Here is a 234,216-nt window from a genome sequence, read left to right on the forward strand (position 1 = left end):
GCCGTCCTCTTTGCACGCCTTCGCGCCCTGTCCATCCGTTGCTCGTTCACCTCTCCATTTTCCTCTCTCCTAGGTCCTGTGTCTTCCAGCCGTGCCCGCCTATCCTGTGTCTCCCAGCCGTGCCCGCCTATCCTGTGTCTCCTAGCCGTGCCGCCAGTTTTGTGTCTCCCAGGCCGTATCCACCTGTCTCGTGTCTCTAAGCCGTGGCTGTCTGTCCTGTGGTTCCCAGCCGGTACCGTCAGTCCTGTATCCCCAACTCGGCTCTAGCAGTCTGTCTGTCGATACCTCCCAGGGTACCAGCTGCCGTGGTAATAGTTACCCGCGGGCTTGCCCCAAACGCTCCCTGTATAGGGGGTGGTCCACCTGGTCAGCTCGCCCCCGGGAGGTTCGTTGCCACGGTCTAGCGGGTCCACCCCAGGTGTACCTTACAGAATACTCAGGCCATGGATTCCGCTGGTACCCCGACCCCGACCCAAAAGGAACTTTTGTTCCTTCGTGAGAATCAGGCGAGGATCATGTCGTTCCTCAAGTCAATGGAGTCCAGACTTTCATCTCTACAAACCTCCGATCCGGGGATTGCCTCCCAAATCTCCGGCTTACAGCAGGAGCTTGCTCAGCAGCGCGACACCCAGGCCCATATTTTAAACTACATAGCCTCAGTAGATAACCGCCTTCTAGCTCTACAGACAGCGGCCGCTGTCCCTGCGCCTGCGGCAGCTTCCCAGTCCTCGCCCCGCTTGGCTAAACCCCCACGCTATACTGGGGATCCCAAGCTCTGTCGGGGGTTCATTAACCAGTGCCAGTTGCACTTCGAGCTGGCATCCCTGCAGTATCCCTCCGACCGGGCCAAGGTGGCCTTTATGATTTCCCACTTAGAGGGTGAGGCATTGGCTTGGGTGAATCCTTTGTGGGAGCGAGATGACCCGATAGTCTCCCAGCTCGCAACCTTCTTGGAGACATTCCGCAAGGTCTTTGATGAGCCCGGGCGTCTGGTCTCCGCTACCGAGTCCTTATTTTGCCTTCGCCAGGGTGCTCTCTCTGTGGGACAGTACGCCATCCAGTTCCGTACGTTGTCTTCTGAACTAGGATGGAACAATGAGGCTTTAGTAGGGGCTTTTTGGCGTGGCTTGTCGCCCCGAATCAAAGATGAGTTGGCAGGCAGGGATACACCTACGTCTTTGGAAGATCTCATCTCGCTGGCAACGCGAATTGACCTGCGTTTCCGGGAGCGTTCCCGCGAGGCCGTCAGGGAGAGAAGACCCACTCGGTTCTCTCCTCCGATGCGCAGTCCTCCCCGCGCTCGGCCTTCCACCTCGGCGTCAGCCCCTGAACCCATGCAGGTTGACCGACTCAGGCCCGCAGAGCTACGCCGCCAGGAGAGACTCACTCATGGTCTCTGTCTCTATTGTGGCAGTGCCTCCCACCTTCTACGTTCCTGCCCTGTGAGGCCGGGAAACTCCTCCGCCTAGGACAGGTAAGAGAGGCCTCCCTAGGTGCCTTCGACACCTCTCTACCTTTGACCCTTCCTGTTTTGTTTATCCAGGGATCCAAACGTTTCTCGGAGCTAGCCTATATTGACTCAGGGGCTGCTGGTAATTTCATCCAACTCGAGGCGGTGAAGAGATTGGGGATACCTGTTAGGTCCTTGGAGGTTCCCCGGCAGTTAGCCTCAGTCGACGGGATTCCCTTGCGCGAGACCGTAACGTTGGTCACTGAAGAGCTGGAATTACAGATCGGGGTCCTGCACCGTGAGAGAATAACCTTCTTCGTGCTGCCGTCTCTATCCCACACCTTGCTCCTGGGCCTTCCGTGGTTGAGGATGCATGAACCTGTCCTGGATTGGCGGACCGGAGACATCCTTCGCTGGGGCTGCGTTTGCCAGACTAGATGTCTTCGTCCAGTACAATCCCTCAAATGCTCGTCTCCTGTCTCGGGTCCTGCGGATTTGCCCTCGGCCTATTGGGCTTTTTCAGATGTCTTTGATAAGAAAGAGGCAGAGGCTCTTCCACCGCACCGGCAATATGATTGCCCCATCGAGCTTGTACCCGGCTCGACTCCGCCCTGGGGGCGAATCTATCCGTTGAGTCCACTCGAGTCCCAGGCCATGTCTGAATATGTACAAGAGAATTTGGCCAAAGGCTTCATCCGAAAGTCTTCTTCTCCCGCTGGGGCTGGCTTCTTTTTTGTTAAGAAAAAGGACGGGTCTCTCCGCCCCTGTATTGACTATCGAGGTCTTAACCAGATATCCTCTGCCTCTCATCCCCGAGCTGTTCGACCGGCTGCGAGGTGCGCGAATCTTCTCTAAATTGGATCTCCGTGGAGCCTATAATCTTGTCCGTATTCGCTCCGGAGATGAATGGAAGACCGCCTTCAACACCAGGGATGGACACTACGAGTACCTCGTCATGCCCTTCGGGTTGTGCAACGCTCCCGCAGTTTTTCAAGAATTCGTGAACGACATCTTCCGAGACCTTCTGTACTCCAGTGTGGTTGTATACCTTGACGATATCCTGATCTTCTCTCCCGATCTGTCCACCCACAGAAGAGATGTCCGCCGAGTGCTGTTCCGATTGAGGGAGAATCGCCTGTACGCCAAATTGGAGAAGTGCGTCTTTGAACAGTCCTCCCTTCCATTTTTGGGATATATCATCTCCGACTTCGGCCTGCGTATGGATCCGGTGAAGGTGTCTGCCGTGCTCAACTGGCCACGTCCCCAAGGGGTGAAAGCCGTTCAGCGATTTCTCGGCTTCGCAAATTATTATCGGCAGTTCATCCCTCATTTTTCCTCATTGGCCGGCTCTATCTCATCTTTGATTCGTAAAGGAGCCAACCCGCACGTCTGGACCCCTGAAGCAGAGGAGGCCTTCCTATCTCTAAAACGAGCTTTTACCATGGCTCCCGTACTCCATCGTCCTGAGGTCAACAAACCGTTCGTCCTCGAAGTGGATGCATCAGCAACTGGAGCCGGAGCGGTTTTGTCTCAAAAATCTTCTTCCGGTAAACTCGTCACGTGCGGCTTCTTTTCCAAGTCCTTTTCCACCCCAGAGCGGAATTATTCCATAGGGGACCGAGAACTGCTGGCCATCAAGTTAGCTCTAGAAGAGTGGAGATACTTATTGGAGGGCGCCGCACATCCCTTCACAATCTTCACAGATCATAAGAATCTAGCTTACCTTCGGTCTGCGCAGAGACTCAACCCACGCCAGGCCAGGTGGTCTCTGTTCTTCGCTCGATTCGATTTTGATCTACATTTTCGCCCAGGCAACAAGAACCTCAAAGCTGACGCCTTGTCCAGGTCCTTCCTTCCCGCAGATGTCGAAGAAGAACCCACGCATATCTTGGATCCATCCCGGCTCATCACGGTGGCACCACTTTCTCTTCTCTCACCTCCACCTGGCAAGACTTTTGTGCCGGAGAAGGACCGAGGACGAATCCTCCACTGGGGACATGCTTCCAAGCTGGCTGGCCATCTCGGGCTTAAGAAGACACTTCACCTGATATCCCGCTACTACTGGTGGCCGACTCTTCCCCAGGATGTCCGGGATTTCGTCGCCTCCTGTCTCTCCTGTGCCAAGATCAAGGTGCCTAGGCAGCTGCCTTCTGGGCTTCTACACCCGCTTCCTATACCCTCGTCCCCCTGGCAACACATTGCCATGGACTTTATTACGGACCTACCCCACTCTGCCAACTGTACAGTCGTCCTAGTGGTGGTTGATAGGTTTTCTAAGATGGCACACTTCGTTCCCCTTTCCGGCTTGCCATCGGCCCCAGCCTTGGCGAAGATCTTTGTTCAGCACATCTTCCGTCTTCATGGACTGCCCCAACATATTGTTTCTGACAGAGGAGTCCAATTTACCTCTCGCTTCTGGAGAGCCCTATGCAGATCAATGGATGTCACTCTCGACTTCTCCTCATCTTACCACCCCCAGTCCAACGGTCAGGCCGAACGGACAAATCAGTGCTTGGTGAACTACCTCCGGCATTTTTCCAATGTCCACCAGAACGACTGGGCTGAACTTCTCCCGTGGGCTGAGTTCGCCTATAATAACCACGCCAGCGAGTCTTCAGGCAAGTCCCCTTTCTTTATCGTCTATGGGCAACATCCTGGTGTACCTCTACCGGTTCCTCCTGCCTCGGGTGTACCGGCGGCTGACCTTCTGACTGGGGAATTCTCCAGGATCTGGCAGGAGACCAAGGCCGCTCTCGAGTTGGTACGTAACAGAGTTAAGAGACACGCCGACAAAAGACGCCTGGATGCTCCGCCATATCACCCTGGTGATAAAGTTTGGCTGGCCTCCAAGTTTATTCGCCTCAAGATCCCTTCCCATAAACTGGGTCCCCGTTATATTGGACCTTTTGAGATCTTGTCCCGTATTAATGATGTCTCCTATAAACTACGGCTTCCTGCCTCTCTCCGTATCCCTAATGCCTTTCATGTGTCCTTGCTAAAACCAGTCGTCTTCAATCGTTTCCTTTCTAAGGCCCCTCACTCACCTCCGCCTGTCTCCACAGACGATGTATTTGAGGTTAAAGATATTTTGGCCATGAGGAAGCAAAAGGGGAGAACCTTTTTCTTGGTTGATTGGAAGGGCTTTGGCCCCGAGGAGAGGTCCTGGGAGCCCCAAGAGAACATCCAGGCCCCTCGAATCTTGGCCAAATTCTTTTCCGGACTGCGGAGGGGGGCGTGTAAGGAGGGGGGTACTGTCACGCGGCGGCTGCCGCGCGCTCCTCTCTCTGCCTCCTCCCGGCCGCAGCTTACCCTTCCTCCGGCATCCTGCTTCCCTCTGCGCCGGCGTCCGCGGTCTTCTCCACGGTCCTCCCCGGCTCCTCTTCTCCGTCCGGCGGTCCCCTTCGTCCGGTCTTCCGGACCGCGCCGGGTGCACGCCCCCGCCCTTCCTGCTCGGCAGGCGCGCGCACATACTGTGCCTGGGCACGCGCGCGCCTCCCCCTCCTCCTCCTACTGAGGACGTGCGCCTGCTCTCTCTCCTTTAGGTCACGACCCGGAAGTCCTCCTACCAGTCCCTATATCTGGCCGCCTCTTCCTGCCAGCGGTGCCTGAGTATCACTGTTCTTTCCTAGTGATTCTGGCCGTCCTCTTTGCACGCCTTCGCGCCCTGTCCATCCGTTGCTCGTTCACCTCTCCATTTTCCTCTCTCCTAGGTCCTGTGTCTTCCAGCCGTGCCCGCCTATCCTGTGTCTCCCAGCCGTGCCCGCCTATCCTGTGTCTCCTAGCCGTGCCGCCAGTTCTGTGTCTCCCAGGCCGTATCCACCTGTCTCGTGTCTCTAAGCCGTGGCTGTCTGTCCTGTGGTTCCCAGCCGGTACCGTCAGTCCTGTATCCCCAACTCGGCTCTAGCAGTCTGTCTGTCGTTACCTCCCAAGGGTACCAGCTGCCGTGGTAATAGTTACCCGCGGGCTTGCCCCAAACGCTCCCTGTATAGGGGGTGGTCCACCTGGTCAGCTCGCCCCCGGGAGGTTCGTTGCCACGGTCTAGCGGGTCCACCCCAGGTGTACCTTACATTACCCTTGGGAAAATGAAAAAATTGGGGACTAATTGATCATGTTTGTGGAAAAAATACGATTTTTTTATTTTCATGCCCGGGCATTATAAACTTGTGTGAAGCCCTTGGGGGTTCAAAGTGCTCACCACACATCTAGATAAGTTCCTTAGGGGGTCTCGTTTCCAAAATGGGGTCATTTGTGGGGGGTTTCCACTGTTTAGGTACATTAGGGGCTCTCCAAAGGCAACATGACACCCGCAGAACATTCCCTCAAAGTCTGCATTCCAAAACGTCACTGCTTCCCTTCCGACCCCCGACGTGTGTCCATACAGTAGTTTTCTCCCACATATGGGGCGTCAGCATACTCAGGACAAATTGGACAACAACTTTTAGGGTTCAATTTCTCCTGTTACCCTTGGGAAAATAAAAAAATTGGGGACTGATTGATCATGTTTGTGGAAAAAATACGATTTTTTTATTTTCATGCCCGGGCATTATAAACTTCTGTGAAGCCCTTGGGGGTTCAAAGTGCTCACCACACATCTAGATAAGTTCCTTAGGGGGTCTCGTTTCCAAAATGGGGTCATTTGTGGGGGGTTTCCACTGTTTAGGTACATTAGGGGCTCTCCAAAGGCAACATGACACCCACAGAACATTCCCTCAAAGTCTGCATTCCAAAACGTCACTACTTCCCTTCCGAGCCCCGACGTGTGCCCATACAGTAGTTTTCTCCCACTTATGGGGTATCAGCATACTCAGGACAAATTGGACAACAACTTTTGGGGTTCAATTTCTCCTGATACCCTTGGGAAAATAAAAAAATGGTGACTAAAAGATCATGTTTGTGGAAAAAATACGAATTTTTTATTTTCACGCCCGGGCGTTATAAACTTCTGTGAAGCACTGGGGGTTCAAAGTGCTCACCACACATCTAGATAAGTTCCTTGGGGGGTCTAGTTTACAAAATGGTGTCATTTGTGGGGGGTTTCCACTGTTTAGGTACATCAGGGGTTTTCCAATCGCGAGATGGTGTCCGATCTCAATTCCAGCCAAAAGCGTCAAATGGCGCTGCTTCCCTTCCGAGCTCTGCCATGCGCTCAAATAGTGGTTTACCCCCACATGTGGGGTATCAGCGTACTCAAGACAAATTGCACAATAAATTTTAGGGTGCTGTTACCCTTGGAAAAATAAGAATTGAGGGTGAAAAGATCATTTTTGTGGAAAAAATATGATTTTTTAATTGTACGGCTTTATGTTATAAACTTCTGTGAAGCCCTTGGGGGTTCAAAGTTCTCACCACACATCTAGATAAGTTCCTTAGGTGGTCTAGTTTCCAAAATGGTGTCATTTGTGGGGGGTTTCCACTGTTTTGGTACATCAGGGGTTTTCCAATCGCGACATGGTGTCCGATCTCAATTCCAGCCAAAAACGTCAAATGGCGCTGCTTCCCTTCCGAGCTCTGCCATGCTCCCAAATAGTGGTTTACCCCCACATGTGGGGTATCAGCGTACTCAGGACAAATTGCACAATAACTTTTAGGGTCCTGTTACCCTTGGAAAAATAAGAATTGAGGGTGAAAAGATCATTTTTGTGGAAAAAATATGATTTTTTAATTGTACGGCTGTATGTTATAAACTTCTGTGAAGCCCTTGTGGGTTCAAAGTTCTCACCACATATCTAGATAAGTTCTTTGGGGGGTCTAGTTTCCAAAATGGGGTCACTTGTAGGGCGTTTCCACTGTTTAGGTACATCAGGGACTCTCCAAACGTGACATGGCGTCCGATCTGAATTCCAGCCAATTTTGCATTGAAAAAGTCAAACGGCGCTCCTTCCATTCTGAGCTCTGCCATGCGCCGAAACAGTCGTTCCCCCCCACAAATCAGGTATCAGCGTACTCAGGACAAATTGCACAATAACTTTTGCAGTCCAATTTCTCCTGTTACCCTTGGTAGAATAAAAAAAATTGAACCTGAAGTATTTTTTTTGTGAAAAAAAGTTAGATGTTCATTTTTTTTTAACTATTCAAAAAAATTCCTGTGACGCACCTAAAGGGTTAATAAACTTCTTGAATGTGGTTTTGAGCACCTTAAGGGGTGCAGTTTTTAGAATGGTGTCACTTTTGGGTATTTTCTATCATATAGACACCTCAAAGTGGCTTCAAATGTGATGTGGTCCTAAAAATAAAATGGTGTTGTAAAAATGAGAAATCGCTGGTCAACTTTTAACCCTTATAACTTCCTAACAAAAAAAAATTTTGGTTCCAAAATTGTGCTGTTATAAAGTAAACATGTGGGAAATGTTAGTTATCAAGTTTTTTGTGTGCCGTATCTTTGTGATTTAAGGGCATAAAAATCAAAGTTGGAAAATTGCGAAATTTTCAAAATTTTTGCCAAATTTCCATTTTTTCACAAATAAACGCAAGTTATTTGAAGAAATTTTACCACCAACATGAAGTACAATATGTCATGAGAAAACAATATCAGAATCACCGGGATCCATGGAAGCATTCCAGAGTTATGACCTCATAAAGGTACAGTGGTCAGAATTGTAAAAATTGGCCCGTCATGAACGTGCAAACCACCCTTGGGGGTGAAGGGGTTAAGTCTTTGCAACCCCTTCACCCCATGGCCGTTTGGCGTTTTTCCTCCCATTCTTCAAGGAGTCAGCAGTTTTTTCGTTTTCCATAAATATAGCCGTATGAGGGCTTGCTTTCTGCGGGACAAGTTGTTCGTTGTACTTTTGAATTACATCTTTCATTTTACCATATGGTATACTGGGAATATAATCCAAGTGCGCTGAAATTTCAAAAAAATGCAATTTCACAATTGTTTTTCTTTTAATTTCTTATATACCATGTTCACTATATGGCAAAACTGACTTGGCAATATGATTCTCCAGGTCAGTATGAGTTGGCAGATGCCAAACATGTATAAGTGTATAGCTCTTTTAAGTGATGAAAAACATGTTGAAATGCGTAAAAAATAAAATGTTTGTCATTTATTGAGACCCGTAGCGTTCGCTTTTTCGGGATCTTGAGCTGTGTGAGGGCTTATTTTTTACACCCTGAGCTGACGTTTTTATGGATACCATTTTGGAGTAGTTACAATGCTGTGACTGTCTCTTATTGCATTTTATTGCAATATATATATATAGATACCGTATATACTCATGTATAAGCCGAGATTTTCAGCCCATTTTTTGGGGCTGAAAGTCCCCCTCTCGGCTTATACACGTGTCATATACCGGGGCGGATCGGCGGGGGAGGCGGAGCGGGGGTGTCAAAGATCATACTCACCATCTGCAGCCCCCATGCTTGTTCCATGTTGTCGGTGCTGCTCTTCCTTCCTGCTTCAGCTGTCAAGTGTAACCGCTCAATAAATATGCGCATATTTAATGAGCGGTACCAAGTGACCGCTGAAACTGGAAGGAAGAGCAGCGCCGACAACATGGAACAAGCAGGGACTGCGCTGCAGAGACAAGCGCCAGGACCGGGTGAGTATGACCAGGGGAGGCATATTCACCTGTCCCTGCACTCTGCTGTCTTGCGGCCTCTGCAGTGACATTCAGCTCAGAGGGCTCGATCGTGCCCTCTGCCTGAACAGTCACTGCAGAGCCTGCAACGCTGATGAGCAGGGGGCAGCGATGGAGGTGAGTATACAGTTTCTTTTTTTTGTAATGGAAGCAGCAGCAATATGATGGGGCCACTCACTGTGCAGCAAATCTGGGGCCACACACTGCAGCATAACTGGGGCCACTCACTGTGCAGATAACTGGGGCCACTCACTGTGCAGCATTATCTGGGGCCACACACTGTGCAGCATTATCTGTGGCCACTCACTATGCAGCATTATCTGGGGCCACTCACTGTGCAGCATTATCTGGGGCCACACACTGTGCAGCATTATCTGGGGCCACACACTGTGCAGCATTATCTGGGGCCACACACACTGCAGCATTATCTGGGGCCACTCACTGTACAGATAACTGGGGCCACTCACTGTGCAGCATAGCTGGTGGGGCCACTCACTGTGCAGCATTATCTGAGGCCACACACTGTGCAGCATTATCTGGGGGCCACTCACTGTGCAGCAAAGCTGGGGCCACACACTGTGCAGCATAACTGGGGCTACTCACTGTGCAGATAACTGGGGCCACTCACTGTGCAGCATTATCTGGGGCCACACACTGTGCAGCATTATTTGGGGCCACACACTGTGCAGCATTATTTGGGGCCACTCACTATGCAGCATTATCTGGGGCCACTAACTGTGCAGCATTATCTGGGGCCACACACTGTGCAGCATTATCTGGGGCCACACACTGTGCAGCATTATCTGGGGCCACACACTGTGCAGCATTATCTGGGGCCACACACTGTGCAGCATTATCAGGGGGCCACTCACTGTGCAGATAACTGGGGCCACTCACTGTGCAACATAACTGGGGCCACTCACTGTGCAGCATTACCTGGGGCCACTCACTGTGCAGCATTATCTGGGGCCACACACTGTGCAGCATTATCTGGGGCCACTCACTGCAGCATTATCTGGGGGCCACTCACTGTGCAGATAACTGGGGCCACTCACTGTGCAACATAACTGGGGCCACTCACTGTGCAGCATTACCTGGGGCCACTCACTGTGCAGCATTATCTGGGGCCACACACTGTGCAGCATTATCTGGGGCCACACACTGTGCAGCATTATCTGGGGCCACACACTGTGCAGCATAACTGGGGCCACTCACTGTGCAGCATTATCTGGGGCCACACAATGTGCAGCATTATTTGGGGCCACTCACTATGCAGCATTATCTGGACCACACACTGTGCAGCATTATCTGGGGACACACTGTGCAGCATTATCTGGGGGCCACTCACTGTGCAGATAACTGGGGCCACTCACTGTGCAGCATAGCTGGGGCCACACACTGTGCAGCATTATCTGGGGGTCACTCACTGTGCAGCAAACCAGGAAGGGACTTGCGTAATGCCCGTGTCCTTCCCCGCTTTGGGACCCGCGCGTTCTTCCAGAGCAGATCTTTGGTAAGGAGCCCTGAAGATGTAGAGGCTGTAGGGAGGTTACTCCTAAGCATTACGGGGAAGGACTCTCAAACCCAATTTTTAGTCCATCTCATATGGTACGATGGACCCACTGATTTGTGGAGATGGACTGCCAGCGGGTGAAAAAGAGCGAGAGACGACCCCCAACCGGGCGTCATCCTGCCCTTCCCCCCCTATACTCTTCCTGAGTATGTCAACAGGACCAGGGATTCCCCGCCAGTCTCTCATGCCGGTACTGGCCCAGCCTCAAGCGGCTGTGATCTGATGAGGGCATGCAAATTCAGCTTAGATTAGCTGTTGACCGAGGTTTGGTCACGGAAGGGACAAAAATTCCGTCTCCTAGGATTTCTATGTTTCAGAAGAGATCCTTTTGTCCGAAGCTGTGTCCAGGATGATATCCAGGACAGGCTTGAACCCATAGTGGCCCTGGAAGGGGGTGGCGCACCATTTGGAGATAAGTCGCCTCCCTTAGGATTTTAACCAGGGCACTCCTCTAGAGGAGTTAGAAAGGACGGCCGCTTTTGTGGCTACCCGGGCTTAGGGTACCGTTACACCTAGCGATGCACCAGCGATCCCGACCAGCGATATGACGCGGTCAGGATCGCTGGTGCATCGCTAGGTGGTCGCTAGTGAGCTGCCAAACAGGCAGATCTCACCAGAGACATCGCTGGGGACGGGGATCGCTACTTACCTGTCAGACGCGTCCTCCCGCCCGGCTCCACGCGTCGCTCGTCAGCGCCACAGGAAGTCCAGCAGGAAGCGCCCGACGAGAAATGATCCAGGAGCTTCTCGCGCGATCAGCGATAACCAGCGGGGGAGCGGGTCGGAGGTAAGTATCACATGCAGCGATATCGCTAGCAATATCGCTGCAACGTCACAAAATCGGTGACTTTACAGCGATATTGCTAGCGATATCGCAATGTGTAACGGGGGCTTTAGTGAGAGCAGTCACGCTCAGCCTAGAAGAGCTGGTGCATTAAAGAATTACCCGAGACCTGCAAATTACAGGCTGGTCTTCCTGGTCCCGGCCTCTCTAGTTGTTTAGCAACCGCCAGCGGAAGGCGGAAGCATCGGCTAGGAACCTCGCTGCTTCTGCAGTAGGGGTAGGGCGTCAGGTATCTTTCCCCCTAAGGTGCCCTGAGTCGGTGCGTAATCACAGAGACAGGGCATGTGAAAGCCATATTAGCTTCTAGCAGATTTGTAGAGGTGTCCCGGGACTTCCTTGATAAGCTCTCAAATATATATATATATATTTTTCCTCTATTCATTGGATCTTTGAGCTGGGAGGAGCCCTCAAAGGGATAGGCTTTTTTTTTTATATATATGGAGGCCTCCTTTTATGGAGGATCAGATTCTGTATGTTCTCGTGTACAAGACAACTTCTTTGGGCTTCAGCCCAACATCTCGTCCTGTACCGTGTATTTTAACTTCTTGCTCCTCCACCCCTATGGTGCTCTTAACCATACTGACTAGCTCACCTACATTCTAGGAACCAAGTGATATTTCTTGTTCCCTGGTTTTAGGGGTGGATGTGGAAGAGGAACCCTCAATCTCCCAAGCGTCCTCTGAATCCGAGGACTGAATTTCGTCTGAGTCTGAGTCAGATTCTATCGGAGCTTTCTTCCTCCTCCTAGAGGGAGGTGGTCTGGGAGAAGGGAGTCATGGAGGAGTGAACCTCCTGTATTATGAGGGATTTGATGCTATCCAGGAGAGAGGGCTGCTCAGCGCGAAGGACCTCTCTGTACAGGATGGGCAGAGCTTTCCCCGTATGTCGAGGGAGTCTGGCAGCACACATTTTACACTTGTGGCTGGTTCTCATAGGGTCAGGGACCTTTTCTCCCCATATTAGAGAGAGAGAGGTATGCTACGCCATTTTAGTAAATAATGCTGGATAGCCAGGGCCGACGCCTGCTACTTACAGTAGGAGAGAGCTTGTCACCGTCCATGCCGTCTACAGTCAGTGTCAGACAGGTGTCTTACCTGGTGCTCTCTTCACCCGGACCTTGAAAGATTGAGGGTCCTGCGTTGTTTGTGCACCTCCTCCTCCCTTTGGCCCAAAGGGGGAACCATATGAGGACGCCCCAGAATGTGACCGCCGGTCCCAGTAGTAACGCGCCCCCCGGCACACACGTGCTCTCCACCGTGGAACGCATAGGGACAGACCGAAAGTGATGCGCGCCCCTAAGTGACACGCGCTCCAGTGGAAAGCCCAGTAACGCCCGAAGTGGAGGAATGCCACCCCCGACCAGCACAAGCCCCTTGGAATCGGCAGCACGGAGGAGGAGTAAGCCGGGGAGCTATCTGGAGGACCCCGGCGTGCACATCACCGCCTCGCTTTACCCCCAGAGGAGGCGCAGGAGAGGCCGGAGAGTCCCGAGTCCCACCATGCAGGCGGAGACAGGAGCAGCCACTGGAGGAGGAGAGCAAGGCCCCCGACCTCGGCTGCCCGGCATCTGACAGGTATCCCAGCTGATACTGGGCGTGGGGTGCTCCCGATCGCCGGCCACGGCAGCACCATCGTAGACCTCTTCATGCCCCATAGGGGACAGGAAAACACTGGGAGTTGCAGGAAGGGGAAGGGTATTTAACTTCTTCCTGTTCCTGTCCCCTATTAGGGTGGGGAAGACATCCTCCGATGTAGCTGTCGTGGAAGGTGACTAGAGAAAAAAAGATTAAAAAAACAACCACAAGACGGATTTCATCAACTAAGGTATCATTTTAATCAATATAACAGCACCAACCTGATACTGTCTGTAGGTTACCATGAACAATCCTGCTGACAGGTTCCCTTTAACCCCTTTCTGACATCAGACGTACTATCCCGTCCATGGGACCCGGGCCCCTATGCCCATGGACGGGATAGTACGTCTACCGCGATCAGCGGCGCCCACGTGGTGAGCGCCACTGATCGCGGCCGGGTGATCAGCTGACACCCGGCACAATGTGTCAGGGGCGGTCACGGACCGCCCCCGACACGTTAACCCCTTGCACACCGCGATCAAACACGATCGCGGTGCACCGGGGGTTAAAGGGAAGCATCGGCAGGGAGGGGGCTCCCTCCGTGCTTCCCTGAGCCCCCCACGGCAGCGCAATGTGCAGCGCTGCTGCGGGGGGCTCCTTTCCTGCAGGCCCCCGAATCCAAGATGGCGACGGGGGCCTTCGGGGCCCTACAGGAAGCTGGCTTCTTCAGTGCCTGCAAAGCGCAGGCATGAGGAAGCCTTCGGCACTGCCTGTGACAGATCGCTGATCTGTCACAGTGATCTGTGATGTGACAGATCAGCGATCTGTCACAGGACAGTGATGTCCCACCTGGGGCTATTTAATAAAGTTAAAAAAAAAATAAAAAAAGTGTTAAAATAATTTTAAAAAAATCGCCAAATAAATTAGAAAAAAAAAAAATATTCCCCCAATAAATCCATTTTTTGGAAATAAAAAAAAAAGAAAACAATAAAAGTACACATATTAGGTATCGCCGCGTCCGTAACGACCCGCCCTATAAAACTGTTCCATTAGTTAACCCCTTTAGCGAACCCCTTAAAAAATAAAAATAAAAAACGAAGCAAAAAATAATGATTTATTATCATACCGCCAAACAAAAAGTGTAATAACGCGCAATCAAAAAGACGCATATAAATATCCATGGTACCGCTGAAAACATCATCTTGTCCCGCAAAAAACGAGCTGCCACACAGCATCATCAGCGAAAAAATAAAAAAGTTATAGCTCACAGAATAAAGCGATGCAAAAATAATTATTTTTTATATAAAATAGTCAATGCAAGAAAGTGGACGGCACCGCTGTTACCGTCCTAAGGTCCGTGGCTGGCAGCAGGCGGAGAGCTCAAGTCCAGGACTCCCGGGTGCTTGACCTCGTAGCAAGACGATTGTAGTTTCCAAGAGAAAAAGGTCGCACTCTGCGGGATAATGATGAATGTTTATTGACACTGAATTACATGTCACGTCGGAGATGTGAAGGAGAGTGTGTCAAATGGCTGACAATGGTCAGCCATTTGACACACTCTCCTTCACATCTCCGACGTGACATGTAATTCAGTGTCAATAAACATTCATCATTATCCCGCAGAGTGCAACCTTTTTCTCTTGGAAACTTTTATATTAAATAGTTTTCATTGCATAAAACCGACAAAACATAAAAAAACGACCTAAATGAGGTATCGCTGTAACCGTACTGACCCGAAGAATAAAACCGCTTTATCAATTTTACCGCACGCGGAACGGTGTAAACGCACTCCCCCAAAAGAAATTCATGAAACTCTGGTTTTTGTTCATTCTGCGTCCCAAAAATTGGAATAAAAAGCGATCAAAAAATGTCACGTGCCTGAAAATGGTACCAATAAAAACGTCAACTCGTCCCGCAAAAAATAAGACCACACATGACTCGGTGGGTCAAAATACGGAAAGATTATAGCTCTCAATATGTGGTGATGCAAAAACTATTTTTACAATAAAAAGCGTCTTTTAGCGTGCGACCACTGCCAAACATAAAAACCGCCATAAATAGTAAATCAAACCCCCCGTTATCACCCCCTTAGTTAGGGAAAAATAATAAAATTAAAAAAATGTATTTATTTCCATTTTTCCATTAGGGTTAGGGTTAGGGCTAGGGTTAGGGCTAGGGTTAGGGTTAGGGCTAGGGTTAGGGTTAGGGCTGAGATTAGGGTTAGGGGTGTGTTGGGGTTCGGGTTGGAGTTAGAATTGGGGGTTTCCACTGTTTGGGCACATCAGAGGCTCTCCAAATGCAACATTGCGTCTGATCTCAATTCCAGCCAATTCTGAGTTGAAAAAGTCAAATGGTGCTCCTTCCCTTCCAAGCTCTGCCATGCGCCCAAACAGTGTTTTACCCCCACATGTAGGGCATCAGCCTACTCAGGACAAATTGCAAAACAATTTTTGGGGTCCAATTTCTCCTGTTACCCTTAGGAAAATAAAAAATTGGGGGCAAAAATATCATTTTTGTTGAAAAAAATGATTTTTTTATTTTCACGTCCGAGCGTTATAAACTTCTGTGAAGCACTTGGGGGTTCAAACACATCTAGATAAGTTCCGTGGGGGTCTAGTGTCCAAAATGGGGTCACTTGTGGGGAGTTTCAATAGTTTAGGTACATCAGGGGCTCTCCAAACGCACATGACACCCGCAGACCATTCCATCAAAGTCTGCATTCCAAAACGTCACTGCTTCCCTTCTGAGCCCCGACGTGTGTCCATACAGTAGTTTTCTCCCACATATGGGGTGTCAGCGTACTCATGACAAATTGGACAACAACTTTTGGGGTCCAATTTCTCCTGTTACCCTTGGGAAAATGAAAAAATTGGGGACTAATTGATCATGTTTGTGGAAAAAATACGATTTTTTTATTTTCATGCCCTGGCATTATAAACTTCTGTGAAGCCCTTGGGGGTTCAAAGTGCTCACCTCACATCTAGATAAGTTCCTTAGGGGGTCTAGTTTTCAAAATGGGGTCATTTGTGGGGGTTTCCACTGTTTAGGTACATTAGGGGCTCTCCAAAGGCAACATGACACCCGCAGAACATCAGGGGTTTTCCAATCGCGACATGGTGTCCGATCTCAATTCCAGCCAAAAGCGTCAAATGGCGCTGCTTCCCTTCCGAGCTCTGCCATGCGCTCAAATAGTGGTTTACCCCCACATGTGGGGTATCAGCGTACTCAAGACAAATTGCACAATAAATTTTAGGGTGCTGTTACCCTTGGAAAAATAAGAATTGAGGGTGAAAAGATCATTTTTGTGGAAAAAATATGATTTTTTAATTGTACGGCTTTATGTTATAAACTTCTGTGAAGCCCTTGGGGGTTCAAAGTTCTCACCACACATCTAGATAAGTTCCTTAGGGGGTCTAGTTTCCAAAATGGTGTCATTTGTGGGGGGTTTCCACTGTTTTGGTACATCAGGGGTTTTCCAATCGCGACATGGTGTCCGATCTCAATTCCAGCCAAAAACGTCAAATGGCGCTGCTTCCCTTCCGAGCTCTGCCATGCTCCCAAATAGTGGTTTACCCCCACATGTGGGGTATCAGCGTACTCAGGACAAATTGCACAATAACTTTTAGGGTCCTGTTACCCTTGGAAAAATAAGAATTGAGGGTGAAAAGATCATTTTTGTGGAAAAAATATGATTTTTTAATTGTACGGCTGTATATTATAAACTTCTGTGAAGCCCTTGTGGGTTCAAAGTTCTCACCACATATCTAGATAAGTTCCTTGGGGGGTCTAGTTTCCAAAATGGGGTCACTTGTAGGGGGTTTCCACTGTTTAGGTACATCAGGGACTCTCCAAACGTGACATGGCGTCCGATCTGAATTCCAGCCAATTTTGCATTGAAAAAGTCAAACGGCGCTCCTTCCATTCTGAGCTCTGCCATGCGCCGAAACAGTCGTTCCCCCCCACAAATCAGGTATCAGCGTACTCAGGACAAATTGCACAATAACTTTTGCAGTCCAATTTCTCCTGTTACCCTTGGTAAAATAAAAAAAATTGAACCTGAAGTATTTTTTTTGTGAAAAAAAGTTAGATGTTCATTTTTTTTTAACTATTCAAAAAAATTCCTGTGACGCACCTAAAGGGTTAATAAACTTCTTGAATGTGGTTTTGAGCACCTTAAGGGGTGCAGTTTTTAGAATGGTGTCACTTTTGGGTATTTTCTATCATATAGACCCCTCAAAGTGGCTTCAAATGTGATGTGGTCCTAAAAATAAAATGGTGTTGTAAAAATGAGAAATCGCTGGTCAACTTTTAACCCTTATAACTTCCTAACAAAAAAAAATTTTGGTTCCAAAATTGTGCTGTTATAAAGTAAACATGTGGGAAATGTTAGTTATCAAGTTTTTTGTGTGCCGTATCTTTGTGATTTAAGGGCATAAAAATCAAAGTTGGAAAATTGCGAAATTTTCAAAATTTTTGCCAAATTTCCATTTTTTCACAAATAAACGCAAGTTATTTGAAGAAATTTTACCACCAACATGAAGTACAATATGTCATGAGAAAACAATATCAGAATCACCGGGATCCATGGAAGCATTCCAGAGTTATGACCTCATAAAGGTACAGTGGTCAGAATTGTAAAAATTGGCCCGTCATGAACGTGCAAACCACCCTTGGGGGTGAAGGGGTTAAGTCTTTGCAACCCCTTCACCCCATGGCCGTTTGGCGTTTTTCCTCCCATTCTTCAAGGAGTCAGCAGTTTTTTCGTTTTCCATCAATATAGCCGTATGAGGGCTTGCTTTCTGCAGGACAAGTTGTTCGTGGTACTTTTGAATTACATCTTTCATTTTACCATATGGTATACTGGGAATATAATCCAAGTGCGCTGAAATTTCAAAAAAATGCAATTTCACAATTGTTTTTCTTTTAATTTCTTATATACCATGTTCACTATATGGCAAAACTGACTTGGCAATATGATTCTCCAGGTCAGTATGAGTTGGCAGATGCCAAACATGTATAAGTGTATAGCTCTTTTAAGTGATGAAAAACATGTTGAAATGCGTAAAAAATAAAATGTTTGTCATTTATTGAGACCCGTAGCGTTCGCTTTTTCGGGATCTTGAGCTGTGTGAGGGCTTATTTTTTACACCCTGAGCTGACGTTTTTATGGATACCATTTTGGAGTAGTTACAATGCTGTGACTGTCTCTTATTGCATTTTATTGCAATATATATATAGATACCGTATATACTCATGTATAAGCCGAGATTTTCAGCCCATTTTTTGGGGCTGAAAGTCCCCCTCTCGGCTTATACACGTGTCATATACCGGGGCGGATCGGCGGGGGAGGCGGAGCGGGGGTGTCAAAGATCATACTCACCATCTGCAGCCCCCATGCTTGTTCCATGTTGTCGGTGCTGCTCTTCCTTCCTGCTTCAGCTGTCAAGTGTAACCGCTCAATAAATATGCGCATATTTAATGAGCGGTACCAAGTGACCGCTGAAACTGGAAGGAAGAGCAGCGCCGACAACATGGAACAAGCAGGGACTGCGCTGCAGAGACAAGCGCCAGGACCGGGTGAGTATGACCAGGGGAGGCATATTCACCTGTCCCTGCACTCTGCTGTCTTGCGGCCTCTGCAGTGACATTCAGCTCAGAGGGCTCGATCGTGCCCTCTGCCTGAACAGTCACTGCAGAGCCTGCAACGCTGATGAGCAGGGGGCAGCGATGGAGGTGAGTATACAGTTTCTTTTTTTTGTAATGGAAGCAGCAGCAATATGATGGGGCCACTCACTGTGCAGCAAATCTGGGGCCACACACTGCAGCATAACTGGGGCCACTCACTGTGCAGATAACTGGGGCCACTCACTGTGCAGCATTATCTGGGGCCACACACTGTGCAGCATTATCTGGGGCCACTCACTATGCAGCATTATCTGGGGCCACTCACTGTGCAGCATTATCTGGGGCCACACACTGTGCAGCATTATCTGGGGCCACACACTGTGCAGCATTATCTGGGGCCACACACACTGCAGCATTATCTGGGGCCACTCACTGTACAGATAACTGGGGCCACTCACTGTGCAGCATAGCTGGTGGGGCCACTCACTGTGCAGCATTATCTGAGGCCACACACTGTGCAGCATTATCTGGGGGCCACTCACTGTGCAGCAAAGCTGGGGCCACACACTGTGCAGCATAACTGGGGCTACTCACTGTGCAGATAACTGGGGCCACTCACTGTGCAGCATTATCTGGGGCCACACACTGTGCAGCATTATTTGGGGCCACACACTGTGCAGCATTATTTGGGGCCACTCACTATGCAGCATTATCTGGGGCCACTAACTGTGCAGCATTATCTGGGGCCACACACTGTGCAGCATTATCTGGGGCCACACACTGTGCAGCATTATCTGGGGCCACACACTGTGCAGCATTATCTGGGGCCACACACTGTGCAGCATTATCAGGGGGCCACTCACTGTGCAGATAACTGGGGCCACTCACTGTGCAACATAACTGGGGCCACTCACTGTGCAGCATTACCTGGGGCCACTCACTGTGCAGCATTATCTGGGGCCACACACTGTGCAGCATTATCTGGGGCCACTCACTGCAGCATTATCTGGGGGCCACTCACTGTGCAGATAACTGGGGCCACTCACTGTGCAACATAACTGGGGCCACTCACTGTGCAGCATTACCTGGGGCCACTCACTGTGCAGCATTATCTGGGGCCACACACTGTGCAGCATTATCTGGGGCCACACACTGTGCAGCATTATCTGGGGCCACACACTGTGCAGCATAACTGGGGCCACTCACTGTGCAGCATTATCTGGGGCCACACAATGTGCAGCATTATTTGGGGCCACTCACTATGCAGCATTATCTGGACCACACACTGTGCAGCATTATCTGGGGACACACTGTGCAGCATTATCTGGGGGCCACTCACTGTGCAGATAACTGGGGCCACTCACTGTGCAGCATAGCTGGGGCCACACACTGTGCAGCATTATCTGGGGGTCACTCACTGTGCAGCAAACCAGGAAGGGACTTGCGTAATGCCCGTGTCCTTCCCCGCTTTGGGACCCGCGCGTTCTTCCAGAGCAGATCTTTGGTAAGGAGCCCTGAAGATGTAGAGGCTGTAGGGAGGTTACTCCTAAGCATTACGGGGAAGGACTCTCAAACCCAATTTTTAGTCCATCTCATATGGTACGATGGACCCACTGATTTGTGGAGATGGACTGCCAGCGGGTGAAAAAGAGCGAGAGACGACCCCCAACCGGGCGTCATCCTGCCCTTCCCCCCCTATACTCTTCCTGAGTATGTCAACAGGACCAGGGATTCCCCGCCAGTCTCTCATGCCGGTACTGGCCCAGCCTCAAGCGGCTGTGATCTGATGAGGGCATGCAAATTCAGCTTAGATTAGCTGTTGACCGAGGTTTGGTCACGGAAGGGACAAAAATTCCGTCTCCTAGGATTTCTATGTTTCAGAAGAGATCCTTTTGTCCGAAGCTGTGTCCAGGATGATATCCAGGACAGGCTTGAACCCATAGTGGCCCTGGAAGGGGGTGGCGCACCATTTGGAGATAAGTCGCCTCCCTTAGGATTTTAACCAGGGCACTCCTCTAGAGGAGTTAGAAAGGACGGCCGCTTTTGTGGCTACCCGGGCTTAGGGTACCGTTACACCTAGCGATGCACCAGCGATCCCGACCAGCGATATGACGCGGTCAGGATCGCTGGTGCATCGCTAGGTGGTCGCTAGTGAGCTGCCAAACAGGCAGATCTCACCAGAGACATCGCTGGGGACGGGGATCGCTACTTACCTGTCAGACGCGTCCTCCCGCCCGGCTCCACGCGTCGCTCGTCAGCGCCACAGGAAGTCCAGCAGGAAGCGCCCGACGAGAAATGATCCAGGAGCTTCTCGCGCGATCAGCGATAACCAGCGGGGGAGCGGGTCGGAGGTAAGTATCACATGCAGCGATATCGCTAGCAATATCGCTGCAACGTCACAAAATCGGTGACTTTACAGCGATATTGCTAGCGATATCGCAATGTGTAACGGGGGCTTTAGTGAGAGCAGTCACGCTCAGCCTAGAAGAGCTGGTGCATTAAAGAATTACCCGAGACCTGCAAATTACAGGCTGGTCTTCCTGGTCCCGGCCTCTCTAGTTGTTTAGCAACCGCCAGCGGAAGGCGGAAGCATCGGCTAGGAACCTCGCTGCTTCTGCAGTAGGGGTAGGGCGTCAGGTATCTTTCCCCCTAAGGTGCCCTGAGTCGGTGCGTAATCACAGAGACAGGGCATGTGAAAGCCATATTAGCTTCTAGCAGATTTGTAGAGGTGTCCCGGGACTTCCTTGATAAGCTCTCAAATATATATATATATATTTTTCCTCTATTCATTGGATCTTTGAGCTGGGAGGAGCCCTCAAAGGGATAGGCTTTTTTTTTTATATATATGGAGGCCTCCTTTTATGGAGGATCAGATTCTGTATGTTCTCGTGTACAAGACAACTTCTTTGGGCTTCAGCCCAACATCTCGTCCTGTACCGTGTATTTTAACTTCTTGCTCCTCCACCCCTATGGTGCTCTTAACCATACTGACTAGCTCACCTACATTCTAGGAACCAAGTGATATTTCTTGTTCCCTGGTTTTAGGGGTGGATGTGGAAGAGGAACCCTCAATCTCCCAAGCGTCCTCTGAATCCGAGGACTGAATTTCGTCTGAGTCTGAGTCAGATTCTATCGGAGCTTTCTTCCTCCTCCTAGAGGGAGGTGGTCTGGGAGAAGGGAGTCATGGAGGAGTGAACCTCCTGTATTATGAGGGATTTGATGCTATCCAGGAGAGAGGGCTGCTCAGCGCGAAGGACCTCTCTGTACAGGATGGGCAGAGCTTTCCCCGTATGTCGAGGGAGTCTGGCAGCACACATTTTACACTTGTGGCTGGTTCTCATAGGGTCAGGGACCTTTTCTCCCCATATTAGAGAGAGAGAGGTATGCTACGCCATTTTAGTAAATAATGCTGGATAGCCAGGGCCGACGCCTGCTACTTACAGTAGGAGAGAGCTTGTCACCGTCCATGCCGTCTACAGTCAGTGTCAGACAGGTGTCTTACCTGGTGCTCTCTTCACCCGGACCTTGAAAGATTGAGGGTCCTGCGTTGTTTGTGCACCTCCTCCTCCCTTTGGCCCAAAGGGGGAACCATATGAGGACGCCCCAGAATGTGACCGCCGGTCCCAGTAGTAACGCGCCCCCCGGCACACACGTGCTCTCCACCGTGGAACGCATAGGGACAGACCGAAAGTGATGCGCGCCCCTAAGTGACACGCGCTCCAGTGGAAAGCCCAGTAACGCCCGAAGTGGAGGAATGCCACCCCCGACCAGCACAAGCCCCTTGGAATCGGCAGCACGGAGGAGGAGTAAGCCGGGGAGCTATCTGGAGGACCCCGGCGTGCACATCACCGCCTCGCTTTACCCCCAGAGGAGGCGCAGGAGAGGCCGGAGAGTCCCGAGTCCCACCATGCAGGCGGAGACAGGAGCAGCCACTGGAGGAGGAGAGCAAGGCCCCCGACCTCGGCTGCCCGGCATCTGACAGGTATCCCAGCTGATACTGGGCGTGGGGTGCTCCCGATCGCCGGCCACGGCAGCACCATCGTAGACCTCTTCATGCCCCATAGGGGACAGGAAAACACTGGGAGTTGCAGGAAGGGGAAGGGTATTTAACTTCTTCCTGTTCCTGTCCCCTATTAGGGTGGGGAAGACATCCTCCGATGTAGCTGTCGTGGAAGGTGACTAGAGAAAAAAAGATTAAAAAAACAACCACAAGACGGATTTCATCAACTAAGGTATCATTTTAATCAATATAACAGCACCAACCTGATACTGTCTGTAGGTTACCATGAACAATCCTGCTGACAGGTTCCCTTTAACCCCTTTCTGACATCAGACGTACTATCCCGTCCATGGGACCCGGGCCCCTATGCCCATGGACGGGATAGTACGTCTACCGCGATCAGCGGCGCCCACGTGGTGAGCGCCACTGATCGCGGCCGGGTGATCAGCTGACACCCGGCACAATGTGTCAGGGGCGGTCACGGACCGCCCCCGACACGTTAACCCCTTGCACACCGCGATCAAACACGATCGCGGTGCACCGGGGGTTAAAGGGAAGCATCGGCAGGGAGGGGGCTCCCTCCGTGCTTCCCTGAGCCCCCCACGGCAGCGCAATGTGCAGCGCTGCTGCGGGGGGCTCCTTTCCTGCAGGCCCCCGAATCCAAGATGGCGACGGGGGCCTTCGGGGCCCTACAGGAAGCTGGCTTCTTCAGTGCCTGCAAAGCGCAGGCATGAGGAAGCCTTCGGCACTGCCTGTGACAGATCGCTGATCTGTCACAGTGATCTGTGATGTGACAGATCAGCGATCTGTCACAGGACAGTGATGTCCCACCTGGGGCTATTTAATAAAGTTAAAAAAAAAATAAAAAAAGTGTTAAAATAATTTTAAAAAAATCGCCAAATAAATTAGAAAAAAAAAAAATATTCCCCCAATAAATCCATTTTTTGGAAATAAAAAAAAAAGAAAACAATAAAAGTACACATATTAGGTATCGCCGCGTCCGTAACGACCCGCCCTATAAAACTGTTCCATTAGTTAACCCCTTTAGCGAACCCCTTAAAAAATAAAAATAAAAAACGAAGCAAAAAATAATGATTTATTATCATACCGCCAAACAAAAAGTGTAATAACGCGCAATCAAAAAGACGCATATAAATATCCATGGTACCGCTGAAAACATCATCTTGTCCCGCAAAAAACGAGCTGCCACACAGCATCATCAGCGAAAAAATAAAAAAGTTATAGCTCACAGAATAAAGCGATGCAAAAATAATTATTTTTTATATAAAATAGTCAATGCAAGAAAGTGGACGGCACCGCTGTTACCGTCCTAAGGTCCGTGGCTGGCAGCAGGCGGAGAGCTCAAGTCCAGGACTCCCGGGTGCTTGACCTCGTAGCAAGACGATTGTAGTTTCCAAGAGAAAAAGGTCGCACTCTGCGGGATAATGATGAATGTTTATTGACACTGAATTACATGTCACGTCGGAGATGTGAAGGAGAGTGTGTCAAATGGCTGACAATGGTCAGCCATTTGACACACTCTCCTTCACATCTCCGACGTGACATGTAATTCAGTGTCAATAAACATTCATCATTATCCCGCAGAGTGCAACCTTTTTCTCTTGGAAACTTTTATATTAAATAGTTTTCATTGCATAAAACCGACAAAACATAAAAAAACGACCTAAATGAGGTATCGCTGTAACCGTACTGACCCGAAGAATAAAACCGCTTTATCAATTTTACCGCACGCGGAACGGTGTAAACGCACTCCCCCAAAAGAAATTCATGAAACTCTGGTTTTTGTTCATTCTGCGTCCCAAAAATTGGAATAAAAAGCGATCAAAAAATGTCACGTGCCCGAAAATGGTACCAATAAAAACGTCAACTCGTCCCGCAAAAAATAAGACCACACATGACTCGGTGGGTCAAAATACGGAAAGATTATAGCTCTCAATATGTGGTGATGCAAAAACTATTTTTACAATAAAAAGCGTCTTTTAGCGTGCGACCACTGCCAAACATAAAAACCGCCATAAATAGTAAATCAAACCCCCCGTTATCACCCCCTTAGTTAGGGAAAAATAATAAAATTAAAAAAATGTATTTATTTCCATTTTTCCATTAGGGTTAGGGTTAGGGCTAGGGTTAGGGCTAGGGTTAGGGTTAGGGCTAGGGTTAGGGTTAGGGCTGAGATTAGGGTTAGGGGTGTGTTGGGGTTCGGGTTGGAGTTAGAATTGGGGGTTTCCACTGTTTGGGCACATCAGAGGCTCTCCAAATGCAACATTGCGTCTGATCTCAATTCCAGCCAATTCTGAGTTGAAAAAGTCAAATGGTGCTCCTTCCCTTCCAAGCTCTGCCATGCGCCCAAACAGTGTTTTACCCCCACATGTAGGGCATCAGCCTACTCAGGACAAATTGCAAAACAATTTTTGGGGTCCAATTTCTCCTGTTACCCTTAGGAAAATAAAAAATTGGGGGCAAAAATATCATTTTTGTTGAAAAAAATGATTTTTTTATTTTCACGTCCGAGCGTTATAAACTTCTGTGAAGCACTTGGGGGTTCAAACACATCTAGATAAGTTCCGTGGGGGTCTAGTGTCCAAAATGGGGTCACTTGTGGGGAGTTTCAATAGTTTAGGTACATCAGGGGCTCTCCAAACGCACATGACACCCGCAGACCATTCCATCAAAGTCTGCATTCCAAAACGTCACTGCTTCCCTTCTGAGCCCCGACGTGTGTCCATACAGTAGTTTTCTCCCACATATGGGGTGTCAGCGTACTCATGACAAATTGGACAACAACTTTTGGGGTCCAATTTCTCCTGTTACCCTTGGGAAAATGAAAAAATTGGGGACTAATTGATCATGTTTGTGGAAAAAATACGATTTTTTTATTTTCATGCCCTGGCATTATAAACTTCTGTGAAGCCCTTGGGGGTTCAAAGTGCTCACCTCACATCTAGATAAGTTCCTTAGGGGGTCTAGTTTTCAAAATGGGGTCATTTGTGGGGGTTTCCACTGTTTAGGTACATTAGGGGCTCTCCAAAGGCAACATGACACCCGCAGAACATCAGGGGTTTTCCAATCGCGACATGGTGTCCGATCTCAATTCCAGCCAAAAGCGTCAAATGGCGCTGCTTCCCTTCCGAGCTCTGCCATGCGCTCAAATAGTGGTTTACCCCCACATGTGGGGTATCAGCGTACTCAAGACAAATTGCACAATAAATTTTAGGGTGCTGTTACCCTTGGAAAAATAAGAATTGAGGGTGAAAAGATCATTTTTGTGGAAAAAATATGATTTTTTAATTGTACGGCTTTATGTTATAAACTTCTGTGAAGCCCTTGGGGGTTCAAAGTTCTCACCACACATCTAGATAAGTTCCTTAGGGGGTCTAGTTTCCAAAATGGTGTCATTTGTGGGGGGTTTCCACTGTTTTGGTACATCAGGGGTTTTCCAATCGCGACATGGTGTCCGATCTCAATTCCAGCCAAAAACGTCAAATGGCGCTGCTTCCCTTCCGAGCTCTGCCATGCTCCCAAATAGTGGTTTACCCCCACATGTGGGGTATCAGCGTACTCAGGACAAATTGCACAATAACTTTTAGGGTCCTGTTACCCTTGGAAAAATAAGAATTGAGGGTGAAAAGATCATTTTTGTGGAAAAAATATGATTTTTTAATTGTACGGCTGTATATTATAAACTTCTGTGAAGCCCTTGTGGGTTCAAAGTTCTCACCACATATCTAGATAAGTTCCTTGGGGGGTCTAGTTTCCAAAATGGGGTCACTTGTAGGGGGTTTCCACTGTTTAGGTACATCAGGGACTCTCCAAACGTGACATGGCGTCCGATCTGAATTCCAGCCAATTTTGCATTGAAAAAGTCAAACGGCGCTCCTTCCATTCTGAGCTCTGCCATGCGCCGAAACAGTCGTTCCCCCCCACAAATCAGGTATCAGCGTACTCAGGACAAATTGCACAATAACGTTTGCAGTCCAATTTCTCCTGTTACCCTTGGTAAAATAAAAAAAATTGAACCTGAAGTATTTTTTTTGTGAAAAAAAGTTAGATGTTCATTTTTTTTTAACTATTCAAAAAAATTCCTGTGACGCACCTAAAGGGTTAATAAACTTCTTGAATGTGGTTTTGAGCACCTTAAGGGGTGCAGTTTTTAGAATGGTGTCACTTTTGGGTATTTTCTATCATATAGACCCCTCAAAGTGGCTTCAAATGTGATGTGGTCCTAAAAATAAAATGGTGTTGTAAAAATGAGAAATCGCTGGTCAACTTTTAACCCTTATAACTTCCTAACAAAAAAAAATTTTGGTTCCAAAATTGTGCTGTTATAAAGTAAACATGTGGGAAATGTTAGTTATCAAGTTTTTTGTGTGCCGTATCTTTGTGATTTAAGGGCATAAAAATCAAAGTTGGAAAATTGCGAAATTTTCAAAATTTTTGCCAAATTTCCATTTTTTCACAAATAAACGCAAGTTATTTGAAGAAATTTTACCACCAACATGAAGTACAATATGTCATGAGAAAACAATATCAGAATCACCGGGATCCATGGAAGCATTCCAGAGTTATGACCTCATAAAGGTACAGTGGTCAGAATTGTAAAAATTGGCCCGTCATGAACGTGCAAACCACCCTTGGGGGTGAAGGGGTTAAGTCTTTGCAACCCCTTCACCCCATGGCCGTTTGGCGTTTTTCCTCCCATTCTTCAAGGAGTCAGCAGTTTTTTCGTTTTCCATCAATATAGCCGTATGAGGGCTTGCTTTCTGCAGGACAAGTTGTTCGTGGTACTTTTGAATTACATCTTTCATTTTACCATATGGTATACTGGGAATATAATCCAAGTGCGCTGAAATTTCAAAAAAATGCAATTTCACAATTGTTTTTCTTTTAATTTCTTATATACCATGTTCACTATATGGCAAAACTGACTTGGCAATATGATTCTCCAGGTCAGTATGAGTTGGCAGATGCCAAACATGTATAAGTGTATAGCTCTTTTAAGTGATGAAAAACATGTTGAAATGCGTAAAAAATAAAATGTTTGTCATTTATTGAGACCCGTAGCGTTCGCTTTTTCGGGATCTTGAGCTGTGTGAGGGCTTATTTTTTACACCCTGAGCTGACGTTTTTATGGATACCATTTTGGAGTAGTTACAATGCTGTGACTGTCTCTTATTGCATTTTATTGCAATATATATATAGATACCGTATATACTCATGTATAAGCCGAGATTTTCAGCCCATTTTTTGGGGCTGAAAGTCCCCCTCTCGGCTTATACACGTGTCATATACCGGGGCGGATCGGCGGGGGAGGCGGAGCGGGGGTGTCAAAGATCATACTCACCATCTGCAGCCCCCATGCTTGTTCCATGTTGTCGGTGCTGCTCTTCCTTCCTGCTTCAGCTGTCAAGTGTAACCGCTCAATAAATATGCGCATATTTAATGAGCGGTACCAAGTGACCGCTGAAACTGGAAGGAAGAGCAGCGCCGACAACATGGAACAAGCAGGGACTGCGCTGCAGAGACAAGCGCCAGGACCGGGTGAGTATGACCAGGGGAGGCATATTCACCTGTCCCTGCACTCTGCTGTCTTGCGGCCTCTGCAGTGACATTCAGCTCAGAGGGCTCGATCGTGCCCTCTGCCTGAACAGTCACTGCAGAGCCTGCAACGCTGATGAGCAGGGGGCAGCGATGGAGGTGAGTATACAGTTTCTTTTTTTTGTAATGGAAGCAGCAGCAATATGATGGGGCCACTCACTGTGCAGCAAATCTGGGGCCACACACTGCAGCATAACTGGGGCCACTCACTGTGCAGATAACTGGGGCCACTCACTGTGCAGCATTATCTGGGGCCACACACTGTGCAGCATTATCTGGGGCCACTCACTATGCAGCATTATCTGGGGCCACTCACTGTGCAGCATTATCTGGGGCCACACACTGTGCAGCATTATCTGGGGCCACACACTGTGCAGCATTATCTGGGGCCACACACACTGCAGCATTATCTGGGGCCACTCACTGTACAGATAACTGGGGCCACTCACTGTGCAGCATAGCTGGTGGGGCCACTCACTGTGCAGCATTATCTGAGGCCACACACTGTGCAGCATTATCTGGGGGCCACTCACTGTGCAGCAAAGCTGGGGCCACACACTGTGCAGCATAACTGGGGCTACTCACTGTGCAGATAACTGGGGCCACTCACTGTGCAGCATTATCTGGGGCCACACACTGTGCAGCATTATTTGGGGCCACACACTGTGCAGCATTATTTGGGGCCACTCACTATGCAGCATTATCTGGGGCCACTAACTGTGCAGCATTATCTGGGGCCACACACTGTGCAGCATTATCTGGGGCCACACACTGTGCAGCATTATCTGGGGCCACACACTGTGCAGCATTATCTGGGGCCACACACTGTGCAGCATTATCAGGGGGCCACTCACTGTGCAGATAACTGGGGCCACTCACTGTGCAACATAACTGGGGCCACTCACTGTGCAGCATTACCTGGGGCCACTCACTGTGCAGCATTATCTGGGGCCACACACTGTGCAGCATTATCTGGGGCCACTCACTGCAGCATTATCTGGGGGCCACTCACTGTGCAGATAACTGGGGCCACTCACTGTGCAACATAACTGGGGCCACTCACTGTGCAGCATTACCTGGGGCCACTCACTGTGCAGCATTATCTGGGGCCACACACTGTGCAGCATTATCTGGGGCCACACACTGTGCAGCATTATCTGGGGCCACACACTGTGCAGCATAACTGGGGCCACTCACTGTGCAGCATTATCTGGGGCCACACAATGTGCAGCATTATTTGGGGCCACTCACTATGCAGCATTATCTGGACCACACACTGTGCAGCATTATCTGGGGACACACTGTGCAGCATTATCTGGGGGCCACTCACTGTGCAGATAACTGGGGCCACTCACTGTGCAGCATAGCTGGGGCCACACACTGTGCAGCATTATCTGGGGGTCACTCACTGTGCAGCAAACCAGGAAGGGACTTGCGTAATGCCCGTGTCCTTCCCCGCTTTGGGACCCGCGCGTTCTTCCAGAGCAGATCTTTGGTAAGGAGCCCTGAAGATGTAGAGGCTGTAGGGAGGTTACTCCTAAGCATTACGGGGAAGGACTCTCAAACCCAATTTTTAGTCCATCTCATATGGTACGATGGACCCACTGATTTGTGGAGATGGACTGCCAGCGGGTGAAAAAGAGCGAGAGACGACCCCCAACCGGGCGTCATCCTGCCCTTCCCCCCCTATACTCTTCCTGAGTATGTCAACAGGACCAGGGATTCCCCGCCAGTCTCTCATGCCGGTACTGGCCCAGCCTCAAGCGGCTGTGATCTGATGAGGGCATGCAAATTCAGCTTAGATTAGCTGTTGACCGAGGTTTGGTCACGGAAGGGACAAAAATTCCGTCTCCTAGGATTTCTATGTTTCAGAAGAGATCCTTTTGTCCGAAGCTGTGTCCAGGATGATATCCAGGACAGGCTTGAACCCATAGTGGCCCTGGAAGGGGGTGGCGCACCATTTGGAGATAAGTCGCCTCCCTTAGGATTTTAACCAGGGCACTCCTCTAGAGGAGTTAGAAAGGACGGCCGCTTTTGTGGCTACCCGGGCTTAGGGTACCGTTACACCTAGCGATGCACCAGCGATCCCGACCAGCGATATGACGCGGTCAGGATCGCTGGTGCATCGCTAGGTGGTCGCTAGTGAGCTGCCAAACAGGCAGATCTCACCAGAGACATCGCTGGGGACGGGGATCGCTACTTACCTGTCAGACGCGTCCTCCCGCCCGGCTCCACGCGTCGCTCGTCAGCGCCACAGGAAGTCCAGCAGGAAGCGCCCGACGAGAAATGATCCAGGAGCTTCTCGCGCGATCAGCGATAACCAGCGGGGGAGCGGGTCGGAGGTAAGTATCACATGCAGCGATATCGCTAGCAATATCGCTGCAACGTCACAAAATCGGTGACTTTACAGCGATATTGCTAGCGATATCGCAATGTGTAACGGGGGCTTTAGTGAGAGCAGTCACGCTCAGCCTAGAAGAGCTGGTGCATTAAAGAATTACCCGAGACCTGCAAATTACAGGCTGGTCTTCCTGGTCCCGGCCTCTCTAGTTGTTTAGCAACCGCCAGCGGAAGGCGGAAGCATCGGCTAGGAACCTCGCTGCTTCTGCAGTAGGGGTAGGGCGTCAGGTATCTTTCCCCCTAAGGTGCCCTGAGTCGGTGCGTAATCACAGAGACAGGGCATGTGAAAGCCATATTAGCTTCTAGCAGATTTGTAGAGGTGTCCCGGGACTTCCTTGATAAGCTCTCAAATATATATATATATATTTTTCCTCTATTCATTGGATCTTTGAGCTGGGAGGAGCCCTCAAAGGGATAGGCTTTTTTTTTTATATATATGGAGGCCTCCTTTTATGGAGGATCAGATTCTGTATGTTCTCGTGTACAAGACAACTTCTTTGGGCTTCAGCCCAACATCTCGTCCTGTACCGTGTATTTTAACTTCTTGCTCCTCCACCCCTATGGTGCTCTTAACCATACTGACTAGCTCACCTACATTCTAGGAACCAAGTGATATTTCTTGTTCCCTGGTTTTAGGGGTGGATGTGGAAGAGGAACCCTCAATCTCCCAAGCGTCCTCTGAATCCGAGGACTGAATTTCGTCTGAGTCTGAGTCAGATTCTATCGGAGCTTTCTTCCTCCTCCTAGAGGGAGGTGGTCTGGGAGAAGGGAGTCATGGAGGAGTGAACCTCCTGTATTATGAGGGATTTGATGCTATCCAGGAGAGAGGGCTGCTCAGCGCGAAGGACCTCTCTGTACAGGATGGGCAGAGCTTTCCCCGTATGTCGAGGGAGTCTGGCAGCACACATTTTACACTTGTGGCTGGTTCTCATAGGGTCAGGGACCTTTTCTCCCCATATTAGAGAGAGAGAGGTATGCTACGCCATTTTAGTAAATAATGCTGGATAGCCAGGGCCGACGCCTGCTACTTACAGTAGGAGAGAGCTTGTCACCGTCCATGCCGTCTACAGTCAGTGTCAGACAGGTGTCTTACCTGGTGCTCTCTTCACCCGGACCTTGAAAGATTGAGGGTCCTGCGTTGTTTGTGCACCTCCTCCTCCCTTTGGCCCAAAGGGGGAACCATATGAGGACGCCCCAGAATGTGACCGCCGGTCCCAGTAGTAACGCGCCCCCCGGCACACACGTGCTCTCCACCGTGGAACGCATAGGGACAGACCGAAAGTGATGCGCGCCCCTAAGTGACACGCGCTCCAGTGGAAAGCCCAGTAACGCCCGAAGTGGAGGAATGCCACCCCCGACCAGCACAAGCCCCTTGGAATCGGCAGCACGGAGGAGGAGTAAGCCGGGGAGCTATCTGGAGGACCCCGGCGTGCACATCACCGCCTCGCTTTACCCCCAGAGGAGGCGCAGGAGAGGCCGGAGAGTCCCGAGTCCCACCATGCAGGCGGAGACAGGAGCAGCCACTGGAGGAGGAGAGCAAGGCCCCCGACCTCGGCTGCCCGGCATCTGACAGGTATCCCAGCTGATACTGGGCGTGGGGTGCTCCCGATCGCCGGCCACGGCAGCACCATCGTAGACCTCTTCATGCCCCATAGGGGACAGGAAAACACTGGGAGTTGCAGGAAGGGGAAGGGTATTTAACTTCTTCCTGTTCCTGTCCCCTATTAGGGTGGGGAAGACATCCTCCGATGTAGCTGTCGTGGAAGGTGACTAGAGAAAAAAAGATTAAAAAAACAACCACAAGACGGATTTCATCAACTAAGGTATCATTTTAATCAATATAACAGCACCAACCTGATACTGTCTGTAGGTTACCATGAACAATCCTGCTGACAGGTTCCCTTTAACCCCTTTCTGACATCAGACGTACTATCCCGTCCATGGGACCCGGGCCCCTATGCCCATGGACGGGATAGTACGTCTACCGCGATCAGCGGCGCCCACGTGGTGAGCGCCACTGATCGCGGCCGGGTGATCAGCTGACACCCGGCACAATGTGTCAGGGGCGGTCACGGACCGCCCCCGACACGTTAACCCCTTGCACACCGCGATCAAACACGATCGCGGTGCACCGGGGGTTAAAGGGAAGCATCGGCAGGGAGGGGGCTCCCTCCGTGCTTCCCTGAGCCCCCCACGGCAGCGCAATGTGCAGCGCTGCTGCAGGGGGCTCCTTTCCTGCAGGCCCCCGAATCCAAGATGGCGACGGGGGCCTTCGGGGCCCTACAGGAAGCTGGCTTCTTCAGTGCCTGCAAAGCGCAGGCATGAGGAAGCCTTCGGCACTGCCTGTGACAGATCGCTGATCTGTCACAGTGATCTGTGATGTGACAGATCAGCGATCTGTCACAGGACAGTGATGTCCCACCTGGGGCTATTTAATAAAGTTAAAAAAAAAATAAAAAAAGTGTTAAAATAATTTTAAAAAAATCGCCAAATAAATTAGAAAAAAAAAAAATATTCCCCCAATAAATCCATTTTTTGGAAATAAAAAAAAAAGAAAACAATAAAAGTACACATATTAGGTATCGCCGCGTCCGTAACGACCCGCCCTATAAAACTGTTCCATTAGTTAACCCCTTTAGCGAACACCTTAAAAAATAAAAATGAAAAACGAAGCAAAAAATAATGATTTATTATCATACCGCCAAACAAAAAGTGTAATAACGCGCAATCAAAAAGACGCATATAAATATCCATGGTACCGCTGAAAACATCATCTTGTCCCGCAAAAAACGAGCTGCCACACAGCATCATCAGCGAAAAAATAAAAAAGTTATAGCTCACAGAATAAAGCGATGCAAAAATAATTATTTTTTATATAAAATAGTCAATGCAAGAAAGTGGACGGCACCGCTGTTACCGTCCTAAGGTCCGTGGCTGGCAGCAGGCGGAGAGCTCAAGTCCAGGACTCCCGGGTGCTTGACCTCGTAGCAAGACGATTGTAGTTTCCAAGAGAAAAAGGTCGCACTCTGCGGGATAATGATGAATGTTTATTGACACTGAATTACATGTCACGTCGGAGATGTGAAGGAGAGTGTGTCAAATGGCTGACAATGGTCAGCCATTTGACACACTCTCCTTCACATCTCCGACGTGACATGTAATTCAGTGTCAATAAACATTCATCATTATCCCGCAGAGTGCAACCTTTTTCTCTTGGAAACTTTTATATTAAATAGTTTTCATTGCATAAAACCGACAAAACATAAAAAAACGACCTAAATGAGGTATCGCTGTAACCGTACTGACCCGAAGAATAAAACCGCTTTATCAATTTTACCGCACGCGGAACGGTGTAAACGCACTCCCCCAAAAGAAATTCATGAAACTCTGGTTTTTGTTCATTCTGCGTCCCAAAAATTGGAATAAAAAGCGATCAAAAAATGTCACGTGCCCGAAAATGGTACCAATAAAAACGTCAACTCGTCCCGCAAAAAATAAGACCACACATGACTCGGTGGGTCAAAATACGGAAAGATTATAGCTCTCAATATGTGGTGATGCAAAAACTATTTTTACAATAAAAAGCGTCTTTTAGCGTGCGACCACTGCCAAACATAAAAACCGCCATAAATAGTAAATCAAACCCCCCGTTATCACCCCCTTAGTTAGGGAAAAATAATAAAATTAAAAAAATGTATTTATTTCCATTTTTCCATTAGGGTTAGGGTTAGGGCTAGGGTTAGGGCTAGGGTTAGGGTTAGGGCTAGGGTTAGGGTTAGGGCTGAGATTAGGGTTAGGGGTGTGTTGGGGTTCGGGTTGGAGTTAGAATTGGGGGTTTCCACTGTTTGGGCACATCAGAGGCTCTCCAAATGCAACATTGCGTCTGATCTCAATTCCAGCCAATTCTGAGTTGAAAAAGTCAAATGGTGCTCCTTCCCTTCCAAGCTCTGCCATGCGCCCAAACAGTGTTTTACCCCCACATGTAGGGCATCAGCCTACTCAGGACAAATTGCAAAACAATTTTTGGGGTCCAATTTCTCCTGTTACCCTTAGGAAAATAAAAAATTGGGGGCAAAAATATCATTTTTGTTGAAAAAAATGATTTTTTTATTTTCACGTCCGAGCGTTATAAACTTCTGTGAAGCACTTGGGGGTTCAAACACATCTAGATAAGTTCCGTGGGGGTCTAGTGTCCAAAATGGGGTCACTTGTGGGGAGTTTCAATAGTTTAGGTACATCAGGGGCTCTCCAAACGCACATGACACCCGCAGACCATTCCATCAAAGTCTGCATTCCAAAACGTCACTGCTTCCCTTCTGAGCCCCGACGTGTGTCCATACAGTAGTTTTCTCCCACATATGGGGTGTCAGCGTACTCATGACAAATTGGACAACAACTTTTGGGGTCCAATTTCTCCTGTTACCCTTGGGAAAATGAAAAAATTGGGGACTAATTGATCATGTTTGTGGAAAAAATACGATTTTTTTATTTTCATGCCCTGGCATTATAAACTTCTGTGAAGCCCTTGGGGGTTCAAAGTGCTCACCTCACATCTAGATAAGTTCCTTAGGGGGTCTAGTTTTCAAAATGGGGTCATTTGTGGGGGTTTCCACTGTTTAGGTACATTAGGGGCTCTCCAAAGGCAACATGACACCCGCAGAACATCAGGGGTTTTCCAATCGCGACATGGTGTCCGATCTCAATTCCAGCCAAAAGCGTCAAATGGCGCTGCTTCCCTTCCGAGCTCTGCCATGCGCTCAAATAGTGGTTTACCCCCACATGTGGGGTATCAGCGTACTCAAGACAAATTGCACAATAAATTTTAGGGTGCTGTTACCCTTGGAAAAATAAGAATTGAGGGTGAAAAGATCATTTTTGTGGAAAAAATATGATTTTTTAATTGTACGGCTTTATGTTATAAACTTCTGTGAAGCCCTTGGGGGTTCAAAGTTCTCACCACACATCTAGATAAGTTCCTTAGGGGGTCTAGTTTCCAAAATGGTGTCATTTGTGGGGGGTTTCCACTGTTTTGGTACATCAGGGGTTTTCCAATCGCGACATGGTGTCCGATCTCAATTCCAGCCAAAAACGTCAAATGGCGCTGCTTCCCTTCCGAGCTCTGCCATGCTCCCAAATAGTGGTTTACCCCCACATGTGGGGTATCAGCGTACTCAGGACAAATTGCACAATAACTTTTAGGGTCCTGTTACCCTTGGAAAAATAAGAATTGAGGGTGAAAAGATCATTTTTGTGGAAAAAATATGATTTTTTAATTGTACGGCTGTATGTTATAAACTTCTGTGAAGCCCTTGTGGGTTCAAAGTTCTCACCACATATCTAGATAAGTTCCTTGGGGGGTCTAGTTTCCAAAATGGGGTCACTTGTAGGGGGTTTCCACTGTTTAGGTACATCAGGGACTCTCCAAACGTGACATGGCGTCCGATCTGAATTCCAGCCAATTTTGCATTGAAAAAGTCAAACGGCGCTCCTTCCATTCTGAGCTCTGCCATGCGCCGAAACAGTCGTTCCCCCCCACAAATCAGGTATCAGCGTACTCAGGACAAATTGCACAATAACTTTTGCAGTCCAATTTCTCCTGTTACCCTTGGTAAAATAAAAAAAATTGAACCTGAAGTATTTTTTTTGTGAAAAAAAGTTAGATGTTCATTTTTTTTTAACTATTCAAAAAAATTCCTGTGACGCACCTAAAGGGTTAATAAACTTCTTGAATGTGGTTTTGAGCACCTTAAGGGGTGCAGTTTTTAGAATGGTGTCACTTTTGGGTATTTTCTATCATATAGACCCCTCAAAGTGGCTTCAAATGTGATGTGGTCCTAAAAATAAAATGGTGTTGTAAAAATGAGAAATCGCTGGTCAACTTTTAACCCTTATAACTTCCTAACAAAAAAAAATTTTGGTTCCAAAATTGTGCTGTTATAAAGTAAACATGTGGGAAATGTTAGTTATCAAGTTTTTTGTGTGCCGTATCTTTGTGATTTAAGGGCATAAAAATCAAAGTTGGAAAATTGCGAAATTTTCAAAATTTTTGCCAAATTTCCATTTTTTCACAAATAAACGCAAGTTATTTGAAGAAATTTTACCACCAACATGAAGTACAATATGTCATGAGAAAACAATATCAGAATCACCGGGATCCATGGAAGCATTCCAGAGTTATGACCTCATAAAGGTACAGTGGTCAGAATTGTAAAAATTGGCCCGTCATGAACGTGCAAACCACCCTTGGGGGTGAAGGGGTTAAGTCTTTGCAACCCCTTCACCCCATGGCCGTTTGGCGTTTTTCCTCCCATTCTTCAAGGAGTCAGCAGTTTTTTCGTTTTCCATCAATATAGCCGTATGAGGGCTTGCTTTCTGCAGGACAAGTTGTTCGTGGTACTTTTGAATTACATCTTTCATTTTACCATATGGTATACTGGGAATATAATCCAAGTGCGCTGAAATTTCAAAAAAATGCAATTTCACAATTGTTTTTCTTTTAATTTCTTATATACCATGTTCACTATATGGCAAAACTGACTTGGCAATATGATTCTCCAGGTCAGTATGAGTTGGCAGATGCCAAACATGTATAAGTGTATAGCTCTTTTAAGTGATGAAAAACATGTTGAAATGCGTAAAAAATAAAATGTTTGTCATTTATTGAGACCCGTAGCGTTCGCTTTTTCGGGATCTTGAGCTGTGTGAGGGCTTATTTTTTACACCCTGAGCTGACGTTTTTATGGATACCATTTTGGAGTAGTTACAATGCTGTGACTGTCTCTTATTGCATTTTATTGCAATATATATATAGATACCGTATATACTCATGTATAAGCCGAGATTTGCAGCCCATTTTTTGGGGCTGAAAGTCCCCCTCTCGGCTTATACACGTGTCATATACCGGGGCGGATCGGCGGGGGAGGCGGAGCGGGGGTGTCAAAGATCATACTCACCATCTGCAGCCCCCATGCTTGTTCCATGTTGTCGGTGCTGCTCTTCCTTCCTGCTTCAGCTGTCAAGTGTAACCGCTCAATAAATATGCGCATATTTAATGAGCGGTACCAAGTGACCGCTGAAGCTGGAAGGAAGAGCAGCGCCGACAACATGGAACAAGCAGGGACTGCGCTGCAGAGACAAGCGCCAGGACCGGGTGAGTATGACCAGGGGAGGCATATTCACCTGTCCCTGCGCTCTGCTGTCTTGCGGCCTCTGCAGTGACATTCAGCTCCGAGGGCTCGATCGTGCCCTCTGCCTGAACAGTCACTGCAGAGCCTGCAACGCTGATGAGCAGGGGGCAGCGATGGAGGTGAGTATACAGTTTCTTTTTTTTGTAATGGAAGCAGCAGCAATACGATGGGGCCACTCACTGTGCAGCAAATCTGGGGCCACACACTGCAGCATAACTGGGGCCACTCACTGTGCAGATAACTGGGGCCACTCACTGTGCAGCATTATCTGGGGCCACACACTGTGCAGCATTATCTGGGGCCACTCACTATGCAGCATTATCTGGGGCCACTCACTGTGCAGCATTATCTGGGGCCACACACTGTGCAGCATTATCTGGGGCCACACACTGTGCAGCATTATCTGGGGCCACACACTGTGCAGCATTATCTGGGGCCACACACACTGCAGCATTATCTGGGGCCACTCACTGTACAGATAACTGGGGTCACTCACTGTGCAGCATAGCTGGTGGGGCCACTCACTGTGCAGCATTATCTGGGGCCACACACTGTGCAGCATTATCTGGGGGCCACTCACTGTGCAGCAAAGCTGGGGCCACACACTGTGCAGCATAACTGGGGCTACTCACTGTGCAGATAACTGGGGCCACTCACTGTGCAGCATTATCTGGGGCCACACACTGTGCAGCATTATTTGGGGTCACACACTGTGCAGCATTATTTGGGGCCACTCACTATGCAGCATTATCTGGGGCCACTAACTGTGCAGCATTATCTGGGGCCACACACTGTGCAGCATTATCTGGGGCCACACACTGTGCAGCATTATCTGGGGCCACACACTGTGCAGCATTATCAGGGGGCCACTCACTGTGCAGATAACTAGGGCCACTCACTGTGCAACATAACTGGGGCCACTCACTGTGCAGCATTACCTGGGGCCACTCACTGTGCAGCATTATCTGGGGCCACACACTGTGCAGCATTATCTGGGGCCACTCACTGCAGCATTATCTGGGGGCCACTCACTGTGCAGATAACTGGGGCCACTCACTGTGCAACATAACTGGGGCCACTCACTGTGCAGCATTACCTGGGGCCACTCACTGTGCAGCATTATCTGGGGCCACACACTGTGCAGCATTATCTGGGGCCACACACTGTGCAGCATTATCTGGGGCCACACACTGTGCAGCACAACTGGGGCCACTCACTGTGCAGCATTATCTGGGGCCACACACTGTGCAGCATTATTTGGGGCCACTCACTATGCAGCATTATCTGGACCACACACTGTGCAGCATTATCTGGGGACAAACTGTGCAGCATTATCTGGGGGCCACTCACTGTGCAGATAACTGGGGCCACTCACTGTGCAGCATAGCTGGGGCCACACACTGTGCAGCATTATCTGGGGGTCACTCACTGTGCAGCAAAGCTGGGGCCACACACTGTGCAGCATAACTGGGGCCACTCACTGTGCAGATAACTGGGGTCACTCACTGTGCAGCATTATCTGGGGCCACACACTGTGCAGCACTATTTGGGGCCACTCACTATGCAGCATTATCTGGGGCCTCTAACTGTGCAGCATTATCTGGGGCCACACACTGTGCAGCATTATCTGGAGCCACACACTGTGCAGCATTATCTGGGGCCACACACTGTGCAGCATTATCTGGGGGCCACTCAGTGTGCAGATAACTGGGGCTACTCACTGTGCAGCATAACTGGGGCCACTCACTGTGCAGTATTACCTGGGGCCACTCACTGTGCAGGACTTTCTGGGGCCACACACTGTGCAGCATTACCTGGGGCCACTCACTGTGCAGCATTATCTGGGGGCCACTCACTGTGCAGATAACTGGGGCCACTCACTGTGCAGCATAACTGGGGCCACTCACTGTGCAGCATTACCTGGGGCCACTCACTGTGCAGCATTATCTGGGGCCACTCACTGTGCAGCATTATCTGGGGCCACACACTGTGCAGCATTATTTGGGGCCACACACTGTGCAGCATTATCTGGGGCCACACACTGTGCAGCATTATCTGGGGCCACTCACTGTGCAGCATTATCTGGGGCCACTCACTGTGCAGCATTATTTGGGGCCACACACTGTGCAGCATTATCTGGGGCCACACACTGTGCAGCATTATCTGGGGGCCACTCACTGTGCAGATAACTGGGGCCACTCACTGTGCAGCATAACTGGGGCCACTCACTGTGCAGCATTACCTGGGGCCACTCACTGTGCAGCATTATCTGGGGCCACTCACTGTGCAGCATTATCTGGGGCCACACACTGTGCAGCATTATTTGGGGCCACACACTGTGCAGCATTATCTGGGGCCACACACTGGGCAGCATTACCTGGGGCCACTCACTGTGCAGCACTATCTGGGGCCACTCACTGTGCAGCATTATCTGGGGCCACACACTGTGCAGCATTATTTGGGGCCACACACTGTGCAGCATTATCTGGGGCCACACACTGTGCAGCATTATCTGGGGGCCACTCACTGTGCAGATAACTGGGGCCACTCACTGTGCAGCATAACTGGGGCCACTCACTGTGCAGCATTACCTGGGGCCACTCACTGTGCAGCATAACTGGGGCCACTCACTGTGCAGCATTACCTGGGGCCACTCACTGTGCAGCATTATCTGGAGGCCACTCACTGTGCAGATAACTGGGGCCACTCACTGTGCAGCATTATCTGGGGCCACTCACTGTGCAGTATTATCTGGGGCCACTCACTGTGCAGCATTATCTGGGGCCACACACTGTGCAGCATTATTTGGGGCCACACACTGTGCAGCATTATCTGGGGCTACACACTGTGCAGCATTATCTGGGGCCACTCACTAGCAGCATTATCTGGGGCCACTCACTGTGCACCCTCGGCTTATACATGAGTCAATAAGTTTTCCCAGTTTTTGTGGCAATATTAGGGTGGTAGGCTTATACACGGGTCAGCTTATACACGAGTATATATGGTATATATACATATATATATATATATTCAATCCTTTTGCTCTATGCACTATTTTGTTTTGGAGACTGATTGATTTCATACTCTACAAAGCAAAAGTATTGCATTGTACAGTATAGTAACAGTGATCATAAGACTATGTTCATGTACCAACTATAGTGGAACTAAACAAAAAAGTAAAACAAACTATGCATATTTGGTTTTGCTATATATGGAGTGACCTAAACTATAAAATTTGTTCTTTACTTATCTCACCCATTGAACGCCGTAAAAAAAAAAGTTAGAACAATGAAAGATAAGCTCCTTTTTGTTAATCTTTTCTCATAAAAAAATATAATAAAAAAGTAGTATAACCAAAAGTAGAAATGAATGGATATGACATAATTCTATATGTGCCAGATTCTGTTGATTTCTCCAGGAAATTCATTATGTAAACAAGTTATTCTCTGCAAATTGAATATCACTTACTTTTCTCTGGGATTTGTCCAGAAAGCTAAATCTACAAAAGTCTGGATTCACAAAAATGCAGAATTCTAGCATATTCTAGTAGAATTCTATTTCCCTCAATAAATTAGTTCATCCCTACTATTAAGATTGGTAATATTTGCTATATACTGTCCACCAGTTGTGTGTTGTATATGAACCCTATAGCCTAGATTTATCAGATTCAAGAACGGCGTTGTTGATGAACGGGTATGCTGGGAGTAGACACCCTTGATTGATGGAGAACTGCACACCTCTACATGAATGTGGTTGTGTCTGAGGAGTGGCGCGCTCCACGCCAGAAACAGTCCAGTATTGCTACTACCGTGTAGCTAAATACATTGTAATATACTTGTACTTATCTACAGTATAATAAACATGACATACACACACACATCGGGCCGGGGTGAACAGCACTGGTTTTGATGTGGGGGTGTTCTGGAGTCAGACGCTCCTGATTCATATGGTATGTGTCTCTTCATGAATCAGAATTGTTGGACGAATGGTGTCCACCTCCGTGTGCACCTCACCACAAAATCCTGAGTAAAATTTGTGGCATAGCAAACGCAGCCATTTGTCATGAATATGACGAGGGGTAGACGCTATGCGCTCAACCCACCCCAGCTCCATTCATTTTGGCAAAGCAGGGAGAAACTGGCTTGAAGATGCCAGAAGTAGCAAAATTTATGTGCAGTGCCAAGTTGCTCCTAAAGTTTCCGACTTTTCAAAGCTTTTACACAAGAATCCTGGTTTGAAAACATTGATGCTTTGGGCCCTCAAAAAAAAATCACAGAAATGTCCATTTTTTATCCGTGTCATACCATTACAAGTCTATGGATCTCTGAAAATCATGGACAGCACACGGATGACATCAGTTTACAGTCCGTGGTAAACATTGTGATAGATAAGAAAAGCATTTTTTTTCACTGAATAAATCCTGTTGGAAAATACTTACACACTGATGAAAATAACAGATGACACTCAGATAGTTTTGCATATGTGAAAAATCACTGACGCCTGAATGAGGCCTCTGATAATATGCTAAACAATGTACTTATGTATTCTTGATATATAAACATCAATTACTCAGAAGTGTAGACACTGTTATTCTTGCACAGTAATTACCTCCATGTTATTGCTACAGCAATTATATGTATTTTATCATTGCTGCTACCATGAGATTGAATCTGAATTACATGTATTTGGATAGTGAACCAAATATATACAGTTATTGTTTCTGGCATGCAATCAAATAAGAATGTGCTATGCAATGTGCATACATACATATTATTCATGAGAACTGGTTATATGGAACAGGACAGTACAGTAGTTCCTACACTGTCATTACTTCCACATTATCGCTAGATCATGTGTACATGATATTATACCTGCTGCAGCCATGTGCTTAAATATATATACTGTATATATATATATATATATATATATATATATATACAGTGGGGAAAAAAAGTATTTAGTCAGTCAGCAATAGTGCAAGTTCCACCACTTAAAAAGATGAGAGGCGTCTGTAATTTACATCATAGGTAGACCTCAACTATGGGAGACAAACTGAGAAAAAAAAATCCAGAAAATCACATTGTCTGTTTTTTTTTCATTTAATTTGCATATTATGGTGGAAAATAAGTATTTGGTCAGAAACAAGCAATCAAGATTTCTGGCTCTCACAGACCTGTAACTTCTTCTTTAAGAGTCTCCTCTTTCCTCCACTCATTACCTGTAGTAATGGCACCTGTTTAAACTTGTTATCAGTATAAAAAGACACCTGTGCACACCCTCAAACAGTCTGACTCCAAACTCCACTATGGTGAAGACCAAAGAGCTGTCAAAGGACACCATAAACAAAATTGTAGCCCTGCACCAGGCTGGGAAGACTGAATCTGCAATAGCCAACCAGCTTGGAGTGAAGAAATCAACTGTGGGAGCAATAATTAGAAAATGGAAGACATACAAGACCACTGATAATCTCCCTCGATCTGGTGCTCCACGCAAAATCCCACCCCGTGGGGTCAGAATGATCACAAGAACAGTGAGCAAAAATCCCAGAACCACGCGGGGGGACCTAGTGAATGAACTGCAGAGAGCTGGGACCAATGTAACAAGGCCTACCATAAGTAACACACTACGCCACCATGGACTCAGATCCTGCAGTGCCAGACGTGTCCCACTGCTTAAGCCTGTACATGTCCGGGCCCGTGTGAAGTTTGCTAGAGAGCATTTGGATGATCCAGAGGAGTTTTGGGAGAATGTCCTATGGTCTGATGAAACCAAACTGGAACTGTTTAGTAGAAACACAACTTGTCGTGTTTGGAGGAAAAAGAATACTGAGTTGCATCCATCAAACACCATACCTACTGTAAAGAATAATGGTGGAAACATCATGCTTTGGGGCTGTTTCTCTGCAAAGGGGCCAGGACGACTGATCCGGGTACATGAAAGAATGAATGGGGCCATGTATCGTGAGATTTTGAGTGCAAACCTCCTTCCATCAGCAAGGGCAATGAAGATGAAACGTGGCTGGGTCTTTCAACATGACAATGATCCAAAGCACACCGCCAGGGCAACGAAGGAGTGGCTTCGTAAGAAGCATTTCAAGGTCCTGGAGTGGCCTAGCCAGTCTCCAGATCTCAACCCTATAGAAAACCTTTGGAGGGAGTTGAAAGTCCGTGTTGCCAAGCGAAAAGCCAAAAAAACATCACTGCTCTAGAGGAGATCTGCATGGAGGAATGGGCCAACATACCAACAACAGTGTGTGGCAACCTTGTGAAGACTTACAGAAAACGTTTGACCTCTGTCATTGCCAACAAAGGATATATCACAAAGTATTGAGATGAAATTTTGTTTCTGACCAAATACTTATTTTCCACCATAATATGCAAATAAAATGAAAAAAAAAACAGACAATGTGATTTTCTGGATTTTTTTTTCTCAGTTTGTCTCCCATAGTTGAGGTCTACCTATGATGTAAATTACAGACGCCTCTCATCTTTTTAAGTGGTGGAACTTGCACTATTGCTGACTGACTAAATACTTTTTTTCCCCACTGTATATATATATATATATATATATACACATATACATACATACAGTGCCTACAAGTAGTATTCAACCCCCTGCAGATTTAGCAGGTTTGATAAGATGCAAATAAGTTAGAGCCTTCAAACTTCACACAAGAGCAGGATTTATTAACAGATGCATAAATCTTACAAACCAAAAAGTTATGTTGCTCAGTTAAATTTTAATAAATTTTAAACATAAAAGTGTGGGTCAATTATTATTCAACCCCTAGGTTTAATATTTTGTGGAATAACCCTTGTTTGCAATTACAGCTAATAATCGTCTTTTATAAGACCCGATCAGGCCGGCACAGGTCTCTGGAGTTATCTTGGCCCACTCCTCCATGCAGATCTTCTCCAAGTTATCTAGGTTCTTTGGGTGTCTCATGTGGACTTTAATCTTGAGCTCCTTCCACAAGTTTTCAATTGGGTTAAGGTCAGGAGACTGACTAGGCCACTCCAACACCTTGATTTTTTCCCTCTTGAACCAGGCCTTGGTTTTCTTGGCTGTGTGCTTTGGGTCGTTGTCTTGTTGGAAGATGAAATGACGACCCATCTTAAGATCCTTGATGGAGGAGCGGAGGTTCTTGGCCAAAATCACCAGGTAGGCCGTGCTATCCATCTTCCCATGGATGCGGACCAGATGGCCAGGCCCCTTGGCTGAGAAACAGCCCCACAGCATGATGCTGCCACCACCATGCTTGACTGTAGGGATGGTATTCTTGGGGTCGTATGCAGTGCCATCCAGTCTCCAAACTTCACGTGTGTGGTTGGCATCAAAGATCTCGATCTTGGTCTCATCAGACCAGAGAACCTTGAACCAGTCTGTCTCAGAGTCCTCCAAGTGATCATGAGCAAACTGTAGACGAGCCTTGACATGACACTTTGAAAGTAAAGGTACCTTACGGGCTCGTCTGGAACGGAGACCATTGCGGTGGAGTACGTTACTTATGGTATTGACTGAAACCAATGTCCCCACTGCCATGAGATCTTCCCGGAGCTCCTTCCTTGTTGTCCTTGGGTTAGCCTTGACTCTTCGGACAAGCCTGGCCTCGGCACGGGAGGAAACTTTCAAAGGCTGTCCAGGCCGTGGAAGGCTAACAGTAGTTCTATAAGCCTTCCACTTCCAGATGATGCTCCCAACAGTGGAGACAGGTAGGCCGAACTCCTTGGAAAGGGTTTTGTACCCCTTGCCAGCCTTGTGACCCTCCACGATCTTGTCACTGATGGCCTTGGAATGCTCCTTTGTCTTTCCCATGTTGACCATGTATGAGTGCTGTTCACAAGTTTGGGGAGGGTCTTAAATAGTCAGAAAAGGCTGGAAAAAGAGATAATTAATCCAAACATGTGAAGCTCATTGTTCTTTGTGCCTGAAATACTTCTTAATACTTTAGGGGAACCAAACAGAATTCTGGTGGTTTGAGGGGTTGAATAATAAATGACCCTCTGAATAAACTTTTCACAATTAAAAAAAAAACAAAGAAATAACATTCTTTTTTGCTGCAGTGCATTTCACACTTCCAGGCTGATCTACAGTCCAAATGTCACAATGCCAAGTTAATTCCGAATGTGTAAACCTGCTAAATCTGCAGGGGGTTGAATACTACTTGTAGACACTGTACATATACACACATAAGCCACAGAAGGGCACTGCTAAAGAAGCTGGCTGTTCACAGAGTGCTGCATCCAAGAATATTAATGGAAAGTTGAGTGGAAGGAAAAAGTGTGGTAGAAAAAGGTGCACAAGCAACCGGGATAACTGCAGCCTTGAAAGTATTGTTAAGAAAAGGCCATTTAAAAATTTTGGGGACTGTCACAGGGAGTGGACTGCTGCTGGAGGCATTGCTTCAAGAGCCACCACACAGATGTATCCAGGACATGGACTATAAGTGTCACATTCCTTGTTTCAAGCCACTCATGAGCAATAGATAATGCCAGAAGCGTCTAACCTGGGCCAAGGAGAAAAAGAACTGGACTGTAGCTCAGTGGTCCAAGGTTTTGTTTTCAGATGAAAGTAAATTTTGCATTTCATTTTGAAATCAAGGTCAAAATAATAATGTGTTACAATGGGACAATAGGTAAAACACTGGAAACTGCACCTGACCTAGCCGCTTCCTGTACAGACTAGTGATTCTGCCCCCTCAGTTCTTAGTGAATCCTACATGAGCTGGACTAGCCCTAACAACAGACTAAACTATGGCAGCTCGAATCTCTCCTGCCCGAAAGGTCAATGAGCGCTTCACATTCTTTCTGAGGAACTGAAGGGCAGAGCAGAATGCAATTTACCTACAAAAGGGAAGGTGAGCTGAGGTAGAAAGAAAGATTCCAGAAATTGATTGGATAAGGTACATACTGCTGGAGAGTATGCTGCCTACTTCAAAAACAAGAAACAGAAGATAGGTGCAATGTTAAAAGCATAATCAGCAGAGAGAAAAACCATAGCTGGTCTTTCACAGACTGTCAAAAACAACGGCATTATGGCTGGTTATCCAAATCAGAATGGGTAATCAGGAGCCAGTGATGTTATTGACAGGTAGGAGAAGCTGGAGAATAGCAGGGGGATAGGTGGATTAGTTGGACAGCAGAGTTTAGGATAGATTGGAGGGGTGCAAAAGTGTTAAAAGGGAGGCCTCAAAGTAGGAGGTTGCAGTAGTCAAGGAGAGAGATGATGAGGGCATGCACTAGAGTTTTTGCAGATTCTAAATTGAAGAATGTACGTATCCGGGAAATATTTTTTGTGTTGAAGTTGGTAGGAAGTGGAAAGGGCTAGGATATGTGGTTTGAAGTAGATATCAGAGTCAAGGAGTACCCCAAGGCAGCAAGCTTTTGGGACTGGGGAGAGTGAGCAGCCAATTATTTTAAAGGATAGGTCTGTTGAGGGAGTCGAGTGAGATTGGGGAAAGATGAAGAATTCTGTTTTGTCCATGTAAAGTTTTAGAAATTTAGCTGAGAAGGATGAAATAGCGAACAGACATTGTGGAATTTTGGTTAATAGGGAGGTGATATCGGATCCAAAGAGGTAGATCTGTCTGTCATCAGCATAGAGTTGATACTGCAAGCTGTGAGATTCTTTGAGCTGTACCAGGCCGAAGGTGTAAATGGAGAAGAGCAGGGACCCAAGGACTGAACATTGCGGGACTCCAACAGATAGGGGGCGAGATGAGGAGGTGGTGTGTGAGTGGGAGACTCTGAATGTCTTGTCTGTTAGGTATGATGCGATCCAAGATAGGGCCAAGTCAGTGATACCAAGTGATGAGAAGGTCTGTAGTAATAGAGAACAGGTCCAGGAGGAGGAAGACAGAATTGTGATGCTTGGCTTTGGCAGTCAGTAGGTCATTGGTGACTTATTTTAGGGCAGTTTCAGTGGAGCGACGCGGTCGGATGCCAGATTGTAAGCGGTCGAAGAGAGAGCAGGAAGAGAGGTGGGATGACAGTTCAAAATGGACATGTTGTTCCAGGAGTTTTGAGGCATAGGGGAGAAGTGATATGGGGCGATAGCTAGATACTAAGGATGGATCAAGCGAGTGCTTTTTAAGGATGGGTGTGATTGAGGCATGTTTGAAGCATGAGGGGAAAACACCAGTTGTTAGTGATAGGTTGAAGAGATGGGTTAGGATTGGGATGAAGACTGTGGTGAGGTTTGGGATGAAGTGAGATGGGATCAGGTCAAGTGCACAGGTGGTGAGATGTGATCTCGAGAGTAGGGCAGAAAGTTTGTCTTCTGTAATTGTCGAGAAGCTGGTTTTGTAGGAGGAGGGCTGAGTAGTTAAGAGGAGGGACTCTGGGCATTGTAGGCCAAAGCTTTGTCTGATGTTATCAATCTTCTGTTTGAAGAATGAGGCAAACGCTTCAGCTGAGACTAGTGGAGAGTGAAGAGGAGCTGGGGGACGGAGGAGAGAAATAAAAATCAATTGCGGGTTCTTCCACTGTTTAGTCATCTGGAATGAATGTCTCTTTGATAACTAGCAGGATTAACTTCAAGTATACTGTACACTCATTGTCAAATGGAGGACACGTGTCCAAATACTGCACATGGTCGATGAGCAGGTTTGGTTATTCTTCTCCATCAGCAGTTATTTTGAGAAGAGTAGACCTATGCAGTGTGTTGAAGTCTGCACTAAAAAATCAGAAGAGAATCTGTAAGGCCTCATTCACATGTCTGTGTTGAAACATGCATGTGAAAAAATGGTACCAGTGTCATCAGTGTTTCCTTCCGTTTTTACCATCAGATTGTCATACGTAAGTATGTTTTTACCATAATTTTGTCACCAGTGTTTTGACCGTATGGATAAAGAAATAAATTACAAAGCTTCTCCTGTCCTTTACAATATCACAGACCCATAGACTTGTATTGGCCCTTTTCATCTGATCTGCTGGAAAAAATGAACATGTCTCCATGTGTTTTGCATGAACACACGATCCATGAAAAACATCGACATGTGAATAGCACCATAGATTGTAATGGATAAGTGTTGTATCCGTGAAAAAAAAACATAGAAGACGTGCGTGGAACACAGACATCTAAATGAGGCCTAAGGCTGTGTGAACACTATGAGGATTTGATGCTGCATATTTTTGCTGCCTCAAAAAGACAGCATCTTCCATTTCTAGCCCAGTGTTTGGGATTTATAAAGATCTCATGCCCACTGGGCTTTTTTTTTATTGACCTGCGGTGCATGTTTCAAATTCCTAACATGTCAATTTCTCATGCGATTATCAGTGAGTTTTCCATTGAAATGCATCAGAAACGCATGTGATCCGCACATGACTATATCAATAAAGTTTTATTAAAGCCACACACCAGTAAATAACAAAAGCAAAGCAGCTTTATTTAAAACATGACACACCAATGAGAGACAAAAACTTCAGCATCAAAAACAAGATAAAAAATGCATGTAAAAAATGCAATGAAAATAACACAAGTAATGCAAATTTACCCAATAGGTTCAGAAATATTGCAGAAAATCTGAAACATCAAAAACTCATCAAAAAACCCATTGTGCGACCATAGCCTAAGGGTATGAGAACATGGAGTTATTTGATGAGTCTTTTAAAGCAGATTTTATTCAAAAACAACCTAAAAATTGCTTAAAATGCTTTAAAGGCTTATTGTAGTGACTTTTCATGACAAAAGACTTGTTCATATACTGTGGCTCTGATTCATTCAAGTGCCAGGATTTTGTCACAAAACACCTTAATAAGTTTCAATATTTTTGCGCAACTCAGAAGTTGAATAAAAATATTGTGACTTTTGGCGTTTACACACCAATCTCTGCCAGCTACGCCAACATGGGCAAGACATGGCCTGGCTACGTCCACCCAACAAATTAATGAAGTTAAGCCACTTTAGCAACTTACTCCAGAAATGTATTGGTGGTAAGTTACTAAAGGTAAAAGACACATGGAAAATGTCACAAAGAAGGAGTGTTTCTAAAGTGCTGTCTTCTTGAAAAACTCATGGCTTTTGACTGTCTCAAAAAACCTGTGTGTTCACGTATCCTAAGGTTATGTGCAGACAATAAGTAAACGCTGCAGGTTGGACGCTTTGTACTTGTACAGTGTCCAACCCGCAGCGGCCAGATGTTACAGCATAGTGGATGGGATTTCAAGAAATCCTATGTCCACTATGTGTCCATAGATCACCTGCGGAGACTGATATGTTACGCGTCTCTCCAGACTACCACATGGTCAATTTCTCTTGTGGAGATGCTAGTCTCCACAAGAGAAATCTTCCCATGAATCCACACAGTTCAGTGATCACATATGGATTCACCTGCGTTCTATAGCTGGCAGCGCTTTGGATTCAGCAAACATGCACTGCATCCAAAGCGCTGCCACTTTCGGATTGTCTGCACATACCCTAAAACTTATATGTGCTGCAAAACCATGGTGAGACAAGATAGGGGACGGAGCCACCATCGGCAGGCCGATAATGGCTCACTGCATGGATTCTTGTGGACAATCCACCTTCGATTTCTGCGGCCTGGAACATTACACATTGCTGTGGCTGCAGACATGAACCATGATGATCTTCATGAAGAACACAAGCACACACTGATTTCCTGTCTAAATTGATTTTATTGACCTCCTGAAATTACACAGTCATCTTGCTGTTGCGTGACATGTTGAGTCCACAGCTCTGGTAATTAGTACGGTTTCTGGGAATAGAGCTGTATTAGACGCCTGTTGCTGTCAGAAAGCAGCGCTTATATCCTCAGTATCCTTCAATTTCTTACACATTTCAGAGTTAGCGTTATGAAAGGGAAAATCTCGACCCCACAGAGTAGACGCTCTTCTTTTCCTTACAGTATGTGTTGTGTTGCTCGCTGGAAATGTTTCTGTACTCATATAAGTTTCTCTGCAAAGAAAATAAAAAAGTGAGTTCATTTGAATCTGAAAAATGTTCTGTAATAGTATGATTCTGGTTACTCTATCATGCCATGTCTGTACACACACTGCTTAAAGGGGTTGTCTGGCCTTCGGATACAATTCTACAGTCACTCTATTTGAAGCCTCTCATCGCACTCACTGCGCACTGGGAGTATTCTCTGGTCCCGGCACTGAGAGTGTTTGCATACTTTTGATCTCATTCCAACAAGACATTTTCGGCGTCTCTCAATACACTTGCATTGAACAAGGCCGCACACGACTATTTGGCATGTGACCGCATATATGCAAATCACATGCTTACGGTCACGCACCTGCCGGTCCTGGCTCTGCAGAATCTTCACCGCGCAGGCATATAGAGTGACTGCAGACTTGTAGCCTAAGTCCGGATAGCCCCTTTAATATAACGTGATAATTTAATCTAATGATCTTCATTCTTCATGTCCCGTTATCAGAGTTCTTCATTGTAGACCTGTATTATGACATCTCAGCTGTTTTACAGCCTAACCACAGTGATATATTGTCCTGATGGTTTGAGATCACTGCATTAACCATTACTATTCTGTCAATAATAAAGGACAATCATTAATGGGCAGATAATACAATAAAAAAGTGTTGTTTACTAAATGTAATACAAATAATGAAATATTCCCTTGTTGAGTAATGTTTAATAGCAAAGACAATTGTGATCTCTAGAAAGATTATTGGATATGCTGGACAGAAAACAAAAAAGCAAACTACATAAAGGTGCATCTCACAAAATTAGAATATCATCAAAAAGTTAATTTACTTCAGTTCTTCATACAAAATGTAAAACGCTTATATTATATAGAGTCATTACAATCAGAGTGATCTATTTCAAGTGTTAATTTCTGTTAATTTTGATGATTATGGCTTACAGACAATTTTTTTTGTTTTATTTCCTGATTTGTGGGAAGAGTCAAGTCATTCCAGATGTTTCTGCTGGGTTGATCAATTGGAAAAATTGAGTCACCAATTGCTGCATAAATAGACCCAATTTTATTAATTACAAAATGACATATATTGGGACGAGACTCTTCATAAAAATAGTCACATAATAAGTGCAAAATCATGGGAGAATAATGACCATTACCCGGAAAAGAAAGGCCAGTATAGCCCTATTGTCAGTGACCCCTGGGTAGAGGCATGCTGAGGCTGGTCAGATTGCCATTCTTGAGATGGTTCTACTCCTTCATTGGAGTCCATTTTTGTTTATTTAATCTGATAGGACATGATTTGTAAAGGCACACATCTGTCTATATAAGACCTCACAGCGCATGTCAGACCAAATGAGAATCATGAGGTCAAAGGAACTGGCAAAGGAGCTCAGAGACAGAATTGTGGCAAGGCACAGATCTTGTCAAGGTTACAAAAGAATTTCTGCAGTACTCAAGGTTCCTAAGAGAATAGTGGCCTCCATAATCCTTAAATGGAAGAAGTTTTGGACCACCATAAGTCTTCCTAGACCTGGCCGTCCAGCCAAACTAAGCAATCGTGAGAGAAGAGCATTGGATTGGTGAGAGAGGTAAAGAAGAACCCCAAGATCACTGTGGCTGAGCTCCACAGATGTAGTAGAGAGATGGGAGAAAGTTCCACAAAGTAAGCTATCACTGCAGCCCTCCACCAGTAGGACCATTATGACAGAGTGGCCCAATGGAAACCTCTCCTCAGTGCCAGACATATGAAAACCCGCATAGAGTTTGCTAAAAAAACACATGACGGACACCCAGAATATGAGAAATTAGATTCTCTGGTCTGATGAGACGAAGATAGAACTTTTTGGTGATAATTCTAAGCGGTATGTGTGGAGAAAACCAGGCATTGCTCATACCTGCCTAATACAATTCCTACAGTGAAAAATGGTGGTGGCAGCATCATGCTATGGGAGTGTTTTTCAACTGCAGGGACTGGAAATCTGGTTACAATTGAAGGAAACATGAATGCGGCCAAGTACAGAGATATACTGGATGAAAACCTCTTCCAGAGTGCTCTGGACCTCAGACTTGGCTGAAGGTTCACCTTCTAACAAGACAATGACCCTAAGCACTCGGCTAAAACAACAAAGGAGTGGCTTCAGAACAACTGTGTGACCATTTTTAACTGGCCCAGCCAGAGCCCTGACCTAAACCCAATTGAGCATATCTGGAGAGGCCTGAAAATGCCTATCCCCCAACATTCACCATCTAACCTGACAGAACTGGAGAGGATCTGCAAGGAAGAATAGCAGAGGATCCCCAAATCAGGTGTGAAAAACTTGTTACATCATTCCCAAGAAGACTCATGGCTGTACTAGCTCAAAAGGGTGCTTCTAATCAATACTGAGCAAAGAGTCTGAATACTTATGACCATGTGATATTTCAGATTTTCTTTTTTAATAAATTTGCAAAAATTTCTACATTTCTGATTTTTTTCAGTCAAGATGGGGTGCAGAGTGTACATTAATGAGAAAAAATTAACTTTTTTGAATTTACCAATTGGCTGCAATGAAACAAAGTGTGAAAAATTTAAAGGGGTCTGAATACTTTCCGTACCCACTGTAAGAAAAAGGTGGAGTTCTCTGGAATAAGACTTTGGATGACAGATATCAAGATATCACTTTATTCAGCCTCCTATGACCTACATGCCCATATAGATGCCTTAGGAGGGTTGATCTAACTGACAGATTTCCATTAAAAAGAAACGCATATGATGAATTGGGGCTTAAGGGCAGAGACACACTGGCGTATTTTTCGTCCGAGAATCGGATCGTAAAACTTGCCCTGGCTGGCACCTCTCCTGACCTGAGCTTGACAGCTGCATAGTAATGGGTCGCCCTCCCAGGGCCGTGGGGTACTCGGTACCGGGCCGGTATCAGCGGGACATGTCACAGTGGCGGTGACTCGGACCGTGGCCCTAGGCGCCCAAGTAATAGGAAGATGTGAATGGTGGACTGTAATTAGATGAATAGTTCGTGACACCACCTGTGGTGTTCGGCAAGGGAGGTGTTAAGCCGACGCTGCAGACAGATCCTCCGGGACAGATGGTGTGGTGCAGCAATGATGTTATAGCCCTCCACAGGCAGGGCTGTTGTCCCAGGGCAGTGTAGATGTGGAGACACTTAGATGGTGTAGTGTTTGGCGCAGGGAATGTAGCAGTGCCAGGCGGACGGACGCAGGAAGGAATGGAGGACATCAGGGCATGTAGTTCCAAAGCTTTACTCACAGTCTGTAGTGCCCGCTTCTGTGCCGTGTCCTTCGGGTCAGGGACTCAGTCAACCTCCAGGCAAGATGGAATGCTCCCTTCCACACTGCGCCAACTTATGTGCCTTTTCTGAACGTCTCCTCTATAGCGCCTTTAAGTGTGAAGATCTCCTAGTACTGAGTTACACTGGAGTTCCTCCTGACAGATGTTCCCAAGAACTCTACTTGTACGGCAGACAGCTGTAGCCTGCTTCAGGGACTCTCTACTCCTGAGTCCTGGCTCTCTGTCCGTGTTGCTGTTGTGCCCCAAGTCTTAGATGGGAGTAGTGCATTTACCGCCCACTACTCCACTGGTGTCTGATGCAGAACCATTAGTGTCCATACAACCTCGGGGACCGGGCCCCGGCCTTGCGCTTAGAACTTTTAGGCAGGGTTCTTCCTCTAACCCACGTCCTCTGTGTTCCCTTTTACTCCTACGTTCCGTACTTGTCTTTCTCTCCTATGGAAGCTCAGGCTTCAGTTCAATGTCTTTCTCCTTCTTTCCTTTCCCGTGCCAGCTGGCTCAGATCACTGAGGCAGCTGCAGCACTCCTTCCTCCATCCCTCTTCCAGGGATCCCCACTCCTCTCCGATTGGCTTCCTCCCTCAGACTCTCCGTCTGACTGACCGACTGACTTGTAATCCTAAACCATCCCGCTCTTTTATGTATTCTCAACTCCACGACCTCCCAGCACATCTAGTGTTCCAAGCAGGGAACCACCAAAGGTGCTCTGCTACTCTCTAAGCAAGGAGCCGCAATGTGGTTTTGCTGAACTACTCTATTGTGTGGGGTGCGAGTGTTGGAGCGTGGTCAGGAGCCTCCAACCTACCTGGATGGTGGGGCACCACACCTTAGGAGAAGGTGCAGCACCACTGTGGCGATTGAGCCTCAGGGGCGCCACAGTAATCCATCACTCATGTCATGCTCAGGTCAGGAGAGGTGCCGACCAGTCCGTGCTATGCGATGCGATTATCGCATGAGAAATTCGGCAGTGTGACTCCAGCCTAAGGCACCGATTCATGAAGACCGGTGATTTTCTTGCTGGTTTTGATGAGGGGATGTGGTGAAGTGAGAAGCTCCCGATTCATAAAGAAGTGCATGCCTTTTCATGAATCTGGAGCATCTGACAAGTTGCGTGCGCCTCTGTGTGCCATGCCAGACATCTTACTGCAGTCTAAATTTTTTGTGCAAGTCTGATTTATAGCAAAATTTAGAATTTTTTTTAAAGCAATTTACAATAGGCCTCAATGTGCACACTGAGTTTTTGCACCAAAAACACAAGTGTTGTCATGAAATGCGCTGCGGAAAACACGTGCATTTTTTCCCCATTCACTTTATTGACATCCTGCAGATTTTAAAAATTATTTGAAGGTTCAAATCCACAAAGAAAAAACGAGATTTCAGAAATCTTGTTCACTTGCTGGTACTGTATATTACTGCATTTTTTATCCTTGAAAAAACACACAAAAAAAACCTAAAACTTTGGACCTAGCTTATACCATAAGGAAAAAATTAGAATTGCTCATGAAAAATCTGATACTTTCTATCCCAATACCAGACACTGAGCGGAGATCTGGCATCCCCATTATACAGCAGTTGGGTTAATGTTTTATAAATTCCCTATTTTACAGTTTAATCCGCTGCTATAGGAGGGAGAGATGTGGAATTCCTCTATGCAGTAACGGTTCTTGTCTGCGGTGATAAAGGAGACTATTGGTAAAGCCGAGCTCTCTCATCTGTGTGTTATCAGCGGTCTAATACGAACATGAGTCATATTTTGTCTGGGGAGATATAACTCTCGGTGGCTATTACAGCAGAAAACTGACAGATTGGTAAATAATGCCAAAGATAAAAGTGGCCTTTTTTTGCTATGATTCAAGGCATTTATTAAAAATATTATTATTTAATAACTGCTATCTATAAAGCGCTTGCAAGTCTTAAAGGAACAAATCACATTACATTGTGGTTCAGGGAAATGTTTTTGTGCGGGGCACCAAAAGCTGAAACTTAGTTAAAAAAAAAAATCAATAGAAATGAAAAAAATTGCTTACATTTAGTGTAGGTGCAAAGAAAAACGGACATATTATGCAGATCACACTCTGATCAGAGTGGAATCAAGCTATTCTCCTCCATTTTGAAAATCAGACTGAACTTGAATGTCATCTGAATGTGCTCTGAGGTTTTCACAGGTGTATAGACTTGCATTGCTAATTTTGATCTAACACTCAGATCAAAACCGGGCATGTCACTGATTTTTCAGACATTTACACTAGAGATAAGCCAATTTGTTCGGATTTTGTCCCCAAATCTGATTTTGACATATTTGAGCCATATTCGAACGCTATTTGTGCCGAATGTTTGACTTATGATCGGTTCCAAACATATTCGGAAATTGACTCTAATGACGCTCGGCTGCAAAAACAATATTCGAATCCCATCGTATTCAGAACCAAATGTGAACAAATTCGCTCATCTCTAATTTACACAGCCCCATAAAATAACATCGGTAAGAGGGCTATAAGTAAAAAGAACTGATAGAATTCATCAAATATGATCGGTCGTGTGCACAAGCCCAAAAGCTGCATTTACAAAGAAAGATGTATCAACACTTGCTTCATTATAATCTTTCAATGAAATCAGGCTGCCGATCACCGGATAGGAAAAAAAACATTCATTGGGTAAAATGACTTTTTGTCCAGCTCAAAAAGATCATTGTTCTTGGTGGTGCCTGGTCCTGTCTAAACAGGACTCACACGGTTAAGATATAGCAGTACAGCAGCACATGAAGATCTATGGCCTCATGTTGCTGAAGTACGCTAAAGAAGCACGCCCATCAAAGTTTTTATCTTCTCAATATATTGCAGTCATCATATTATGCAGCACTGTGTACTTACAATTGCTCATTTTGCCTTTCTACCCAGCTAATTCTTCTGTTTAAATTTAGGTCTATGAAATCACATGATTAAAAACTGACTAGCTCTAAGTTTTACGTAGAAACAGGAGGTCAATTTTCCATGCATGAGTCATCATTAGGCCGGGGTCAGACTTGCGAGAAACTTGCACAAGTCTCACACGTCAATACCCAGCATAATACCCGAGTGTCGGCAGCAGTGCCGAGTATTGATGTGCGAGACTCGTGCGAGTTTCTCGCAAGTCTGACCCTGGCCTTAGAAATTCAGTGCTACATCACTGCAAAAGTCCCTGGCAGGGCAGAGGAGCGGAGCAGCAGGGTAAAGAGTTGAAGAGGAGGTGGAACTGCCTCCTGTTAGAAAGTTCACGCCTGCACCATTCTCGCTGCAGGTGGTGCGCGCACAGATCTCCAGGCGGTCTTCCATAAAATGGTGCTGGTGGTGGCTCATACATTACCTGTATGGCATGTTATCCTGTCCTAGCTCAAGACACATCTGCATCGGGGAGCCTGAAAATTGTATTATTGAGTCGAAATTCACAGAGGTTTCTGCTTCAGCCTCTGCTTTCATACAGACATGGAAAAAGGAGGTATCAATTTCTGTCGTAAAGTCTAGGACAAGACCGGCTCTAGGATTTAACAAAGGAAAACAATTAAAATGAATCACAATGATTTTGTTTCTAGAAAAAGAGACTTCAGAAATGTGACGTCCAGATAAAGGCCATGTGCAAGTTTCTATGGTGCATGGTCCAGTGCAGTTCTGTTACTTGAGCTCTCACTCCCTTAATAAGCTCTGCCAATATGCATCCGTTACATGACCGAATCTTCTTCTACCCCCAGCAGTGGAGAGTTGGGGTGTGCTACCATCTACTGTGGAAAATAAAGTTTCCTTGCACAAAAGGTGAATTGTTTCCGCACATTTCTCCCTTTACATTTAAAATTCAAAATGCTGATCAATTTTTATCTAAGGATTTTGGCAGCGAAGTATAAATGAGATTATGGGGAATGTCATGCATTAATCTGCTGCTGAAAATCTGCTGCCCTATTGGACCATACCCAAAAAGTACCTGCATATAGTACATTTCCATTGTGGACTTGCAGTCACAGAAATTCTATAGCGAAATAAAGATTTATTGTGAAAATGGTACAGTTAAAACAGAACTTTTCATCAAAGAACTTATTTTATTATTATTAGTGATGAGCGAGCAGTAAAATACTCGGGTGAGCGATGCTCGGGTCAAGCATATTGGAATACTCGGGTGCTTGACCCGAGCAACGAGCCCAATGTAAGTCTATGGGAGACCCGAGCATTTTTACCGCGATCCCTCATGGGGGTCCTTTCAAGGTCTAAAAACATCTGAAAATGCTGGAAACACTGCTCAAATGATACGGGGACATCATGGGGATTGCCGCTGGAAGCATTCCTGACTCCTAGTTCACAGCTTTAAACAATTTTTTCAGAGTTTCATGCCATTTTTACCGGTGCACCAAAACGAAACCAAAACGAATTTTGCGGGGGTATGCGGGTCTGTGCGGGAGTCTGTGCGGGGATCTGTGTTGGAGTCCGTGCAGGGGTATGCGAGGCTGTGCCGGAGTCTGTGCGGGGGTATGCGGGAATCTGTGCGGGGCTGTGCGGGAGTCTGTGCGAGGTTATGCAGGGCTGTGCGGGGTATGCGGGGCTTTGCGGGGCTGTGCGGGGGTATGCGGGGCTGTGCAGAGTATGTGGGGCTGTGCGCGGGTCTGTGCAGGGGTGTGTGCAGGGGTCTGTGCAGGGGTGTGCGGGTCTGTGCGGGGGTAAGCAGGGCTGTGCGGGGGGCTGTGCGGGAGTCTATGCGGGAGTCTATGCGGGGGTATGCGGGGCTGTGCGGGAGTCTGTACGGGGCTGTGCGGGTGTATGTGGGGCTGTGCGGGAGTCTGTGCGGGGGGTATGCGGGGTTGTGCAGGGGTCTGTGGGCTGTGTGGTGGTCTGTGGGAGGGCTGTGCGGGGGTATGTGGGCTGTGCGGGCATCGTCTGATTGGGCTACTTGTACCATCCGGCTATGCCTGCTACAGTGACAGCATTATCAGATGATGGGAAAGTAGTATTCCCATCATCCGGCTAATGTGGTGAATGTAAAAAAATAGACATACAGAACATACAACATATAACATACAGTAAATACACATAACATACAACACATAACAGAGTACATACTCACCGCACACACTTAATTCTCCGAAGCCATCGATCACCTGCAAATAATATTAAAATAATAAACCAACCTAGACTCACCTTTCTGCCGTAATCCCTTAATAATGATTGTCCCACGTCGATCTCCCGTGTAGAGCTGCCACATAAGCTGATGCGACCGCTCTCCTGGGGCTCCATTGATATACAATGATAATCCTCCGCATTGTATCACTCTGCCGCTGACAGGTCACCTGAGTTCACCTGTCACTTTTCAGCACTACATTTTTTCATGCTGTAGTGCAGTAAAGCGAGAGGCTTAACTCCGATGACACATTGCCGGAGGGTTATCTCCGGTCAGTGTGTCATCGGAGGTCTATAGAGAGGTCACATCTGCTGATAAGACAGCTCTATAGGAGAGATCATCGTGGGACACTCATTATTAATGGGTTTATGTCGGACAGGGAGTATATTGTTGGTTTGTTTTTTTTATTTTTTTTGCAGGTGATCGATGGCTTTGCAAGGATCTGGGCGTGTAGTAAAAATTATGAAAAAAATTATTGACGCCTCTCCATTATTAACCAGTCTTAATGTCACCTTCCAATAACAAGGTGACTATAACCCCATATGCCACTGCTGCACGACAGTGGAAGAGAGGGGCTAAGTGCCAGAATTGGCGCATCTTATAGATGTGCCATTTCTGGGGTGGCTGGGGGCTGGTATTTGTAGCCGGGGGGCAATATCCATGGCCCCTTCCTAGGCTATGAATATTAGCCCACTGCTGTCTGCGTAGCCTTTCTGGCTATAAAATACACTGGGTGCAGAATTATTAGGCAAATGAGTATTTTGATCACATCATCCTATTTATACATGTTGTCCTACTCCAAGCTGTGTAGGCTTGAAAGCCAACTGCCAATTATGTAAATCAGGTGATTTGCATCCCTGTAATGAGGAACGGTGTGGTCTAATGACATCAACACCCTATATAAGGTGTGCTTAATTATTAGGCAACTTCTTTTCCTTTGGCAAAATGGGTCAGAAGAGAGATTTGACGGACTCTGAAAAGTCAAAAATTGTGAGATGTCTTGTAGAGAGATGCAGCAGTCTTGAAATTGCCAAACTTTTGAAGCGTGATCACCGAACAATCAAGCGTTTCATGGCAAATATCCAACAGGGTCGCAAGAAGCGTGTTGATAAAAAAAAGGCACAAAATAACTGCCCATGAATTGAGGAAAATCAAGCGTGAAGCTGCCAAGATGCCATTTGCCACCAGTTTTGCCATATTTCAGAGCTGCAACGTTACTCAAAAAAGGCACAAAATAACTGCCCATGAATTGAGGAAAATCAAGCGTGAAGCTGCCAAGATGCCATTTGCCACCAGTTTTGCCATATTTCAGAGCTGCAACGTTACTCAAAAAGCTCAAGGTGTCCCATACTCAGGGACATGGCCAAGGTAAGGAAGGCTGAAAAACGACCACCTTTCAACAAGAAACATAAGATAAAACGTAAAGACTAGGCCAAGAAATATCTTAAGACTGATTTTTCTAAGGTTTTATGGACTGATGAAATGAGAGCGACTCTTGATGGGCCGGATGGACCCGAGGCTGGATCAGAAAAGGGCAGAGAGCTCCACTCCGACTCAGACGCCAGCAAGGTGGAGGTGGGGTACTGGTATGGACTGGTATCATCAAAGATGAACTTGTGGGACCTTTTTGGGTTGAGGATGGAGAGAAGCTCAACTCCCAGACCTACTGCCAGTTTCTGGAAGACACCTTCTTCAAGCAGCGGTACAGGAAGAAGTCGGTATCGTTCAAGAAAAACATGATTTTCATGCAGGACAATGCTCCATCACATGCATCCAAATACTCCACAGCGTGGTTAGCCAGTAAAGGTCTAAAAGAAGAAAAAATAATGACATGGCCCCCTTGTTCACCTGATCTGAACCCCATAGAGAACCTGTGGTCCCTCATAAAATGTGAGATCTACAGGGAGGGAAAACAGTACACGTCTCGGAACAGTGTCTGGGAGGCTGTGGTGGCTGCTGCACACAATGTTGATCGTAAACAGATCAAGCAACTGACAGATTCTATGGATGGAAGGCTTTTGAGTGTCATCGTAAAGAAAGGTGGCTATATTGGTCACCGATTTTTTTTGTTTTGTTTTTGAATGCCAGAAATGTTTATTTCTAAATTTTGTGTTGCTCTATTGGTTTACCTGGTGAAAATAAACAAGTGAGATGGGTATATATTTGGTTTTTATTAAGTTGCCTAATAATTTTGCACTGTAATAGTTACCTGCACAAACAGATATCCTCCAAAGATAGCCAAATCTAAAAAAAAAACCACTCCAACTTCCAAAAATATTAAGCTTTGATATCTATGAGTCTTTTGGGTTGATTGAGAACATAGTTGTTATTCAATAATAAAAAGAATCCTCTCAAATACAATTTGCCTAATAATTCTGCACACAGTGTATAGGGGGACCCTACATCTTTTTTTGGGGGGTCCCCCTATTTTAATAGCCAGTAAAGGCTATGCAGACAGCTGGAAGCTGATATTAATAGCCTGAGAAGGGGCCATGGGTATTACCTATCCATTATTAATCTTATATTAATAAAGGGTTAAAAAAACACACACATAAGAATAAAGAATTTTAATTAAATAAAATACGACACATTTTTTTTCATAATTTTTATTACACGCCCAGAACTAGCGAAGCCATCGATCACCTGCACCGGAGATTGACGTGGGACAATCGTTATTTATGGATTACGGCGGAAAAGTGAGCATAGGTTGGTTTATTATTTTAATATTATTTGCAGGTGATCAATGGCTTCGGGGAATTAGATGTGTCCGGTGAGTATGCACTCTATGCTATGTGTTATATGTTATTTGTATGTACTGTATGCTATATGTTGTATGTTCTGTATGTTTTTTTTTACATTCACCACATTAGCCAGATGATGGGAATAGTACTTTCCCATCACCGCTAATGCTGTCACTGTAGCGGGCATAGCTGGATGGGACAAGTAGTCCCATCGGACGATGCCCGCACAGCCCCCCGCACAGCCCGACATACCTTCAAACAGCCCCCCGCACAGACCTGCATACCCCACACAGCCCCCTGCACCGCCCCGTATACCCCCGCACAGCCCCGCATACCCCTGCACAGCCCCACATACCCCCGCACACCCCCACACAGCCCCCCCGCGCAGCTCCGCATGCCCCCCACACAGCCCTGCATACTCCCACACAGCCCCCCGCATGGACCCGCATACCCCTGCACAGACCCCCGCACAGACCCGCATACCCCCGCACAGACCCCCACACAGCCCCGCATGCCCCCGCACAGACCCCCACACAGCCCCGCATGCCCCCGCACAGACCCCCATTACCCCACACAGCCCCGCACAGACCCACATAATCCCGCATACCCCCACAAAGCCTACCTGCACAGACCCGAATACCCCCGCACAGACCCCCCGCACAGCCCTGCATACCCCCGCACAGACACGCATACCCCCGCACACGTCACTGAGGCTGCACGGAGTCCCCGGCTGACCTGAAGTGAACTCGATAGCGTGAGAAAGTTTCTGAACTTTTTCACATGCTGTCAGATCACCTCCGGTCAGCCGGGGACTCCGCACAGCCCCGCATACCACCGCACAGACTCCTACATACCCCCGCACAGCCCCGCATACCCCCGCACAGCCCCACATACACCCGCACATACCCGCATACCCCTGCACAGACCCCCACACTGCCCTGCATACCCCCACACAGACAAAAGCACATATATGTGAAAGGGGCCACCAAGCAGGGCGGGGTCTGGTCTTTTTTTCCCCTGAAGATGCTGTGCGGCCAGCCAATCACTGCACGACCGCAACAAAGATGGCTGCGGTGTTTCATAGCCTGGCAGACAAACCATCTGCCAAAAATGCTGGGTGGAGACCTGCGTACCCGCCAAGTAATCCCGGAAATGCTCTGTGTTCGCCGAGTACACCGAGTACCGTGTAGTGGTGAGCACGTTCGCTCATCACTAATTATTATTATTTTTTATTACACCTATCTGTTGAGGAGATTTTAGCAGTTCAAATATTTGACACATAATGAGTACATTTTTTAAATCCAAGTGGATGTTATTAGAGATGTTTCCCTGGAGGCGTGTACTTCATCTACCTGTATGATGCTGACCAATCCTAAGCAGGCAGCAACATTGAAATGAAAGAAGAACACACCCCCACCATAGCTTTCTGAGTGTGAGATGCAAGAATACAGCTCTGAACTCCTCGTCTAACCTCCTGGTGGGGGAGGCAGTTTAGATGGCATGCAGGAGGATAGACCAGGAGATCAGAGCTGTATTATCACATCTCACACACTGAGAAACCTGCTTTAAGCTATGATAATACCTTCTATCCCACTGAAAGGGAATCTGTCAGCAGGATTTCACACCCCAAATCATTTATCACTTTCAAAGACAAGTCCAGCAATAGCTATATGCTAAATCCATTGCTCCTTAATAAGAAATAAGTGTTTCTATTGACATGCAAATGTGGTTGTAGATCTGAAGCCTCTGTCACTCCAGCTCTATTCCCAACCCAGCGCAAACTCCTCCTGGTTGACTGACTGCCTCTAACCTGTGTGTCCCAAGTAAGCTATTGGTGTATAGCTATAAGGTATTGCTGGACTTGTCTTTGAAAGTGCTACATGCACATATTAACAGTTTCAGCAGTGAAATCCTGCTGACAAATTCCCTGTAAGAGCCTAAAATGCTCAGTTTTGTGCTTCCATTACAAATATGTATACACATGAGTGCATGACGTCAGGTATAGAGTGATACTGGTAAACTCAGATCAGTCTTATTTTTAATAACTTTTTGTTGGTCAGAAAGTGCCAAGCTGAGAACATTTCATCTGATCCCCTGCCTTTGGTTCTAGCACTCATCTTTAGTTTCTCTCAGCCTGTCAACATTATCCTATTCCTGCCTTTTACAATGATATATATATTGCAAAGATTTGACACATTATTTAATAAGATAAAACATCACGCAGCGACTGGTGAGTTAATGGGTTCACTTTCAAGTTTAAATCTCACCAAGATCATCTAAAACAGCATGTTAATTTACAGCTCCCATCAATTTAATGCGCGTTAACAGGAATACTTCCATGGATGCAGCAATAGTGCCCCCTTGTGGAAAAAAAGAAACTAGAAATGCCTTGGTAGAATTATCTTCAATCATTCTGGATTTTTAAGGTTTCTCCTTCTTGCCCTTACAATTAAAATAGCATGTAGGCATGGAATCAAGTCTCTGTCCTAAACCTATATTTTAATACCTGGCTAAGGCAAACTAGCTTGCTGACTCTTCTTCAGCTGCAAAATTAGAAACCCACTAATGTTTCCTTACAGAAAGGAATAAGGTTTGCTCAACCAAGTTTCTTATCCTCCAGATTTTTGGGGCATTTAGCAACTGCTTTGTCAATTGTTCCACCGCTGTAGAAATGGCAGTCTGACTTCCCCATGAATGTAAAGGGCCTGTCACACTAAGCGATATCACTAGCAATATCGCTATAACATCACTGGTTTTTGTGACGTAGCAGTGATATTGCTAGCGATATCGCTATGTGTGATACTTACCTCCGACCGGCTCCCCCGCTGGTTATCGCTGATCGCACGAGAACGTCCTAGACTGTTTCTCGTCGGCCACTTCCTGCTGGGCTTCCTGTGGCGCCGACGAGTGACGCGTGGACGCGGGCGGGAGGACGTCAGGATCGCCTTGTCTGACAGGTAAGTAGCGACCCCCGACCCCTGCGATGTCGCTGATGAGATCTGCCTGTTTGGCAGCTCACTAGCGACCACTTAGCGATGTACCAGCGATCCTGACCGCGTCATATCGCTGGTGCATCGCTAAGTGTGACAGTACCTTTAGAAGGGTATGGACAATCCTACTGTTCCTGAAGATAAGCTGACCACAAGCCCCAGAGATCTGATGAAATATGGGGAGAAGCTGGGCAGCAAGATTTTTATTTCTCTGCAGCACCACCACAGGAAAAATTATAGTACAGCATGTGTAATGTAAGAATGTACTCGGTCCTAGAGAATGAGATGTACTCTTAGTGGACGGTCTCTCCTGTGTCTGATACGGTTACCCTCATAAAAAAATCTATAAAACACAAAACATAAGACAAGCAATGAGGATATGAATCATACTTGGTATTGATGTTGTTTCTTGACTCTTGCTCCCATATGCTGATATCAGTATTGTATGAGATATCTAGTCCAAGCGCACCCTGATACTGGACAATGGCCTGGAGCCCAGACTGCAGAGGTAACCACTGGAAAACAGAAGGGGAAAAAAAACCCAGATTATATATTTTATATACATATAGGATTTCTTCTTAGCAATTATAGCCGGTTTCCAGGTTTAAGATATCAGTAGGTTCACTTTAATAGGAGCAGAGGTGAACTATTCGGCTACCTTCACTTTCCTGCTCTGATATTGATGACTTATGCTAGCACGGTGGCTCAGTTGTACTGTAACCTTGCAGCCCTGGGGGCCTTAGGTTGGCCAACCCATCCCTTCCTGCTCAGATATTGATGACCTATGCAAGCATGGTGGCTCAGTGGTTAGCACTGCAGCCTTGCAGGGCTGGGGTTCTGGGTCCAAATCCCACAAGAACATCTGTAAGAAATGTATTCTCCTCATGTTTGTGAGGGTTTTCTCTGGATATTTGGTTTCCTGCCACACGCCAAAGACAAACTGATAGGGAATGTAGATTGTAGACCCCAATGGAGACAGTGATGATATCTGTAAATAACTGTGGAGTTAATGGCACTATATAAGAGAGTAAAATAAATAAATAGGTCATCAATATCCCAAGCCCGGAAAACCCTAAATGATAACTCAACAGGATACATTCAATTAAGACTTCATTGGTGTGAGGCTATTGTCTCAGACAAATAGAGAGTATAGTTTAACTGTAAATTAGTTAGAATTTATAGTTTTTCTGTATGCAAACTGGTGAGGTTTTAGGCTGAAGAAGAAGCTGAAAGCAAATGTTGCAAAATGCTTCTTTATAAACACCCATTTACATGGGAAGATCCTTCCTAACATAAATTGTAAGAAAATCGTTCCACCAAAATGCAAATTTAATGAAAGAAGTTGATGGAGCTGTTGAACAGAAAACATCTAAAGATATTCTAATCTGGTAATAGATAACTAGCAGAATAACCAGTAAGTGCCAATGTGCACACAGACCATTTGTATTGTAGAGCTATAGAACATGGAAGAACTGTATTCGCTTGTAAAATCAATGCCTCTAGGGAAAACATTTTTCCCACACATGCTATATTACAAATATCTCTCTGTCTGAAATTTTGGCCATATATTGGTAAAATATTGGCAGATATCAGAGCATGACAGCGCTGCACCTGCAAAAGCCTGTTCTGCACATAATAGTAGAGGAATACATGCGTAGGACACAAAAGCCTGAGGATTATTCACAAATATGCTCTAGATCAAGCATCAACTAGTTTGAAAATATTTAGGTGACAGGAAACAAAAATCATACAAGATCAAATAACACCAAGAGCCCATGGAAGCCAGAACCATATAACACCGTCTGCTTAGGTTTGTCAGGTTTTCATCCAGTACTTTAGATCACTGTCGGTTTTCAGTAGCATGACCCCCAAACAAAGAAGGTATGTAACGATAAAAGCAGAGTCCCTGGCACATAGTCACCAATCCGAGCCTAGAATTTTGATTGGGTTGGAAAGCAGTACTACCACATGAGACTGTCCTGTCAATGTGCAAAGTATTGGTAGAGAAGAGAAGCCTTTACAGATAAATCTAGCCAACAGGGACCTCTGTTTTACCATTTTCTGGACACCGATAAACAATCTACCAGTGCTCTGCACCTCTATGTACTTGACCATTTGGAATTGTCCATCCTACCCACAACTTTTGGGTCTCTAGTACAATCATCACCAACGACAAACAATGGTAAGTTGACTTATTATCCATTATTCTATAAATGGCCTTCTATTCTATTAATGGTGATTAATTCTAGTATTATTTAGCTCTTATTCACTGACAGGAGCCACACAGAATCTGTCCTATTTATCAGCAGCTTCAAAAGCCATCCTTATCCCTTGTTTTGTTTTTTTTCTCATCTAATCTAGTGTGGAGCGCCAGTGTTTATTTTATTCTACCTTTAAGTAAAGATTTTCTTTGATTTTCCTTTATTTGGTAAAAGTACATTGGGATTTGAACATACCTGAAGATAATCCACCAGCAGTATGTTCCCTTTGACTACATGGTTTGGCTCTCCAGTGGTTGAAAATACTTTAGTCACAATATCCATGTACCCATTAAACAACGTAACTGGTCGCAGCTCAATGCCTAACAAAACAGACGACAAGCTAAGCATTACATCCTCTCCTTCACTGTCCGCTTCTCCATCCCCCAAGAATGATTCCAGGCCTTGAGCTTCAATGGACACCTTGTGGAGAGAAAGACGTTAAATAAAATAGCAAAATATTATCAAAGAAAAAACGCCACTACCACGACATAACTGCATCGAAAATAATCTAGGTTTACTTCTTCCTGTGATCTCAGAACAATATAGAACCGATGCGGCCCAGAAGCCACTTATGGTAATTTTGGTTTTAACTCTTCAATCCTACAACAGACAAGTATCCAGAATTCAGTGTAAGGGCTTGTAAGATTTGCAGATATGATATCGAAATATGGGTGAATAGCATATTGTATTCTGAAGCTAAAAGTTAGGCTTTTGCTCAATTTGTAAAATGGTCCTTTGGCATGGTAATCAGGATTCTCAGATCATTGCTTACAGTATCATAAACTACAAAAGTGCCCAAGACCACAAGAACAGCACCACTGAATTACCACCATTACGCCTGATACCACCTGGTCAACATGTATTGGGGTAATTTAAATACAGTGTATTAATCCCTTAAAGACCAGAGATATTTTTGGTTTTGCATTTTCATTTGTTGCCCTCCTTCCCAGAGCCATAACTTTTTTATTTTTTGGTCAAAATGGCCATGTGAGAGCTTGTTTTTTGAGTGACTAGTTTTACTTTTGAACACCACCATTGGCCTTACCATGTCGTGTCCCCGAAAACGGTAAAAAAAACTCTAAATGTGGTGAAATTTCAAAAAAAGTGTAATCTCACAGTTGTTTTTTGGGTTCTTTTTTCATCATGTTTACTAAATGCTAAAACTGACCTGCCACTATGATTCTCCAGGTCATTACGAGTTCATAGACACAAAACATGCCTAGGTTCTTTTTTATTTAAGTGGTGAAAAAAAAATTCCAAAGTTTGTTAAAAAATAAAAATTGCACCATATTCCGATACCCGTAGCGTCTCCATTTTTGTCATCTCGGGTTGGGTGAGGGCTTATTTTTTGTGTGCCGAGCTGACATTTTTAATGATATAATTTTGGTGCAGATACAATGTTTTGCTCTCCCGTTATTGCATTTTAATGCAATGTTGCGGCAAACAGAAAACTTAATTCTGTAATTTTGACTTTTTTCTCTTTACGCCGTAAATTCTTTTTTATATTGATAGATTGGGCATTTTTGATTGCGGCGATACCAAATATGTGTATGTTTGATTTTTTTTTTTGTATTGTTTTATTTTGAATGGGGCGAAAAGGGGATGATTTGAAGTTTTATATTTTTTTGACTTTTTAAATATTTTTAAAAACTTTTTTAACTTTTTGCATGCTTCAACAGTCTCTATGGGAAACTAGAAGCTGCACATGTCTGATCGGCTCTGCTACATACAGGCGTTGATCAGATTGCCTGCATGTAGCAGAATTGCTCATTTGCAATGAGCGCCGATCACATTGCAGCTCTCATAGCAATCGGACTATGATAACCATAGAGGTCTGCTGGAGACCTCTGGTTCTCATACCAACCCATCGATAACCCACGATCATGTGACAGGGGTCACCGATGGGCGGGATTTCCAGCGAGCTTGCCGGAAGTACAAGTTAAATGCCGCTGTCAGAGTTTGAAAGGGGCATTTAATGGGTTAACAGCTGACATGTGCCAGAAAAGATATGGGCTCAGCACCAGAGACTATATCAAAGGTAAGGTGTCCGGTATTGGCGTATTATTATGCCAGTTGTCAGAAAGGGGTTAATGAAGGAGAATCGGGATGTTATTGTCATTTGTAAGCATATTGTTGTGAAAGAACAGTTAGGCCAGGATCAGATTGCGTTGAAGCAGTCCATTCAATGCATAGCGTTGATGGACTGCGTTAACGCTATTCCATAATGCGATCGCGTTATGTGATCACACTAGCACAGATGCTTCATCTGTGCTAGCAGTGACGGACCATCAGACCCTGCAGACGGCGTCCGAGGGTCCGTCACAGAATGACGGCACATCGCTAACACATACCGATTATGGCATGTGCTAGCAATGCGCTCATCAATAGCAGTCTATGGGTGCATTAACGCATCCGTTACATAGCGTTAATGCCGCTATGTAACGGATGCGTTAAAAGCACCCCTTTAACGCAATGTGAACTCAGCCTTAGATCAATACAGTTCTTTGATCACAAGCTGAGACCTGGTGTCTCCAGGTTGAAGGGCAATATCAACAACCCAAGTGTGACACAGGGGATTACAGATGATGGGAGACGGAGAGGGTGGCATTAAGGGATGGGTCTCTGAGTGAGGCAGATCATACCAAGGAGAGGACATTCCAAGGAAATGAGGGCCATACCAAGGTGGCATGACCAGAAGGCATTATGTGAACGGTTCCTTTCTGGTAGCTATGACGTTATGTAAATGACCGTAATAACTGGAAATGTATGTGTCTTGGTTGCAATATTATATTGACTTTGATATTGTTTATGTGTTTTAGCATTTTTTTTGCTTTATATTTGATACTGGTTATAAAACCTTTTTCTTTTTATTCACTTTTCTTGGTGTTCTTTTCTTTGCTGACCACTACCAAGAATCTACATAGGGATATTGTTGTTATGTGATATTCTTGTCATATGATTTTGGTTTTGTCAATAATAATATTTCTTGATGTTATTGTTCAGTATCTTTGTAATTCAATATTGATATTGTTTGCAATAAGGGTGTTTCTTACATCCACATGTCAGTAATTTTTCTTGTATGCAAAAATTGGTCTCAATTTCATCAGTGTTTTTTATCAGAGTGTCATCAGAGTTTGAGTCAATGTCATCACAGTTTCATCAGTTTTAACGGATTGATAGGAGAAGCTTGACAAACCTCAAAACAGTCCAAGAAAATGAGACAGGACAAGAATGAAATCCGAGTGCTGTCTGATGTTTTCACAAATCTTTAGGCTTGCATTGGCGAGTTTGAGTCAAGACACATATCAATTTGGAAAAGTCTGTGTTTTAGTGTGGACCACTCAGTTCTAGGAAAAATCAGACATGTGAACTACCCCATAGATTAGAGTGTTGTCCATGAAAAACACAGTATGAGAAAAACTGTTATCTGGATGACCCCCAAGGCCACTTGCACATGTTGAGTATTTGGTGAGTTTTATACCTCAGTACTTGTAAGCCAAAACCAGGAGTGGTTGAAAAATACAGAAATGTGGCACATGTTTCTGTTATACTTTTCCTCTGACTGTTCCACTCCTGATTTTGGCTTACAAATGCTAAGGTAAAAAATTCCCCAAATTCTCAACATGTGCTCGTGACCTAATGCTACGTTCCCAAACTGAGTTTTTGGTAAGTTTTTTATGCTGTGTATTTTGAAAAAAATATATGTAACCAATTTTACTTAATGGGTGCACAAATGGCACATAAAATCTACAACATCAAAACTCACCAGAAGCTCATCGTGGGAACGTAGATTTAGGCGATAAGCTTCTGCTGAGTTTTTGACCCTGCAGAATTTCTGCACCATTTATTCACCTATTGTTTAAATTAGGTTACTTGTAGTTTTTCATTGCGTTTTTGTGTGTGTGTGTTTTTAACGTGTTTTTATTGCATTTTTTATTGCATTTTTGTCTCTTTTTGGTGCGTCAACCTTTAAATAAAGCTGCTTTGTTTCTGATACTTCTTGGTATTCGACAAAACTTTATCAGACGTGGAAACACACCTAAAATTAGTGTCTATGGGAAAAATCCACACGGAAAACTCAGCATGCTCACAAGACAAATGAAATGCTGCTGATTTGAAACATGCATCACGGCTCAGTATACGCTATGTAGAAAAAGCACCGTGGGCATGAGACTTCTATAAGTCCCATCCACTTTGCTAGAACTGCAAGGTGCAGTGTCAAAAACTCATCAAAAGCTCATTGAGGGAACATAAAGTAAGGGTGATAAAACGTGGCATTGTTCCAAAATACCTTACAAACAGTGTAACTGTTCTAATACGATATCCGAAAAATTTGCTGAAAAATCTGATCGAGGCAATAGATAGTTCACAAATACAGTGGTTCAACTAGGATGTTAGCTGGCCACTCCTGATAAAGAGAATGTTTTACTGACCTAAGTGATTGATATTTCAGGATATATGTATCTACTGGTAATACAAACGCTGCACAGATCTTTATATAACCAAAATTATGTGGTGATTCTAATCTGTTTTGTTATATTCAATGTGTACTAAAATAAGAGATACCACGAGAATGCCGAGCTTTAACTGAAAACGTAGTCGTAGCTGACCTGCATGGCTTTTAGCTGGTGGTTGTGATTATACAGGGTGATATCAGACGTACTCTTCCTCAATAACCCGGCCTCTGAGAATAAAAGATCCAGACCATAGGTAGACACGGTTTCATTTGTGGCTGGAAAACAAATATAAAATAAAAATTAATAAATAAAGAACAAGGGAAGAAAAAAATAAGGAATAATAAAGGAATAAAGTAGACAGATATCAGACTATGGATATTCGGCCTTTACAGAATCTAGAATATGCTGTAAAGTGTTAAATATGAAGTGAAAATGTATGGCTTTTCTAAATCATAAAAGAACAAGTTTCTACTTTTGAAATCTTCACCATGCTTGTATATGCTTGTTCTTTGCTCTATCTGTACAGAATTTTGAAAATGCCACCCTCATATAAGGCAAACTGCTGAATGAGAGCAATTCCACCTCGTCCCGACATACCCCTACACTGGCATTTATCGTTACTATTCTAGATCCTCTCTTATGATAGCATCTTCATTATGTAACGCTACCCGTGAAGTGAGAAACATTCCTACTGCAATCATGAGTAACGATGGTGAAATAGGGGCTTATCATTCAGAAAGGACTGAAGAAGGGACATCAACTACCTTTTCTTTCTTTGGTACATTGCCATAAGATAAGCAGAAATTTGCAATACACCTAAGATGACTTTACAATACAGAGGTAATAATCCTGGTTGAGCTCGGGTGCATTGCGACTGCTCCTACTGTAAGTTTTCTAGAAAGCCAATTTATAACTACACATGATTCCGGGTGATTTGTACCAAATGCAAACTTGTCTCCATTGCCTGTACAACATAGTACTTACCAGATAAAAGTCCAGAAAACACAGTGGATCTGCCGGCTCCTAACATGCTCCAGTAGCCATTCAGATATCTATCTTTAAAAGGGATCTTCATAGTCTTCCTAGGTAGCAAATGAGAACATACATTGGGTGTGTTAAATAAATGATGCTAAGTGATAGCAGCCTGCAACATATTCTGTGTCTCGGCGCTAGATCTTTATCACTATTTTGACTTATTTTTGATCCTACTAGTCCAAATAACAACTACTTAACAGTTAATTTATTTCAGTTCTTCATTACAAAAAGTAAAACTCATATATTATATAGAGTCATTACAAACAAATTAATTTATTTGAAATGTTTATTTCTGTTAATGTTGATGATTAGACAAGATTAGACCTCAAGCAGCTTGGATTGTCTCTCTCTCCTCTCTTCCTTCAGACTCCGGGACCTTGATTTCCAAGGTCTAGTGTGACGTTTCCACAATCAGTGATGGTTTCAGGAGCCATGTGATCTGCTGGTGTAGGTCCACTGTGTTTTAACAAGACCAAAGTCAGCGCAGCCGTCTACCAGGAGATTTTAGATCACTTCATGCTTCCCTCTGCCGACAAGATTTTAAGAGATGGAAATTTCTTTCTCCAACAGGACTTGGCACCTGTCCACACTGCCAAAAGTACCAATTCCTGGTTTAAAAACAACAGTATCACTGTGCTTGATTGGCCAGCAAACTCTTCTGACCTTAACCCCATAGTGAATCTATGGCGTATAGTCAAAAAGAAGATGAGAGACACCAGACCCAACAATGCAAACGAGCTGAAGGCTGCTATCAAAGCAACCTGGGCTTCCATAACACCTCAGCAGTGCCACAGACTGATTGCCTCCTTGTCATGCTGCAATGATGCAGTAATTGATGCAAAAGGAGACCCGACCAAGTAATGAGTGCAGTTACTGAGTAAACATTTCAGTAGGCCAACATTTTGGATTTTAAAATCATTTTTTCAAGCTGGTGTTATAAAATATTCTAATTTACTGAGATAATAACTTTTGGGTTTTCATTGGCTGTAAGCCATAATCATCTACATTAACAGAAATAAATACTGGAAATAGATCACTCTGTTTGTAATGACTATCTAATATATGAGTTTCACTTTTTGAATGGAAGAACTGAAATAAATTAACTTTTTGATGATATTCTAATTTTATAAGAAGCACCTGTATATTACAGTCCATAGTAAGGTGAGATTTACATTAACTGATCATGGAGTCTGAGCTTGTGGTGAATTTTGGAGAGAAGTAGCTTAGAAGATTCATTGTCCATAAATTCCAAAGCCTTGAAGATGCTGTTGAGGTCCTCAATAGAAATATCTATAGACAGAAGAGTCTCTGCTGCCACAAGCCGGCTCTTCTTATCATGCTCTTGATGCACTTGATGGAGGATTTGTCTTAAGGTGTCCTTCACTTCCTGTAATCAAAAGATTCATTATGGCGTGCATAAAAACATCATGTACTATACTGCCAGCAAAGTGTCCTTCACCATGCATGGCTGAATGAGCAAGGAATTTTACATAATAATTTAATATTCTTTTGTATAAATATGCAACACGCAGCTGAGAGTTAGAGCCAGGCATTTATTTTATTTGCCTTTCTAATGTAAATGTATTCATGACTTTAAACTGCGCTCAATATACTGTATAAATCTTATGTCTTCTGAGCCTTCATTTCCATATTATGTATGGTGGTATGGTTATTGACTATGTGTGAGATTGATACTTGGGATATGTGCAGTGTTGTATTCTTAGCTTTGTGTGATGATGTAAGAGCTGTAGTATACTATCATTATTTAGGTACCTGTAAGGGTTATTCGACCAATGTATAGCACAGTAATATAATTTTTTTCTCATCGGGCTAAGAACTGACAGTCAACGAGTTGCCAACTATCTGCTTGTTCTGCCCGGCATTGGCTTAGAGCAATTATAGACAACTCATGCTGTTTCAAGTCAACAAAGCAGCTTCTTCTCTTCCACTTTGCTCAGTTGATGGGGTGTGACTGCTGATATTATGCTGATTGACAGCTGGCTCCCCACAGTTAGGAAGAGCCGGCTGTCAATCATCATGACATTGGCAGTCATGCTCCTGCAACAGAGCAGAATGGAAGAAAAGATGCTGCTCTGTCGCAGAATCACCAATAAGACCGGTCTGTGACCACTATGAGCCGGCAGAGATTGGCAACTAGCACAATAAGCAGACAGTTAGCAAAATAGTCCCGGATAACTCCTGTAATCGGGACAACAGAGTATATGATACTTTTTTACACAGAATGGTTAGTTTTACACTGCATAACTGTGCAAAAATGGGGTAAGGCATCAACAGAAAGTAATAAATAAGACAGCAAGCGTATGAGCGGCTGATGGGTGTATTCATTAGCTGGCTCCTGCGCTCCAAATAAATAATTAAAAAAACAGCGTGGGTTCCCCTGTCAGCTGTCAGCTTCATCAAGGCTGGTTATCAAGAATAGAGGGGTTCCCATGCTGTCTTTTTTATTATTTAGATAAATAATTTTAAAAAATGGCATGGGGTCCCACCTATTTTTGACAACCAGCCTTGCTAAAGAAGCAGACAGCTGGGGGCTGGTATCCTCAGGCTGGTAAGGGACCATTGTTATCCCCTTCATCCGTCAGCCTATAAATAGCGGCCTGCAGCTGCCCAGAAAAGGCCCATCTATTAGATGGGACAATTCTGGCACTTTGCCCAGCTCTTCCCACTGCCCTGTAGCAGTAGCAAGTGGGATTAATATTTGTGGGGTTGATGTCTTTGTATTGTCAGGTGACATCAAGCCCACGGATTACTAATGGAGAGGCGTCTATGAGGCAACTATCCATTACTAACCTTTTCAGGCAAAGAAAAAATGAACTGCACCAGTGGAACCCTTATGTCACACCTGGAGATGATTGATCCTTTTGTTTCTGAAATACAGTGGAATAAATCAACTGGTATACAGTGCTCAGCATGAAAAATCACATATGTATTGAATTTTCAAAAAGAAATGCGGCACTCACCATGTTGAATCTAGTGTTTCAAAGTCCTTTATTTCACCATATGAGGCATGGACAGTGAGTCGGACGTAGAGGTCAAGGAGGCATGCGGGGAGTGAAGAGATGGATACAGGGGAAACCACACCGTTTTTTTAATTTACTTATTTATTTAGAGCACAGGAGACGGCTAATGAATACTCCCATCAGCCACTCCTGCTCTCGCTGTTATTAGTGGCAGCAGGTGTCGGATGATGGGAACGGTAGTCCCATCAGCTGACACCAGTGACAGGAGGTAAACTTTATACCTCTGATCCCAGCTGAGCGCTCACTCTGTCTTTTGACAGAGTGGGAACCGCGGCTCTCTGACTGGCGGGGATGATTTCATCTCCGATCAGAAGCGGTGTTTGATGCACTGCCATCACATGACAGCATGACAAACACATGGTGTTCGGGCAGCCGAACCCGAACAGTAACACGGACTTCTTTGTAAAGTCTGTGTTCGGTGTCCATGCCCGAACTGTAGATGTTTGGTGCGGACATCCAACTTTACTGTTCCGCTCTAGACACTACATAATGTGTTGTTGAAAAAGATCATCTACTCTATCCTGTGTATGGGTGATAACTTTCAATGATTTATATTTCCATTTTAAGTAGATTTTTTTTTTCTACTATAGCTTGTACCATGTACCATTATTAATATAATGGGAATATAGACATAAACCATACATGTCGTTTTTTTATTTTATTTCTTTTTACTTCTGTTAACTGTGGAACAAAATAGTTCTCTGGATTTAGTAGTCTCATTGCATGATTAATTTTGGACAATTATTTTTCTTAAAAAAAAAGAGGGGGAGAAGCCAGCGCTGCTTGTGGTCAGAACGTAATACATAAAGTGTGAAAACACACATAGATTTCAATCTGTATTCAAAAATGAGACATTTAGCAAAAAATTGATAAATTGTTTGAGCTACCCCGCCACGTCAAGGCAGTCTCGTATGGGGAGTCCTACTCTACGTTTATTATGTTCGCTGTGCCATTACGGCCTCCTAAATGTATAAAAGAAAGACCTCATTACATGCACACTGTACCTCAAGCATTTCAGAATCGCTCCTATGGCACCAGAGAGGACAAGCGCAGATAAAGATTAGCCAGGTCCATGCAGACATTTCAGGTCGAACCTCCAGACTGCCTGACCAGCACCACGTCCTTTATCTGTGGTGCTGGTCAGGCAGTGTGGAGGTTGGACCTGAAATGTCTGCATGGACCTGGTTAATCTTTACCTGCGCTTGTCCTCTCTGGTGCCATAGGAGCGATTCTGAAATGCTTGAGGTACAGTGTGCATGTAATGAGGTCTTGCTTTTATACATTTAGGAGGCCGTAATGGCACAGCGAACATAATAAACGTAGAGAAGGACTCCCCATACGAGACTGCCTTGAAGTGGCGGGGTAGCTCAAACAATTGATCAATTTTTTGCTAAATGTCTCATTTTTGAATACAGATAGAAACCTATGTGTGTTTTCACACTTTATGTATTGCGTTCTGACCACAAGCAGCGCTGGCTTCTCCCCCTCTTTTTTCTTGATATTGGTTTTGTGGCTGACCACCACTGTAGCCGTGCGCGCTGGGTCATGTACGCCATTCTTTCTGTTTTCTTAGTGATTGATCTAGGCTGCTGTTCACATTAAACGGCAACCCTGCCCTGCCCTAGGCTTTATTTGATTACGCACCTGTATCTGGGCCTGGATCGTCCTTTATCTGTGGTGCTGGTCAGGCAGTGTGGAGGTTGGACCTGAAATGTCTGCATGGACCTGGTTAATCTTTACCTGCGCTTGTCCTCTCTGGTGCCATAGGAGCGATTCTGAAATGCTTGAGGTACAGTGTGCATGTAATGAGGTCTTGCTTTTATACATTTAGGAGGCCGTAATGGCACAGCGAACATAATAAACGTAGAGTAGGACTCCCCATACGAGACTGCCTTGACGTGGCGGGGTAGCTCAAACAATTGATCAATTTTTTGCTAAATGTCTCATTTTTGAATACAGATAGAAACCTATGTGTGTTTTCACACTTTATGTATTGCGTTCTGACCACAAGCAGCGCTGGCTTCTCCCCCTCTTTTTTCTAATTATTTTTCTTAAGGATTTATATACATGGCAATGTTGCTTTCACATTCCTTAGTTCCCCAGTTTCATATTGCAGGCCTATTAGGGTTTTCTGTGCTATATAACAGCATCTCTATGAGCCTTCTAACTCTTTTCTAGAAGCGTTTTTTTTAGGATATGTGCACGTTGATGTGTTTTTATTTGCATTTTTCTCATTCATTTGAATAGATGAAAAACTCTACAAAAATACTCAAAGAATTGACAGGCCGCAGATTTAAAAAAATGCTTTGAAGGTTCAAATCCACAAGGAAAAAATAAGCACACACGCATGAGATTTCAGAAAAAAATGCAGTAAAAATGCAGCATGTCAACGGGGCATGACTTCAGATGTCATACTGACTTCTAGCTATTTGCTGCCTAACTGGAGGAGGCAGCTGTCAATCAGCATGATGTCGGCAGTCATGCCCCATTCAAAGGAGCAGCCCAGAAGAAGAAGAAAAGCTGCTCTGTTAGGCCTCCTTCAAGTGTCCTCATATTTTCAGTACTGGAAAAAACAGTACCGGAGATATCCATGCCCGTGTGTTTCATAAGTGTGGCATACCTGTGGGAACCGTGTGCCACATCAGTATCACAGGTACCAGCTCCTGAGAAAAGCTGGCACAGTTTGCGCTACTCTCAGGTGTCGGGTGCTGAAGACAGCTCCCATCATTGTCCCATACTCTCCCTACGATCATCAGCGAGAGCAGGGGACAATGTTGAGCATTGTATTCAGCCCCGCTTGTCTACATTGTGTGTAAAATTAAGAATATTAAAAAAAAATTAGATTATACTCACCTCAACACCTAATCCCCTGAAGCCATTGTCCCCTGTAAACAAACAAACATAAAAAACAACACTATCCTTTACCTGCCCGAATGTGAAAGAATCCAGAGTGTCCCACACCATAATCCATCTGTGTGACATTTGCTTATCAGCATGAGCAGTGGCCTGAGGCGACCGCCCACGCTGAAGAACTGCTAAAAAATGAACATGTCAGCGTGTTTTGCCCATGGACACACGGTCCGTGGAACCACACTGACATGTGCGAAGACCCATTCACTGACGTGTGAAGGAGGCCTTAATGTCGATAAACTGAATAGCCGTCATTAGCAGTCGGTGACCACTCTGTGCCAGTGTCGGGTAGAACAGGCAGGTAGTTGCCTCACTTAGCAGGCGTCTGTTTTTTTTTTTTACTATGGGTCTAAAAACTATTAGTCTTGGACAACCCCTTTAATATCTGTAAGTTTTTTTTAAGTTCTCCATTTGCTGCTAATAAATTGGAAAATAACATTTTATTTCCTTGAGCTGAAAACTCTACAAACCTAACACTTCTCAAGGCAAACTACAATTCAATAAAAGAACAGAACTCTTTTGTCCCGAGAGTTTTCCACAGCATAAAACAGATTTCACGCTCTTGACTGTATACAGACTATGAAGTGTAGGAGTGTTAGGTCTTTATGGGTTGTCAGTCTCTTGTTTTTCCATCCACTGACAAGCAATCCTTGAACACTGCAAAATTTTAAAGATGTCAGATGAAAAATATTCCACTTTCTTGATTTTATCAATTGTACTATAAGTTCCCCAACACTCTGCTAGACAGATCTGTGACTTTAAAGGTGGTTGTGCCCTGGATTGACAGATTCACTATAAATCTATCTAGAGGGGTATAAAGTACTCAACAGCTACTCTCTGCAGATGTGCCAGCATGGCAAGAAATAAGAAGAGCACATAACAAGGATAATTATTAATATGACCAGAACAATCTAAATGTTACTGACATGCAGTAAAAAAAAAAAATCATCAACCATATACCTGTGTAGATAGAATCTCTGCTGGGAAGCTTTGCAGAGCAGACAGTGCGGTGCTGCACACTACTCCTGTGTGCTCCGCTGCATACTGAAGTACAATGGGGATAGTTTCAGGGAGCTGAGCATTCTTCAAAGACAGAAGGTATATTTTCATCTCTGTTTCATCTTCTGCATTATTCAGTCCTTCCAGAAGCGTGGCCTTTGCAAGTTCAACATCCTGCAAAAGTAAAGAGATGAAATAATAATATGGATCTGTCCGAGGCAAATATTACTGATTAAACTTATAAATATTGTTTTCTTTTTACATGTACAGTGGGTACGGAAAGTATTCAGACCCCTTTAAATTTTTCGCTCTGTCTCATTGCTGCCATTTGGTAAATTCCAAAAAGTTCATTTTTTTCTCATTAATGTACAATAAAAAAAACAAATGTAAACATTTTTGCAAATTTATTAAAAAAGAAAAACTAAAATATCACATGGTCATAAGTATTCAGACCCTTTGCTTAGTTTTGATTAGAAGCACCCTTTTGAGCTAGAACAGCTTGAGTCTTCTTGGGAATGATGCAACAAGTTTTTCACACCTGGATTTGGAGATCCTCTGCCATTCTTCCTTGCAGATCCTCTCCAGTTCCATCAGGTTGGATGGTGAATGTTGGTGGACAGCCATTTTCAGATCTCTCCAGAGATGCTCAAATGGGTTTAGGTCAGGGCTCTGGCTGGGCCAGTCAAGAATGGTCACAGAGTTGTTCAGAAGCCACTCCTTTGTTATTTTAGCTGAGTTCTTGGGGTCATTGTCTTGTTGAAAGGTGAACCTTCGGCCAGGTCTGAGGTCCAGAGCACTCTGGAAGAGGTTTTCATCCAGTATATCTCTGTACTTGGCCGCATTCATGTTTCCTTCAATTGCAACCAGTCGTCCTGTCCCTGCAGCTGAAAAACACCCCCATAGCATGATGCTGCCACCACCATGTGTCATTGTTGGGATTGTATTGAGAAGGTGATGAGCAGTGCCTGGTTTTCTCCACACATACCGCTTAGAATTATCACCAAAAAGTTCTATCTTCTTCTCATCAGACCAGAGAATCTTATTTCTCATAGTCTGGGAGTCCTTCATATGTTTTTTAGCAAACTCTATGCGGGCTTTCATATGTCTGGCACTGAGGAGAGGCATCTATTGGGCCACTCTGCCATAATGGTCAGACTGGTGGAGGGCTGCAGTGATATTTAACTTTATGGAACTTTCTCCCATCTCCCTACTACATCTGTGGAGCGCAGCCACAGTGATATTGAGGTTCTTCTTTTCCTCTCTCACCAAGGCTCTTCTCCCATATTTGCTCAGTTTGGCTGGACGGCCAGGTCTAGGAAGACATCTGGTGGTCCCATACTTCTTCCATTTAAGGATTATGGAGGGCACTGTGCTCTTAGGAACCTTGAGTACTGCAGAAATGTTTTTCTAACCTTGGCCAGATCTGTGCCTTGCCACAATTCTGACTCTGAGCTCCTTGGCCAGTTCATTTGACGTCATGATTCTCATTTGGGCTGACATGCACTGTGAGCTGTAAGGTCTTATATAGACAGGTGTGTGCCTTTACAAATCAAGTCCTATCAGATTAATTAAACAAAGCTGGACTCCAATGAAAGAGTAGAACCATCTCAAGGAGGATCACAAGGAAATGGACAGCATGTGACTTAAATATGTGTGTCTGAGCAAAGGGTCTGAATACTTATGACCATATTATTATTATTATTATTATTATTATTTATTTATATAGCACCATTGATTTCATGGTGCTGTACATAAGAAGGGGTTACATACAAATTACAGATATCACTTACAGTAAACAAACTTACAATTACAGACTGATACAGAGGGGAGAGGACCCTGCCCTTTCGGGCTTACATGCTAAAGGATGGTGGGGAAGGAGACAGTAGGCTGGTGGGTTGCAGCAGTTCCCGTGTTATCTCCGGTAGTGGTGAGGAGGTAGTGGGGTCATTGCAGGCTGTAGGCTTTCTTGATGAGGTGGGTTTTCAGGTTCTGTCTGAAGGATCCGAATGTGGTTGATAGTCGGACATATTGGGGCAAAGAATTCCAGAGGATGGGGGTTATTCAGGAGAAGTCTTGGAGGCAGTTGGGTGAGGAGCAAATAAGTGTGGAGGAGAGAAGGAGGTCTTGGGATGACCGGAGATTACGTGAGGGAAGGTATCGGGAGATTAGTTCAGAGACATATGGGGGAGACAGGTTAGAGATGGCCTTGAAGGTCAGTATTAGTAATTTGAACTGGATACGATGAGGGAATCGAAGCCAGTGAAGAGATTTGCAGAGGGGAGAAGCGGAGGAGTAGTGAGGAGAGAGATGAATTAGTCGGGCAGCAGAGTTAAGGATGGACTGGAGAGGTGCGAGGGTGTTAGCAGGGTGTGAGGCTCTGAGCCATGTTCCTGTTCTGTTTGACTTTGCCCTTACTTTTGCCCTTATCAAAGATGGAGTAAGTAGCTTCACAAGGGGCCATCTTGTTCCTGTTTGACTTTTCCCTTACTTTTGCCCTTATCAAAGATGGAGTAAGTAGCTTCACAAGGGGCCATCTTGTTCCTGTTTGACTTTTCCTGTTTCCTGCCTGCTGTGTACTAAAGGGACTCAACACATTATACCTGTGCTTGTGTATCTGGATCTTCACCTGCTGCCAAGCTTGGAGAACTCGCATTGTGCCTGCTTCTTCTATACCTCGGGATTCCCTGTTTGTTACTTACCTGCTGTCCTGCCTGACCGCCTCTCCTGTCCGGATCTGCTCTGCTTCATTCATCTCTGCGGCCTGCTCTCTGCTTGAAGCCCGGTCCAGGCTCAGGACTTTAGGACTGTGTGCTCCCGGACCTCAGACTCTCGCCAGTTGGTTCGTACAGACTCTACCTGCTGCCAGAACTTGTATCTGCTTACCATGTAATACTGAAGCCTGCTTCCTGCAATACCCCTGAACTATCTTTGCATAGTACTGTGACCTGTTGCTACAATACAATACTGAACCTTTGAACATATACTGTGTCTGTCTTCTCTGACCCATGCTACCGAGTTCCATAGAACCTATAGTACCAATTTGACACAGGGAGACCACAGAAAAGGATGCTGCAGTAGTCGAGGCGGGAGATAAGGGCGTGCACAAGCATTTTAGTGGATTGAGGGTTGAGGAAAGGACGGATTCTGGAAATATTTTTGAGCTGGAGGCGACAGGAGGTAGAAAGAGCTTGGATGTGTGGTTTGAAGAACAGGGCAGAGTCAAGGGTTACTCCGAGGCAGTGGACTTCCGTTACTGGGGAAAGCGTGATGTCATTAATTGTGATAGGTCAGGTAAGGAAGATCTGTGAGATGGAGGAAAGATGATGAGTTCAGATTTGTCCACATTGAGCTTGAGGAAGCGAGAGGAGAAGGAGGATATGGCTAAGACACTCTGGGATTCTGGACAGCAGAGAGATGACGTCTGGGCAAGAGAGGTAGTTCTGAGTGTCGTCAGCATAAAGGTGGTACTGGAATCCATGGGACTTTATGAGTTGACCCAGGCTAAGGGTATAAATTGAGAAGAGTAGGGGTCCTAGAACAGAGTCTTGGGGAACTCCAACAGAGAGAGAGGGTGGGATGAGGAGGTAGTGTGGGAGTGGGAGATGCTGAATGTGGGCTTTGAAAGGTATGAGGAGATCCAGTATAGGGTGAGGTCTTTGATACCAAAGGAGGAGAGGATCTGTAGTAGGAGGCAGTGGTCAACTGTGTCGAATGCAGAGGACAGGTCTAGAAGCAGGAGTATAGAGTATTGTCCGTTTGGTTTGGCTGTAAGTAAGTCGTTAGTAATTTCGGTCAGGGCTGTCTCAGTGGAGTGATGGGGGCGGAAACCAGATTGTAGATTGTCAAAGAGCAAGTTAGATGAGAGGTCGGAGGAAAGTTCAGCGTGGACATGCAGCTCCAGGAGTTTGGAAACGAATAGGAGCAGTGATATTGGTGATAGCTGGACACAGCGGTTGGGTCGAGGGTTGGCTTTTTAAGGATAGGCATGATTGTGGCGTGTTTAAAAGCAGACGGGAAGGTACTGGATGTTAGCGATAGGTTGAAGAGGTGGGTTAGGGATGGGATAAGTGTGGTGGTGAGGTTGGGGAGGAGGTGGGATGGGGTCAAGTGCACAGGTTGTGAGGTGCAATTTGGAGTAGAGGTGATTAAGCTCCCCTTCGGTGATGTTGGAGAGGGAGGTTATGGGGTTTGGGCATTGGTCTGGTATACAAAGGGGTTGTGGTGGTTGAACAATGAAGACTTGCCTTGTTTGGTCAATCTTATTTTTGAAGTGTGTGGCAAAGTCCTCAGCAGAGATGAGGGAGGTTGGAGGGGGCAGTGGTGGGCGGAGGAGGGAGTTGAAAGTTTTGAATAACTGTTTGGGATTGTAGGATAAGAAAGATACGAAGGTTGTGAAGTAGGCCTTTTTAGCAGAGGTGAGGGCAGATTTGAAAGCGAGTGTTGCCTGTTTGAATGTAGTGAAGTCATCTTGCGAATTTGTTTTCTTCCAAGGATGCTCTGCAGCCCTGGACACTTGCCAGAGCTTTTTAGTGGTGTTATTGTGCCAGGGTTGTATGTTGGTATGTCGCATTCTGCCATGAACGAGAGGGGCGACCATGTCAATAGCTGATGCGAGAGTGGCATTTTAGAAAGCAGTGGCACAGTCTGTGTCTTGGAGTGAGGATATGGATGCAAGTGGTAGAATAGAGTCAGAGAGTGCGTGGGTGTCTAGGTGTGCAAGGTTTCTGCAGGTTGCACATGTTGCTAGACATGGGTGCCAGGAGAGGACAGGGATGAGAAAGTGAGTAGATGGTGGTCAGATAGAGGGAGAGGGGAGGTGGTGAAGTTAGAAAGAGAGCAGAGGCGGGTGAAGACCAGGTCTAATGTATGTCTGTGGCGCCCCTGAGGGTTCAGTTGCCACAGAGGTACTGCACCTCCTCCTGAGGTGTGGTACCCCACCATCCAGGTAAGTTGGAGGCTCCTGACCATGCTCCAACACCTGCACCCATCATCACAAAGTAGTGTAGCAAAGCCACATTGTGGCTCCCTGCTTGGAGTGTAGCAGAGCACCTTTGGTGGCTCCCTGCTTGGAACACGAAACGTGCTGGGAGGCAGGTGGAGTTAGAATACATAAAAGAGTGGGAAAGTTCAGTTCAGTTGAGCAGAGTCAGTGAGTTGAGTGGAGGAGTGAAGATCCCTGGGAGAGGGATGGAGGAAGGAGGTGCTGCAGCAGATCTCAGTGACCTGGGTCTGCTGGCACGGGAAAGGAAAGAAAGAGAAAGACATTGAACGGAAACCTGATCTTCCATGGGAAGGAAAGACTAGTACGGAACGTATGAGTAAAAGGGAACAGAGGACGTGGGTTAGAAGAGAACCCTGCCTAGAAGCTCTAAGCGCAAGGCCGGGGCCCTGTCCCCGAGGTTGTATGGATACTAAGAATCCTACAGCAGACACCGGTGGAGTAGTGGGCTGCAAATGCACTACTCCCATCAATGACTTGGGGGCGCAACAGCAACTTGGATAGTGAGTCGGGACTTAGGAGTAAGGAGTCTCCGAAGCAGGCTACAGCTGTCTGCTGTACAAGTATAGTTCTTGGGAACATCTGTCAGGAGGAACTCCAGTGTAACTCGGTACTAGGAGTACTTCACATCAAAGGCGCTATAAGAGGAGACGTTCAGAAAGGCACATGTTGGCGGAGTGCTGGAAGGGAGCATTCATCTGACCTGGAGGTTGACTGAGTCCCTGACCTGGAGGACACAGCACGGAGGCAGGCACCTGTGTGTACTACAGACTGTGAGTAAAGCTTTGGAACTACAAGCCCTGGGGTCCTCCATTCATTCCTGCGCCAACACACCCTGCACCGCTACATCTGGGTACCCGCTTCTACACTGCCTGCGCCTCTCCTCTACCCGTACATCTACACTGCCCTGGGACTACAGCTACACCTGTGGGGAGCTTCACTATCTTGGCTGCAACACACCACCAGCCCCAGAGGATCTGCATGCAGCGTCGGCTTAACATCTCACTTGCCGAACACCACAGGTGGCGTCAGGAACTAGTCATACAATCGATTACATTTCACCATTTCAATTCCCCCATTACTTGGCGCCCAGGGCCATGGACCGGATCACCGCCGCTGTGACACATCCCGCTGACACCGGCCCGGTACCGAGTACCCCACAGCCCTGGGAGGGCGATCCATTTCCGTCTGTGTGGGTGGCTGAGGAGGACCACTGAGTAAGTCCAAAGGATGAAGTAAGGGGCAGGAGTTTTGAGGCTGCTGACTGAAGTGTATCAGTGGGGATGTTGAAGTCACCCATGATGATAGTGGGGATGTCAGTTGAAAGAAAGTGAAGAAGCCAGGTAGAGAATTGGTCAATGAAGGCAGTGGTCAGGCCTGGAGGTCGGTATATGACGGCCACTTGGAGGTTGGAGGGATAGTAGATGCGAACAGAGTGGACTTCAAAAGAGGGTAAGATTAGGGAGGGAAGAGGTGGGATTGGGTTAAAGGTGCAGTTGGAAGAAAGGAGAAGACCCACTCCTCCGCCGTGTCTGTTGCCAGGGCAAGGAGTGTGGGTGAAGTGGAGGCCACCGTAACACAGCGCAGCAGGGGAGGCGGTGTCAGAGGGTGTCAGCCAGATTTCTGTGAGGCCAAGAAAGGCAAGATTGCGAGAGAGAAAGAGGTCATGAATCACATGAAGCTTATTGCAGATGGAGCGGGCATTCCAAAGTGCTCCATATGATATTTCAGTTTTTCTTTTTTAATAAATTTGCAAAAATTTCTACATTTCCATTTTTTTTTTCAGTTAAGATGGGGTGCAGAGTGTACAATAGTGAGGAAAAAAATGAACTTTTTTGAATTTAGCAAATGGCTGCAATGAAACAAAGAGTGAAAAATTTAAAGGGGTCTGAATTCTTTCCATACCCAATGGAAGTAACACAAAAGGGGACTTAATCTCTAATCACACATGTATAAAATGTAGTGTCTAAGGCCTTTTTACATTTAGCGATGCACCAGCGATCCGACCAGCGATCCGACCCGGTCAGGATCGCTGGTGCATCGCTAAATGATCGCTAGTGAGCTGTCACACAGGCAGACTCACAGTGATGCAGCAGCGTCTCAGCGCACGATACTCACCTTTCACACACAGCGATCCTGACGTCCTCCCGCCCGCCTCCACGCGTCGCTCGTCGTCACAGCAAGAAGCCGCAGCAGGAAGCGCCCGACGTGAAATGGAGCTGGACATTCTCGCGCGATCAGCGATGGGCAGTGGGGGAGCCGGTCGGAGGTAAGTATCACACATAGCGATTTCGCTAGCGATATCGCTATAATGTCACAAAATCGGTGACGTTATAGCGATATCGCTAGCGATATTGCTATGTGTAAAACCCCCTTTAGGAGGTAGCAGATCTTTCTTTTAAAGGGAATCAGTCTCCAGGTATTATCTATGTGATCCAAGAGCACCATGAGGTAGTGGAAGAAAGCCTGATTACAGCAATGTGAGCTGCCTTTTGCCATTTCAATACAATCATTGTCTTGTCAGCAGGATATTATCACTACAGGAAAACTGAAGTAGTGCCTTGTAGTCCAAGCCCGCCCCCAGCAGTGATTGTATTGTGACATAGAGCTGCCAATTAACACCGAAATCTATGGTTATACACAGCTCAATATTTTGGCTCTGCTAAATCTGCAACAGAGAAAACTGTGATACTATCATAACATAACTTCTGCACATTGCTAGAATCGGGGTCTCTGTCTCTACATCATACTGCTGTTAGATTATATAGCAAAACCTTGCTGACAAATCCTCTTTAACAAAGGGCTTCACGTTTGTAAGAACTTAGAAGCAAAATAACTTTTACGGTTACAGTCACTTTGAGAGGTATACTTTGCTTGGTGGTTATATGTATTCTTGGTGGGAAATCAAGAAATAAAATATTGAAAATCATTGTCTGTATTTTGGACTGTGAAAACCACAAATGACTGGAAAGTATCAGGTTGCACCCAAGCTGGCTTAAGGTCCCGTCACACCTAGCGACGCTATAACGATCCCGACAGAGATACGACACGACAGGGATCGTTGCCGCATCGCTATGTGGTCGCTATTGAGATGTCAGACAGTCCAATCTACCCAACAACGGAGCAACGATCTAGCGTGTCATAGCGACCTTTGTAACGATGTCGAGAACGCTAATCCCCACCTTGTCTTGCTTCTGAATCGCTAACGAGGTCGTTAGGCTAGGTGTCAAACGTGACGATACAAGCGACTCAGCGGGACATGAGCGACCAAAGAAATGTCCAGACATTTCGGGCACGATCAGCGATACCCGGCAGGGGGGCTGGTCGCTGGTCACTGTCACACATAGCGATCTTACCAGCGAGATCGCTGTAACGTCACAGTTCTAGTGACTCAGCAGCGATCTCGCTAGCGATCTCGCTTAGTGTGACAGGGCCTTTACATTGCTTGTCAAGCATTCAGTGTGAGTTTATAGTCTTTTACCCCCTACCCTAATTTATCTTCATGCTACTTGTTGAGCAAAACAAACCACTTGTCTACAATGGAATCAAACCCTCCCATAATCCTTGCAAAAGCTAATCCACTGCCCTTAATGGAATTACTTTATGACTATCCCCTACTATGTTGCTAAGTGCAAACTACTAACTGCCTGATGGTGAAGATAGTCCAAGTTGGTCGAGTGTTCATGTATATGGGGGAGTTGTGAGAGATAATCGTCAGCCAAAAGAATGCAACGCAGACTCCTGGTTAAAACACAAAATATTTATCTTCAGACGTGCAAGCCCAACATGTTCTCATTAGATCCACCAGTCCCTGTACTAGTTGGCACTGTCTTCCTCATTGCAGGTTTTCCTGACTCCAGCTATGCAAAGCTTCTTGCAGCCTCTGATCTATCAGCTCCCCGACTTGCATTTTGGTTGTTGGTCTCCGAACGGTCCTTTACTCATGCCGGTAACCCCTGATGACTGGAATCTGGTGGTCCTTCTGTAGGGTCGTGGGCCAGGCTGGGGGGTGGTCCCTCTATATACCGCGCAGAGACGTCACACACAAAAGATGGAGGCAGGTTTCGGGTACAACAGGTCCAAGTTTATTCCTTACCGTCCGACTGACGACCTCAGCAGTACACGTAATACCTTCATGGGCCTCCGTTTCCAGGCCTCGCTACCCACACCATACTTTTCCACCAGAGACGTAAACACACGTACTGTCCCTTTTTCACGGAGCGACGATCCTGTCAGCACAGACACTGTGGCCGCCTTAGGCCCGTACACCATCAGCACTTTTACTGGTCAGTTTTCGTCTTCAATACAGTATGCTTTTCCCCGGGGCCTCGTCTGTACTGCGGTAATTCATGTCAGGACCACCCCCCTGACTTTCTCTCTCCTCAGTCCCCTGGTTTGGCTCTCCTCACAGCAAACACACTGTCACAGACTCCTTGTCTCTTGAGCACCTCCCGGGACTGGAACTATCTGGAACCCTCCTGTCAATTTTATAACTTTCCCGGTTCCCTGTAACTCCGCCCCCATGACCAACGGTTTCTAAAGCCCTAAGCTGTTAAGTCCTGAACTTACACTCCTCCCTGTCATCTAGTGGTCAACCCAAGGTACTGCACGTCACCTACACTTTCCTAGCTGTTTCTCCACTGTCATACATGCTATCTGTCTAAAATGTGCAAACCCTCCTTCCTACTTGCTGACAAGTCCGTCCGTCAGGTCACCTTCCCTACACTTCAAGATAGTATCATCGAAACATTGCTTTAGATAGCAACTGCTCCGATAAACATATGGTAGCACTGCCTCATGCAGTCCATCAGGCAAGTGCAAATGTGAACTAACATTACTTATTCTCACAATACAACATAACAGCTCAAGAAAAAATAAATTCACATTTCTTTAAAGGAAATCTGTCTTCAGAGCAGCATTATGTAGAGACAGAGATCATGATTCCAACAATGTGTCACTTACTGGGCTGCCTCCTGCGGTTTTGGGAAAAATTATTGTTTTCTCTGAGCAGATCTAACAGTTCTTTGAATGCTGAGCTCTGGATACCCATCACATCACTGATTGGCAGCGTTGTATGTACACTGTGCAGAGGCAGAAAGCTGCTAGTCAGTGGTGGGGGGTAGTTTCACAGAGCTCATGTATATGGAGGAATACATTATACAATCCTGGTAATTTTAATTACAGCAGGTTACTACTTACCCATAAATGCAGGATTTACTGATAGAGGTGTCCACATTCACCCAGGAATTCAGACATCAGTCTAAAGGTACTGTCACACTAAGCGATATCTCTAGCAATATCGCTATAACTTGTGACGTTATAGCGATATTGCTAGCGATATCGCTGTGTGTGATACTTACCTACGACCCGCTCCCCCGCTGGTTATCGCTGATCGCGCGAGATCAGGCTGGACCGTTTCTCGTCGTCAGCTTCCTGCGGCGCTTCCTGTGGAGAGACGAGCGTGGACGCGGGCGGGAGGACGCAGGATCGCCTCGTCTGACAGGTAAGTAGCGACCCCCGACCCCTGCGATGTCGCTGGTGAGATCTGCCTGTGTGGCAGCTCACTAGCGACCACTTAGCGATGCACCAGCAATCCTGACCGCGTCATATCGCTGGTTGGGATCGCTGATGCATCGCTAAGTGTGACAGTACTTTAAGAGAGGTAGTCACATTGATACGTAGGGACCCATCAGTTTTTGAGACCACCTTGAAGTTGGTTGATGGGCAGACATTAATTCGCCAAATTATGTGCAAAGCATCTCATTTTAGTTCCCAATATTCAGAAGACATACTGCCATTCATATTTCACATATTTCACATTGACAAGCTTTAGCATGATAGAGTGCAACTTTTTTTTGTATATTGTATATGGAGGTAGCTGCTCCTAGTATGCACCTATTCACACTAGCATGAAAGTGCCAGTCAGTATTTTGTCATCTGGAGGAGTACATAGCAGCAAGTATACTAGTCTTCTAGTGATATAATCTCCTGTCGATAAAAAATTGATTTTTAATCAAAACTACAGAAAGCAGCCCAGTAAGAATCTGGGTTTCTGTCTCTACATTATGCTGCTCTCAGGTTAGGTGGCAAAAACCTGGTGACAGATTCCCTTGAAAACGTACCTATGTTTCACAGAATTTAAGGAGGCAAATGTAAGTTACCTGTGATTAGACCCCTTACGGGTGTTTGCCAGTGGAAAGTACGCATATAGTGTAAAAGCAGGACAGGATTGAAAGGATTCTCCACTTTCAGAAAAGTGGACTCTAAATGTTATCTGTGATGTGCCATAACAATCAGATTACTCTCTCTGCCCCTGAACTGCTCCAGTCTCCGTGTTTTGGTTGGAGTGCAGATATCACATTGGTGGAGAGTGAGTAATATCTGATACACAACTCCTTAGCCCGGATGTGCTATACCAGCAAATAGCCAGTTTACAGTCCAATGGACACAGAAAGACAAGACTTTAATGGGCAAACGAGTGCAGAAATGTGATCACTAAGTAGTGGGGAAACATTAGCTGATGCATGGTTAGCATTTGCTGCAAGTAGCATGAATCAATGGACCGTATCTGTCAGGGGTCAGCAGTTCTATATGGTGGAGGTGGAATTATTAATGGAGGAGGCTTTCTTGGCACACGTTGGGTCCATGGAATGCTTCAGATGGATGGTTTGACATTCAAGTTCATCAATGTATTGTGACCAACCAGGTTCATCCCTTCTAAAGATGAGCGGATCTATCTACTAAGGAACGAGTTTCAGACGAATGTCCTGAAATTTGCAGTACCACATGTGCAAAAAATTTTTTAAAAAAACTTTCCTGGCACCATTTACTACACTGGTGAAGCATCAGGGAGTGGGCTAATTTGTTTCTCTCCTCAGACTTCCGTTTCCAGTATTGAGAATTAAAAATTTTGCTGAAGACAGCAAGTTTGAATATTAAACAGTCTGCTCATCTCAAACCTCTTGATAGCAGCTGTTTATTCTGTGGCAGAAGGACACTTTCGGCAGGACAATGGACCATGCTACAAGGGTCGTACCATTATGGGATGGAACATGACACAGTATTTTTCTTTCTAGATTTCAGTCCCCAAATCTTAATTCTGTAAAACATCTCTTGGATAAAAGCTGATGGTGGATTGGGCTGTTCAGAGCAGGTCCGTCGACTTGTGACAAGTGCCAGAATCCACCGTGTCCACCCGGGTGAGAAGTCCTCCAGAATTATCTTTATATTTAGATCAATGCTACAACAACTTGCTGCTCTTCTGAATGCCTAAGGGAGGCCAATGCAGCACTAGATCAGTACCTCTAATAAAGCACACATTCTTGTATGTACAATATATGTCCAAAATGTATTAAGCCTCATTCTCTGTGCAATCATGATCAACAATATTGATTTCCTTGACTTTTTTATAGAGTCAGTGTGATGCTTGCTCAATGGAAAATTCCAAAATAGAATTAGATTATTTTATACACAGTGATTGTGACACTGTACCTCATCTTCACAAAGATTCATCCTGCACAATTTGCCAACTATTGCTCCAGTTATAATAATTCCCGTCTCCATTATGGCAGGATCAGAAATCTTCCCTTTTAATTTTCCCTGAGAAATTAAAAAAACGCTGCATTAAAAGCAATAATAAACAATGCTTAAATATATACTCTGAGGAATTTAATACATTTTATAAATGAATTAATTCAGTCTCCGTACGCAATTTTTTAACATATATACTATCCAACAAGGTCACATATGCAATTCCAACAAACGTTAATTATATCGATGTATCTAAAATCAAAAATTGCATGAATAAAAATGAACTAAAACAGACTTATGTACTCCATAGTTTAATTAAAACTAAAAACCTCGTTTAATTTAGGTTTTTACACCAGTATGTTAATGACACCATGATGTGAAATTTATATACTGGTGTATTCTTCGGATGTGGAAGGGCATGTAGGTTACCTGAGGCACCAGAACCCAGTTACAACTGCTACCTCTGTACCTCTATACAATGTCTTTGGGTTCTCTGCATCCAGTATCAAATAAGATAGGACCGACCTAATCGGGATTTGTCCACTTGTCTCCAAAAGTCCTATTCCAGTTGCATCGTCTGCATCTAAAGCATTCCTGTTACTATCTAGTGTGCAGCTAATAATAGTGTTAATACCCTTAAGCGTTTTACTTCCATATTACGTGGTCCCTTTCTTAACCCTCACTCTGCTAAAATGCTTGTGCATGACCTCATCATCTCCCATCTTGACTACTGCAACATCCTTTTCAGCGTATCCAATTCAAATTACTAATACTGATCTACAAGGCCATATATTATCTGTCTCCTCCACATATCTCTGAAGTAATCTCCCGGTATCTTCCCTCACGTAATCTCCGATCCTCCTAAGACCTCACTCTCTCCTCCACACTTATTCGCTCCTCACCCAACCACCTCCATCCTCAGGAATTCCTTGCCCCAACACGTCCGGCTATCAACCACACTCCGATCCTTCAGACGGAACATGAAAACCCACCTTTTCAGGAAAGCCTACAGCCTGCAATGATCCTTGCTGCCTTCTCACCACTACTGGAGCTACCGCCTCAATCAATGCTGGAGCTGCTGCAACCTCCCAACCTACTGTCTCCTTCCCCACCATCCTGTAGAACGTAAGCCCAAAAGGGCAGGGTCCTCTCTCCCCTCTATATCAGTCTGTGATTGTTAGTCTGTTTACTGTAAGTTATATCTGTACTTTGTATGTAACCCCTTCTCATGTACAGCGCCATGGAATCAATGGTGCTATATAAATAAATAATAATAATAATAATAATAATATGCTATGTGCTGCATAAAAAGTCCATGGACCATGAATGACAAACGGTAAGAAAGTTAATAAATTCTCCTGTTTGAAAATTTGAATAAATGTGATCATTCATGCCTTTATCTAGGTTATTATAACTTACTTATTGCTAAAATGGAGAGAAACAAAAAAGTAATACACACTTGTCCATATTAGATAGATCTCTTACCAGAACAAGGTTAAGAAGATCAACCGTAGGGTGCGGTGTAAAGGCTGCAGCATACAGAAACTTCTCATGTAAGTCCGTCTGTTTCTTTTTAGAAAAATTTAAGAAGTCAGATAAGGCGGCTAACGTGGCATGAGATTGGGCCGCTACCGCAGCATCAATGAAGAAAGGCCTGTAAAAGAATAAGTATTAACATCACCACATCTTAATTATATGGGATGCCAGCAAAATAATTTTACAATGAAAAGTTGTCAGATGGCAGAAAACCTAGTTATTATGTTTAAAATCTAAAATGAATATACTTACTAATGTATTTTAGTTTTCAAAACTGCATTGATTTTCCTATTTAATCAGTGCCCTTCACGTGGTTCTAGAAGAACTAAGCTTTATCTAAACTGTGATGTCTAGACGCAAGTAAATTCATCCTGAAAGAGCTGCCTCCCTGGCTCAGTTCTTTAGCTCTGTCTTCCTCCTTCGCTTTCTCAGCTCCATGTAGCCATGATGGAAAAAGGACTAGTTCATCTAATAAACTTAGTCTGCAGTTAGCGTCTTCATACACATTGCAGGTAAGAGGTGGAGAATGCCACAGCAAAGCAGGAGTTCAGAATTTCTGGGACCATGCAATGGACACAGAAATAGGATGATTCATGTGGTTTTGAAAATAAAAGTACATGAAAATTGTACACCGTATATGAAAATTGCATTGAGCTAAGCACGTGTGTGTCCACCACATGACAACGAAACTTCCAATGGAATGATTGTTAGAAAAACTTGACCAGAAATTGAATCAGAAAGTATTTTGGAAAATTCAAACATTTTATCTATCATTGAAAATCTTTTATTTGTTAAACCCTAATACTCTATTTACATGTAGATTGGCTTATGATGGATGACCAGTGTCTTGCCTTAAAAAGGTTCTCCAAAAATGTAACAAAATTGTCCACATCATGTACTTCAAATGGCAACCCATCCTAGCCCCATGTCTGGACAGGCTGCAATATGAAGAAACATAGGTTGTGAGACCTGTGTCTCATTGACAGAGGAGCTGTATCATAAGCACACATACAACTTCTCAAAGACAAGCTGTGAGTCGGGAAGTCAAGAGGTCCAAGGTCATAAGCCAGGAAGGTGCATAAAAAAGAGGAGTTAGACAAAGGCATAGTCAGGTCACAGTCCAGAGTCAGAATTCCAAGAAGGTAATGGATCAAGACAAAAGGGTTAGTCAAACAGATGGTCAAAGGCAAATCCAAGATTTGGCAACAAAGATCAGAATATTAGAACTCAGAGCAAACACACACCACTGGAGCTAAGCTACAAATGACAATGTTCTAATCATTGCCAGCCAGTTAAATATCCATGTTATCACCCAGAACAGGCGATACCTGGAGGAAACCCCACAGGCCTGGCCAGATTGGACAGTTGAGCTGTCATTTACAATATTGACAGCTTAGCATGCCCTTGCCTCAGATAGGATTGTGAGTGACTGCTTGGCCACCCAAAGAGTTCAACACACCCCTGTTCCAATATGGCAGTTCAGCTGTCAAAGTGTACTTAGGACACTGAGTGGTGGAATTGTGACAGCGAAGCTGGCACAGAATTGTAAAGAAATATACCTTCTGTTCGGCTGATGAAGAGCAAAGGAAGTTTTTCTCCAGCTTCAATACTCCGTGTGCAGTCAGCCCAGAAGAAAGTTTATTTCTTCTCCTGTCATAGTTCTTCTCTAGTAGCCCAGCAGTGTGTATACTCTTGATACTGCTCTTGTCATAGTTATAGTTTCTTTACACTGCAGCCCATCTTAACACGTGATTCAGGCTAGGTTCACATTAGTGTTTCTGTGCGCAGCGCATCATCTGCATGCGCAAATGTATGTTTGCACAGCATTGTTTATCCGCAACATATTATGCACAACGCCACAAAAAGCTGCATGTGCTTGCATTTGTATGCTTTTTGAATGCGTTTGCGTTGCTTATGAGCATGTGTTCGATATTTCCAATACTTTTCCAGTAGAATTTCCTTTACACCAGACACCCAATGGGTGTGTCTCATGGGCTTTCTATATATAGACACACTGCACAGATGAAATCTTTGTCTTGTGCTGCTGTACCCAGCTGCAAGATGGATCTTAGCGTGGAGAGCTTCATTCCTAATCTTAATTTGTCATTGAAATTGGCTGTTGCCTTTGTTGTGGCTTGTGAAGAAAGAAGATGGGGAAGATGTCATTGTCGCTATTGGCAACACCCCATCTTAAAAGTCCAAGAGAGCCATGGAGCCTACCACTCGTTGTACACAGAGCTGCGTGAAAACCCTGAGAAGTTTTTCGAGTACACGAGAATGTCGGAACAGAGCTTCCATGACTTGCTGCTACGTGTTCGAGGATCCATCACCAGGCAGGACACACAGCTATGTCAAGCAATTCCTGCTGAGAAACATCTGTTGGTGACCCTGAGGTATGCAATTTTGAAAAAGAATCACCTGTCATTAATATGATTGTTCTAAAAGCCATGTACTGATTTTTCTTCCCATTTTCTGTTCAGCAGATTCCTGTCTACCGGAGAGTCTTTATCATCTCTACATTTTCAATTCCGGATTGGAGTGTCCACGCTTTCTGGGAATGTTGGAGACATCTGCCGTGCTTTATGTGATGTTTTGTATGAAGAATTCCTCCCCCAACCCACAACTGAACTCTGGCTGGAAAATGCTGCAAAATTCCAGGACATTTGTTATTTTCCAAACTGTTTGGGGGCTGTGGATGGCAAACACATTCGGATTATGAAACCTGCTGGAAGTGGATCTGAGTATTTCAATTACAAAAAATACTTTTTGATTCTTCTCATGGCGATTGCAGATGCTGAGTGTCGATTTGTCGCCATTGACATTGGCTCATTTGGGTGAGGAAATGACTCACAGACTTTCAAAAACTCTGACATGGACCAACGATTGTATGGGAATAATTTCAATTTTCCACAGCCACGACCTCTTCCGAACACTGAAGGACCACCAATGCCATTTGTTGTGGTTGGAGAAAAGGCATTTCAAATGTGTGCCAACCTCATAAAACCGTACTCAAGTCGGGACTTGAATCACACCAAAAGGATTTACAACTATCGACTGACAAGGTCACGAAGAACTGTGGAGTGTGCCTTCGGATTGCTGTTATCTAAATGGTGCATTTTGGGAACAGCCATCAATCTAAAAATTGAGACAATTGATGAGGTTGTGAAAGTGTGTTCTGTTCTGCACAATTACATCCTGGTGAAACAGCGACACCACTTAGAACTTGAGGAACATGATACTACCACATTGCAGGATTACTAAAATCACCCTCTGAGGACTACAGTGGAAGTTGCCCAAATGAGGGATTTGTTTCGGATATTGGATGTGTGGCATGGCAAGAAGAAATGGTTTAATTGCTAAGTAAAATGTACCTGTAATGTTTGCTAACTTTAATACTAACCCCTTCACTGTAATTTTAATACTAAACACATTGACTGTAACACCCGTTAATACTTCACTCAACTATACACACATGTTTAAATAAAGAGATAAAGAAAACAGGGAGACAAGGATTATGAAAAAAAAAGAATTTTTATTAACAAAAATAAAAACAATGTTTAATTTAACACTTCCTGGACTTGTTCTATCTGAAGTACGCATGTGTAACAAACACATGTGTACGCTTGTCCTTGTGTACCAATGCGTTCCCATAGACAGTAATGCGTTGTTTTGAAGCACTCATTCACATGCACATGACTGCACATAACTGACGCCTCAAAAAATGCAACATGTTGCATTCGACGGACACCTCCGCACACCGCGAAGCGACGCATGCGTACGCATCCGCATGCGAACTGCTGCAAACGCATGTCCCTGCATACACAATGTTAAATATAGGTACGCGTGACACATGTGGATCTATGCAGATCATACGCTAATGTGAAACCAGCCTAAGACATGCTGCTATGTGAATTAGGTGATGGGGGCCATTTTATGACATTCTTGGAGAACCCCTTTAAGTTGTAAACTAACAATGAGATTGCTACAGAGGAGAAAAGGCATTATGGCTTCTAAAATAAATGTTGGTCACCAAAAGCATGTCTTGCAATTCTTCAGACTTTGACATCTCTCCTTACCTCCTATTTCATGTCCCCTGTCAGGTGTAAAAAAATGAATATCCAGGGTTATCATATAGATGACCCCATCCGTACTATAGATCATCAATATCAGATCCTAGGGTGGCTAAATCCCTGTACCTTCACCATTCAGCTGTTTTCCTCTCGTCTTTTGGCCTTATGTGACCAGTGAATAGAGCCAGAATAGCATAATTCTGTACACTGTGTTGTGGACATTGCCAAGTACTGCAGCTCAGCTTCTATGCACTTTAATAGGAGTTGAGTTGCATTTTATGGTTTACATCCGGCCAGTACGATCTGATATTAATCATCGATATCATAACCATTTTAAGCTTGGGAAGAGAGTCCTGTGCGGTTTATAAATAGATGCATGATTTAAAAGGTTTCAATAAAAAACATTGCTTATTTCATAATGGAAAGTAACACTAAACTATACAGCTTCTGGGTGTAAACATCTAGTTACTGAAAACAGCACAGACTTAAAAGGGAATCTGTCACCAGGTTTTTACTACCTAATATGAGAGCAGCATAATGTAGAGATACAGATTCTGATTACAGCAATATATCACTTGGCCGCTTAGTGTAGTTTTGATTAAATCAGTGTTTTATTAGGAGATCATCACTAAAGGACTATTAACCTCCCTCCATGTAGTCATCTATACACATGAACTCTGTGTAACCCCATCCGCACCACTGATTGGCAGTTTTCTGTTTGTGTACAGAGTAAGTTGCCAATCAGTGGTGTGGGCGGAGTTATACAGATCTCAGCATTCAGAGCACTGCTAGATCTGCAGCACAGAAAACAGTGATTTTATGAGAACTGCAGCAAGCAGCATAGTAAGTGATACATTGCTGTAATCAGTCTCTAGCCCCACATCATGCTCCTCTAAGATGTGGTAGCAGAAGCCCAGTGACAAATTCCCAATAATAATTTTCAAACTGACTTTTTGCAACAATTTTATTTTTTTATTTTAGGCAATCCGGGGTAGTTAAACAGCATGGTGTCCACACTGAAACTTTATAGCAAACTTCCAGAGCAAGAAAAAGATTTGTACTGCTTATGTATTAGGTCACAAAGTTTCATTCTGATCGGTAGGTAGCCCGGACAGTTATTACATCTGTATGTGACCACACCATTGTTTTTCACTATACAATTAAGTTGTATTCCCAGAACATCAGAAAGTGGTTGGTGAATGTATCTGCTTACTATAGCCATATATACATATTATAAGATTATAAGTGACTCACACTAGATCAGGAGAAGCCGTTTGCAGAAGCTGCAGCACCTCAATCTTCTTCGCAGATCGTAACGTATTAACAGCATTCTTAAAGTATCGGATTGTTGATATCTTGGAAAAGGTCAGCTTTTTCATTTTTCTCGTGGAGGTCTTCAAGTAACTCTTAAGCTAAAGCCATATAATAAAGACATTCAGATTGTGATGCCAATAATAGACACTGCACAGACAGAGCGCACACAGAAAAAAAATTAACAATATTGTCTGTACCACTAAACACCAGAATATGAAATATCTCTGCCGTTATATATTCCACATAAGACTAAGAGTCCGGCCGCTGATTTTTAATTTTACATCCAACGATGTTTTATTTTAAACCCCATACATTTTTGTACTCATCTACAAAACATTGCTACTTTTGGCCTCGTCCTGACTTTGCTTTACAGTTTAAACCTTTGGGTCACTTACATATTGGCATATAAACACTGGGTATGGAAAGTTTTCAGACCCCTTTAAATTTTAAATTTTTCACTCTTTGTTTCATTGCAGCCATTTGGTAAATTCAAAAAGTTCATTTTTGTTCTCATTAGTGTACACTCTTCACCCCATCTTGACTGAAAAAAACAGAAATGTAGACATTTTTGAAAATTTATTTAAAAAAAAAAATGAAATATCACATGGTCATAAGTATTCAGACCCTTTGCTCAGACACTCAAATTTAAGTCACATGTGGTCCATTTCCTTGTGATCCTCCTTTAGATGGTTCTACTCCTTCATTGGAGTCCAGCTGTGTTAAATTAAACTGATAGGACTTGATTTGTAAAGGCACACACCTGTCTATATAAGAGCTCACAGTGCATGTCAGCCCAAATGAGAATCATGAGGTCAAATAAACTGGTCAAGGAGCTCAGAAACAGATTTGTGGCAAGGCACAGAACTGGCCAAGGTTAGAAAAGAATTTCTGCAGTACTCAAGGTTCCTAAGAGCGCAGTGACCTCCATAATCCTTAAACGGAAGAAGTTTGGGACCACCAGAAGTCTTCCTAGACCTGGCCGTCCGGCCAAACTGAGCAATCATGGGAAAAGAGCCTTAGTGAGAGAGGTAAGGAAGAACCCCAAGATAACTGTGGCTGAACTCCATAGATGCAGTAGGGAGATGGGAGAAAGTTTTACAAAGTCAATTATAACTGCAGCCCTCCACCAGTCGGGCCTTTATGCAAGAGTGGCCCGACGGAAGCCTCTCTTCAGTGTCAGACATATGAAAGCCCGCATAGAGTTTGCTAAAAAACACATATAGAAAGACTCCCAGACTATGAGATATAAGACTGTCTGGTCTGAAGAGATGAAGATAGAACTTTTTGGTGATAATTCTAAGCGGTATGTGTGGAGAAAACCAGGCACTGCTCATCACCTGCCCAATACAATCCCAACAGTGAAACATGGTGGTGGCAGCATCATGCTATGGGGGTGTTTTTCAGCTGCAGGGACAGGACAACTGGTGTTATGAATGGGTCACCGAGGAGGGTAGCGCAAAAGGCCATGCCACCAGAACACCAGAGAGGTTGGTCACTCAGCGGATTTCAGACCCCTGATCTTAACAACACAACTATCAGTAGCCGTGGAGCGTTACTACGATGCCCTAGACGCTTCGTCACAGCCGGAGGACTAACTAAGCCTAAAGACAGAATAGCTTAGTTACTCACCGATAACGGTGTTTCTCGGAACCCATGACAGCACCACGGAGAGAGGGGGTCCGCCCATCAAGGACAGGAACCTACAGACAAAAGAGCGGCACCTCTCCTCCGCCCCCAGTTGGTTACAGAGCATCAGAGGGTCTCCCGGTTAGTTAATAACAAAAGTATATACATAACATTATAATTTGTATACTTATAGAGAAGCCTCGTGTCTAAGAACACACTCTACACACATTAAATCGTGCTCACCGCACACGTGAAAAAGGGGGGGAATTAAGCGGGTGCTGTCATGGGTTCCGAGAAACACCGTTATCGGTGAGTAACTACGCTATTCTCCCTCACCCATGACAGCACCACGGAGAGAATTTCAGAGATTGGTAGCTTAGGGAGGGACCACCGCCTGAAGGACCCTTCTCCCGAAGGTCAGGTCAGACACAGAGGCTAGATCTAGGCGATAGTGTTTGAAAAAGGTAGAAGGTGTTGACCAGGTGGCCGCCTTACAGATCTGCTCTATTGATACCTCTGATCTTTCTGCCCATGAGGTCGCCATTGCTCTTGTAGAGTGGGCTTTTAGACCCTCCGGGATGGTATTCCCACTGCATGAGTATGCCAGGGCAATCACATCCCTTATCCATCTTGCCAGGGTACTCTTGGATGCCTTGAGTCCCTTCCGAGGTCCCTGGAAACACACAAAGAGAGATCCTTCCTTCCTGCATCCCTTGGTGGCCTCTAGGTAGTGCACTAAGCACCTCTTCACATCTAATGTGTGAAATTTCTCCTCTCTATTCGTAGGGTTTGGGCAGAAGGAAGGAAAGACTACCTCCTGTGATCTATGGAAGTGTGTTGCTACCTTGGGCAAATATGCAGGGTCAGGTTTCAATATAATTCTATCCTCCATAATTTTAATGAATGGGGGTATTGCCGATAAGGCTTGAATGTCACTCACTCTGCGAGCAGATGTTAGGTCTACAAGCAGTATCGTTTTTAATGATAGGGTCTTTAGTGGAGCTGTCTGGATAGGCTCGAATGGGGGTCCTGTTAGGGCTGACAACACTAAGTTCAGATTCCATGATGGTACTTTCTGGGTAGCTATTGGTCTAGACCTGGCTGCGGCCCTCATAAACCGTGATACCCAAGGGTCGCTCGCCACTTCCTGATTATAGAGGGCTCCTAGGGCCGCTACCTGTACCCTCAGTGTGTTAGTCGCTAGACCCTGTTCTAACCCCCTTTGGAGGAATTCCAGGATTTTATCCATTTGTATTCCATCCTGAACCTTTACCCCCGAACTGGATAGGAATTTCCTCCAAGTTCTACCATAGGCTTTGATTGTAATTGGTTTTCTACTTTTTTGTAACGTGGAAATTAGATTTTCTGAAAATCCTTTCCCCCTCAGCAGTGACCTTTCAAATTCCATGCTGTTAAATGGAGGTTCACTGCTTGGGGGTGTAGCACAGGACCCTGTGATAGAAGGTCGGGGAGATCTGGTAGAACCCAGGGGTCTTTTACTGACATTATTCTGAGCCATGAAAACCATGTTCTTTTTGGCCAGAAAGGGGCTATAAGTATTACCCGAGCCCTCTCTTCCCTGACTTTCCTTATCACCGCCAGGAGGAGAATGGTCGGTGGGAAGGCATACAGTAGTCACCGTGTCCATGGGAGCATAAATGCGTCCAGGGTCTGAGGATTCCCCTTGGGATTTAGAGAACAGAATGCTTCCACTTTTTTGTTTTTGTGGTCTGCAAATAAGTCTATGTCTGGGGTTCCCCACATTTCCACAATCTTCTGAAAAACGGACTGATTTAGAGCCAACTCCCCTTGATGTAGTTGGGTACGGCTCAGAAAGTCTGCTGTCTGGTTCTCTACTCGCCGTATGTGTAGCGCCGATAAGGACAGTAAGTTTTCCTCGGCTAACCTGAATATCTCGGAGGATGCCTCCATTAGCGTTCTGGACCTGGTTCCCTCCTGGTGGTTTATATAGGCCACTGTTACTCGGTTGTCCGAGAATATCCGGACATGATGGCACTTTAATGCTGGCAAAAAGTGACTCAAGGCATAATTTACTGCTAGCAGTTCTTTTTGATTCGAGGAGGCTTTTAGTTCTAGACTTCTCCATCCCCCTTGAGCCACACTGATGCCCATGTGTGCTCCCCATCCCACAGGACTGGCGTCGGTGGTAATTACATGTGTGATCTTGGCCTCCCAGGGGATCCCTTTGGACAAGTTGTTTTTGTCCTCCCACCAGGCTAGGGAATGAATAGTTTTTGAAACTAGCGTAATATGATGTTCCAAGCGGTCTCCCAAAGCCCGCTGGTTGGTCAGGATATCCCACTGCAGATCCCTCATGTGTATTTGTGCCCACTGGACCGCCGGCAAGCATGCAGAGAGGGACCCTAACAGAGACATTGCTCGTCTTAGTGTCATAGAAGGGTTTTGCCTCGCTTTTTGTACCATCTGAATAATTCTGTCCCTTTTGTGATCTGGCAAGTAACACACTTGGATGTTTGAATCCAGTGTCAGGCCTAGGAACTCCTGGACTCTCCTTGGTTCCAGCCTTGACTTTTTCAGGTTCAGAAGCCACCCGAGGTCTTTTAGAGTGCTCATCACTCTGTCCCTCTGTTCTATGCATTTCTGGCCTGAGTTGCTTGCTATTAAAAAGTCGTCCAAATAAGGCACTATCAGAACATCCTGTTCTCTTATGTGAGCCATCATCTCTGCCACCAATTTCGTAAAGACCCGTGGAGCCACTGAGATCCCAAATGGCAGGGCCTTGTATTGGAATTCTCTTATTTCTCCTGCTATCGAGACTGCTAGTCTGAGGTATTGCCTGGACTCTTTGTGAATGGGGACATGGTAGTAGGCATCGCTGAGGTCTAAGACCACCATAAAGCATTGCGGAAAGAGAATTTTGATGGTCGATTTGATCGATTCCATCTTGAATTTTTCGTTCTTGATATAGCAATTCAGTCTTTTTAAATTTATGATGGTGCGGAAGGTGCCGTCTGGTTTGGTTACCAGGAAGAGAGGCGAGTAGAATCCCCTGCCTCTCTCCTGTGGGGGAACCTCCTGTAGGACTTTTTTGTCCAACATACCCAGGACCTCCTTTTCGAGGGCGTCCTGTTCGTTTTTTGACGACCTTATCGGGGTAATTATATATTTTTGCGGCGGGAGAGAATAAAAGTTTATCCTTAATCCTGATCTTACAAGATTTATCAGCCAGGGATTGTTGGATATTTTCTCCCAGGCTGGGAGGAAAAAACTTAGTCTCCCTCCCACCCTGGGCCCACAGTCACTTGGTGGGTTTTTTATCCCGGGACGAGTTACCGAAGATGAACCCCCTGTCTCTTCTTCTGTCTTCCCATTTTTGGTCTCTCGGGGGTCTCCTCTGAAAGAACTTTTTGTTCCGAAAGGACCGTTTAAAGCCTGTGGCGCTCACTGGTCCTAGCTTTGGGAAGCCTTTCTTTTTGTCGCCTGCCTTTTCGAGGATGTCATCCAAGGTTTCCCCGAAGAGGAATTTTCCTTCACAGGGAATGGCGCATAACTTCATTTTTGTCTGGAGATCCCCAGGCCAACATTTTAACCATAAAGCTCTTCTAGCCGCATTCGACAAGGCTGCCGTTTTAGATGACAATCTTATCGAATCAGCCGAAGAGTCGGCCAGGAAGGCTGCCGCCCCTCTTATCATTGGCATGGATTCCAGGATTTTATCTCTGGGAACCCCTTCCCTTATCTGTCTCTCCAATTGGTCTATCCATACCATAAGAGCTCTGGAGGTACAGGTTGCCGCTACCGCCGGCCTGATGTTTCCCCCTGCTGATTCCCAGGTCCCCTTAAGTAGGGTATCCGCTTTTTTATCTAACGGGTCTTTCAGGGTACCCATATCTACAAAGGGGAGTGCAAACCTTCTTGAAGCTTTGGCAACCGCCACGTCTAGTTTGGGGGCCTTACCCACGATGTGGATGCCTCCTCATGAAATGGGTACTTCCTTTTGATGGAAGGAACCATAGAGTTTTTCCTATCCGGTTTTTCCCATTCTTTATCTATGAGGCCTTGGACGTTCTTATTTAACGGGAATACCCTCCGTTTCTTTTGACCCAGTCCTCCGAACATAATGTCCTGGACTGATCTATCAGTCCGGGGGTCTTCCACCCCCATAGTGGATCTTACTGCCTTTACTAAGGCATCCACTTCGTCCAGGGGGAAACAATGACGACCTTCCGTCTCCTCTTCGGAGGATGACGAGTCGGTATTTACAGTATGGGAGGTGACTTCCCCTGACGATAAGCTCTCTGATTGGGACTCTATTACCACGTCCCCCTTCCTTTCCTTTCCCATTTTTTGGATGAAAGGGCACTCTGAATTTCTGCGCGGATTACCGCCCTTAGGTCTGCGGTATGATCCGGGGTTTCACCGCCGAGGACCTCCTGTATACAGGAGTCACACAATTTTTTCTCCCAGGGCATTGGTAATGGTTTCCTACAGGTGGGGCATTCCCTGTTCTTGGTCTTTTCTCTCTTCTTTCCCTGATAAGGGAAAGAAGTCTATTACAATGGGGAACATTCACGAAGATACACTTACCCCCCATGCGCGGTTGCAGGTACCGGTTCTGGAAGTGGATCCAAATCCCTCACTGGGCGATCCACGGCAGGTGACTTGCTCCTTGCAGTTGAATGCTGCATGGAGTGGCTACTGGACCGGCTCCCCCGTCCGTCTTTATCCTTTTGGCGGTGCTGGTGATGCTGCCTATGTTGCTGCTGCTGCTGCTTAGGCTGCTGTAGCTCCTCATGCTGGTCGCTATCCATCACTCCTGAATGCTTCCAGCCCTGAGGCTGCCTCAGCGTTCCAATTTTGAATAAGCCACCCTGGCGTCACCTGTTTTCCCGGCCTGCACCGCTGCCTCCCCCGGGGAGTGCGCACCGCGCATGTGCCGACCGCGGGGACCCGGAAGTTCCTCCTTCTGCTTCCAGGGCAGCGCCATCTTGGTACACCTCTGTACCCGGCGCGGCCCCTATACCGGCGTCCCCCGGCCCCTACTCCTCCCGGAGCGGCGGCCCGGTCCTCCCCGCCCGCTCACCCTGGACAGCCCCTCAGCTGCAGCGGTGGCGGCTTCGGCAACCAACCCTGCCACGACAGGGGCCTCCCCGCTGTCTGACCGCGGACGGGACGGTCCCGAATCTTCACCTTCCGGTAAGTGCTGCGCTCCTGCTGCCGTGGTTCACCCGTCAAGGACAGGAACCCAACTGGGGGCAGAGGAGAGGTGCCGCTCTTTTGTCTGTGGATTCCTGTCCTTGATGGGCGGACCCCCTCTCTCCGTGGTGCTGTCATGGGTGAGGGAGAAAGGTGAAATCTAAACTGCCCTGGAGCAGATTCCCAAAGGAATAGACAGCTCCCAAACATATATTGTTGGTGAGACAAGATGAAACATGGACACAGACAGAAAATAGACTGAGTAAATGATGGGGCCCACACTGACTAGATAGGACAGGACAGAATAGGGGCACTGTCTGCAATCACGTAAAAACCCTAAAAATTCCAAAACGACTGAAGCACAAAAATACTGAGGTTAGCACAACCTCGCCCCCACTATATCAGCACTCAGGTGTAAACTGGCAGCTAGAAACAGGCTAATACAGCAGGGGACTAAGCAAACAAACACAAGATACAACAATACAGGGCAGGAGCCAGCAGCCCCAGGGGGAGCCAGCTGACTCCTGACAGCAAGGCAAAATCAGATGCAAAGGATTTAGCAAAAGACAATTAGCTGGAAAATGCAGGATCAGGCAGGAAATGGATATTTTCACTATGCACAGACATGAGTACCACCGGCAGCCACTGAGAGAAGCTTGCTCGCTTATGTACTCCCAGTCACTACCTCCACTTCTCCAATCATCCTCCTCAGCTGTTGAATTAACATCCTGTTGACTCCACTTCCAGCAGTATCCACCAGAGGGAGCCCTGCCACAAAAGTCGGATTAAGAGAGTTCACAACAGACTGGTTTCAATTGAAGGAAACATGATTGCGGCCAAGTACAGAGATATTCTGGATGAAAACCTCTTCCAGAGTGCTCTGGACCTCAGACTTGGCTGAAGGTTTACCGTCCAACAAGACAATGACCCTAAGCACACAGCTAAAATAATAAAGGAGTGGCTTCAGAACAACTCTGTGACCATTCTTGACTGACCCAGCCAGAGCCCTGACCTAAACCCAATTGAGCATCTCTGGAGAGATCTAAAAAATGCCTTACCACCAGCGTTCACCATCCAACCTGACGGAACTGGAGAGGAAATGCAAAGAAGAATAAACAGATAATAACAGATGGCGCAAAATCAGGAAAATATGGCAGGTGATCAACAATTTCAATGCTGAGTTTTTACAGGGCAATTCGAGACTTGTGGTCAGGCTCATTAATCTGCAAAAACTAAACGGCTTTGGAAAGTTTTTGCTGAAGTTCCAATTTTTTCCTGACCTGGTAACTTTTCTTAATCAACATTTCAAACTGACATAACCATTTCTGCTAAAACTTAACATGTGCAATTGTCAGAGTTACTACTTGTTTCTATACCAACAGGATTTTTTTTTGTCTGCAAGAAATATTCAAGGCCGACTATTCATCAATACTTCTCTGTATGTCTACGTGTGCAAACAATGACAACGGTGACCCCAAAACTAATCAAAATGCACACTAGTCCTAGGTAAAGCACAACCCCAGCAATTTCTTTATTTATTTCACCACTGGAGTGGTGCCACTAATCTAACTTCCCTGCCCCTAGTCTGATACTTACCAGCAGGTGTCTCCGTCTGTTATCTGCGCCGCTCTGATCCCGATCCGCCATCTTATGACTGCAACTTCTGACTGACCAGAAATCAGAGGTTATGGTCACAAGCTCTCAGTGTAAGTCTATGAGAGCCTTGTTCTGGTCTTGTTCTGGCTCTCATAGACTTACATTGAGTAGTTACCTCTGGATCACTCAGCAAACACTGGAGTAATCCAGCAGGTCACAAACTGCTGGAGGCCAACTGGAGCGGTGCTGAGAACAAAAGAAGACAAGCGCTTAATATGAATATTACAAGAGGGAGGGAAATTAGATTAAAGTCACCACACCAGCGGGGAAATAAAAAAAATGCTGCAATGGTGCTGTAAAAATAGCTTTAAAACACTCAAATACTATGAATTTTTAGACAATGCAAATCCACTGGGAAATATTATAAGTGAAATATTAAAAATATTAAGTTTCAATTTATTATTACTATTTTTTTGGGGGGGGGGAAGAGTCAACAGTAAAGTAATAGGTTATGGGCTAGTAGGACTTAGGATCCTGATGAAACCATTGAGATGTAGCTAGTAGTAGTAATTAGTATAATGATATAGCTTTTGGGCATGAAATAGAAATAGTCATCCTAGTGTTCTGTTCACATGCAAATGGTTTGCTTCTTAGACTGCAGCAGTGGTGTAACTACCACAGTTGCAGCAGTTGCCACAGAGACCGGGCTCGTATACAGCCGATTTACGGAAAAAAAAAAACATGGCGGTTATTAGTGATGATCGAGTACTAAAATGCTCAGGTGCTTGACTCAAGTAACGAGTATAATGGCAGTCAATAGGAAACTTGAGCATTTTTACAACAGGCCCTACCAGGAGGTCTGGGGGTCAGATAATCACTGAAATGGATGGAAAAAGTGCTCAAATGGAATGAGAACAGCATGGGGAAGACGGCTGGAAGCCTCTCTGACTCCTAGGTCACTGTTGGGAACAATGCTGTCAGAGTAGTACTTCACTTCTACGGACTGACAATAAAACATGCAAAACTGAAGATAAAATGGATTTTACAGGAAAAAATGTAAGGAAATATTATTTCCAGTATAATAACTTGTATAAAAAAGAGAAAAAACTGCCCTCTCCACCCTTTAGGCTATGTTCACACATACCATTTTGCACATTCTCATTGATTTCAATGGTGAAAAAGACTTTCACCGTTAAATGTAATTTTAAGGTTTATCACCTCATCTGGGCATGTGGTGTGTGTGACATGGTCAGACACATCTTGCATAGTTTATGAAGGAGGGACTCAAACTCACAAAGCCTATACATTAAGTAAAAGACCAGCCAAACATTAGAAGGAAGAGGGACACCCTGTATTAGACATAAAGGAGGGCCTCATACACATTCTGTTAAAATTGTTAGGTAGTGGGACTCCTAGAATCAAAGCCTGTGTTCTAAGTGCAAGGGCTGTCAAAAATTAGACGAAGGGACTGCAATACACCCTGGAAGACTGTGACTTTCATATTTTAAAAAGATTGTACAAAGAGCAGAATCTGTCAATGAATGCATGAAATAAAGCTAGCATGCTGTGGACTGTTGAAGAGATTTATGTGGCAGAAGGAACACTCACTTCCATCAGATGATACTGACATTTGACAAACAACAAGAAACACAACAAGGTGGGACAAAGCAAGAACTTGACTTGGTCTCCGAATACGTTTTTGGATGATTTTAAAAAGATTGAAAATTGGATTGGAAAAAGATTGGAAGATGAGTCCCTCTCCCACGACTACCGTGTACGCACGGATGGTACAGTGAAACTGTGAAAGGCTCATTAACCCCTTCACTACCAAGGGTGGTTTGCACGTTAACTGCCGGGCCAATTTTTACAATTCTGACCACTGTCCCTTTATGAGGTAATAACTCTGGAACGCTTCCATGGATCCCGGTGATTCTGACATTGTTTTCTCATGACATATTGTACTTCATGTTAGTGATAAAATTTCATTCATATAACTTGCGTTTATTTGTGAAAAAATGGAAATTTGGCGAAAATTTTGAAAATTTTGCAATTTTCCAACTTTGAATTTTTATGCTCTTAAATCACAGAGATACAGCACACAAAAAACTTAATAAGTAACATTTCCCACATGTTTACTTTACATCAGCACAATTTGGGAAGCAACATTTTTTTTTGTTAGGAAGTTATTAGGGTTAAAATTTGACCAGCGATTTCTCATTTTTACAACACCATTTTATTTTTAAGTCACCATCACATTTGAAGTCACTTTGAGGGGTCTATATGATAGAAAATACCCAAAAGTGACACCATTCTAAAAACTGCACCCCTCAAGGTACTCAAAACCACATTCAAGAAGTTTATTAACCCTTCAGGTGCTTCACAGGAATTTTTTGAATGTTTAAAAAAAATGAACATTTAACTTTTTTTCACAAAAAAAATTACTTCAGGTTCAATTTTTTTATTTTACCAAGGATATCAAGAGAAATTGGACTGGAAAAGTTTTTGTGCAATTTGTCCTGAGTACGCCAATACCTGATATGTGACCGTGACCGCCCCTGACACATCGTGCTGGTTGTCAGCTGTGATAATCAGCTGACACCCGGTCGCGATCAGCTGTGCTCCCCCCGTGAGAGCAGCTAATCGCATTAGACGTACTATTCTGTCCTTGGGACTTAGGTCCCAGGTCACATGGACAGAATATTACGTCCATTGTAGGAAAGGGGTTAAATCAGTACATTTTGCAAATTTCTGTCTATAGACGACCATGATTAGGTCAGAATCTGTCAACGAATGAATAGAAAGCAGCTATCATGTTGTGGACTGTGGAAGAGATTTATGTGACGACAATGATTACTCATTTCCATCAGATGATACTTTTATGAAAAAACAAGATGGAAAAAAGCAGGAACATGACTTGAATTAAACTAAAGCTTTTGATGTGGCTAATGAAGATCTTACCACCATTGCTGTATTAAAAATTGAAGAAACAACACAAAACAACAAAACAACGATGGGATGGAAAAGGCTGCATTCACTGTAACTAATAAAGAGCAGAGGGTGTGAGCAGTTTAATTAAAGAGAGTTGAAAGGCTAAGAATCCTGGCACTCACATATTGAATAGTAGCTGTAGTATTTTTGCAAACAAAGCAAATACATAGACGTTTCAGCCCATCCCGGGCTTTTATCAATATTATCATTATAATATCATTATAGATAAAAGCCCAGGGCTGAAACACCTATTGATTTGATTGCAATAATACAGCTACTACTCAATATGTGAGTGCTGAGATTCCTTGCCTTTCCATTTATGCTTCATCCACGAGCACCACACCAGAACATGGGGTGCCGACCACTTCTTGCTTTTTCCCTAGTTAAAGAGAGTGACTGGCAGCTCGTTGTCGGACCTATGCCTGCAGGAAGTGCGTGGTGAGTCACTGTTTGTGGCCATTTTCTCAGAGACGCATGTCCAGACTGAGCATTTTAAAACCAGAGGGACTCCTACAATTCTAAAGCCTATACACTGAGAGCAAGGCCTAGTCACAATTTAAAGGATGGATTGCAGTATAAGTACACCCTGGAAGAGACTTAGAGGAGGGCCTCAGAGAACATTTTTTCACTATTTGGAAGAAGTGGGACTCCTATACTGGTAAAGCTGATGCACTGTGTGCAACGACTGAAGGAAAATTACCCCAGAGTTGTATACACATACAGTGGAGAAAGTATTTGATACACTGCCGATTTTGCAAGTTTTCTCACCTACAAGGAATGGAGGGGGCTGTAATTTTTATTGTAGGTATACTTAAATTGCGAGAGACAGAATCAAAAAAAAAAAAAAAAAGAAAATCACATTGTATGATTTTTACATAATTAAATTGCATTTGGTTGCATGAAATAAGTACCTGATACGATAGAAAAACAGAACTTAATATTTGCTACAGAAATCTTTGTTTGCAGTTAGAGGTCAGACGTTTCCTGTAATTCTTGACTAAGGCTGGTTTCACATTTGCGTTTTTTAGCGCTGGAAAAAAACGCATACGTGCGCATGCGATTTTTCCCCTATATTTAACATGGGTGCGCATACCTGCGCGCTTGTAAGCGCATGTATGCGATTTTCATGCGCTGCGTTTTTTTGGGGTGTGCGTTGGTATTTTCCAGACGCAGCATGTTGCATTTTTTGGCCCTGGAAAAAATCGCATGCGCACGTATGCGCACGTTTTGCGCTAAAAATGGCCATTATAGCCTATGGATGCGCATACGTGCGCACTGGCATGCGCAGGTATGCGTTTTTTTAGCGCTGCGTTTTTTGGGTGGTGTCCACTTTTTATCTTAGTTAGAATCTTCTAAAGTCAAAAAAAAAAAGTCTATATAAAGGAGGTGCCTGCCAAAACTCTGCCACTACTACACTGACAGATTGAAGAGCAGACAGTCAACCAAGAACCCATTATATCAGCGAAGAATGTGAGTATATTACATTATATGCCTGTCCTTTTAAATTATGTACTAATGATTTTTATTATTTTTACATGCAGTATGTCTTCAGAATCCGAGTATTCCCCATCGCGGCAGGAATTGGCGCAAGCAGACCGTGAGGTGATTATTTTCGTGCATCTGGTAAGTATATCTGCTGCTTCTCCAAATCTCTTACGTTTTTTTCAACTTTCTTAAGACATCGTCATCATCATCTGCGGACGGGACTAGTGAGGGCGAAGAGCAGGAGCAGCGAAGCCAAGTCCCGGTGGTGATACGGAATGTAAGTATCAAATGATTTGTAATGTTCTTTATTTTTTATCTTCTATTTTTACTCTTTTTTTTGTTTCTTTTTTTGCAACTTTTTATTCAATTTAAATTTGATTATTCTAATGAATGTGTTTTGTCTAGGTTCCACAACGGGATGAAGACGTCTACCTGGATAATGAGCAGCTCATCAGCCTGGTCCAGGAGCGTTCGCCGTTGTGGGACAGCCGTGACCGGCTGTACAAGGACAATGTGGTGACCCGGCGGCTATGGAATGAGGTGGCCGCAGCGTTGATGGATGGCTGGGACAGCGCCACAGCATCCTCCAAAAAGGCATTTAGTGAGTATTTCCCTGCTCTGTATTGTGCCGCAGTGACTGTTGTCCTTGACGGCACTGTTGGGTTTCGTGCTAGGCGTATTCTAGCAGGAAACCCAACAGTGTCATCGGGGTCTACAGTGACTGCTTTGAGTATTGTATTGCTACATTGTGCCTCAGTGACTGTTGTCCTTGACGGCACTGTTGGGTTTCGTGCTAGGCGTATTCTAGCAGGAAACCCAACAGTGTCATCGGGGTCTACAGTGACTGCTTTGAGTATTGTATTGCTACATTGTGCCGCAGTGACTGTTGTCCTTGACGGCACTGTTGGGTTTCGTGCTAGGTGTATTCTAGCAGGAAACCCAACAGTGTCATCGGGGTCTACAGTGACTGCTTTGAGTATTGTATTGCTACATTGTGCCGCAGTGACTGTTGTCCTTGACGGCACTGTTGGGTTTCGTGCTAGGCGTATTCTAGCAGGAAACCCAACAGTGTCATCGGGGTCTACAGTGACTGCTTTGAGTATTGTATTGCTACATTGTGCCGCAGTGACTGTTGTCCTTGACGGCACTGTTGGGTTTCGTGCTAGGCGTATTCTAGCAGGAAACCCAACAGTGTCATCGGGGTCTACAGTGACTGCTTTGAGTATTGTATTGCTACATTGTGCCGCAGTGACTGTTGTCCTTGACGGCACTGTTGGGTTTCGTGCTAGGTGTATTCTAGCAGGAAACCCAACAGTGTCATCGGGGTCTACAGTGACTGCTTTGAGTATTGTATTGCTACATTGTGCCGCAGTGACTGTTGTCCTTGACGGCACTGTTTTTTTTTATCAACAGTGGACAAAGTCCGAACACGTTGGCGTTCGATCAAGGACCGCTTCATCAGTGATGTTCGTGCTGAGGGCCAGGTTCGCAGTGGATCTGCGTCAAGGACCAGAACTAGATACCGTCACTATCACGCGTTGCAGTTCCTAAGACCGGTCCTTGCCACAAGATCGTAAGTATTATACATTTTGGGTTTTTATTTTTATTAATCTGTGTTTTTCTAATCCACAGCTGATGCTTCTTGTAAAGGCATGGTAGTAATGATTTTCCTTTCTTCCACAGCACCTGGAGCAGCACCCTGCAACCTGGCCCTGGAGCGGTCCTTCCTCGGACGTCCTCTGACCCGTCCCAGCCATCCGACAGCCAGGAAGCACCTTGCAGGTCAACCACACACACAGCTGGTGACCAGGAAGCTGGGCCATCAGGTGTTCCCCTGTCCCAGGTCTCTGCCACTGGTTATGCGGGCACTACCCGCCAGCGGCAGAGGGCCTTGGACAGGAATGTCTTGCCCGAGTTTATGCATTTGAGCGAGACATTTAATTCCAGCCTCAAGTCACTGTCCGACAGAGTTGAAAGCGGTTTTGCACTCATGGAACGTGGTTTTAACCACTTTGAACACCGCTTCAATTCTGTAGAACAGCGCCTTGACCGTCTGGAGGCCGACCTCAACAGACCAGCACACCATTTTTTTAGTAAGATTGAAAAGGGCATGGCGGAACACCTTAGTCCTGATCAACAGCTGAATGTGCTGCAGGCCTGCAACAATGCTTTCTTGCAGGCTATGCAGCATAATCGGTACGGTCAGCAGTCAGTGGTGTCCTTTCCACCTGTGCCACCATTGACTCGCTTCACCTCACTACCTACTTGTGCTGCATACCACTGCACGGACACCTCTATTCAAAGCCAGGACACCCACCGTTACACCATCACAAGTCTGAGTGCAGCTGGTCACTTCACCGACACCACCATGGCAAGCGCTGCTCCTGTCTGGAGCACCACCGCCAATCCCATGCATGCGTGGAGCTCAGCCACCACTAGGCAAACATGGAACAGCCCTGCCGCTACAACAACATGTAGTAGCCCTGCCACCACCACTCTGCAAACCTGGACCATCACTGCCGCCACCAGTCCTCCTGCAAGGACGAGCACTGACAACGAAGAGCAGCAGCAGCCACCTCAGCAGCAGCAGCCACCTCAGCAGCAGCCACCTCAGCAGCAGCCGCCACCTCAGCAGCAGCAGCAACCACCTCAGCAGCAGCCACCTCAGCAGCAGCCGCCACCTCAGCAGCAGCAGCCACCTCAGCAGCAGCCGCCACCTCAGCAGCAGCCGCCACCTCAGCAGCAGCAGCCGCCACCTCAGCAGCAGCAGCCATACCAGCAGACGGGGGACCTACATTCCATATTTGCCCCTAGTTCAAGGCGAAATCAATCAAGGCGGGCATTGGGCCAAAGTCGGTCCAGGCACACAAGCCTACGGCGACATGCCATTACAACTAATGTACCTGAACAGATTTCCTCTCCTACAAGTGTTCCTAGTTTAATTCCCTTAACTGGACTACCTTCCCCCACAAGTTTTGTTGCCCCTTCCCCTCAAACACCGTCTTCAACTGCAAGTGTTGCATATTCCCTGCACACCCCCAAATTGAAACCATCTGCCCCCAAACGCTGTAAAAAATAATTTTTAGGTTTATTTTTGTGATAAAAAATAAATTTACATTTGTGGTTCACCATTACTAAGTTTCATTAATGTTGTTTGCGCCGCTCACACACACTGATGGGTAAATACATGTTAAAAACCAACCCAAGGCCTAGTATAGTCATATGTGAAATAACATGGACTAGTATAGTCATTCCAAGGCCTAGTGTAATAACTCTAGTTTTACCAACTAGAATCTGGTTTCATGAAAAACAAACTGTTGAAACTTGTCTAAAAAATAAGTTTCTTTCTAGTTTCACCAGTTTGTTTTTTGTGAAACAAGATGCTAGTTGTTAAAAATCGAGTTATTACAGTAGGCCTTGGTATGACTATACTAGGCCGTGGTATTTCACATATTACTATACTACTAGCCCCAAGGCCTACTATACTCATATTTGAAATACCACGGCCTAGTATAGTCATTCCAAGGCCTAGTGTAATAACTCTAGTTTTACCAACTAGAATCTGGTTTCATGAAAAACAAACTGTTGAAACTTGTCTAAAAAATAAGTTTCTTTCTAGTTTCACCAGTTTGTTTTTTGTGAAACAAGATGCTAGTTGTTAAAAATCGAGTTATTACAGTAGGCCTTGGTATGACTATACTAGGCCGTGGCATTTCACATATTACTATACTACTAGCCCCAAGGCCTACTATACTCATATTTGAAATACCACGGCCTAGTATAGTCATTCCAAGGCCTAGTGTAATAACTCTAGTTTTACCAACTAGAATCTGGTTTCATGAAAAACAAACTGTTGAAACTTGTCTTAAAAATAATTATCTTTCTAGTTTCACCAGTTTGTTTTTTGTGAATCGAGTTATTACAGTAGGCCTTGGTATGACTATACTAGGCCGTGGCATTTCACATATTACTATACTACTAGCCCCAAGGCCTACTATACTCATATTTGAAATACCACGGCCTAGTATAGTCATTCCAAGGCCTAGTGTAATAACTAGAATCTGGTTTCATGAAAAACAAACTGTTGAAACTTGTCAAGTTTCAACCGTTTGTTTTTTGTGAAACAAGATCCTAGTTGGTAAAAATCGAGTAGGCCTTGTTATGACTATACTAGGCCGTGGTATTTCACATATGACTATACTAGTAGGCCCAAGGCCTACTATACTCATATTTGAAATACCACGGACTAGTATAGTCATTCCAAGGCCTAGTGTAATAACTTGTAAGTTGGAATGGAGCAGATTACATTCATCCACTCAATGCTGACTTGTATTCCCCATGGACTTTCATTGGGGTTGGGTTTTGAGGGTTGTGTTTTGAGAAAATCACATACTTTGTTTTCAACTAGTTGCACAACTTTCTCTTGAAAAAAAATGGTTTCCTGATTCATGGCCTGCAGCTTTGCTCGTTCCAATATATTTCACGCAGACTAGCAATGCTGCATTTTAACTCATATGTGTATTTACCTGCCCAGGTGTGTGAACATCAAAAAATTCAGTTATACATGGGAAGTTTTTTATTAAATTGGAGTTTAAAAAATATAGTGCACTCAGTAATGGTATCAAATAAGGTTTTTTATTACCATAAACAAACAAAAACATTACACCATTTCATCTTGCCAGTGCACCCGTCCTACATCAGAAATAAAGTAGGCCGCAAATTGGTCCCTCATTTGGCCAACTTCAACGGATGACCTGAGAGTGTGCTGAGTGAATTCAGGCAATGGGTTAGGAGCATCATCGTCCAGTTCAAAGGTCGGGTGCTCTTTAGCCATCACAAAGTTATGTAGAACCACACAGGCCTTCACCACCTCATCGACTGTTTCAAGTTTAAGATTAATGGCCGTGCCCAGAATTCGCCATCTGGAAACAAGAATCCCAAAAGCACACTCGACAGTTCTTCTGGCCCTGGTCAGCCTGTAATTAAATATTTTTTTGTTGTGGTCCAAGTCCCGGCTGGAGTAGGGTTTCAGTAAGTTTCCGCACATTTGAAAAGCCTCATCGCCAACCATTACAAAGGGCAGTGGCGGAGCTTCGGTGTGAGGAAGAGGCCGTGGCATAGGGAAATTAAATTGGTTGCCATACAACCTCCGGCCCATGTCTGAGTTTTTAAAAGCCTGTGAGTCATTACCACGGCCAAATGCTCCAATGTCCACTGCTACAAACATACATCCGGCATCCGCAATCGCAATGAGTACTATTGAAAAGTACTTTTTGTAATTATAGTACTCAGATCCCGTTCTTTGGGGTTTGATGATCCGTATGTGTTTACCATCAACAGCTCCCAAACAGTTGGGAAAATTGCATACTGTCCAGAATTTGTCAGCAATTTCCATCCACTTTTCAGCGGTGGGCAGGGGCATAAATTCTGGGCAAAGAACATTCCAGAGAGCCCGGCAGGTGTCAGCAACAATTCCAGACAAGGTAGAGATTCCAATACGGTACTGGAAGTGTAGTGAAGATAGGGTTTCTCCAGTCGCCAGGAATCTGTGAACAGACAAAGAAGTAAAATTAATATTTATGTATATTATTTTAAAAAACTATAAAATAAAATATTAGTACATTCACGAAAACTAATTACCCAAGGTTTTGAATACTAAATTTTAAAAAAAACCATCAGACCGCACCCCTTGGTTTTTAAAACATACCGTAATGTCACCAGTAGCCGTTCCTCAGGAGGAATCGCACGACGGAGCTGTGTGTCCTGTCTCCGGATGAATTGTTGGACACGAGCAAGCAAATCCAAGAAACTTTCGTGGGACATCCTGATATAATCTGTAAATTTCTCCGGGTTTGCCTGTAGCTCGCTGTAGAGGGTGTGGTATGCCCCACGGCTCTCCCGGAGTTCAACAATCGGATGTATCCACATACGCCGCCGTCTTCGCTGCCTCTCTCTCTTCCTTTGTTCATGGCAAGCAACTGCATACGCCTGAGCCATCACGATGTCCAAATCCAAGTTGAAGTGAAAACTCTTCCAGCGCAGATCCATGGTCACGAGAAGAATCAAGCAAATGTGAAGAATACTGTAGACAGGGTCTATATATATTAACATACCACACCCACAATGAAGTCCCATTGGTCTTGTGTGTTGTTGAATGGTTGTTTTTTCTTTTTTGTGGGGTTTTTCCAAAATCTGTAAAAAAACGCAAACGCACAAAAAACGCATACAAACGCGCAAAAACGCTGCGTTTTTTTCCTGCATGCGCATTAAAATGCTGGAAAAAAACGCAGCGTTTGTATGCATTTGTATGCGTTTTTCTAATGCGTTTTTTTGCGGGAAAAACGCGCTGCAAAAAAAAGCAAGTGTGAAACTAGCCTAAGTTTGCACACAGTGTAGCAGGGATTTTGGCCCACTCCTCCATACAGATCTTCTCAGATCTTTCAGGTTTCGGGGCTGTCACTGGGAAACATTGAGTTTCAGGTTCCTCCAAAGATTTTCTATTGGGTTTGGGTCTGAACACTAGCTAGGCCACTACAGCACCTTGAAATGCTACTTACAGACCCATTCCTTAGTTGCCCTGGCTCAGAGTTCAGGAACTGCCGGTGCAGGTCCAGGGTAAGGTACACACTATACAGGAACAGGATCTGGATAGTGAACTAACTTCACTAGATTAGGATGAAAAACCTGGCAACATAGGGTTGCATACACACAAGGTAGTGCCACTACAAGGGTTTTTCAGGCAGCTCCCTACTGGGAAGGGTGCCTTTATACAAGATGCCTCCCAATTATTGGTTATGCTTCCCCTTTAAGAACAGGCGAGCGTGCACGCACTAGGTGTGCCGCCGGGAAGCCGGTGTGGTGTTCACAGGAAGCATGAGACATGCCCAGAGACGGGGAGGTCAATACTTCATAGGATCACCTTCTTTCACATGCTACATTGGGGACATATAGTGGGGAAAATAAGTGTTTGATACACTGATGATTTTGCAAGTTTTCCTTCCTCCAAAGAACAGAGAGGTCTGTAATTTCTTTGAGAAATAATTTTTAAAAAAAATCCAGAAAATCACATTGTATGATTTTTACATATTTCATACAATAAAATGCAAATCAATTACCGTAAGTATTTGATTCAACTGAAAAGCAGAACTTAAAGGTAACCCGTCATGTTATTAGTGCAATGTGCATCACTAACACATTTTTTTTGCTTACCTGCTTGTTTGGTCATACGTGTGTGCTTTGTTACATTCAGTCAGGGTTGTCCCCACCCATGTAATTTGAATTATTTCCCATGGTTTTTGCCAATGTCACTGTATATCCCGCGCTTGCGCAGTTTGTGTTGCTGTGCTTTCGGAGTGTGTATAGGGGGAGACCAGCTATTGCCACAATCATACCAAACAAGCTCACTCTTCAACCATGATTATAAACTCCTGGTGAAAATCTAAGCACACTGTCTACAAATGTTGCTGCTTGGCCTTGTGGGTGAGGCTCAGACAGGCTTTACCCAGAAGCGGATCAGTGTGTCAAATATACGCCTGGCGGTCGCAGTCACTGTCTTGGTCCAAGACGCAGCACAATCATCCGCAATGCTGATGAATCTGGATGCCAAAAATGCCTTTGACAAAGTGGCATGGCCTTTTTGTATAAGGTTTTAGGCAGAGGAAAATTTGGCCTGAGGTTCCTGCAATATATTCAATACCTTCATATAAATGCAAATACTTGCGTGACGGTTAATGGATGTAGTGCATCAGCAATACAGGGGCGGACCTACCGCCCGTGCAGCCCGTTCATTGAATGGGGGCCCCAGGGGAGAGGGGGCCCCTCCACTCCATCACCACATGGCTAATTATTTCAAAATTCAAATTAGCCATGTATAGTGCAAGGAGGAGAGCAGCACTGCGGGAGGCGGCAGAAGCGGGTCTGACTCCTCCTGAGCAGGGCGGCGTTAGGGGCAGGCAGCTGCCTAGGGCCCTCACTTCCCCAGGGGTCCCCAGCCAGCGGCACATCACGCAGCTGCTATGGGGCCCCTGTGAGGCGGGGGGGCCCACCTGCCCCCAGCGCCGACTCCACCCCCCCACCCCCCATTGAAGGAGGCAGCGATGGAGGAGAGAGCGTCAGCTGATGCTCCCTCTCCCATCATTCCCTGCTCTGCCTCTGACACAGCGAGGGCGCGATGACGTCGTAGCGCTCTCACTGTGTACCAGGCAGTGCAGGAGAGGAGACAGGAGCTGGGAGCAGCGCAGGCACGAGGAGGTGAGGAGTGTGGGTTTTTTTTTTGCTTTTTTTTAAATCAGTGAGTGTACTGGACTGTGGGGCCATGCTGGGGGGCTATATACCATGCTGGAGGGGGTTATATACAGTACTATTCACACTGAGCAGATGAGAAACTGGTGTTGGAAGTACCTTCTATAGAAGCAGCAACCATCTCCTGTTTCTCCTTCTCAGCCTACTGGTTATCACCCAATCCACTCTGAGAAGATGAAATGAGGCTGGGATGGTTAGTATCATGTAAATATAAAAAGAGAGAAGCCAGCGCTGCCGATGGTCAGAACGCATAACATGAAGTGCAATGCACATATTGACATCTAACTGTAATCAAAATGAGACATTTGGCAAAATATTGATCAATACATTGGGCCACCCTGCCGCACCAAGGCAATCTCATGTGGGGGGTCCTACTCTACATTTTTATTACTCACTGTGCCATTACGGCCTCCTGAATATTTTAAAAGCAAGACCATAACTATTACAAATGTACCTGAAGCATGTCTGAATCGCTCCCGTGCAGCCAGATGAAACAAGTGCAGATAAAGGCCAACCAGGTCTGAACACAGACATCTCAGGTTAAACCTCCACACACTGCCCAACCAGCAAACACAGATGAAGGGCGATGCAGGCTCAGACACAGATGTAATAATTATAAAGCCTGGGGCAGGGCGGGGCTGCTGTGTGTGTGTGCACAGCAGCCTAGATCCATCAAAATGAATACAGCAAAAATGGCGAACATAACCCAGCGCGCACGGCAACAGTGGTGGTCAACCACGATGCAACATGCAAATATAAAAAGAGAGAAGCCAGCGCTGCCGATGGTCAGAATGCATAACATGAAGTGCAATGCACATATTGACATCTAACTGTAATCAAAATGAGACATTTGGCAAAATATTGATCAATACATTGAGCCACCCCGCCGCGCCAAGGCAATCTCATGTGGGGGGTCCTACTCTACATTTTTTATTACTCACTGTGCCATTACGGCCTCCTGAATATTTTAAAAGCAAGACCATATCTATTACAAATGTACCTGAAGCATGTCTGAATCGCTCCCGTGCAGCCAGATGAAACAAGTGCAGATAAAGGCCAACCAGGTCTGAACACAGACATCTCAGGTTAAACCTCCACACACTGCCCAACCAGCAAACACAGATGAAGGGCGATGCAGGCTCAGACACAGATGTACAAATTATAAAGCCTGGGGCAGGGCGGGGCTGCTGTGTGTGTGCACAGCAGCCTAGATCCATCAAAATGAATACAGCAAAAATGGCGAACATAACCCAGCGCGCACGGCAACAGTGGTGGTCAGCCACGACGCAACATGCCCTTCATCTGTGTTTGCTGGTCAGGCAATGTGTGGAGGTCAAACCTGAGATGTCTATGTTCAGACCTGGTTGGCCTTTATCTGCACTTGCTTCATCTGGCTGCACGGGAGTGATGCAGATATGCTTCAGGTATGGATTGCATTTGATATGGTCTTGCTTTTATAATATTTAGGAGGCTGTAATGGCACTGTGAATAATAAAAATGTAGAGTAGGACCCCCCACATGAGATTGCCTTGGCGCAGCGGGGTGGCTCAATTTATTGATCAATATTTTGCCAAATGTCTCATATTGAATACAGTTAGATGTTAATATGTGCATTGCACTTCATGTTATGCGTTCTGACCACTGGCAGCGCTGGCTTCTCTCTTTTTATATTTGCATGGTTAGTATCACCTTGTGTACTTTCTTCCTGCATCGACACCTGGTCTGCATGCAAACCTTCCTCTTTAATTGTGAACAGTAAACAAAGAAGCGGGATGGATACCCTGTTTTTGTCATCATCACCACTCACTATCTTGATTGATTCCTTAAAGTTTTGGAGAACCTCAATGATGTCAGAGATCCACGGTCACTCATCAACTGTTTTCTGCAGGGGCTGAAAGGAATACCGAAGGGCATGTTGTAGCTGGTATTCAACTACTGCCCTGTGCTGCTCACAAGCCGCCTACATATGCAATGCTGAGTTCCAGCATGCTGGCAAGTCGCAAACGAGTGGGTGAGGTGGCAAAATCAAGCACTGCTGAAGCACTGCCAGACAAGCAGTAGCTGTAGGTGACTTGCGGAAATGGACATACAAGCAACGTACTTTCCAAGCAGCTCAGGCAAATCTGGGTAGATTTTCAAAAGGCGCTGAAGTGGAGCATGTAGGCCAGGCATAGTACATGTGATAACTTGCCAAGCTTCAGAGCCACCACCAAATTAAGGCCATTTTCACACAAGACAATGCCTGGTTGTAGGTTCAGCATGAGAGCCACAGATATCTCAGGTCTACTAGACCTTTCAACAACTCTGTGGCAGTGTGCCTTTTATCTCCTAAATATGAGTTTAAGCAGAGTCTGTTGCCTCTTCACCGAGGCAGTGCTTCCAGCTTGCTACTGATATGCAAGATAATTCTGAGATGGAGGAGGAGGAGATGGTGCGGGTACTGCTGTAGGAGGAAGGGGAAACCCTGATGGAACTTGAGCCCGCAATTCTAGGCGTCGGTAGAACGTGTGCCATCCAGGGGCCCGACTCGATCCCAGGCTTCCACCAGGTTCACCCAGTCTGCAGTCAGGAGAATGTAGCATCCCTGGCCAAAAGGACTTGTTCATGTGTCGGTGGTTAAGTGGACTTTACTAGTAACTGCTGTGGTCAGGGCTCAGATCATGTTATGGAACATGTGCCAGTGTAAGGAGGGGACAACTTTCAAGAAAAAATAGTGAAGGCTGGATACAGAGAACCAAGGGACAGCCACCGGCATGAGGTTGCAGAAAGCCTCAGTGTCCACAAGCCTAAATGGCAATATTTCCATGGCAAACAGTCTGCAAAAGTGGCCATCTAGTGTTTGGGCCTCTGGGTGGGTGGCTGCGTTCTTTTGCATGAGTTCCAAGGCCTGGAGTAGGTACAGCTGAATGCTACACTGGGACAAAGAAGCACATGTGGTTTCTGAAAGTGCTTGCGAATGTGCAGCGACAGGTGCAGGGCAGGAGGCATCCGCGTCTGCATCAATGGAGTAATGGAGATCCAGGCAGCCTGGAAGCAATTTATGATTTCCCTAAGCCAGATGGTGTTGTAGGCCTCATTACTGCGCTGTTCTCTGAGGTCCTATGTGCCTGAATCTATGCTCAGTTCTCTGTTCCGTACTTTCTTTAGTCCTTGCCTGCATGGCAGGCAGCTTGAGCCTTTTACAGGTGTCACTCCTTCGTGGTGGCTCCGGCTCTGGTATGCTGCTGTGCCTTCAGGTGTGTGATAGGGCCAGGAGGCCTGCAGTTTCCTGCCCTCTGGATTTGGCTGCTGGGACTGTTGTACCCGTGCAGCCATGGGCTCCGGTGTCTGGTGTAAAGCGCTCTTCCCTGGGGTGAGCTTGGTCACAGCTCCAATCCCCAGGCTTTCCTAAACTTCCACTTTCCTCTCTCTTCACCCTGCTCTTGAGATGAGCTCTTCACAGCTCCTGTCCCCTGTACAGACTCTCACAGACTGACCAACCCCGCCTCCAGGCCAGAACTAATAAAGGAAGCTTTCCTGAAACCAGGTTTTGAGCTCTCCTTTCTGGTCTTGAGTCAGGAAAGGTGTTGTATGCTGGTGTTATCTGGCTAGGGAAACCATCCTTGCTTCCAGGCATGACATCACCCCCTGTGAGGAAGGCAATGCCACTGTGGCAACCGGACTCCTGGGGTGCCACAGAAGTATTAGCTGCAATCCAACTAATCACCTGTTCACACTGTTCTGGCTTCAAGAGTGGTGTTCTGGGCCCCCCTGCAAAGTGGAAAAGGAAGCTAGGTCTCATGGATTAGTGTGTTTGTTATGCTTCCGCTGCATGCACAGTTTCAACTGGTACAAGGTCTTGGCCTCTACATACACCATCAGCAGCACATTTGCTTCCCCATCCCTTACGCGTTTTAAATTAGGTATGCACCTACACACGTGGTCAAAATTGTTGGTACCCCTTGTTTAATGACACAAAAACCCACAATGGTGACAGAAATAACTTGAATCTGACATAAGTAATAAATCAAAACATGACAATGAACAAATGAAAGTCAGACATTGCTTTTCAACCATGCTTCCAGATTTTTTTAAAAAATAAAACTCATGAAAAATGCCTGTACAAAAATGATGGTACTCTTAACTAAATATTTAGTTGCATAACCTTTTGAGGCAATCAAACAATTCCTGTAACCGTCAATGAGACTTCTGCATATCTCAAAATGTATTTTGGACCACTCCTCAAGAGCAAATTGCAAAGATGCTCAATAGGATTTAGGTCAGGGCTCATAGAAGGCCACTTCAGAATAGTCCAATGTTTTCCTTTTAGCCATTCTTGGATGTTATTAGCTGTGCGTTTTGGGCCATTTTCCTGTTGCAAGACCCATTACCTGCAACTGAGACCAAGCTTTCTGACACTGGGCAGCACATTTCTTTCTCCTAGAATCCCTTGATAGTCTTGAGATTTCATTGTACCCTGCACAGATTCTAAACTCTCTATGCCATACGCAGCAAAGCAGTTCCAGAATATAACAGAGCATCTTCCATGTTTCACAGTAGGGACAGTGTTCTTTTCATGATATGCTTCATTTTTCCATTTGTGAACATAGAGCTGATGTGCCTTGTCAAAAGTTCCATTTTTGTTTCATCTGTCCATAGGACATTCTTCCAGAAACTTTGTGGCTTGTCAACATGTAGTTTGGCAAATTCCAGTCAAGCTTTTTTATGATATTTTGTGAACAATGTTGTCTTCCTTGGTTGTTTCCTATGAAGTCCACTTCATACAATGAAGAATGGTGTGATCTGACACTGATGTTCCTTGAGCTTGAAGTTCACCTTTAATCTGTTTAGAAGTTTTTCTGGGCTCTTTTGTTACCATTCGTATTTTCCATCTCTTTGATTTGTCAATTTTTCCTCCTGCGGCCACGTCCAGGCATGTAGGCTACAGTCCTATGGAGCTTAAATTTCTGAATAATATGTGCAATTGTAGTCACAGAAACATCAAGCTGCTTTAGGAGTTATATTTTTTACATTTTGTGGAAGCATGGTTGAAAAGCAATGTCTGACTTTCATTTGTTCATTTTCATAGATATTTCACTATTGTGGGTTTTTCTGTCATTATACAAGGGGTAACAACAATTTTGACCACGTACGTAGCAGCTGTATTAATAAAAACTAGAATTGAATAGATGGAGCACTGATAAGGAATTATTTTCTTCAGCAATGCACTATCCCTTTACTAAATATGACAGCTCACAGCGATATTGAATACAATGGGTGGAGCCTTGATAAGGATTTTTTTCTTCAGCAACATCTGTAATGCACTACTCCCTACTCCACCAGCTTTCGCTACACTAAATAGTACAGCTCACAGAAGTATTGACTACAATAGATGGAGCCCTGATAAGGATTGTTGGCTCTTGGCTTCTTCAGCAAGGCCTATAACACTCACTTTCCCTTCTGCAGTGACTCTCCCAGCTCTGTTTCCTGGGTATAGTGAGGCAAACATCGTGTCACCAGGTCTTATACAGATCCAATGATGTGATACAGCCAGCCAATCACAGTAATCACAGCGGCCAGCCATGTTGGCTATGGCATTACTGTGATTTTCAGCAACTAAACATGCAGAAATTGCTGCCAATTTGCCGCAAAACATGCGGGACAGAGAATCGAGCATGATGCCCGAGTGCCCGGATACTCGATCGATTATTGAACATCTCAAGCACTCGATCAATTATCGAACGTCTCAAGCACCAGGATGCTCAATCGAGTACTGAGCAGTGCCAAACAAGATCGTTCATCACTTAGCGGTTACTCTTTAAATTACCTAAAATGAGATGCATCCAGGTAGACATGAACATACAGAAGTCATTAAAGGCCAATTCCTTGATGTGAATTGGCCATGAGAAAACAGGCAGAATTGTTACAGTGAATCATCAGAAATCCTTCAGTACATTACATTCAGGAGCCAATTTACCAGCTGTAAATGGATGAGGATCAAAAGTTGCTGGATTTTAGTTTGTCCTAGAAGAGGCCTATCTCTTTGGATTTAATGTATCACCAGCCTTGAGAGCGCTGCTGCCTAACCTTCAATTATCCAGAAACAGATGACCTTCTTGTAAGATATTGAGGTCACCACCTGACAAACGAAGCCTCTTCTATGTCCTTTCAAGTCTACAGATTATGGTTAAAGAAAGATAATGAAAAATGCACTAACAGAAGCAAAATTAATACAGAAAAATATACAGAAAACAGCAATTATAAGTCTTGTACAGACATGAACACCCCTAATTATGCAGCAACTTTATTTTATATGTCCGTTCAGAACTTAACTATTTAATGCCTTTGACACATAGGCAGATGAAGTTCCTGTAGCTGTGCACTATGGAGTCAGCCAGTTTATTTTCCGTAGCATGTAACCTCGATAAGGTGCTGTATTGTATGGAGACACTCTTGAATAAAAGATAAATTGGTGTAGCCACTCACCTCTAGTATACAGCTAGTGAGGGACAGGGGAAAAGGAGACCAGCCATATTACTTGCATCAATCCTGTTCTGATGACCGACTGAAGGAGAAACGCGTCGGGAGGCACGTTAGGGCTGTATAGGGCTACATGACCACTAGGGTAAGCTGTGGACTGCCTTTGTAAGGATGGGTGTTATGGGAACTTAGGGCTAACTAGTGCTGAATAGGGTACATCAGGGTCAGGCCTAGATCTCCCTTCCTGTGTACACCAGAAGGTTTTATGCTAGACTGACAATTGACTTTTGGACATCGACCCTAACAAGGACTCAGTCCACAACAGAAAAATTGGTGAGACCATTCCATTTTTTTATCTTTTCATGATAAAATGTATTTCCAAGAATTGCCTCAGCAACATAGATACTGATCGGCCTATGATAAAAGCATTGCTGAGAGACTGACACCAGTCGTAAACTCACTGGTTGCTGTTAACTACATTCTTATCTGACTGTCCTCGTCACTGATGTGGACTGTGTGTAGTCAGAAACTGTTAGTAAGAGTTTTTGGTGGTTTTAGAATTTCTTTTTGTTGGTGAAATTTTTATCATGTCTATTTAAAATCTAAGTTTTAAAGTTGTACACATCATGCTACTAAGTAGCAAATCTTGTGGTACTCATGGTAATTTGGATTCTGTGGGGCATACCACCTCACAGCTCCATTTAGCATCTAAATATTGGATAGAAGAAGCTATACGTGAAACACGCGTCGGGGCGTCAGGACTACTCACAGGTCAGGTACAATTTCTCTGGTGTGACTTTCTGCAAAATGATGTTTTGACTGGGCAAAATCTCCACAAATCTAATAACTGCTATGCACTACTTGCAATTTGCAGGCACATCTATTACTATGCACATTGATGTGATGTCTATTTAACTTTGCTGCTATGTATAGCTGGTATGCACTATTGCACTTTGCAGACGGGTCTATCATCTGGCACTTGTAATGATTTTCTAAAAACTTTGCTGCTATGCACTATTGCACTTTGCAAAGCTTAATATATCACTAAAGAATTTTCTATGTAATTTTTGATGATATGCACTGCTGCATTCGTGAGAGTTTTTGTGGAATATTTTTTATGGATGTTTAACCTACTCTATTTATTCATTGTGTGGACATCTGTGTGTTTATTAATATTTAGGGAATAATTTATATTTGGTGTAGACTAAACACTTTGCCACATATATTTATTTTTAACAGAGAAAATTCTTTTTGTCCCTAAATTAATTTTTGTAACACCATGAATAGAAGGTGAATTGTACCATTATATGATTTGTGATTAGTAGTCAAATTTTGCATATGTATCTCCATTTTCTGATTTTAATTACATTTGTTTGAATAAATATGGATTATGATTTATTTATATTGGGCATATAATTCCATTTTTGTAGGAAATGTTTAAGTGTATGGGAAGTGCCATTACTAGGCCTTTGGAATCTTTTTTGGTTATATCATAGGACTTTGGGCAGATTACCCTTTATCTAAATACTCTAACCAAAGTAGATACACACCCCGGGAATGTGGCTCATCTATGTCCCTGTGGGGCTGTCACGTAGGTGTTGGGATTTTGGGCGCCAACCATAGTCCTAGAACTAGGTGCACCCTTGTATATCTATGTCCCCCAGATTACTTTTGATGGTGGAGACGCAGAGTTCTCACGCATTTCTATGCTCCTATATCAAACTCTATCTGTCCCCTTCCCCATCCAGGGAAATAAAAAGCTGAAGTGTATAGGAACATACTAACCAGGCAAACAAGGGAAGATGGACAGGGATAAATGAAAATACCAAGCATACAAAATACTCACACCAAGCAACAGAATGGAACACAGGGGAGTTAAAAAAAAAAGGAGAAATCAAATAGAAGAGGATTAGGATGTGCACACAGACAAAATTCCAAGCAACAATCTCCTGAACAATCTTCAAACACTGATTCCAACCAGAACTAACACTGGCAATTCTTAAATGCCAGAGGCAAACATATATAGCAGAGGTGAGTGTCCAACACTGAGCAGCTGAGACAATCCAGGTAGAAAAGTTCCAGGAGCTTCAACTGAACAGATTAAGCCTTGCACTGCTAGCAAGGAAAAAAATATGCACAGTTTAATACAATGGTAAAGTACTTCTAACCAATGAAGGAGTGCATGAAACCGGACACAATAGTATCTTGGCCCCTCTCTGTCGTGTTATTCCCTTGACAGGGGCATTATCATTTTCATGAATGTACCTTTCTTTTCTATTAAAGGTCTAGCATAGGTTAAAAATGGAAATGAGAAAAAGTATTGTGGAGTAGACTGCCTAGGTGTCAAATTGCTATTTATCTCTTTTTATTTTCTGTAGGCAGCAATGATCACATTTCCAATTCCCATTTTTAGCCTAATTGTAAAGTCAATTCTGAAATCTTTATGCACCATATTTTATTAGTCTATTACAATTGCTAGTTAGTTTCACTTACTGTAATTTACAGAGCATGTCATATCGAACCGCAGAATTTTAAACATTTATTCTCAACTGCACAAATTAAAATTCTCATCTATCACTTCCAAAGAGACTGAATCCAGATTACTAATGGCTTCCGTAAAAGTCAGCAATGCAATGGTACTGCTTCCCAAGAATGTCATTTGCTCAAACTTACAGAAACCCATACACATTTGACTAATAGAAGATATCAAGGGGTTCAGCCTGCAGCAACATTTATGGTGTCCCAAGAACAATAAGGATCAGGTGTGTCCGATTTTGGACTGCAGACCCTTTGTGTTCTCTATGGTGACAGATCTATCACTAAAACACAGGAATATTAGGCACCACTAGTGTTGTTGTGTATGGATGAGTCAGGTAGCTGCCAGTTGAACCATTGTTCAGCTGACCACTATATTTAATTTTTTAAAATGTATTTTACTCATTTATATAGTGCCATTAATTCCACAGCGCTTTACAGACATTATTGGCATATTAAGTGAGTTTGGGGGGCTAAACAATAACAGTCCTACAAAGATATCAAGGGATTATGCATAACAATTAGTGATGAGCGAGTATACTCGTTGCTCGGGTTGTCTCCGAGTATTTTGGCGTGCTCGGAGATTTAGTTTTCGTCGCCTCACCTACATGATTTGCGACTGCTAGGCAGCTTGAATACATGTGTGGAATGCCTGTTTGTTAGGGAATCCCACCTGAATTCAGCCTGTCTACAAGTCACAAATGATGCAGCTGAGATGACGAAAACTAAATCTCCGAGCACGCCAAAATACTCGGAGACCACCCGAGCATGCTCGGAGAAACCCAACGAGTACACTCGCTCATCACTAGTAACAATTCATTAATCATCCCTGATATTGTAACACGTTGCTTCACCTATTAGGTACATTATGTCACTTGCATGTTTTCATTGCGTTTTTGAGTCTACAAGGGATAGGTGAGGATGCAGTCTATGCACTTGTAGGAAAAAGCAAAAATGTTGTTTATCAAAAGGCTCTTGAATGAGTTGAAAATAAAATACTATCAATACTTGGGTAATCATTTAGTTAATTTGTGTTGCAAATCTGCAGTGTTGAATATACAATGTGAAATGTTTTTATGCGCAATATAATCATTATAATTTGTTATAACTAACCATAGTTGGTTACTATGCCCAGGCAACACCGGGCTCTTCAGCTAGTATCATATTAGAGAAATCAGCTTCTTACTCCTCCTGGACTGATCTTTCGCTCTCAAAATTCTCCATTTACAAGTAAAATATGTCTTCAGAGTAGGTCTTCAGAGAGTACCCATTTCCCCATTAAAGATATTAGAGATGACAGTTGATGCTCATACAGTTCTATGGGGAAATATAACTGTTGTTTGAGAAGAACTTGCAGCAGAAAATCTGTGTCTGCCACTAGCTCCTACCTCCATAACATTTTAAAAGCATTATCTGTGATTTCTCGACAATGTGAAAGATCAGTCCAGGAGGTGAAAGAAGTAGATTTCTCACAAAAAAAAATAACAAATTTTGCATTTTTTTTTTCACTGTTGTATCCCACTTGGACTTTTTTCCCCTTTCTTTCAGTAGAATATATGGTAAAATGTAAAATGTATGTAATCTTTCAAAAGTACATTTCGTTCTGTAGGAAGTTAGCCCTCATATGGCTAAATTGATGGAAAATAAAAAAGTGAAGGCTTTTGGAATAAGCTAACGTGAAAAAATGAAAATTGGCTGCAGAGGCAAGGAGTTAACCCCTTAACGACAGTCAATACGCATGAAAACATGTGACAACTGACAACCTGCGGTATCGGCCTGGGCCAGTTTTGGAGCTGGGCCTCACAGGCGCAGTCAGTGACTCGCTGACAGGTCGGAGGCACTGCAGTACATGAGACCAACCATTCTACATGTCTCACAGTGGGACTTTGTGAAAAAAAGTAAAATAAAATGTGTGAAAAAAAAACCAGAAAAAAAGGAGCGCAAAAATCACTAAAATCCGTTTGCCACTTAAAAGGAAGCGTTTGTGCTAAAACAAAGATAAACAAAAAAAAATGTACGCTCTGATATATAAAACTGGCATGCTATTTATACTGTACGGCGAATACTGTAAGAGAAAAAAAATAACACACCAAAATGTAACTTTTTTATTATACTGATACACACAAAAATGAATAAAAAGCGATCAGAAAGTCAAATGTAAGAAAAAAAAAAAAAAAAAAAAAGAAGAAGGTAGAAATAAAGACACCGAAGCGTCCTGCAAAAAACAAGCACTAATTATGACTCAATCTGGGAAAATATAAAAAAAACAAGCCCTCATACATCTCCGCTCGCCAAACAATAGAAAAGTTAAATCTATTAGGAAGCAAGATAACTTTTTATTATTATAAAAAAGCATTTTTACTGTGGGATAGCAGCAAAACAAACAAAAGCGACAAATAAAGTTGCCTAATGACATATAACACATGATGAACTGAGCAAAAATAAACATAAAAACTATTCCTGAACTGCTGTCTCTGTGTTCATTCCAGTTCCCAAAAATTCAGAAGTACGTTCAGCTCATGTTTATCCTGCATTCTCCGATGAGCGCTTATGTCGGGGCTTCTGTGTAAAATCCGTAAACCAGTAAAAACCCAGATGGGACCACTCACTTAGGTTAGTTTCACACTAGTGTTCGGCAGAGCTGCGTACTTCCTCCTTTCTTCCTCTGTTAATCCCCGCTCACTGCCGGACCTCTTCCATTCAGCTCCGCCTACGTCGACATGCGTCCTGCGTACCTATCTTTAACATTGGGTACGCAGGCCATGCAGATGTATGCAGTTGCCTGCTCATGCGTCGTTTTGACACTGCGCCGATCGCAAGAAAATGCAACATGTTGCATTCGGCACAGTTCCTTGCCAAAAGGAAAAATTTGGGGCTAAAGCATCATTTTAGAGTACAAAATTAGAATTTATTATTTTTTCATTCTACTTTGCATTAATTTCTGTGTAGCACCTGAAGGGTTAAAAAAAATCCCGACAGCAGTTTTGAAGTATTCAAGGGTTCGGTTTTTAAAATGGTATCAGCTATGAGGAGTTTCCAATATATTGGATCCGCAAAGTCTGAATCTGAATAGGTCCCTAAAAATATTTTTTTTATAAATTTCTTGAAAAAAATGAGAAAACTTTACTAAACTTTTAACCCTTCCAACACCCCTAACAAAATAAAATCACATTTGAAAAATGATGCTGATGATGCAGATTTAAAGTAGACATGTGGGAAATGTTATTTATTACCGAAATTATTTTGGACACCACGACTAACCAGTTTAAGGATATAAAAACTGAAAGTTTGAAAATTCTGAATTTTTCACAAAAATTTTGACATTTTCACAAGTAAACGCAAAACATATCAATCAAAATTTGCCACCAACAAAGCACAATGTGTCATGAGAAAACAGTCTCAGAATCACTGGGATAAATTGAAGCGTTTCAGAGTTATTACCACATGAAGTGACACTGGTCCGATTTAAAAAATTTGGCCTGGTCATTAATGTTAAAATTGGTTCAGTCACTAAGGGGTTAAACAAGACCTCTGACCAACGGAAACATTGCACTAAGTTCTTTTTCCAGATCAGATTAAGCAGCAACTGCAAGCTGTCAGTGTGAAGTACAGTATTTTATTCAGGGACTTTGCTGAAGTTTGAAAAAGTCCACATGTTCTGCAGGTCGTTAGCAATAAAGTTCAGCTCCTCTCTACTTTGTTCTTTGTTAAAATAGAATAGAGTATCATTTGCAAAAAGTGAATGAAACAAATCTAGACCTTAAAGAAGACTGGAGATGTGATTGAATATGCACGGCTAACTCAGGTCTACCAGCTATGACAAAAAGGTCACGCAATTTTGTCAGTAAATTGTGCTGCCATTGGCCATTGCTGGTGGATATGGTTTGCCAGTGCAGGTTCACCATCGCCCTCTCAGTTGTTCTTTCTCACTGTTAATCACCTGTCCCAAAATATTACCAGGCATTGCTTGTTTCCCCATGACCAACTCCCTCTGTGCTTGTACAGATGGCAAGCTTCCTTGCCCAATCAAGAAGGAGAGATTAGGGAGACACACACCAAGTACAGGAGTCTCAGGGGCACAGTGTTCACTGTTACCCCCTTAATGACCCCAGCTTTTTTTGGTTTTGCGTTTTCGTTTTTCGCTCATCTTCTTCCCAGAGCCATAACTTTTTTTATTTTTCCATCAATATGGCCATGTGAGAGCTTATTTTTTGCGGGACAAGTTTTACTTTTGAACGATACTATTGGTTTTACCATGTCATGTACTAGAAAACGGGAAAAAAATTGCGGCAAAAAAAGTGTAGTTTCACACATGTTTTTTGTTTGGCTTTTTTGCTAGGTTCACTAAATGCTGAAACTGACCTGCCATTATGACTCTCCAGGTCATTACGAGTTCATAGACACCAAACATGTCTTTTTTATCTAAGGCTAGTTTCACACTAGCTTATTTTCCACGCAGCGCTCGGCGCCGCTAAGCCCCGCCCACTGCCGTCTCCCTGCCCGCCCCATCCGGTCATCGCCGCCTACTATCGCACACAGCTGCATGCGATCTGTGCACACTATCTTTAGCATAGGGTGCACAGACCATGCGCTAGTAGGATTTTAGCGTGTGCTGTGCACTTTTGAAGGTGCGCCAAAATGCAACATGGTGCGTTCGGCGCACCTTCAAAAGTGTGCAGCGCATGATAAAATCTTACTAGCGCAGGTCTGCGCGCCCTATACTAAAGATAGGGTGCGCAGATCGCATGCAGCCATGTGCGATAGTAGGCGGCGATGACCGGATGGGGCGGGCAGGGAGCCGGCAGGGGGCGGGGCTTAGCGGCGCCGAGCGCTGCGTGGAAAATAAGCTAGTGTGAAACTAGCCTAAGTGGTGAAAAAAATTCAAACATTTGCTAAAAATATATATATATATATATATATATATATATATATTTTGTGTCATTTTTAAATATCCATAGTATTTCCATTTTTAGTGATCTGGGGTTGGGTAAGGGCTTAATTTTGTGCACCGAGCTGAGGTTTTTAAGGATTCCATTTATGTGCACGTGCAATCTTTTGATCGCTCGTTATTGCATTTTAATGCAATGTCACGGCGACCAAAAAAACTTATTTCTGGCGTTTCGATTCTTTTTCTCACTACACCGTTTAGCAATCGGATTAATGCCTTTTTTATTGATAGATCAGGCGATTCTGAATGTGGCAATACCTAATATGTGTAAGTGTGATTTTTTTTTTTATTGTTTTATCTTGACTGGGACGAAAGTGGGGTGATTTAAACTTTTATATTTTTTTATCTTTTTTTTCATATTTTTTAAAACATTTTTTTAAATTTTGGCATGCTTCAATAGCCTCTATGGGAGGCTAGAAGCATCCACAACTTGATCAGCTCTGCTACATATAGGCAATGAGCCTATATTTAGCAGAATTACAGCATTGCTATGAGTGCCGACCACTGGGTGGCACTCATAGTAATGCTTGATCAACAACCATAGAGGTCTCTAGGAGACCTCAGGTTGTTATGGCAATGCATCGCTGACCCCCGATCACATGACGGGGGTCGGCGATGCGCGTATTTCCAGCTATGTGGCCGGAAGCGCTGGTTAAATCCCACTGTTAGCATTTGACAGCGGGATTTAACTAGTTAATAGGCGCGGGTGGATCGAGGGCACTTGTCAGCTGTTGAAAACAGCTGACATGTCCCGGCTTTGATGCGGGCTCACCACTGGAGCCCTCATCAAAGCGGGGGATCTGACCATGGACGTACTATTGCATCCAAGGTCAGAAAGGGGTTAAATGCTGGGTCAATTTCATGACACCATCCCAGCATCCAGGCCCTGATGACTGGGTATTTTTGACATGGAGGGAAAAGCTTTTAAAGATGGTAAAGCAATACCTGCCAGATAAAACCAGTGTACTCCCCTTAGGGTATGTGCACACGCTGCGGATTTTGCTGCACATCCGCAGCGGTTTTGGCCCTGCGGATCCGCAGCAGAATTAGCTGCGTTGTACAGTACCATTATATCCTACGGAAAATTGAAACCGCAGTGCAGCCGGTGCGTTTTGCTGCGGTTTCCAATCCGCAGAAAGAATTGACATGTCATTCTTTTCTGCGGATTCCGCTGCGGATTGCCATCTCCTCCATTGTAGAGGTGATAAACCGCAGGGCAAACCCGCAGGCTAATCCGCAGATAAACCGCAGGTCTTTTGACCTGCGGATTTACCTGCGGAATTTGCAAAATCCGCACGGAAAAATCCACAGACCAATCCACAGTGTACGCACATACCCTAATTCCTCTGCAACCTAAACCTATTGAGTCTTAAAGCTGGACATGTGGCATAAGCTGTCCTTCTATGCCTTGGAGGTGTTGTGCTACCTGCCACTAGAGTTTTGTCTGAGTGGGTATTTAGTGCCTCTGGGGGGGGCTAAAACACAGGCGCTCTTGTCTGTCAACAGAAAGTGCTGACAGGCTAACTCTGATAAAAATGAACAAAGCGTGGATTAGCCCCAACTTTTCCACACCACCAGATGACAGCAGCACATAAAGTGTTTTTAATCTTCAATATTTTAATGAGGCCCGCCAGTTGTTGCCTTCAAGTGTCTTTGGACTGAATAACCATACTTTTTTCCTTGCTTTGCACTTTCTTCAGAGCCTTTATGAGTGTAGGAGCACATCAACTTTACTTTCTGCAGTCAAGAGTCTATGGATGAGCCTGCTTATAATTTTTTTCCTGGCATTGCACTATGTGCAGATCCTTTATGAATGTGGGCATACCACAATTAAACTTTGGCCACAATATTTGAATGAGGTACTGCAGTCAGTTTCCAAGGATGTATGGATAACCCTGCTTGTAATTTTTGTCAGGCTTTGCACTTTGCACTGCACATTTTTGGCAGTTAATGCTTCCTTCATAAATTACAAATTATTTATAAAAAAAATTCAAATTTCGTTTACTGAGATTATTTTGTTAGAATCCTTTTTAAATGTTGCCTTATATACAAGTCATTATACAGGAAAGAATGTTTCTTAACATTTTTTTCCTGTAAACACCAATTTCTCATTGATTTTGAATGCTTTTTTGTCTGTCCTTAAAGTGGAGTAAAAATGTGACACCATTGTTTTCAGCAACGATCTTGGAGTCAGAGACACTTCTAGAGTTCTTCCTCATGCTGTTCTCCTTCCATTCAGCACTTTTTCAATCCATTTTAACATTTTCACTGCCCCCCAGGCCTCCTTGTAGAGTCTCAAAAACACACATGGGCTGTGCACACTGCAAACAAGTCTGTATGACAGTGTTCACACCACCAAAAGACCAAAGCACAGGAAAATACAGTAAAACAAATGTAAAAATACTCTGTTGTAAAAAAGTAACAGTAAACAGCAAGTGCTAGTAAAAAGATGATAACAAAACGTATTTAGTTGATACGCTTTTTGCAAAATAATGTATACTAAGCCGCTCTACCAAACGTCAAGGTATACCCATCTTAAAGCTGTCCTGTGCTTCAGTCTTTTGGTGGTGTGAACACTGTCATACAGACTTGTTTGCAGTGTGCACGGCCCATGTGTGTTTTTGTGTCTAATTGGTTTCTTGCTATTGCAAGTCTGGGGAGGTTCCACCCCTCTCTTATGGGCCGTGCACACAAAAGTCATCTTCCATAGCGTGTCCACATTGGACATTGCCTGCTTGAATCCTGCTTATACAGGTACTATTCACATGATCAGGCTTTTAAATACATCAGTTAGGACTCCTCTAAGATGGGCATACCTTGACGTTTATTAGAGCGGCTTAGTATACATTTTTTGCAAAAAACATATCAACTAAATACCCTGTTTTGCTATTATCTTTTTACTAGAACTTGCTGTTTACTATTACTTTTTAACAACAGAGTATTTTTACGTATGTTTTGCTATATTTTCCTGTGCCTCACTCCTTGTAGAGTCTGCCAGAAAAATACTAAGATTTTGCATTGACTACCATTATACTCGTTGCTCAAAACTAGCATCCAAGCATTAAGAATTCCTCGGTGCAAGTAACGAGCATCCAAGCATTTTAGTGCTCGCTCACCTCTGTACTCAGCATCTCTGTCCATTTATAAGGCACTAGCCACTGAGCGAACTGATTGACTGCAGAACAGTCTATGTGACGTTAGTGTTTCAGATAAACAGCAGAGACCAGGGCAAGGGGGGGGGTACAGCTGATACTGTACCAAAGGAGGGAAAGTAAAAGTCTGTTTCTTTATAACTCCCGAAGCCTATACCCAAACATTTTTTGAAAGGGGAAAACACCTTTAATGCATGAAGGCAGAGGCGTAGCCAGGGTTTTGGTTCGGGGGGGGGCAAACTTCTGAGTGGGCCCCTAACCAGGTAACCTTGATTACAACCTCAGCAGATGACTGTGCTGTTACTGAAAATAATCTCTATATAAAGGCCAACATGGATATTACCACCATATGTTAAGTGGTAGATATCAGTCCCATGGAACATATAAGAGATCACAGTACAGTTATAGAAGGTTGACTTAGGCTAGTTTCGCACTAGCATTAAGGAGTGCTGCGAATGGCAGCCTACTTCCTCCGTGAAGCTCAGCCCATGCTCCGCCTACTGCCACATGAGTCTAGCGTTTCCCTGCGTACCTATCTTTAACATTGGGTATGCAGGGACATGAGTTGTATGCGGATGCGTCTGCATGCGGTGATTTCATATGCATGGCGACCGCACGGAATTCAAAATTTTGCCAGTGATAGTTCTGTCCTCGGCTGAGCAGCTGACCTTGCTATACTTGTGTATACCATTATTTCCCGTGTGCTTGTCCTGTGTATGATCCGGCTTGTCCCTCGTTTTGTGCCTGCACACTGATTCTGTACCTATGCTATTCTCTGGTTCTGATCTCTGGCTTGCCCTCTGACTACCCTCCTTGTTTGTGCCCTTGGTTACTGCGTTCCGGTCAGGGTTCTGACTTCGGCTTCTGTTTGATCATTCTTAAGTCTGTGTCCTTGGATACTGCGCTACCCTCTGGCTTTTGAACTCAGCTTGTCTGACCTCTCGCTCTCCTGGCTCCTGCTCTCACTCTCTATCTCCCTTGCATGGAGATTAGCTCCGGGCATAGTAACTAACTGTGGTTAGTTATAACAAATTATAGTTATCCTCCATCCCATCGTCCCTTGCCCATATACCCATCATAAATATACACCTTCCCATAGTCCCGTGCCCATATACCCATCATACATATCCTCCATCCCATAGTCGAGTGCCCATATACCCATCACACATATTCTCCATCCCATAGTCCCATGCCCATATACCCATCATACATATTCGCCATCCCATAGTCGAGTGCCCATATACCCATCACACATCCTTCATCTCATAGTCCCATGCCCATATACCCATCATACATATCCTTCTTCCCATAGTCCCGTGCCCATATACCCATCATACATTTCCGCCATCCCACTCTTAGTAACCTCTCACTACTAAAAATGAAGGGCTCCTAATATTTCCTAATAGGCTATATCAAGATAATTTTCTAATCCAGACATTACTTTTGATCCCGTTTAAAGCACAAACCAATATGTGTATGTTACTGTGTGAGTTTATTTGTTGGCTTAACTGCACATATATGAACGTAGTCCACTAAACTGAAGAGTTATAGAATATTTTGAGAAAAGTAATCTAGTCATTTCTAGGCATTTAGTTGTTTATTTGCAGAAGTGATTTGACAAGTAAGAAAATACAGTATATTGAGTTGAATGTGCTTTAATATATTAGTCAGTGTACTGTAAAACCTAAATCTGTTGTCCCAAAATGAAAACTTATCCAGGAATTATACTCTCAGAAGCTATTCTGTGGATAAAGGATCTGTTTTGATTTGGTTCTTCGCCCTGTAAACATTTTATGTACAGCTGCTGCTTGAGATGGTAACAGAGTTGATCAGTGGGGGTGATGGGTGCTGTACCCCCATTCATCTGATATTATTGATTTAGGCTAAAAATGAGTCATCAATGTAATAGTAGTGGAAATCCCTTTAAGCTACAATAAACCTTTCCATATATACATACAGATCTTCCCAAATTTTCCAGTATGTACTGCATAACTATAATAAAGTGAATATTAATTTTATCCAAATTACTAACTTACCAAGGTGTGATTTCCTGCAGACTGGTCCCGGGGGTGGCTCATAAGTTCTATCTTGTAGAATTTCTCTTTCAGTTGTTCAAACACCTTGTTAATACTCTCTCCTAGAATTTCAGGAGAGTCAGGTTTGAAGGATATGAGCTCTAGCTCCTGTCTAGTTTAAAAAAAACAAAACAAAAAAAAAAACATTTGATTTTGGTACGTTAAAATTTAAATTTATTGTATAACTCAGAATTTTGCCAATTTGGATGTCATAAGGTTTGTGCATTCTGGAAAGTAACTTGATCAAGTGCAGATGTAACAGTCATACGTCGTCCCTCTTATTTCAGATAAGAGGGTCTCCCATAAAATTAAATATCACTTTTATAAATAGTATATAGTAAGTAGGGGGCTCTGCTAAAGATTTTTTTATTGGACCCAGGAGCATAAATTTGAGTCTCTGAATTTTTTTTTTTTTGAGAAAATGTATCAAAATTGTGTGTTTAGCACAACTAACTAGGCATGTTATGCACTTCATGGATGGTGTATGTACAGTATGTACTGTATACTCTAATATTTTATGCAAAAAAGAGCAAATCTTTAATAAATTTAATGACACTTTAAGACCCTTGCAAAACTTTTCAGATAAGTGTGCATAGTTTTTAAAACTTTCCGTAAAATGGGTACATACTATGTAGCACTATTTACTTAATTTGTGACCGAATTTGTCCCATTGTTTAGTAAATTTGCTAAATTGTCATTCCCATCTATTTAAAGATTTTAAAGAATAGGGATATGAATACTGGAATACTTGCAAGACTGAAATGTTCACAGTAAACGTTCCCATAGCCTTAGTAAAATTATAGTAACTGGTATATTAGTAGAGCAATTAGCCATAGTGAAATTTGCATATTTTCATATTAATTCTGACTTACCTGGATGTGACGTGAACTCCAAGCTGAGATCTCAAACTTGCAGACAAGTTATGACTTTCTTCGGAAACTGCTTTTTGGAATGTGGAGCCGTTAAGTGATATATATCCACTGCTGGTGGAGTTCCACAATACCCCCAGTACCTTGAAACAGACATTTCTTTAGCTTTATGTGAGATAAATGCTTATATTGTATTTTCTTTAAGGGTCACATTAAATAAACCACTTACTACTACATGTCATTCCATCACAAGGTAGTAATATACCGTACATTAATTATTAATCAGTGTCAGATCAAATTCTATAACTAGTCATACAGAATGTCACAAACGTGAGTATACTACACAGATTTTTGGAAATATTTTATTACATTTTTTCATTGGGCAACACTGAAGATATGACACTTTGATACAATGTAAAGAAGTCAGTGTATAGCTTGTATAACAGTGTAAATTTGGTGCGTCTGCTAAATAACAACACACAATTTTCCCTCCCTGGTGTCATGTGACTCATTAGTGTTACAAGTTCTGCGGTGTGAATGGGGAGCAGGGGTACTAAATTTGGTGTTATCGCTCTCAGAATCTCTCACATGTCACTGGAAATTCCACATGACACCTCATGGCAAAGATCTCTGAGGATCTGTATGAAAGAATTGTTGCTCTTCATAAAGATGGCCGAGGCTATAAGAAGATTGCCAAGACCCTGACAGTGAGCTGCAGCACGGTGGCCAAGACCACACAGCAGTTTAACAAGACAGGTTCCAATCAGAACAGGCCTCGCCATGGTCAACCAAGAAGTTGAGTGCACGTGCGCAGCATCATATCCAGAGGTTATTTCTTCAAAATAAATGTATGAGTGTTGCCAGCATTGCTGCAGAGGTTAAAAGGGTGGGAGATCAGCCTGTCCGTGCTCATATGCGCAGGTCCGGTTTTAGACAAAGTGGGGACCTGGGAAAAAGTTTAAAGTGGGGTCCCAAATGCTCACATATTGCACCATCACACAAACATTTTGGCTCTTTTTATATGCGCTGAGTTCAGGTCGTTAAATGAGCGTGATCAACCATATTGAAGTCATTTGATGCTTGTTTCCCGGCCCCTTTACATCGGCTGACAAATAATAATGGAGACAGAACAATCACTAGTAGATCAATTTGTCTACATACAGTATCATGTTCTCAGCATCATATCTGCAGTTTTCACCGGACAATGTGCTGCTGAGAACAATGATTTTTGTTCCGGCATAAACAATCCAATCACTCAATGAATAGGCGGCTTTTTACAGTATAATGCAGCCCATAGTCCTCCACACAGTATAATGCACACCCAATAGTGCTCCATTCAATGTAATACACACCCCATAGTGCTCCATACAGTATAATACACACCCCTTAGCGCTCCATACACATTCATAGTCTTCCATACAGTATAATACACACCCCATAGTGCTCCTGCTTAGTATAATACACACCCCATAGTCCTCCATATAGTATAATACACACCCCATAGTGTTCCATAGAGTATAATACAAAACCCATAGTCCTCCATACAGTATAATACACACCCCATAGTGTTCCATAGGGTATAATACACACCCCATAGTCCTCCATACAGTATAATACACACCCATAGTGTTCCATAGAGTATAATACACACCTCATAGTCCTCCATACAGTATAATACACCTCATAGTGCTTCACATAGTATAATACACATCTCATAGTCCTCTATACAGTTTCATACACACCTCATAGTACATGATGATAGTACAAATAGGTACAGAAGACTCTGTCTTCTCCTAGGACTGTATTGAACCCCTTTCGAGATCTTTAGAGCAAACACAGCCTTATTAATGTTAGCGTGACCTCAACAGGGAAAACAGATGGCAACCAGTGTTTCTTGATTGTTTCTCTAAAGCTATCACCCATAAAATGCAACCTACGTAACCCTAACATACTTTGCTACTAGGTTTGTACATGCACAGTAAGTAATTTGCGGCAAGAGCCAGCATTTTTCATGTGGCGCATCAGATTGTTAAATTCAACTACTAAACATTTGTAAAATATTAACTTTTTTTGTTGTTTTATTTGCTTGCCATTATTTTTCAATTTCTTCTCATCCCTGCAAAAAATGCAAACTACGTAACCCTAAAACTATATTACTATGCTATTAGGTAAGTACAACAGCAGAAAGTAATTTGCGACAGCCGCCAGCAGTAGTGTTCTGGTGCATACGAATGATTAAATATTGAAACAGTTGTACAACCTTAATCTTTTTCATTTTCCCCTTTAAAACAAAAATTTCAGTGTAAGCCAAAATGCTATGATACAAAGTAGGCACATGTAGGTTCACGCCTGGACACAAAAATATGGCAACAGTTTACATTATGGTCATCGGGTTTACAGCTGATAAACTGGACTATTAAAATAAATATTCAAAACAATTAAATGTGTCCAATATATTAAAGATTTTTTTAAAATGTGCACCCCAGTGCTCTTCAAAAATGAACAGGGCAAGAAAAGCTTGTTAGTTTTGTGGCCCAGAAGTAAGCACTTGAAACATGTCGCTGTATTGTAAAGTAGACTGCCGATTTGAAATTTCTGGAAATTTGTGAGTGGAATTAAAAAAAAGAAAAAATATGTATACAATATACAGTACGTATAGATACAATATGTGACACACAAGACTAGGTTTCAGGATTCTTGTTTACTAGTACACAGGGTATTAATCTTCCCTCCAGCTTTACAATTGCAGAATATGAAGATTTTAAAAAGAGATTACTAAAGGTACTGTACTATTATTGCAGTATGCCACAGATCAATGAATTCAAAGTCCCACTAACTATGCATGTACAGCACTTCCCTGTCTCAATTGAATGGATTCATATTCAAACTGACTAATACTCCCAATTTCAATGGGTTTCAACACTAGGGCATTAGTACAACACAATCCAATTTTGGCCTTTTCTGCCCCAATGTGGAATGAGCTGTGAGCTCTGAACTTCTATCCATACCCTGTAAAATCTTAAACTAGTGCTGCTTTGTGGGTCCTCTTCTTAAGAAATGTGATGTGATAGCTGCAGAGAGTTACAGGGAATTTCTCCTGGCCATGCCAGATGTCATTAGACTGCTCTGTGACTCTTTAGTAGTGTGTGAAATGGTGTTGGGCATTTTTATTTGCCTGATCCACGCAAATCGAAAAACAAACTATTTGAATTTGCTGAGACCTGAGAATTTACAGAAATTTCACTCGAAGTTGATCCTACATGGAGTGATTTAATCATCTCTACTCTCTTTGTATTTTTTATGACTATTTTAAACCTACTATTATACTTTTCGTTCAGAAGGTTTCCCTATCTGAAGATAGCAGCAGTCCCAATTTTGGTGGTTCCACTTGACACACAAAAATGTTTCCTGTTATGGCATGTAATAAGCGCTGTGTGTAAAAGGGGCTTGTTGATAGCTCACTTCAATAGATTAACCCGCTATTTTTCTGTCACAGTCAATGAATAGATTGATAATGGAAATGGCTTAGATTTTGGTAATGAGCATCTAGCCAGCTCTGTGTGACATCACTGATCAGATTTCAAAACAGGAGCAACCGAACCCAGACAGCTGTGTTGTGAGTTCATTCTCACCAGTTATGAGTTCCCCTTCTGGACTCCCTCTGGTGGTGACGGGAGGTGGTGCAGCTGGTTTGATCGGTGGAGATCTGCCACCTGAGAATGAGGATGATGATTGGATTTCAGGATTCTCAGATTGGATTTAAGACAGCCGACGCCCTATTCAGTTGCTGGTGATTCCTTCTGGCTTGTCAGCTCTTGGTTTTCAGCTCCGTTCCAGTCATCTAAAGCTAAGTTTTTCTGCTAATGTTCACACTTGATTTTGTTGGTCTATTCAGTTTTTTGTGAGGTCTGCCAGCCCCGGCTGGGGGCTGAGCTGAATTTCCACTCTTATTTATCAGTATTTTGCCAATTGGCTTTATGTCCCTTACTAGTTCGGTCTCTTTTTGCTCTGTCTCAGAATATTTCAGAGTGCTGATATAGTGGGAGAAGTCTAGTGACTTCAGGGTTAATTTTGCTATCAGAAGTGTTGGACATTATTTTGTAGGTTTTTTTGCAGGTTGCAGATAGTGTCTTCCCTTTCCTTTCCTGTCTAGTTAGTTTGGGCCCCATCATTTGCTCAGCCTATTTTCCTGCCTGTGTTTGTGCCTTCATCTTGTTTCACCGTCAATACATGTGTGGGGGCTATCTATTCCTTTGGGTCTGCTCTGGGGCAGTTAGTTTTCCCTTTTCTTGCTTTAGGCTTATGTAGTCCTCCGGCCGTGATGAGGCGTCTAGGTTCATCGTAGGCACGCTCCACGGCTACTGCTAGTTGTGTGGTAAGATCAGGGATCTGCAATCTGCATAGTTACCAACCACTCTGTTTTCTGTGGCTTGGCTTGTTTACTTTTTTCTCCACGGTGACCCATTCATAACACAGCTGCCAATATCTTATAATAGGGACACCTTTGAAAATAAATGTGTATTGGTAACGTCTATATAGTCAAATAAGTACCATATCTATTTTTTTCAAAATTAACATATCCTTTAAAATATATTAACCCCTTAATGTCCAATGACGGACACAGTCCGTCATCAGACATTTCCCCTGCTTTGATGAGAGCTCCGGCGCTGAGCCCACATCAAAGCCGGGACATGTCAGCTGTTATGAACAGCTGACATGTGCCCGCAATAGGCGCGAGCGGAATCGCCGTCCGCCCGCGCCTATTAACTAGTTAAATGCCGCTGTCAAAGCTGACAGCGGGCATTTAAATAGCATTTCCGGCCGCCGGGCCGGAAATGACCTCATCGCCGACCCCCGTCACGTGATCGGGGGTCGGCGTCATGTTGCCTGGACAACCAGAGGTCTCTATGAGACCTCTATGGTTGTTCCAGGCATATGGCTTTCAGCGCCACCCGGTGGTCGGCACTGAAAGCACAGCAGTAAATCTGCTACATATGGGCGATCTGCTCATCGCCCATATGTAGCAGAGCCGATCGGGTTACGCAAGCTTGTAGCCTCCTATGGAGGCTATTGAAGCATGCAAAAAGTAAAAAAAAAAAATGTTTAAAAATAAAAAAAAATTAAAAAAAACCTAAAAGTTCAAATCACCCCCCTTTCGCCCCTATCAAAATAAAACAGTAAACTGGAATTTTTTTTCACCACTTAGATAAAAGAGGACATAGACATGTTTGGTGTCTATGAACTTGTAATGACCTGGAGAATCATAATGGCAGGTCAGATTTAGCATCTAGTGAACCTAACAAAAAAGCCAAGCAAAAAACAAGTGTGGGATTGCACTTTTTTTGCAATTTCACCGCACTTGGAATTTTTTTCCCGTTTTCGAGTACACGATATGGTAAAACCAATGATGTAATTTAAAAGTACAACTCGTCCCGCAAAAAATAAGCCCTCTCACATGGCCATATAAACAGAAAAATAAAAAAGTTATGGCTCTGGAAAGAAGGGGAGGGAAAAATGAAAATGTAAAACCAAAAATACCCCTGGTCGTTAAGGGGTTAAGGTACAGGGGGTAAACCAATATCATGTTTATTTGTATTTATGGCATGTTGAGTTGAATTCTTATGTAAAATAATTCACACTGTTTAATAAGTCTTCCATGCATTGAACTCTGCACTCAGATTATCAATTTTGATGTCAAACAGCTCTGTAATTTTTGCTATATTATCCTTTATAATTCTGTGTCATTCAGTTGAGTGCATTCTATCGCGTATTCTCGCTACGCTGTAAGCAAAATAGTTCATTAAAACATGCTTTAAAAGTTTCAAAAAAATTAACTAAGGGAAAAATCACATAACAATTATACCTTGCGAATGATTACCACTCTTACTCTTGTAATATTTCTTCATCATGTACACAAGATATACATAATGAAGGAATATTACCGCACTATTACTGCCATAGACACTAGTGTGATAACATTCTGCATCTTTACTAAAAATGGAAAGGCAATCCTCTAAAAGGCTCAAAAGAAGGTACTGCTTGAACAGATCAACCAGTTAATGGCCAAATTATGATAGCTTGTGCCGATATATTGCCATTTTTCTTGTCAGATGTGCCATTTATTTTTTCATAAATTGATATAACAAGTGTAAAATATTGTAAAAGAAGGATTTCTAAGCCAATAATAACCGATAGCTGTGGTTTTCTTGAATTCCAACCAGTTTCTAAAGTCAATGAACAGAGATTGTTCCCATAAAACATTTTTTAAAAAAAGAGATAAGACACTTGAGCCAGAGGAACGTATTGGCTGACTGCCTAGAATGTAGAAATTACGAAACTGCTTACGCAAGTACTGGACTTCACCTGTCAGCTTGCCCTGACCCTTGCTGCTAGACCACAGACCGTTCCAAAGGTGAGGTATAGATAAGAATATCAAATGAGACCACCAACTTTTAGATTAATTATAAAGAGATCTGTAAATCTTCAATTTGAGCCGTATCCGTTATGTGGGAATAGCAGAGCAATATATAGTAAATATCAGGGCCTATTCAAAGTTGAAGATACATTAGGAATATGTCCATCCATAATGCTTCCACAGAAATGTTTTTACTGGTATTTTTTGGGTCTAAAAATGGTTCCCCGTTTAAAAAGTGAGGTAAAATTGTCAAAAGTCACAGAGAAATCAATACAAAAATGTGTTTACATTCTGTGTATTTGGCATACTGTGCAGTGACTACAGGGTGGAAATAAAGTTGTATTCTCCCTGCAGCTGCATGTTTCCAGTCTGTCATCGGGGTGGTGCAGGTTGATATAGTCACAACTCATTACACCACTGCCCATGTGACATATGCGATCGTAGTATGGAAATAAAACTTGTTTTTCCAGGTCATGCAAATAGCATGGTCCTCAACTTAGGAATATTTGAACTGATTTACCCACCAGCTATTTAGAGTTGTCAGAAGTTTTGAGGGGACAGATTCCCATTAATGGTCAGTAATTAATTTACTAAAAGTTTGTGTTACACACCTGTCCTGGAGCCATTGCCAGGGTTTACTGTCTCCTTTTATTGCTGCTTGTTTTTGCCATAGCTCATGCTGAATTTATCAGTTAACCTGGTGAACTCCTCAGACATCATCAACCTTGACCTTTTAAGGCCATCTCACACAGAGGCCAGGTACTTGGGTATCAAATAGCATTGGTCACAGTTGAATCAAGTATGCCAGGAGTTTGCCTTTACTCTACTAGGTTCCGCTCCAAGTCAGGTGTTTATTATCTCTCCAGCTACTTCTGACTTCCAAACTAAAGCAGTGTATATTTTCAAGCCGAGTCCCTCTTAATAAGTGTTGTCCATATCTACTACTCAACAAGTTACCAACTTCTTACAACTGTTCTTTGTGCTGTTCACAGCTAGCTTCTGCAATTAAGAAAATATATCTCTTCAAACAAGTTTCCACTTTCCATATACTTCCATGTAATACTGTGGTTAACTACTTCCTTGCTAAAAAAAAAATCTCAGTTTGTATGAATTGCTGCTATTAACGATTGCAGTGCTGAAAAATACCAGATTGCAGATACATGTCTGTATTCTTGGAATTAACTGGATCCTTGCTGGAAGATAAGTTTCTTATACAGCTACTGTTCTCGCATATATCTGCACACCTTGTTCAATTTCATGTGGTGCTACTTGCTATGCTTGTTAGTCTGCAGGCCAGCATATTCTGTTTCTCTGGTCCTCAATGATCTATTAAGCTGCTCTGGACATCCCCTACATTCTGTACTATTCATCCTCACCTAAGTCTTAGGCTGGGGTCACACTGCATTATGGCAGTCTGTTAGATGGACTGCGTTACACCGCAGCATAATGCGATGTAACGCAGTCCGTTAATGCTGCCATTCCCTCCCATTATCAGGCGCATCGCTTACACATGCCATAATCGGCATGCGCTAGCGATGTACCGTCATTTTGTGATGGAGCCTCGGACGCGGGATGCAGCGTCCGAGGCTCCGTCACCACCAGCGCAGATGAAGCATCTGCGCTAGCGGTAGAGCACAACATGATCGCGTTATGCTATATCGTTAACGCAGTCCATCAACGCTATGTGTTGAACGGACTGCTTTAATGCAGTGTGACCCTAGCCTTAGAGAATCCAACTTATCAGGTAAACCTTTAATAGTTTGGTATGCATATAATTTTTGGAAGCATCATGGCTTTGGGCTTAAAAAAAATATAAAGACACTATTTCAAGCATTCAAAAGGATAATATAAATGGCTGATTTCTTGTAGAAAAGGTACCACAAATGTTTAAAGTGAGTTGAGGCAAGTTTCAATACTGGGAAGCGAATGAGCTGCAACATCACACACAACTTATGTAAAGGAGAGTCACTTTCATTGGAAGGAAGGAGCCATACTATTCTAATCTTGAACAATCCCTTTAATGTAACACAAATTGTGTTAAAGTCCTGGAAAGATTAAAAAAATTTTCCCATAAATATTATTACACTTGCGCATGGTCTGTATCTGATGCATATCAACCACATTTACTTAAATAACAATGAGCAACAACACAGCCTATAGACAATAATGGCAAATGTTTTTTTTTTCCTTTTTACCCATTTAACTACTGGAGCTTGTATGACAAATAACACAAATAACACGTTCTCACCTTATAATCTGATTCATGGCCAAATTGTGAGTTAATGCAGCTCTCAAAATCTTTTGTCTTGCTGATGAAATCTTTGGATGTGTTGTAAGTTACTTGACATCTCCCTGAAACATCTTCCTAAAATATACAGAAATATTACATCAATTACTGTGTCTTGTGCCTGAATGGAGATTAGAGTGGAATACATTTGTATTCATGTGTGCCTTTTATTATTGCAGTTTTGGTATAGTTTTTACACTGTAAAAAGAGCCAGCAGAAGCCTGCACAAAAATGGCATACAGTGGCTCGTGAAAGTATTCACCCCCTTGGCTTTTCATTTATTTTGTTACATTACAACCTGTGTTTAAATATTTTTGCAATCTGATTTTTGAATGATGCACCAACACTAATTAGTCTGAGTTGCTGAAATGAAGTGAGAAAAATATAGGCATAAATTACACTTATGGGATCAAATACTTACTGTAAATATTGGCTTGTGCATATGTATTCACCCCCTTTGCTATGAAATCCCTAAATTTAAAGCATGCTTAGTGACAGGAAGTCCACCTGTGTGCAATATAAGTGTCACATGTTTGTCAGTATATACACTTTACCTTTTCTCAAAGGCGACAGATGCTGCAACACCATTAAGCAAGAGGCAACACTTTACCAAACACCATGAAGACCAAGGAGATCTTCAACAAATCATGGACAAGGTTGTTGCGAAGTACAAGCCAGGGTTGGGTTAAAAAAAAAAAATATCCCAATCTCTGATGATCCCCAGAGCACCATCAAATCTATTATCATCAAATGGAAAGGACATTGTACCACAACAAACCTGAGAAGAGATGGCTGCCCACCAAAACTCTCAGCCCGGGCAAGGAGGCAATAAATCAGCCAACTTAAACTATTTAGTGCTGATGCATCACGCATAAATTGGATTACAAAACTATTTAAACACAGGTTGTAATGTAACAAAATAGGTAAAAAGCCAATGGGGTGAATACTTTCGCAAGCCACTTTATCTGCTGAAACATTAAAATTTTAATGGGAAACTGACAGCTGATATATACTGCCTGATTTACTCATCAGACACTGGCTGCTTGATTTCAGCCAAGTATGTTTGACTTGAGAGAAAAATAGTGTAAAAAAAGCCGCTGGGGACCGAGCAGCATGGGTAACTAATCAGACAGGTGGGTCCCAGCATCTTCTCCCTACCTGCTCTTTGAGCTCTCCCTTCACACATACACAGTGAGAGACCTGTCACTCAAGGAGAGCGGGAGAGCAAAAGCCGCCGGAAGCGCCTGTCAGACTATTCTCCCTGAGCTTTTTTTCATTGTTTTCTTGCTTTACTGCTTTTACCATATGTGTTAATCAACTATATAGAGACAAATCAGACTTTCTGTGGATGGACCATACATATTTATATTTTTATTTGGAAAGGAGGGTGTTTCAATATATATATATATATATATATATACACACAGTATATATTTTAAATATCATTTTAATATTATTTTTAATTTCAGTCCTCCTAGGGGACTTGAACCTACGATCGTTTGGTCATTTTTACTATATAATGCAATAATGATCTCCTATGAAGCCCAACCTGTGGCTAGGTATCATAGGAGTCCAAAAATGGTCTTCAGTAGGTCCTTGGCTGTTGGTGCAACTCATCGGCATAACATATTCCTGTTGCGGGGGGGCCAATGGAAACCAGAAAGAGTGCTAAGAGAGACTGCAACACTTAAATGCCATTGCAATAAATTGAAAGTGGCAATAGCAGTCGAAGCTGTCTCTAATTGCTGATGCTACAGCCAGTTGTGGTCTGTATAACACAGCCGACACCCGGCATGGATGGCTACATAGACATGCACTCGACATATTTTGCACATGAACGCCGCATGTCAGGAAGTGGTTAAACATTTACTCATCTTATATATTTTACAGAGTGATTCAGAAGTTTTTAGACTGTATATATGTAACTGCAGACATTATAGTTCCCGGTTATGGACTGGTTGCTGTGGTCTGCAGGACCTCAGCACACACATTTTTTTCTTCTGGGGCATATAAAGCACACGAGGACAAAGTACAATAAGTAAATCACCCAAACAGTGGTTTCACAGACAGAATATCTTTGGGAAATGTAAATAGATTTATAACATTTTTTTTAAACAATGTCAGAAATGAATCCAACAGGACTCATACGCATTTTCGAGAAAAATGGACAAGTGCAATCTGAGAAAAAAATTGGATTGCACTCGACCAATGTTATTCAATAGTTCACATCTCATCTGCGATTATTTTCTCAGCTGAATTTTGAATGATTTTTATAACTTAAATATGGATCTGATGAGTCAAAAGAAATAGAAAGAAATGCTGCACTCGTCCAATTTTGTATGAACTTGCGGTTTATTCCATTAAGTAGAAAATATAGTTACATGCGGTGGTGCAGGTGTCAGGGGAGTGATTGATAAGAATAGGAGACCTGACGGACTACGGCCGTTTCACGCCTTTCTGGCGCTTCACTCCCCTGACACCTGCACCACCCCATGTAACCATGTTTTCTACTTAATGGAATAAACCACAAGTTCATACAGGATTGGTTGAGTGCTGCATTTCTTTCTATTTCTTTTGACTCATCAGATCCATATTTAAGTTATAAAAATCATTAAAATAAAAAAATATAAAAATAAAAATAGGAAATAAAAATCATTACTGGATGATTTATGAATAAAGTATAAGATCTCCAAACATTCACTTCAAGTATTAGGACAAATAAATCACCCCTTATTATTAGCTGAAGGCTTTTTATAGTCACTTACCTCTAAATGAGTCCCAGAAAGTGGTTGAAATTGAAACAGACTGATAAGTCCCCTCTTTATATCAAGCACTTGACTGTCATTTTCACATGTACTGTACAAACCTATAACCTGGAAAGTAAGCATTGAAATAGTATAAATGTAGTGTCGGATGATAATTGATCTAAGTAAAGCTGCAAACATACGAGCATTCGAATTCTCGGCCAGACTCCTCCACAATTTATGAATGTGACTGGGTCCATGTGCAGCTCCATGACTGCATCATTACCATGGAAGGTGGAGCATTGAAACTAGAACACAAAATTGATCAACTGCTTCTTTCTCCCCTTGTGAGCCACTTCATCCCCTTCCATCAAAGTCGGGTTTTGCCGATCGAAACCCGACCCTAGCGTGAGGTCGGCCATGAGGTCGCCGATCAGCGCACCAAAGTTGCCTTTCAAATGATGTTTTCAGCGCCTTTTCTCACTCAATGATGGAAGACGCACACTGTGGCCAACGCGATGACATGCGCAGCGGCCAGCACCATCGTAGAGAAGGGCAGAAGGGCATTGAAGTGATTGGCTGGCTTTCTGTGGCGTCACAGTGGGTATAAAAGGCTGTGAACGCCGACCGCCATCTTACTTCTGCCGATCTTACAATAGGGAGAGGTGCTGCTGCTGATTCTGAGCAGGGAAAGCGTTAGGCAGGGAAGAAAAAAAAAAAACTGCTTCTGCTGATAGCGCTTTTCACTGTACAGTTAGTGTGCAGTGAAAGGGGAGGATTTTTTTTGTGTGCAGCAGCGCTGGTGGTGATTAGGCTGCCTTTTAAGGCTACCTGCATTGCTGTGTGCACACTGCTGTTAAAACCGCTTTTTTCAAAGCACTCCACATTTTATTATTTTGTCCTGGTGAGTTACTGAGTGTTCATTTTTTCACACACCGTCTAGCGGTGTACGCTCCTCACACACTACCGTGTAGCGGCTGGTATCACGGACAAATAGAAGCTATCTGGATGTGACTCTGGAAGAAAAAGCCGAGGAGGTTTTCCGTTTTTCCAGACCTACACCTTAGAGTCCTGTCCGTCTTTCAAACAGTTTCGTACATCTGCTGTTTAATAACGATCAAAACTAGACAGAGACAGAGTGTGTCAGTCCGTATACAAATACACGGAGCTTGACAATTTTACATACACACACCGTACAGTGGTGTACGCTCCTCACACACTACCATGTACCGCCTTCTAGCACGGACAAATAGAAGCTACCTGTGTGTGACTCTGGAAAAAAAAAGCCGAGGAGTTTTTCCGTTTTTCCAGACCTACACCTTAGAGTCCTATCCATTTTTCAAACCGTTTCGTATATCTGCTGTTTGATGACGGTCAAAACTAGACAGAGACAGCGTGTGTCAGTCCGTATACAAATACATGGAGCTTGACAATTTTACATACACACATCGTATACAGCTGTCTGATTCTCCAACAGTATTGTATATCTGCCGTTCGCATTACAGTCACTTTTATACCTAGTCAGCGTGTGTGTGTGACACTCCGTAAATACATATACGGAGATTGGTAGTTGCACAAAAAACGTATACAGCTGTACACTTCTGATACAGTTCCGTATATCTGCTTGTTGGATTATGGTCCAATACATACTGTGAGAGCGTCTGTGACTAACATAATATATACGTTTATTTAATTTATTTAATACACCTTACACAGCTGGATGCTCCTCATAGAGTACCATCTCTCTGCTGGTATTTTTGGTACATTTTCCCAAACATGAGGAAGTATGGTGGAAGAGGCCGTGGAAGTGGGCAGGGGAGCGCAGCTGGTACTGATGGTGGTGGTGCATCGGCTGGTTCTGGCAAAAGCACAATAGCAGCTAAGGCAGGAGGTGTTGAGCCTGCGTCGTCCTCTGGCCCAAGAAGGCCTGTAAGGTTGCCTTTTCTTGGAGTAGGAAAACTGCTTTTAAAGCTGGAGCATCAGGAATAGGTTTTGGCGTACAGTGCCGAAACAGCCACCAGCTCTATTGCCTCCTCTTCTGAACGGTCGAAACCTGCAAGCACGGAGTCATCAGTGCAGGGTTCTGGTCATAAAAAACCCCTTTCCTTGTGTCCTTCACCCCTACCAAAAGTTAAGGATGTGGCAGCCCACACTTCAGATTACTCTATGGAGCTCTTTTCACATACCATGCCTGGGTTATCCAGTCAAATCATGAATTCCCCAGTCCAAGATGAATCTTACATGGAGTGCACTGATGCACAGCCACTGCTAGATGATTCTGCTGGCACATTGACCCACAGCACTACATTGCCCATGCAGTCTATTGAACCAGAATCTGACCCTGATGAAACCCAGGTGCCCCTTCCCGCATACTATACCAACTTACACGGTGACACAGAGGAAGGTAAAGAGGAAGGTGCAGATGACTTTGAAGAGGAGGTGATGGATGACCCAGTTCTGGACCCGGATTGGCATCCACTAGGGGAGGAGGGTGGCGCTGGCAATAGTTCAGATAAGAAGGATCCACAGCAGGTATTGACATCGCAGCAGCAGTTATCTAGCAGGCCCTTAGCTGTCCTAAAACGTGGAACAAAAACTAAAAGAGTTGCAGGACAGCTTGACCAGTCGGTCAACTTAGCACAGCGTGCAAGGCCAGAAAATGTATACCATAGTAGGAAGAGTGCAGTGTGGCACTTCTTTGTCCAAAATCCTACTGATGAGGCAAAGGTTACCTGTAAGAAGTGCGGAAGGACCTTTAGCCGAGGTAAACAACTCAGAAATTTGAATACCAGTTGCATGCTTAGACATTTAATCAACATGCACTTGCAAGCGTGGACGGACTACAAAACCTCAGGTAGCACATGTGCACCTGCTCCAACTGAAGGTAGCCAACAACGCTCCATCGCTACCCCCACTGTAAGACCATCGCTGCCATTAAGCACACCACCAGCGCTAAATGTGGAGGTGTCGTCGCAAGGCCAAAGCACTCAGGGAATCACAATGGTTTTGCAACACAACACTGAATCTAGGCCATCACCACCAATACCATCACCAACCCCCTCTCACTCCATCCGGTCCACCGCTACTTCCCCCATATGCAGCTCTCCAGTCCAGCTCACCCTACCAGACACTCTGAGTAGGACAAGAAAGTACTCATCCTCTCATCCGCGTACACTGTGTTTGAATGCCTACATTGCCAAACTAATCTCATTAGACATGATGCCCTACCGTTTGGTTGAAAGCGAAGCTTTCCGTGACCTCATGGCCTACGCTGTCCCACGCTATGACCTACCCAGTCGGCACTTCTTTTCTCAAAAAGCCATCCCTGCCCTCCACCGGCATGTGAATGACCACATTGTCCATGCACTAAAACAGTCAGTGAGTGGAAAGGTGCACCTCACAACAGATGCATGGAACAGTAGGCATGGCCAGGGCCGTTACATGTCCATCACTGCGCACTGGGTTAATGTGGTGGATGTAGGCTTCACTGGGGACAGCGGCGGTGAAACAGTGCTGTCTCCTCCTCCTCGTCTATCAGCGAAAGCTCGTCCACAGAGCGCAGTCACACGAGCATTACATCCACAGCTGGCAGTGTTGCACACGATGTGTCCCACTATCGAACAGCTAGTGGTAAGCGTCAGAAGGCGGTGTTAAAGATGATGTTTTTGGGCGACAACAGACATATTGCGGAGGTACTGGCCGACTACTTGCAGTGACAAACAGAGTCATGGCTGGGCAGTCTACATTTTGAGGCAGGCAAAGTAGACAGTTATAACGGCCGTAATTTTGTGGCAGCCATAGCCCGTGCAAAACTCACACACATAACTTGCCTGGCTCACACTTTGAACCTGGTGGTGCAGTGCTTTCTTAATAATTATCCAGAGTTCAGATCCCTGCTCCATAAGGTGCGAAGACTGTGTTCGCACATCCGTCGCTCGGCCGTACACTCCAGTCGTATGCAGAAGCTGCAGTGATTGCTCCACCTCCCCAAGCACGGCCTAATCATAGACGTTGCAACAAGGCGGAACTCCACCCTGCACATGGTTGAGAGGCTGTGCGAACAGAAGCAGGTTGTAATGCATTTGTGGGAGGATACACGGGCAGGCAGTTTGAGGGAAGACATGGTATTGTCGGGTGTACAGTGGTCAAAGCTGAAAGACCTCTGTAAAGTCCTTCAGTGTTTTGAGGAATGCACATGGCTGGTAAGCGCAGACAATGCCATCATAAGCATGAACATCCCACTTATGCGTCTGCTCATGCAAAGTTTGGCGCACATTAAGGATCAGGCGTCTGCAGCGGAGGAGGGAAGCCTTGATGACAGTCAGCCATTGTCTGGTCAGGGAACTGTCCTGGATGAGGTGGAGGAAGAGGAGGAGGATGAGGGGGATGATTATTTTGGGCAGGAGGATGTTACTCAGGGGACAAGTGAAAATGTTGGCGTTCCAAGGTCAGGTACAGTGTTTGTGCGTGACTGTAGGGATGTGGATTTGCCAGAAACTGCTCCTCCACCCACCACGGGCAGTGCATCATTGACACCTGGAACATTGACACACATGTGCGATTATGCCTTGCGGATCCTAAAAAGGGACCCCCGCATTGCCAAAATGATGAGGGATGACGACTACTGGCTGGCTAGCATCCTCGATCCATGCTACAAAGGCAAATTACACAACATCATGCCACAGGAGAACCTAGAGATAATATTGGCAAACAAACAAGCAACTCTGGTAAACCGTTTGTTTGAGGCTTTCCCAGCACAAAACAGCGGTGCTGGTTCTCCCACGAGCCGTAGTGGGCACAATCGAAGAGGTGTTCGTGGTGCACACACCATAAGTGGCGTTGGAGAAGGGGTTTAATTACCTCTCACACGACTGCTAATACTGCATCGATTAAAAGTGACAGGAGGCAGCAGTTGTCAACTATGGTTACAAACTACTTTTCCTCCCATATCGATGTTCTCCCTCATAGGTCACTCCCCTTTGACTATTGGGCCTGTAAACTGGACACCTGGCCTGAATTGGCACAATATGCCTTACAGGAGCTCGCTTGCCCTGCTGCTAGTGTGTTATCTGAAAGAGTCTTCAGTGCTGCTGGATCAATCCTGACAGAAAAAAGGACCCGTCTGTCGACCCAAAATGTTGATGATCTAACCTTCATTAAAATGAACCATGCATGGGTTTTCAAAGGATTTTGTCCCACCTTCCCCTAATGACACATAGGTTACCAGAAAAGTGACTCGGTTTTTTCCTCCTCTTCCTCGGACTTGCCCAATTAAGCCCTTTGCAGCAGCTGAATGTCCAGCCAACACATCAACATATGCCAATTTTTAAACCTCCCTAACTGGGCTGCCCACCCCTCCCCCAACGGCTGGGGTCAAGACCTGGCGCACCCGGGCAAGTGCCGTTGCTCTGAACAGGTGGATGGGCCCACTGATGGCCGACAGCAATGGCACAGGGCCCCTCATAGTACAATACAGTGTCTCAGACGCCGTCAGACACACCAGCGTTGTTATGAATGAGTCACCGTAGGAGGCAAAAACAGAAATGCTAGCTAAGTCCAGAAAACCAGAGAAGTTGGCAGCTATCAGATTGCAGACCCCTGAACCTATCAACACAACTAGCAGTAGCCGTGGGGGGTTCCTACGATGCCCTAGACCCCTCGATCACAGCCGGAGGACTATATAGCCTAAAGACAGAAAGGGAAATCTAAACTGCCCCAGAGCAGACCCCAAAGCAAAAGGCAGCCCCCAACATATAATGACGGTGAAGCAAGAAGAAAGAACACTAACACAGACAGAAAGATAGACTGAGCAAAGACGGGGCCCAAGCTAACTAGATAGGAAAGGACAGGAAGGCTGCTGTCTGCAATCCGTGAAAAACCCTATGAAAATAAGAGCCAACAAACTGACAGTGAAAAAGGCCCTGAAGACGCTAGGCTTCAAAAAGGCTGTGTCAGTACTCAGGAATATTCTGAAGACAGAGCAACCGGAAAAAGGAGATTCAGCTCACCCCAGCAGGGAATGGCAGAATCCAGAAAAGCAAGGCAAACAAAAGCAAAACAAAACTGCTAACAGGCAAAGCAGAAAACTTAGCTTTAGAGGAGCAGGAATCAGACTGGTGTCCTAGAAGTCCACAGAGAAATCACCCGCAGGGCAGAAGGGCGTCGGCAGCCTTATATCCAGTCCGTGACTCCACTCAGCCAGTCATCATCATTAGGCTCAGGTGCCTGATAATCAGGCTCATTACCTTCCGTTACCAGAATAGGGAGTTCACCAGACCTCAGTGACGAAGGGGAAAATGAACTCACAACAAGCGTACTATGAGGGGCCCTGTGCCAGTACCATCAACCACAATTGTGCCCCCCTTGCTTGGTCATGGCCACAGCACTTGCAAGTTGCAATACTTACCTCTCCCTGCTCCACTGCTGTGTAGTCTGGGCAGTTAAATCCTTCACAGGAACGGCCACTAGAAATTTGGTGTATTGATGAATGATGGTTAAGATGTAGCTATGGCCTGTCCTGCTGGCCTCTACCTTCAGATGATCAATGGCTACCATTTGAAATGGACGTCAACTTACAAGCGGATGCAGTGGTGCTTTATGATCACGTTTCACAGTTGTGATAGTCACAGACGTGTGACATTCCTGCCAGCATTTTTCAATGTCCCCTCTCATGCCAATCCAATAGAATCGCCTACGGCCTGTGGCTTCTGTCTTTTGCACTCCAAAATGACCAGACACATCATGATAGGCAGTGAGGACCATGGGTACATCTCTCCCTGTAATCACAATTTGATGGAGACGAGTAATGGTGATGTGATCCACGCTACTGCAATAAAGCAATTCTTTCTTCACAAAGAACCTCTTTCGCTTTCTCCACAGACACAGTAATTGAGGGTCTGCATCGCCTCTGCAACATCTACCGGAAGGTTTTCACGCGATGAGTAATTCCAAAATTTCTGCTAACACTCGACTTTGCGTCTATACTTGTATCCATGTAGTTTCCAGTAGCGGAGATTCTGGACTGGCTTACTGAGATAAATATATACGAAGATTTAAAAGTACCACAACACTGCATACTGGTGTACGCTATGAATACCTTTTCCTTTTACTACTTTTTTAATTCTGGTGTAATACATAGTGAGCCTGTGAGTGTCTGTGTCTGACTCCGGAAGTATAGACGGAAATTTAACCCTAGACTGGACACACCTGGTATGTGCTGATACAGTACCTTGTTTCAAAAATTGAATTAAGGTATCATCTGTACAATAACCAACTGTGGGGGGGACCCTCTTCTTGCCACAGACAAACACGAGACTGAGACAGAGTTTGTATTGAACAGGTCCGTTTTTAGTGCCCATCCTTCTGTCGACAACAGCAATTCAGCACAGCCGTTTCACATTTCTCTGCACACAGGCCCCGGTACCTTCACTTCCTTTGCAACTATAATCGTGGCATCCTCTGTGGCTCTTCCACTGTGGCTGGCCTAGGCCCAACCACCACAGCGCTGCACCAGTCTGAGCACACCATCCATATGATAGCCCCAGGCCATCTTTGTCTGCGGCTACCGTCCTCTGGGCCCCCCCCTCTGACCGCCTCAACTGTCAGTCCTCTCTGGAGCCTTTCCACTGTCTCTATTTCCTCAGCAGAACTTCCTCTTTACTGTGCTCCCTTCGCTGACTGACTCTTCCAGAACCTTCCCTCAGCCTTTTATACTTCCAGTTCTGGTAACTCCGCCCACCATCACCTAACAGTTTCTCAGACCAATGGCAGTTATTCTGTCCCACTCCTACACCCTCCGCTGCCCTCCAATGGGCAAGCTAATACACTGCACCCTTTCTCTTTATCTTAGCGGTTTCGCACCTACACTGCACTACACCTCTGCTTCTCACTACAGGCTGGTTTGTCTGTCAGTCCACCTTCCCTACATCATCCATAGTGAGTGAGCGTGTGTGGGTTACGCCTTCTATATATACGGTGAATCGGAGAAACAAATTTTTACACTATACTCGATACAGCTTGTATCTTGTTATACAGTACCTTTGTTCGACATTTAGCATTACGGTCAAATCCATACTGTGTAAGCGTCTGAGAGTGACTACGGGACTATTTATACGGAGATTTCAATTGTACCCTAAAAAATATATACTTGCTATCTTCTTATCCAGGACCTTTTTTACAACATTTTTTATTATGGTCAAAACCAAACTGAGTGAGCATCTGAGGGAGACTACGGAAATATATACTGATATTTTCAATTTGGCCAGCACTGTATACAGCAGAACGCTTCTGATACAGTAACCTTTTTAGCTATTTAGATTCTGGTGTAATCCATAATGAGCCTGTAAACGTCTGTCTGTTACTCCGGCAATATATTTGGAACTTTAAGATCACCCCAACACTGTATACAGCTGTGTTACATAACCCATTTACGGCTTTTCATATTCTTGTGTAATCCATACTGGGCCTGAGAGCGTTTGTGTCTGCCTCCTGAAATGTATACAGAGAATCAGAATGTTTACACTATACTATATATATCTTGTATCTGGTGATACTGTACCCTTTTTCAACTTGTTATTTTATTGGGTAATCCATACTGAGCCTGTGAGCATCTGTGTATGCCTCATGAAATACAGTATATATGGAGATTTACTGTTATCCATAGACTGTATAGAGCTTTATGCTTCTGATACAGTACCATATATCTGCTGGTATTTTGGGTCCATTTTCCAAAACATGAGGAAATATGGTGGAAGAGGATGCGGATGTGGGCGTGGAGGACCACCTGGTACTGATGGTGGTGGTGCATCTGCTGGTAGTGCCAAAAACACAATAGCAGCTAAGGCAGGAGGTGTTGAGCCAGTGTCATGGTGTAGCTCTGGAAGGCCTGTAAGGCTCCCTTTTCTGGGAGTAGGTAGACTGCTTTTAAGCCGGAGTATCAGGAACGGTTTGTGGCTTACATTGCTGAAACAGCCTCCAGCTCTATCACCTCCTCTTCTGAAGTTGTAAAAAATGCAAGCACTGAGTCATAACTGCAGGCTTCTGGTCAGGAGCAACCCCTTTCCTTGTGTCCTTCACCCACACCAAAAGTGAAGGATGTGGAAGCACACACTTCAGATTACTCCATGGAGCTCTTTTCACATACCATGCCTGGGCCCATCATGTACTGGAGCAATGTAAATGGGGCAGATCAGACACTGGAGCAGCATCTAAGGGGCCCATTATACACTGGAGAATTAGAAATGGGGCCCATTATATATGGAGCATTATTAGGGCCCATGATACACTGGAGCATCATCCATGAGGCCCATCATGTACTGGAGCATTGTAAATGGGGCAGATCAGACACTGGAGCAGCATCTAAGGGGCCCATTATACACTGGAGCATTACAAATGTGGCCCATTATATATGGAGCATTATGTGGAGCTCATCATATACTGTATGGAACATTATATGTCACTAATTATTTGGTATGGAGAAATATATGGGGCTCATTATTCTGTATGGCGCACAATGTGGTGGCCATAATACTGTATGGAGTAATATACTGTCCTGTTTTTGAGCTATTGTACAATTTAAAATAGATCAGTCATGTCATGTAAGCAGTGAAGTATGTGTCATTGTACTATCCCTATATTTCTGTGGCGTATCGGAGCATCATGAATTGTGGTATGTGTTAAAGGGGCACACTGACACTCTTTGGCCCAGGGCACACGAAAACCTGGAGCCAGCCCAACCCCCAACATCTTTAGCCAAATAACCCCCAGTTTTCAATGCGTAACTATTATTAGGAAGTAAATTAAGGTTGACAAGCTGCAGTTATAAGAATTGATGTTTTTGGCATTGAAATGGGCACTGTAGGTGTGTTTACTGTCTTCCACTCCCTGCCAACTTTGCTTCCCCATTGACTTGCATTGGGTTTCGTGCTTCAGTCGGCCTCCGACTTTTCCCTATAGTCAGCCGATTTCGTTCGACCCGACTTTTGCGAAAGTCGGGTTTCATGAAACCCGACTCAACCCGAAAAAAGGCAAAGTTGCTCATCTCTACATGTGCATACATATTCAGATGTAAGATGGTACCCATACGTCCTGAGACTGAAGTAGAAGGGTTTTTGCTAGGCTGAGTGCCAAATAATCAGAAATGCTGACTTTATGTCACGGCACAGCTGTCGGGTGACCCATTATCAGGGGCTTCTTCTCTGTCCCTAACACTAGGGGGCGCCCTAGCTCCCTGCTCCCCAGGTTACTTCAGATGGCGAAGATGCCAGCGCCTCCTCCCTTGCCTTATCTGCTGAGTTAGCCCTCCGTCTGTTCTCTTCCCCCACCCAGGGAAGAGGGGGGCGCTACTGTGCACCTTAGTACCCCAACCCATCAAACAAGGCAACACAAACAAGGGTTAACAGAAAACTCCAGGCATACAAAATATTCACTCACATATAACAGACGGATACGCCGGGGTGTGGAAGTAGGGGAATAAACCAAAACAGAGAAGGATAGGGAATTACTAAACATACAAAGCAAGCGTCACTAATAACTCCTTCAACTCTCCTCATATGTGCTCTTCTCCCACTGTTAGCTATGCAGCAAATACTTGCTCTGACAAGGATTTCAAACAGAACCCAGATTCTAAAGGGGAAGGGAGTGGCTAACCGAGCTCAGATGTGAACCACTGTTCTGCCAGAAGAAATAAACACAATTAAAATGAAGGAGACATGCTTCTTCTCAGCACCGGAGTAGGAGCAGTCAGTCGCTGCGGTCTTCTGCTCCGCACTGTCACGGTAACCCTGTGACATTTGAAGCTTTTAGAGAATTCTGATCTCTCCAACACGGGGTTTCTCTAAGTCCTTGGAAATAAGGCCTCAAGAGGCCTAGCACAAGATGCTGTGTCTCTGGTTGATCTGACCAAGTTGGCTCATGTCAAGCCAAGCAACGCGTCCCAAAGTCACCAAAAACAGATCCAGAGTCGCTCCGCTCTATTCAGAACTTTTGCCAATGTTGCGCAGTATCACTCACTCCTTGAACTCTCCTAGCAATCATCACCAATTACCAAACCCCGTTCTGAAACCCGGGCCTTTCCACTACTCTCTACTGGCCAGATCATATATTACATTGTACTACATATATTACAAATCTCACAACACTGCAGTAAACTGTGATTAACCCTTAAATACCAGATAATCCCTTTAATATCTTCAGTATGAAGGTATAGGTTAATGTAAAATAGTACAGTATATCCTGTGACTGGCCATGTAATGTTGAAATCTCTAAAGTTTATAAAATGTGATATCACAGCCAGTAAGGTTTGTGCAGAGACCCAATGATCGCAGTCGGAACGGGTGCGACCGTGACCAAATCTGTGGAGGAAGGAGGCCAGTCAGATCCTTTTTCGACTGGATTTGCATCCTCAGATGCATATTCTGTTAAAATGTTTCCACCTCCCTGCACCACAATAACTATACACTCCACCAATCTACTCTGTTGTGGGAGTGGGGACAGATAAAAATTATTATTTATAATTATGTTTTGTTTCACTTTTCGTTTTTTTTGGAATGTTCTGGAGAGGGACATTACTAAGGAAAGGGGTCTGGATGGTGCATATTATTACTCGATGGAGGCCAGTACAGGGAACATTATTAAAGAAAAAGGCCAGGACGGTGAACAGTATTAAAATAAGGAGCTACTACGGCAGACATTATTAAAGGAATGGGTCAGGATGGGATACATTATCAAAGGAATGGGATAGGTTAGGGAACATTATTAAAGAAAGTGACCAGGATGAGAGACATTATTAAAGGTTAGAGATTAGGATATGGAACATTATTACAGTTTGGGGCCCAAGATGGGTGAGATTATTAAAGAAAGGAGCAAGGACGGGGAATATCATTACAGAATAGGGACTTGTTAAGTGGATATTATTGAAGCAATGGGCCAGAATGGGGAACATTATTAAAGGAGTCAAGACGGGGAACATTAATAAACAAAGGGCCCAGAATGGGGGACATAATTAAAGAACGAGGTCGGGATGGAACAGGTTTGGGGACATTATTAAAGAAAGGGACCAGGATAAGGACATTATTACAGGATGGGTGACATGATTATTGTATAGTAACCAGAATGAGCAACATACATTATTAAATTATGGCAGTAAGTGAGGCATATACTTAATGTAGGAGGCCAATTTGGGGACAGTATTACTGTATTGGGGTCAGAATTTGGGGACCCTTACTTGAAATTTGGGAAATTAACAATATTTTTCATTGTTGCCCATCAATTATTATTAATTTATGTAGGCACAGTATGGGGTGTTCCAACTATATCGAGGCAAAAAGGAAAACGCTATTACTCTTTGAGGGCAGAAATGTGATACATTACTACAGTGGGGACCGTACTACAAGCCACATGCTGTAGAGGGGAGGGCCTCATGACCAGGATGTATGACAGACCCTAATAGGGGTTAAGCAAAAGTAAACTAAAATGGAGTTTTTGGGAAGGGGGGAAGCAGGGGAGAGTTAAGATGTAAAAGGGTGGAATAAGGGAAGGTAGGAGGGGTTTTGGTTCAAATTATAGTGGGAGTTAGTAAAAGGGGTGTGAATGGGGCCATTTGATTGGTTAAGGAGACATTTTTTATTTTAGTTCTCTTGCAGGAGACAGTGGTGTCACTGGAATGGGCGATGCTATAAGTATGGTTTAATTAAGATTTATTAAAAGGAGTCTATGTCATTCTTTCCATTAAAGGATTTTATTTTGGGTGTGTGTGTTTTTATTTAATATGACTATGGGGTTGGTAATAGGGGCGTCTTATTGACGTCTCTCCATTACTAACTTCTGGGCTTGACATCACCTGAAAATACAAAGGTGACATTATCCCCCCAACTTTCACCCAACCTGCCACCACTACAGAGCAAGTGGAAAGCGAGAGGCACTTTTTCTGGGGCAGCTGAGAGTTGGTGTTTTAAGCTGGGGAATAGTATCCATGGTCCCTTCCTAGGCTCTTAATATCAGCCGGCAGCTGTCTGCCTAACCTTTGCTGGTTATTAATTATAGGGGTACCCTACATAATTTTATGGGGAGTCCCTTATTTTCATAGCCAGTAAAGGCTAAGTATACAGCTGTGAGCTGATATTAATAACCTAGGAAACTCCCTTCCTAGGCTGCAAACATCTGCCCCCAGCTGTCGGCTTTCCCTCTGCTGGTTAGGAAAATTACACGGGATAACACACCATTTTTTTCCTAAAAATAATCTGTTAATAATTAAATACAAGTACGGTAAACTGCACATGCATTGTACTAATTGTGTATGTCACTTACATCTATATACCCATCTATTCTATGCATATATACTGTATGTAATCCAGCTATTCTATCCTATCCGGTCCTGCTGTGATTTTACTGTAGGCGGCTGCTGAATTGAATTGTATCTATCTCTCTCTTTCTCTATCTACCATCTATTATCTACTTTAAAATTCTTTAGGGGCAACCCAATTATTTTCCCCGCACATTTGCCGAATTTTACCGACTTTTTCCGAATTTAAGAAAAATGCTATATTCGTGCCAAATTTATGTATGGCATCGGGTTTCTCCCTCTGCACAGGAGGAACCCCGAGCCTTGCCTTCTGCGGTCTCCCATTCAGTCCCGGCCACAGAGAAGCCTGCTCAGCAAAGACGTCATTCCCAGCACCTTGCTCAAGCTAGTGCTGTCAGGTTGGTTGCTGTTGCCATCCCTGGTTCAGCTATAGCAGCCTGCACTATCCAGCAATGAGCAAGTCCCTTTTTTGCTCCACTGAGCATGCCCGTGGCTCAACCTCCCAATGGAGTTCAGGGGTCACATGCTCAGGTCCCGTGCCTGTTCCGATTGGACCATGGGGAAGGTCCCGAAGGTCGCCACTATAAAGGACTCGCATGGCCGCTCGGCCATGGATTAATATAGACTCATATTGTCAGTGGAATATGTGATGATGGATGCATGAGACTGGTGACTGACTCCTTATGACTCCCTCCCTCCCTTTGGTTGTGCTTGTTATAGGGTTTAGAATTAGAGTCAGCGCCAACGGGTGGCTATGCTCTCGCCACTGTGCTGCTAAGTATCAACAAACACTGGCATCCGGTGGTGTCGTCCTGTACATGGCACTACTGTACCGCACCAAGTCTTAGCGCCCGCCAGTGCAGTGCCGCGTGCAAGTTGTGCGCAGGTTACTCCACCCCTGTGCGATTAGTGGCGCATGCCTGAGTGGTGCCGTGCACACTTGTGCACTATTTGTACATTTGTATTTCTTTTCTGCTGGCACTGCAGCTGCGGTGCTGAGCGCTGGTGGTCTAGAGGGACCCTATCCCTTGTCTCTGGGGCAGGGTCCTGTGACCATTTAGTAGTGCTCCCCCTGCCGAGTCCTATGAGGTTAACAGGCTCTGGCATTTCTTCCAGCGGCTCTTTGAGGTAAGGTTCGCTCCTGTACACACACCATGTCAGTGGTTAACCCGCCGATGTTAGTTAGTACTCCACCATTACCGAGCAGGTTACCATCTCTGCAAGATGGACCCCGGGTTGCGATCGCCCTTTCTTATATTTTATATTTAGTGCGATCCGCAACCCTAACAATCGGTTTCCAAACATATTCGCTCATCTCTACTCCCTGACTGAAGATACTGCAGTTTTGACAAAATCCTTGTTTTCTCTATACAGGGTGGGCCATTTATATGGATACACCTGGGTGGGCCATTTATAAAGATTCACTCCAAAATGGCTGACTTCAAAATGGCCACCATGGTCACCATCCATCTTGAAAAGTTTTCCCCTTCCCATATACTACTGTGCCACAAACAGGAAGTTGATATCACCATCCATTCCCATTTAATTTACGTGTATCCATATACTGTACATGGCCCACCCAGCTGTATCCATATAAATGGCCCAACCTGTATAACCCTGGAAAACTGATTGGCAGCTTCCTTTGTACACTGTAAGCTGCCAATCAGTGGGGGGATGGAATATACAGACTATATGGACTTTATTGCACAAGACATTTAGCCCTGCAGTGATAGTCTCCAGCTTATAAAACTACAGCACACAATAATAAAACACTGAGAGCTTGTTAAGCCAGTGATCCTGTGTTCTCTATGGGAGAGCTACAGGCAGACATGTCTGTAGGTGTCTTACTTAAGGGAGTACAGTACAATACATTTACAGTTCAAAATCAGACATGACTAATCAACAACTCCCCGGCAATCAGCTGACCCCATGCAAATTGGAGTTTAAGTTATACTGAAGGAGAGGTGAGGGATGTGAGATATGGATGACACAAATGTGGTTTTGGCTTGTTTTCCTGGTGAATGCTTCAGGCTCTTCTGGATATGAATATGCATGTGCAGAGCATATGCTTTAGAGCACAGAAACCTGTGCCCTCTGACAGGCAAGGTGTTACGAGAAGGACTATGGTATTGTTTAACATAGCCATTCAGCCTCATTTGCACTGATATGCAAATTAGGCTGAAGGACTATGGTAAATCTGATGCCTCTGTCACTCCAGTTCTATTCTCCACTCAGCGCCAACTCCTTATGATAGATTAATGGCTTCTTTGTCTAAAGTCACACAGCACAGATATTTTCAGTCAAGCAGGAGGCAGCTTTATTGGATGCGAAATAGAGCTGGAGTGACAGAGTCTTCAGATCTACTATAGCTCTTCAGCCTCATTTGCAAATCACTTCAAACATGGATTTCTCAGTAACGAACTGGCCATGTAAAGGTATTACAGGACTTATCTCTGAAAGAGCTGCATTGCGTATATAAATAGTTTGGAGGGACAATTCCTGCTAACATATTCCATTTTACCACCTTGGGATTTTGCAATTTCACGCTTTCATTTTTTTCTCCCCTTCTTCCCAGAGCCATAACTTTTGTATTTTTCCATTAATATGGCCATGTGAATGCTTCTTTTCTAGCAGGAAGAGATATACTTTTGAACGACATCATCGATTTTACCATGTAGGGTACTGCAAAATGGGGAAAAAAATCCAAATGAGGTGAAATTGCAAAAAAAAGTGAAATACCACAAATTTATATTTTTTTTATTTATTTTTTTTACCACGATCACTAAATGCCAAAACTGACCTGCCATTATGATTCTCCAGGTCATTATGAGTTCATAGACACCAAACATATATAGGTTCTTTCTTACTTAAGTGGTAAAAAAAAATTGTGCCAATTTCCTAGAAACGCAGCGTCTCCATTTTTCAGGATCTGAGGCCGGGTGATGGTTTATTTTTTGTGTGCCGAGCTGACGTTTTTATTGATTCCATTTTGTGATAGATGCAATGTTTTCATCACCTGTTATTGCATATTATTTCAATGCTTCGGCCACCGAAAAAAAAAAACAATTCTTGAGTTTATTTTTTTCTCATTATGATGTTTAATAATTGTATTAATTTATTTTATATTTTGGTAGATCTGGCTTTTCTGAAAGAGGTGATACCAAATATGTCTATTTTTGATTTTTTTAAATTGTTTTATTTTGAACGGGGCAAAAGAGGGTGATTTGAACTTTGATTATTGTTTAAATTCTTTTAAGATTTTTATGAAAATTTTTTTTTTTACATGCTTCAATAGTCTTGAAACTGAGATCCCCTGATCGCTTGTGCTACACATAGCAGTGCTGCAGCCCTGCTTTGTGTAGCAAAAATTCTCTTCTGCTATGAGCGCTGGCCACAGGGCGGCACTCAGAGCAGTTTGGCAATGACCACCACAAGGGTTCAGCAATGTCAACCCATCAGCGCCCTGTGGTCTTGTAATAGGGGTTCCGATGGGTGGAGCTAATGACGAGCATCTGGTTTGCACGATTTAAATGTCGCTATCAGATTGAAAGCAGCATTTAACATGTTAACAGGTGCGGGTGAATCGCAACTCCACCAGTGGTTGTTTATTGGCACACGACAGCTGATCAGACCAGCTGTCATGTGCTGGAAAAGGTGCGGGTTATGGGGAAGCGACCTAAGACGAAAGTATATCTCATCCGTCGTAAAGGGTTTAAAGAGACTCTGTCAGCACAAATCACTGTTTAAAGCGAACCGGTCAGCAGTTTTGGCCGATAGGCCGATATAAGATGCGGCCACAGCCTTTCAGGGCTTATACACAGCATTTTATAATGCTGTAGATAAGCCCCCGATCTGAATGATAAGAAAAATAAGTTTAATTATACTCTCCTGGGGGGTCGGTCCGATGCGGTCTGGTCAGATGGATGTTGCAGGTCCGGGTCCGGCGCCTCCATCTTTTTGTGACACCGCCCTCCTACTTGCTTCATGGCTCCCTGACATCGCACACCTGCGCAGGCGTACTTATCTGCTCTGTTGAAGGCAGAGCAAAGTACTGCAGTGCGCAGGCACAGGGAAAGGTCAGAGAGGCCCAGCGCCTGTGCACTACAAACTTTGCTCTGCCCTCAACAGGGCAGATAAGTACGCCTGCGCAGGAGTGCAATGCCGGAGAGCCTGTGAAGCAAGCAGGAGGGCGGAGATCATAAGAAGATGGGAGGCGCTGGACCCGGACCTGCGACACCCATCGGATGAGACTGCCCCCCGGGTGAGTATAATAAAACTTATTTTTCTTATCTTTCAGGTCGGATTGGGGGCTTATCTACAGCATTATAGAATGCTGTAGATAAGCTCTGAAAGGTGGTGGACGCATCTTATATCAGCCAAACCCGGTGACAGGTTCCCTTTAAACCCAGTACAGGCGCTCGGTGCTTCACACCGGGACCAATCATTTATATACATATTCCCACCTGCTGGTTCCATTTATCTCCACCCTTCCTTGTCTCTATGAAGCCAGAGCTGTCAATCAAAAAAGAGGGGTGTGGATGTGGGGAAGTTGAGCTGAGTACGGCTCTGTCTGTAGTAGAAGACAGAGAGGTAGGAAAAGAAGGTGTCATGTGGCAGTCTGTCTATTAGAGGTCACTGGAGAGCACCGACGACAGTGGTTATGTAACTGCCATGCGAGCGTTACATAACTGCCAGAGGTCAAGGTGACTCTGATTGGGCAATGGTGACTGTCAGGTGACAGTGGGCGGGGCTACCTGGACTGACTGGATAAATACTGAGGTAATCTTCTAGAAGCTTCAGTCAGTCTGGGGAGCTCACAAGGAAGGAGGGTCTGTTATATAGAGGAGACCCCTCAGAGAGTTTGGACAGCAGATACGGTTACGGGGGGGTGACCCTTAAGGACGTTGGTCACAGGCAGAGACGGTCTGTGAGGACCTGTAATTTGGTGGACTTTGCAGGGTGAAACGCCGTGGTGGATTGGCCTAGGGCAGCCACGGTGGAAGAGCCACAAAGTACACTTCGACGGTGAAAGTCAATAAGCGAAGGTACTCGGTCCTGTCTGCAAGAGAGAACAGTGTAAAAGTCCTGTCATGCATTGTGCTGGTCGTTGTAAGGGCGGCCAATAAAAGCAGAACCTGTTGAATACATCTCCTGTCTCTGTTTCGTGCCTGTCGACGCCAAGAAGCGGGTCACCCCCCCACATTCCTGTGAGTACAGCACACCTCCACCGCCTATCTGCATCATCAGCAGCAGCACCACCTAAATTACCTTCCCTCGCCATACCTACATTTGGCGTAGTCGGCAGGATCCATTGCCGCCAATACAACATCTTCAGCGGCAGGCCTGCCACCAAGTAGTAAAGGCCCCAAGCTGTGTGGGGTGAAGAATTGCTTGGCTTTTGTTCCCTGTGGATTACAATTCGAAAACTGGACTGTGGATTGCTGGCTGCTAAGAATGACTGTGGTAATTTGGTGCCCAAAGCAAAAGGCACAGACACTGCTGTTTATTCTGGAAGATCCGGGGCTTTAATGCATCCGCCCCTGGAGGGAGTGGTGTTCATTGGAAGAGAGCTGCACTCTCATGTTGGACCCTGGAAAATGGGTGGAGAGGTCCACCGCTGCACCCCCAAAGAACGGGAGTGGCCTGGGTGGAGAGACCTGCTGTGGCTGTCTGGTGCCATTCGGCTACTGGACCTCGGGCGGCATGAGACATTGTGGCTGTTGGGGTATTGGACGCCAGGAATGGCGGTGGCGCCAAGACTTGGAAACCTGCCCAGGGAGTTTCCCTGTGGAGCTGTCGGGCCTGGAGGCCAGCCCTGTTGGACGGCGGGGTGAAGATCAATGGCTAAGAATGGAGCAGTGGCAAAGTCTACAGGGAGCAGCGGCGGCTGTGAAGGTGAGCGTGTCCACGGTACCGCCAGCAGCACTCCAGCCCAACCTGATTTCTACGCTCCGAGCATCAGACAGACCACGGGGTCCCGACACTGGTCCTCAGCCTCTCCGCCCGACGCCTTGCATTGTGATGCCGGCTGTTCTGGATGACAGTGTGTCCCCTGCCAAGCTGACGGTCACTGTATCGGCCACGCTCCCGGCCCCTACTAAAACTGGACCATCGGCTGCAGTATCTGCCTTACCAGAAAATGCGGCTGCTGATTCATTTGTGGCCCCACCCGTGGTTGTTTTGCCGGAGCCCATGGAGGCCTTGGTCCCAGCTACGGCCTCCCCTGTGGCCGCGCCGACGTCGCTGATAAAGCAGGCTGCAGCCTATATCACATCGGAGCCTGCGGCCGCTTCTGCCTCTCCCCCGCTCTCGACCGCAACCCGCTCACCAGACTCTGCGGTCTATACCGGACCCTCTGCCTGGATCGTGGAGGTCATTGAAGCAAAGAAAGCCAGAGAGCGGGAGATCTGGGGACTCCTGCATGAGAAAGGAGAGGCTGGCATATCCGCTCCCCGATCATACGGGCGGGTAGTTTATATGGACACTGGCAAGGGCTACGGTTTCATAAGGGATAACACCGGTCACAAAGTGTACGTAAATGTGGCCTCCATCAGGCACGGCCAGGTCCCTCAACTGGGAGATCTGGTCTCGTACTATAAAGAGCACTGCCCCCGCGGCTATTATGCAGTAGCTGTCATCGCATACCCTGGGGGGTATGAGCTACCGTAAAAGGACAGGGACTCCTGGGTCTCGAACATTGGGAAAGCTAGAGGCCCAGAGGTAATCTTGGCATCCCAGAAGACTCCACGGCTGTGGAGTCTCCCTGTTATGGCGAGACATCGGCCGCCAGGAGGTGGCCCCGAGTACAGCTGTTTTGGACTACCGGGACTGCAGTGCACTGTTGCACTAGTAGGGGACTGTTCCGCGTCCCCATGAGAGTATATTCTCTGGTGAAGCAGGGATGCCTTGGGAAAAAATGTTTTAAGTGGTTTACTTAAAGGAAAGGGGAGCACCCCTGTCCTCCTTCGATTAATGTTTTTGTGTGTTTAAAAAAAAATAACCTATTGCAAAAAATGTGGAGAAGTGTGTGGTGCCTTTGAAGTGTTGAAATGTTATTGTTATTTATTTAAAAAAAAAAATGTGTAGTCAGCAGGTCCCGGGTACCTGGAGTATGCCAACTCTGGCTTAGTTAAGTTGAAAGGACGACGGGACAAGGAGAAGACAGATGACCGGGTACCTACGCAGGGAGGTCTGTGTGACCAAAAGTTTGTGTGACACAGGGGTCTGAGTGACCAAAGGTCTGTGTGACCAGAAGGCTGTGTGACGAAGGGAGGTCTGTGTGACCAGGAGACTGTGTGACCAAGAGTTTGTGTGACACAGGGGTCTGTGTGACCATGGGAACTGTGTAACTCAGATGCCGACCATGTCAGGGCCAGGTATTGACACCACTTTCATCCCCGGGACGCAATTGTCGAGGATGACAATGGTCAAAGGAAGGGAGAATGTGGGGAGGTTGAGCTGAGTACGGCTCTGTCTGTAGTAGAAGACAGAGAGATAGGAAAAGAAGGTGTCATGTGGCAGTCTGTCCATTAGAGGTCACTGGAGAGCACCGACGACAGTGGTTATGTAACTGCCATGCGAGCATTACATAACTGCCAGAGGTCAAGGTATCTCTGATTGGGCAAAGGTGACTGTCAGGTGACAGTGGGCGGGGCTACCTGGACTGACTGGATAAATACTGAGGTAAGCTTCTAGAAGCTTCAGTCAGTCTGGGGAGCTCACAAGGAAGGAGGGTCTGTTATACAGAGGAGACCCCTCAGAGAGTTTGGACAGCAGATACGGTTACGGGGGGGTGACCCTTAAGGACATTGGTCACAGGTAGAGACGGTCTGTGAGGACCTGTAATTTGGTGGACTTTGCAGGGTGAAATGCCGTGGTGGATTGGCCTAGGGCAGCCACGGTGGAAGAGCCACAAAGTACACTTTGACGGTGAAAGTCAATAAGCGAAGGTACTCGGTCCTGTCTGCAAGAGAGAACAGTGTAAAAGTCCTGTCATGCATTGTGCTGGTCGTCGTAAGGGCGGCCAATAAAAGCAGAACCTGTTGAATACATCTCCTGTCTCTGTCTCGTGCCTGTCGACGCCAAGAAGCGGGTCACCCCCCCATTCCTGTGAGTACAGCACACCTCCACCGCCTATCTGCATCAGCAGCACCACCTAAATTACCTTCCCTCGCCATCCCTACATGGATACAGAGGGAAAACAAGACATAGAAAATATTGGCCCTGCCATGATGCATCGAGCTCCTGCATTTTTATTTGGACAGTCATTCTGCGCTGACAGAGTCCCTTTAAGAAATGAGAAATAGCGACTTTCAGCTAAGAGAACTAGCTCTGGTTTAGTGTGTTGTCTTTTATAAATGGTCGAACTGCCATCTAGTGGTCAAATCACCACTGTTCAGACATCATCTTATGTATGATTTCACAGAAATATCCAACTGTCTGATGGAGCTCCTGTGGAACAATATGTATGGATAATCACATTTTTTTTTTATATATATATAATATAATGATATAATCATATTCTTATGACTATGGCCTCTAAAAATGTGATAAATCTCCCTTGCAGAATGTAGTAAATTGTCCTGACTATTTAAAGGATTGTGTTTGGTGTCATTAATATTATCTAAGTAAAATTCAACCCCTGCATATAAAAAGACATCAGAATTTAGAGGGATTCTAAAGACTAAAGTATGGATAGGCTATCAATGTCAGATGCATGGTCTGATCCCTGGCACCCATACCATTAAGGTGACTGAAGGAGCCTTGGCACTCACAGGAGTGAAATGCCCTGCATTCCCTCCATTGTTTCCCAGTAGCATCTGTGCCTGGCCATGAAGCTCACTGCAGCTCTGTCCTATTCCAGTGAATGAGACTTTAGTTGCAATACCAGACACAGCCACTAGTAGAAGTAACGAACTGTGCCTAGTAAATAATAAAGGGAACCTCACACTGAAGCTCCTGTAAAGCTAATCAGTGAGGGTGCTGTCGGCTCTAACTGATCTGATTTTGGGGAGGACATCAATCTTATAGACTTGGAAAATTTCTTTAAATATTGCATGGTTAATGGGTGACAGGTTTTGCAGAACTGGTAGGATCAAGTTAGTCAACACCTCGGAAAGCCCAAAGACTAAAAAACTAGACCCAGAGGTGAACCGCAAAAAGGGTCAATACATTTCTCATGCATTGTCACTACCTGGTGCCCTCTATTTTCCTCCCGCTGCCTCATCCTCACCAATGGCTGTTCCATTCCTCCTGCTTTCGAGATGGCGACTACGGTGGTATGCTGAGTGCAATAGTAAGCCTATGCCATGGCCCAGCAGTGGAGGTGTGGTTAGACTTACCACTGCACTCCACATGCCACTGAGGCAGCCATCTAGGAATCGGGAAGAACAGAACCCCATTCACAATCCAATCTGCAGATTGCAGACACGAATGGCCAGCTTTCAACTAGTAGTCTGAACCTGGCCTTATTAAGAAAAGAGCATTCTTGTTCCGTGTGGTCCAGTTTCCAAATACAGTATTCTGGACCAGGCCTAACGCTAGATTAATATGAGCATAATAAGGGTTAGTTTTTGCATCTGCATTACAGAAATCTAAGATTCTTTCAGTCTGAGTCTTTAAAGGGAATCTGTCAGAAGGTCTTCAGCTATAATCCGAGAGCAGCATAATATAGAGGCAAGAGCGCCTGATTTTAGGGATGTGTCACTTTCTAGGCTTTATGCTATACTTTTAATAAAATCAGTATTTTATCAGCAGGAGATTATTAGAGGACCAGGTGTTGTGTGCTAGACCACCTGATGTGTAACCCCGCCCCACCAATGATTGGCAGCTTGATGATCAATCAGTGTGCACAGGAAGCTGCCAATCAGTGATGTGGACGGGGTTACACAGAGCTCATCATTCCGAGCACTGCTACATCTACATCAGAAAAAACAGTGATTCTATCAAAACTACACCATGAATCCCAGTAAGTGATACCTGAATCATTCTCATATGAAACTTCTCATGCTAGTGACTGTGAATATTCCTACCTATACATAAACATACCTTTCCCGAGCTCCAATGGAAAATAATGGGGGCATCCAAGCAGCTTCTCCTCTCAGCATTGATGGCTATATATTCTTTTGTTCCAGGAGTTGACTTATTTTGAACAGTTAAATCTTTCACCTAAAAATGGGAACAACGTACATTTTGTAGCATAAGTGTAAGCGTAAATTGCAAAAAACAAAACACTTGCTTTAGCCATACTGTATGGGAATGTATATAATAATTACATATCAGTGTAGATATTTTAAAGAGAACATGTCACCAGGTAAATGCAGTCCAATCTGCAGGCACCATGTTAAAGAGCAGGGGGAGAGGAGCAGATTGATTTATAATTTAGAGAGAAAAGATTCAGCATAACCTGTGTTTTCATTATTTAAACCTTCCTTCATTCTTGGATTTCGGTCGAGTGTGTGGTCCTTGTGTAAGGAGATGAACCCGCTGTCATGTTCCCCCCTGAAGTCATCAATGCCACTGTGGTACAGAATATGTAGGATGTGAATAAGGTTTTATTCCTGATAAGTGTCCTTGTGATAACAAGTGGTAATTTTCCTGTGGGCTGCAGTACTTACTAATGATCACAAGATGTCACTGTATAGAATGTAGTTGAAAGGTGAAATCTGCCCATCAACACAGCAGGCACAGAGACAATGTGATTGTTAAGGAAAGCTCATAGTGGGTGGGCGCTCTGGGGATCTTTGGGTAGTTTCAGGAAGTGGTAGCGCAGTTAGAGAAAGTGTGGTGAAATGATAGCAGTGGTCATAGGCAGTAGGCTGCTAGGGCGGCCAACATGAACCTGTTGCTCTGGGCAGCGGATTGCTATAGCACCCTTCTGTAATGATACTACGAATATACCCTTCTAGAACTTTTCATTGTCACACACACTGAGCTCTGCTACATCCATTAGGTCTGTGCAAGACACGCACTGTGGGCTTTTTGACCCCCCTCCCCTCCTAGCTCCTCCTAGCTACACATTCTGTGTAATGTGATACTAGTTTATGGCCCTAAGCTTGCTGAAGGCAGTAGGGGAAATGTGCTCTTTTGTCTAAGATATAGTTGATTTAAGATCTAAATATTAGGGCACATCTTGACCCCAGTTGGTGTTATAAGTATGAAAGTTACATATTTGGAATGTGCTCTGATAGAGCTACCCACCCTGTAGTTTTCTAGACTCCAGCTTGAGCGGAATCCAAGAAATGGATTCCTACTTAACCGGTTCATACAGGTACTTCGTGTTTGGGCTCAAATTAACGCCAATGTCATGCTGGGGATAGTAATACTTTGGTCGTCGCTCTACAAGGTTCCCTCCCCGAGATATGACACATGAGTTTTCAGTATGTGTTAGCTCCTCTGAGAAAAGAGGAGTGCTTCCATAACTCAGCCCCCTCAGTGATGTCACGACTGGGGGGTATAAGATAGTGGGAGCTCATTTTGCAGGCGTCTTTGCCCTGGAAGCCTGATACCGAGAGGCTCTGTGATGCATCTTGATGTATTGCCCCTCCCCCGCACCGCATTGTCTGCTATGAAATGACTTAAGCAACTGTAAGTGTTTTTCTTCTTTTAATCCCTGTTATTTTGTAATCATTTGTACATATTTCAATTCTCATTTTGTAATATCTTTTATACCTTTTGTAAGCACTGCCTACCTTTTGGAGTAAAATCTATACAATTACTAGCTTCGTTTCTCCTTGCTCTATAACATACGTTAATGTCTTCTGAGGCTAAATTCGTTACTGATTGGGTTGGTTCCTGACCCGTTACTAATCATAGGAATAGGAGCTGGTGGCAGCGCCGTGTCCTGGGCTTGTTGGGCAAAGCTCGCAGTGACAGAATGGGTTTTATAAGCGTATTGCCTGGCTGCGGCTGGGAGGAGTTATATTTCCCTCGCTGCAGCGTGCCTAATAGCCAGTGCACATCCCGGCGGCCCATCTGGCGACTGATTACCCTAGGTGCAGTTCCCTAACTGACCTGAGGGTAAGGGGGCGCCAGAGAGCCTCAAGTTCCAAGACAGAAACTGGAGTGGGGTCATAAAATAGGAGTGGGGTCATAAAATAGCATCTGACGAACTGGGGACAACCAAACACCTCGGTTCATGACATATTGGTGGCAGTGGTGAGATAACCAAAAATATCCCCCCCTGCAATTCCTGACACCTTCCATGCAAGTCAGTCCTGGGGACCTCAAGTTGGACATCGGGGCCATTGGGCACACTAAGGTTGCAGAGCTGCATGTAAAGATGGACCTAAACTCTCAGAGGCAGGAAGTCATAGAATCTGACTACACCGCTTATTGTGAAGAATTCCTAGTGCTACAGGAGTTATCAAGAGGGATGCTCTACCCATACTGAGAATTAGCTGAGAATTAGCTCGCCCAACACTACAGGCACCTTAGAATTGCATATAGAGATAGCTGTCAGTCACTGATATGACTGGCCACTGGACCGAAATCCAAAAAAGAGCGAAGGTTGAAATGATAAAAATACAAGGTATACAGAAACTTCTCTCACTAAGCTATATATCAATCACATGCTGACACCAGATTGGAGTGCATTTTCGTAGTGACAGGTTCCCTTTAACCCCTTCACTCGAAGCCTGTCTTCACCTTCCTGACTAGGCCAAATTTTACAATTCTGACCAGTGTCACTTTATGTGGTAATAATTCTGGAATGCTTCAACGGATCCCAACGATTCTGAGAATGTTTTCTCGTGACATATTGTACTTTGTGATAGTCATAAAATTTGTTTGCTATGCCTTGAATTGATTTGTGAAAACAGAAATTTTAAAAATTTAGCAATTTTTATGCCCTTAAATCAAAGAGTTATGTCACACAAAATAGTTAATAAAATAACATTTCGCACATGCCTACTTTACATCAGCACATTTTTGAAACCATAAGAAAAAAAATTAGGAAGTTATAAAGGCTTAGGCTAAGTGCACACGTCCGGAACTCTCGCGGAAATTACCGCGAGAATTCCGGAATTCCAGTCCGCGGGAAAATCGCATTTTAAATTCCCGCGATTTTCCCGCAGAAAAACTAGCATTTTGCAAGCGTAATTAGCTTGCAAAATGCTAGCGTTCTCCAAGCGATCTGTAGCATCGCTGGGAGAACTGATTGGTCACACTCGTCAAACATAGTGTTGACGAGTGTGACCAACTTTTTACTACTGAGGCTGCCTATGCAGCATCAGTAGTAAAAGATAGAATGTAAAAAAAAATAAAAAATAGTGCTATTCTTACCCTCCGACGTCCCGCGCATCCGTTCCCAGTAATCCTATGCGAAAATGCCCGCGATGACGTCAGTTCTCGGGGGATCGCGACGTCTTGCGGTAATTCGCGATGACGTCGCGCTAATGACCGCGAGACTTCGCGATCCCGTGAGAACGGACGCCATCGTGGGCATTTTCGCAAAGGACTACTGGGAACGGGAGCGTGAAGAGAAGCGGGAAGACTGCGCGGGACGTCGGAGGGTGAGAATAACAATATTTTTTATTTTTAAATTCTATTTTTTACAGGGGTATGGTACCCAAAGCCCGGAGGACAGTCTCCTCTCCTCCGGACCGTGGGTACCATCCGCAATTGTTCTGCTTACTTTCCGCATGGTGTGCACAGCCACATGCGGAAAGTAAGCGGAACAATGCATTCCTATGGGTGCGGGATCGCCGCGATTCCGCAAATTAATGAGCATGCTGCGGTTTTTACCGCGAAGCGATTCCGCCGCGGTAAAAACCGCAGCATTAGCACAGCATTGCGGAATCCCATAGGAATGCATGGGATGCTTATTTTTCGCGTTTTCGCGGCAAAATCGCGCGGTTAAAACCGCCGCGGAAACGCGAAAAAAACGCCACGTGTGAACTCAGCCTTAAAGTTTACCAGCAATTTCTCATTTTTGTAACAGAATTTACAAAACCATTTTTTCAGGGGACCACAGCACATTTGAAGAGACTTTAATGGGTCTAAATGACAGAAAATAGACAAAAGTTACATCATTCTAAAAATTGCACCCATCAAGGTTTTCAAATTCACATTCAAGAAGTTTATTAACCCTCCAGGTGCTTCACAGGAATTAATATAATATGGAAAGAAAAAAATGACAACTTTTTTTTAACAAAAAATTTACTTTAGACCTAATTTTTTGTTAGATTTGCAAGGGTAGCAGGAACAAAACAAATGATAGGATCCATTTTTTCCTCAGTACGCTGATACCCTATGTGTGGAAGAAAACTACAGAAGAGGCATCTATCTCGCTGATGCTGCTCTTCTCCACGGGAGAGCGTCGTGGGACTCTCGTGGATTTCTGCAGATCAGGGAGTATATCGCTTGTTTTTTATTTTCATATTTTTTATAGATGACACTGGCTTCGGTGATCAAAGTGACAAGTGATGGTGAGTATGTACTGTATGTCTATATGTATGTATTATATGAATGTATTGCATGTAGTATGTATGTAGTATGTATTTTGTATGTCTGTAGCATGTTGTATGTATGTTGTGTGTATGTACTATGTATGTATCTTGTATGAATGTAGTATATATGTAGTATGCATGTATGTATGTTGTATGAATATAGTATATATGTATGTTGTATGAATGTAGTACAGTTGTGGCCAAAAGTATTGACACCCCTGCAATTTTGTCAGATTAATACTCAGTTTCTTCCTGAAAATGATTGCAAACACAAATTTTATGGTATTATTATCTTCATTTAATTTGTCTTAAATGAAAAAACACAAAAGAGAATGAAGCAAAAAGCAAAACATTGATCATTTCACACAAATCTCCAAAAATGGGCAGACAAAAGTATTGGCACCCCCAGCCTAATACTTGGTTGCACAACCTTTAGCCAAAATAACTGCAACCAACCACTTCCGGTAACCATCAATGAGTTTCTTACAATGCTCTGCTGGAATTTTAGACCATTCTTCTTTGGCAAACTGCTCCAGGTCCCTGATATTAGAAGGGTGCCTTCTCCAAACTGCCATTTTTAGATCTCTCCACAGGTGTACTATAGGATTCAGGTCTGGACTCATTGCTGGCCACCTTAGAAGTCTCCAGTTCTTTCTCTCAAACCATTTTCTAGTGCTTTTTGAAGTGTGTTTTGGGTCATTGTCCTGCTGGAAGACCCATGACCTCTGAGGGAGACCCAGCTTTCTCACACTGGGCCCTACATTATGCTGCAAAATTTGTTGGTAGTCTTCAGACTTCATAATGCCATGTGCACGGTCAAGCAGTCCAGTGTCAGAGGCAGCAAAGCAACCCCAAAACATCAGGGAACCTCCGCCATGTTTGACTGTAGGGATCGTGTTTTTTTCTTTGAATGCCTCTTTTTTTCTCCTGTAAACTCTATGTTGATGCCTTTGCCCAAAAAGCTCTACTTTTGTCTCATCTGTCCAGAGAACATTCTTCCAAAACGTTTTAGGCTTTTTCAGGTAAGTTTTGGCAAACTCCAGCCAGGCTTTTTTATGTCTCGGGGTAAGAAGTGGGGTCTTCCTGGGTCTCCTACCATACAGTCCCTTTTCATTCAGACGCCGACGGATAGTACGGGTTGTCACTGTTGCACCCCCGGACTACAGGGCAGCTTGAACTTGTTTGGATGTTAGTCGAGGTTCTTTATCCAACATCCGCACAATCTTGCGTTGAAATCTCTTGTCAATTTTTCTTTTCCGTCCACATCTAGGGAGGTTAGCCACAGTGCCATGGGCTTTAAACTTCTTGATGACACTGTGCACGGTAGACACAGGAACATTCAGGTCTTTGGAGATGGACTTGTAGCCTTGAGATTGCTCATGCTTCCTCACAATTTGGTTTCTCAAGTCCTCAGACAGTTCTTTGGTCTTCTTTCTTTTCTCCATGCTCAATGTGGTACACACAAGGACACAGGACAGAGGTTGAGTCAACTTTAATCCATGTCAACTGGCTGCAAGTGTGATTTAGTTAGGTGCCACAAGTAAGTTACAGGTGCTGTTAATTACACAAATTAGAGAAGCATCACATGATTTTTCGAACAGTGCCAATACTTTTGTCCACCCTCTTTTTATGTTTGGTGTGGAATTATATCCAATTTGGCTTTAGGACAATTCTTTTTGTGTTTTTTCATTTAAGACAAATTAAATGAAGATAATAAAACAACAATTAATTTGTGTTTGTAATAATTTTCAGGAAGAAACTGAGTATTATCTGACAAAATTGTAGGGGTGTCAATACTTTTGGCCACAACTTGCATGTATGTATGTTGTATGAATGTAGTATACAGTATATGTAGTATGTACTATGTATGTATGTATGTTGTGTGAATGTAGTATGTATGCATGTATGTATGTTGTATGAATGTAGTCTATATGTAGTATATATGTAGTATGTATGTAGTATGTATGTATGTACTATGTATGTATTGCATGTTGTATGAATGTAGTATATATGTAGTATGTAAGTATGCTGTATGAATGTAGTATATATGTAGTATGTATATATATTTTTTTTTTCATTCAACACATTAGCGGGATGATGGGACTACTACTGTCCCATCATTGGCTAATGTGTCAATCACTGTCATTGTAGCACACACGCACAGACCCCCGGCAGTCCGCACAGACCCCCGGCAGGCCCATACAGACCCCCGGCAGGCCCGCACAGACCCCACCCACACACACAGACACGCACAGTGTCCGCCCACACTCTTCCCCCCTCCCGAACAGGATGTGCAAGTAAAGAAAGGGTTTTTTTTTATTTCAATATTTCTGTCCCATTGACTTGAATGGGACTTCCGGTATGGGAATCGGCGATACCCGATACTTTTTGGGTATCGATCCGATCCAATCCGATACTTCATGGTATCGGATGGTATCGCTCAACACTAGACAGGAGCGATTCCTCATAAACCCATGCTGATATGGAGTTAAACATTTATTCTCATTGAGGTAATCTAGGATAACATCCCTCAGAAACCCTTCAAATATTTTACCAACAATAGAGGTTAGACTTACTGGCCTATAATTTCCAGGTAGATCTGGTTATTCAGAATGTGTTTTGGCTGCATGGAGTTCCGGATGAAGTCATCTCTGATCGGACAGTGCAGTTTATGTCCAGATTCTGGAAGGGATTCTGTTCTGCACTTGGTGTTAATGTTTGTCTGTCTTCTGCATATTGTCCTCAGACTAATGGGCAGAAGAAGTGGACCAGTCAGACTCTGGAACAATATCTTCGATGCTATATCAGTCATTCGCAGGACGACTGATTGGAGTTGCTTCCTGTAGCAGAGTTTTGTTACAACAACTCACAGAGTGCATTTACTAAGGTAACACCCTTCTTTGCCAACCTGGGTTATCATCCTAGTATTCTTCCCAGATCCCCGATCGATGCACCAGTGCCTGTAGTTCAAGAGAGGTTGGCGGAGATGAAACAGAATCTGAAAACTCTGAAGGAATCACTATCCACTGCACAGGACAAATATAAAAGCTCTGCCGATAGGTTTCGGAGGCATGCACCTATGTTCAAGGTAGGGAACTCTGTGTGGTTATCCACAAAAACATTTGAAATTGAATGTTCCGTCACAGAAGCTGGGACAAAAATTAATCAGCCCATTCAAGATTTCTGGGATTGTGAGTTCCGCTGCCTATCATCTGAAGTTACCATGAAGGTACATCCTGTGTTTCATGTCTCCATATTAAAACCAGTGTCTCCAAATACTTTTCAGGGTCGCATTGCGCATCCGCGTCAGCTGGTGTTGGTGGACGGACAAGAACAATTTGTTGTGGAGAAGATTCTGGACTCTAGGATCCGTAGGAATCAGCTGCAGTACCTCATTATTAAGTGGCCAGAATATTCATCTGAGGATAACTCTTGAGAGCCTGTAAGTAATATCTGTACTCCTCAAAAAATTGCTTTGCTCCATTAGAAATTTCCTTGGAAACCTGGTCCTGGATCGTTCTGAGGCCACTTCTAAGGTGGGAGTAATGTAAGGATTCCGGATGTTCCTTGAAGCCTGTTTTTCCCTTGTCCAAGATGTAGTCTGGTACTTCGCCCTGTCCTTGAACTTCCTGTCTGCCCTGCTATTTTAGTCCGAGTCAGAAGATCCTTCTTGTCTGAGTATTTTGTTGCTGTTGGCTCCTGAGCTTCTATCTGTTCCTTCTGGACTCCTTGCTGCTGCTGCTCGTTAATTGGTGCACTACCTCTCCATGTTCTGCTGCCTTCAGTCCTCTGTGCTGCTTCTTGATGCTGACTGGGATTACCTACTGTCTGGACTTCTGGTGTGGAGCTATTCGCCTCTGGAACTGCTGTGGTCAGTAAGAAATTCTGACACCATTATTTCTTCCTGGACTGTGTCGGTTGGGCTACGGTGATGGACTTGAGAGGGACTTTTCAGCCCAAAAGTTAAATTTAGAGACCTTCTCCTGCTAACACTCCACCTGTCTATTGCTGGACTTCCATGTTAAAGTACTGGTGCATTCACACTCATATTACTGCAGGACTTCCATCTTTAAGTGCCGTGTGAACTCCTGCGTGATATTACTGCTAGACTAGTTCATATTAGCGGTCGCGCCCCGCTATTCAGTTTGTGGAACATTTCTATATTGTGCTGTGCACTTCGTTACAATTGCAGGAAGATCTCTGTTAGTTTTGATTCTACTTCTTACTTTGCTAAATACACTTGCATGCCTCAGATTTGCGTTATCCCACGCAATCAGATTCCATAGTACCCACATAATTGTTACACCGTCATCCTCAATTTTCCCTCCCTGTACTCCTATTTCCCTGCTCATGTTCTGAAGAATATAATAATGGACTATATTTTTAATTGACTTGGTGAGTGCCGCTTTAAATGGTAACCCTGTTGTAGGTGCTTAGTGTACAGCATAGGATAAAATTGAACAGGGCTTTAAAAGTGATCCAAAACGTCATGCACCCCAAAGTAGTACCAATAAAACTTTCAACTCACCCCACAGTATAAAATTCCCCTACACAGGTCCGTCATCTGTTATTAGCATTAGTTGGATTTTTACTTTCGGTTCAGAAAAAGCCACATTGCTCCCCCCAAAAGAAATCCACTGAAATCAGCACTCCCGAATCCGAATGCCCTCCCCCCTTCTTTGCCCCACAGTGTGCCTAAACCATAGTTATGTTTGACATTACTTCAACACTTAATTTATGTGCTGTGCTGAATGCAGGTACAGACTGAGGCTGAAATTCAGCCCTGGCATTTGAAATCACACAGGCCTATGCTGTCCCCGTCACCCCGAGCACCAGATGGGTTATATAACCCTGGATGAAGGAATGAAAGATTTACTACAAGACCAATATTTCTAATGATACCCATGGCCTACTGGGGTAAGTGATAGAGTCAGCGACTTTGTGCTCCATCACAACTCTTAACAGTATGGGTGTCTTGAGAACACAGATTCTGTTAACTACATAACAGACAAGGCAGCCCACGACCAGACAGGCCCTTCTGGCATTTGCCAGATGGCCAGTCCAGACATGGCTGAATGTCTCCAGATGCACAAACTAGGCACAATGTATTGGGCACTACGATGTACTGGACACTACAATGACATGTTTGCAATTTTCATCCTGCAAAAATCACTGTTGATTTTTTCTGGAAAATATCTTTGAAGTCAAAAGCAAAACTACACCTATAGATGATTCCTTGAGGTGTCCAAAAGTCAAATAGCACGCCTTCTTCCTGAGCTGTGTGGCCAAACAGTATTGAACAGTCACAAATTGGGTATTTTAATGGGAAAAAGGTAAATATATTTTTTTCATTGCCCAATACTATAAAATTCTGTGACACACCTGTGGTGATAATATGCTCATTGCACCCCTAAATGAATTCATTGAGTGGTGCAGTTTGTAAAATGGAGTCAAATGGGGGGTTTCAGCTGTTCTGGCACCTCAGTGATGCTGAAATTTGACATGGCAAAAAACTTACATATGAAAGGTAGACTCACCAAACTCTGACTGATGCACTAGCAGGATGCAGCAGGCCTCCATTGATAAAGGCTTAGGGCAGCACAGGTGCAACCCACGGATGAAGACAGCCAGTATCCAAAAGAAAAAGAGGAGCTGGCTGCCTGGTGAGAAAAATGCACACAGATAAGGCTTGCATAGGACTTAAGTCACACAGTGTGGTGCAAAGTGTCTGAACAGCCTATCGATCACGCCCATAGTATTAGCAGGTGGGCTGTTCTGCACTATATATATGCATCACACAGAAAAAAACAAGCCAACATAAAGAGGCCCAGCTGCATCCTGCAAAAATGCTAAAAAGTGCAAAAAGATAAAAATACATGGGGTATAGTTACTATTTTGGCCAAGACAGATAAGCTCGTATTCCAAACGTCAAGGATCCCCAGATTTTGTGAGTCCCTAACATGAAATCTGAACAGCTAACATAAGACAAAATTCAAAAAAACTTACATATGAAAGGTAGGTATTTTTCCAACTAGGCAGCCAGCTCCTCTTTTTCCTTTGGATACTGGCTGTCTTCATTAGTGGGTCGCACCTGTGCTGCCCTAAGCCTTTATTAATGGAGGCCTGCTGCATCCTGCTAGTGCATCAGTCAGGGTTTGGTGAGTCTACCTTTCATATGTAAGTTTTTTAAATTTTTTCTTATGTTAGCTGTTCTGAAATTTGACATGGCACTTGCAAACCATTTCAGCAATATTGCACTTCAATATGGCACTCTTTCACATCTGAGCTTTGCACTGGGCATAAAATGTAGTCTCCGACCACATATTGGGTATTAGTGGACTCAGGAAAAATTGCACAACAAATTATGAGGTCTATTTTTCCCCCATCAGCCCTTCTGACAATTAAAAATTTGGGACTAAAAACATTTTAGAGGAAAAATAAATTCGCCACACCTGAATTGTGACACACCTGTGGTGTCAATATATTCATTGCACTATTTGATCAGCTGCTCGAGAAGTGTATTATCCAAAATGAGCTCAGTTGTGGGGGATTTCTGCTGTTTTGGCATCTCAGAAGCTCTGCAAATGTGTCATGGCGTCCGCAAAACCATTATAGCAAAAATTGCACACCAAAATTCAACTAACTCTCCTTCCCTTCCATTCAGACAGGGCCGACATCAGGGCATTACTGCCCTTACTGCTGTATGGGGCCCGGTGAACAGCAGTACAGAAGGGGGCCCACAGGTCAGGGGCCCCGCTCCTGTGTTTCTAGTCATTGGGCCCCAAGTGCTGTGGGTCATCGGGCAGGACCCAAGTGCTGTGCGCTGCGGCCGGGCCTGCGGCGCACACATCAGCAGAGCCGCCACAGCGGCCGACATCCAAAAGCTACAGAAGTGGAAGAGCTGAAGGACCTGTGGTGATGTCATCATTATCACAGGCCTTTACCATTGATCAACTTCCCCCCCCGATCACATGATGATGACATCACCACAGATCCTTCATCTCACACAGCAGCAGCTGCGTCTTTGCCGCAGGAGCGCGGCCAGGTAAGAAAAAAGTTTTTATTTTATTTTATTATTGAAAGGGGCAATATGTTTCCCCGGCAGGATGGAGACACATGGACCATATGTCTCCATCCTGCCGGGGCAGAATGGAGACACACAGTGACAGAATGGAGGCTCGGGGCAGAATGTGACAGTGAGACATGGGGGCTGGATTTGAGACATGGGGCTGAATGTGAGACACGGGTGCAGAATGTGACAGTAAGACACAGGAGCGGGCAGAATGTGAGACACGGGGACAGAAGGTGAGACACAGGGCAGAATGTGACAGTGAGACACAGAAGGGGGCAGAATGTGAGACACGGGGGCAGAATGGACATGGGGCAGAATGTGAGTCACGGGGCAGAATGTGAGACACGAGGTCAGAATGTGACAGTGGGACACAGGATGGGCCAGAATGTGAGACACGGGGGCAGAACGTGACAGTGAGACACAGGAGGGGGCAGAATGTGAGACACAGGAGGGGGCAGGATGCGAGACACAGGGGGTAGGATGGGAGACACATGGTGCAGGATCATGGGGCAGGATGGATACAATGTAGACAAATGGGGCAGGATCGGGAGATCATATGGGGGCAGAATCGATACTCATGAGGGCAGGATGAGAGAACAAATGGCTGGAGCCAGGAATGAGACACACGGGGGGCCAGGATGGGGGATATTATTACCATAGGGGTTAATTAATGGATATTATTACTGCAGTGATGTATTTATTTTATTTGTTTGAGGATACTGATTTAAATGGGAGAGGTCCTGTTACTGTGCAGAGCGACTGTCACCTTTTTTTCTTCATCCGGTGTAGTGTAGAAGTTGGGAAAAAATTAAGTAATGTGTTCTGCAAGTGGAGCTCTAGATAACTGTGTTATTTCCTGCAGAGATGAGACCTGGCTGGAAGACGTGATGGCGGTCTGTGCTGGATGAAAGATGAAAAGCGAAGCTGAAGGACTTCACCTAGAGACGTCACTGGTGAGTCAGGGTGTTACCTGTACACTGACACTATACACTATATGCAGAGTGCCTGTGTACAATGTCACCAGTGATTACTATATAACGTGTACACTGTCTCTATATACAGAGGTCCTGTGCATAATGTCACTGGTGATCACTGTATTACCTGTACACTGACACTATATACAGTGTTCCTGTGTATAATGTCACTGGTGATCACTGTATTACCTGTACACTGACACTGCATACTAAGTACAGATCTCCTATGTATAATGGCACTTATGGTGATAGTATTCTGTTTTTTCTTATTAATGATCAGTATTGTAGTATTCAGTCACCATGTGGTGGTAATATGTGGTCTGGACATGGTGTGGTGGTATTTGTTGCTTGTATGTGCTATTATTCTGTCACTGTGGAGGTAATATGTTGTCTGGTCATGGTGTGGCTGTATTTGTTCCTTGTATGTGGTATTATTGGTCACCATGTGGTGGTAATATGGTGTCTGGTCATGGTGCGGTGGTATTTGTCCTTTTGGATGTGATATCATTGGTCATTTTAAAAATCGAAAAATAAATAAAAAATATACCTAAATTGTATTGGATATTTTAACAAATGTTTAATAGGCTAGAGTAAAGTAGGGCCTGGCCAAAAGAGTCTATCTTGTCGTGGTGATAGATTTAAAAAATCTTTTGGCCAAAACAAGAGCTGCTGGCTATGTGTGTGATCTGGTGATGGGAACTGTTAATGTGTGATTGGTGAGAAGTAGAGTTTTTCCAAGAGCGAGCGATGGGACTGTGGACAGTTCGAGGGGTGGAGCCTGGGCAGGGTATTTTGCCAGTATGGGGTCCCGAAATTCCTAGTGGCAGCCCTGCATTCAGAGTCCTTTAATTTGCACAAACAGTAGTTTATGACCACATATGGGTTATCATTGTACCCATGGAAATGGCGCAAGAAATTGTGGGTTCAAGTTGCTCCTGTTACTCTTGTGAAAATGATACATGTAGGGCTAAAAAAATATTTAGATGGAAAAAAACCCTGCAATATTTCATTTTCATGGCCTAATATTTTAATATTCTGTGAAGCATTAAAGGGTTCATGATGCACATTAGACTCATAGATTAATTCCTTGAGGGGTCTAGATTCTAAAATGGAGTCATTTGTGGGGGGTTCGGGCAAAAATTGCACAAATAAAACCACATAGCACTACTTCCGTTCCAAGGCCTGATGTGCACTCAGACAATAGAGTCCAACCACAAATTGGGTATTCGTGTGCTCGGGTGACATTGCATAACAAATTTTAGAATCTTCTTTTTCCTTTTTTATCATCATGAAGATTTGAGGCAAAAGCAACATTTTGGTAGATTAAAAATAATTTTTCATTTTGATGGCTCAATGTTAGAAAATTTAAAAACTCACATGTTGAATTAAAATGCTTACTACATCACTATATAAATTCATTGAGGAGTGCATTTTTCAAAATGGGGTCAATTGTGCAGGGTTTATGCTGTTTTAGCACATCGGGGGCTTTGCAAATAAAACATTGTGTCCACAATTTATTTCAGCCAAATTTACACTCCAAAAATAAACTAGCGAGTAGCAACCCTTCCCTTCAAAGCTTTGCTGTGTGTAAAACAAAATCTTCCAAATCACATGTGGGGGTATTCTTGTATTCAGGAGACATTGCAAAACATTTTGTACTGTACATTTTCTCCTTTTAATCTATAGAAAATGAAACATTTGGGGCTAAAGTGACATTTAAGTAAAAAAAAAATGTTTCTTCCAATTTGAATTAATTCTTGAGAAGCACCTTAAAGGTTAACTAGCTTTCTGAATACAGCTTTGAATATTATGAGAGGTTCAGATTTTAAAATGCAGTGTTTGCTTGGTTTCCAACATATAGGCAAGGTTTTTAACATTAGACAGTGTAGAACTATCCCGAACAGAGTTACCGTGTCGTGGTGGGATGGCTTTCATGCTACTTTTGATCAAAAACAGTATTACTAAAACTCTGTATTATTTAGATGCACTTTTGCTTTTATTTATTTAGTTACAGCAGAGTTTTTGCTCATTTTGTCTTTTGCAGGTTTTTCTGCCCTCAACTGGGCAGAGCAGTGCGCCTGCGCAGGAGCCACGGCAGGCAGCAAAGAAGAAGACGTCATCGGTAGAAGAAGGGAGGCACCGGACTGCAACACACATCGGGCCAAGACCGGACCGCCCCCCGGTGATTATAATCTTTTTTTTCTCATCTTTCAGGTTACATCGGGGGCTTATCTACAGCATTGCAGAATGCTGTAGCTAAGCCCCTGATGTCGGTGCCGGCAGCTGATAGGCGAAAAATAGGGTGACAGATTCCCTTTAAGTACATGTCACAATTTTTTTTCCCAGAATCACTTAGATATGTTGAAGCATTCCAGGGCTACCATATAAATTGAAAACTGGCTGCTGTGGAGAGCTGTAAATAAGCTTAAAAATCATTTTAAACGTACGTTTTGCTCATTTATTAGGTAACTGGCACCTTGTTTTGATTTGTAACAAAGGTGACCGGAATGATAGTCCTGACCGAGTTCACCCACAAAACACAGTCCAGAGATGTAATAAAGTGCAGGAATGAGTATGTCACCATGGAACAGTTAGACCAACAGTTAAAGGGGAGGTTTATTTACAGGGAATAATTCAGGCAAAATAACGGTGCAGTATTGATATTATGAGAACAAACACTGGAAACAGTCAAAAAAAGAATAAACAGGATTTGACAATCTTATCAGGGGTTTTCCTATGAAGGGACTTATCAGTCTAAAGAGGTCTTGATTGAAGGGTCACTCTTCTCTCATGTTGGCGCTAAATCACTAGCAGCGCTTGTTGTCTGTAGTCCTTCTGCACTCTGTGTCTTTACATTCCTCCACTAGGCTCTCAAGGGTTAATGCTGGAGGCAGAAGGGTACCCTCTGCTCTGAGTCCTTTATCTAAGCACAACAGCCTCTCCCAGAGGAAACAGAACTCTGTCCCTTGTTAGATCTCTCAGCATGGATCACTGCCTCTGCACGTGCTGCTGTCTCCACACTAGCTGCTGCCTTGGCACTGGACACAGACTTCACAAGGAGGGCAGGACACACCTCATCTGTCACTGCAGACTCCAGGTTTACATAGTCACGGACAGGCTACAGTCTCGGCTCTGGCCTCAGTCTCTATACAGGCCTCAGCTTCTCTCCGGGTCTCAGTCTGTCTACAAGGGTAAGGGCGCACCTTTGCTGTCTCTACAGTACACAGTCTCACGTACTCATGGTCTGCTGTCTCTGTGCGCGGTACCCGGATCTTTACTCTGTGACCGGGAGCTCTGTATCTCTCCTAGTTTGCGTCAGTGTCCTCCCCCGTCTGCTGTTCGGGCTGCTCTGAGGAAAGTGCATGCTGTTTTCCAGCTCTCTGCTCTGCTGGCTTCCTGTGCTCAGCCCCTTCTCTGTCCCCCGGGGAACCTGCTGCCCTGCTCATTGGTTCCGGGCATGGAGCAGAGGAGTGTTACGCGAGGCTTAGGTCAAAGAAGGCTGAAATACCCGGGGCCCCTGCGGAGTCCCTCCAACTAGGGAAAACACTGTCTGACCCTCAACCCAGGGTTTTTGCTAATGGTGCAAATGCCTGAGCCTCCAACCTTTCCTTATCTCCTGCTCAGCCCTAAGCTGAACCCTCCACCCTCCACCCAGTGAGTCGTCAAACCACTAAAGCCCACACAGTAATAACAGACAGGGAGAACTTAAACCGCACCGCGCCACATACACACAGGAAAATACCGTAATGTGAACAGGGCAAAACAAAACACAAATATAGGAAGGCGAAAAGGTAACAACGGATCATACGCCACCAGATACGAATTTCTCTCTCCAACACCTCCTCTCCAGACCGGAACCACTTGGCATAAAACACAAGCTATAATCGGCGACGCCCATAGGCCAGCACGACTATTTAAAGACCATGGGCATGACCAAACATCCCACCTGATTTCTAGCTAGATTAACCCCCGATAACCAGAGTAAAATCAAGCCGGCGCCACTGAGGCTATAGTGGATGGAGATGGAACTACCGCTGCCTGCCAGACACTGTGGTGTGAATAGTGTCCGACATGACAGTACCCCATCTTCTACGAGGGACCCCAGGGCCCTCAAGACTCATAGGACCCGGCTTGTCCGGATGACGGCGGTGAAACGAACTGACCAGCCGATCCGCATGTATGTCCATGGCTGGTACCCAAGACCTCTCCTCCGGACCATACCCCCACCAGTGTACCAAATACTCAAGCGTACGGCGCAGTACTCGAGAGTCCACCACCTTGGAGACTTCAAACTCTAAATCGCCATCCACCATGACTGGAGGTGGCATCGGCGTCGTGTCCACAGAGCCTACCACCTTTTTTAATAAAGCCCTGTGAAACACGTTGTGTATCTTGTATACCGCAGGAAGTTCCAACCGATAAGCAACCGGGTTAATGATGGCAATCTTAAAAGGGCCAATAAACTTTGGACCCAATTTCAATGATGGAATCTTGAGTTTTATGTTTTTAGTAGCTAACCACACCCAATCACCCACACACAGGTCCGGACCTGGCACGTGTCTAGCGTCAGCCACTCGTTTGTACCTTGCACTCATGCTCAGCAATCGCTGTTTCACACTTCTCCAGACCGATGATAGTTGAACTCCTAGCTGGTCCTCCTCCGGGACGCCCCCAGAGCCACCCTGACGCAAGGTACAAAATTGAGGATGGTGCCCGTAAACACAAAAAAATGGAGACTCTCCCGATGATTCTTGGCGGTGATTGTTTAACGCGAACTCGGCCAATGGAAGGAATGTCGACCACTCCTCTTGGTTGTCAGACACAAAACATCGCAAATACTGTTCCAGATTTTGGTTCATGCGCTCAGTTTGACCATTTGACTGAAACGCCGCCGAATGAGACAACTTGATCCCCAATCGTGAGCAAAAAGCTTTCCAAAACTTCGCCACAAACTGGGTACCCCTATCAGACACTATGTCCGACGGAACTCCGTGTAGTCTGACCACCTCCTGTACAAAAACCTGAGCCAACGTCTTCGCGTTGGGCAAGGAAGGCAACGACACAAAATGCGCCATCTTCGAAAATCGATCAACCACCACCAGGATGGCCGTGTTCCCCGCCGAGGCAGGCAAGTCCATGATAAAGTCCATGGAGATTTCTGTCCATGGCCTACTAGGTACCCCCAGAGGCTGTAGAGTGCCAGCAGGACGGGATCTGGGCGACTTGGCCCTGGCGCACGTGATGCAAGCTGCCACGTACGAGACCACGTCCTGCCGGATTTTTGGCCACCAGAAGCGGCACAATACCAGCTCCAAGGTGCCCCTAATCCCTGGATGACCGGCCAGGACAGAGTCGTGGTGTTCCCCCAACACCTTAAGACGAAGATGAAGGGGTACGAATGACTTGTTAGCGGGAAGTCCTGGCGGTACCTCCTCCTGGGCCTCGGCAATCTCCTCCTCTACCTCAGTTGTGAGAGCCGAAACCACTACACCTTCCTGGAGGATGGGTACCGGATCTTCCCGAGGTTCTCCACCTGGACAAGGCATCCACCTTGGTGTTTTTAGCCCCAGGACGGTAAGTCATCAGAAAGTTAAATCGTGTAAAAAACAATGCCCAGCGAGCCTGCCTGGGAGACAGACGCTTGGCCGACTCCAGATAGAGCAGGTTTTTATGGTCGGTGATGACTGTGACCTGGTGGGCCGCCCCCTCCAAGAAGTGTCGCCATTCCTCAAAAGCCAATTTGATGGCCAACAACTCCCTGTTGCCGATATCGTAATTCCATTCGGCAGGCGACAGCTTCTTGGAGAAGTAGGCGCATGGACGCATATTGCTCAAGGACGAGCCCTGTGACAGTACTGCCCCCACTCCCACCTCAGATGCATCGACCTCCACAGTAAAAGGTTTAGATACGTCCGGTTGCACCAGAATGGGGGCTGAAGCAAAACGGTTTTTCAGAAGCTCAAATGCACGCACCGCATCCTCAGACCAGATAGCGAGATTGGTACCTTTTCTCGTCATGTCCGTGAGCGGTTTGGCTATAGTAGAAAAATTCTTAATAAACTTCCTATAATAGTTGGCATACCCAAGGAACCGCTGGAGCGCTTTTAGATTATCAGGCCATTCCCATCGCAGCACCGCTTGCACCTTCGCGGCGTCCATTTTAAACCCTGCGGCGGACACAATATATCCCAAAAAAGGCAACTCCTGAACAAAAAATACGCATTTTTCAAGCTTAGCATAGAGCTTATTCTCACGGAGCAACTGTAACACCTGCCTGACATGCTCTAAATGAGTGTCCCGGTCGCTCGAATAAATGAGGATATCATCCAGGTACACAATCACAAATTTCCCCAGCACATGAGCGAATACATCATTTATGAAATGTTGGAAAACAGCAGGCGTGGTTGTCAACCCAAATGGCATAACTAGGCTTTCAAAAAGACCCTCAGGGGTATTAAACGCCATCTTCCACTCATCCCCCTGACGGACCCTTATGAGGTTGTACTATAGTTACGATCATGTTACAGCACATGCACTGCCGCCGGCACCTGCATAATGAATGTAATTTTATTTTCGAACCATAACATGTACAGTATGTAAAATAGGGGGCAAGTCACTGAGGGATCAGTGACCTGTCATAAGCCATATAGATGAATAGCTAATCAGAGCACAACATAAAGCCCCCACAGTCCGCCCCGAAGCACGAGCATATCATTAAAGGGGGTGTACAGAGCGGAGCTGCGTGTGTACGAGGTGTACGGAGCGGAGCCACGCGTGTACGGAGCAGAGCCAAGCATGTACGAGGTGTACGGAGTGGAACCGTGTGTGTACGAGGTGTACGGAGCGGAGCCCCGTGTGTAAGAGGTGTACAGAGCGGAGCCACGTGTGTATGAGGTGTATGGAGCAGAATCACGTGTGTACGAGGTGTACGGAGTAGAGCCGCATGTGTACAAGGTGTACAGAGCGGAGCTGCATGTGTATGAGGTGTACAGAGCGGAGGAGCACATGTATGGGGCGTACGGAGCAGAGCGCGTGTGTACGGGGCGTACGGAGCAGAGTCGCGTGTGTATGGAGCAGAGCCGCATGTGTATGAGTTGTACAGAGTGGAGCCGCTTGTGTACGAGGTGTACGGAGCGGAGTCATGTGTGTACTTGGTGTACGGAGCGGAGCCGAATGTGTATGGGGTATGTGGAGCCGTGTGTGTACAGATTGGAGCCATATGTGTACTGGATGTACGGAGCGGAGCCAAGTGTGTACGAGGCATACAAAGTGGGCTTTTCCCACGGACACAGGAGTACACGGCAGAGCCCCGAGGAGCACTTTAAAACTAGCACATGAGGTTCAACCAGAAGTGATGTGCTGGAAGCTGACCGGAAATGAGGTAATTTCATGAGGAGATTGTGACGGAACCAGGAATGCTTCAGATCCATCACCATGTGCTCCTTTGACAGCGCGGACAGCAGGATCACCTTGGAATCAGGGATGCCGGCCATGTGAGCGGATCATGATATGTCCTGCACCGGGAGGCTCAGGTGGGCATTACAATGGGAGCCGGGCTGCTATAGAATCTTTCCATCTTTCTTTCTCTTTCTCTCTATTTCTTTCTTTCTCTGTTCTGTCTTTCCCTCTCTTTTTCTTTCTCTCTCTGTTCTTTCTTTCTCTAATCTTTCTTTTTTTTCTCTTTCTCTCTCTCTGTTCTTTCTTTCTCTCTCTGTTCTTTCTTTCCCCTCTTTCTTTCTCTGTGTCTCTTTGTTCTTTCTTTCCCCTCTTTCTTTCTTGCTGTTCTTTCTTCCCCGCTTTCTCTCTATCGCTCTGTTCTTTCCCCTCTTTCTTTCTGTTTCTCTCTGTTCTTTCTTTTTTTTCTCTTTCTTTCTTTTTCTCTCTCTCTATTCTTTCTTTCTCCTCTTTCTTTCTTTTGCTCTCCCTCTGTTCTTTTTTCTGTCCCCTCTTTCTTTTTCTCTCTGTTCTTTCTTTCCGCTCTCTTTCGCTCTCTGTTCTCTCTCTCTCTCTGTTCTTTTTTTCTGTCCCCACTTTCTTTCTCTCTGTGTTCTCTCTTTCTTTTTCTCTGTTCTTTCTTTATTTCCCCTCTTTATTTTTCTCTGTTCTTTCTTTCCCCTTTCTTTCTCTCTCTCTCTGTTCTTTCTTTTGCTCTCTGTTCTTTCTTTCCCCTCTTTCTTTCTCTCGCGCTCTCCTTTCTTTTTTTTCTATTTTCTTTTTTCTCTCTCTGTTTTCTTTCTTTCTTTTAATTAGTACCAGTCAGTGTGCTCACAGTACCAGCCACTATGCCCATAATGCCAGCCACTATGCCCCCAATATCAATCAGTGTGATCAGCAGTGCTAAATGGGTGCAGCTGGGCGTGGACATGGGTGTGACTAGTTGCAAAATGGGTGTGGTTGGGGCGTGGCCTAAATTTGCACCACAGTCTTTGTCCCTCTTACCCTTCTTCAAAAGCTGGGAGGTATGCTAATTATTTACCTATTCAAATTTATCATGTGGAGCGCCGTGGAGCCGAGGCGCAAGGAGGAGAGCAGCGCTGCAGGAGGCGGGCGGGAGCGGGTCCTGAGAGTGCGAACGCCGGTGCAGAGGAGCCAGCCCTGAGGCAAGATCAGCGTCAGTGTTGTGCTGCGCTGCCACTGTGGGGAAGGAGAGGAGACAGACTGACTGTCACTCACTGTGTGTGCGGCGCCGGCCGGCCGGTGGCTGCAGCGCCAGCATCAGTGTGTGTCTGTAAAGTCACTGTGTGCCGTGCTCCAGTGCCGTGCCCCATAACTAAATGCTGCAGCTCAGGAATGTGCGGACAGTGGATGGATCCTCTTGGTCTGGCCTGCCCTGCCTGCTCCAGGTACAGTACCAGAGCTGAGCAGGACTGAGGGATTGGGACAAAGGCAGGCATGATTTTGGGGGGCTCCTGGGGGAGAACTGAAGCATGGAAGGCATTATTTTTGGGGTGCTCCATCCTGGGGGAGAACTGAAGCATGACCTGGCTGCTCATGAATGGGGGGCCTCTGGCACATGCATACACATGCAGCTCCGCTCTGTACACCTTGTACACATGCGGCTCTACTCCGTACACCTCGTACACACGCGATTCCGCTCCATACACCTCATACACACGTGGCTCCGCTCCGTACACCTCGTATACACGGGGCTCCGCTCCGTACACCTCGTACACACGGGGCTCCGCTCCGTACACCTCGTACACTCGGGGCTCTGCTCCGTACACCCGTGGCTCCGCTCCGTACACCTCGTACACGCGCAGCTCCGCTCTGTACACCTCATACACACGTGGCTCTGCTCCGTACACTTCGTACACATACGGCTCTGCTCCGTACACCTCGTACACACACGGCTCCGATCCGTACACCTCGAACCCACACGGCTCCGCTCCATACACATTCATACACACACGGCTCCGTACACCTCATACACACACAGGTCCGCTCCGTACACCTCGTACACACGCGGCTCGGCTCCGCTCCGTATACCTAGAACACACACGGCTCTGCTACATCCACACTTAAAACCCTCCTGACCCCACACAGAAACTTTACCTCATCCAACCAGCACCATGACAACCAGCACAGCAGGGTCCTGCAGAATGCAGACAGACTCCTGACTCCTCCCCTCTCACAGGTCCTGTGCGCACAGAACACACACAGCCGAGCCACATAGACATGGAGGCCCCTGATCATGTGACACCTGACTCCTCCCCTCTCACAGGTCCTCTGTGCACAGAACACAGACAGCCCAGCCACATCATTGCAGGCTGCGGTGCATCTATCTGGGATGGCGAGCGTGGCATTGGTGGATGGGGGGGCGTGGCGTGGCGGCTCAGTGCAATGCGGGAATCGGGACGGTTGGAACTTGGGAGCCATTAATTAGCCATGCGGTGCTGGAGGCTGGAGGGGCCCCCTCTCCCCCGGGTCCCCCGTTCAATGCACGGGCGGTAGGTCCGCCCTTGAGGTGACAGGTTACCTTTAATGATATGCTCGTGCTTCGGTGCGGACTGTGGGGGCTTTATGTTGTGCTCTGATTAGCTATTCATCTATATGGCTTATGACAGGTCACTGATCCCTCAGTGACCTGCCCCCTATTTTACATACTGTACATCTTATTGTTTGGAAAAAATTTTTTACATTAATCATGCAGATGTCTGAGCCTGTAGCATGATCAGATTTATAATATCCATATATTCATTTCGTATAATGATATAAATTACTTGCGAAAAAAAAATCTTCCTCAAGATGGCACTGGTGGTGTCTGTGCAGTAGGATAATACAGAATGCGCTGGCGCTACCACCATTTTGCTAGAGGAAAAAAAAATTTTTGCGCCTGTGCAGTGGTATTTATCAGATCGTCATGAATGGGGGGGCCCCTGGCCTGGGGAGAAGCATGGCCTGGCTGCTCATGAATTGGGGGGGCCCCTGGCCTGGGGAGAAGCATGGCCTTGGCTGCTCATGAATTGGGTGGCCCCTGGGGAGAAGCATGGCTGCTCATGAATGGGGGGGGCCCCGGGGGAGATGCTTGGCTGCTCATGAATGGAGCGGCTCATGGGGGGAGAAGAAACATGAATCGGGCAGCCCACATAGGGGGAGAAGCAGCATAAACTGAGGGGGCCACATGGGGAGAAGCAGCATAAACTGGGGGGCCACATAGGGCGAGAAGCACTATGCCAAAATTAGACCGCATATGGAGGAGAGCATTATGAAACAAAGGGAAACGGGGGTGCCTATATATATTACCTGGAGGCTGTCTTGAGCTATATACAGTCATATGTAAAAGTTTGGGCACCCCTATTAATGTTAACCTTTTTTCTTTATAACAATTTTGGTTTTTGCAACAGCTATTTCAGTTTCATATATCTAATAACTGATGGACTCAGTTATATTTCTGGATTCAAATGAGGTTTATTGTACTAACAGAAAATGTGCAATCTGCATTTAAACAAAATTTGACCGGTGCAAAAGTATGGGCACCCTTATCATTTTCTTGATTTGAACACTCCTAACTACTTTTTACTGACTTCCTGAAGCACTAAATTGGCTTTGTAACCTCATTGAGCTTTGAACTTCATAGCCAGGTGTATCAAATCATGAGAAAAGGTATTTAAGGTGGCCACTTGCAAGTAGTTTTCCTATTTGATTCTCCTATGAAGAGTGGCATCATGGGCTCCTCAAAAGAACTCTCAAATGATCTGAAAACAAAGATTATTCAACATACCTTTTCAGGGGAAGGATACAAAAAGTTGTCTCAGAGATTTAACCTGTCAGTTTCCACTGTGAGGAACATAGTAAGGAAATGGAAGAACACAGGTACAGTTCTTGTTAAGCCCAGAAGTGGCAGGCCAAGAAAAATATCAGAAAGGCAGAGAAGAAGAATGGTGAGAACAGTCAAGGACAATCCTCAGACCACCTCCAAAGACCTGCAGCATCATCTTGCTGCAGATGGTGTCACTGTGCATCGGTCAACAATACAGCGCACTTTGCACAAGGAGAAGCTGTATGGGAGAGTGATGCGAAAGAAGCTGTTTCTGCAAGCACGCCACAAACAGAGTCGCCTGAGGTATGCAAAAGCACATTTGGACAAGCCAGTTACATTTTGGAAGAAGGTCCTGTGGACTGATGAAACAAAGATTGAGTTGTTTGGTCATACAAAAAGGCGTTATGCATGGAGGCTAAAAAACACAGCATTCCAAGAGAAACACTTGCTACCCACAGTAAAATTTGGTGGAGGTTCCATTATGCTTTGGGGCTGTGTGGCCAATGCCGGCACCGGGAATCTTGTTAAAGTTGAGAGTCGCATGGATTCAACTCAGTATCAGCAGATTCTTGACAATAATGTGCAAGAATCAGTGACGAAGTTGAAGTTACGCAGGGGATGGATATTTCAGCAAGACAATGATCCAAAACACCGCTCCAAATCTACTCAGGCATTCATGCAGAGGAACAATTACAATGTTCTGGAATGGCCATCCCAGTCCCCAGACCTGAATATCATTGAACATCTGTGGGATGATTTGAAGCGGGCTGTCCATGCTCGGCGACCATCAAACTTAACTGAACTGGAATTGTTTTGTAAACAGGAATGGTCACAAATACCTTCATTCAGGATCCAGGAACTCATTAATAGCTACAGGAAGCGACTAGAGGCTGTTATTTTTGCAAAAGGAGGATCTACGAAATATTAATGTCACTTTTATGTTGAGGTGCCCATACTTTTGCACCGGTCAAATTTTATTAAAATGCAGATTGCACATTTTCTGTTAGTACAATAAACCTCATTTGAATCCAGAAATATAACTGAGTCCATCAGTTATTAGATATATGAAACTGAAATAGCTGTTGCAAAAAACAAAATTGTTATAAAGAAAAAAGGTTAACATTAAAAGGGGTGCCCAAACTTTTACATATGGCTGTATGTTATTTAGAGGCTATGCTGGACTGTATATATTACCTGGAGTCTGTGGTGGGCTGTATATATTACCTGAAGGCTGTGCTGGGCTGTATATATTAACTGGAGGCTGTGCTGGGCTGTATATATTACCTGGAGTCTGTGCTGGGCACTGTATATATTACCTGAAGGCTGTTGCTGGACTGTATATATTAACTGGAGGCTATGCTGGGCTGTATATGTTATTTGGATGCTGTGCTGGCCTGTATATATTAACTGAAGGCTATGCTGAACTGTATACCATATTTTATTTGGAGGCTGTGCTGGGCTGTATATATTAACAACAAGAGGCAATGCTGGGCTAGTGGGCTATATATGTTATTTGGAGGCTGTGCTGGCCTGTATATATAATTTGGAGACTGCAACTGGCAAATAATAAATACAGCCCAGCAGCACCCTTCAGATATTATACCCAGCCCTGCATAGCCTCAATATTAGATACCATGAAGGGCGGGGGGGCCCCGAAAAATTTCTTGCACAGGGGCCCACTACAGTCTGTGTTCGCCCCTGTGTCCCCTGTTTTGGCCGCTATAAGATGTGACCTCTGCCTTTCAGGTCTTATCTACAGCATTTTATAATGCTGTAGTTAAGCTCCCGGTCTGACCTGAAATAGAAGAAAAATAACCCAGGGGGGGCAGTCAGATGCGGTCCGGTTCGATGGGTGTCGCAGGTCCGCTTCTGGCGCCTCCCATCTTCTTGCGATGCCGCCTTCCTGCTTGCTTCATGGCTCCCCAGCATTGCACTCCTGCGCAGTCGTACTTCTCTGCCCTGTTGAAGGCAGAGCAAAGTACTGCAGTGTGCAGGCGCTTGGATAGGTCAGAGAGGGCCATTGCCAGCACACTGTAGGAATGTGCTCTGCCCTCAACAGCGAAGATAAGTACGCCTGCGCAGGAGTGCGATGCCAGGGAGCAATGAAGCAAGCAGGAGGGCGGCATTGCAAGAAGATGGGAGGCGCTGGACCCGGACCTGCAACATCCATTGGACCGGACCACATTGGACCGCCCCCTGGGTGAGTAAAATAAAACTTATTTTTCTTATCTTGCAGGTTGGACCGGGGGCTTATTTACAGCATTATAGAATTCTGTAGATAAGCCAGCGGCTGCATCTTATAGCGGCCAAAACAGGTGACTGGAGCTCTTGAACTCAAAACTAAAAATAAAGATCAAACAACAACAAGACGGATTTCATCAACCAATATATAATTTTAATCAGTATAACAGCGCCAACCTGACACTGTATGTAGGTTAGGCTAGTTTCACACTTGCGCCTTTTTGCGCAGCGTTTCGAGCACAAAAATGATATGCATGCAAAAAACGCTTACAAACGCTTGTAAATGCTGTGATTTTTCATCGCATCATCGTGCGCATTACGACAAAAACCGCTGCGTTTTCATGCGTTTTTCCATGCGTTTGCATTTTTTATGCGCATGGTGTCACAATCACAGAAGGAAAATCCTTGAAACATTCTTGCAACAGACTCCACTAATGGGACAGCAGTGGGCTTGTGTTATGGAAATTCTTTGTATAGACCCAGTTTACAGCTGAATTCTACACATTTGCTTTAATTTTCTCTTGACAACATGGATCTGCGCTGGAAGAGTTTTCCCTTCAACTTGGATCTGGACATCAGGATGGCTCAGGCTTATGCAGTTGCTTGCCATCAACAAAGGGAAAGAGAGAGAGACAGCGAAGATGGCCGCGGTGGCGTGTGTGGATACATCCGATTATTGAACTCCGGGAGAGCCGTGGAGCGTACCACACCCTCTACAGCGAGCTCCAGGCAAACCCGGATAAATTTACTGACTACACACGGATGTCCCAACAAAGCTTCAGGTATTTGATTGGTCGTGTCCAAGATGCCATCCGGAGACAGGACACACAGCTCTGTCGTGCGATTCCTCCTGAGGAACGGCTCCTGGTCACATTACGGTACGTAGTATTGCAAAACCAATGCCTGCATGATTTTCTTTGTTCTCACATGTACTATTCCAAAGGTGGCAGAATTATTGTTCTGCCATGTAGTTAACCAAAGGCTGCAGTATTATTTTTATGCCATGTAGTAAAGAAAAGGCTTCATATTTATTTGTGTGACATTTTTTATTCTTGTTTTAAATTTTATTTTTTGGTGTTGTAAAAATCCATATACACAAATATTAATTTTTGTTGTTTCTCGGTTTCCCAGATTCCTGGCAACTGGAGAGAGCCTCTCTTCACTGCATTGCCAGTACTGGATTGGAATATCAACCTTGTCTGGAATAGTTGAGTACACCTGCCGGGCTTTGTGGGACATCCTCTGTCCCGAATTTATGCCTCTGCCCACCGTGGAAAGGTGGATTGAAATTGCTGAAAGATTCTTTACAGTCTGCAATTTCCCAAACTGTTTGGGTGCCGTTGATGGGAAACACATCTGTATTATAAAACCAAAAAGAACAGGCTCTGGGTACTAGAACTATAAAAAGTACTTTTCTACAGTACTCATGTCCATTTCAGATGCAGACTGTATGTTTGTAGCAGTTGACGTTGGTGCATAAGGCCGTGGGAATGACTCCCAGGCTTTTAAGAACTCTGACATGGACCGGAGGTTGTATGGCAACCAGTTCAATTTCCCCATGCCACGGCCTCTTCCCAACACCGAAGGTCCACCACAGCCCTTTGTAATGGTTGGGAATGAGGCATTCCAGATGTGCCAAAACCTGCTCAAACCCTACTCCAGCCGGGACTTGGACCACACCAAAAGAATTTTTAATTACAGGCTGTCCATGGCCAGAAGAACTGTTGAGTGTGCCTTTGGTATACTTGGCTCCAGATGGCGCATTCTCGACACAGCCATTAATCTGAAACTGGAAACAGTGGATGAGGTGGTGAAGGCCTGTGTGGTTCTACTTAATTTTGTGATGGTTAGAGAGCACCCAAACTTTGAACTCGATGATGCAGCTCCTAACCCATTGCCTGAATTTACTCAGCACCCTCTCAGGTCATCCATTGAAGTTTACCAAATGAGGGACCAATTTGAGGCCTACTTCAACTCAGATGTGGGACGGGTGGAATGGCAAGAGCAAATGGTGTAACAAAGTTTTCTTTTGTGTGTATGTTAATAAAAAACCTGTGTTGATACCTGTACCGAGTGCACTCTGTCTTTTTACACTTCAATACAATAATCAACTGGCCAGGTGTACCAGTGAATTCATGATGCTGTGTTTTGTGCATTATGAATTTACTAGTACTCCTGACCAGGTGACCATACATACACACAAGTTGTATGATCTTTATCATCTCTACACTTTGAGTTCAATTTGCTGCGATGGTGGAGATAATACAACAAATTTTTGTGTCACCTGGCCTGATGCTAAAAATAGCGATTTGGGAATGCAGTAGCATCCATCACTATTTATGACACCTAACGCTGTGACTATAAATATTATTTGTAGTATCATCACTGTGGCTTCAGTTTGAATGCAGACTGTATACATAATAAAGTTTATGCAACTTCTACAATACCCAGGCCTGGTGTCATGCTGAAGTGAGGACGCCAAAAGTAACGCATCCTGACTTCAGAAGGTTATCACACATGGGCAAGAGAATACACATAAGAGGTAAAATGCAGCATCACTACAGTCTGCTAGAAATATATGCATACTGAAGCGATGCTGCAGGTTAAAACTCATGTGTATTCACCTGCCCAGGTGTGATAGTTATGATACAAGGGCAGGGTATTGTACATATGGCGTGTATTTTCCCCATCATCTCCTCAGTTTATCAACACACACTGAATAGAGGATGTGGTTAATTACAAGGTATATCTAGAATCACCTTGTGTTGTGAATTCACTTTCTGGCCTGCCTCTGGTTGCTAGTGAAGGTAGTGGAGCTGGTTGTATTGACAGAGGAGTCGTGAGTTCTCTTTCCGGGCTCCCTCTGGTGGTTACAGGAGGTAATGGAGCTGATCTAATTGACAGAGGCCTGCCACCTGATAATGAGGACGACGATTGGACATCTGGAGTCTCTGACTGGATTTAAGACAGCTGACTCCCTCTATCCCTGCTGGTGATTTTTCCTGCCTCCTGAGGTCTTAGTTTCCAGTTAAGTCCCTGCATGCTCAAGCTAAGTGTTCTTTGCTATTGTTCACTTATGATTTGATTTTGTCTATTCAGTTTTGTGTGGTCAGCCAGCCCCGGTTGGGGCTGTGCTGAATTTCCATCCTTATGTTACTGTTTGTGTCAGATTGTTTTTTGTCCCTTATTAGATTGGCCTCTTTTTGCTCTGCTTTCAGAATATGCCAGAGTGCTGATATAGTGGAAGAAGTCTAGTGACTTCAGAGTTTTTGCTTTCAGAAGTGTTGGACATTTTTGCAGGGTTTTTTGCGTGATTTCAGACAGTGTCTTTCCTTTCCTGTCCTTTCTAGTTAGTGTGGGCCCCATCATTTGCTCAGCCTATTTTCCTACCTGTGTTTGTGTTTTCATCTTGTCTCACCGACAATATATGTTTGGGGGCTGTCTATTCCTTTGGGGTCTGCTCTGGGGAAGTTTAGATTTCCCCTTTTCTTGCTTTAGGCTTATTTAGTTCTCCGGGTGTGACAAGGCATCTAGAATCATCGTAGGCACACTCCACGGCTACTGCTAGTTGTGTGGATAGGATCAGGGGTCTGCCATCCGCTTAGTTACCAACCTCTCTGGTTTTCTGTAGCTTAGCTTGGTCTTGTTTTCCTCCTCGGTGACCCAATCATAACAACCTTGCCTTGTATCACAAAAAGTTAAATGATGATGGTAAAAAACCACACCATAGTCAATTAACTTTTTATGATACTTGGCAAGGTAACAATAGATACGCCTTGCACTCAACACCATCCTCTATTCAGTCTGTGTAATTTTAGTTGAGTGAATGAAGAGACTGGTGGGGAAAATACAAGTCATATAGATTTGTGTTTTTGACTACACATATCTCCAAGACTGACACAAGAAACATGTCAGTAATGGAGCTATGTGGTGGAAAAAACGCAAAGTGTACGGCGCAGTTTGTGTAGGCGGCAAAAGACATATTAATGAAACCATATTTTGTGAAAGCAGAATTGCACATTTATTTTTAAATTGACCGCCTGGAGATGGTGGACCATGTCCGTGATGAGAAAAAGAGGGAATATGGGTCACCCCTCTGCTGCTCGGTGGTGGTGGTGGCGGAGCTCCTTGAAAGAGAATATGTGGTGTCGGTGCTCCTAGAAGAAGTGTTGTCTGTGCTTCTTGTGGGAGAAGTGGTGACGGTGCTCCTAGTAGGAGAAGTGGTGGCGGTGCTCCTAGTAGGAGAAGTGGTGGTGGTGCTCCTAGGAGGCGAAGTGGTGGCGGTGCTCGTATGATGAGGAGTGGTGGCAGTGCTCCTAGGAGGTGAAGTGGTGGTGGTGCTCCTATGATGAGAAGTGGTGGCGGTGCTCCTAGGAGGCGAAGTGGTGGCGGTGCTCCTGGAATGATGAGTGGTGGCAGTGCCCTCATACTGATGCTGAGTGGTGGCAGTGCTCCGACCAGGAGAATAGGTGGTGGTGGCCCAAGTTGGTTGTACGGTGGCGGTAGTGGTGCTCCAGACAGGAGCCGCGCTTGCCATGGTGGTGGCGGGGTGGAGTATCCAGCAGCACTCGGCATTGTTGTGGTGTATTGGCGTCCGGCTTGGCTAGGAATGCAGGTGGCCGTGCAGTGGTATGCAGCAGAAGTCGGTACTGTGATGAAGCGAGTCAGTGGTGACCCAGGTGGGAATGACACCACTGACTGCTGCATGCACTGTAGGAACACAGGGGAACACCTAATTGACCAGCTTCCTGGTCACCAGTTGTCCGTGTTGTTGACCTGCAAGTTGCTTCCTGGCTGTCGGATGGCTGGGACGGGTCCGAGGTTGATCGATGAAGGACCGCTCCAGGGACAGGTTGCAGGGTGCTGCTCGAGGTGCTGTGGAAAGAGAAGTAAAACATTACTATCATGCATTTACAAGAAGCATCAGCTGTGGAATAGAAAAGCACAGGTTATTAAAAAAAAAATATATATATATATAATACTTACGCTCTGGTGGCAAGGACTGGTCTCAGGAAAGCCAACTCGCGATGATAGCGGTACTTCGTTCTGGTCCTTGCCGCTGAACCACTGCGAACCTGTCCCTCAGCATAAACATCAGTGTTGAAGCGGTCCTTCATCGAGCGCCAATGTGTGCGGACTTTGTTCACTGTTGAAAAAACAAAGAAAAAACGTTATACAATGCACTGATGGCAACATCTGTATCACCACACACCTGAGTGAACTTGGCAATCATTCAATGTGGCATCAGTAAAAAATTCAATACATAATACAGTCATTGTTGATCCTGAGGTCACTGGTGTGTTTCCTACAAGAATACTGTATATCTTGCAAGAAACATACCAGTGTCATCAGCAGCAAGAGTGAAAGCATGATCAATAAAGCATTACAATGCACAATGCAGTCACTGTTGTTCTTGAGGACACTGATATGTTTCCTGATAGAATATATCTATCAAGAAACACAACAGTATCCTCAGGAACAAGAGTCAATGCGGCATCACACAGCAGGGAAATACTTATTAAACGCCTTTTTGGAAGCTGCAGAGGCGCTGTCCCAGCCCTCCATCAATGCTGCGGCCACCACAATGTCCTTGTACTGCTGGTCACGGCTGTCCCACAACGGGTCACGGTCCTGGACAAGGCAGATGAGGTACGCGTTGTCGAGATAGATGTCTTCATCCCGTTTTCATCCCGTTGTGGAACCTAGAAAAAAAAATTATAATCTTGGAAATTGATGAGAATCAAATAGAAAAGAAAGAAAACAGACAAGAAGAAAGATATAGAAGCTGAAAAACAGGACAGAAAAAAGGGAATAGAAAAAAAATGTTAAAAAAAACGGACCTTCAAAGACTGGATACTTACATTGCGTCTCCTCGCCGTGACTTGGCTAGGCTACTCCCGCTGTTCCGCCTCAGTTGCCAGGTCCGATGCTGAGGTCTGTAAAAGAACACAAATTATTACCCATTTGTAGAGGCAGCTATACTTACACAAAGGCAGCAAAATCCTCACCTCACGCTCTGCTTGGGCCAGTTCTTCTTGGGATGGCGAATATTCGGATCCAGAAGACATGCTGGAATAATAAAAAATAAAAAAAAACATTAGTGCATAATATATTTTAAAGGACAGGCACACATATATAGATTTTAGAATACTCACATTTTAGCTGCTGAAGCTGTTATCCAAAGTTGAGTCTTGTCTCTTGCTGGGTGGGTTTATTCTCTCTTCCAGGGCTTTTTATCCCTTGCAGACTGTCTGTAGAGTAAGTAGTCTGGCACTACAGACCCCTTCTTTTATGTGCACTCCTCCAAAACAATGTTGCTTGCTTAGGGGGTGGATTAAACAAGTGTCTAGACATTGTTTACTCTGAAATCGCGCGCGCTCTCAAAGCGCTGACATGCGCACTTCACAGCACACGTCAGCGACCCCATATACTATGCTGCTATTTTTTGCGCATCACGCGCGCATGCGACTTTTAACGATGTTGGGCGGAGCAAAAAATGCAACATGTAGCGTCCGGTGCGTCTGGTCGCACACCTGGAAAATGCGCAGCGCGCGAAAACGCTGAGGCACGCGTGCAATCACTAGACACTGAGCCCGCCATTTTAAAGATAGGGGACAATTGCGCGTGTGACCGATAACGCACGATGCGCTGCGCGATAAAACGCTAGTGTGAAACCAGCCTTACTCTGCACAATCCTGCTGACATGTTCCCTTTAAAGTATATCATTGTGACATAAGGATTTAATCAATTAAGCAGCATTGGTACAATAACACAATAGTAAAAATGATACTTTGTAAAGACAATTGTTGATACAGTTCCACCGCAAAACTATTTGATAAACAGCACATACCTGCACATTGATAAGCTGCTCGTGAGGTTGGTCCTTGCTTCTCCACAGAAGGGAGGTGTCTATGGTGGCATGAATCTGTAACCTGGTGGCTGGCATTGCTGATTGGGCAGAATGTGCTAACAAGAAATCCACTGTGTAGTGGTATTGATAGGAGGTTTCTGGTTGAAAACATGGTACTTCTGAGAAACCTATTAAAAAAGCAAACAATCTATTGTTATTCAAACATGCTACATAGGCTATAAGATTCTTTTATTACTTTAGGATTCATGCAACTAAATACAAGACTAACAGCAAAGCTGCCGAAACCATCACTAACACACTACAACCTGCGTATCCACCATAAATATAGTCACAGCCAACCATGAGAAGTGTAATTTGGTTTTGGGAGGAAACAAGTACAGCTCTTATATTGAAAGCCAAATAAAAGCTGGTCCACAGGGCACTGCATTCTCAGTCTGTATATGGCCATTGCTCTCTTTCAAGTAATTGTCTTAATCACGCTGTAACAAACCTATTTTTATCAAAGATTACCTGGAGCACAGAATGAATATGGTTTCCTACAAATAAAACAGAAGTCGCTTGTGGTCGCTACTTTCACACATCAGGTTTTCGGCGTCAGGCGCGATCCGGCGTCGTGCCGGAACGCCGGATCCGGCAAATGTTTAGTAAAACCGGATGTGACGGATCCGGTTTTCTGCCGGATCCGTCTTTTTCTTGACAGACAAAACCGGATCCGTCTCATCCGGTTCATCCGTTTTTCTATCCGTTTTTCGACGGATTACGCCGGATCCGGTTTTTAAAATTGACCCTTGTGGCCTTCCGAACGGGATTGGCTACTGGAAAACTATATATAGCATGTTCCTACAGCCCTTCTTTGACAGGTTGTAGAGGAGAAAGTGCAGGTTGGAGAGAAGAGCAAGTTACTGGCGAAGATGGATGTTGTGATTGGAAATATTTTGAAGAATTTGGCGGATTTTATAGCGGAGGTGAATCGTTTGAGGGTGATTGTTCTGGAGAAGGAGAGAGCGAGACAGCAGCGCATCAGGCATCGTAGACGACGTTTGTGGATCCACCCCATCACAGCCAAGAGAATGACGCGTGGGGTCTATTCTACACTCTGCATGGACCTTCGACGAAACCCGGATAAATTTTTTGGATATGTTAGGATGAAAATGGAGAATTTTGATTACTTGGTGGAGCGCATTGCACACCTCATAAGAAAAGCGGACACCTATTGCCGCTACTCTGTTTCACCCGCAGAGCGTCTGATGGTGACTTTAAGGTAAGCCACATTTATTGGATGTGATCGCATCAGAGCACACTTTCACTGCAATCTTGTTGGTGGTAGTTTGTATCTCCAAGTGTTATAGCTCAGTTTTGGTATGTAATGCTGTGATTTAAAACTAATTTATTGTTTTTTAATTCCCCACAGATTTCTTGCAACTGGAGAATCCCTTTCGTCACTGCATTTCCAGTACAGACTCGGGATTTCCACCATATCTGGAATTGTGAAGTACACATGCCGTGCACTGTGGGACTCCTTAGCTGAAGAGTTTTTACCAGAGCCCACAACAGAGAGGTGGATTGAAATTGCTGACAAGTTTCAACAGATATGTCAGTTTCCCAACTGCTTGGGCGCTGTGGACGGGAAACATATCCGCATTGTAAAGCCAGCTGGATTGGGATCGGAATATTTCAATTACAAGAAATATTTTTCAATTGTCCTCATGGCCATCGCTGACGCGGAATACAAATTTATTGCGGTTGATATTGGGGCCTATGGCCGCTCCAATGACTCTCAAGTTTTCAAACTGTCTGCCATGGGGCGTAAACTGTATGGAAACACCTTCCAGTTCCCACCACCTAGACCGCTGCTGCAAACATCTGGTCCACCTATGCCATTTGTCTGTGTAGGGGATGAAGCCTTCCAGCTTTCAGAACACCTTTTGAAACCGTACTCTAGCAGAGGATTGACAAGACCAAAACGCATTTTTAATTACCGCCTCACAAGAGCAAGAAGAATGGTTGAATGTACCTTTGGTATTCTGACAGCCAAATGGCGGGTCCTATTGACTGCGATCAACCTCAAGACAGAAACTGTGGACGAGGTGATCAAAGCTTGCATGGTACTCCACAATTTTGTTATCTGCAAGGAACCCATTTCCATTAAGGACACCACTGAAGAAACCACCTTGCAAGATTACCATGACATTACCACTAGAAGTTCTGTGACGGTTTCAGTAATGAGGGACAATTTTGCACTATACTTTATGTCACCTCAAGGCAGAGTACACTGGCAGGATGACAGAGTGTGAAAGATTTGTGCCCTAACCAAACTTGTGTACCTTCTGTACCAACAGTATATACCTTTGCCAACCAAAGTTGGCTATCTTGTCATGGTCTCTATTTTTAGCTTTAGGCCACAGGTGTGTACCTGGTTGTGTTTTATGCAAAGTATTTCACCTTTTAACAAAAGTTGTGTACATTGTTAGGAAATCACCAACAATAAACACAACTTTTTAGGTGAAATACTTTGCTTCAAACACAACCAGGAACACAACTGTGGCAAAAAGCTAAAATTTACCCACAGTTATATACCTGGTTTTGAATACATTTTTACCTTTTAAATACCCTGTATTTAACCTTTTTTTTAAACATATTTCGCCGCAGAAAGAAATGACAGACAACCAGTGTAAACAATAATTTAACTTTTATTTAAAATATTTTTTTTTTGTAAACTGTTTTTAAAGTTAAAAAAACTTTTTTAATAAAGGTTTGAAACCAACTGGGCATTTTTATTACAAAACACATCATAAATCTGTGTAGTGTGGGGTGGAAATACTGCTGGAGGGGCTGCGGGACACTTCGACAATGGGAGTGTGGAGAGAGGACTGGGATCGTGGTGGGGAAGGAACAGTTAGAGGTGATGGTGTGGAAAAAGCTACAGAATGGGTGGACATGTGGGAGGCAGAAGAGGTGGTGGGCGGTGGAGTGGAGGGTTGGGCAGGGACTGTAGGAGCAGATGATGTTGATGGAAAGTTGTATGGGGAAGGAGTTTGGTACGGGGAAGGAGTTTGGTACGGGGAAGGAGTTTGATACGGGGCAGGTTGCTGGAAGTGGGGAGATGTCTGGTACTGGGGAGGTTGCTGGTACTGGGGAGGTTGCTGGTACTGGGGAGGTTGCTGGTATGTAATAGGAGGGGGAGGATGGAAAGTGGCTGGAGGGGGTGCAGATGTAATAGGAGGGGGAGGATGGAAAGTGGCTGGAGGGGGTGCAGATGTAATAGGAGGGGGAGGATGGAAAGTGGCTGGAGGGGGTGCAGGTGGAGGAACTACAGTGGTGGGAGGTGGAGGTTGGGAGGTAACCTGCTGTAGAGCACCGTGGCATGAATGCATTACATGCATCTGCTGGGTAGGAGATAGTGTTGCCATGCGCTCCACAACAGACCTGAAAAAGGTGTGGTTTGGCGAAGATCTTGCTTCTGAATGCATGGTTTGCAGAAGTGTCTTCACCTCCAGAATGCTGGAGTTGATCTGCTGAAAGCCTGCGGAGATTTGCTCTGACAAGACTTTTAGACAGTTCTGGAAAGATGCATTCAGATGCAAGAACTCTGGCGCATAACTCTTTTCCTGACCCCTCTGCCGCTGCCGCCCAGTACCCACAGGTGTACTAGAGGTGGCAGTGGCAGAAGGGTGGGGTAAAGGGAAAGCAATCTCCTCACCAGCAGCTTCATGTAATGTAGGCGGCCACGATGCTCCTGTGCTGGTGGATGGGACAGATGGGTCGAATGTGTGGGAAGGCTGGGAAGGTGCAGATGTACCGGGGCGGTCGAAGTGTCCCTCGGTGCCGGTCTCCTCAGGGATCGCCTCACAAGGGTCCAATCGTGCAGGCTCCCGAGTGCTGCTCACCGTGCTGTGGAATAAAGAGAAAAAAAAACAATTAAAATAGTGACATGGTATGGTCCTGGCTGAAAAAAAAAAGTTACATCTAAACATTTATTTGTCACATGTGGTGTGTAATATTTACTTTCTGGTGAGCATTGTCTCCCGGAGGAACGACAGGGCTCGTGCGTACTTGTACTTGCTCCTGCGTCCTCCAGATCCACTCGGGGCCCGCATCTCTTTATTGAACTCCTTCTTGAAACGATCCCTCACAGACCGCCACCGCTTCACAATTCTCTCCCCTGAAACGAGAAAGGACAAAGTGGTTAGTATACAACATCAGTGTTTCCCAAACTCCAGTCCTCATGGTCCCCAGGGGTCATGTTTTCAGGATTTCCAAAGTAAATAGAAATCCTGAACACATGATCCGTGGGGACCACGAGGACTGGAGTTCGGGAAACACTGGTTTAAATCAAGCAACCGGTACTGTATATACTTACGCTCTTTAATCTGGGCCCGAGCTTCGAGGTCCTCCCAGCGGTTCACAAGGAGCGAACAGATTTCCTCCCAGAGTCGTCGGGTAACGATCAGGTCAGCGTGGCGGCGGTCAGCCATATTCCAGAGCGGCTCCCTTTCTCTGACGAGATCGATGAGGTGGTCCACATCAATCCCTCCATCCTCACCGTCAGAGTCGGGAGCACGCTGTGAAGGCTGTTAAAGAAAAAGACAAAAATAACATAATTAGCCTCCACAAAAGAAATGAAATAAAAAGTGCAAAAAAAACAAAGCAAAAATATTTATACTTACACGCTGGTGACCGCCGCGTTGCTGTCGCCGACGACCCTGGGATGCACTGCGAGGACCTCTTGGCCGAGCACCAGATTGGGAAGACTAGAGAAGAAAACAAAAAATGTTATGTCTTTGGATGTAAGCATTTGTTTGCTGTGTGTGGTCTGCAGAACATTGTTTTCTATGTGTTGTGTGTAGTGTGATGTTGTGTTTCTGCGTTTGATGCAAAAAACTTACCAATTGTGAGCCCACTCCAAGTGTCTGTCCACCCCTTCCTTCTTCTTCTGGGAGCTCCTCTTCATCTTGTGATTCCTGTTTTGAAATAAAAGGCAATGAATAGACATATATTACAGAGATGATGGATTTTGGAAATAAAAACTTACCGTCAAACGCTGACGATGCGAGGGAGGGCTCCCAGAAGATGTGCTGTCTTCCTCATGGCCAGACTCCATGGCTGTGGGTGGTGTTTCTGCTTCTGCCATTGCTGCTGCTGCTGCTGCATCTATTGGGCGGCTGTTGAATAAAGAGAAACAAAGGGCCAATGAATATCTTGATATTCCATAGCCCTAGTTTGGAGGAATGGGGGATTTGATAATTACCGTCTCTCATCTGCTGCTGGACTCCCCTCCCGTTGTTCAGCATGCTGCTCCATTTGGGGTGGTGCTGATGGTGCTGCTGCTGCAGATGTCTGCTGCCTTCTCCTGCTCCTGGTTCTTGGCTTGGGTGGCATGTTGGGTGTGGCTGAGGGTCCCACTGTCTTGCTTTTATATATGTCCTGTGGGCAGAGCTACTGAGCATGCTCAGACCAAAGAAACCGGATCCGGCTGTCGCCGGATCCGGCGCATTGCGGCGCTCATAGGCTTTCATTGTATGAAAAAGCCGGACACGCCGGATCCGGCGTGTCCGGCTTTTTCGCCGGAGACAAAAAACGTTACAGTAGCCGTTTTTTCCAGACGCCGGATCGCGTCACATTGCCGGATCCGGCAAAAATCGGATGAAACGCATGGCCATCCGGCTCGATCCGGCTCTAATGCAAGTCAATGGGGGGGAAACCGGATCCGGCATTGCATTTCGCCGGATCCGGTTTTAGTCAAAAGCGCCAGATCGCGCATGACGCCGAAAACCTGATGTGTGAAAGAGGCCTTAAGATGTATGCTGTTCAATCTGAAAACATGCTAAATAAATTAATTCCATTATCTTGGTCTCCTATATAATATTGTAGTATCACGTTTAGTGCATGCAAAACAAGTTTAAAAAAAATGTGCACTTAGTACCCAAGGACATCTGCTATCCAGCTTAGCTCACAGCTGTACCAAAGACATGGGGACTGACCGCTAAGCCCATCATAGAATGGTAGAGTTGGAAGAAACCTCCAGGATCATCTGGTCCAACCCCCTGCTCAATGCAGGATTAACTAAACCATCTCAGACAGATGTCTGTCCAGCCTCTGTTTGAAGATCCATTGAAGGAGAACTCACCACTTCTCGTGGCAGCGTGTTCTAGTCTCACTGTCAAAAAGTTTTTTTCTAATATCTATTCTGCATCTTCTCCCTTTCAGTTTCATTACATCTGCAAATGAGAATAAGGATAATTACTTTACACTGTGACAGCCCTTCAGATATTTGTAGACAGCTATTAAGTCTCCTCTTAGCTTTCTTTTTTGCAAGCCACAAATTCACAGATCCTGTAACCATTACTCGTCTGACCAAGGAGGAGTAGAGGGGGATAATTACTTCACATGATCTAGACTCTATGCTTCTCTTAGTAAATCCAGAACTGTGCTTGCTTTTTTGCTGGCACATCACACTTTTGACTCATGCTCAGTCTGTGATCTATTAGTATACCCAAGTCTTTTTCACATGTGCTGTTGCTTAGTTGTATTCCTCCAATTCTGCAGATAGAGCTGCTCTCCACGTTACAACCACATTATATACAGGGTTCTTTTCTTAGGCGATATTCACACATTCAGTATTTGGTCAGTATTTTACATCAGTATTTGCAAGCCAAAACCAGGAGTGGGTGAAAAATACAGAACTGGTGATGTGTTTCTATAATAATCTTTATTTTTATATAATAATCTTTATTTTTATATAGCGCTAACATATTCCGCAGCGCTTTACAGTTTGCACACATTTTTCATCACTGTCCCCGATGGGGCTCACAATCTATATTCCCTATCAGTATGTCTTTGGAGTGTGGGAGGAAACCGGAGTGCCCGGAGGAAACCCACGCAAACACGGGGAGAACATGCAAATTCCTTGCAGATGTTGTCCTTGTTTCTATTATACTTTTCCTCTGATTGTTCCACTCCTGATTTTGGCTTACAAATACTGATGTAACATACTGACCAAATACAGAATGTGTGACTGTGGCCTTAGTGAGAGTGTGGAGCCAGTGTGCCTATCATCTCTTGTTTATATTGTCCCATTATTAGCTGAGGAATTCCTTTTGTACTACGCAACAATACTGTATCTGATTGATCTTTTACTGTGTCTCCATCTCTGGACACCTTAACACGTAGATGCAGACCAGCCAGTAGCGTACCTAATGGGCGGACCACCCAGAGCTATGCTACTGTAATACTGAAACTGTATCAATGTGCACAGCACGCCGGTACAGTTACTGTACATTCTGCAGCAGAGCAGGGAGACTCGATCTCCCTGCACTAACACCCGGCCGCTATGGGGCCCCTGAGCAGGCTGGGGGGTCCGATGCCAGCCATGGCCCCACTCCCGTCATCGCAAGTAAAACTGTATCGGCTAGATTCCAATACAGTTGTCCGCATTGATGAGAGTGGGAGCATTACACTCTCTCTCTCATCAACCCCCTCTCAGTGTCCTTGACTCAGACACTGACAGCGGGTGCGATGGCATCACTACTCGGCACCCGCTGTCCTGATATGTGCGTGAGCTCGGAGCAGCAGAGGAACAAGGAGGAGAAGTGACTCAGGTGAGTATTGTATTTATTTATTTTTATGGGAGTGCATTATACTATAGAGTCTGCCTATGGGGGGTTGTATTATACTAAAGAGTCTGCCTATGGTGGGATGCATTATACTATAGAGTCTGCTTATGGGTGGTGCATTTCACTATGGAATCTGCCTATGGGGGGGTTGCATTATATTATAGAGTCTGCCTATGGGGGGCTGCTTTATACTATAGAGTCTGCCTATGGAGGCTGCGTTATACTATGGAATCTTCCTATGGGGGTGCATTATGCCATAGTGGATGCCTATGAGGGATGCATTAAACTATAGAGTCTGTCTATGGGGGCTGGATTATACTGTAGAGTCTGCCTATGGGGGGTTGCATTATACTATAGAGTATGCCTGTGGGGGCATTATACAATATAGAGTCTGCCTATGGTGAGTGCATTATACTATAGGCTGTATTGTACAATGGAATCTGTCTATGGAGGTGCATTATACTGTAGAGCAGTGGTCCCCAACCTTTTTTGCACCAGGGACCGGTTTCAAGCAAGACCATTCTTCCATGGCCCGGCAGGGCGGGGATGGAGGTGTGGCAGGGGCGGGGCTTTGGACACGGTTGTAGTTTAGCAGTGCATATTTATAATGTGACTCAACTTACCATAGGTTTTGAATGAGTGGGAGCACCTGGCTTGATTCTCTGTTTCAGTGGGAGCACTGGGCTACTTCTACTGATGACCGTCACTGCTAAAGATGATTGGAACCTACAAGGAAATGGAGCATTGAGCACTTAGAAAAAATTGTACTGGAGTACTGTACATGCTGATTATTTTCTAATCATCAGAAAATGTATGTGTGGTTCCCCCCCATCCTGTCCAGCTCTGTGTGGCTCCCCCTGTTGTTTGCATGGCTCCCCTGTCCCATCCTTGTATACATGGCTCTGCTCACATGCTCCCATCCTTGTATACATGGCTCCGCTCCCACCCTCCCATCCTGTATACATGGCTCCGCTCCCACTCTCCCATCCTGTATACATGGCTCCACTCTCCCATCCTGTATACATGGCTCCACTCCTACTCTCCATCCCTTGTATTTATGGCTCTGCTCCCACTCTCCCTCCCTTATTTATGACTCAGCTCCCACTCTCCATCCCATGTATTTATGGCTCTGCTCCCACTCTCCCTCCCATGTATTTATGGCTCCGCTCCCACTCTCCCTCCCATGTATTTATGGCTCCGCTCCCACTCTCCCTCCCTTATTTATGGCTCCGCTCCCACTCTCCATCCCATATATTTATGGCTCCGCTCCCACTCTCCCTCCCTTATTTATGACTCCGCTCCCACTCTCCATCTCATGTATTTATGGCTCCGCTCCCACTCTCCCTCCCATGTATTTATGGCTCCGCTCCCACTCTCCCTCCCTTATTTATGACTCCGCTCCCACTCTCCATCTCATGTATTTATGGCTCTGCTCCCACTCTCCCTCCCATGTATTTATGGCTCCGCTCCCACTCTCCCTCCCATGTATTTATGGCTCCGCTCCCACTCTCCCTCCCTTATTTATGGCTCCGCTCCCACTCTCCATCCCATATATTTATGGCTCCGCTCCCACTCTCCCTCCCTTATTTATGACTCCGCTCCCACTCTCCATCTCATGTATTTATGGCTCCGCTCCCACTCTCCCTCGCATGTATTTATGGCTCCGCTCCCACTCTCCCTCCCTTATTTATGACTCCGCTCCCACTCTCCATCTCATGTATTTATGGCTCCGCTCCCACTCTCCCTCCCTTATTTATGACTCCGCTCCCACTCTCCATCTCATGTATTTATGGCTCCGCTCCCACTCTCCATCCCATGTATTTATGGCTCTGCTCCCACTCTCCCTCCCTTATTTATGGTTCCGCTCCCACTCTCCCTCCCATGTATTTATGGCTCCGCTCCCACTCTCCCTCCCTTATTTATGGCTCCGCTCCCACTCTCCATCACATGTATTTATGGCTCCGCTCCCACTCTCCCTCCCTTATTTATGACTCCACTCCCACTCTCCATCCCATGTATTTATGGCTCCGCTCCCACTCTCCATCCCATGTATTTATGGCTCCGCTCCCACTCTCCCTCCCTTATTTATGGCTCCGCTCCCACTCTCCATCCCATGTATTTATGGCTCTGCTCCCACTCTCCCTCCCTTATTTATGACTCCGCTCCCACTCTCCATCCCATATATTTATGGCTCCGCTCCCACTCTCCCTCCCTTATTTATGACTCCGCTCCCACTCTCCATCTCATGTATTTATGGCTCCGCTCCCACTCTCCCTCCCATGTATTTATGGCTCCGCTCCCACTCTCCCTCCCTTATTTATGACTCCGCTCCCACTCTCCATCTCATGTATTTATGGCTCTGCTCCCACTCTCCCTCCCATGTATTTATGGCTCCGCTCCCACTCTCCCTCCCATGTATTTATGGCTCCGCTCCCACTCTCCCTCCCTTATTTATGGCTCCGCTCCCACTCTCCATCCCATATATTTATGGCTCCGCTCCCACTCTCCCTCCCTTATTTATGACTCCGCTCCCACTCTCCATCTCATGTATTTATGGCTCCGCTCCCACTCTCCCTCGCATGTATTTATGGCTCCGCTCCCACTCTCCCTCCCTTATTTATGACTCCGCTCCCACTCTCCATCTCATGTATTTATGGCTCCGCTCCCACTCTCCCTCCCTTATTTATGACTCCGCTCCCACTCTCCATCTCATGTATTTATGGCTCCGCTCCCACTCTCCATCCCATGTATTTATGGCTCTGCTCCCACTCTCCCTCCCTTATTTATGGTTCCGCTCCCACTCTCCCTCCCATGTATTTATGGCTCCGCTCCCACTCTCCCTCCCTTATTTATGGCTCCGCTCCCACTCTCCATCACATGTATTTATGGCTCCGCTCCCACTCTCCCTCCCTTATTTATGACTCCACTCCCACTCTCCATCCCATGTATTTATGGCTCCGCTCCCACTCTCCATCCCATGTATTTATGGCTCCGCTCCCACTCTCCCTCCCTTATTTATGGCTCCGCTCCCACTCTCCATCCCATGTATTTATGGCTCTGCTCCCACTCTCCCTCCCTTATTTATGACTCCACTCCCACTCTCCATCCCATGTATTTATGGCTCCGCTCCCACTCTCCATCCCATGTATTTATGGCTCCGCTCCCACTCTCTCTCCCTTATTTATGGCTCCGCTCCCACTCTCCATCCCATGTATTTATGGCTCTGCGCCCACTCTCCCTCCCTTATTTATGGCTCCGCTCCCACTCTCCATCCCATGTATATATGGCTCCGCTTGGCTCCCCCATCCTCCCCCATCATACTTACCCCTCACGTCGCTGTCGCTGAACTTCGTTCCCGTCGCTGCACGTCCATGCATCTCGCGGCACTTCAGCTTCTTCCTGTGCGGAGCGGTCACGTGCTACCGCTCATTAAGGTCCATGAATATGGATGCCACGCCTATGGGAGATAAGTGGCGCCAATATTCATGACCTTAAATGAGCGGTAGCACGTGACCGCTCAGCGCTGGATGAAGCCGCCCCCGACAGGGACCGCAGCCAGTGGCGTAGCAACTGTTTGTGGCGCCCAGGGCGGTCGAAAAATTTGTTGCCCCTTTGGTCGCTGATAATCCGGAAGCATCCAAAGAGCACCCATCATTGCCTGCTCCGTCACCCCATCACTCCCATCACTGCCTGCTCCATCACCCCATCACTGCCTTCTCCCCATCACTCCCATCATTGCCTGCTCCATCACCCCATCACTCCCATCATTGCCTTCTCCCCATCACTCCCATCATTGCCTGGTCCATCACCCCCATCCTTGCCTGCTCCATCACCCCATCATTGCCTTCACCCCATCACTCCCTTCTCCCCACCATTGCCTTCTCCATCACCTCATCACTGCCATCTCTCCATCACTCCCATCATTGCCTTCTCCCCATCACTCCCATGATCCCATCAAGGCCTTCTCTCCATCACCCCCATCATGGCCTTCTCCCATTACCCCCTCATGACCTTCTCCCATCACCCCCTCATGGCCTTCTCCCATCACCCCAGGCATCATGGCCTTCTCTCCCCATCATGGTCTTCTCCTCATGTCCCCATCTCGTCCAGGGCCAGGCTAACCTACACAAACACAGACAAACACACATACATACATACACACAGACATACATACACACACACAGACATACATATACACACACAGACAGACATACACACATTATATATACACACACAGACACCACCTCTCTCCTCTCACCAGTCCGCAGCATTGCCCGCGCTTCCTCGCTCTGACATAGCAGTGGCCGCTGAATGATGACGTCATTCAGCGGCGCGCTCCTCTCTGTGTCAGTCAGAGACAGGAAGAGCGGGCGGCGGGCAGGAAGCTGGACGGATCCTTGCAGCTCCGCTCCTGCTATTCCCTCTTGCAGGCAGCGGAGCTGCTTGGATCACTCCCTGGCCGCCGCTACACATGAGGGCAATCTAGGAATTGCTGCGCGCCGCCCCCACACACGTGCCGCCTGGGGCAGACCGCCCCCCACGCTACGCCACTGACAGCGGCTAGGAGAATCATCTGCTGCACCGCCCCTGGCTCCCCTTGTGTCCGTGGACCGGCAAGGGCACTGCAGCGGCCCAGTGCTGGGCCGCGGACCGGCGGTTGGGGACCCCTGCTGTAGAGTATGCCTATGGGGGGCATCATACAATATAGAGTCTGCCTATGGAGAGTGCATTATACTATAGTGTCTGCCTATGGAGGGTTCATTATATAAGAAACTGCTTATGGGGGTGCATTATACTATGGAATCTGCCTATAATGTCTGCCTATGGGGGTGCATTATTTATTTTACTCATTTACTGTATATAGTGCCATTAATTCCACTATTCCACAGACATTATTGGCACTGTCCCAGATGGGGTTCACAAACCAGGGCGGCACGGTGGCTCAGTGGTTAGCGCTGCAGCCTTGCAGCGCTGGGGTCCCAGGTTCGAATCCCACCAAGGACAACATCTGCAAGGAGTTTGTATGTTCTCCCCGTGTTTGCGTGGGTTTCCTCCGGGTACTCCGGTTTCCTCCCACATTCTAAAGACTATTCTATGGGCCAATTGAGGGGTAATTACTACTGACGGAACCCCAGTGAAAAATGATGAAGTTGTTAAAACCCTCATGGACTCGATCAAATTACCTACTCAGGTGGCTATTATCAAAGTTAAGGCGCACGGTCCTAGGAACAGACTGTTGGAAACGTATTTGCGGATATGCAAGCAAAAGCCGCCGCTCTTTTACCCGTTGAACCAACCATACCAACTATGGTGACCACACGCTCTCAGCGTAAACAGTTACAAGAAGCACTGACCCTACAAGAACCTGATGATCTACAACAGACTGAAGTTTTCTGTTGGACCCCACGAGACCGCTTAATGACGATGCAGAGAATGTCTCCAAAGGAAGAGGTGAAGCAATGGAAGACTGATGGGGCACGAATGGATAATGGTCTCTGGAAAAAGGACCAACTTGTGTGTCTCCCTAAGCGGATGTACCCTGCTATTGCCATATGGACACATGGACCTACACATCGAGAAAAGAATCAGGTCCTCGCACTTTTGCAAAAATTCTACTGGGCCCCGGTTCTCCAGTTGGCCGGAAGCATTTCCAGTTACCAACATGACTGCAAAAACCACAGCGAAGAAACTGGTGATGGAAATTATATGCAGATATAGGGTTCTAGAAGTTGTTGAAAGTGATCAAGGCCCGGCCTTTTCTTATCATGTGTACGAAGAAGTTCTGACAGTGCTTGGATTCACTGTAGCCCTCCATACTCCGTACCACCCACAATCCAGTGGGGAAGTTGAGAGGCTGAACGGCACACTGAGGGGACAATTGACCAAAATGATGCAGGAGACTACGGCTCCATGGCCAGAGCTCCTACCCATTGTATTATACCACCTTCATACTACCCCTATTGCAAAATATGGCCTGTCCCCATGTGAGATATTGTTTGGTGCTAGGCCCCAGTTGCAAATTTCCAGCCTCAGCAGTTATCAGAAGAAACTGACCGTGCTGTTCAATGTGTTATTCAGCTTAGCAAAATTTTTTACTAACATCCATGCTCTAGTTTCCTTTTCTTTTTCAGATTCAGCAGAAACCGACACTTGTTATAACCTGAAGCCTGATGATTTGGTAATTGTGAAGAGGCATGTCAAGAAGCACGGACTAGAACCCTTGTATGACGGTCCCTATCAAGTTCTCCTCATCACCCAACAAGCCAATAGCAAATAAAGGGGGCATAATGTTTTGGTTTTCAGCATTTTCCATATTATTATTGGTAGAAGTTAAAGTTAGAAGATATTCAAAGACTCAGAGATCAATACAATAAAGACAACGATCGTACTAAGGACAGTTGGTGGTCAGACACCTTCTCCTTTCTCAATCCAGCCAATTGGTTTAAGGGAATTGGGGGATGGATAGCTGGGATCTTACAAAGCTTGTTGCTCAATGCTGCCTGTATTCTTGTTGTATATGTGATACTAAAACTTGTTCTTTGGTGTATTTCTGTATGTATTAGGAAATTCTGCACTAAGCCAGCTAATGATGATACCAAAGGTGTCATTGCCCCTGCTCTTCTCTGCGCCAATCTTAAAAGGCTACTTGATGAAGATGTTGAAGCCAAGCACATGGCTACTTACAAAAGTTCTCCACCACCGTCATCAAAAATTGTTATTCGTGAACTGTAGTATACAAGGGGGATGGGTGCGCCGCGACAGCCATGACTGATAACACGGCATCAGTCATGTGAAGACCAGTACCCCTCAAGCTGTTAGCTTGGGATAGCACCTCTGATGCTGCATATGTGTTATCAAAATTTATCTAGGGGGGAATTGTGAAGTACAGTATTCAGATGTACGGGACATCTTGTTCTCCGGGATCCATTTTTGTGCTTGCGACGCCATTTTGTTGTTTACGAGTTAAATTTTGTAACTTACCTAGATGAAAGTTCACGGCTGTTATGAAACCAGACTGTTCCAGCTTGTACAAGATAGGAGATATGAGATGAGACCGTAAAAGAATGTGCTATTTTTCTATAGTCTACGTCTCGCAGCTAGGGACATATTCCGATTTTCTTGCAATACTATTGGCTTAAATGTATTACAATTCTATTGGAAGTTTAGAACCTTGCATAATTAAGCAAAAGATTATAAAAGATGTGACTAAAATAAAGGGGCTTAGTGATCTGCCTGGATCCTCCCATACAGAGACACATCTCCGTGTTGTTATTCTCAGTTGCTAGCAACATCCTGTGAACTAATTTGGAAATCACTGGATCAACCGTGAAGGGTTAATTTAGCCCTACCTCAACATGCTGAGCCAGTATCTAATCCTATCCTGTGTGTTACTGTCTGCTGAGCCATGTGTCTAATTCTATACTGTGTGATACTGACTGCTGAGCCTTGTATCTAATCCTATCCTGTGTGATACTGTCTGCTGAGCCATGTATCTAATCCTATCTTGTGTGTTAATGTCTGCTAGGCCTTGTATCTAATCCTATCCTGTGTGATACCGACTGCTGAGCCATGTATGTAATCCTATTGTGTGATATTGACTGCTTGACTGCTGAGCTGTGTATCTAATCCTGTCCTGTGTGATACTGTGTGTTGAGCCGTGTATCTAATCTTATCCTGTGTGATACTGACTGCTGAGCCGTGTATGTAATCCAATCCTGTGTGATACTGACTGCTGAGCTGTGTATCTAACCCTATCATGAGTGATACTGTCTGCTGAGCTGCGTATCTAATCCTATCCTGAGTGATACTGTCTGCTGGGCCGTGTATCTAAACCTATCCTGTGTAATACTGTCTGCTGAGCCGTGCATCTAATCCTATCCTGTGTGATATTGAGCTCCCTCTGGGCTCCCCCTGCAGTCTGTGTAAGAGGGTGGTCTGTGTCGGCACAGTAATGAATTGTGTTATTTCCAGATTTAAAGAAGGATGACAACACCATAGAAATAATAAGAATAATAGGCCTCAGTTACCACAACTGTCTACAAGCAAATGCCAGAAGGGACTGTTTAGTTATCCTATCTAGTGTATGGGGATGGGGACAGTATGGGCCTGTGTGATTTCAAATGCCAGGGCTGAATTTCAGTCCCAGTCCATATCTGCGTATATATAACACTTTATACTTTCTATGTGTTTATTTGCAATACAACTATAGGATTAGTAATGGATAGGTTGCCTCCCTCTCCATTACTAATCCATAGAATTCATGTCACCAGACAAAATAAAGGTGACATCAATCCCACAATTATGAGCTTGCCACCGCCACAGGGCAGTAGGAAGAATCGGGCAAAATGCCAGAATTGGCGTACCTAATAGATGTGCCTTTTCTGGGCAGCTGCGGGCTGCTATTTTTAGGTTGAGGGGGCAATATCCATCGCCCCTTATCAGCCTGAGAATACCAGCCCTCAGCTGTCTCCTTTAGCAAGGCTGGTTGTCAAAAATAAGGGCTGTTTTTTCTTTTTAATTATTTAAGTAAAAAAAAACAGCGTAAGGACCCCTCTATTCTTGATAACCAGACTTGCTGAAGCTTGCAGCCCGCAGCTGTCAATTTTACCTGGCTGGTTATCAAAAATACAGGGGAACCCACGTCGATTTATTCATTTATTTATAGCGCAGGTAGCAGCTGATGAATACTCCCATCAGCCGCCACCTGCTCTAGATGTTATCAGTTGAATACAACTTTTAACATTCTCCCCTCCTAGTGCTGATCGCAGTGCGAGCAGGGGAGAATGATGAGAGCTGTCTTCAGCACCCAACGCTGGGGAGCAGTGCAAACAGTACCGCTGCTTCCTTGGTCCACACATATGCCACAAGTATTACACACACGTACACAGAAACTGATATCTCAGGTACCGTTTTTTTGGTACCGGAAAAATAAAGACGTGTGAAAGAGCCCTTTATAACACACCAGCATTTTTCAGCAAGTAAACCACAAATAAATTCACTTAGCTTCTATTGTTACTCAACTAACATGCATTCCTTTCCAGACAGGCTCTTCATCTTTGCGCCCACCAAGTCCTCCCCCTTCTCGATTAGGCTCTACATATTTGCACCATTAAACCGGGCCCTTAAGTTGTGATTTACTGGGCTATTTTATACATTTTCATCTTATTTGCATAATAGTTTATCTGTAATGCCCTCCAGCGAATTTGACATGGGCCTCTTCCCCTTTGACTCCCTGTGGAATTGGACCGGCTGCACACGGTATATTCTCACCCGGATTCAAATCAAATTTATTCTATGTGAATCAAATTCCCTGGCTGATTTCAAGCAAATGAGACAAATTTGTATTTTGGCAGATTATGGATTCACTTTAGTCCCTAAGAACGCAGATACTAAGAAAGGCAAAAATAGAACATTTTCCTGTATGTGGTAATGCAACACTTAACAGTGGAACAATACCCACAAAACTTTTTTGTGGTTCCTTAGGCCTCATCCTCAAAACTGAAATAATCCATGGCATGTTCTAATTTGTACAAAACATGTCACAATGAAAATGCAGTCCAATCTGCAGTCACCATGTTATAGAGCAGGGGGAAAGGGATAGATTAATATATCGATATCAATAGCAGGTAATGGTACTGACAGGAAGGAATGGTGTATGGAGGAACAGGTAGAGAGACCTGTTCACACAGCAGGTGCAGGTACTGGTACTGGCAGGAAGAAATGGAGTATGAAGGAAGAGGTTTGGACCTGTTCACACAGGAGGAGAACCGCAAGGCTTCGGAGAAGGGCTGTAGAGCGGCAAGAGGTTCTGCAGCAGCAGAATCAGAACAGAGCGGAACCGCAAGTGTACGAAGCACAGGCGGAGCCGCAAGAGTACAGAGCAGGCAGAGCCGCAAGAGTGCGGAGCACAGGGAGAGCCGAAAGAGTGCGGAGCACAGGGAGAGTGGCAAGAGTGTGGAGCACAGGGAGAGCCACAAGAGTATGGAGCAGAGGCAGAGCCGCAAGCATGCGGAGCAGAGGCAGAGCTGCAAGAATGCGGAGCAGAGGCAGAGCTGCAAGAATGCGGAGCAGAGGCAGAGCTGCAAGAGTGCGGAGCAGAGGCAGAGCTGCAACAGTGCGGAGAAGAGGCAGAGCTGCAAGAGTGCGGAGAAGAGGCAGATCTGCAATAGTGCGGAACAGAGGCAGAGCCGCAAGAGTGCGGAACAGAGGCAGAGCCGCAAGAGTGCGGAACAGAGGCAGAGCCGCAAGAGTGCGGAGAAGAGGCAGAGCCGCAAGACTGCGGAGAAGAGGCAGAGCCGCAAGAGTGCGGAGAAGAGGCAGAGCCGCAAGAGTGCAGAGCAGAGGCAGAGCCGCAAGAGTACAGAGTACAAGCAGACAGAGAGGACACAAGGAAAGACACAGCAGGGAAAGAAGCCACAGACAAGGAGACAGAGGTAGGACAGAGTTCAGACAAGGTAATGGCACAAGACAAGGTACAGGAACAAAGACACAGGGACCAGGATATTCTGCCTCCTGGAGAATTTACCTAGGAGAAAGGAGTCCGAAACGCGCGTCGGGGCGGATGCTCTGATCTAGGAAGCAGCAGCACCCTGCATCCCAGTACCCACTAGGTAAATTTTCCATTTATTGTACACTATGCTATGTGTGGGCTATTGTAATACTGGGTAATAGGATGGGTGATTTTACCAGTGGTGCTTTTTCCTGCGTTTAACATGAAGGGTAGCCACTATGTGAGATAAAATGACAAATAGGGTAATTGTTCTACCCACATGTTATAGGCAGGTCACCTGGGAGGTGATGATACTTAGGGCCAGTTATGTACTGAATTAATAAATCTGAGGCTGCATAGGAGGTGATAATTACTCTGTATTATTATGATTAGCAGTTTATAGAGGAATTTGCATAAGATATATTTTTTTTAAGCCCATAGGATACATTAAGTGTATTATTTATTCAGGCCTCGTGGTGTAACCATTTGTGGTAGCCTACTTGTCATACACCTTTTCTAATTGTGGATTATTGTGATGGTAGCAGCCATCCCTGGATCCGGCACGTCATATGAGTTTTATGAGTGACGAGTATCTGGTATTATCCTATCTGCTTATGTTTGGCAGTATGATTTTAACAATGTTGCTCTAATAAAATTTATATTTTTTATAATATTTTTGCCTTTTGATCATAGGTTTTTCTATGGGACTATGTGATAATTGATGATAGGCTGTAGTAATCCAGCCAGATACATGGTTATTTAACCATGTGTGGTTGTTACACTTTTTGGTGCACCCTGATTCCATAAGAGTTCTGGCGCCGCCCCCCTATGCACACAGCCAGGAAGCATGCAGAGAGCAGGCAGGAAGCAAGAGGCATGGAGCTGGCAGCAGACAGAAGTCACAGCATTGAGTAAGTTGGTGTGTGGGGGATGGGAGGTAAGGCAGTGATGCCAGCAGGGTTGTAACATAGAGCTCTGTCCCTCCAAGTCTCGCCATATGGCTAAGCAGTACTATACAGCCACACATGGAGTATTGCCATTCCCATGTTCAGCAGAAATTGTGGGACAAATTTTGGTGTCATTTTTACCCATTATGGTAATAATAATGTAATTATTTTCTCTTCATTACCCAATGGTATAACATTATGTGACACATTTGTTTTGTCAAAATGATTACTGAGATCTTAGATGAATTCATTGAGAGGTGTAGTTTGTAAAATGGGGTAACTTATGAGGGGGCTCTGCTGTTTTGGCACCTCAGTGGCTCTTCTCCCAGTGGGTTGTGGCACCCACAAATCATAACAGTAAAATTTTTATTATATTATGGTGCTCCTTCCCTTCTAAGCTTTGCATTGTGCCTGAAAAGTATTTCCAGATTACCGTATTTTTGGGGCTATAAGACACACCTAGGTTTTAGAGGAGGAAATTAGGAAAAAAAATTGAAGTAAAAAATGTGGTAAATTCTGTACTTAATGCACCCTATTCTGGTATACTGTATATGGTCCCCTCATCAACATCCTGACACACAGGGCCCCTCATCCCTACCCTAGTATGCATGGCCCTCTCATCCGTATCTTGTGTGCATGGATCCCTCATCCCTATCCTAGTATGCATGCCCCCTCATCCCTATCCTGGTAGGAATGATCGCCCTCATCCCTATACTAGCATGCATGGCGCCATCCCTATTCTGGTGTGCAGATCCCCCATCTCATCCTAGTATGCATTGCCCCATCCCTATCCTGGTATGCAGGGCTCCAATCTTGCCCTGAGATGTATGGCCCCCATCCTTATCCTGGTATGCAGGGCCCCCATCTCTTCCTGGTATGCTTGGTCCCATCCTTATAATTGACCCCCACCCCCATCCTGGTATGCATGGCCCCAATTATAAAGATGTGGCCATGGGCATGGAATGCAGTGAATATTCATTTCTCTTTAGCAGCGGCAACAGGAGTTAGCCACAGCTGCCGGCTCCAGCCTCCTGTGACCCGCTGCTCCGTCAATGCCGCTCCCCCACCTCCCCACCACAGCCAGAGCTGGTACATCGGGACTATAATTAATACGCACCCACCATTTTCCCCCACATTTTTGGAGGAAAAAAGTGTGTCTCATAGTCCAAATATACGGGACATGAAGGGTATTGGTGCACTGAGAAATGTTTACAACAAACTGAGGAGTTCCATTTTTCAATTAGGCTATGTGCGCACGTTGAGTATTTGCTTGCAGAAATTTCTGTAAGGTTTCTGCATCTCTTGGCAGGAAAAACGCATGCGTTTGTGTACAGCAATGAAGGTTTTTTGGAGCTAAATAAAGATATTTAAAAAAAAGACTTGTGATGTAATTGCTTGGTTCAACACCACCTTTTTCTTGCTGATGCAGTAGCATCAGAATAATGAATCATAGAATGGTAGAGTTGGAAGGGACCTCCTGGGCCATCTGGTCCAACCCCCTGCTCAAAGCAGGATTCACTAAATCATCCTGGGATTAGGATTTGGTGTCAGCAGCTGTCACTGACACCTAGCCCTAGGCTTAGTAATGAAAAGGTGTCAGCCGGACACCCTCATTACTAAGCGGATAAGTAAACACACACACATTGTCTCCAGCCTATGTAGGGAAAAACTGCAGCACTCATGGGTGAATGCAAAAAGTGAAATATTTATTACAATAGTTACCACACTAAAGTTTCACAAAGATTGATAATCAGAATTGTAAAATTTGGCCTGGTCATGAAGGTGATAACTGGCTTGGGAAGTGACGGGGTTAAATTATGCTTACAGTTACAAGCAGATTGGTCATGGTCTGAGTCCTGAGACCCCCCAACCGATCACTCAAAACTTTCACAGAGAATTGCACAGCTCATCCGACAGGGCTGTTGGTTCAGCATGCACAAAGCCCAGAGCATGGATTTAATAGAATGCAAAAAAATCTGCTATTGTCCTATTCACATATCTTGGGTTAACAGAAACCTATGCCCCAAAAAAACACAAACGAAAATAAACCCCATTCGGATGAATGGAACTGATATTTTTCAAACAAATCCACCATCTGTGAATAGATCGATAGATGTCATTTCATTTAGAGGCATGCAGAAGTTTTTGCACAGGTGTTCTTTATGAAAAAGTTGTGTCATCTTCCAGGATCATGTGGCGTAGTTTGGAACCATATTCTCTGTGAGCAACCGGAGAGACTTTTGTCCTATCCGAATTGTTTCTTACCAGGAATTTGCCATCACATTGTGTATTAAAGTGGATTTTTTTCCATAGAGGCCCCATACTGTTCCACACAGAAGACCCCCGTGCCTGTCATTGTAATAAAGTGCAGGTGCTGAGTATGTCACCATGGAACAGACGGACCAACAGTTAAAGGGAGGTTTATTTACAGCGATGTAAACTGGTAATATAACAGAGTGAGTATTGGAAAAGTGAAACAGGTTATCAGATAGGCAAACGGTATGAACAGTCATAAACGGTATCTCGTGGAAAGAACTTATCAGTCTGAAGGGGACTTGAATATCTCTCTTCTACAAAACTTCACATTTGGCACAAGGCAGTCAAGCAGGTAACGTTCACCCAGAATTCATTAAACCCAGATTTGTCCATTAGTCTGCCAGACAGTGAAGTGTGATCCGTCACTGCACAGAACACCCTCCAACTTTTCCAGAATCCAGTGATGGTGGCTTTACACCACTCATCTGATGCTTGGCATTGTGCTCAGTCATGTTAGACTGCAGCTTTATGGCCCTAGAAACCCATGACATGAAGTTCCTGGCACACAGTTTTTGTTCTTATTCAAGTACCAGAGGAGGATTAGACTCTGCAGTTATGGAGCCAGAGGAGCGTTGGTGGCTTTTCTGCTCTCTACTCTTCAGCACTCAGTGACCCCGCTCTGTAACTGCTCCATCGAACTTAGTGACCCCGCTCTGTAAATGCTCCTCAGCACTCAGTGACCCCGCTCTGTAACTGCTCCATCGAACTTAGTGGCCCCACTCTGTAACTGCTCCATCGAACTTAGTGGCCCCGCTTTGTAACTGCTCCTCAGGACTCAGTGACCCCTTTCTGTAACTGCTGCTCAAAACTCTGTGACCCCTCTCAGTAACTGCTCCTGAGAGCTCGGTGACCCCTCTCAGTAACTGCTCCTCAGCACTCAGTGGACCCCGTTCTGTAACTGCTCCTAGGCACTCAGTGACCCCGCTCTCTAACTGCTCCTCAGCACTCAGTGACCCCACTCTGTAACTGCTCCTCAGCACTCAGTGACCCCGCTCTCTAACTGCTCCTCAGCACTCAGTGACCCCGCTCTCTAACTGCTCCTCAGCACTCAGTGACTCCGCTCTCTAACTGCTCCTCAGCACTCAGTGATCCCGCTCTCTAACTGCTCCTCAGCACTCAGTGACCCCGCTCTCTAACTGCTCCTCAGCACTCAGTGACCCCACTCTGTGACTGCTCCTCAGCACTCAGTGACTCCGCTCTCTAACTGCTCCTCAGCACTCAGTGACCCCGCTCTCTAACTGCTCCTCAGCACTCAGTGACTCCGCTCTCTAACTGCTCCTCAGCACTCAGTGACCCCGCTCTCTAACTGCTCCTCAGCACTCAGTGACCCCACTCTCTAACTGCTCCTCAGCACTCAGTGACCCCGCTCTCTAACTGCTCCTCAGCACTCAGTGACCCCGCTCTCTAACTGCTCCTCAGCACTCAGTGACCCCACTCTCTAACTGCTCCTCAGCACTCAGTGACTCCGCTCTCTAACTGCTCCTCAGCACTCAGTGACCCCACTCTATAACTTCTCCTCAACACTCAGTGACCCCACTCTATAACTGCTCCTCAACACTCAGTGACCCCACTCTGTAACTGCTCCTCAGGACTCAGTGACCCCGTTCTGTAACTGCTCCTCAAAACTCTGTGACCCCGCTCTCTAACTGCTCCTCAGCACTCAGTGACCCCACTCTGTAACTGCTCCTCAGCACTCAGTGACCCCGCTCTCTAACTGCTCCTCAGCACTCAGTGACCCCGCTCTCTAACTGCTCCTCAGCACTCAGTGACTCCGCTCTCTAACTGCTCCTCAGCACTCAGTGACCCCGCTCTCTAACTGCTCCTCAGCACTCAGTGACCCCGCTCTCTAACTGCTCCTCAGCACTCAGTGACTCCGCTCTCTAACTGCTCCTCAGCACTCAGTGACCCCGCTCTCTAACTGCTCCTCAGCACTCAGTGACCCCGCTCTCTAACTGCTCCTCAGCACTCAGTGACCCCACTCTGTAACTGCTCCTCCGAACTTAGTGACCCTGCTCTCTAACTGCTCCTCAGCACTCAGTGACCCCACTCTCTAACTGCTCCTCAGCACTCAGTGACCCCGCTCTCTAACTGCTCCTCAGCACTCAGTGACTCCGCTCTCTAACTGCTCCTCAGCACTCAGTGACCCCGCTCTCTAACTGCTCCTCAGCACTCAGTGACTCCGCTCTCTAACTGCTCCTCAGCACTCAGTGACCCGCTCTCTAACTGCTCCTCAGCACTCAGTGACTCCGCTCTCTAACTGCTCCTCAGCACTCAGTGACCCCGCTCTCTAACTGCTCCTCAGCAGTGACTCCGCTCTCTAACTGCTCCTCAGCACTCAGTTACCCCGCTCTCTAACTGCTCCTCAGCACTCAGTGACTCCGCTCTCTAACTGCTCCTCAGCACTCAGTGACCCCGCTGCGTAACTTTCCGTGGTTTGCTCTTATTCCTAAATGCTTCCACAATAACACCCCTCACAGGTGATCACGGAATATATAGACATTTCACAAGCTGATGTTTCCTATACACACTGGTATCAGTGAGCTTTTTAGAATGAGCAATTGTTTCACACATATCAGTAAAGGCTGCCGGCATGGCCGGGGGCTGGATGTTATACACTTGTGATGAGACTGAATGAAAGAACCTGAAATCAACGATTAAGAGATGATGCACAGAAACCCACATAGGAGAACACATTGTGTGCTGAGCACAAGTTATAGGCTGCACTGACACATGGAATGCACATTATAAAGTTTCAGCTCTGAATATTGCTAGTCATAACTATGTCCAAAACATCTGAAAGCAATGTACGCAGCTTACCCAATGTAAGGCAGCAGCAGCAGGCTATAATGAGGAGGAGGATCGCAGAAATCCCAGCCATCCTGTCCAATGGGCTCTCGCAGCGGGAGGATGAGAGAGATGCGGCTCGCGGTTCGCACATCGGCCTCTTCGCAGGGAATGCTAGTATTCCGTCATATCAATACAGCCTTCAGATACACATAGACTTTGGAAACTTTGTGACCAGTGTGTTTACTGATGAGTGAGCGGCCTCCTCCTGTCCTGACATCCCCCTCCTCTATTCATGAGCAGGGGGAGGAAGAGGCAGAGAAAACTCCAACTTCCTTTTACTTCATTCCCTAATTTCCATGGCTTCTCCCTGCTGCTTTTCAGTGCTCATATGTCAAATCCATGGCATTGTGTTTGCATTAATTCTTGAATAGATACCGCACCACCCCAGGTTACAGTGCACATGAGACACTAAGCTGCGTCTCTCAGAGTTTAGCATTTGCCAATAATCTAGCTCGGGCGAGTTTTTCTGTTTTATTAAAGCACCACTTCAGCATTTTATTTTATGTCAGCACAGGAGTGGTGTTGCTATTTTATGTTCCCTGCCCCTAGTATTAGGCCGCGTTCACACATTCAGTATTTGGTCAGTATTTTACCTCAGTATGTGTAAGTCAAAACCAGGAGTAAGTGATCCAGAAGTGGTGACGTGTTTCTATTATACTTTTCCTCTAATTGTTCCACTCCTGGTCTTGGCTTACAAATACTGAGGTAAAAAACTGACCGAATAGTGATAGTGTGAACATGGCCTTATACTCAACCACCGCTGCCTTTAGCATTCCAGTCCCACTCCGCCATATTGGTGATTCCTGGGTTCAAGTCCCACCAAGAACTTTATCTGCAAGGAGTTTATATGTTCTCCCCGTGTTTGCGTGTGTTTCCTCCGGGTTCCTCCCACACTTCAAAGACATACAGTCATGGCCAAAAGTTTAGAGAATGACACAAATATTAATTTTTACAAAGTCTACTGCTTCATTTTTTCTAATGGCAATTTGCATATACTCCAGAATGTTATAAAGAGTGATCAGCTTAACAGCAATTACTTGCAAAGTCAATATTTGCCTAGAAAATTAACTTTATCCCCCAAAACACATTTCAACATCATTGCAGCCCTGCCTTAAAAGGACCAGCTAACATCGTTTCAGTGATTGCTCCATTAACACAGGTGTGGGTGTTGATGAGGAAAGGGCTGGAGATCAATCTGTCATGATTAATCAAGAATGACACCACTGGACACTTTAAAAGGAGGCTGGTGCTTGGCATCATTGTTTCTCTTCTGTTAACCATGGTTATCTCTAAAGAAACACGTGCAGTCATCATTGCACTGCACAAAAATGGCCTAACAGGGAAGAGTATCGCAGCTAGAAAGATTGCACCTCAGTCAGCAATCTATCGCATCATCAAGAACTTCAAGGAGAGAGGTTCTCTTGTTGCCAAAAAGGCTCCAGGGCGCCCAAGAAAGACCAGCAAGCGCCAGGACCGTCTCTTAAAAGTGTTTCACCTGCGGGATCTGGCTACCAGCAGTGCAGAGCTTGCTCAGGAATGGCAGCAGGCAGGTGTGAGTGCAGGCAGGTGTGAGTGCATCTGCACGCACTGTGAGGCGGAGACTCTTGGAGCAAGGCCTGGTCTCAAGGAGGGCAGCAAAGAAGCCACTTCTCTCCAGAAAAAACATCATGGACAGACTGATATTCTGCAAGAGGTACAGGGAGTGGACTGCTGAGGACTGGGGTAAAGTAATTTTCTCTGCTGAATCCCCTTTTCGATTGTTTGGGACATCTGGAAAACGGCTTATTCGGAGAAGACCAGGTGAGCGCTACCACCAGTCTTGTCTCATGCCAACTGTCAAGCATCCTAAAACCATTCATGTGTGGGGTTGCTTCTCAGCCAAGGGAATGGGCTCTCTCTCTGTCTTGCCTAAAAACACAGCCATGAATAAAGAATGGTACCAGAATGTCCTCCAAGAGCAACTTCTCCCAACCGTCCAAGAGCAGTTTGTCGATCAACAATACCTTTTTCAACATGATGGAGCACCTTGCCATAAAGCAAAGGTGATAACTAAATGGCTCAGGGAACAAAACATAGAGATTTTGGGACCATGGCCTGGAAACTCCC

At 45.0% G+C, this 234,216-nt stretch overlaps 1 protein-coding gene across 2 annotated transcripts; it reads right to left on the reverse strand.

Moving 5' to 3' along the window:
• Positions 1-50,464: 50,464 nt before the first annotated feature.
• Positions 50,465-232,296, reverse strand: LOC141088709 (microsomal triglyceride transfer protein-like). 2 transcript variants are annotated; one of them, XM_073574883.1, is made up of 18 exons: positions 232,081-232,296; positions 207,878-208,065; positions 175,081-175,200; positions 151,755-151,862; positions 148,951-149,067; positions 140,291-140,430; positions 139,380-139,530; positions 99,016-99,173; positions 93,641-93,809; positions 92,117-92,224; positions 79,588-79,800; positions 73,849-74,063; positions 72,626-72,723; positions 71,795-71,916; positions 67,380-67,604; positions 65,314-65,438; positions 57,399-57,569; positions 50,465-50,764 (listed from the first exon to the last, which is right to left on the reverse strand). In XM_073574883.1, the coding sequence occupies exons 1-18, from the start codon at positions 232,199-232,201 to the stop codon at positions 50,599-50,601; spliced, it is 2,715 nt and encodes a 904-aa protein (XP_073430984.1). In that variant the 5' UTR covers positions 232,202-232,296; the 3' UTR covers positions 50,465-50,598. The 2 variants fall into 2 exon arrangements, with proteins under 2 accessions (XP_073430984.1, XP_073430985.1); XM_073574884.1 differs by lacking the exon at positions 232,081-232,296 and adding an exon at positions 214,026-214,116.
• Positions 232,297-234,216: the final 1,920 nt, after the last annotated feature.

Source organism: Dendrobates tinctorius, unplaced genomic scaffold (genome assembly GCF_039654945.1).
Source record: "Dendrobates tinctorius isolate UK_male_01 unplaced genomic scaffold, ASM3965494v1 ptg000040l, whole genome shotgun sequence".
In the NCBI taxonomy this organism is placed as follows: Eukaryota; Metazoa; Chordata; class Amphibia; order Anura; family Dendrobatidae; genus Dendrobates; species Dendrobates tinctorius.

Bases quoted from the DNA above. Each gene is read 5' to 3' on its own strand.
- LOC141088709 (XM_073574883.1), bottom strand. From the start codon at position 232,201: ATGTGCGAACCGCGAGCCGCATCTCTCTCATCCTCCCGCTGCGAGAGC. The intron at 175,201-207,877 runs GTATGTGCTGTT...TCCCATTTTTAG, and splicing joins AGCAGCTTATCAATGTGCAG to GTGAAAGATTTAACTGTTCA. The intron at 50,765-57,398 runs GTAATGTATGAG...TTTTCTTTGCAG, and splicing joins CAGGATAACATGCCATACAG to AGAAACTTATATGAGTACAG.